Here is a 288,358-nt window from a genome sequence, read left to right as displayed (position 1 = left end):
ACGAGGGGCTTGCCGGAACGTCGCCCAAGGGTGGACCACCCCCTTAGCCTATAGAATATTTCAAAATTGCTGTCGGGACACGGACCCCGCGTGCCGATATCTCGTCTGGGCTCCTAGCCAGCAGGGTCTTGCAGGGAACGAGGCAGCTGACGCAGCCGCCCGCGCGCTTTCTCTCCGGGCAGTTTCCTCAGGACTCGAATCGGCTGAGGACATCGATTCCAATCCGGCCTACACATTCAAAGATATTGTAATATTTTATCAAAACTCGCATCGCAAATACCCTAACCCCTGCAAAGGGTTAGGAAAAGCGAACGAGAGGCTGCTCCTGCGCCTCTTCACTAACACAATGCTGTGCCCGGCAGTACTTAAACATTTTGACTCACAATTCACTGGACAGTGCCAGTACTGTGGGGAGGTGGCTGACACCTACAACATGGTATGGGCCTGCCAACAAAACCCATCCCTTCCCCCCATCCCTAACCCTTCCCGGGAGGACTGGGAGGCGACCCTGCTCGGCTGCTGCGACCTACAGGCCCAAAGCGCCTTAACGCGACGTGCGCGGGCGGCGGCAACCGCCAATGGGGTCCCTGACTAGGGTCTCCACCGAGTATTATATAAGGCCGAAGCCCTTATGGCTCCGCGTCAAACCTCCCAATATGAAATAAACTTTTTCACCACCACCACCACCCTCTGCCTGGCTTATTCTAAATGTCCAGTGTTCCGTACTGCAAACATTAAAGGGTGCTCGCGTGTGTTTTTACAGTTTACTTCATTTGCTTTATGTACTTTCAGAAAATGACAGTTCAGACTGCTGTGAGCAGATCGTGTTCTGGTCTAACAGAGACGGTGGTAAACCCATGGCGCTGAATCAGTCGAGCTGTTCCCGTAAGAGAATCTGCAAAATAATTATGTTCAGTTCCCTTGGTGTCATTTGTCTCGGGATGTTTTCGATCACTCGCCTTGCCGTCCATAGTTCAGGTATAGCTCTCGTTGTGGATGGAAGAGCCTGCCGTGATATCTGCAAATGTAAGTTCAAAGAGGCGCGTTTACGCACATGCACGTGAGGTGATATGCCGGGCCTTTTGGAGCTTCGGCCTTCCATACAACTCATGAAGGTTCTATCGCGATGCACGAGAGCGCAAGCGGCTCATTGTTTCGAATGGCTTAATTTAAATGCTTTGCTCTTTCAACTGCAAGCTGAAGCGACACTCGAAAACAGAACTTTCAAACCGAAACTCAAGGAGCGTCTACTCGGAAACATGTTTCACAATTGTCTTACATCAACCCCTTATGTTCCAAACAATGTCTGAAAAGTGCTTCAAAACTTGTAAAACTGCGTAAAAGGTTTTTAAATTGTGTTATCTAATGCTGTATGTAGAACTCCACTCGAACCTTGCTTATTTTTTACTTAATTAGAAACAACTATGCTGGTCACAGTGATGGGTTTGATAATGACGGCACTACATATGGGCAGAGCTCTTTAATATTACCAGTTGTGAAACTTACCATTGGACCCATGTATAAAAAAGGCGGTTTTTATTGGTCAAAATTAGGTGTTTACGAATAGGAGCGGTACTCGCGGCAAATAAAGGGAAGTGTGTCAAAATTGGAAACTTTCAGATTGTTCGTAAAATGCGCCATCACCAGAAAAATAAAGTATGTTCAGGAATTGGAGCCGCAAAAAAGTCTTGGACATCACAGTTTTACAGGTAATTATTGTGCAAAAAAGAAAGAAAAAAAAAAGTTTCCAAAAACGAATGACGGCAATAAGAGCAGGCTTCTTTTTCTTCTTCTAGATGGCGCAACAATTCATATACAACCAAACAATGCGCATTAAATCCGGTCACTTTTTGAAGCGGAGTGTCCCAACTGCTATGATCCAAAAGCTCTGACACGTGGGAACTTCCCCCAGCCCATGGTTTGTACTCTTGGTGCTTTTAAATTATTTCGTCCAATTATATCCCATTTTAGTGAATACGATAGCATCGTTACCTGCTATATACTTGCACGCTTTTTAAGGGTTTACTGTAGGGGCGCTTCAATCGATGCGGCTCCGCTGCGTCGGGGGAACCCCTATTCTGGAACTTACCGGTCGGCCCGTGCTTTGCGCCGGGGCGCGCTATTTTTTTTTTCCTGGCTCCCCCTATTCTAGAACTCTCTGCTAGAATTTAAAGTGAAAATATACTGCATGACCATGTCATGAAACTTGTATTTGAAACAAAAGGCTTGAATATTGAATATAGAAGGCTTGATGTCTGACGTTGTTTCCATCAGTGCGCACCTCCGTGTCAGCATCGTCGTCGCAATGTGTCAGTATCGGGGAGCTTGGAGACGGCGCCTTAGCTCGACGGAAGTTGTCTGTGTTCGCTGCCCCAGGAAAATGCTGCATCATCCCGAGTTAGGAGCGTGAGAGGGCTAGCGACCTGAGCGAAGGTTTTGATGAAACGACGGTAATAGGAGCAGAAACCCAGAAATCGCCTGACTGTTTTTGTCTCTGGCAGCTGTGAATGCCGCAACAGCTGTGAGTTTCTCAGCCCGGATGCCGCCAGCACACACGGAGTGCTCAAGAAACTTCAATTCAGTGAAACCGACTTGGCACTTTCCAGGCATGAGGCACAGGTGTGCGTTCCGAACGGCTCCGAGGACAGCTCTGAAACGGTGCAGATGTTCTTTGACAGTTGCAGAAAAAATGATCACATCACCCAGGTAAGCTTGACATGTGTGTCAGTTTAGGCCAGTGAACACCGCGTCCATCATCCTCTGGAAGCTTGCTGGAGCTCAGAACAGCCAGAGGGAGAGGACACGAAACTCGTAAAACTCGTCCGGTGAGATGAAGGCAGTTTTCTCTCGGTTCCTCTCATCAGCTAAAATTTGCCAATAACCACTGAGGATACAACTGAAGTACTTAGTGTGTCGAAGTCTGTCCAGAGAGTAGTCAATGCGTGGTAGTGGATAAACGTCTTTCTTCTTCACGCTACTTAGCTTTCTTTAGTCGACGCAGGAGCGCAGTGTGCCATCCTTTTTCTTGATGAAGACGGCAGGAGACGATCATGGACTTCTTGATGGTTGGATGAGGTCATCGACGGGCATCTCTTGGGCTTGCTTCTGGATAGCGTCTCGCTCACGAGGAGACAACGATAGGGCTGCTTATGGATGGGACGAGCGCCTTCATGTGTATTAATCCTATGTTTCACGAAGGCTGTTGTCGCACTTTAGAGGACGACGTGGAACAAGCACCAAACTCAAGCAAGAGGTCTTGTAGTTCCCCCTTTTCAGTGTGCGTAAGGTCTGGATTTATGTCTTGCACTTTCTGGTGGTCTCGCAGGTAAAGCATTCGGCAACTTATTGAAAGGGGTCTAGGTACGCTGTAGCTGTTCCACGGAACAGATGGAGATGCTCATTGCTGAAATTTATGACCACTTCTGTCTGATCGCCATGAAAGATACAAAGACCACATGGTACATAAACGCTTAGAGCAAGCAGAAGAAATGTATTAGGCTCGACAATTCTCAGTCCCCGCTGTGGCTTGCCACAGGTACTCTCGCGATGATACTGACGCGTGGGGGGTACTGTGGCGATATTGACGGCGATTCGCAGTACGGATCGAGAGTAACTGAGCTCAGGCTTCTCTGTCGCCATCTGAGTGAAGGACGTTACCAACGATTCGGCAAATCAATTGTGGCACCGTGTTCGCGGAGAAAGTCGATACCCAGGATAACGTCGCGAGAGCATTTGTGCAGAACGAGAAAAGTGGCAAGAAGCGTGCAGCCAATCACCGTAAGTCAGGCCGCACAGACACTACGGGGTGCGACAACATGACCTCCGGCCGTACGTATGTGGGGACCATCCCAAAGCGTTGTCACTTTTTCTCAGGGCCATCGCGAGTTGTCCGCTAAGCATAGATTTAATCATCGCGGCATCGATTAACGCGCTGACTTCCTGTGCGTCGACGAGAGCAGGGATGTCGATAGAGATCCGGTATTTAGTAGAGTCAGCCGATGTCGAATTGGGGTAGAAGTGGCTTACTCGGTGCGGCGGACGGAGCTGTTCGGTGATGTGGTAAACTGCTTCGGAGGGATTTAGCCGTTGCGGAGAAGGGTGATGTTCTACGATGTGGCGGTTAGTTCCAGTGCCATTTAGTCATTGCGGTTGCGAGAGATGTTCGGGGGTAGCGACGGTCCGGTCGGAGTGATTCCCTCGGTCGGATGAAGAAGGCTGATGGGTGATAGAGTGGTTGTCTTGGCGATACGATCAAGGTGGAGGGGGAAGCTTTTCGACGAATCGGTGTTCGGCAGCCTCGCCTCCAAAGGTCGCCGGAGCTAGTTTTCCGGACGGGGGCTGGAGGATGTCCCACGTGGTGCAGTGGCATAAAGGTATACGGAAGGCGATGAGCGACGAGGTGACGGGGACCGCGATTGGCGGCGTGGCGTAGATGGCGGAAAGGCCTGGCGGGTGACGTACTCGGCAATATCGTGTGGCCGCTCATAAGGCCGTGGAAGAGGGCAGTCGGGGGAAAACCCGCGGAGTCCCAGTGCGCGCTAAGGGCACCACCAGTTGAGGTAACCGGCCTCGCCAATATGTTAGCAGAGAAGCCACCGCCGATCTGGAGGGCGCCGAAGGTCCTATTTCCGTGGCGCATGGCGCCGTTCCTACCAGTACGCTGCCCGTTGAACAGCGTGTACCGCAACCACCGGAGGAGTGTACGTCGGTGGAGCAGAAAGTGGGGCAGGACGGCGCAGCATGTCCGCATAGGTCACCGGCGGAACACATGCCGGTGGGTTGACCGGAACGACTGGTGCCCTGAGTGCGCTCTGGACTTTTTCGCGGATTACGCATTACACTACTCAGAGAATCCACACAAGGGGAAAAAGATCCTTGAAACTTCTGGATCTCTTCGCTGACCACGGAGCGGATTAGTTCACGTAGAGCGCTTGGATTGTTCAGAGGGTCACATTCAAGTTGGTCCAAGGTGGACCTGGGGCTGTTGGACGGGCTTACTGGCTGGATCGCTGCTGCAGCATTTTTCCATAAGGATGGCGTCAGTCAAGAACGCCGCGACGGTTTTAATTAGGTTCCTGAAGAGGCCGCAAAACAACTGTTCTTTCACACAAAGCGTCAGGTGCCGCACTTTCTTGTGTTCTGGCATGGAAGGGTCTGCCCGATACAGAGACGCGTTACATCCTCGACGTACACTGCGATTTTCTTGTTTGCGAATTGAGTGCGCACTTTCAGAGCCCGTTCTGCCTTCTCCTGGCGGTCGCTTCTGGCGTATGTGCTCCTGACCTGGCTTCGGAAGCCCGGCGAGGTGCTCAGTGTGGCCTTGCGATTCTCTAACCACATCCGCGGGCCTCGTGCTCAAGGCTGAAATAAACGTTGTGGAGTTTTTCCGGTAGTGCATGCCACTTGTTAAATGCGGCGACACGTTCAAACTGAGCCAACCAGTCTTCGTCATCTTCAAATTGCTCACCATGAAATGGCTATGGGATTCAAAAGGGTCCGCAGGGTGGCGTAGGGAGGAACAGTAGAAGGAGTACTCACGTATGAGTTGGCGGTGACGTTGCCATATCTGCTGGAGTGGTATACAGGTATATCCCCCAATAGGAAAGGCCTCCGGTGACAAACCTTGAAGATCACGGCTCTTGTACGATGCACGGGGGTGGATACGAGAGGCAGGTGGGTCGCAGGTTCCGCTCCAGAACGAAGCTCGAGGGCACCTCCACCAGTGTCACGACCCAAAGAGCCTCAAACGAACTGACGCAGGGCCATCTGCAGGCAGACCGACGAAACGTTCTCCAAGCGTTCACGAAGCGTTCTTCGAATAAGGCCTGGCGCGAGCGCTCTGCACGCGCCGACAACCACTTCATCTTCGTCGTCGGCCCAGCGCCGATACCGCGCGCTGTTAGGCACGTGACTATATACATTTTGACAAATTAGTGGGACCCTGCGCCTTTTTGTGAAGTAAATTGCCCTTAACATTTTCTGAATGATATCTGCGAATATACCTTGCTTTCGGCACACTGCTGAAATTTTCCTTCAGTCTGATATAACTCTAATGATATAAGAAAACTACGGTTGGAGACCATGAAGAGAAAGAGGAGGCAGCTACGAGACACGTGCCGCATGCTGCTGGCAGCCGCCCGTCCCTTGCAATCCAGTCGGTGGTGCTCTTCGCTGAGCTCCCCCGTCATGTTTCCTGCAAGCAGCCACAAGTCTCCTACCCGGAGATTTCTGCGGATAACTACAACGGATACCGCCTGCAGCGAACAGGTGAGCGCTGGTAGTGGGAGTTCCCTGGTTCCAAACGGCCTGCCTCGTTTTTTTAATCGCAGCGCCCCTTGGCTTTCGCGCACTGGAGGCGCTTCCGTCGTCCTCTTTGACTTCTGGGCTTTGCGAGTGGCTGCTAACGCACGTAGATTGGGGGCGCGTAACCATATCCAGGAGCTCGTTTTGCTGCAGTATTTAGCATTTTAATGGAGAAGCGGCTCTACAGGGTTAAGGTTAGCGTTGGGATAACTCTCGAGGTGGCGGTGCCTCCTTCCGATTAGGGACGATCACGCATCGTTTTCTTTCAGGCGTTTAACGGAAATCTTACGCTTTTTCTCGTTTGCGGACAAAGTTAGAGTATTTATGGGGTGGAAGTTTTGATGCCTTTCAGCCTGATTCCTTCCTTGCTGCTTAACTCATGATGTGACGGTACATGCTGTTCGTGGTTTCCGCTCTGATGCTAAAACGTTCGTGTCCCATGAGGGCGAGAGCTGGTGTCTGCGGTCGGTGACCACTCAAGGCACCAAATTTTGATAATGTTACCACGCCATTGTATGATTTCAAAGCACTTCTAAGCGTAATCGTGTAGTCATGAAGAACCGTAAGTTTCTACGAAGTTGGAGAAATCAATCATGGCCATAATCACGGGACCACTTTAAGCCAGGATAACAAGTAGCATGACTTAGTACTTTACTAGATAACGTACTGCAAAGTACAGAGGCTGTGCAAACATTACGCACAGTCATGCTTCAATGTGATAGTCATGACTGAGGGATAAAAACGCATAGCTGACGCAGAACTTCAGTGAGCGACGGATTGTAAGAGGCAGAATTTGTAGAGACTTAGCGCACAGTTATGCCTCGCGTTGAGTCAGTATGCAATGTAGCTTGACTCAGCACATCAGAAAATAAAGTGTTGTAAGAAGGGGAATACATATAATGAACAGTCATGACGCTTGATGCTAAGCGCGATGCACAAATAATTCAGAAAAGAAGAATGAAGTTACGAATGTATACAATATATATATATATATATATATTGTCACGACTTAAGTCACAGGGGCCGTGAAGGTACACGCAGCCGAGGACACGAGAATAAGGTCGGCTTGTAGTTCCGATCACAGAGTCCACCAGAGCGCCTCCCGTGCCAACAAGCGCTTCGTCGTTGTCGGCACCAAGCACGGCTGTCGGGCAGCGCTAGGCACGTGGCTAAAGTATTTTTGTTAATGTTCCAATAAATCTTTTAGTGTTTTCGTACTGCTCTCTACAGGTTGCCACTGACCGCTTTTCTTCATTTTCAGTTGTTTGCCGCAGAACCCAGTCGGAAAAACCTACAGAAAATTTTCTGTTGTTACGACAGAATTTCTGTGCGGTTTTGGACGGGAAACCTGTTGTGATAACAGAACGTTCTGTGTAACATCAGAAATTTCTGTAGTTACAACAAAAAAGTACTACAGAAGTACAGACAACAGAAATATACTACAGGAAAACTACAGAACTACAGAAAAGTACTATAGAACTACAGAAAAATCTGACGTTTGCGAGAGAACTACAGAATATTGTGTCGTATTTTTGACACGGTTCTGTAATTTTTTTCGACTGGGAAGAGTCAGGTTTCACGCTGCTTGGCGGCCGTTCTTTGTTACATCCTTTACTATGTTTTAGAATTATCGAAAAATTGTGTTACCAAGGGCCCAGATTTTCCTGTGGCCCCAAAGTACTTAAATCTTTTTTTTTTTTTTTACTAAGTATGGTTACGAAAGCTACAGCCTGGTTTCTGTTTGGGCGCACAGCAAAACCTATTTCTGAATTTATCAGCGCGCCTACTTTACTGTGTGGAGCCACAAGGCTGGCTTATTCGTTTCAGGCGGCACCGTGTGCCTATTCCTGATTATTTATGCGGCCAAGAACTGCGAGAAAGATCTAACAGTACATGCGTACACAGAGGGGCACGTGTCTCTTACTCCTCAATAGGGGGTGCCGTGATGCCACGCGCCTTTACGGCTATCACCACATTTCTGTGCATGGCCCCGGCTTCGGAATAAATTCCTAGTGCACTATATATAGGAATTATTCAAATGGAGTTACGAGCGCCATTTTGAGGCGCAGAACATAGTCTGCAACGGAGCCGATGCAGGGGGTGATAAGGCAATCAGATATGAATACAGCGTTCCGGTTTGCAACCTGCACCACAAATTGGCGGTCTAGGATGTGGATGCATACTCCCTGTTCCATCATTTCGAGGGCAGTGCTTCCGATGCGATGCTTTTTAAGAAAGTAGCGTTACTGGCTTCGCGTGCACTGCTGCGATGGCTGCACATTTTACGACGATATTTTCTACTTCTTTAAGTGATGCGTGTTTTCGTGCGCCACATACGCACGATTACGTGCTTACTTACAATCACGCTTTCCTTTTAGTGTATGCATAAGCCTGGCAAGCCGCAGTTTCAACCTCCTGTTATACGCGGAGCCAGAAATGGGGACTAAATTCAGGGCAATATTGTTAAAGTCATGCCCTCGTTTCAGGTGTTTTGTTCGCTAATTAACGCGTTCTGCAGGTAGGTTCACCTTTACATGAGCTCCCTATTCGGAAAAAGGTTCTCGGACTCTATTAGGTTCTTATGTCGTAGTTGTGGAAAAGCTAACGGGCCCAAAACGAGAACGACTGGGAACTTTCTGTAAGGCTAGTGCACTGAACGGCAAGAGTCAACGGAATGACACATCAATCAAACAGTTGCAGTACTGCGGTGGCACCGTGAGCGTCTACTCGCGCACCTAATGAAACGCCAGCCACTCCTTCGCATGAAATAACCACTTATCGCGGCTTCAAAGCGTGGGGATCTGGGTGACATATTTGTAATATTCCATTTAGCTTTCGCTACGTATTCCCCTTTCGTTGGTCTCTGCTACCGGGGGTGTGTGTTGTGGCGGATGGTGTCGCACTGGTCGCAAAAAAAAAAAAAAAACACTAAAAAAAGGGGCGACAAGTTTGTTATGATTTTTTTTTTATTTCCAGATGGCTTATGGAGTAGCTTGCTCATTCGCCTGCCTTGATAACATTACAAGCTTTTTCGGGGCTAATCTTTTTTAGGGAAAATCCTTATTTGCGTTATTTCTGTGTCTAATATCGACCCGACTGGCCAGGCTTCTTTCTTACTTTCCTTTATCCAGTGCGATGACTCAGTGGTTAGGGCGCTCGACTGCGGAACCCAAGTACGCGGTTTGCATAACCCGGCGGTGGCAGCCGCTTTTCGGTGAAGGCGTTAAATAAAACGCCCGTGAACTGGGCGATCCCAGGGCACGTTAAAGAACTCCAGGTTGTCCAAATTTCCGAAGCCCTCCACTAGGGCTCATCCTTCGTATCCTTAATCGCTTTGTGACATTCAACCCTATAAAATAAACAAACGAAAATCGAACGCACTCGTATTTTTGCTCAGCTCCTCTTGTATTCGTTATAGACGACGTCAAGATTAAATGAACTTAATTTAAACGAAATTGTTACGACACATTTGGCTACTCGTTCACTTTGAATGAGTACATCACCGAGTTTCCGGCATCTAGTGTTCTTGCTGGTAACTGTGAGTCGTGTTTAGGCACGGAAGAGCGCCAGAAGATATGCCAGTGTACGCTCTAATTATATTACAGCACTACTATTGATGTCAAATGTAAACAGCGTTGAAGAAAAGCAAGTGTCATGCGCTTATAATGACACTGAAACTTCCATAGCACCTGTAATCTGCTTCGTAACAGGTGACTGCCAGTGACCGTGATTAGATCGAGCGCTCGGGCGATTGGGCCATGTGTCGATTGCAGCTGATAAAGTCCAATGTTTGTATATGTGGCGAAAAGGGAACGGCGTCTCTGATGTCGTAAACATCGTGAAATTGAAAGCGGCTATTTCAGCTATTTCACGCGTCAAAGGATGTCCTCGGTGTCATCATAGAGGCTTGGACCCACTCATGAGCACGCCCCTTTTCCTTCAATGCTGATGTTGCGAAGTCATGCCGGCCGCCGGGAAAATGCTCTTGGCTTTAAATACTGCCAAGTTGTTCCAGCTGCCACACGTCTGTGCCTTTGCGCAAATCCTCAGCGAGGTCTTGAACAACATTCGGTCGTAGGCTGTCTTTGTTGACTGATTGTATCCGAGTGAATGTGGTTCTTGTTAACAACAACTGGCAATGGTGGAAATATGAAGTGTTACTTTTTATTTTCTCCTTGCGCAGGACGCGGAAAGTTTCTTGGGCGACCCAGACGAAACCAGTGAGTGCACGTGCGCCTTCACAGCCAGCATCGCGGCCTTGAATATTCCAGACCTCTACATAGCCGGTGAGGCTGTCTGCGGGTTGCCAGTGAGCAGCCTAGTGTTGTGCCGGTGGGGTTATCACACAGTAGCCCACCGTCAACAGGGTTGTGCCAGTGGATCCCGCAGCTGCCACCAATGTTGTGCCGGTGGGGTTATCACACAGTAGCCCACCGTCAACAGGGTTGTGCCAAGGAGTTGGTAACGCAGCGCTCGTCACCCGTTTCGTGAACGAGGGCTGTCAGCTCCCTGGGCGGTAGCGATGAATCCGAGGCGGCGTTGGTGAGATGAAGAAAAGGCTTTATACACTATTTACAGGTATTTAAACAAGTTCGGCTCTGGGGCCGAAAGCTAACATAGCCATACGCGACTGTTCTCGCGCAGCGACGGCCAGGGAGATTCCGCCGCGTCCGCACTGTCAGGGGGCGAACTGCTCCCGATGGACGCTAGTGACGAACTCACACTCGGAGTCTCGAACGGAAGCACTTGTGACTCCGTCGCCGAGAACCGTTGACGCTCAAAATGGTCCAATCCGATGGCAGCACTTTCGCAGGGCCAATGGGAGAGCTTGCTGCGCTCTCGCTTCAAATATGCCGCGGGGCGAGAAGGGGTTCACCGTCAGGGCCACGGCGCCGTGCTGTCTGGACGCTCAGCTCATGTTGAAACACGTCGCTTCACTCCCTTTGGTACGGCTCGCCTCCAGTGCACTGGTGCGTTGCAGAGAAGCATCCAGAGTTTGTGAAGGAGGCGTTCGCCGAAGAAGTTTGGCGTCCGGCTGAATTTCTGGGCGGCTTTGGCCAGGCACAACAGCACCCCCGCCATCAGACAATGCGCCGGGAAGACGAGCTGCTCGCATGTGGCTCGGATGCCGGGCGCGCTCGTTCTCCAGGTTCCTCCAAGCTCACGTACAGTGTCCGGGCGCCAGGTAGCCTCACGTGCCTCGGGTTCCACTCGCCAGGTCAGGATCTCTGCCGACAGCCTTGTTGTCGGGGCACGCCGATCAACTTCGCTCGGGTCGCTCCGATGCCCTTGCCACTCGCCACTGGTAACGGTAGACTTTTCTGCGGCTTGCGAAACCGACCGACAACAGGCAACACCCAACACAAGCAAGTCCCCTCGGTCACCCATCAAACACCAGACAGAGGCAAGATTTCAAATTGAATTCGCTAAATTGTTGTCCCCTTTTTGCTCCCACTACAACAAGAGACAAGTGTATAGGATGCAGTACACAAGGTTCAAACAACAATTTTGCACATTAATGATACATTAAATAGCAGGGAAAATAATAATCAGTAATGGAAAAGAGTCTCCTTGAAATCACTTGGATCGTAGACCACAACTGAGGAAGTAAGGAGGTCCTTTAATTTTTCCCAGTCTGCCTACAAAGTTACCGCTAGCGAAGAAACGCTCGTCGAAGGTAGCTATGTTTTGAATACATGGCTCAAAGCATCTGAGTTCGCATTGTGCTGCTCTCTTCCGCAAGCGGCGGAACGCGTAGCAGTATTCGGGCGGTTTGGCTCTCCTCCCTCCGCTACAGCTTCGGCTGTCCATTTCTCTACGAGACCTTTCCACTTTTTGCGTGAAAGAACAGACATGCATAAGTTACTAGCTTTGTTAAAGGATCTCTCTCGTTCCTTACGCTTTGCGCACCAATCGCGAATTTTCTCAGCACGGGTGCATTTGCGCCGCTGGGATCGCCGCTTTTCCTTTCGCGATCGTTTGCGTTTTCTCACCTTTCGATGAGAGCATTCTTTCATGCACCTGCCTTTCCGCTCTTTTCGGCGGCTGCACTTGAGTTTTTCTTTTGGTGCTAGCTCTTTCAAGCTCCCGGTAACCGGAGCGGGTATGGCGCCGACATCGTCGGAGTGCGGTGCCGCGCCTACATCGCGGCCAGCAGCGCATGACTCACTGCCAGTCGCGTCCGAACAAGGACAAGGCTCGCTCACGCCAACCGCCAAGCTAGGCATATCCTCTGCAGGCTCGTCTCTCAAGTTACCCCGATCTGCCGGTGTGCCGCATCGCTCAGCGCTAACCGGCGCACGATCACGTTCGTCCGACAGCTGCGGCGCTTCGGATCGCGTGAGGTCCATGTTCTCAGCAAGGTTGTTTTCGCCACTACAATTGAGCGCGTCAGGACAGGAAGATTCATGGTTCCTATCTAGTCGCTCGCTGTCGACTTCACAGGTGTGGTTCTCGACAGCGTCTGCGTCATGGGCCTGCCTTAGCTGTTCAACACTTGTGAGCTGCGCAATTTCCATGAGCGCAACTTCGTTTTTCTGTGTGTCATGATCTACGTCGACTCTGACTTCGGAAATTACCAATTTTTCGTCTCCTAGCCTGACTACATCTCCGCCAAGCTGTACTACTGCTGCTTCTGAGTTGTCAGGCGGTTGATTTACTACCAGGTCGCCACTCTCGATTAGTGGAAGGCCTACAGCTACGTGGGAATGCGTGCAGGACGGTGTCACTTCGGATTTCTCGCCGATGGAGTCGGCTCCAACCGTCTCAGCTGCCAGTGCCTCGACCAAGGTAACCCTAGACACTTCTGTTCGAGACTCGATCAGCTCGCTGCTGCGGTCGCTTTGCTCGGCCGCTTCCCCAAGCTGTGCCTCATTCTCCGGTGCAAGTACAATATGCTCCGAAACTTCCTGACTGTCTAGCCATTCGGTTACATCGGCTTTCAATTGATACGCCAAATCGAAGTGCGTTTTGGTACAGTTTTTCTCACGCCGATACCTGTCCCCAAGCTCCATTGGTGACAGCCGATGTCTTTTCAGTAAAGACTCTTTCAGGTAATCGTAGTTTTTCAAGTCAACATTTAACACGCGCTTGATTTCTTCCGACACCTCAGCGGAGAGAAGAGCTACCAATTGGTGTGCCCAAGTATCTCGCTCGAAGCGCCTACTTTTGCAGACACGCTCGAAATCTGCCAAGTACTCTGCCGTATCCTCGGCAGTAAGGAATGGTTGCAGACATTCTCGCGGCTTCGAACTGTTACCCTGAATGGCAATTAAAGCGTCACGCCTTTCAACACTTTTTTCATATGCCGAAAGCTCGAGCTGCCGAAGCTTCTTTAAGCGGGAAAGCCGCTTTTCGCGTTGTAACCTACGCTCATCGCGCTCTTGGCGTTCTAGCAGCTCTAGTCTTTTGGCCTCCTCCTTCCCTTTTCTCTCTTGAATATCATCCCAGGCCTCTGCGGCTTCCTCAACCGTCACGTCCTCTGCCTGCATGATCTCAGGAATTTCCTTTTTTCTTTTTGTTGAGCCCAAATCGATGCCCAACTCCTCACAAATTTGGAGAAGTTCTTTGACCTTGTAACTCTCCATCTTTTACCGGCCTCTTGTTGTTTGCCTTTTTAGAATAGTGCACTATACGTTCGCTATCTCGCTCCTAGCAAGATATGCGCAAGCCTTTTTCACACTGATTCCCTTCTCAGCATCCCCTGGTTTTCAAAACACTTCCTGTAGGCTTGAAACACGCAAGGTTAACACAATGCTACGCTCAGCCTTTCTCTAAGCTACCCTGTGTGTTAGAGAAGTCTGGCGTTTGAGGGAAACTTCAGGTACTCACCGCGCCGAGGTGCCTGACGCCGGTCAATCCCGCAGCTGCCATCCAATGTTGTGACAGTGGATCCCACCGCTGCCACCAATGTCGTGCCGGTGGGGTTATCACACAGTAGCCCACCGTCAACAGGGTTGTGCCAGTGGATCCCGCAGCTGCCACCAATGTTGTGCCGGTGGGGTTATCACACAGTAGCCCACCGTCAACAGGGTTGTGCCAAGGAGTTGGTAACGCAGCGCTCGTCACCCGTTTCGTGAACGAGGGCTGTCAGCTCCCTGGGCGGTAGCGATGAATCCGAGTCGGCGTTGGTGAGATGAAGAAAAGGCTTTATACACTATTTACAGGTATTTAAACAACAAGTTCGGCTCTGGGGCCGAAAGCTAACATAGCCATACGCAACTGTTCTCGCGCAGCGACGGCCGGGGAGATTTCGCCGCGTCCGCACTGTCAGGGGGCGAACTGCTCCCGATGGACGCTAGTGACGAACTCACACTCGGAGTCTCGAACGGAAGCACTTGAGACTCCGTCGCCGAGAACCGTTGACGCTCAAAATGGTCCAATCCGATGGCAGCACTTTCGCAGGGCCAATGGGAGAGCTTGCTGCGCTCTCGCTTCAAATATGCCGCGGGGCGAGAAGGGGTTCACCGTCAGGGCCACGGCGCCGTGCTGTCTGGACGCTCAGCTCATGTTGAAACACGTCGCTTCACTCCCTTTGGTACGGCTCGCCTCCAGTGCACTGGTGCTTTGCAGAGAAGCATCCAGAGTTTGTGAAGGAGGCGTTCGCCGAAGAAGTTTGGCGTCCGGCTGAATTTCTATGCGGCTTTGGCCAGGCACAACACTAGGCTCGGGTGCTCCAGGCCGTCTTGAAGCCAGTCAGGCTGAATTCAAGTCAGCAGGCAAGAGCCCCGCCTCGGGAATTGCGAATCCTATGACCTGCCTGTTCACTGAGCAAGGCAAATCCAAGCTGGCGATTGAGGTGCGTACTCGTCTGGATTGATACATTTTTTTTCGAGCAATTGAAGGGGTTGCGCTTGATGGAACCAACCACTACAGGCCTTGTGATAAATCAGCTGCATATGCAAGACCTGCCAGGTATTGTCTCAATCACAGTATTGCGGAACGCGGAAGACCGTGGCAGACCTGCGTTCCACGTCGCCTAAAGGCACAGGCGCGCCATGTCGTTGCTTGATTTAGTTATTTACCCTCACATTTATCTTACCCCACCCGTTAACATATCGGAACATGCGCGGGGTGCCAGTTTTATAGCTTTTACAGAGAAATATCGTGCGTTGAGCGTGGGCGCCAACGATTATTGCCGCCCAAGAAGACTGCTGTCCATAAGGCGGCGATTTTAGGATAGGGTAAAAGGCGTGTAATCATTCATGCATTTTGCCCTCTATGCTTCTTCTGGCACGCTTCACAGGCGTGGCTGTCAGTCTTCACTTTAGATAGACTAAATGTCGCAACGCTCTAAATGCCAATATACTATACTACTCTGATCTCAAGCGCGGCTCGAAAGGCAAGGCAAACAAAGAAACGAGGGGATCGAGCGAATTATTGTACAAGTGAACGGAACGTCTTGACAACCGGTGCAGATGCTTTGCTTAGAGAGCCTCCGTGCGGGAGCCATCTAAGCGGCACCTGATGAAAGCTTCTATGCATGGCGCGCGTAAGATAAGAGTGATAATTATAAACCCCTTGTGAGAGACGAGAGAACGGCGGATTTTGTTAGATGGTGTGGAACGAAGTTTGTCCACGTGCTCTCACATTCTGCATTATTGCGATCACGACAATGCTTTTTTTTTTTATTCCAGAAATGACCAGGCTGCCCGGTTATCTTTCTAAGCTCTGGGTGTGCTGATGGCGCATCACAAATTATAAATCACTTATTACAGGGTGACCAAGGGTATCCGGCTTTTAGGGCTATATTTGTTTGTGGGGCGCATGAGGATTCGGTTAAGGGCCGGGGAGCGTGATACACAGGCTAGTTTTAGCGCTATAGAGTGAAAGCCCCGTAATCCAGAAATTTCTATGTCAGCGTTCTGAGGGATACATCATAAGCATGGCAATGGTAGGTAGCAGCTGAAAGGGCCCAAGCACTGATTGTGGCGTAGGGTTGTGTGACGGCACGCGCCAGTGTGACACGGCCCATTTGGCAGAAGCAGCGAGTGGATATAGAACTGTCAGGGGTTCTTGCACCACCGAGTCAGACATATGCTACCCTTTGCGATGCAGGCACTTGAGAAGGGCTTTATATCTATGTCCGGTTATCTTTCACATAACATGGTTGCTTACAGCTGCACGATAAAAAATATGCGTTAGATAACAGGGGCACAGTGCACTCGACCTTCCACCGCAAACAATACGATCCCGTAGCCTCCGGTGCAGACTGCTTCCAAAGTTGCAGTTATCCGTAATCAGCCGTATTTGCCCCAGAAATGCCTGTATTGGTGCAAACAAAGGTGCCTTTAGACATGCGCGTGTCAGTCACTTGACACGCAGCTCCTGCGGAGGAAAGCGTGCTGCGTGCGGAGAGGGATCATCAAGCACAAGTTACGCCTTATGTAGCACGAGAGAGTGTTTTCGCAATAGCGCGCATAGGCAGTCTTAGTGCCATTAAATATTTTTTTCTTGTCGGTAGCGATCTGAAAACGAAGGCAAAATGAAACATTTTGCTGCAAACTGCTGAACTTACGAGGTATCAGGCAGTGAGAAATTGATCGGGGTTTTTAAAAAGCTGTCAACTTCTGCCGTGTTGTGCCCGGTAAAAGCCACCCAGAAATTCAGCCGGACGCCAAACTTCTCCGGCGAACGCCTCCTTCACAAAATGCGGGTACTGTCCTGCGAAGCACTGGTGCACTGAACGCGAGCCATGCCAAGGAGAGCAAGGCGACGTGTTTCAACATGAGCTGAGCGACGAGACAGCTCGGCGCCGTGGCCCAGGCAGCGGAACCCTTCCCGCTCCGCGGCATATTTGAGGCAAGAGCGCTGCAAGCTCTCCCATTGGCCCTGCGAAAGTGCTGCCGTCGGATTAGACCATTTGAGCGTCAACGGATTCTCGGTTTTCGGAGACTCAAGTGCTTGCGCTCGATACTCGGATAGTTAGTTCGTCACTAGCATCCATCGGGAGCAGTTCGCCCCCTCAGAGCCTCAGAGAGCGGACGCGGCGGAATCTCCCCGGCCGTCGCTGTGCGAAAACCGTCGCAACTTTCTGCCGCAGAGCCGATCTCGTTGTGTCAATGCCTGTAAATAGTGTATAAAGCTTTTTCTTCATTTCACTAGTGCCGACTCGGATCCATCGCTACCGTCTAGGGAGCTGGCAGCACTCGTTCACGAAACGGGTGATGAGCGCTACGCAACCAACTCCTTGGCACAACCCTGTTGACGGTGGGATACTGTATGATAACCCCACCGGCACAACAGCCGAGTGCCTCGTCAGTTCATGCCGCAGTGCCGGTCTTGAGCTTCGTCTTTTGAGGCGTGATGAACAACTTTTGGTTGCAAGCTCACTTCGTTGCGGCTGGCAGAGTATCCGCATGTCTGGGTTCCTCGGGCTCATTAAGTGCAGTTGTGGTGGAAAACTGTAGGGCCGGCCTATTTTTTTCTCCTTGCGCAGTGCCCAGAAGAAGTCATCGATGACCCTGAGAAAGAGTGCAAGTTGATCTCCTATCCTGAATCCCGGAGCCTGCCGTCATGTGTTCCAGACCCCTCCCTAGCCAGTGAGACAAGCTGTGGCCAGCCAGCCATATTAGCCCCTGGCTTTCGGGGCCGTACTGAAGCCAGTGAGGCTGGTGGCAACTTGGAAGCCAGTAGCCTCATCTCGGAAGGTTCTAGCCCCATGCGTGGCCTAATCAGGCAGCAAGCAAAGTCCAAGTTTGCCATCACTGTGCGTACGATTATGGACTACACATTCGTAGGTCGATGTAAGTGAAGGGGAGTATTCGATCGAACAACCTCTAAGTGCCTTGTGGAAGTGCTAGCCGACTAGGCAGGACATGCCAGGTGCCGTCGTTGCTCCTAATAACTAAGCAGCGCGGTTTTGTTTCATACGCTGCATTGGAGTGTTTATGCCTTCCGTTAATTTATAAGCACCTGGTGTGCGAAGCTGGCCCCTTGGTTTTCGCTGTTAAGGGTGCTCTCGTTTTCTTGGCGTTCTTTACGGAGTCAATAGCTGAGAAGCCCTGCATCATTGTTATTTTTGACACAGACGGTATCTAATTAGCATACGTTCTATTAATTATTTTTGAACCAGGAGCTGTATCCGCTGACGACAAAAGACGTCGTGCATGATATTCGGTGTAGGTTTAACGCGATAGCATTATAGTTGCCGTGTTCTTGAAGTTTTTGCATGAGCGTTATGAGGGAGAAATCAAACCCATGGTACTGGTACCTGGCAGCAGAGAGGGCAAGGCACTGATTGGTTGCTGGGTTGAGCGACGTCAGGCAACCACGGGACACAGCCAATTTGGCACAGACAGCCAACTAAGGCTTCTCACGTGAGTTGGGTGAGTAAGTGGGATCAAACACTCGGGAGTCTTGCATTCAGAATCAGACATATGCTACCCTTTGTCATGCAGACACTTTAGTGGGGTATCGTTGAGCAGGGCTGTATATCTATGTCCGGTGGTCTTTCATATTTTATGATTGCTTAAAGCGGTACGATAAGGATTATGCGTGAGATAATAGGGGCACAATAAAAGATTAGTGATTAAGGTGTTTGCAGAGTTCATGCACACCAAGATTCACATGGGGAGCCATGGACAATTGAGGCGAGAACACTGTCGCATAAGTCCCTTAATGGCGTAGGTTAGGTGTCCCCATCTAAAAATGTTTAACCTCTTATTTCAAATGGCCTGCGTAGCGTAAGATGCACTTTGCTATTGGGGTCAGTAAAAGGTCTGCTTAGTGGTGACAAATTTTAGTTTAGTTCTATCCTTACAGTGGTTGAGGGTGCATATGTTAGCATTCGCATCGCGTTCGTGCCGAATCTCCTAAGGTGAACAGACAACCGCGGCATGCAATACGTATCAAACAAAGCACTGGGCTCATTTTCCATCCACGACCCCACCTGCTGGACTCTTGGGAGAACGATTAACAGGGTATGATACACTAAGCGGTACTCATTTGCTGTTAACAGAGGTGTCGCGGACGCATTCAGTGCCCAGTTTCTTGATCTTGGAAGCATCGAGAGTTTCTCGTTCCAACTGTTTTTCCGCGGCCAATGATTTTTCCGTTCTTTTTTGTATTCATTTTTGTATTGATTAGAAGGGTATTCACCACTCGCCCAGCATCGAGAGCTTGAGGCCGTAGCATCATGAACACATGCCCGGATCGGTGTGAACAACCGTGGCTTTAATCCGAAAACCATTCTAGGCTCATGGAACGAAATTCCCTGCGCGAGATTTGTGCGCGAGATCTGTATATTCCGCGAGTTTTGTTTTTGTCTACCGTTCCTACCATCTGCAATCCCAATATTGAACGTGCGCCAAGGAACACCACGCGACAGGATGGAGGGTGTACTGTGCAAACTCACACTTGCCGGAGAAAATGGGACAGATACTGTGTTTTCCTTCCGTCTAAACCAATTATAATTATATGTAGCACTGCAACGAACGCCGATGAGAGGCAAATGATAAAAAAGGAAGGGTAGGCGTTTGCCATTCTTCTCTTAAGAGACATCTAAGAGACCTTCTAATTTTGACTTCTCGATATCGGCCGCGAGATGTTAGGCAGTTGTAGTGCTCATACATTCGCTCTTTCTCATCTGAATTGAAAATCTGAATTAATTTTAAAGAAGTACCGGCGACACACGAATACACATACGGCAGTTTGACACATTCTGGTGCGGACACCATAGTTATCACTTCTGCGCGTTCTTTTTTATGACTTCGTGCCTATCATCACCCGCTCTTTCTCGTTTATTGACTGTTGAGGATTTGACTTAAACTGGTCAGTTGGTTTTTTTCTGATGGGAACAGCTGCTCATGCTTATTTCTTGTGCTGAATAGAGGCTCGAATGCAGGTTGAGTTAGCTCTGGTTGGGCGTGTTTGTTCCTTTTTGACGTATCTATTTACGTGCAAGTGTATTCGTTATATCGCTTCTTAAGATGCTCTCCCCAATCCTGGCCTGATTTCAGCAAATGGTTGGCAGAGCTTCTTGAACCCCGTGGCGCTGCTTGAGCTTCGTTGCTGTAAATTTTAAAATGAAAATTCGAGTGGCTGCAGAGGCACCACGCAGCGTCTGAGTCAGCGCACTGTTGACTGGGTTTCGTGACAGGGGCGAATTGCAGTGCTGTAAACTGGGAAGGTACGCGTAATAAATTAGTGGTAGTGTTCAAGCGTCCTACAAAAGCTGGTCTCGTCAAGTAGCATTGAGAGATTATTTATAAGGCGTGAGGGGCTACTGATTCGCATCTTGGGCGGAGAGGCTCAACAGCTTCTTTATACACAGTGATCACACGACCTTGCTACGTTAGGATTGAGTCGTAAGCTACCACATTATCCAGCTACCAGTCATAAGCGATCGTCGCCTCTTTAACCAGGCCGTAGGAACGCGACGACATGGCCTAGAAGCAACGTACCTCACTCGGCATCCAAGGTCCCTGAAAGAATGATTTCTGTCTCACCCTACCACTTGAGATAAGCAGCCCGAGTCGGCAGATCTTGCCAAATTTGCGACAGGATATGGTATCATCACATCTAACAGCCCATCGACTAATGAGTGGTCGCCCATGTGATCTGCCTGAGGTGGCTGTGGCAAGTAGGTCAAAGGTCAAGGTCGTGGCTCCCCAGTAATAATAAATATTAAATCACAACTACTGTACTGAGGGTTTAATCCCACAAGTAAAATAACTGATAAGGTTCGAGAGCATTAAACTGAGAGTTCATCATATAGAGAATGAGAGACAGGGATAAATTTATACCAAATAAGAAGGCGGCAGTATCTCTCATGCCACTTGTGATATCGGAGGTCGATCGACAATTAAAACATGTGCGCAATAAAATCTTCGCTGTCTGTCTCCAATAGTGATTGAAACTATGGATATATAAGGCATGGACTTTGCTATTGTTCTCCCATTTCTCGCATAAATAGAAATTGGATATTTCGGTTTAAATCGAAACAGAAGTGATAATAGTACTGCGTGTTTAGTTTACGACATTCCGTTTCAACTGGAAAGGGTAATTATTCTCAGACGTGCAAGATATGGTTAAGTGGCTTTTGGTTTGGTTTTGGTTTTTCGGGTTTAACGTCCAAGAGCAACTCATATGCTATGAGAGACGCCGTAGTAGAAGGCTCCAGATATTTCTACCAACCGAGGCTCCTTAACGTGCCCTGAGGTCTCGCAGCACACGGGCACTTTGCTTCTTGCCTCCATCGAAAAGAAGCCGCTGCGGCCGGAATTCGATCCCGCATCCTCGGGCATAATACTCGAGCGCCCTTTCCAGTGTACCACCACGGCTTTGCGTTAGGTGGCTATTACGATTTACTCCCGACCAAAAGGGAAAATTAACATAGCTAAGATAGCAACAGCGGTGCGAAACGATTTGACTGTCGGTTGAGCATGCACAGTACTGGGATTTCAGGCATGACTTTATAAGCTCATTATTATTGCCTGTATTGAACGGTTATTCGGTTACGTCCGGTGTATCGACTTTGTTTATGGCAATGACACTGGGTGCCAGGAAAACGTTTCATGTTCTGGCTACTGCAACGACTGAGTTGGAGTTCCATTACTGCCATCAACACGCAGATAACGCGGTACCTCGCTTGTCTCCCTCGACCTGGCGCGACAACCCAAGATAAGATGGCAGCCTAGTTCTTAAAAGTAAACTTTCGCTTGAGTTTGTGTCCATCGGCTATTTCCAGGATGGGGCCCACTTTTCTACCGAGGAGAACCTCTACGAAGTCTGGAAGGATGAGGCCTGTGTGGGGAATTGCCTTTTCGCCACCCCAACGCCGACACAGCGACCAATCTGGGCCCGCGAAAACAACGACCGGACGAAGGCGGCCTACCTACCCATGACCGGTGTAGGCGCCAGTCACCGGCTCAGGCAGACTTAACCTGTTTCCGAAAAAAACACAAAAGCCTAATGCGAAATAATTATTAGACTCTGCAAAAAGATGGTTAGTTATTAAATAATGATAATAGTCCATATATAGATTGAAATAAAAAACAAATAGGAACTTGCGGGTACGCTTCACATTCGGCAAAAAAGTTTCCAGAAACGAATGACGACAATAACAGCAGGCTTCTTTTGACTTCTTCTAGATAGCGCGACAATTCATATACAACCAAACAATGCGCATTAAATCCGGTCACTTTTTGAAGGGAGTTTCCCAACTGGTATGATCCAAAAGCTCTGACGTGGGAGCTTCCCCCCGCCCATGGTTTGTACCCATGGTGCTTTTAAAATATTTCGTCCAATTATATCCCATTTTAGTGAATACAATAGCATCGTTACCTGCTATATACTTGCACGCTTTTTAATGGTTTACTGTAGGGGCGCTTCAATCGATGCGGCTCCGCTGTGTCGGGGGAACCCCTATTCTGGAACTTACCGTTTGGCCCGTGCTTTGCGCCGGGGCGCGCAATTTTTTTTCCTGGCTCCCCCTCTTCTAAAACTCCCTGCTAGAATTTAAAGTGACAATATACTGCATAACCATGCATGTCATGAAACTTGTATTCGAAACAAAAGGCTTGATAATTGAATATAGAAGGCTTGATGTCTGACGTTGCTTTCATCAGTGAGCACCTGCGTGTCAGCATTGTCGTCGCAATGTGTCAGTATCGGGGAGCTTGGAGACTGCGCCTTAGCTCGACGGAAGTTGTATGTGTTCGCTGCCCCAGGAAAATGCTACATCATCCCGAGTTAGGAGCGTGGGAGGGCTAGCGATCTGAGCGAAGATTTTGATGAAACGACGGTAATAGGAACAGAAACCCAGAAATCGCCGGACTGCTTTCTTGTCTCTGGCAGCTGTGAATGCCGCAACAGCTGTGAGATTCTCAGCCCGTATGCCGCCAGCACACACGACGTGCTCAAGAAACTTCAATTCAGTTAAACCGAAGTATCAGTTTTCAGGCATGAGGGACAGGTGTGCGTTCCGAACGGCTTCGATGACAGCTCTGAAACGGTGCAGATGTTCTTTGACAGTTGCAGAAAAAATGATCACATCACCCAAGTAAGCTTGACATGTGTGTCAGTTTAGACCACTGAGCACCGTGTCCATCATCCTCTGGAAGGTTGCTGGAGCTCAGAACAGCCAGAAGAGGAGGACACGAAACTCGTAAAACTCGTCTGGTGGGATGAAGGCAGTTTTCTCTCGGTTCCTCTCATCAGCTTCAATTTGTCAATAGCCACTGAGGAGATCGACTGAAGTACTTAGCGTGTCAAAGTCTGTCCAGAGAGTCGTCAATGCGCGGTAGTGGATAAACTTCTTCCTTCCCCTATTGCAAAAACCAGCGTCTCCAGTGCGAAACCAGTAAGATTTTCGCGCTGGTTTTGCACTGGATCTGCTGGGCACGCTGGAGGTCTGCGATATTCACTGGAACAGTAATGGGAAGACACTGGCTTCACTGCTGCGATGGGAGAAAAACGCTGGGATTAGCCTTTTGACGCTGGGTGTGTCGCTGGCATCCGTGATGCACTGGGAGAAGCGCTGTATGTGCGCCGGAGCCGCACTGGTCCCAGTGCCCCAGTATAGCCGGTGTGCCCTGCGGCGTCAGCCGGAGTAGCATCCCTCAGGGGCCAACAGGGCAACAGCGTACTCGCAATCGACCATCGGGGCGCATATGAAAAATATGGTTCAAGCAAGCGCTTTTTGCTGCGAAGTCATGCGCAATTGTAAGGAAACTAAGGCAGTATCTTTTTTCTAGAGTTTCCATGTTTCGATAGGTCATTTCGAGCGTTTCGAGAGAGACTACGACCGCCGTGCCTCTATCTCATGACACACTGACGATTAACGCACAACTAAAGCTGGAATTGAATAATGTGGGCTGCCATGCATAACCAACTTCACAGCTGATCTTAAGGGCACTCAAACACAATTATTACTGCCAAAATGTTCAATGCGGGCTCAATCGCAGGCGAGCGTAGCCTGCACCACGGCCCAGTATAAACAGCAGAAAGAAAAACTAAAACGAGGAAGAGAGTAGTTTACCGAGCGATGGGCCCATGAGAGAAAAAACAACATACAGCGCTTGTAATGCATAATATTTGGCGTGTTTCTCAAGCTTTTGCGCTCCTACTTACTCTGCGTATGAAGCAGCCGAGCCCTCGGTCATCGCAACGCTTCCCGAAATGTTTACATACAAATAAGGTTTAGTTACACGCAATATAGGGTCATCGCTTCGGCGCTTGCCGGTATTGAAGCTTAGTCGCACTTTTTTCCTTGAAGGTTTGTACTAAAGCTCCGTGTTCAGCGAAAATTACGCCCACGGTAGCAGAGCACCACCGAAGAGCCGGCGTTGGTAAATTTGCCAGCGATGTCAAACTCCACATGGGAAAATGATTCCAGTGCACAAAATAGCGCGCATAGGCACCCAGAACATTAGTTGCAAGTCGTGAGAGCAGACAGCAAGCTCCAATGATCAAAAAGTTGTAAATGTTACAGCGGTAGCAATGGCCTGTAGACTGCGAAACATGAAGTCCCAACCTTATAAATACAGATCATGACATAAAATAAAACAATATTTATATAAAACCCAGTTCTCGGCGTGGCCGAGTGGCTAGCGTGCTGAGCTAGTGATTGAAATGTACCTAGGGACAGAGTTCGAAGTGCGCTTGGTGCACTCATTTTTTTTCTTTTATTTTTTACTTTTTTTATGTACTTAACTTGTTTTGTTACTTTTTAATTTTTATCCCACGCCTTTTTTTTTCTCCGGGCAAACAGTGCCGCCAGTGCTAAGCGGCCCAGTATGCCGCGTCCCAGTGCGTCCAGTTTCCAGCGTCATACTGGGACCATAATCAGGTATGGCGCTGGCGCGCTGGGTCCAGTGGCACTGGTTTTTGCTCACGCTATTTAGCTTTCTTTTCTCGACGCAGGTGGTGGTGGTGATGGTGAAAACTTTTATTGTCCGAAGGAGGCGACACCGGAGCTCCGGCACCGCTCGCAGGCGTCCAGGGAGCCCGATGTCACCCCAAGAGGCAGGGGCTAGTAGACAAAGCGGTTCGCCGCTTCGGTTGCCAGACGGACAATGCTAGCCTTTGTCGCCGGGTCTTCGCTATGAAGCGCGGTCTCCCATATGCTTCTTCGTCGTGGAATAAATTGTAGCCCGGGGAGTGGCTGCACTCCCAGAGGATATGTTTTAAAGTTCCTATATCGCTACAGAATCTGCAGAATTGGTCCTCCGGATTTCCAGTTTGCGTGAGGTATCTCCATCTGGGAGACATGTGGTTCTTGGCTTGCAGGCGGCGCCAGGTGACTGCCTCTGTGGATGTGAGGGACCTATCTGGGGGTGGATATTTCCGCCGTCCTAACTTGTAGTGCTCAATGACTTCGTTGTAGGTGGCAAGCGTCTCGACCTTAAAGTTAGGTTGAGGCCGGCGTCCCCTCCGGATAATGACCGCTCGGGCAAGGGCGTTGGCCGCTGCGTTTCCTGGTATGTTGGTGTGAGCGGGGGCCCAGGTTAGGGTGATCCCTCTGTCTATGTTGCTTTTCGATAATATGTTCAACGCGTAGTGTGATTTTGCCTTTGCAGAAATTCCTTATTGCTGATTTGCTGTCACTGATGATCACCTTCGCGTTCGTACTAACGCACGCTAGGGCGATCGCCGCTTCCTCCGCTGCCGTGGCGTCTACTCCGCTTGTATATATCTTGCCTTGCTCTATTCCGGACCCGTCGACTACCACCGAGACAGAGTTCCGGTCATCGTCAAAAGCGGCGTCTGTGTAGGCAACCGTCTCGGGTGGCATTCTGCTTAGTTTTGTTACCAAGTGTTTGGCTCTGTGCTGGCGTCTTTCCTGATCGTGTTGTGGGTGCATGTTCTTGGGTATCGGTGAGATCGTGAGGGCTTTCCTAATTTTGGACTCAATGTGGAACGTCTGGTGTTTAGTGCCTCTGTTCCCTTGTAGTCCTACCCAGCTTAGAATTTGCTGCCCTGTCTCAGTTAGACTTAGGCGTTCGAGTTGCGCCGTTCTCGGTGCTTCCGCTAACTCTTCCCATGTGTTATGCACCCCTATTCCCTCTAGTGCCAGGGTTGAGGTCGAGATTGGGAGTCCCAGTGCTCGTTTCGTGCATTTCCTTATTCTGGCGTCTTTGTTTTTGTCTGCTTTTTTGGTGTTAAGGAATGGGGTCGAGTAGCAGATCCGACTCAAGATAAAGGCCTGGACCAGCCTCAACTTGTTCTTCTCCTTTAGCCCTCTACCTCTGGCCGAGATTCTTCTAATGATGCCTACCACTTGGTTTCCATGAGCGTCTAGCTTAGCTATAGTCGTGGGATTGTTTCCTGTTTTGCTTATGAGCATGCCCAGAATTCGGATCTCATCTACTTGCACAATTTCTTTCCCGTTCAATTCTATCGAGATTCTGGGAGGAGATGCATTGGCTGTCCTCGTTCGAGGCCTGATGATTAGTAGTTCCGACTTCGTCGGGGAGCAGCTCAGCCCCTTATTTTTGGCATGGAGGTCTATGATGCCGGCTGCCCGCTGGAGCCTTTCCTCGATAGACGCATCGCTGCCCTCATTGAGCCAAACGTTGACGTCGTCTGCGTAGATGCTCGTTTTTAGCCCTTCGATGCTTCCTAATTTGCGCGGGAGGTCTGTCATAACTAGATTAAATAGGAAGGAGGATAAGATGGCCCCTTGTGGGGTGCCCCTGTTTCCTAATTTAATCTCTTCCGAGCTGAGGCTCTGCATATGCAGAGTTGCTGTTCTGTCTTTGAGAAATGATTTGACGTAATCAAAGGTCCTCTTCCCTACGCTAATATCTGACAGGCCGTCAAGGATTGCCAAGTGGCTGACATTATCAAACGCTTTGGTTAAGTCTATGCCCAATATTGCTCTTGTATCTTTGGTCTTTTGTTTGTCTATTATATCGTGTTTGAGCCTTAGCATGGTATCTTGAGCGCTAAGGTGTGGTCTGAAACCTACCATCTCGTGGGGCCAGATGCTGTTTTCTTCCGCGAATCGAGTTAGTCGCGTCTGAATTACCTTCTCCATTAATTTGCCTAGACACGAGGTCAGTGAAATTGGCCTGAGATTTTCTATACCCGGGATTTTGCCCTTCTTATGGATTAAAATTATGTTGGCATGTTTCCAGTGTTTAGGGACGTCTCCGGATTCCCAAACTTTGTTAAAATATGCTGTAAGGTGAACTATAGAGTTGTCGTCTAAGTTCCTAAGCATGCCGTAGGTTATCTTGTCTGGCCCAGGGGCTGTGTTTCTTTTGAGGTCAAAGAGTGCGGCTCTGACCTCTGCTACTAGAATGGGTTCGTCCAGTAGCGGATTCTCCGCCCCCTGATATTGTTTATCCACTGCCGGGAATGCGGGGCCTATATATATGTCTTTAAGTCGGTAGCGCAGTGTGTCATCCTTTTTCTTGATGAAGACGACAGGAGACGGCCATGGACTTCTTGATTGTTGGATGACGTCATCGATGATCATCTCTCGTGCTTGCTTCGGTATAGCGTCTCGCTCACGAGGAGACAACGATAGGGCTGCTGATGTATGGGACGAGCGCCTTCATGTGTAATAATCCTGTGTTTCACGAAGGCTGTTGTCGCACTTTAGAGGACGACGTGGAACAAGCACCAAACTCAAGCAAGCGGTCTTGTAGCTCCCTCTTTTCAGCGTGCGTAAAGTCTGGATATATGTCAACGCCCTTGACTGAATCTTGTTGCACTTTCTGGGTGTCTCGCATGTAAAGCATTCGGCAGCTTACTGAAATGGGTCTAGGTACGCTGTGGCTGTTCCACGGAACAGATGGAGATGCTCATTGCTGAAATTTATGACCACTTCTGTCTGATCGCCATGAAAGATACAAAGACCACATGGTACAGAAACGCCTAGAGCAAGCAGAAGAAATATATTAGGCTCGACAATTCTCTGTCACCGCTGTGGCTTGCCGCAGGAACTCTCGCGATGATACTGACGCGTGGGGGTACTGTGGCGATATTGACGACGATTCGCAGCACGGATCGAAAGTCACTGAGCTCAGGCTTCTCGGTCGCCATCTCAGTGAAGGACGTTACCAACGATTCGGCAAATCAATTGTGGCACCGTGTTCGCGGAAAAAGTCTATACCCAGGATAACGTAGCGAGAGCATTTGCGCAGAACGAGAAAAGTAGCAAGAAACGTGCAGCCACTCACCGTAACTCAGGCCGTACAGATACTACGGGGTGCGACAACATGACCTCCGGCCGTACGTATGTGGGGACCATCCCACGGCGTTGTCACTTTTTTTAGGGACATCGCCAGTTGTCCGCTAAGCATAGAGTTATTCATCGCGGCATCGATTAACGCGCTGACTTCCTGTGCGTCGACGAGAGCAGGGATGTCTATAGAGATCCGGTATTTTGTAGAATCCGCCGATGTCGAATGGGGTTAAAGTGGTTTACTCGGTGCGGCGGACGGAGCTGTTCCTTGATGTGGTAAACTGCTTCGGAGGGATTTAGCCGGTGCGGAGAAGGGTAATGTTCTACGATGTGGCGGTTAGTTCCAGTGCCATTTAGAGGTGCGGTTGCGAGAGATGTTCGGGGGTAGCGACGGTCCGGTCGGAGTGATTCCCTCGGTAGGATGATGAAGGCTGTTCGGTGATAAGTGGTCGTGGCGATACGATCAAGGCTGAGGGGGAAGCTTTTCGGCGAATCGGTGTTCGGCAGCCTCACCTCCAAAGGTCGCCGGAGCTAGTTTTCCGGACGGGGGCTGGAGGATGGTCCACGTGGTGCAGTGGCATAAAGGGATACGGAAGGCGATGAGAGACGAGGGGACGGGGACCGCGACTGGCGGCGTGGCGTAGATGGCGGAAAGGCCTGGCGGGTGACGTACTCTGCAATATCGTGTGGCCGCTCATAAGGCCGTGGAAGAGGGCTGTCGGGGGAAAACCCGCGGAGTCCCAGTGCGCGCTAAGGGCACCACCAGTTGAGGTAACCGGCCTCGCCAATATGTTAGCAGAGAGGCCACCGCCGATCTGGAAGGCGCCGAAGGTCATATTTCCGTGGCGCATGGCACCGCGCCTACAGGTACACTGCCCGTTGAGCAGCGTGCACTGCAACCATCGGAGGAGTGTACGTCGGTGGAGCAGAAAGTGGGGGAGGACGGCGCAGCATGTCAGCATAGGTCACCGGCGGAACGCATGCCGGTGGGTTGACCGGCACGACTGGTGCCGTGAGTGCGCTCTGGACTTTTTCGCGGATTACGCATTACACTACTCAGTGAATCCACACAAGGGGAAAAAGATCCTTGAAACTTCTGGATCTCTTCGCTGACCACGGAGCGGATCAGTTCATGTAGAGCGCTTGGATTCTTCAGAGGGTCACATTCAAGTTGGGCGAAGGTGGACCTGGGGCCGTTGGACGGGCTTACTGGCTGGATCGCTGCTGCAGAATTTTTCCACAAGGATGGCGTTAGTCAAGAACACCGCGACGGTGGTAGGTAGGTTCCTGAAAAGGCCGCAAAACAACTGTTCTTTCACACAAAGCGCCAGGTGCCGCACTTTCGTGTGTTCTGGCATGGAAGGGTCTGCCCGATAGCAGAGACGCGTTACATCCTCGACGTACATTGCGACTCTCTTGTTTGTGACTTGGATTCGCACTTTCAGAGCCCGTTCTGCCTTTACCTGGCGGTCGCTTCTGGCCTATGTGCTCAGGAGCTGACATCGGAAGCCCGTATAGGTGGACATCGTGGCCTCGCGATTCTCTAACCACATCCGGGCCGCGTGCTCAAGGCTGAAAAATAAACGTTTGCGGAGTTTTTCCGGGTCGTCCCACTTGTTAAATGCGGCGACACGTTCAAACTGAGCCAACAACTCTTCTGCATCTTCAAATTGGTCACTATGGAATGGCTATGGGATGCAAAGGGGTCCGCAGGGTGGCATAGGGGGGAGCAGTAGAAGGAGTACTCACGTATGAGTTGGCGGTGACGTTGGCATATCTGCTGTAGTGGTATACAGGGCTATCCCCCAATAGAAAAGGCCTCCGGTGACAAACCATGAAGATCATGGCTTGTACGATGCACGGGGGTGGATACGAGAGGCAGGTGGGTCGCAGGTTCAGCTCCAGGAGGAAGAATCGAGGGTACCTCCACCAGTGTCACGACCCAAAGAGCCTCAAACGAACGGACGCAGAGCCATCTGCAGGCAGACCGACGAAACATTCTCCAAGCGTTCACGAATCGTTCTTTGAATAGGGAACCAAAGCTGGAGTTTGGATGGATGGATGGATGGATGGATGGATGGAATATAGGAGCGTCCCCTTTGAAACGGGGTTGTAGCAGTAGCTATCATGCTCATTTTTCTCCATATATCTTAATTATTGATTTAGAATTGTTAACTAAACCATCATTCTATTTATTAAATTTTGCTCCTACATTACTAACATTATGTCACTTCTTTGCTTTTAAGCCACCAATCTTCCAGCCGTTTTTTGCTAGTTTCCACCGCCGGTTTATTCACCCGGCCACTGTTATCTCTAAACCCCAGAGCTTCAGGAACAGTGATTGCGCCTGCATCAACTTCCGGATGGATACCATTGCATTCGAGTATAATATGGTCAATTGTTTCACTGGAGTTTCCACATACAGCACATGCGTCATCTCCATTGTTAAACTTCTTTTTGTAGCTGCGTGTTCTAAGGCACCCTGATCTAGCTTCAAAAAGTAGGGCACTGCCTCTTGAGTTATCAAAGAAATCTTCCTTCCTGATCTGCATTTTCCACTTTCGGTATAATTCTACACTCTGTTTTTTTTTTCATCGAATTTATCCAATTTTTACCTTCTGTGTTTTTCACCTGTTGCTTAATGCTCTTTATTTCTCCGTTCTTATTACTAACATACTTACTAGTTAGTTTCCTAGTTCTTTTCCTCCATTGTGAGTCAACGCTTTTTAGATACAGGTATTTAAATACTTTAGCTGCCCATCTGTTACTGTCCAATTTCCTCAGGCGTTCCTCATATAATATTTTACTCTGAGCTTCCCGTACTTCGAAAGATGCCCAGCCCATATCTCCCTGTACCGCCTCATTTGTAGTTTTGCCGTGGGCACCTAGTGCTAATCGTCCAACGGATCTCTGATTTGTTTCTAATGTCGACTCTACCTCTGATTTTAGGCACGAAACCGCATTTCCGAAAGTAAGTCCGGGCACCATAATTCCTTTCCAAATACCCCTCAATACCTCATACCTATTGTATCCCCACAATGCCTTATGCTTCATTATCCCGGCATTCCTTCGCCCTTTGGCCTTAAGTGATTGCTCATGCTTTCCAATGTATGCCAATCCTTCCTTTATCCATACCCCCAAATATTTATATTCTGCTACTCTAGGTATTTCAAGGCCTTGAATTTTAAGACCCTGATCAGTTGAGTTTGCTCCGCGACGCCAGCGCTCGGTTTCTAGCGGAGCGGTGAGGAACTAGAAAACCTACGCGCATCAGCGCCCGCGCAGCGCCCGGCTGTCTCCGGAGTCTGCGCAGCCCGCTCGCTCGGGAGCGCGTGCTACAAGCAACCGCACGTGCACGCGGAGCGGGAGAAGGAGAGTGAGGACGAGGGGGGATCGTCGCGCGTCTGCGCGCTCAAAGCCGGCGCTCATTGTCAATGGGGTTTCTTATTTTCGCTTTTTTCTGTGTCCCGGCTGACATAGAGGCTTGCTGGAGGCCCGTTTTTTATCGGTGCTTTCGAAAGTGAGAAATTATTATTAATTGATCGCCGCGGACATTGTTTTCAAAGAAGGCTTGGTGGCAGGCTCAGACATTCAAAAAAAAAAAAATCATGAACGCGAATTCGCTACTCGAAGGCAGAGGCAAGCGACAGGTATTTTGAAGGAGTTGAGGCGGCACCTCTTGATGTCTCTTCCATGTTGTTCAGAGAATGAAGGGTCCAGCCTTCTCCTTGAGAAATGATACGCGTGTACACAGCGACGAGTGCTCCGGGCGCTGGTTGGGGAGCTTCCTTTCTATTTGTGACTGCGCACTTGAAAGGAGCCTATTCAACTCTTTGGGGACAGACGTTTTAGGCGATGCTACCGGCGCCGTGGGGCCTGTTTTCGGCGCGTTTAGGACGCGTTCCCTACAAAGGCACAAAGCATGCCGCCTTACCCTTTGGTTCCTGCTGACAGTGGTCAGGGCGAGTTCGCTTCTGCAGCGCTGCATGTCATCCGAAATCAATGACCTATCTGCCTTTAACGATGAGGGCCGGGTTTCTTAACGACCTGGGTCATTGACGAGAAGCCGCGGCATGCCATTTTTTGCGGCAGTTTCCTCTCTCCACGAGACGAAGAGCGAGGAAATGCCTGACGACCTTCCATGCAGGCGGGGACATCTCTCCAAGTAAACCTTTGTCTTCTTAATTCCACAGCTACGCTGTGCAATTCCTTCAGTTATCTCCTCTAGCAAATGCGCAGTTTTGAGCTCTCGAAGCAGGATCGCGTATAATGATAGAAAGATTGACGTATGTGTTTTTCCTTCATAAACCCCAAGTGATGACATTAATGACATATATCTGTTTGTTGAGGCCGACTTGGTTCCGCGATGGCTGCTGCGGCACCGCCAGTTACAAACAGAGGTGCGAGATACAAGCGGTACGAGATACCTAAAAAAAAACAAAAAGCCGACAACCATCCCGTTACCGTTTCAGCTCGAGTTTTGCCAAAAGCGCACAGTCACTTTTTCATTCCAGTCTTTTTTTTTTTTTTTTTTTCCCCATTTGTTGGAGCGCGACTGCGGCCAGAACGCGGCCGGAGGAGGAGAGAAAGAACCGAGCGCGCGCGCGCAAACACGTGCTGGAAAGCAGCGCGGAGCAGACGACAGCATGCTTTTCTATGCGCCGGGGAGCAGACGACGCGGCCGCTCTGCTCGGAGGAGCAGGAGCAGGAAGAACATTTATTTCCGCCGAATATGGTGCAGCAGCCACCTACGGGTCCGCACGCAGGCGTCCGGGGAGGCAGTCTTTCACACCGCGGCCAGAGGACACCCGGCCTCGTCTAGGAGAAGAGGTCTTCAGCCTCGGCCGCCAGGCGGACGGCGAATCGCTGTTTTTTCGTCGGAGCTTCTTAGCGTGGTCTCCCATTCATCGCTAGTTTTAATCACGTTGCGCCCTGGGGCACGAACGCATCTCCATATTATATGATCTAATGTTGTCACGTGGCCGCAAAATTTACAAATTTCGGTTTCTGCACCGTCCCTCTTCAGCCCTCTGGCACCCGTCCAACTCCTCCACAGGGGCGAAAAGAAATTTCGAGCTTGGAGTCTTCTCCAGTCGTACGATTCCTTTTTACTCAGGGATCTAACCGGTGGCGGATATATCCTCCGGTCTTTCTTCAAGTTGTCGGTTACATCCCTAAAGGTACCAATACATTCTCTGCTCGGAGGTTTTGACGGGGTCTCCACGGAGGGCGCTGACGCACAGAGCGGCGCAGCGCCCCCTGGCCCAAGTTTTCTCCCCTATAAGGCCCAGCGCGAGCGCTCTGCACGCGCCGACAACTACTTCATCTTCGTTGCGGCCCAGCGCTGATACCGCGCGCTGCTAGGCACGTGACAATATATATTTTGACAAATTAGTGGGACCCTGCGTCTTTTTGTGAAGTAAATTGCCCTTAATATTTTCGGAATGATATCTACGAATATACCTTGCTTTCGGCACACTGCTGAAAGTTTCCTTCAGTCTGCTATAACTCTAATGATATAAGAAAACTACGGTTGAAGACCATGAAGAGAAAGAGGAGGCAGCTACGAGACACGTGCCGCATGCTGCTGACAGCCGCAAAACACACATACGTCAATCTTTCTATCATTATACGCGATCCTTTGGCGATCATTTGGCGCCACCATCCTTGGGCACAGTCACAGGTCTGTTTTTACCGCCATGCCAAATTTTTTACTGGACTCAAATCGCTTGCCTTGATAAATATTTAAACATCACTTGTTCTACAATTATAGTGTCAATCTCCCGTGAGTGTTACCACTTTTCATTTTATATTTCACTTATTTCCCGTTTTGTTTCCTTTCCTCTACCCCTCAAATCATTTTTTTTTATGCAAGTATATTAAAAAAAAAATTTCTTTGCTACCCAATTCTTGGCCGATCCCCCTCTGTGGGTATGTGCCATAAGTTATTTGGACAACAACAACAACAACAACGACAGCCGCCCGTCCCTTGCAATCCAGTCGGTGGTGCTCTTCGCTGAGCTCCCCCGTCAGATTTCCGGCAAGCAACAACAAGTCTCCTACCCGGCGTTTTCTGCGGATAACTACGGGTACCGCCTGCAGCGAACAGGTGAGCGTTGGTAGTAGGAGTTCCCTGGTTCCAAACAGCCTGCCTCGTTTTTTTAATCGCAGCGCCCCTTGGCTTTCGCGCACTGGAGGCGCTTCCGTCGTCCTCTTTGACTTCTGGGCTTTGCGAGTGGCTGCTAACGCACGTAGATTGGGGGCGCGTAACCATATCCAGGAGCTCGTTTTGCTGCAGTATTTAGCATTTTAATGGAGAAGCGGCTCTACAGGGCTAAGGTTAGGGTTGGGATAACTCTCGAGGTGGCGGTGCCTCCTTCCGATTAGGGACGATCACGCATCGTTTTCTTTCAGGCGTTTAACGGAAATCTTACGCTTTTTCTCGTTTGCGGGCAAAGTTAGAGTATTTATGGGGTGGAAGTTTTGATGCTTTTCAGCCTGATTCCTTCCTTGCTGCTTAACTCATGATGTGACGGTACATGCTGTTCGTGGTTTCCGCTCTGATGCTAAAACGTTCGTGTCCCATGAGGGCGAGAGCTGGTGTCTGCGGTCGGTGACCACTCAAGGCACCAAATTTTGATAATGTTACCACGCCATTGTATGATTTCAAAGCACTTCTAAGCGTAATAGTGTACTCATGAAGAAACGTAACTTTTTACGAAGTTGGAGAAATCAGTCATGGCCATAATCACGGGACCACTTTAAGCCAGGATAACAAGTAGCATGACTTAGTACTTTACTAGATAACGTACTGTGAGGTACAGAGGCTGTGCAAACATTACGCAGAGTCATGCTTCACCGTGATAGTCATGACTGAGGGATAAAGACACATAACTGACGCAGAACTTCAATGAACGACGGATTATAAGAGGCAGAGTTTGTAGACACGTAGCGCACAGTTATGCCTCGCGTTGAGTCAGGACTCATGGTCAGCAGAGGTGGGCATTTGACCTCAAAAAGTGCAACCTCACCTCAACCTCAATAAAAATTTTCTGACCTCACTCAACCTCAACCTCACGCTTTGAGGTTGAAGTTTGATCTGGTGACCTCACCTCAATTTTTCTGATGCCACCACCGACCTCACTCAACCTCACCTCAAACACAAAGTGTGAGTTTGAGGTCGGTTGCTCGACCTCAAAAAAAAAAATATAGAAAAGGTTTTTCACTTGAGAACACAAACTATAAAACATCATGGCACAAGTTCTGTGTGGTGACACGCCAGAATGATGACATAAATTTTAAACAACATTGAATATCATGAGGCTTACTCGTGAAGTAAAAAAATTGAAATGAACATTTGCCAGCGGGGCTTTTGATTCATAGCAGGCTGACTTAATAACGGTAGTATAATTGGTCAGTTCCAACTCTTCAAATTTTATTCTTATAATTTGTTTTGATATGGTGACTTTTGACCTAATTCCCGCTGTAATGCTGGTGTCCTTGGTGCTGCTGGATATGAACCCTCGAAGGTCTGAAGTGAAACGCCGCACATATCTGTGGCCGTCAGTGTTTCCTCCACGACAAGCAAGTAAACATTTCTTGGTGAAGACATTTTCTTGCGATTTGAAATCGTATCGGATGACAAAATCACAAGCAATCTAATGTTTCTTCAGTGCTATGTCTCTGTTACAAAAAAAATAAATAATAGATCGACCACTTACGTATATATGGAAGCTGTAGTACCATAACATTATTTTATCAAATTGACTTCTGACGTGGGACTTATCACAAGAGGCCGACGAAACAAAATGTTGTCATATGCAGAGACGCTTAGTTACGAAAAGGTAAAGCGTGCTTGACTTTTGACTGCGCTACTTTCGATAATTCTGACGAGTGGGTTGTGCTGTATGGAACAAACGCCGTGACAAATTAATGGAAAGATTACTCTCCCTTCTACTTATAATAACTAACGGTGAATTTGCAGCCCGAAAACAGTCCTTTTATCATTTATATAAATTAAGGAAATAATACGTTGGATCAGAGATAATTCGCACTTTACCTTGAGGTGCCGAGAAAAGCTCAACTGCTGGTTCCCTTGTCCCCTCAGCTTCCTGTTGCAGTTAATGCATTCCAAGTTTACAATGCTTTTCGTTTCTTTTGCATGGCTATTGTAACGGAAATGGCCTTCGACGTCTTTGTCAATTCGACAACTGCGCGCGCATGCATCAATATCGGCATATTTAGATTTTTTCGCTTTATCTGCCATAACCACACCTGCCATAACCGCAACCATGTCATGCACCCTGGACGCCGAACGCAACAATGCGGCGGACCTCGAAGAGGGGTGGATCTCAGCTGGAAAGGGCGAAAACTTCCGTCATCAATTACAGCAAGTCGCCGACCACGGCCATGGCTGCGTGTCTTCGCTTGAAAAAGACGGTCACGGTAAATGGCGAAGAACATAGCATGTTGTTTAGATGCTGCCTTTTTTTTTGCCAATTTCGGGCGGCTCCCCGACGCCGTTTGGGGGCGACTTCCAAGCAGACGTTCCAGGAACGATTGGTGTCGATAAGAACGTCGGGCTGAGACACCAGCTTCTAGTCATGACGAGAGAACCATGCCCACTGGAAGAGTGTAGCGCGAACACTTAACCCACGTTACGGGAGTTAATTGTTTCGTTTTTCTTCGACTGCATAACATCAGTCAAGAGAGGAAAGCCAGCGGGTGGTGAGCAGGGTGGCGACGCGTCTACGAGGAAGAGCAGAGTTTGAACCCTGACTGGCGTGTCCCCCCTGCGAAACGATGAGATGCCTGCATGGTCGACAAGCGACAGAAGTCCGCGCAGCCGCCGCGGCGTTCCGAGAAGCGAGAAGGGCCTGTCTTTATATTTCTTTAGACCAACAGGAATACGCCAGTCGGAGGTGGCGCACAACCAAAAGCCAAAGAAGCAAAAAAAGAAAGAATGTTGCGAGAGGAAGTATCTGAGAGTTGTCTCTTCTGATTTCCTTGTCTTTTTTTCTTGGTGGGAGGGAAAGGGGAAGGGTGGCGATTGACCGTACCGCAGAAAAGCGGCCGGTTGTGAGTAAACGGGTGCACAAACGCGAGAGGGGGCACCGGCAAGTGACCACACAAAACGTATAAATAAAGGAGGAAAAATAGGGGTGTGCAACTATACTAAAAAACTAAAGAGAAGCGGAGACGCAGATCTTCACTCGCGCATTCACACGCTCGAGCACCGCGCACGCATCTTGCTCTCTCGCCCACACTGCCACTGTTCTTGTAACTCTCGGCCCCGTTGACAGAAACACACTTAAAAATACCTAAAGCTCACAAACTCCCAGAAGGAACCCCAAAACACAGACTGAGGCGCGTGTATGTGCAGTGGCTTACTTTCCAAGAAATGCCGGGGGGTTCCGGCGTCCGCGCTTTGTCCGCTAGGAGTCGGACACCGGCTGCGGAGCCGAAAGAGCAGAAGCCAGCTTACGAACAAAAGGCGTGCCCGCCACTTTGGCTGCAAGCTGTAAAACGGAGGGGAGGCCCTCGATAAACGAGCATGTAAACGAAAAAGGCGCAAGCTCACGTAGGGTATGAGAAAGAGATGACTGCAAGCAGTCGTCAGTCACCTGTCTGTTCTTCAATGATTCTTCGAGAAGAGCACATTAAATTCATCTTTTTATGTAAGGGTTAGTTTAATGTCTAGTGACTAATAATAATAATAATAATAATAATAATAATAATAATAATAATAATAATAATAATAAAAGAGTGGATTGCACTGATACAACTACGACCTACCGTCCAATTGCTTTCTTTCGTTTTAACTCGTACCATGTACAATAGCAAAAGCAGATTTTATTTACTAAAATACAGTCTCAGTGGGGTGACTTACCATTTATCTCTCGTCTCTTCTGCATCCTTGTTCTTTCCATATGGCTCTCGGAAACCTCCTCTCTCGTGCCATCCTCCCCAAGCAATTCCTTGGTTGCTGGATCTTGCGCTTCCCTCTTTTCTACTATTCCAGTTTTTTTTTTTTTTCGAGAAGTCGGCGCACCCACGTAGGCCTGGAAACCCTTGGAGTTTGCCCAGATTTTCTTTACTTCCCAAACTCGCTCGGAATGGTGGAGGGATCTTGTTTCACCTTCTTTCGCGTCCGCAGCCGTCGTCCGACCCCACTCCTTTGCCCCGCTACACTTTACGCCCCCCCCCCACCCCCCTTTTTTTTCGTGTCGAGCGCAAACGCACAGACGCAAACCGTTCGTTACATGCGGGTGGTAGCCAAAAGAGTGTACATGGCAGGCATTATGAAAGGTGTTTTGCCGGCTATTTTATCGCTGTGGGAAACAATAATTTCGACCTCACAAGCTGACCTCACTAAACTACGACCTCACTCAACCTCAAACTCACGCATGAGGTTGAGGTCTCGTTTGCTGACCTCACTCAAAAATATTTCAGGTGTGGCCGACCTCACCTCAACCTCATCTCACTCCGTGAGGTTGAGGTCATTTTGAGGTTGAGGTTGACCTCATGAGGTTGCCCACCTCTGATTGTCAGTATGCAATGAGGCATGGCTCAGCACTTCAGAAAATAACGTGTTGTAAGAAGCGGAATACATACTATGAACAGTCATGGCGCTTGATGCTAAGCGCGATGCACAAATAATTCAGGAAATTAGAATGAAGTTACGAATGTATACAATATATACATATATATATATATATATATATATATATATATATATATATGAAGGAAAGAAGCCAACAGTCGGCGAAGCCAAGGAAAGCGTTGGGGATGGTACGTTATGTCCTTTTATTTTTAATGTTTACTTGGATAATCACATCAATTAGAAACGTAATATGTTTTAGGGGAAAGATAAATAAACACAAAGTCGAAGAAAAAACAACGTGCCGATGGTGGGAACCGAACCCACGACCTCCGAATATCGCGTCCGGTGCTCTTCCAATTGAGCTACATCGGTCGCTGTTCCCCCTGCTACTTGCTTGCGTATTTATGTTGTATGTATACGAACCTTGAGAGTGTTCACCAGCGCCACCCTCAACCATAGCGGCGGACGTGGAACGTCCTTTGTTACCGCCAGCGTCACGTAGAACGCGATCAAGAGCGAGGGCGAAAGCTGTGCTAGAACCCTCTTGCGCTACCTATATATATATATATATATATATATATATATATATATATATATATATATATATATATATATATATATATATATATATATATATATATATATATATATGTGTGTGTGTGTGTGTGTGTATATTATGTGTGTATATATATATATATATATATATATATATATATATATTGTAAAAGAAGGCTAGGTCGAGACGGCGAGGTCGTGACGGCAAGGACAGCCAAGCCTTGTCTAGCGTTTTAATCCGATCACGAACCCAGGCGCGCGCCGGAGCCGGCGCCGCGGGACGATGATGATGGTATGTACAAATGAAAGAAGAAGATCATGGCATGTACAAATGAAAGAAGGTCCACAGAAGGCTCACAATATATATATATATATATATATATATATATATATATATATATATATATATATATATATATATATATATATATATATATATATATATATATACGCATTTATTTTGATACGCGCTCAGTCTCTACCAAGTATTTTTGTTAATGGTCCAATTAAACTTTTTGTGTTTTCGTCCTGCGCGCTACAGGTTGTCACTGACCGCTTTTGTTCATTTTCAGTTGTTTGCCGCAGAAGAGTGAGGTTTCACGCTGCCTGGCGGCGGTTGTTTGTTATATCTATTACTATGTGTTAAAATTCTCGAAAAGGTGTGTTAGCCAAGGGCCTAGATTTTCCTGTGGCCCCAAAGTACTTAAATAGTTTTTTTTTTTTACTAAGAATTGTTACGAGAGTGACAGCCTGGTTTCTGTTTGGGCGCACAGCGAAACTTATTTCTGAATTTATCAGCGCGCCTGCTTTACTGTGTGGAGCCACAAGGCTGGCTTATTCGTTTCAGGCGGCACCGTGTGCCTATTCCTGATTATTTATGCGGCCAAGAACTGCGAGAAAGATCTAATAGTACATGCGTACACAAAGGGGCACGTGTCTCTTACTCCTCTATAGGGGGTGCCGTGATGCCACGCGCCTTTTCGGCTATCACCGCAATTCTGTGCATGGCCCCGGCTTCGGAATAAATTACTAGTGCACGATATATAGAAAGTATTCAAATGGCGACTAAACTCCTAGTGCACCGTATATAGGAGATATTCAAATGGAGTTACGAGCGCCATTTTGAGGCGCAGAACATAGCCTTTGCAATGGCGCCGAAGCAGAGGGTGATAAGGCAATTAGATATGAATGCAGCATTTCGTTTTGCAACCTGTACCACAGAATGGCGGTCTAGGATGGGATGCGTACTCCCTGTTCCATCATTCCGTTGGCAGCAGTGCTTCCGATGCGATGCTTTTTAAGAAAGCAGCGTCACTGGCTTCACGTGCACTGCTGCGATGGCAGCACATTTTACGATGATATTTCCTATTTTAAGTGATGCGTGTTTTCGTGCACCACATGCGCAAGATTACGTGCTTACTTACAATCAAAAAGACCACCTACACGCTTTCCCTTTAGTGTATGCATAAGCCTGGCAAGCCCAAGTTTCAACGTCCTGTTATACGCGGAGCCAGAAATGGGGACTAAATTCGGGGCAATAATGTTAAAGTCATGCCCTCGTTTTAGGTGTTTTATTCGCTAATTGCAGCGTTCTGCAGGTAGGTTCACCTTATAATGAGTGGGATCCTTGCTCGATCCTTCAACTTTTTTTCTTTTCAGGAGCCCAGGCGTATGTGATCCCTCAGAGTGCTTCACATGCGCTCCCTGTTGGGAAAAAGGTTCTCGTACTCTATTAGGTTCATATGTCGTAGTTGTGGAAAAGCTAACGGGGCCCAAAAGGAGAACGACTGGGAACTTTTTTAAAGGAAGAAAATATTCGAAGAGCAGCTGCGCTAGCCCATATGCACCTCTGACTGTCGCACTGAACGGCGAGTCAACGGAATAACACATCATTCAAACTGTTGCAGTACTGCAGTGGCGCCGTGAGCGTCTTGTCGCACGCCTAATGAATAGCCAGCCACTCCTTCGCATGAAATAACCACTGATCGCGGCTTCAAAGCGTGGGGATCTGGGTGACGTTTTGTAATATTCCATTTAGCTTTCGCTGCATAATCGCCTTTCGTTGGTCTCTGCTCCCGGTGATGTGTCTCGTGGCGGATGGTGTCGCACTGGTCGCAAAAAAAAAAAAAAAAAAAAAAACACACTAAAAAAAGGGCGACAATTTTGTCATGATTTTTTTTTTATTTCCAGATGCACATGGGCCAGCTTTCTCATTCTCCTGCCTTGATAATATTACAAGCTTTTTCGGTGCTAACCTCTTTTAGAGAAAATCCTTATTTGCGTTATTCCTGTGACTAATATCGACCAGACTGGGCAGGCTTCTTTCTTACCATCCTTTATCCAGTGCGATGACTCACTGGTTAGGGCACTCGACTGCGAAACCCAAGTACACGGGATGCATAACCCTGCGGTGGCAGCCGCTTTTTGGTGAAGGCGTTAAATAAAACGCCCGTGTACTGCGCGATGCCAGGGCACGTTGAAGAACCACAGGTTGTCGAAATTTCCGAAGCCTTCCACTAGGGCTCATCCTTCGTATCCTTAATCTCTTTGTGACATTGCACCCTATAAAATTAAGAAAAGAAAACCGAACGAACTCGTATTTTTGCTCACCTCCGCTTGTATTCGGTATAGACGACGTCACGATTAAATGAACTTAATTTAAACGAAATTGTTACGACACATTTGGCTACTCGTTCACTTTAAATGCGTACATCACCGAGTTTCCGGCATTTAGTGTTCTTGCTGGTAACGGGGAGCCGTGTTTAGGCACGGAAGAGCGCCAGAAGATATGCCAGTGTACGCTCTAATTATATTACAGCACTACTATTGATGTCAAATGTAAATAGCGTTGAAGAAGCACAAGTGTCATGCGCTTATAATGACACTGAAACTTCCATAGCACCTGTAATCTGCTTCGTAACAGGTGAATTTCACTGAAAGTGATTAGATGGAGCGCTCGGACGATTGGACCATGTGTCGATTGTAGCTGGTAGAGGAAGTCCAATGTTTGTATATGTGGCGAAAAGGGAACGGCGACACAGATATCGTAAACATCGTGAAATTGAAAGCGGCTATTTCAGCTATTTCACGCGTCAAAACATGGCCTCAGGTGCATCATACAGACTTGGACCCACTCATGAGCACGCCCCTTTTGCTTCAATGCTGATGTTGCGAGGTCATGCCGGCCGTTGGGAAAATGTTCTGAGTCTTTAAATACTGCCAACTTGTTCCGGCTGCCACACGTCTGTGCCTCTTCGCAAATCCTCGGCGAGGTCTTGAACAACATTTTGTCGTAGGCTGTCTTTGTTGACTGATTGAATGTCGGAGTGCATGTGGTTCTTGTAAACACCAACTGGCAATGGTGGAAATCAACAGTGTTGCTTTTTATTTTCTCTTGGCGCAGGACGCGGAAGGTTTCTTGGGCGACCCAGGCGAAATCAGTGAGTCCACGCGCGCTTTCACAGCCAGCATCCCAGCCTTGAATGTTCCAGTCCTCTCCATAGCCAGTGAGGCTGTCTGCGGGTTGCTAGCGAGCAGCCTATGCTCGGGTGTTCTAGGCGGTCTTGAAGCCAGTGAGGCCGAATTCACGTCAGCAGGCAAGAGCCCCGCCTCGGGCATTGTGAATCCTATGACCTGCCTGTTCACTGAGCAAGGCAAATCCAAGCTGGCGATTGAGGTGCGTACGCGTCTGGGTTGATACAGATTTTCCAGCAAGTGAAGGGGTTGCGCTTGATCGGACCACCCACTACAGGCCTTTAGAATAAATCAGCTGCCTATGCAAGACCTGCCAGGTATTGTCTCAATCACAGTATTGCGGAATGCGGAAGACCGTGGGAGACCTGCGTTCCACGTCGTCTAAAGGCACAGGCGCGCAATCTCGTTGCTTGATTTAGTTATTTACCCTCACTTTTATCTTACCCCACCCGTTAACATATCGGAACATGCACGGGGTGCCAGTTTTATAGCTTTTACAGAGAAATATCGTGCGTTGAGCGTGGGCGCCAACGATTATTGCCGCCCAAGAAGACTGCTGTTCATAAGGCGGCGATTTTAGGAATAGGGTAAAAGGCGTGTAATCATGCATTTTGCCCTCTATGCTTCCTCTGGCGCGCTTCACAGGCGTGGCTGTCAGTTTTCACTTTAGATAGACTAAATAGTCGCAGCGCTCTAAATGCCAATATACTATACTATGATCTCAAACGCGGCTCGAAAGTCAAGGCAAACAAAGAAACGAGGGGATCAAGCGAATTATTATACAAGTGAACGGAACGTCTTGACAGCCGGCGCAGATCATGGCGATGGTAGGTAGCAGCAGGGAGGGCCCAGGCACTGATTGGTCGTAGGGTTGTGTGACGTCACGCGCCTATGTGACACGGCCCATTTGGCAGAAGTAGCGAAGGGATATAGAACTCTCAGGGGTTCTTGCACTCCGAGTCAGACATATGCTACCCATTGTGATGCAGGCGCTTTTGTGCGGTATCATTGAGAAGGGCTTTATATCTATGTCCGGTGGTGTCTCACATAATATGGTTGCTTACAGCTCCACGATAAAGAGTATGCGTGAGATAACAGGGGCACAGTGCACTAGACCTTACACCGCGAACAATACGATCCCGTAGCCTCCGGTCCAGACTGCTTCCAAAGTTGAAGTTATCCGCAATCAGCCGTATTTCCCCAGAAATGCCTTAATTGGTTCCCCTTTTGCTTGCAGCGGTTAAAAAAAATTAACTTTCAGTGATTTCGTTCCTTTTTTGGGTCTTAATACTCGTTCAAGATGGCAACTGCTTCTGCTTAAGTCAATGCATTTGGCGTGCGCGGAGCTACTTTCCCTGCTAATATCTGGACAGTGTTCGTGCTTATTGCTGCCACAAGCAATGCTCTCTTCTTTGCTGAATCTGCAACGGCGTTTCCTTCAAATTATGCTTCAACCTTGATAAGGTATGGTTTCCACTTTCTGTACAGTCGTCGAAGTCTGGCAGCTTGAGAAGCGCCATGCCTTCCAACTGTGCAGTCCGGTGCTGCGGTTCTTCTTTCACGACTTGTGTGTCGCCAATCCACGTCGCCACTGTAGCATCGCCACGCTCGCCAGCGGCGCGCCAAGGAACAGTAAGCCACGCCGGTCAGCAAGAGAGCAAAACCTCGGTTTATTTTGGAAGTAGGCTCGGCTTTTATAGGCATGCGTCACGTGAGAAAGAGAAAGGGAAAAGGAGAGAGTAGCGATTGCGGCTGCCGCTCCGAACGCTGACGCGTGCGCAACAGAAAATATGCTGAACAGAGTATGCCACACATAGTCACTACTACAAGTCATAATCGCACGTAGCAAGAAACATAGTAACGGACTGTAAGGAGCAGAGTCTGTAAAACATTGCGCACAGACATGTTTCACAGTGAGGCATGACTCATGGTCGTCATGTAAAGTAGTATTACTCAGTACTAAATAACATGTTGTAAGTCGCAGGCATTTTATTATGAGCACACTAGTGTCGCTGCATGGTACGTACATACTATGCATGACGCAAAAACAAGCGTGATATATAAAAACAGGTGACGCAAACAAAGGCCCCTTAAGACATGCGCGTGTCGGTCACTTGACACGCAGCTCCTGCGGAGGAGAGGGTGCAGCGTGCGGAGAGAGATCAAGCACACGTTACGCCTTTTGTAGCGCGAGAGAGTGTTTTCGCATTACCGCGCGTAGGGAGTCATTAGTGCCTTTATAATTTTTTTTCCTGCCGGTAACGATCTGAAAACGAAGGCGAAATGAAACGTTTTAATGCTAACCGCTGAACTTACGAGGTATCAGCCAGCGAGAAATTGATCGGGTTTTTTAAAAAGCTGCCAACTTTTGCCGCGTTGTGCCTGGTAAAAGCCGCCCAGAAATACAGCCGGACGCCAACCTTGACCGGCGAACGCCTCCTTCACAAAATGCGGGCACTGTCTTGCAAATCACTGGTGCACTGGACGCGAGCCATGCCAATGAGAGCGAAGCGACGTGTTTCAACACGAGCTGAGCGACGAGACAGCTCGGCGCCGTGGCCCAGGCAGCGGAACCCTTCCCGCTCCGCGGCATATTTGAGGCAAGAGCGCTGCAAGCTCGCCCATTGGCTCTGCGAAAGTGCTGCTGTCGGATTGGACCATTTGAGCGTCAACGGATTCTCGGTTTACGGAGACTCAAGTGCTTGCGCTCGAGACTCCGATAGTTAGATCGTCACTAGCATCCATCGGGAGCAGTTCACCCCCTCAGAGAGCGGGCGCGGCGGAATCTCTCCGGCCGTCTCTGCGTGAGAACCGTTGCAGCTTTCGGCCCCAGAGCCGACCTCGTTGTGTCAATGCCTGTAAATAGTGTATAAAGCTTTTTCTTCGTTTCACCAGCGCCGACTCGGACCCATCGCTACCATCCAGGGAGCTGAAAGCCCTCGTTCACGAAACGGGCGACGAGCGCTACGCAACCAACGCCTTGGCACAACCCTGTAGACGGTGTGATACTGTGTTATAACTCCACCGGCGCAACAGCCGAGTGCCTAGCATGTCAGTTCATGCCGCAGCGCCGGTCTTGAACCTCGTCCTTTGCGGCGTGATGAACAACATTTGGTTGTAAGCTCACTTAGTTGCGGCTGGCTGGGTATCCGGATGTCAGGGTTCCTTGTGCGCATTAAGTGGCAGTTGTGGACAACTGTAGGGTCGGTCTATTTTTTCTCCTTCGCCGTACCAAGAAGTAGTCATCGATGGCCCTGGGGAAGAGTGCAAGTTGATCTCCGATCCTGAATCCCGGAGCCTGGCGCCATGTGTTCCAGTCCCCTCCCTAGCCTGTGAGACAAGCTGTGGCCCGCCAGCCATATTGGACCCTGGCTTTCGTGGCCGTACTGAAGTCAGTGAGGCTGGTGGCAACTTGGAAGCCAGTAGCCTAATCTCGGAAGGTTCTAGCCCCATGAGTGGCCTAATCAGGCAGCAAGCAAAGTCCAAGTTTGCCATCACGGTGTGTACGATTTTGGACTACACATTTGTAGGTCGGTGTAAGTGAAGGGGAGTGTTCGATCGTACAAACCTCTAAGCGCCTTGTGGACGTGCTAGCCGTGTAGGCAGGAAATGCCAGGTGTCGTCGTTGCTATTAATAACCAATCAGCGCGGGTTTGTTTCATACGCTGTATTGGAGCGCTTATGCCTTCCGTTAATATATAAGCACCTGGTGTGCGAAGCTCGCCCCTTGGTTTTCGCTGTTAAAGGTGCTCTCGTTTTTTTGGGTTCTTTGCGGAGTCAATACCTCAGAAGCCCTGCAGCCTTGTTATTTTTGACAAAGATGGTATCTAATTAGCATACGTTCTAATAATTATTTTTGAACCAGGAGCTGTATCCGCTGTCGACAAAAGACGTCGTGCATGATATTCGGTGTAGGTTTAACGCGATAGCGTTACAGTTGCCGTGTTCTCAAAATTTTTGCGTGAGCGTTGTGAGTGAGAAATCAAACCCATGGTACTGGTACCTGGCAGCAGAGAGGGCAAGTCACTGATTGGTTGCTGGGTTGAGCGACGTCACGCAACCACGGGACACAGACAATTTGGCACAGGCAGCCAACCAAGGCTTCTCACGTGAGTTGTGTTAGTAAGGGGGATGAAACACTCGGGATTCTTTCATTCAGAGTCAGACATATGCTACCCTTTGTCATGCAGACACTTTAGTGCGGTATCATTGAGCAGGGCTTTATATATATGTCCGGTGGTCTTTCACATATTATGATTGCTTAAAGCGGTACGATAAAGGTTATGCGTAAGATAAATGGGGCACAATTAAAAGATTAGTGATTAAGGGAGCCACGGACAAGAGGCGAGAACACTGTCGCATATATCCCATAATGGGGTAGGTTCGGTGTCCCCATCTAAAAATTTTTATCCTCTTATTTCAAGTGGTCTGCGTAGCATAAGACGCACTTTGCTATTGGGGTCATAAAAGGTCTGCTTAGTGGTGTCAAATGTTAGCGCAGTTTTGTTCTTACAGTGGTTGAGGGTACATGAGTTAGAATTCGCATCGTTGTCGTGCCAAATCTCCTAAGGTGAACAGACCACCGCGGCATGCGATACGTATCAAACAAAGCACTGGGCTCATCTTCCATCCACGACCCCACCTGCTGGACTCTTGGGAGAACGATTAACATGGTATGATACACTAAGCGGTACTCTTTTGCTGTTAACTTAACAGAGGTGTCCCGGAGGCATTCAGTGCCCAGTTTCTTGATCTTGGAAGCATCGAGAATTTCTCGTTCCAACTATGTTTTTCCGCGGCCAATGATTTTCCCGTTCATTTTTGTATTCATTTTTGTATTGATTAGCAGGGTATTCACCGCCCGCCCAGCAGCGAGAGCTTTAGGCCGTAGCATCATGAACACATGCCCGGATTGGTGTGAACCACCGTGGCTTTAATCCGAAAGCCATTCTAGGCTCATGGAACGAAATCCCGTGCGCAAGATTTGTGCGCGAGATTTGCATATTCCGCGAGTTTAGTTTTTGTCTACTGTTCCTGCCATCTGCAATCCCACACTTGATTGTTCGCCAAGAAACACCACGCGATAGGAGGGAGGGTGTACTGTGCAAACTCACATTTGCCTTAGAAAATGCGACAGATACTGCATTTTCCTTTCCTCTAAACCAATTATAATTATATGTAGCACTGCAACGAACGCCGATGAGAGGCAAATGATAGGAGAGGAAGGGTAGGCTTTTTCCTTTGTTCTCTTAAAAGACATCTAAGAGACCTTCTAATTTTGACTTCTCGCTATCGGTCGCGAGGTATTAGGCAGTTGTAGTGCTCATACATTCGCTCTTTGTCATCTGAATTAAAAATCTGAATTAATTTAAAAGAAGTACCGGCGACACACGAATACACATACGGCAGTTTGACACATTCTGGTGCGGACACCATAGTTATCGCTTCTGCACGCGCTTTTTTATGACTTCGTGCCTATCAGCACGCGCTCTTTGTCGTTTATTGACTGTTGAGGATTAGACTTAGATTAAACTGGTCAGTGCGATTTTCTGATGGGAACTGTTGCTCATGCTTATTTCTTGGGCTGAATAGAGGCTCGAATGCAGGATGAGTTAGCTCTGATTGGGCGTGTTTGTTTCTCTTCGCGTATCTATTTGCGTGCAAGTGTATTCGTAATATCGCTCCTTAAGGATTATCTATCCAAACCTAGCGTGATTTCAGCAAATGATTGGCAGAGCTTCTTGAACCCCGTGGCGCTGCTTGCTCTTCGTTGCTGTAAATTTTAAAATGAAAATTCGAGTGGCTGCAGAGGCACCACGCATCGTCTTAGTCAGCGCACTGTTGACTGGGTTTCGTGACAGGGACGAATTGCAGTGCTGTAAATTGGGAAGGTACGCGTAATAAATTAGTGGTAGTATTCAAGCGTCCTCCAAAAGCTGGTCTCGTCAAGTAGCATTGAGAAATTAATTATAAGGCGTGAGGGGCTACTGATTCGCAACTTGGGCGGAGAGGCTGAACAGCCTGTTTATACACTGTGATCTCACGATCCTGTTACGTTAGCATTCGGTCGTAAGCTACCACATTATCCAGCTACCAGTCATAAGCGATCGTGCCCTCTTTAACGAGGCCGTAGGAACGCGACGGCATGGCCTAGGAGTTAATGCACCTCACTCGGCATCCAAGGGACCGGAAAGAATGATTTCTGTCTCATCTTGCCATTTCAGAGGAGCAGCCCGAGTAGGCAGATCTTTCCAAATTTGTGGCAGCATATGGTATCATCACATCTAACAACCCATCTACTAATCAGTGGTCGCCCATGTGATCTGCCTGAGGTGGCTGTGGCAAGTAGGTCTAAGGTCAAGGTATTGGCTCGCCAGTAATAATAAATAATAAAACACAACTACTGTTATCATCATCATCATCAACCTGACTATACCCACTGCAGGGCCAAGGCCTCTCCCATACTTCTGCAATTACCCCAGTTCTGTGCTAAATGCATCCACTTGACCCCCGCGAACTTCTTAACCTCATCAGCCCACCTAACTTTCTGCCGCTCCCTGCTACCGTTTCCTTCTCTTGGAATCCAGTTTGTTACCCTAAGCGACCATCGGTTATCCTCTCTTCGCACTACATGTCCTGCCTATGCCCATTTCTTCTTCTTAATTTCCACTAGAATGTGGGTAACTTGAGTTATTTCTCTGACCCACTCTGCACGCTTCATATCTCTTAATGTTACCCCTACCATGTTTCGTTCCATAGCCCTCTGGTTTGTCCTCAACTTAAGTAGAACTCTCTTGGTTATCCTCCACGTTTCAGCCCCATAGGTGAGTACAGGTAAGGTGCAACTGTTGCATACTTTCCTCTTGGGCGATACCGGTAAGCTTCTAGTCATAATCTGCGAGTGCTGGCCAAATGCGCTCCATCCCAATGTTATTCTTCTTGTTATTTCCTTTTGATGGTCCGGATCTGCGGTTACTACCTGTCCTAAGTAGACATAATCGCCTACTACTTCCAGTACTTCGCTACCTAATGTAAACAGCTGTTCCTTTCCGAGGCTGTTGAACATTACCTTAGTCTTCTGCATATTGATTTTCAAGTCTACCTTTCTACTTTTCCTGTCTAGGTCATCAATCATTATTTGCAGTTCATCCCCCGAGTTGCTTAGCAAGGCAATGTAACAAGCAAATCGCAGATTACTGAGGTATTCTCTATCTACCCTTATCCCTAACTGCACCCATTCCAAGTCTCTGAATACTTCCTCTAAGCAAGCTGTGAATAGTACTGGGGAGACTGTGTCTCCTTGCCTAACACCTTTCTTTATGCGAATTTTGGTTGCTGTGCAGCCACTATATATATCTTCCAGCACTTTCACGTACGGCTCGTCTACCCCCTGATTTCGCAATACCGGCATCACCGCCGATGTTTCAACTGAGTCAAATGCTTTTTCGTAATCAATGATCGCTATGCATAATGGCTGGTTATATTCCGAGCATTTTTATACCACCTGATTGATGGCATGGATATGATCGATAGTAGAGTACCGTTTCCAAAAACCTGCTTGATCCTTTGCTTGATTACAGTCGAAGGTTGTCCTGATTCTATTAGCGATTACCTTAGTAAATACCGTGTACGTTACAGACAGTAAGCTGATTGGTCCGTAATTTTTTAGGTCCTTAGAGTCCCCTTTCTTGTAAATGAGGATAATGTTCGCATTATTCTATGGTTCCGGTATCGTCGATGACACCAGGCACGGCGTATACAGGGTGGCCAGTTTTTCTAGCACGATATCCCCCCGTCCTTCAGCAAATCTGTAGTTATCTGATGCTCTCCAGCTGATTTCCCTATTTTCATAGTTTCTAATGCTTTCGCGACCTCGTCCTTCGTCACTGGTCTGACTGTTTTTCCCTGCCGCCAATCTCGTTACGGTCCTGACTACTTTGGCTGCTGTAGAGATCTGTATAGAACTCCTCGGCTACTTTGACTATCTTGTCCATATTCGTGATGACGTTGCCCGCCTTGTCCCTTATCGCTCACATCTGGTTTTTGCCTATGCCCAATTTCTTCTTTACCGCTTTAAGGCTTCCCTCATTCTTTACAGTATGCTCAATTTTATCCATGTTATACATCCTTATATTAGCCACCTTGCGCTTATTGATTAGCTTAGTTATCTCGGCCAATTCGATCTGGTCTGTTAGATTGGAAGCTTTCATACTCTGGCGTTTCTTAATCAATTCTTTCGTCTCCTTAGACAGCTTACCGGTATCCTCTCTAACTATCCTACCGCCTACTTCTACCGCACACTCAGTAATGATATCTCTGAAATTATTGTTCATTGCTTCTAGGCTAATGTCGCCATCCTCGGTTAGAGCTGAATATCTATTCTGTATCGAGATCCTGAATTCTTCTGCCCTCATCCTCACCGCTGATTCGTTGATGGGTTTCTTTCTTACTAATCTGTTGCGCTCCTTCTTCAGATTTAGGCTAATTCGGGATCTCACTATCCTGTGGTCACTGCATCGCACTTACCCGATTACCTCTACATCCTGCACAATGGCGGGGGTTGAATACATTATGAAGTCAATTTCATTTTTAGTCTCCCCGTTAGGACGTTTCCATGTCCATTTCCGGTTCTTCTGTTTCTGAAGAAGGTATTCATGATTCTTCCGTTATTGCGCTCTGCAAACTCAACTAGTAACTCCCCCCTGCTATTCCTAGAACCTATGCTATAGTCACCTACTGCCTGGTTTCCTGTCTGCTTTCTCCCTACCTTGGCATTGAAGTCGCCCATTAGTATACAGTACACTGCGTCTTCACTTTTCGCATTGCCAATTCTACATCTTCGTAGAAGCATCCAACTGCCTGGTCATCATAACTAGATGTAGGTGTATAGGTCTCTACAACCTGCAGTTTACGCCGCTTATTAAGCCTAATTACGATGACTGCCACCCTCTCATTAATTCTATCGAATTAATATATATTACCCGCTATATACTTATTGACAAGGAAACCTACTCCTAGTTGTCGCCTCTAAGGTAAGCCTAGATAACACAGCGCATGCCCATCCTTCAGTACAGTATATGCCGCATTCGGCTTCCTAACCTCACTAAGCCCTATGACATCCCATTTCATGCCCTCTAGTTCCTCTAACAGCACTGCTAAACTATCTTCACTAGCTAGGGTTTTAGCGTTAAACGTTGCTAGGGTCAGTTTCCAATGGCGGCTTGTCCAGCGGAGCCAGGAATTCTTAGCACCCCCTGCTGCGTCACAGGTCTGACCGCCGCCGTGGTGAGTTGTTCCGCAGCCGCTGGTGACTGAGGGCCGAGGTGTTATGGAGTTTACCATGAGGTTGCGGCCAGTTACTGCACCAGGGTCGCCAACTCCTGTTCTGGTGAGGAAGTGCGTTGCCGGAGGTGTTCACCGACCTCAGGGCGCACCTCAAACCTGTTTATGCAATTCCATCGAGACGCGGAGTTTTTATAATTATTTATTTAGTTGCTTTAAAACAAAAATCCGGTGGATAATCGCGCGGCACCGGGGTTCGAATCCCGGTCCTCTTGCATGCGAGGCGGATGCTGTATCGCTACGCCACCGCTTTTTTTATTCTTTATTGCCAATTTTTTTAAGCACACAGCATACACTCTGAATACACAACAACAAAGCAAAACAAAAGGAATGCTAAAAGCACTAGGCACGTTCTGCCTAAAGCGCTAGATTTAAAAGGGCTTTACTGAAGCCAGCTGGTCCAGTACAGGTAGCCACTCCGGAGAATTATCTTGTGCACGCAGAATTTCTCTCAGGTATACCACGCTCTCGATGTAGTAGTGTCGAGTGGGGTGTACAACGGTTCGCTCATGCCTGACATCCATACGCGTGTTCCATACGCTATGCATACATAATAGCATCAGCATGTCATTCGGCACTCCTTCAGGGTCTGCGCATGGCAGATATCGGAAACCGAATGGCACTATTGGCAATTCCTTTTCTAAAGTTCGCTTCAAGATATCCCAGAGGAAAACTGAGTCATGGCACTCCAAGAAGATGTGTTCAGTGGTCTCGAATTTTCCGCATATAGTGCAGTTAATAGACCAAGGTACAAAGAGCCCTTTGTTCTGCAGCCATGGTTTGACTGGAAGAGTGCCGGAATGCAATTGAAAAAAGAATGATTTTGCACCAGCTCTGACAGGCATACGTTTTACCCTTTTCAAAACGTCACGCTCAGACCCTACATTATACACAGCGCGGTACACTGGCACTGCCAAAAACACATCTCGCAGATCCTGATACAACTTCTTACGCGGCACAATTGGCAGATATTCAGTTGAGAAGCTTGCCTTAAGGATACGAAAAGAAAACAACATCCCGCAAAAAGGGGCTTAATGCCACCGGTTTTGAAAAAGCAGATACGACGTAATCAGGCAGTGACTCACGTAATCTCACTTGGATTACAGTCCTTAGAAAGGTGTCACTTTGCTCACGCAGAAAAGAAAATCTAGTCACAATTTGCTTGAGAAATAGATGCGTCAACCCAAGGCCCCCATTCTGAAATGCGTGAAACAGATTGCCCCGGTTCGTGCGTTCCCATGTGGATATAAACGTTGCAAATACACGGTGAAGTTTCTGTACAGACGCTCTTGTCATCGATAGAGCTTGAAGAACATAAAATATCTTGGCAACCAAAGATACGTTACGCACAGCAGCTCTAGAAAACATACAAAAGTTGTGTCCTCCCCACTTGTTCGTTTAATTTTTAACTCGCTGCGTTTCTTCCTCCCAGTACTCTTTCGTGCTCTTGTGCTGATTAAGTGGCACACCAAGGTATTTACCCGGTGTTATCGTCCATCTGATGTTACAAAAGTATTCCGGTGTGTGTTCCCAGTCTCCATACCAGAAACTTAAACATTTAGTCCAGTTAATTGCACTGCCAGTAGCCTTACAGTACTCCACAGCTTCTTTGGCAACTTCCTTTACGCTGTCTTGGTCCGCACAAAACACTGCGATGTCGTCAGCGTAGGCTAGGACCTCAACTGCAACATTGAAAAATGCACCCATACCACTACTGTACTTGTGGGAATAAACTCTCAGTACAACTACTGTATTGAGGGTTTAATCCCCCAAGTAAAATAACTGATAAGCTGCGAGAGCAGTATACTGTGAGTTCATCATATAGAGGGTGAGAGACAGGGATACATATATACCAAATAAGAGGGCGGCAATATCTCTCATGCCACTTGTGATATCGGAGATCGATCGACCATTAAAACATGTGCACAATAAAAACTTCGCTGTCTGTCCCCAGTAGCGATTGAAACTGTGGATATAAAAGGCATGGACTTTGCAATTGTACTTCCATTTCTCGCATAAATAGAAATTGGATATTTTGGTTTAAATCGAAACAGAAGTGATAATAGAACTGTGAGTTTAATTTGAGACTACCCGTTTCAACTGGAAAGGGTAGTTATTCTAAGACGTGCAAGATATTTTCAGGTGGCTATCGGTTTGGTTGTGGTTTGGGGGGTTTAACAGCCCAGAGCGACTCATGCTATGAGAGACGCCGTAGTAGAATGCTCCAGATATACCGACCATCCGGGGCTCCTTAACGTGCCCTGACGTCGCACAGCACATGGGCGCCTTGTGTTTTGCCTCCATCGAAAGGAAGCTGCTGCGGCCGGAATTCGATCCCGCATCCTTGGGTATAATACTCGAGCGCCCTTTCCAGTGCACCACCACAGCGATGCGTTAGGTGGCTATTAAGATTTACTCTCGACCAAAATTGAAAATTAACTTAGCTAGGATAGCAATAGCGGTGCGAAACGATGAGACTGTTGGCTGAGCATGCACTGTACTGTGATTTCAGGTATGACTTTGGTACCTTACAAGCTCATTAGCATTGCCTGTATTGAACGGTTATTCGGTTACGCCCAGTGTATCTACTTTGTTTAGTACAATGACACTGGGCGCCACGAAAACGTTTCATGTTTTGGCTACTGCAACGACTGAGTTGGAGTTCCATTACTGCCATCAACACGCAGATAACGCGGTAGCTCGCTTGTCTCCCTCGACCTGGCGCGACAACCCAAGATAAGATGGCAGCCTAGTTCTTAAAAAAGTAAACTTTCGCTTGAGTTTGTGTCCATCGGCTATTTCCAGGATGGGGCCCACTTCTCTACCGAGGAGAACCTCTACGAAGTCTGGAAGGATAAGGCCTGTGTGCGGAAGTGCCTTTTCGCCACCCCAACGCCGACACAGCGACCAATCTGGGCCCGCGAAAACAACGACCGGACGAAGGCGGCCTACCTACCCATGACCGGTGTAGGCGCCAGTCACCGGCTCAGGCAGACTTAACCGGTTTCCGAAAAAAACACAAAAGCCTAATGGGAAATAATTATTAGACTATGCAAAAAGATGACTAGTTATTAAATAATGATAATGGTCCATAAATAGATTGAAATAAAAAACAAATAGGAACATGCGGGTACGCTTCACATTCGGCAAAAAACTTTCCAGAAACGAATGACGGCAATAACAGCAGGCTTCTTTTGACTTCTTCTAGATGGCGCGACAATTCATATACAACCAAACAATGCGCATTAAATCCGGTCACTTTTTGAAGGGAGTTTCCCAACTGGTATCATCCAAAAGCTCTGACATGTGAGAACTTCCCACCGCCCATGGTTTGTACCCATTTTCCCTTTAAATTATTTCGTCCAATTATATCCCATTTTAGTGAATACAATAGCATCGTTACCTGTTATATACTTGCACGCTTTTTAATGGTTTACTGTAGGGGCGCTTCAATCGATGCGGCTCCGCAGCGTCGGGGGAACCCCTATTCTGGAACTTACCGCTTGGCCCGTGCTTTGCGCCGGGGCACGCAATTTTTTTTCTCGGCTCCCCCTCTTCTAAAACTCCCTGCTAGAATTTAAAGTGACAATATACTGCATGACCATGTCATGAAACTTGTATTCGAAACAAAAGGCTTGAATATTGAATATAGAAGGCTTGCTTCCATCAGTGAGCACCTCCGTATCAGCATCGTCGTCGCAATGTGTCAGTATCGGGGAGCTTGGAACGGCGCCTTAGCTCGACGGAAGTTGTATGTGTTCGCTGCCCCAGGAAAATGCTGCATCATCCCGAGTTAGGAGCGTTGGAGCGCTAGCGAGCTGAGCGAAGATTTTGATGAAACGACGGTAATAGGAACAGAAACCCAGAAATCGCCGGACTGCTTTCTTGTCTCTTGCAGCTGTGAATGCCGCAACAGCTGTGAGATTCTCAGCCCGGATGCCGCCAGCACAAACGACGTGCTCAAGAAACTTCAATTCAGTGAAACCGAAGTGGCACTTTTCAGGCATGAGGGACAGGTGTGCGTTCCGAACGTCTTCGATGACAGCTCTGAAACGGTGCAAATGTTATTTGACAGTTGCAGAAAAAATGATCACATCACCCAAGTAAGCTTGACATGTCTCAGTTTAGACCAGTGAGCACCGTGTCCATCATCCTCTGGAAGGTTGCTGGAGCTCAGAACAGCCAGAAGGGAAGGACACGAAACTCGTAAAACTCGTCCGGTGGGACGAAGGCAGTTTTCTCTCGGTTCCTCTTATCAGCTTCAATTTTCCAATAGGTTTTCCAATAGCCACTGAGGAGATCAACTGAAGTACTTAGCGTGTCGAAGTCTGTCCAGAGAGTCGTCAATGCGCGGTAGTGGATAAACTTCTTTCTTCTTCACGCTATTTAGCTTTCTTTAGTCGACGCAGGAGCGCAGTGTGCCATCCTTTTTCTTGATGAAGCCGGCACGAGACGATCATGGACTTCTTGATGGTTGGATGAGGCCATCGACGGGCATCTCTTGGGCTTGCTACTGGATAGCGTCTCGCTCACGAGGAGACAACGATAGGGCTGCTGATGGATGGGACGAGCACCTTCATGTGTAATAATCCTGTGTTTCACGAAGGCTGTTGTCGCACTTTAGAGGACGACGTGGAACAAGCACCAAACTCAAGCAAGAGGTCTTGTAGCTCCCTCTTTTCAGCGTGCGTAAGGTCTGGATATATGTCAACGCCCTTGACTGAATCTTGTTGCACTTTCTGGGTGTCTCGCATGTAAAGCATTCGGCAACTTACTGAAATGGGTCTAGGTACGCTGTGGCTGTTCCACGGAACAGATGGAGATGCTCATTGCTGAAATTTATGACCACTACTGTCTGATCGCCATGAAAGATACAAAGACCACATGGTACAGAAACGCCTAGAGCAAGCAGAAAAAATATATTAGGCTCGACAATTCTCAGTCACCGCTGTGGCTTGCCGCAGGAACTCTCGCGATGATACTGACGCGTGGGGGTACTGTGGCGATATTGACGGCGATTCGCAGTACGGATCGAAAGTCACTGAGCTCAGGCTTCTCTGTCGCCATCTCAGTGAAGGACGTTACCAACGATTCGGCAAATCAATTGTGGCACCTTGTTCGCGGAGAAAATCGATACCCTGGATGACGTAGCGAGAGCATTTGCGCAGAACGAGAAAAGTGGCAAGAAACGTGCAGCCAATCACCGTAACTCAGGCCGTACAGATACTACGGGGTGCGACAACATGACCTCCGGCCGTACGTATGTGGGAACCATCCCACGGCGTTGTCACTTTTTTCAGGGACATCGCCAGTTGTCCGCTAAGCATAGAGTTATTCATCGCGGCATCGATTAATGCGCTGACTTCCTGTGCGTCGACGAGAATAGGGATGTCTTTAGAGATCCGGTATCTTGTAGAATCCGCCGATGTCGAATGGGGTTAAAGTGGTTTACTCGGTGCAGTGGACGGAGCTGTTCGGTGATGTGGTAAACTGCTTCGGAGGGATTTAGCCGGTGCGGAGAAGGGTAATGTTCTACGATGTGGCGGTTAGTTCCACTGCCATTTAGAGGTGCGGTTGCGAGAGATGTTCGGGGGTAGCGACGGTCCGGTTGGAGTGATTCAGTCGGTAGGATGATGAAGGCTGATCGGTGATAAGTGGTTGTCGTGGCGATACGATCAAAGCTGAGGGGGAAGCTTTTCGGCGAATCGGTGTTCGGCAGCCTCGCCTTCAAAGGTCGCCGGAGCTAGTTTTCCGGACGGGGGCTGGAGGATGGCCCACGTGGTGCAATGGCCTAAAGGGATACGGAAGGCGGTGAGCGACGAGGTGACGGGGACCGCGATTGGCGGTGTGGCGTAAATGGCAGAAAGGCCTGGCGGGTGACGTAATCTGCAAAATCGTGTGGCCGCTCATAACGCCGTGGAAGAGGGCTGTCGGGGGAAAACCCGCGGAGTCCCAGTGCGCGTAAAGGGCACCACCAGTAGAGGTAACCGGCCTCGCCACAATGTTAGTAGAGAGGCCACCGCCGATCTGGAGGGCGCCGAAGGTCCTATTTCCGTGGCGCATAGCGCCGTTCCTACCAGTACGCTGCCCGTTGAGCAGCGTGTACCGCAACCACCGGAGGAGTGTACGTCGGTGGAGCAGAAAGTGGGGCAGGACGGCGCAGCATGTCAGCATAGGTCACCGGCGGAACGCATGCCGGTGGGTTGACCGGCACGACTGGTGTCGTGAGTGCGCTCTGGACTTTTTCGCGGATTACGCATTACACTACTCAGTGAATCCACACAAGGGGAAAAAGATCCTTGAAACTTCTGGATCTCTTCGCTGACCACGGAGCGGATCAGTTCACGTAGAGCGCTTGGATTGTTCAGAGGGTCACATTCAAGTTGGTCCAAGGTGGACCGGGGGCCGTTGGACGGGCGTACTGGCTGGATCGCTGCTGCAGCATTTTTCCTCAGGGATGGCGTTAGTCAACAACGCCGCGACGGTGGTAGGTAGGTTCCTGAAGAGGCCGCAAAACAACATTTCTTTCACACAAAGCGTCAGGTGCCGCACTTTCTTGTGTTCTGGCATGGAAGGGTCTGCCCGATAGCAGAGACGCGTTACATCCTCGACGTACATTCCGACTCTTTTGTTTGCGAGTTGGATGCGCACTTTCAGAGCCCGTTCTGCCTTTACCTGGCGGTCGCTTCTGGCCTATGTGCTCAGGAGCTGACATCGGAAGCCCGGATAGGTGGACAGCGTTGCCTCGCGATTCTCTAACCACATCCGGGCCGCGTGCTCAAGGCTGAAATAAATGTTGCGGAGTGTTTCCGGGTCGTCCCACTTGTTAAATGCGGCGACACGTTCAAACTGAGCCGACCACTCTTCGGCATCTTCACATTGGTCACTATGGAATGGCTATGGGATGCAAAGGGGTCCGCAGGGTGGCATAGGGGGGAGCAGAAGAAGGAGTACTCACGTATGAGTTGGCGGTGACGTTGCCATATATGCTGTAGTGGTATACAGGGCTATCCCCCAATAGGAAAGGCCTCCGGGGACAAACCATGAAGATCATTGCTCGTACGATGCACGGGGGTGGATACGAGGGGGAGGTGGCTCGCAGGTTCAGCTCCAGAAGGAAGAATCGAGGGTACCTCCACCAGTGTCACGACCCAAAGAGCCTCAAACGAACAGACGCAGGGCCATCTGCTGGCAGACCGACTAAACGTTCTCCAAGCGTTCACGAAGAGTTCTTCGAATAAGGCCATGCGCGAGCGCTCTGCACGCGCCGACAACTACTTCATCTTCGTTGCGGCCCAGCGCCGATACCGCGCGCTGCTAGGCACGTGACAATATATATTTTGACAAATTAGTGGGACCCTGCGCCTTTTTGTGAAGTAAATTGCCCTTAATATTTTCGGAATGATATCTGCGAATGTATACCTTGCTTTCGGCACACTCCTGAAAGTTTCCTTCAGTCTGCTATAACTCTAATGATATAAGAACACTACGGTTGAAGACCATGAATAGAAAGAGGAGGCAGCTACGAGACACGTGCCGCTTGCTGCTGACAGCCGCCCGTCCCTTGCAATCCAGTCGGTGGTGCTCTTCGCTGAGCTCCCCCGTCAGGTTTCCGGCAAGCAACAACAAGTCTCCTACCCGGTGTTTTCTGCGGATAACTACGGGTACCGCCTGCAGCGAACAGGTGAGCGCTGGTAGTAGGAGTTCCCTGGTTCCAAACAGCCTGCCTCGTTTTTTTAATCGCAGCGCCCCTTGGCTTTCGCGCACTGGAGGCGCTTCCTTCGTCCTCTTTGACTTCTGGGCTTTGCGAGTGGCTGCTAACGCACGTAGATTGGGGGCGCGTAACCATATCCAGGAGCTCGTTTTGCTGCAGTATTTAGCATTTTAGTGGAGAAGCGGTTCTGCAGGATTAAGGTTAGGGTTGGGATAACTCCCGAAGTGGCTGTGCCGCCTTCCGATAAGGGACGATCACGCATCGTTTTCTTTCAGGCGTTTAACGGAAATCTTACGCTTTTTCTCGCTTGCAGGCAAAGTTAGAGTATTTGTGGGGTGGAATTTTTGATGCCTTTCAGGCTGATTCCTTCCTTGCTGCTTAACTCATGATGTGACGGTACATGCTGTTCATGGTTTCCGCCCTGATGCTAAAACGTTCATGTGCCATGAGGACGAGAGCTGGTGTGTGCGGTCGGTGACCACCCAAGGCACCAAATTTTGATAACGTTACCATGCCCCTATTGTATGATTTCAAAGCAATTCTAAGCGTAATAGTGTACTCATGAAGAAACGTAACTTTCTACGAAGTTGGAGAAATCACTCATGGCGATAATCACGGGACCACTTTAAGCCGGGATAACAAGTAGCATGACTGAGTACTTTACTAGATAACGTACTGTAATGTACAGAGGCTGTGCAAACATTACGCACAGTCATGCTTCATCGTGATAGTCATGACTGAGGGATAAAGACACATAACTGACGCAGAACTCCAGTGAGCGACGGATTGTAAGAGGCAGAGTTTGTAGACACGTAGCGCACAGTTATGCCTCGCGTTGAGTCAGGACTCATGGTCAGTATGCAATGAGGCATGGCTTAGCACTTCAGAAAATAACGTGTTGTAAGAAGCGGAATACATACAATGAACAGTCATGGCGCTTGATGCTAAGCGCGATTCACAAATAATTCAGAAAAGAAGAATGAAGTTAAGAATGTAGACAATATATATATATATATATATATATATATATATATATATATATATATATATATATATATATATATATATATATATATATATATATATATATATATATATATATATATATATATACATTTATTTCGATACGCGCTCAGTCTCTACCAAGTATTTTTGTTAATGGTCCAATTAAACTTTTTGTGTTTTCGTCCTGCGCTCTACAGGTTGTCACTGACCGCTTTTGTTCATTTTCACTTGTTTGCCGCAGAAGAGTGAGGTTTCACGCTGCCTGGCGGCGGTTGTTTGTTATATCTATTACTATGTGTTAGCATTCTCGAAAGAGTGTGTTAGCCAAGGGCACAGATTTTCCTGTGGCCCCAAAGGACTTAAATCGTTTTTTTTTTTTTTTTTTACTAAGAATTGTTACGAGAGTGACAGCCTGGTTTCTGTTTGGGCGCACAGCGAAACTTATTTCTGAATTTATCAGCGCGCCTGCTTTACTGTGTGGAGCCACAAGGCTGGCTTATTCGTTTCAGGCGGCACCGTGTGCCTATTCCTGATTATTTATGCGGCCCAGAACTGCTAGAAAGATCTAACAGTACATGCGTACACAGAGGGGCACGTGTGTCTTACTCCTCAATAGGGGGTGCCGTGATGCCACGCGCGTTTTCGGCTATCGCCGCAATTCTGTGCATGCCCCCGGCTTCGGAATAAATTACTTGTGCACGATATATAGAAAGTATTCAAATGACGACTAAATTCCTAGTGCACCATATATAGGAGGTATTCAAATGGAGTTACGAGCGCCATTTTGAGGCGCAGAACATAGCCTTTGCAATGGAGCCGAAGCAGGGGGTGATAAGGCAATCAGATATGAATGCAGCGTTTCGTTTTGCAACCTGTGCCACAAAATGGCGGTCTAGGATGTGGATGCGTACTCCCTGTTCCATCATTCCGTGGGCAGCAGTGCTTCCGATGCGATGCTTTTTAAGAAAGCAGCGTCACTGGCTTCACGTGCACTGCTGCGATGGCAGCACATTTTACGACGATATTTCCTATTTTAAGTGATGCGTGTTTTCGTGCACCACATGCGCAAGATTACGTGCTTACTTACAATCAAAAAGACCACCGACACGCTTTCCCTTTAGTGTATGCATAAGCCTGGCAAGCCCAAGTTTCAACGTCCTGTTATACGCGGAGCCAGAAATGGGGACTAAATTCGGGGCAATACTGTTGAAGAAAGTCATGCCCGCGTTTTAGGTGTTTTATTCGCTAATTGCAGCGTTCTGCAGGTAGGTTCACCTTATAATCAGTGGGATCCTTGCTCGATTCTTGAACTTTTTTTCTTTTCAGGTGCCCAGGCGTATGTAATCCCTCAGCGTGCTTCACATGAGCTCCCTGTTGGGAAAATGGTTCTCGGACTCTATTAGGTTCATATGTCGTAGTTGTGGAAAAGCTAACGGGGCCCAAAAGGAGAACGACTGGGAACTTTTTTAAAGGAAGAAAACATTCGAAGAGCAGCTGCGCTATCCCATATGCACCTCTGACTGTTGCACTGATCGGTGAGAGTCAACGGAATGACACTTCAATCAAATAGATGCAGTACTGCAGTGGCACCGTGAGCGTCTTCTCGCACGCCTAATGAAAAGCCAGCCACTCCTTCGCATGAAATAACCACTGATCGCGGCTTCAAAGCGTGGGGATCTGGGTGACGTTTTGTAATATTCCATTTAGCTTTCGCTACATAATCGCCTTTCGTTGGTCTCTGCTCGCGGTGATGTCTTGTGGCGGATGTTGTCGCACTGGTCGCAAAAAAAAAAAAAAACACTAAAAAAAGGGGCGACAAGTTTGTCATATTTTTTTTTTATTTCCAGATGCACATGGACCAGCTTGCTCATTCGCCTGCCTTGATAACATTACAAGCTTTTTCGGTGCTAACCTCTTTTGGAGAAAATCCTTATTTGCGTTATTCCTGTGACTAATATCGACCAGACTGGGCAGGCTTCTTTCTTACCATCCTTTATCCAGTGCGATGACTCACTGGTTAGGGCACTCGACTGCGAAACCCAAGTACACGGGATGCATAACCCTGCGGTGGCAGCCGCTTTTCGGTGAAGGCGTTAAATAAAACGCCCGTGAACTGGGCGATGCCAGGGCACGTTGAAGAACCCCAGGTTGTCGAAATTTCCGAAGCCCTCCACTAAGGCTCATCCTTCGTATCCTTAATCGCTTTGTGACATTGAACCCTATAAAATTAAGAAAAGAAAACCGAACGAACTCGTATTTTTGTTCACGTCCTCTTGTATTCGTTATAGACGACGTCACGATTAAATGAACTTAATTTAAACGAAATTGTTACGACACATTTGGCTACTCGTTCACTTTGAATGAGTACATCACCGAGTTTCCGGCATCTAGTGTTCTCGCTGGTAACTGTGAGTCGTGTTTAGGCACGGAAGAGCGCCAGAAGATATACCAGTGTGCGCTCTAATTATATTACAGCACTACTATTGATGTCAAATGTAAATAGCGTTGAAGAAGCACAAGTGTCATGCGCTTATAATGACACTGAAACTTCCATAGCACCTGTAATCTGCTTCGTAACAGGTGAATTTCACTGAACGTGATTAGATCGAGCGCTCGGACGATTGGACCATGTGTCGATTGTAGCTGGTAGAGGAAGTCCAATGTTTGTATATGTGGCGAAAAGGGAACGGCGACACAGATATCGTAAACATCGTGAAATTGAAAGCGGCTATTTCAGCTATTTCACGCGTCAAAACATGGCCTCAGGTGCATCATACAGACTTGGACCCACTCATGAGCACGCCCCTTTTGCTTCAATGCTGATGTTGCGAGGTCATGCCGGCCGTTGGGAAAATGTTCTGAGTCTTTAAATACTGCCAACTTGTTCCGGCTGCCACACGTCTGTGCTTCTCGCAAATCCTCGGCGAGGTCTTGAACAACATTTTGTCGTAGGCTGTCTTTGTTGACTGATTGAATGTCGGAGTGCATGTGGTTCTTGTAAACACCAACTGGCAATGGTGGAAATCAACAGTGTTGCTTTTTATTTTCTCTTGGCGCAGGACGCGGAAGGTTTCTTGGGCGACCCAGGCGAAATCAGTGAGTCCACGCGCGCTTTCACAGCCAGCATCCCAGCCTTGAATGTTCCAGTCCTCTCCATAGCTAGTGAGGCTGTCTGCGGGTTGCTAGCGAGCAGCCTATGCTCGGGTGTTCTAGGCGGTCTTGAAGCCAGTGAGGCCGAATTCACGTCAGCAGGCAAGAGCCCCGCCTCGGGCATTGTGAATCCTATGACCTGCCTGTTCACTGAGCAAGGCAAATCCAAGCTGGCGATTGAGGTGCGTACGCGTCTGGGTTGATTCATTTTTTCGAGCAAGTGAAGGGGTTGCGCTTGATCGGGCTACCCACTACAGGCCTTGTGAATAAATCGGCTGCATATGCAATACCTGCCAGGTATTGTCTCAATCACAGTATTGCGGGATGCGGAAGACCGTGGCAGACCTGCGTTCCACGTCGTCTAAAGGCACAGGCGCGCAATCTCGTTGCTTGATTTAGTTATTTACCCTCACTTTTATCTTACCCCACCCGTTAACACATCGGAAAATGGGCGGGGTGCCACTTTTAGAGATCTTACAGAGAAATATTATTGCCACCCTTGAAGACTGCTGTTTATAAGGCGGCGATTTTAGGAATAGGGTAAGAGGCGTGTAATCGTGCATTTCGCCCTCTATGCTTCTTCTGGCGCGCTTCACAGGCATGGCTGTCAGCTTTCACTTTAGGTAGAACGAAAGGAAGAAGATGGTTTGCACGGTATAAAAAAGAAGAACCGAACAAGGGTAAATAGGGTACGCCTCAGGTCGCAGATGAGCCAACGTTTCGACAAGTGGACTTTTCTTCGTCTGGGCATAGCGATCATCACTGGCAGGGGTTTAAATACGCTTTTGCTTCCGAAGAAGAAAAGCTGGGGAGGGGAAAGTGGGTGCGAAAGAGTGGGGAGGAGAGGATGGGTGAGAAGAAAGTGGGTCATGGGAAAAAAAAAAAACACATCTTGAGTATGTACTTATCAGCCATGGAACCAGGGATTCTGTAGCCTGCAAAAGAAGTAAAAGCGGCAGTACCAAAAAAAAAAAAAAGGACTACTATGCCGGTTAGGTGATTAGTCACCACTAAGACGGATTGGTGAAGATACACCTTCCAAAGGGAGGCTATGCAAAGGGCCCTGATAAGGCATATATCTAGGGGGACAATTCTTAAAAGGAAGGGGTAGGGCGGGGAGTACACAGGATAATAACCGCATAGTGAAAAATATTAATAACCTTAAGTGTGTATCTAAACCTGGAACCGGAGATCCTGTGGCCTACAAAAGAAGTAAGTAAAAGCGGCAGTACCAGGAAAAAAAAAATAAGAAATCATAGTACGGGATAGATGATTAGTCACCACTTAGGCGGGTTTGGTGCAGATACACCTTACAAGGGAGGGTTTGTGAAGGGCCCTGATAAGGCATATATCTAAGGAGGACAATTAGTAAAACTTTCTGTAAAGGGGGGGGGGGGGGATACAGTCCCAGGATAATAAGCGCACAGGGAACCAACACTGACATGAGAAAATAAAAAAAAAAGAGAGAAAATAATAATGATAATAAATAAAAAAAAATATGTGAGGACAAATTAAAGCAACAAGTGATAAGGAGGAAATGTGTTTAGAGGAACGTGTAGGGTTATGCTATTGCGGAAGGGAATAGGGTGTACGTGCGTTGTGAATAAACTGTACAATTAAGGCTATGTGAGATTGTTTTTCGAATAGTTATGATGGAGAGGGAACATACCTAAGGGATTCTAACGTTCCCTTAGATATATTTATTCCTGCTAGAATCCCTTAGGTATATTCCCTCTCCATCATAACTATTCGGAAAAACAATCTCACATAGCCTTAATTGTACAGTTTATTCACAACGCACGTACACCCTATTCCCTTCCGCAATAGCATAACCCTACACGTTCCTCTAAACACATTTCCTCCTTATCACTTGTTGCTTTAATTTGTCCTCACATATTTTTTTTTATTTATTATCATTATCATTTTTCTCTCTTTTCTTTTATTTTCTCATGTCAGTGTTGGTTCCCTGTGCGCTTATTATCCTGGGACTGTATCCCCCCCCCCCCCTTTACAGAAAGTTTTACTAATTGTCCTCCTTAGATATATGCCTTATCAGGGCCCTTCACAAACCCTCCCTTTGTAAGGTGTATCTGCACCAAACCCGCCTAAGTGGTGACTAATCATCTACCCGGTACTATGATTTTTTTATTATTTTTTTTCTGGTACTGCCGCTTTTACTTACTTCTTTTGTAGGCCACAGGATCTCCGGTTCCAGGTTTAGATACACACTTAAGGTTATTAATATTTTTCACTAAGCGGTTATTATCCTGTGTACTCCCCGCCCTACCCCTTCCTTTTAAGAATTGTCCCCCTAGATATATGCCTTATCAGGGCCCTTTGCATAGCCTCCCTTTCGAAGGTGTATCTTCACCAGTCCGTCTTAAAGGTGACTAATCACCTAACCAGCATAGTAGTCCCTTTTTTTTTTTCTGGTACTGCCGCTTTTACTTCTTTTGCAGGCTACAGAATCCCTGGTTCCATGGCTGGTAAGTACATACTCAAGATATGTTTTTTTTTTCCCATGACCCACTTTCTTCTCACCCATCCTCTCCTCCCCACTCTTTCGCACCCACTTTCCCCTCCCCAGCTTTTCTTCTTCGGAAGCAAAAGCGTATTTAAACCCCTGCCAGTGATGATCGCTATGCCCAGACGAAGACAAGTTTTCACTTTAGATAGACTAAATGGTCGCAACGCTCTAAATGCCAATATACTATACTACTCTGATCTCAAACGCGGCTACAAAGGCAAGGCAAACAAAGAAACGAGGGGATCGAGCGAATTATTGTACAAGTGAACGGAACGTCTTGACAGCCGGCGCAGATCATGGCGATGGTAGGTAGCAGCAGGGAGGGCCCAGGCACTGATTGGTCGTAGGGTTGTGTGACGTGACGCGCCTGTGTGACACGGCCCTTTTGGCAGAAGCAGCGAGGGGATATAGAGCTCTCAGGGGTTCTTGCACCACAGAGTCAGACATATGCTACCCTTTGCGATGCAGGCACTTTTGTGCGGTATCATTGAGAAGGGCTTTATATCTATGTCCGGTGGTGTCTCACATAATATGGTTGCTTACAGCTCCACGATAAAGAGTATGCGTGAGATAACAGGGGCACAGTGCACTCGACCTTACACCGCCAACAATACGATCCCGTAGCCTCCGGTCCAGACTGCTTCAAAAGTTGCAGTTATCCGCAATCAGCCGTATTTCCCCCAGAAATGCCTTAATTGGTTCCCCATTTGCTTGGCAGCGGTTAAAAAATTTGTAACTTTCATTGATTTCGTTCCTTTTGGGGTCTTAATACTCGTTCAAGGTTGCAACTGCTTCGGCTTAAGTCAATGCATTTGGCGTGCGCGGAGCTACTTTCCCTGCCAATATCTGGACAGTGTTCGTGCTTAAAACTGCCACAAGCAATGCTCTCTTTGCTGAATCTGCAACGGCGTTTCCTTCAAAGTGCGCTTCAACCTTGATAAGGTATGGTTTCCACTTACTGTACAGTCGTCGAAGTCTGGCAGCTTGAGAAGCGCCATGCCTTCCAACTGTGCAGTCCGGTGCTGCGGTTCTTCTTTCACGACTTGTGTGTCGCCAATCCTCGTCGCCACTGTCGCATCGCCACGCTCGCCAGCGGCGCGCCAAGGAACAGTAAGCCACGCCGATCAGCAAGAGAGCAAAACCTCGGTTTATTTTGGAAGTAGGCTCGGCTTTTATAGGCATGCGTCACGTGAGAAAGAGAAAGGGAAGAGGAGAGAGCAGCGATTGCGGCTGCCGCTCCGAACGCTGACGCGTGCGCAACAGAAAATATGCTGAACAGAGTATGCCACACATAGTCACCACTACAAGTCATAATCGCACGTAGCAAGAAACATAGTAACGGACTGTAAGGAGCAGAGTCTGTAAAACATTGCGCACAGACATGTTTCACAGTGAGGCATGACTCATGGTCGTCATGTAAAGTAGTATTACTCAGCACTTTCGGAAATAACATGTTGTAAGTCGCAGGCATTTTATTATGAGCACACTAGTGTCGCTGCATGGTACGTACATACTATGCATGACGCAAAAACAAGCGTGATATATAAAAACAGGTGACGCAAACAAAGGCGCCTTAAGACATGCGCGTGTCGGTCACTTGACACGCAGCTCCTGCGGAGGAGAGGGTGCAGCGTGCGGAGAGAGATCAAGCACACGTTACGCCTTATGTAGCGCGAGAGAGTGTTTTCGCATTACCGCGCGTAGGGATTCATTAGTGCCTTTATAAATTTTTCTCCTGCCGGTAACGATCTGAAAACAAAGGCGAAATGAAACGTTTTAATGCTAACCGCTGAACTTACGAGGTATCAGCCAGCGAGAAATTGATCGTTGTTTTTAAAAAGCTGCCAACTTCTGCCGCGTTGTGCCTGGTAAAAGCCGCCCAGAAATACAGCCGGACGCCAACATTGACCGGCGAACGCCTCGTTCACAAAGTGCGGGCACTGTCTTGCAAATCACTGGTGCACTGGACGCGAGCCATGCCAATGAGAGCGAAGCGACGTGTTTCAACACGAGCTGAGCGACGAGACAGCTCGGCGCCGTGGCCCAGGCAGCGGAACACTTCCCGCTCCGCGGCATATTTGAGGCAAGAGCGCTGCAAGCTCTCCCATTGGCCCTGCGAAAGTGCTGCTGTCGGATTGGACCATTTGAGCGTCAACGGATTCTCGGTTTACGGAAACTCAAGTGCTTGCGCTCGAGACTCCGACAGTTTGTTCGTCACTAGCATCCATCGGGAGCAGTTCACCCCCTCAAAGAGCGGGCGCGGCGGAATCTCTCCGGCCGTCTCTGCGCGAGAACCGTTGCAGCTTTCGGCCGCAGAGCCGATCTTGTTGTGTCAATGTCTGTAAATAGTGTATAAAGCTTTTTCTTCATTTCACCAGCGCCGACTCGTTCACGAAACGGGTGACGAGCGCTACGCAACCAACGCCTTGGCACAACAATGTGCCGAGTGCCTAGCACGTCAGTTCATGCCGCAGCGCCGGTCTTGAGCTTCGTCCTTTGCGGCGTGATGAACAACATTTGGTTGTAAGCTCACTTAGTTGCGGCTGGCTGGGTATCCGGATGTCAGGGTTCCTTGTGCACATTAAGTGGCAGTTGTGGAAAACTGTAGGGTCGGTCTATTTTTTCTCCTTCGCAGTACCAAGAAGTAGTCATCGATGGCCCTGAGGAAGAGTGCAAGTTGATCTCCGATCCTGAATCCCGGAGCCTGGCGCCATGTGTTCCAGTCCCCTCCCTAGCCTGTGAGACAAGCTGTGGCCCGCCAGCCATATTGGACCCTGGATTTCGTGGCCGTACTGAAGTCAGTGAGGTTGGTGGCAACTTGGAAACCAGTAGCCTCATCTCGGAAGGTTCTAGCCCCATGAGTGGCCTAATCAGGCAGCGAAGAAAGTCCAAGTTTGCCATCACGGTGTGTACGATTTTGGACTACACATTTGTAGGTCGGTGTAAGTGAAGGGGAGTGTTCGATCGTACAAACCTCTAAGCGCCTTGTGGACGTGCTAGCCGTGTAGGCAGGAAATGCCAGGTGTCGTCGTTGCTATTAATAACCAAGCAGCGCGGTTTTGTTTCATACGCTGTATTGGAGCGTTTATGCCTTCCGTTAATTTATAAGCACCTTGTGTGCGAAGCTCGCCCCTTGGTTTTCGCTGTTAAAGGTGCTCTCGTTTTTTTGGGGTTCTTTGCGGAGTCAATAGCTGAGAAGCCCTGCAGCCTTGTTATTTTTGACAAAGACGGTATCTAATTAGCATACGTTCTAATAGTTAGTTTTGAACCAGGAGCTGTATCCGTTGTCGACAAAAGACGTCGTGCATGATATGCGGTGTAGGTTTAACGCGATAGCGTTACAGTTGCCGTGTTCTCGAAATTTTTGCGTGAGCGTTGTGAGTGAGAAATCAAACCCATGGTACTGGTACCTGGCAGCAGAGAGGGCAAGGCACTGATTGGTTGCTGGGTTGAGCGACGTCACGCAACCACGGGACACAGCCAATTTGGCACAGGCAGCCAACCAAGGCTTCTCACGTGAGTTGTGTGAGTAAGGGGGATGAAACACTCGGGAGTTTTTCATTCAGAGTCAGACATATGCTACCCTTTGTCATGCAGACACTTTAGTGCGGTATCATTGAGCAGGGCTTTATATCTATGTCCGGTGGTCTTTCACATATTATAATTGCTTAAAGCGGTACGATAAGGATTATGCGTAAGATAATAGGGGCACAATTAAAAAATTAGTGATTAGGGGAGCCACGGACAAGAGGCGAGAACACTGTCGCATAAATCCCTTAATGGGGTAGGTTCGGTGTCCCCATCTAAAAATTTTTATCCTATTATTTCAAGTGGTCTGCGTAGCATAAGATGCACTTTGCTATTGGGGTCATAAAAGGTCTGCTTAGTGGTGTCAAATGTTAGCGCAGTTTTATTCTTACAGTGGTTGAGGGTACATGAGTTAGAATTCGCATCGTGGTCGTGCCAAATCTCCTAAGGTCAACAGACCACCGCGGCATGCGATACGTATCAAACAAAGCACTGGGCTCATCTTCCATCCACGACCCCACCTGCTGGACTCTTGGGAGAACGATTAACATGGTATGATACACTAAGCGGTACTCTTTTGCTGTTAACTTAACAGAGGTGTCGCGGACGCATTCAGTGCCCAGTTTCTTGATCTTGGAAGCATCGAGAATTTCTCGTTCCAACTATGTTTTTCCGCGGCCAATGATTTTCAAGTTCATTTTTGTATTCTTTTTTGTATTATTAGCAGGGTATTCACCGCCCGCCCAGCAGCGAGAGCTTTAGGCCGTAGCATCATGAACACATGCCCGGATTGGTGTGAACCACCGTGGCTTTAATCCGAAAGCCATTCTAGGCTCATGGAACGAAATCCCGTGCGCAAGATTTGTGCGCGAGATTTGCATATTCCGCGAGTTTAGTTTTTGTCTACTGTTCCTGCCATCTGCAATCCCACACTTGATTGTGCGCCAAGAAACACCACGCGACAGGAGGGAGGGTGTACTGTGCAAACTCACACTTGCCGGAGAAAATGCGACAGATACTGCGTTTTCCTTTCCTCTAAACCAATTATAATTACATGTAGCACTGCAACGAACGCCGATGAGAGGCAAATGATAGGAGAGGAAGGGTAGGCTTTTTCCTCTGTTCTCTTAAAAGACATCTAAGAGACCTTCTAATTTTGACTTCACGCTATCCTTCGCGAGGTATTAAGCAGTTGTAGGGCTCATACATTCGCTCTTTGTCATCTGAATTAAAAATCTGAATTAATTTGAAAGAAGTACCGGCGACACACGAATGCACATACGGCAGTCTGACACATTCTGGTGCGGACACCATAGTTATCGCTTCTGCACGCGCTTTTTTATGACTTCGTGCCTATCATCACGCGCTCTTTGTCGTTTTTTTACTGTTGAGGATTAGACTTAGCTAAACTGGTCAGTGGGTTTTTTCTGATGGGAACTATTGCTCATGCTTATTTCTTGGGCTGAATAGAGGCTCGAATACAGGATGAGTTAGCTCTGGTTGGGCGTGTTTGTTTCTCTTCGACGCATCTATTTGCGAGCAAGTGTATTCGTAATATCGATCCTTAAGGATTATCTCTCCAATCCTAGCGTGATTTCAGCAAATGGTTGGCAGAGCTTCTTGAACCCCGTGGCGCTGCTTTCTCTTCGTTGCTGTAAATTTTAAAATGAAAATTCGAGTTGCTGCAGTGGCCCCACGCAGCTTCTGAGTCAGCGCACTGTTGACTGGGGCTCGGGACCGGGGTGAATTGCAGTGCTGTAAATTGGGAAGATACGCGTAATAAATTAGTGGTAGTGTTCAAGAGTCCTACAAATGCTGGTCTCGTCAAGTAGCATTGAGAGAATATTTATAAGGCGTGAGGGGCTACTGAGGCGGAGAGGCTCAACAGCCTGTTTATACACAGTGATCACACGATCCTGTTACGTTAGCATTAAGTCGTAAGCTACCACATTATCCAGCTACCAGTCATAAGCGATCGTGCCCTCTTTAACGAGGCCGTAGGAACGCGACGGCATGGCCTAGGAGTTAGCGTACCTCACTCGGCATCCAAGGGACCGGAAAGAATGATTTCTGTCTCATCTTGCCATTTCAGAGGAGCAGCCCGAGTCGGCAGATCTTTCCAAATTTGTGACAGCATATGGTATCATCGCATCTAACAACCCATCTACTAATCAGAGGTCGCCCATGTGATCTGCCTGAGGTGGTGTGGCAGGCAGGTCAAAGGTCAAGGTATTGGCTCGCCAGTAATAATAAATAATAAAACACAACTACTGTCGTCATCATCATCATCATCAACCTGACTATGCCCACTGCAGGGCGAAGGCCACTCCCATACTTCTCCAATTAACCCGGTTCTGTGCTAAATGCATCCACTTGACCCCCGCGAACTTCTTAACCTCATCCGCCACCTAACTTTCTGCCGCTCCCTGCTACGCTTTCCTTCTCTTGGAATCCAGTTTGTTACCCTAAGCGATCATCGGTTATCCTCTCTTCGCACTACATGTCCTGCCCATGCCCATTTCTTCTTCTTAATTTCCACTAGAATGTCGGTAACTTGAGTTATTTCTCTTACCCACTCTGCACGCTTCCTATCTCTTAATGTTACCCCTACCATTTTTCGTTCCATAGCCCTCTGGATTGTCCTCAACATAAGTAGAACTCTCTTGGTTAGCCTCCACGTTTCAGCCCCATGCATAGGTGAGTACAGGTAAGGTTCAACTGTTGCATACTTTCCTCTTGGGCCATACCGGTAAGCTGCTAGTCATAATTTGCGAGTGCTGACCAAATGCGCTCCATCCCAATCTTATTCTTCTTGTTATTTCCTTTTGATGGTCCGGTTCTGCGGTTACTACCTGTCCTAAGTAGACATAATCGCCTACGACTTCCAGTACTTCGCTACCTAATGTAAACAGCTATTCCTTTCCGAGGCTGTTGAACATTACCTTAGTCTTCTGCATATTGATTTTCAGGTCTACCTTTCTACTTTTCCTGTCTAGGTCATCAATCATTTTTTGCAGTTCATCCCCCGAGTTGCTTAGCAAGGCAATGTCATCAGCAAATCGCAGATTACTGAGGTATTCTCTATCTACCCTTATCCCTAACTGCTCCCATTCCAAGTCTCTGAATACTTCCTCTAAGCAAGCTGTGAATAGTACTGGGGAGACTGTGTCTCCTTGCCTAACACCTTTCTTTATACGAATTTTGCTTGCTGTGCAGCCACTATATATATCTTCCAGCACTTTCACGTACGGCTCGTCTACCCCCTGATTTCGCAATGCCGGCATCACCGCCGACGTTTCAACTGAGTCAAATGATTTTTCGTAATCAATGAACGCTATGCATAATGGCTGGTTATATTCCGAGCATTTGTGTACCACCTGATTGATGGCATGGATATGATCGATAGTAGAGTACCGTTTCCAAAAACCTGCTTGATCCTTTACTTGATTACAGTCTAAGGTTGTCCTGATTCTATTAGCGATTACCTTAGTAAATACCGTGTACGTTACAGACAGTAAGCTGATTGGTCCGTAATTTTTTAGGTCCTTAGAGTCCCCTTCCTTGTAAATGAGGATAATGTTCGCATTATTCCATGGTTCCGGTACCGTCGACGACACCAGGCACTGCGTATACAGGGTGGCCAGTTTTTCTAGCACGATATCCCCCCGTCCTTTAGCAAATCTGTAGTTATCTGATCCTCTCCAGCTGATTTCCCTAGTTTCATAGTTTCTAATGCTTTCGTGACCTCGTCCTTCGGCACTGGTAGAACGTCTGGCTGTTTTTCCCTGCCGCCAATCTCGTTACGGTCCTGACTACTTTGGCTGCTGTAGAGATCTGTATAGAACTCCTCGGCTACTTTGACTATCTTGTCCATATTCGTGATGACGTTGCCCGCCTTGTCCCTTATCGCTCACATCTGGTTTTTGCCTATGCCTAATTTCTTCTTTACCGCTTTAAGGCTTCCCTCATTCTTTACAGCATGCTCAATTTTATCCATGTTTTACATCCTTCTATCAGCCACCTTGCGCTTATTGATTAGCTTTGATATCTCGGCCAATTCGATCTGGTCTGTCAGATTGGAAGCTTTCATACTCTGGCGTTTCTTAATCAACTCTTTCGTCTCCTTAGACAGCTTACCGGTATCCTCTCTAACTATCCTACCGCCTACTTCTACCGCACACTCAGTAATGATATCTCTGAAATTATTGTTCATTGCTTCTAGGGTAAGGTCGCCATCCTCGGTTAGAGCTGAATATCTATTCTATTCTGTGTCGAGATCCTGAATTCTTCTGCCCTCCCCCTCACCGCTGATTCGTTGATGGGTTTCTTTCTTACTAATCTGTTGCGTTCCTTCTTCAGATTTAGGCTAATTCGGGATCTCACTATCCTGTGGTCACTGCATCGCACTTTCCCGATAACCTCTACATCTTGCACAATGGCGGGGGTTGAACACATTATGAAGTCAATTTCATTTTTAGTCTCCCCGTTAGGACGTTTCCATGTCCAATTCCGGTTCTTCTGTTTGCTGAAGAAGGTATTCATGATTCTTCCGTTATTGCGCTCTGCAAACTCAACTAGTAACTCCCCCCTGCTATTCCTAGAACCTATGCTATAGTCACCTACTGCCTGGTTTCCTGTCTGCTTTCTCCCTACCTTGGCATTGAAGTCGCTCATTAGTATACAGCACACTGCGTCTTCACTTTTCGCATTGCCAATTCTACATATTCGTAGAAGCATTCAACTGCCTGGTCATCATAACAAGATGTAGGTGTATATGTAGGTCTCTACAACCTGCAGTTTATACCGCTTATTAAGCCTAATTACTATAACTGCCACCCTCTCATTAATACTATAGAATTAATATATATATATATTACCCGCTATATACTTATTGACAAGAAAACCTACTCCTAGTTGTCGCCTCTCTGCTAAGCCTCGATAACACAGCGCATGCCCATCCTTCAGTACAGTATATGCCTCATTCGGCCTCCTAACCTCACTAAGCCTTAAGACATCCCATTTCATGCCCTCTAGTTCCTCTAACAGCACTGCTAAACTATCTTCACTAGCTAGGGATTTAGCGTTAAACGTTGCCAGGGTCAGTTTCAGTAATGAATAGCTGTCTTCGTTGCCAATCTTCGGAGCGGCTGAAGCCTTTCCAAACGTGGTTATTCGTCAGTGAAGAAGCAGTAGACGATGATCAGATGATGGTCAAAAGGAGAATTATTATTTACAGAAGAAAAATAGTATACATTGGCAAACTGTAAATTACAGTAACAAGAGTCGCACAGACAACTGTAACTTAAAACAAAATAGACTCTCACACAGAGAAGTCACTCTACAAGCCCTTACTTTTCTACAGAGCATTTCGGTTAAAGCCTAGGGACTGTAAATACGTGCTAAGTACGGAGCCTCAATCTTGACTGCCAAACATGGTCCGAGGACCGCTTTTTGATGACAAACATCAACAAAGACCCGAGGGCGGTCACCTTAGGTGATTTGCCCCGAAAATAAAGCAGCCAATCAAATTATTGAAAAACATGCCAGAACCCCCGTGGGTTGGGAATAATCTTGGACCCAAGTCCTTAATTACGCCAAATAAAAAAACAACATTCAAAACACACACTCTCTCCACACGCTGGTCCCCAAACCCTCTCACACGGCGCCTGTCCTTCCCTCCCCTCCCCGGCGTGTTTGCGACGCGCCCTTGCAGCTGACGCCTTTGTGAAAGAAACGCCGCGGGGGATCAGGAGACTAGGCCACCCAGCCGTCCCGTTCGAGGAAAAGTGGGCGGGGGTGGGGCGGCACTGTCCCAGAGTAGTGTACAGTCGCCGTTGCTCGCATCCGATGTCTGGCGACACAGCGGGAGGCCACTGGGCTGATTCCCTACTTGGGAGGGCCAAGGGTCGCACCTATTGTCGCCTTCTGCAGGACATTTAGTGAGCGCTTGTGGCAGTGCAAAAGGCTTCATTAACGGCGTCTCCCTGCACCCATGCTTGGCGCCACGGCGGGACATCGCTGGACGAGCCGACCGTAAAGTGGTTCGCAGAAGCGTGCCGCTGTTGTTCCCGGCTGATAAGGATGCGCCTGCCGTTCGCTTCTTGGCTGCGCCTCGGGGCGAAGGGACGAAACAAACCAAGCCTCGAGCGCGCCCGCGCCCAAGAAGAGGGGAGAAAAGGAGAAAAAAACAACAGCGCTCGCTCCTTGGCCTCGGTGCGTGGGGGGGTTCGACCGCCAGCTCGACTCCACGTGCGAGTCGCTTTTCACTGCGGCCGTACAGTTTCCAATGGCGGCCTGTCCAGCGGAGCCAGGAATTCTTAGCACCCCCTGCTGCGTCACAGGTCTGACCGCTGCCGTGGTGAGTTGTTCCGCAGCCGCTGGGGACTGAAGGCCGGGGTTTTATGGAGCTTATCATGAGAGGTTGCAGCCAGTTACTGCACCAGGGTGGCCAACTCCTGTTCTGGTGAGGGAGTGCGTTGCCGGAGGTGTCCACCGGCCTCAGGTCGCACCCCAAACCTGTTTATGCAATTCCATCGAGACGCGGATTTTTTATTTTTTTATTTATTTAGTTGCTTTAAAAAAAAATCCGGTGGAGAATCGCGCGGCACCGGGGTTTGAATCCCGGTCCTCTTGCATGCGAGGCGGATGCTGTATCGCTACGCCACTGCTTTTTTTTTATTACCAATTTTTTTAAGCACACAGCATACACTCTGAATACACAACAACAAAGAAAAACAAAAGGAATGCTAAAAGCACTATGCACGTTCTGCCTAAAACGCTAGATTTAAAAGGGCTTTACTGAGGCCAGCTGGTCCAGTACATGTAGCCACTCCGGAGAATTATCTTGTGTACGCAGAATTTCTCTCAAGTATACCACGCTCTCTATGAAGTAGTGTCGAGCGGGGTGTACAACGGTTCGCTCATGCCTGACATCCATACGCGTTTTTTCATACGCTATGCATACATAATAGCATCAGCATGTCATTCGGCACTCCTTCAGGGTCTGCGCATGGCAGATATCGGAAACCGAATGGCGCTATTGGCAATTCCTTTTCTAAAGTTCGCTTCAAGATATCCCAGAGGAAAACTGAGTCATGGCACTCCAAGCAGATGTGTTCAATGGTCTCGGGTTTTCTGCCAATAATGAAGTTAATAGACCAAGATACTAAGAGCCCTTTGTTCTGCAGCCATGGTTTGACTGGAAGAGTGCCGGAATGCAATTGAAAAAAGAATGATTTTGCACCAGCTCTGACAGGCATACGTTTCACCCTTTTCAAAACGTCACGCTCAGACCCTACATTATACAAAGCGTGGTACACTGGCACTGCCAAAAACACATCTCGCAGATCCTGATACAACTTCTTCCGCGGCACAATTGACAGATATTCAGTTGAGAACCTTGCCTTAAGGATACGAAAAGATAAAACAACTTCCCGCAAAAAGGGGCTTAATGACACCGGGTTTGATAAAGCAGATAAGTAGTAATCAGGCAGTGACTCACGTAATCTCACTTGGATTACAGTCCTTAGAAAGGTGTCACTTTGCTCACGCAGAAAAGAAAATCTAGTCACAATTTGCTTGAGAAATAGATGCGTCTACCCAATGCCCCCATTCTGAACTGCGTGAAACAGATTGCCCCGGTTCGTGCGTTCCCATGAGGATGCCCATATAAACGTTGCAAATACACGGTGAAGTTTCCGTACAGACGCTCTTGTCATCGATAGAGCTTGAAGAACATAAAATATCTTGGCAACCAAAGATACGTTACACACAGCAGCTCTAGAAAACATAGAAAAGTTGTGTCCTCCCCACCTGTTCGTTTGATGTTTAACTCGCTGCGTTTCTTCCTCCTAGTACTCTTTCGTGTTCTTGTGCTGATTAAGTGGCACACCGAGGTATTTGCCCGGTGTTATCGTCCACCTGATGTTACAAAAGTATTCCGGTGTGTGTTCCCAGTCTCCATACCAGAAACCTAAACATTTAGTCCAGTTAATTGCACTGCCAGTAGCCTTACAGTACTCCACAGCTTTTTTGGCAACTTCCTTTACGCTGTCTTGGTCCGCACAAAACACTGCGATGTCGTCAGCGTAGGCTAGAACCTTAACTGCAACATTGAAAAATGCACCCATACCACTACTGTACTTGTGGGAATAAATTCTCAGTACAACTACTGTACTGAGGGTTTAATCCCACAAGTAAAATAACTGATAAGCTGCGAGAGCAGTATACTGTGAGTTCATCATATAGAGGGTGAGAGACAAGGATACATATATTCCAAATAAGAAGACGGCAGTATCTCTCATGCCATTTGTGATATCGGAGATCGATCGACCATTAAAACATGTGCACAATAAAAACTTCGCTGTCTGTCCCCAGTAGCGATTGAAACTATGGATATATAAGGCATGGACTTTGCAATTGTACTTCCCTTTCTCGCATAAATAGAAATTGGATATTTCGGTTTAAATCGAAACAGAAGTGATAATAGAACTGTGAGTTTAGTTTGAGACTATCCGTTTCAACTGGAAAGGGTAGTTATTCTAAGACGTGCAAGATATTTTCTGGTGGCTATTGGTTTGGTTGCGGTTTGGGGGGTTTAACATCCCAGAGCGACTCATGCTATGAGAGACGCCGTAGTAGAATGGTCCAGATATACCGACCACCCGGGGCTCCTTAACGTGCCCTGACGTCGCACAGCACATGGGCGTCTTGTGTTTTGCCTCCATCGAAAGGAAGCTGCTGGGACCGGAATTCGATCCCGCATCCTTGGGCATCATACTCGAGCGCCCTTTCCAGTGCACCACCACGGCGATGCGTTAGGTGGCTATTAAGATTTACTCTCGACCAAAATTGAAAATTAAGTTAGCTCAACACGCAGATAACGTGGTACCTCCCTTGTCTCCCTCGACTTGGCGCGACAACCCAAGATAAGATGGCAGCCTAGTTCTTAAAAGTAAACTTTCGCTTGAGTTTGTGTCCATCGGCTGTTTCCAGGATGGGGCCCACTTTTCTACCGAGGAGAACCTCTACGAAGTCTGGAAGGATGAGGCCTGTGTGCGGAAGTGCCTTTTCGCCACCCCAACGCCGACACAGCGACCAATCTGGGCCCGCGAAAACAACGACCGGACGAAGGCGGCCTACCTACCCATGACCGGTGTAGGCGCCAGTCACCGGCTGAGGCAGACTTAACCGGTTTTCGAAAAAAACACAAAAGCCTAATGCGAAATAATTATTTGACTATGCAAAAAGATGATTAGTTATTAAATAATGATAATGATGCATAAATAGATTGAAATAAAAACAAATAGGAGCATGCGGGTACGCTGCACGTTCGGCATCCTTGCCGAGCCGGTTATCCGTTGTCAGCGGAACGCCTACAAGAAAAAACAGCGCAAACCAAGCCGCGGGGTTCTGCGCTCAACGCCAAGGACTGCGCAGGGTTTTTAAGCTGGACGAAACAGCATGCCTGGGAAACACGGAGAAGGGGCCCTCGGCATCGTGCAGTGAACAAGAGCGGACACCGTCCTCGAAAGAGGAGGCAAAGTAGAGATTCGACGAGTAAGACGATGTTTCGGAAACGACGAACGAGACGATGTTCACGATGGATGCTTTTCCCCGTCACGAAAGCCTTCCTGGCGAGTCGTGATATTTTTTTTATCTCCGAGAACATCTGACAATGAGTTTGAATTATGTATGTGTGTTTATTTTAACATTCTCTAGCATCTTCCCTTGGCAGCGCTAAGGTCGGGGCCAGTATGTGGTCGTTCGAAGGAAAAGACCGCGTCTGGCTCTGGCTAGATGAGACTGACATCACACACCGGGCGGATGTCTGATTCTACTTGCGATATTTTTTTAATCTCGACGGCAATTGATTCTGCGTACACAACTCTTAGCACTAACAGTGTGTGTTATTGTTAATTAACCTGCTCGTGCTGACAGAAATGTTAGAATGAGCTCCGAATGACTTTTGGTCACACATGACTGCGGCAATAAACAGCTGACCTTGCCAGCCAACATACTCTACGAAAAAAAAAAAGAATGCCGGAAGTTGCGTTTTGAATTGAGAAAAAATAAGAACTCGGAAGTCCAACCCAGTCATATAGTTCTCGAAATGGCACTATAAGCGCGAATGTTTCTTCATATTTAACGCTGTACAGTTGCGCACTGTACTTTCCATATCGACGGCTAGTTGAAAACGTATTTAGTTTGCAATTAACAGCTCTCCTGACTTCGAATGACCACATCAATTCCACTTTGGAGATTAGCATTGAGTGCCTCTAGTATTACAGGATATGCGGTCTGCGTAAGCTGCGCACATGCTAGCCCCCATGCTCGGCTGTACACCAGCGTGGATTAAATAAAAGTATTCGCTGCACTGAACGACGCACTGCAAAAAGTAAGAACCCAGATAAGTCAAGCTTTATAATTTGCTGAGTTAGTTGCTTACTTCTGAGGGTCAAAATTTTCGAAGCCCTCTATTACGACATGTCTCATAGCCTTAGTCGTTTCGGGACGTTAAACGTTATAAATTATACGAACGTTCGCAGCGGTCCAGATTCTATAGACGCCCTGCTGATATAACTTGGTCCGTCATAGAGCCGCCAGAGGGCCGCGCGCGGACAATGCCACAGCCGATTGCAGCCTGTAGGGCGGTAGTTATCTCGTATCCTGTGTTCGCTATAGTACCGCGTTTAATTAAGGGAGACTGGGGTGTTGTGGTGTATAGCATTCTCCAGGAACTCAGTTCTTTGTCGCCACACAAGTGTTTGCCTGTGCTTGCGGATGGCGAAGCGATATATTTGCAACGGCACGCATTGTTCTTATATCAATTCTCCTGTCCGTGACTTCGACAAAGCGAATATATGTGAAAAAACACGTTTTTTTGGCATTAGTAATAGTTTGTCTTCCTGATTGAACTAAGATACTATGAACATCTGTAGCGAGATCATAAACCAGAGGACTATCTAAGTAAAGTAATATCATTTGGAACCAGGGCCCGCTTGCACAAAACAATCTTAAGACTGTCTTAGCTAAGTCCAGACTTAACTGGAGTCTAAAGAATAGGCCACTAGCATGGCCGCTTAAGACTGGAGTCAAGACTGGGCTTCAGTCCTGACTTGAATGAGTCGCTTGTATGATTACGACTCTAGTGCTGTCTTGGTTAAGACACAAGGACGCCAGGCGTCTAAGTAGAGAAATTAGGGAAATACAGGGATGCGCTGGCACTGTCCCTGCTGTAAGATGTACACATTCCGTCAATTTTGCGTTGTGTAAAATCCGTGCCATTGCTTTTTGCGGCTTAAGATTGTGTTACGAGGAAAAATGCCCCACGTGGTTGCTGAGGCCGTTCTGGGAAGCCACTCTGGTGAACATGAACCCGAAGCGTTCGACGTTCGGAACACGAGCCGTCTTAAATAAGCTTGGTCTTTCTAAAGACACCATTTAAGTCTGGACTTAGCTCGGACTTTATCGTGCAAGCCGGCCCAGTTTTTGTTTACATTGCGACTAATAATTTTTGCGTTTTCTTTTTCACTAAATAAGAGCTAAGGCCCCTTGACAGTAACCGAGAGCAGTGGGGGTCAGTCTGTCGTTCAGAGGTTTTTTTCAGTGTGAGGATGTCACTGAATGCACACCTAATGTCCTCATCAAACGTAGATATCCCTAGCCAAAAAACCATATGAGCGTGAATGAAAAAACAAATGAATCCATCTTTTGGCAACACAACCTGCTCCAGTTTAAGATTCACTTTGCGTGCCAAGGTGGGAACATTGGCGCGTGACTGGTACTACTGCAATAAAAAAACATCCGATCAGCGCGGCGCCTGCGCGCTATGTGTGACTCATGACCGCAGTTAACAATTTGCGAGACACGGCGCTATTGTTGCCGTACGCGCTGATACCTAGAGTTCAAGGCACACTACATTTTGCAAGCGGGGGTGGGCCGCAGACCCTGCCTTACCCTACAAATCCCGCATTTTGCTTTTGACAGTGTATCGCCCAGCAAAATTTTAAAAGGGCGAACTGCGATAAATTTACCGTTGCAGGCAAAGTCAGAAAAAAAAAACAAAGTAAATCATATAGGCCATAAACTATTGCTTATAGTGCGGGATTTCAGATCAGCCAATGTAGGGATGGGCTGCTTCTGCCGGTCATGCCTGCTTTGGGACAACAAAATGTGCCTGGCAGACTCGCTATCGGAGTGTACGGTTGGAACAAATCCGCGTCTCGCAATGTTTGCCACGGTCCATGAGTGGCTTTCAACTTCGCAACGCGATGAGAGAACATTAACGCTTTGTAGCCACAGAAAGCCCCCCAAAACTTGAGAGGGGCTATTAATTTTTAACTCCATTGCAAAGCGTGCGAGTTGCCGACTGCTACACATCCACCTGTGAACGAAAGTACGACAGCATGATGGCGTTCCTCGAATCACGGAAACCGGTAGTAGTGGCGCTTGGCAGATGCAGGGTGCCTATAGAATCTAGGACAAATTATGGCAGCCGTTTCTGGCTCTCATGAACGACCTGCAAACATTTGTTGAAAACTGTGCACTCTGTTACTTAAGTTACACACGCCATGACACCTTGGTAGACAATCTGAGATGTTAAATGAAATTATCAAGGTTTCTCGCATAAGATATTGAGACGTGCATTAGAGCTAGAAGAAGGAGCGAAATCGGACGAAGGAGTGGACATTGAAGTGCCCGCCCGCTCCTGTTGCCCGCGTTCCTGATTTAGCTCTCTCGGTGCCCTCGCTCAGCGGTTACAGCAATTCTTAAGTGTTACAGCCGTTAGACATCTGGTGGAGGTGCTGGGTATACGCTTCCCGACCTGCGTACGCCTACGAGATAAGAACACGGAGCTCACACCGGTTCCTCAGCGCCGTAGCCGCCGTCTCCGCGGCCAGCCATCTGAATTCGGACCTCTTACCACCCCGAAGAGGACGACGCAGCCTCGACCGACGGTCCCACCGGAAATGGCCACAGGTAGTGCGTCTCCGGCGCCCATCTACCACACGCCGCGAAAACCGCCATCTTTTCACGGCGATGTATACGAAGATGCGGAGGACTGGCTGGACACCTTTGAGCAGGTCGCCCTTGTCGTCCATAGTTCAGGTATAGCTCTCGTTGTGGATGGAAGAGCCTGCCGTGATATTTGCAAATGTAAGTTCAATGCGACGCGTTTACTCACATGCACGTGCGTAGATATGCCGGGCCTTTTGGAGCTTCGGCCTTCCATTCAACTCACGAAGGTTTCATCGAGATGCATGAGAGCGCAAGCGGCTCATTGTTTCGAATGGCTTAATTTAAATGCTTTGCTCTTTCAACTGCAACTGAAGCGACACTCGAAAACAGAACTTTACTACCGAAACTCAAAAAGCGTCTACTCGGAAACATGATTCACAATTGTCCTACCTCAATCCCTTATGACCGAAACAATGTCTGAAAAGTGCTTCAAAACTTGTAAAACAGCGTAAAGGGTTTTTAAATTGCGTTACGTAATGCTGAATGTAGAACTTCACTCGAACCTTGCTTATTTTTGACGTAATGAGAAACAACTATGCTGGTCACAGTGATGGGTTTGATAATGACGGCACTACATATGGGCAGAGCTCTTTAATATTACCAGTTGTGAAACTTACCATTGGACCCATGTATTAAAAACGGCGGTTTTGTTTGGTGAAAATTAGATGTTTACGAATAGGGGCGGCACTTGCGGCAATTAGAGGAAAATGTGTCTAAATTACAAACTTTCAGATTGTTCGTAAATGCGTCATCACCAGAAAAATAAAATATTTTCAAGAATCGGAGCAGCAAAAAATGTATTGGACATCCCAGTTTTACAGGTAATGAATGTGCAAAAAAAAGAAAGAAAAAAATAGTTTCCAGAAACGAATGATGGCAATAACAGCAGGCTTCTTTGACTTCTTCTAGATGGCGCGACAATTCATATACAACCAAACAAAGCGCATTAAAGCCGGTCACTTTTTGAAGCGTAGTTTCCCAACTGGTATGATCCAAAAGCTCTGACATGTGGGAACTTCCCCCCGCCCATGGTTTGTACCCATGGTGCTTTTAAATTATTTCGTCCAATTATATCCCATTTTAGTGAATACAATAGCATCGTTACCTGCTATATACTTGCACGCTTTTTAATGGTTTACTGTAGGGGCGCTTCAATCGATGCGGCTCCGCTGTGTCGGGGTAACCCCTATTCTGGAACTTACCGGTCGGCCCGTGCTTTGCGCCGGGGTGCACTATTTTTTTTCCTGGCTCCCCCTATTCTAAAACTCCCCGCTAGAATTTAAAGTAACAATATACTGCATGACCATGTCATGAAACTTGTATTTGAAACAAAAGGCTTGAATATTGAATATAGAAGGCTTCAAGTTTGACGTTGCTTCCATCAGTGAGCACCTCCGTGTCAGCATCGTCGTCGCAATGTGTCAGTATCGGGGAGCTTGGAGACGGCGCCTTAGCTCGACGGAAGTTGTATGTGTTCGCTGCCCCAGGAAAATGCTGCATCATCCCGAGTTAGGAGCGTGGGAGGGCTAGCGAGCTGAGCGAAGATTTTGATGAAACGACGGTAATAGGAACAGAAACCCAGAAATCGCCGGACTGCTTTCTTGTCTCTGGCAGCTGTGAATGCCGCAACAGCTGTGAGATTCTCAGCCCGGATGCCGCCAGCACACACGACGTGCTTAAGAAACTTCAATTCAGTGAAACCGAAGTGGCACTTTTCAGGCATGAGGGACAGGTGTGCGTTCCGAACGACTTCGATGACAGCTCTGAAACGGTGCAGATGTTCTTTGACAGTTGCAGAAAAAATGATCACATCACCCAAGTAAGCTTGACATGTATGTCAGCTTAGACCAGTGAGCACCGTGTCCATCATCCTCTGGAAGGTTGCTGGAGCTCAGAACAGCCAGAAGGGGAGGATACGAAACTCGTAAAACACGTCGGTGGGATGAAAGCAGTTTTCTCTCGGTTCCTCTCATCAGCATCAATTTGCCAATAGCCACTGAGGAGATCGACTGAAGTACTTAGCGTGTCGAAGTCTGTCCAGAGAGTCGTCAATGCGTGCTAGTGGATAAACTTCTTTCTTCTTCACGCTATTTAGCTTTCTTTAGTCGACGCAGGAGCGCAGTGTGCCATCCTTTTTCTTGATGAAGACGGCAGGAGACGATCATGGACTTCTTGATGGTTGGATGAGGCCATCGACGGGCATCTCTTGGGCTTGCTACTGGATAGCGTCTCGCTCACGAGGAGACAACGATAGGGCCGCTTATGGATGGGACGAGCGCCTTCATGCGTAATAATCCTGTGTTTCACGAAGGCTGTTGTCGCACTTTAGAGGACGACGTGGAACAAGCACCACACTCAAGCAAGAGGTCTTGTAGCTCCCTCTTTTCAGCGTGCGTAAGGTCTGGATTTATGTCAACGCCCTTGACTGAATCTTCTTACACTTTCTTGTTGTCTCGCATGTAAAGCATTCGGCAACTTACTCAAAGGGGTCTAGGTACGCTGTGGCTGTTCCACGGAACAGATGGCGATGCTCATTGCTGAAATTTATGACTATTGCTGTCTGATCGCCATGAAAGATACAAAGACCACATGGTACAGAAACGCCTAGAGCAAGCAGAAGAAATATATTAGGCTCGACAATTCTCAGTCCTCGTTCTGGCTTGCCGCAGGAACCTTCGCGATTATACTGACGCGTGGGGGTACTGTGGCGATACTGACGGCGATTCGCAGTACGGATCGAAAGTCACTGAGCTCAGGCTTCTCTGTCGCCATCTCAGTGAAGGACGTTACCAACGATTCGGCAAATCAATTGTGGCACCGTGCTCGCGGAGAAAGTCGATACGCAGGATAACGTCGCGAGAGCATTTGCTCAGAACGAGAAAAGTGGCAAGAAACGTGCAGCCACTCACCGTAACTCAGGCCGTACTGATACTACGGGGTGCGACAACATGACCTCCGGCCGTACGTATGTGGGGCCATCCTAAGGCGTTGTCACTTTTTTCAGGGGCATCGCCAGTTGTCCGCTAAGCATAGAGTTATTCATCGCGGCATCGATTAACGCGCTGACTTCCAGTGCGTCGACGAGAGCAGGGATGTCGATAGAGATCCGGTATTCTGTAGAGTCCGCCGATGTCGAATTGGGGTTGAAGTGGTTTACTCGGTTCGGTGGACGGAGCTGTTCGCTGATGTAGTAAACTGCTTCGGAGGGATTTAACCGGTGCAGAGAAGGGTGATGTTCTACGATTTGGCGGTTAGTTCCAGTGCTATTTAGTCGGTGCGGTTGCGAGAGATGCTCGGGGGTAGCGACGGTCCGGTCGGAGTGATTCCTTCGGTCGGATGATGAAGGCTGATCGGTGATACAGTAGTTGTCGTGGCGATACGATCAAGGCGGAGGGGGAAGCTTTTCGGCGAATAGGTGTTCGGCAGCCTCGCCTCCAAAGGTCGCCGGAGCTAGTTTTCCGGACGGGGGCTGGAGGAGGGCCCACGTGGTGTAGTGGCATAAAGGGATACGGAAGGCGATGAGCGACGAGGTGACGGGGACCGCGATTGGCGGCATGGCGTAGATGGCGGAAAGGCCTAGCGGGTGACGTACTCGGCAATATCGTGTGGCCAATCATAAGGCCGTGGAAGAGGGCTGTCGGGGGAAATCCCGCGAAGTCCCAGTGCGCGCTAAGGGCACCACCAGTAGAGGTAACCGGCCTAGCCGATATGTTAGCAGAGAGGCCACCGCCGATCTGGAGGGCGCCGAAGGTCATATTTTTGTGGCGCATGGCGCCGTTCCTACCAGTACGCTGCCCGTTGAGCAGCGTGTACCGCAACCACCAGAGGAGTGTACGTCGGTGGAGCAGAAAGTGGGGCAGGACGGCGCAGCATGTCCGCATAGGTCACCAGCGGAACGGATGCCGGTGGGTTGACTGGAACGACTGGTGCCCTGAGTGCGGTCTGGACTTTTTCGCGGATTACGCGTTACACTACTCAGAGAATCCACACAAGGGGAAAAAGATCCTTGAAACTTCTGGATCTCTTCGCTGACTACTGAGCGGATTAGTTCACGTAGAGCGCTTGGATTGTTCAGAAAGTCACATTCAAGTTGGTCCAAGGTGGACCTGGGGCCGTTGGACGGGCTTACTGGCTGGATCGCTGCTGCAACATTTTTCCATAAGGATGACGTCAGTCAAGAACGCCGCAACGGTGGTAGGTAGGTTCCTGAAGAGGCCGCAAAACAACTGTTCTTTCACATAAAGCGTCACGTGCCGCACTTTCTTGTGTTCTGGCATGGAAGGGTCTGCCCGATAGCAGAGACGCGTTACATCCTCGATGTACATTGCGACTCTCTTGTTAGCGAGTTGGATGCACACTTTCAGAGCCCGTTCTGCCTTCTCCTGGCGGTCGCTTCTGGCGTATTTGCTTAGGCGCTGACGTCAGAAGCCCGGCGAGGTGGCTTGCGATTCTCCAACCATATCCGGGCCGCGTGCTCAAGGCTGAAATAAACGTTGCGGAGTATTTCCGGGTCGTCCCACTTGTTAAATGCGGCGACACGTTCAAACTGAGCCAACCGGTCTTCGGCATCTTCAAATTGGTCACCATGGAATGGCTATGGAATGCAAAGGGGTTCGCAGGGTGGCATAGGGAGGAGCAGTAGGAGGAGTACCCACGTATGAGTTGACGGTGACGTTACCATATCTGCTGGAGTGGTATACATGGCTATCGCCCAATAGGAAAGGCCTCCGGTGACAAACCTTGAAGATCACGGCTTGTACGCTGCACGGGGGTGGATACGAAAGGCAGGTGGGTCGCAGGTTCAGCTCCAGAAGGAAGAATCGAGGGCACCTCCACCAGTGCCACGACCCGAAGAGCCTCAAACGAACGGACGCAGGGCCATCTGCAGGCAGACCGAAGAAACGTTCTCCAAGCGTTCACGAAGCGTTCTTCGAATAAGGCCCGGCGCGAGCGCTCTGCACGCGCCGACAACCACTTCATCTTCGTTGCGGCCGAGCGCTGATACCGCGCGCTGCTAGGCACGTAACAAAATATATGTTGCCAAATTAGTGGGACCCTGCGCCTTTTTGTGAACTAAATTGTCCTTAATATTTTCCGAATGATATCGGCGAATATACCTTGCTTTCGGCACACTGCTGAAAGTTTCATTCAGTCTGATATAACTCTAATGATATAAGAAAACTACGGTTGGAGACCATGAAGAGAAAGAGGAGGCAGCTACGAGACACGTGCCGCATGCTGCTGGCAGCCGCCCGTCCCTTGCAATCCAGTCGGTGGTGCTCTTCGCAGAGCTCCCCCGTCATGTTTCCGGCAAGCAGCCACAAGACTCCTACCCGGCGCTTTCTGCGGATAATTGCGGATACCGCCTGCAGCGAACAGGTGAGCGCTGGTAATTGGAGTTCCCTGGTTCCAAACGGCCTGCCTCGTTTTTTTAATCGCAGCGCCCCTTGACTTTGGCGCACCGGAGGCGCTTCCGTCGTCCTCTTTGGCTGCTGGGCTTTGCGAATGGCTGCTAACGCACGTAGATTGGGGGCGCATAACCATATCCAGGTGCTCATTTTGCTGCAGTATTTAGCATTTTAGTGGAGAAGCGGCTCTGCAGGGTTAATGTTAGGGTTGGGATAACTCCCGAGGTGGCGGTGCCTCTTTCCGATTAGGGACGATCATACATCGTTTTCTTTCAGGCGTTTAACGGAAATTTTACACTTTTTCTCGTTTGCGGGCAAAGTTCGAGTATTTATAGGGTGGAATTTTTGATGCCTTTCAGCCTGATTCCTTCCTTGCTGCTTAACTCATGATGTGACGGTGCATACTGTTCGTGGTTTCCGCTCTGATGCTAAAACGTTCATGTCCCATGAGGACGAGAGCTGGTGTCTGCGGTCGGTGACCACCCCAGGCACCATATTTTGATAACGTTACCACGCCATTGTATGATTTCAAAGCACTTGTAAGCGTAATCGTGTAGTCATGAAGAAACGTAACTTTATACGAAGTTGGAGAAATCAGGCATGGCCATAATCACGGGACCACTTTAAGCCAGGATAACAAGTAGCATGACTGAGTATGTTACTGGATAACGTACTGTAAGGTACAGAGGCTGTGCAAGCATTACGCACAGTGATGCTTCAATGTGATAGTCATGGCTGAGAGAAAGGTACATAACTGACGCAGAACTTTAGTGAGCGACGGATTGTAAGAGGCAGAGTTTGTAGACACGTAGCGCACAGTTTTGCCTCGCGTTGAGTCAGGACTAATGGTCAGTTTGCAATGTAGCATGACTGAGCACTTCAGAAAATAACGTGTTGTAAGAAGCGGAATGTATACAATGAACAGTCATGGCGCTTAATGCTAAGCGCGATGCACAAATAATTCACAAAAGAAAAAGAATGAAGTTACACATGTATACAATATATATATACGCATTTAGATATGCGTTCACACGTCACCTTCCGTGCAAGTCGTCCAGTGGAGTGGGCGGCGCGTGCAGTGAGGAAACATCCCGCACCGGTTACGCCACCATGCCACACGAGGAGACGCTTTTTCATTTTTGCGCATAAGCAGTTTTAGGAGTCTCTGCCAAGTATTTTTGTTAACGGTCCAATTAAGCTTTTTGTGTTTTCGGCCTGTTCTCTACAGGTTGTCACTGACCGCTTCTCTTCATTTTCAGTAGTTTGCCGCAGAAGAGTCAGGTTGCACGCTGCCTGGCTGGCGTTGTTTATTATATCCATTACTGTGTTTTAGAATTCTTGAAACAGTGTGTTTGCCAAGGGCCGAGGTTTTCCTGTGGCCCCAAAGTACTGCATCCAGAACTGTGAGTAAGACCTGTAACAGTACAGGCATGCACTGAGTAAGAGGGGCCCCTGTGTGTTACTCCTCAGTAGGGGTGCCGTGATGCCATGCGTCTTTTCGGCAATCACCACTTTTCTGTGCACGACCCCTAATTCCATCTAAATTCCTAGTGCGCTATATATAGGAGGTATTCAAATGGATTTACGGGCGCCATTTTGAGGCGCAGAACATAGCCTTTGCAATGGAACCGAAGCAGGTGACGATAAGGCAATCAGATATGAATGCAGCGTTTCGTTTTGCAATCTGTACCACAAAATGGCGGTCTAGGATGTGGATGCATACTCCCTGTTCCATCATTTCGTGGGCAGTGCTTCCGATACGATGCTTTTAAGAAAGCAGCGTCACTGGCTTCGCGTGCACTGCTGCGATGGCTGCACATTTTACGACGATATTTGCTGCTGTTTTACGTGATGCCTGTTTTCTTGCGCCACATGCGCAAGATTTCGTGCTTACTTACAATCAAAAAGATCCATCGACACGCTTTCTCTTTAGTGTATAGATAAGCCTCGCCAGCCCAAGATTCAACGTCCAGTTATACGCGGAGCCAGAAATGGGGACTAAATTCAGGGCAATATTGTAAAGTCATGCCCTCGTTTTAGGTGTTTGGTTCGCTAATTGCCGCGTTCTGCAGGTAGGTTCACCTTATAATGAGAGGGACCCTTTCTCGATCCTTCAACTTTTTTTCTTTTCAGGAGCCAGGCGTATGTGATCACTCAGCGTGCGTCACGTGCGCTTTCTGTTGGGAAAAGGTTCTCGGACTCTATTAGGATCATATGTCGTAAATGTGCAAAAGCTAACGGGGCCCAAAAGCAGAACGACTGGGAACTTTTTTAAAGGAAGAAAACATTCGAAGACCAGCTGCGCTAGCCTATATGCACCTCTGACTGTTGCACTGAACGGCGAGAGTCAACGGAATGACACTTCAATCAAATAGATGCTGCACTGCAGTGGCACCGTGAGTGTCTTCTCGCACGCCTAATGAAAAGCCAGCCACTCCTTCGCATGAAATAACCACTTATCGTGGCTTCAAAGCTTTTGGATCTGTGTGACATATTTGTAATATTCTATTTAGCTTTCGCTACATAATCCCCTTTAGTTGGTCTCTGCTCCCGGTGATGTGCGTTGTGGCGGATGGTGTCGCACTTGTCGCAACAAAAGCACTAAAAAAGGCGACGAGTTTTTCGTGATTTTTTTTTTATTTCCAGATGCATATGCACCAGCTTGCTCATTCGCCTGACTTGATAACATTACAAGCTTTTTCGATGCTAATCTCTTTTATATAAAATCCTTATTTGCGTTAATTCTGTGAAAAATAGCGACCAGACTGGCCAGGCTTCTTTCTTACCCTCCTTTATCCAGTGCGATGACTCAGTGGTTAGGGCGCTCGACTGCGGAACCCAAGTACGCTGGATGCATAACCCGGCGGTGGCAGCCGCTTTTCGGTGAAGGCGTTAAATAAAACGCCCGTGAACTGGGCGATGCCAGGGCACGTTGAAGAACCCTAGGTGGTTGAAATTTCCGAAGCCCTCCACTAGGGCTCATCCTTCACATCCTTAATCGCTTTGTGACATTCAACCCTATAAAATAATCCAAAGAAAACCGAACGAACTCGTATTTTTACTCACCTCCTCTTGTATTCGTGACAGATGAAGTCACGATGAAATGAACTTAAAGTAAAACGAAATTGGTACGACACATTTGGTACTCGTTTAGTTTAAATGAGTACAGCATCGAGTTTGCGGCATCTAGTTTTCTTGCTGGTAACGATGAGTCGTGTTTAGGCACGAAAGAGCGCCAGAAGATATGCCAGTGTGCGCTCTAATTGTATTACAGCACTACTATTGATGCCAAATGTGATTGCGTTCAAGACGCTTAAGTGTCATGCGCTGATAATAGAGACTTTTACTATAGCGTATGGACGCTTTCGTACGATAAACGGTAGAAAATTATGGGACGCTACTCCGTGTGTTGTATCTGCGCTTTTAGTCGGCCGTACGAAAGCGCGAACGCAAACTACAGTGGCGACATCTAAGTTTAAAATAAAAAAAAACACATTCGGGCTTTTTTTTTATTTACTCGCAAGCCAAAACTAGCCAAGTCACACCGGAGCCAGTTTCTTTGCTGCGGCAATTTTGCTGTACTCCCTAACGTTGGTATTTCTGCGCTGACTACTTTTACCTTGTATTGCCGTCGTGGTGCATAACGGCCTCCTTGCAGCCCCGTACTGCCAAGCATATTTTTACGGATGCACGCGTGTAAGCAGTCAATCCAAGTCTATTCACTTCATGGCGTTGCCATACCAACAAAGCAACGCTACTCTGTCAGGCTTAGGGACTGCGCTGCCGCGGTGCAAAATAAAAAAAAAAACAGAGGTAAATATTCGCTAATTATTTGTGCTCAATGCTACACGAGGCAAAGCGAAAACCCCGTGTGCCATTTATAGGCGGCAGCGCGCACAAAATCGCGGTAACGGAGACAAATTCACTCTGAAGCGGGCGGCCTGGACGTCGCCATCTTGTAAACGCTGATCTCCCATCGTACGTGAGGGCCGGGCACGATAAACTCAAGTTTCGGCGTACGCTGGCCGATTGTACGAAAGAGCTCGGTCTCGGCTATCGTATAGCTCATGCGCAGTGCGTGTCACCATATTTTTGGTGTCACGCATACTAAAAGTCTCTAATGACACTGAAGCTTCTATAGCACCTGTAATCTGCTTCGTAACAGGTGATTGCCACTGAACGTTATTAGATCGAGCGCTCGGCCGTTTGAGCCATGTGTCGATTGTAGCTGATATATGTGGCGAAAAGGGAACGGCGATACAGATGTCTCAAACATCATGAAATTGAAAGCGGCTATTTCAGCTATTTCACGCGTCAAATCATGGCCTCAGCGTCATCATATAGAGGCTTGGACCAACTCATGAGCACGCCTCTTTTGCTTCAATGCTGATATTGTAAGGTCATGCCGGCCGTCGCGAAAATGCTCTTGGCTTTAAATACTGCCAACTTGTGCCGGCTGCCTTACACGTCTGTACCTTCGCGCAGATCCTCTGCGAGGTCTTGAACAACATTTGGTCGTAGGCTGTCTTGGTTGACTGATTGAATATCTGAGTGCGTGTGGTTCTTGTAAACAGCAACTGGGAACGGTGGAAATCGGCAGTGTTGCTTTTTATTTTCTTTTTGCGCAGCACGGGGATGGTTTCTTGGGCGACCCAGACGAAATCAGTGAATCCATGTCCACCTCCACAGCCAGCATCCCGGCCTTGAATGTTCCAGACCTCTCCATAGCCAGTGAGGCTGTCTGCGGGTTGCCAGCGAGCAGCCTATGCTCGGGTGTTCCAGGGCGCCGTCTGCTGCGACCCGGTTGCAGCAGCGAAATGCTTCCTGCAACCGGGTTTCAGGAGCAATATGCTTGCTGCAACCCATGACGTCTTATCCGGTTTAAGAAATAACGTCACGTCCGGCTATTGTTTTGTGCGTAGGTGGCTGTTTTTAGTAGCAAAATGGCTGGTTGTCGTCCTTCTTGGTGGGAGCTGTGTCGCGTGCCAGCCGTGCGCTCTCGTGTTGTACGGTACGTAAGCAATTTTTTCTATTCTTCAGATATTTCAGTATGCATGTATTGAGTCATTGCCGCTGTCTGGAGTTCTACATTTAGTTTTCAACTTCCGATCAAACCACGCTATATTGTCTTCTCAATTTGCTGTGAGAAACTAGCAAAGCTGCCTTTTTTAACGAAGGATATTCCTGCACAAATTGGTTGTGTCACTTTTTTGTGCGTGTGACAAAGGTGCTGCAAGAACTTTATAGTTTTGGAAACCACTGTGAAAGATAAAATGAGGTCTGCAATATTGGCATCAATGGCTCGCAAGACGAGCAGCACAGAATGTACACCCTGCCAATTCTACCGCGCGAGCGTCGACTGTCCGAGCAGAAGCAAAGTGGAAATCAGGAGAGGGAACAAGCATGCAGGGAGGCGTAGTCATGCTGCTTCAGCGAGTGTTGTCTGCTTGGCTGTTCTGCTCAGTTGGCAGCAACCCCTTCAATCAAGTTTCATATCGGAGTTCTGGGAACGCTCTGCTATGTGCTTGTGGCTTCAATCTGTGCAAACTTGTAATGTTCCAAATATTACACTTGTCCCTGGTTTTAGTTGCGGATACTATCTCGGGGGTTTCTTTTTTTTTTTTAAGCAATGAAAGCACCGATACAACAATTTTTCAAACATATCGATGGCAAGAGTTATGGGGCATGTTGGATTTTTTATCGGAAATGTGTGTACTTTGAAAATATTATTCGCACGATATGCCGATATTGCGGCTAAAAACAAACAATGACAGCTTCTCCGGGTGCCGATATGCCTACCAGCCTATTGTGGCAGGGTTGCTTCACATTGATCAAAGCAGCGTAGCAAACGAGGTTCACTGCAGCAGCGAGAATTGTGAGCGCGCCCTCGCACTCTATTTTTTTTTTTTTTTTTTGCGAAGTTTATTGCCTCAGGGCATAAAAGGAATGTTATGATGGATGAAGGGTGTGGTCAAATAAATGAAAAAAGGTTGGCTGATGCAATGAAATCGAGGAGTGAACGATGATGCGGTCCCAGTGTCCAAACAGCATATGACTGCGGATTATGGGGGGAGAGGCCAGCTGCCACCAGGTGCCGGATCCGCGTTGGCTTCAACGCTGGACAATCCCACAGTAGGTGATGGATGTCAGCTTCTATATTTCTTGACTTGCAGATGGGGCACCCAGGGTGTGGATATAAATACCGAAATTGTGGCCACTTTCGGATCACTGCTGGTGTTAGGGCCACCCCAACTCGAATCCTCCGAAGCGCCACCTCCTCTGCACGGGGCACCCAGGGTGTGGATATAAATACCGAAATTGTGGCCACTTTCGGATCACTGCTGGTGTTAGGGCCACCTCAACTCGAATCCTCCGAAGCGCCACCTCCTCTGCACGGGTTAGACCGCGGGGGAGGCTTACCGTACACGGAGGTATAAGAGCACGTGTACGGCGCCGGAGGTGCTCCTTTCTTGTTAAAAGCAGGGTGGCATTGTCCAATTTTATGAGGTTTGGCGATGTCGATGTTGAGTTTGAAAGGCGGGTAGCAGAATCTACTTGGCTTTGAGCACTTAAATGTCACGCGGGGTCCATTCAATACGAATTGGATTTGGTATGCGAGCCGCTAGACTGTGTATGTTCTGGCAGATTTTCGGGCTACTACTAACTCGTCTAAGTAGCTTTGTCACCTGGAGAGCATCTGTACGTATGATAATTTATGGGCCGTGGGAAGCATGGGAATGGCGGTCACAGAGCGAAGCGCCTCTTGCACTGCAAGCAGTTCCGCACAAAAAGAAGATGGAGGTTCCGGTAATTGAAATGTTGACGTCTTGTTCAATGAAGATTTGCTAGGACAGTAAACTGCTGTTATCACTTCACAGGCTTTGGTGCTTGCGTCGACGTAAATTATAATGGAACCATGTGGCAAGCGGGCGTCTTGTTCCATAATTCGGTCGCGAAGTGACGACGACGTTTCCTGTGTTCTTGGTCGGCCTAAATCAGTTGGCTTGTTACCGCTCAGCTGTACTAAACGCCCAGGATGAAGAACTGGCAGTGGCGGTGGTAGTATTGAATGTTTCGAAGCATAAGCCTTCAGAGCGCACGTTGCGTTAGAGAGTGTGGCCTTAAGCTTGCGTGCATCACGTCGTTGTTGCACCAGTTCATCTATTGCGTTTAGTTGTGCGTTTTCTTTGAGCGCCACGACTGGTGTAATGCGAGGGAGGCAGGTGATGACCCTCATTGCCTCTCGATTTGTCTTCTCCTGCATCTTCCGGCGCTCCTGCGCCGGGCAGTCGACGGTCGCGTGGTACTGTTAAAAAATTGGCCAGGTGTACACTGCCGACGGTGGTGCCCGTTTCGTAGCAGAGGCAATGCCTGTCTAAAGTATATCCTCTTCACTTGACGGGCAAAGAAGCTTTCTAGTTTCCCTTGCTGAAAATGGGGAATGCAGCCCCTCCACTCCATCCACTATCTTCTCACTAACGTCGAACACTTTCTTTCCGCTCATCAGAGATTATTTTTTTATGCCAGGGGCCTTGGCGCACAGCCCGCGGAGCTGCGTGATGCAGTCCGCCAGCTCAAAATTTTCAGCTGGCGTTTTTAAAGCATTACCACCAGCCCTAGTTTCCAACTAAAATAACTAGTTAGTACGCGTTCATTTTTGAAAAGGCGTTGACCACTTAATCTGCGTGAACTTTCATTTGACATCACTATGCCTTCAAAAGCAAAGAGCCGGACATCCTGCCTTCTCTTTTATTTCCAAGTGTGCTTTTTTTTTTCTTGAGGATTATAAGTGTGGTATTTATTAACAGGTGTACCATTTCAATAACTCTCTCCGGGCGAGAGAAAAAGCTTTCTCAATGCAGCCCACGTAGCAATATGAGTTTGAGACCCCCTGCTCTATGCCCATAATGGCGTGGCGATCAATGGATAATTCATAATGTGTTTGTCTGAAAGGTAATCGTTTAGCAAAAAGCAACCATATGCCACTGGTCGTCCCGGACCCACAACCTCCGAATCATGGTGTTAGAATAGAAGAATGTGAATAGGCTATCCGCACTGAACAGTAAGTGGCGATACCGATGCTCTAATTTCCGTAGGCTGCCGAGAGACTGCGTTGACTGTTGGTGGCCATGGGTTCGTTGGGTGCCGCAAGGATTGCCAGTCAGTTCTCAACTTGCATCGGTGCGCATTTTGTTTTTCTCGCTGACGCCCCCGCTCCACGCCTTTCTTCGATCATGGTATATTCTAAGTTGTAATGTAATGTGAAGTGGAAAGAGGTGCATTGTTCCCCGCTGCAATAGAGGCTTTACAAAAGTTAGCGCCATCTAGTAAAAGAAACAGAAACTGTGCGTGGCGGCCATGTTTTGTTCAGTCCGCCCGCGCCTCCCATCGAGTAAGCTGTCAACGTGCGCCTTCTTAGAACCCGTGCATGCACCGAATGGTGCATTGGAATGCTCACAAGCGATTGTTTCATCTTTTAACATCACAGCAGCCGCTCGTAGCTCCAAGCTCTATTCAGAATGATGGCAGCATGTTGTTGCGTGCCCTTCTGCAGCCAGCGTACCGCCGTAGACGCGCACGGAATTAAGGTATACGCGTGTATGCGACCGTTCGTTCGCAATCCTAATCGGCTTTACAAGGGTCCCTTGCATCATGTAAAGCATTACTGCATGTCCCTCTGACTAGGAGCTAGCTCACAGAACGTGCTATCACCTAAAACAGCAAGGTTGTTTTGCGCGCTATGGAGCCTTGTGAACTTGAAAGATAAGCCTATGCTGCGATGGAGGACACGGGAGAAGGAGCAATGCATGTATAACGAATGCTATTGTGCCAATACGTTCTTTGAAACATTTTGTACGTAGGTTGCATTTACCATTGTGTATTGGATTTAAGACACGGGCATGATTACCGAATCTACTTTTCACAGTCGTACGAAATAGTAGTGCTTGGTGCAGAGAGCAACACGGTTGTCTAGTGCGCCCGAGGTGCGCGTTTCACGCTGCAAAAGCAAGCGGCTGCTAAACCCGCGGCGTCTAGAAAAGCAGGAAAAGATGACATCCCACTAGTGTGTTGTAACATGCTCACGTGCAGCCCGTTTCGACCGGTCCACGTCCAGAGCGCGCAGCTCAGGTTTTATACCTGCCAGCGCGGCCGATAAAATAACGAAGTGTGCGCTTCACTTTTGTGTGCTTCTTCGAGTCACCCGATGGTTCGCTAATTCACAGCGACCTGAAATTCACTGGAATTTTTAAATATGTTTATTTCTTGTTTATTCCCTTTGTCAGAAAGTAAACATTTGAAGCCGTAATCTCATATGAAAGGGCTGATATTGGAAGCTTCGAGAGACTCGGAGGAGGAGGCACTCGGCTGAAAAGGAAAAGAAATTTGAAAAGTCAACTCACATCACTGCGAAGTGTTTGTGCTTTGTGCAACTGGCTGTGTTCATACAATCAGATTTATATTATATCATATTGTTATAGAAAAATTAGGGGGTCACTTAAGCTCCGCCGTTAAAGGTATAAAGCGATAGTGTCTCTCTCTCATACACACACGCACGATGTTTTTTCTTCACGTGTTATATTTCAGCTCTTTTATTTATTTATTTATTTTGTTTACCAAATACACTGGGCCCTAGCAGGAGGGGCGAAAAGAATACAATGCAGTGAATTATGAATTCATCAAAAGTAACATACTACGCACAACTGTGGTGTTTTATATGTTGTTATGTGTTATATTTCTATGTTATGTATGTTATATTTCTATGTTATGTATGTTATGTTATATTTCTATCATTTCTTTATTTATTTTTACTTTATTTGACGTTTTATATTTTTATACACCAATACGCATGCGTCAGCAACAATCGGCTTTTGAACACATTCTTCAATTATTTCAATTAATCAATTACACATTCTAAATTTTTTTCCTAGCATCACCAAGCACTGGTTTTTCATTCTGACACCTTTAAACCCCTACTTTCCAATTTTTCTTTTTTTCGTTTCTTTATTTCATTAATTGATAAATTAATTACAAAGATTTTATTACTCATCATCGCCTATCGCACACCAATTAATATTCAATCACTGGAAGCACAAATTACCATGGCACTTTTTTTTTACGCAGCCCCCGATTATTTCCGAGACTAATGTCAACTACTGCGTCGACGGCATGGGAAGGAAAGTGCTAAGCGCCAGTCCAACTTACGTCAAATTACGCACAATTCTTTTATCATAAAATAAAATGCATCCTCGCTCTTTTCACCAACCAATTATTTTCCAGTGGGGTGAGTGACGGCGATTGCGCAAACCAAGCAAACAAACTCGCGATGATCTCTCATAGGCGTTTAAGTAAACAGCAAAGGCGCACAGACAAAACAAAATCCACATTACAGAACTCTGGATACTGTACCTGGACAGGGATGACGCTGCGGATTGTTAAGGGACCCTTGCATGACTCGTGGAGCAATTTGTAACTGCGCTCGGCAGCGCTGCCGGTGGGCCCCGCCACGTCTCGGCTGTCAAAATACGCTTCTAGGCATCGCTAACCGAAACCGCCAGGGACCTAAGAGAGGTCCAAGGACAGCACACTAGGTTAAAACGTGAAAAGCGCGAACAGAACGGCGAGCGCTGACGGACAGACACGAAGCGAACAAAATATGGCGGCCAGCGCGGGATCAGCGTGGTGCTCACGGTTGCCAGACGTACTTTTGTAAACCCTCTATACAGGCTACATATTCTGCAATGAAAAATGTCAGCTTTTTTTGGTGCGAAAAGATGTCGAACGACTTCAGCTATGGTGGCCGGCATACCAAGAAAGGACCGAGCTATACAGTCACTGTTTGTGAGGGGCACTTGGAGCCCAGGTTTGTGTCCAAAACACGGACGACAGAGTTAAACGGACATCTGCTGCAAATCATTACACGTTGCTAGCAAAGGAAGTGGTCCCCACAATATTCTCTGCCTGCCTTACCTTTCAGACTTCGAAAAGTAGAAAGCGACCCGCTGAAAGGCAGCCCTAGGAACCGAAAAAATAGAAGATCGTCATACCTTATGTAGAAGCGTCAGGTGAAGGTAGCACACGCTTCACACGACACTGCGTGGGCATGGACAGGCCCAAAAGCCGGTTGCGGCTCAACCCACGGGCCGTCTGGGCCAACACATGAACATTTTTGCTGGACCCGGGGTGGACTTAAACGTACGGGCCCGAGCGGGATTCGGGCTTGTACACAGAGGGCCGATGTCCGGTTTATAGTCACTTTGTCAGAGTAAAGTACACATCCGCGACGTCGCTGCAGCGAAATGGATGAAATAACCATGGTACGCTCTGAGAACAAAAGTGTAGTCTTCTTAGCTTACTTATTTACTTACTACGGCATCGCGGTGGCTTAGTCATTAAAGCTCTCGAGTACTGAGCTGGGGTACCCTAGTCTGATCCTAATTGGGAGGCAGCATTTTGGTTGAAGCTGAAAGCATGGCAGGCATATACTTAACGATGGCAGTTTCATTGAAGAACCCCAGGTGGCCGAAGTGATCCGGACGCCTCTGCTACGGCGTCCTCACACCTTGAGCCTGTTTGGGACCATTGCTCCAGAGACATAGCCCTTTCGTTGTTGTTTTTGGTGTCATGTACACTTTTTTTTTTCTCCACGTGAGAAAATTCAAAACCAAATGTGGATATGGTTTTCATTTTAATCTGTTGATTGGAATGTCTCATAACTGAAATAGCTGCAAAGACTTGATAGAATTTAGAAATCTCTTTCAAGATGAAATAAGATAAATCTTGAATGAGCAATTTTTGAATCGAGTCAATCAGTGTCGTAAACAATTAGGCGCGCCGGCCATATTGAACGATACAAACGAATATATAAAATTACTCCCCTCGGTGACTGAAGAGAACAAGTCAGACACCGCTCTTGCGTGTTTTAAAGTGTAAAATGCCATGTGCGGGTTACGCTGGTGTGGTGCAGCGTGGAGTTCGCCTAATAAATTAGAGTAGCGCTGGATGAGGCTGTTTCAGCTATCAGCGAGCACTGACAGTCTGCTCTGCAATAAGGCGCTTCCGCATACGGTCAGTTTTATATACCACTGGAGGCTAGGAACTGGAAACCTCATACAAACCACTGGGAAGGGCCTACGTTTGAACGCTTGATGAGGTGCGGTCTTTTTCATGGTTGGTGTTCAACACTCATGACGCCTCAGCCACAGATAGTCTTGCTGCCGCAGCGGCGCCATCTTTCTCGACAGGGGAAATTGAGGGCGGGGGGGGGGACCTTCTACATGCAGAATCAGCGAAGAGCATTGCAACCAGAACACGTGCCGGCCCTGGCGGTGGTGCTGTTTTAAGCTATGATATAACAGCACCTGTCGCACACCACAGGGCGGGCACGCCGTCTGAGCTTCTTGTCTTTCTTCTACCGCCGTGGCCTCCAGTTCACAGATACATTAATTCGAGAAGAATATTGGCTTTCTCTTTCTTTGATGGAGGTGATACCTACGGTTGACTAATGGCAGTTTTGGCATGGCGTGAAGACTACATACGCACGAAATTGGCTACTTAGCGTATTTTTTTTTCGAGGTTTTAATCAGTTATATTTTGCTGCACGCGGTGTCTAAATATTAAAGCCTTCTCGCAAGAAGTCCGATGACATGTTTTTTTCTTTCTAATTGAATGCGATTTCACGAATTGAAATCATGGCCAAACTGGTTGCTTTTAAAGGGCCACTGTCCAGGGAAGGCCCTTTTAAGCAAAGGAGCCCTGTGTTTCGATCACGTACCGGAGATAGTCTGTGCAAAATGCTACAGTGACACGCGCGCCGCAAAGCATCGAAAATACAATTCAAAGCTCTCTCATGCTCTCCTTTGGGAAGCCAGCTTCCCCGTTTCCTGCGCTGGCCCGACGGGCCACAGTAATGACGTACGTACCGCGAACGATTTCCATTGGTCCGTCTCGCTGACTGACGGGAGAAGGATGGGTGTCTACCGCTCGCAGCGCGCTTTTCGGTCTCGACGGCCAGACTGAATCCAGCGGCGCGCGCTCCCTCGACCGTTTTTTTTTTCTTTTCTTTTCGCGCTCGCGGAGAGCCACGCCCCACCTCCCGCCAAGCGCGGAGGAGGAAGGGGAATTTGTATTGCGGAGGCTAGACGACCTCGGGCAGGAGAGCGAAAAATTTTTGCGAGGGAACGGAAGGAGAGAAGCATGACAGAATCGGGTGATTGCGGTGGCTGTAACTGCGTTATTAGTTACTCTTTTCAAAAACATTTTGCGGCCTTGCGTTCTAGGGGCGAAGTCTCACAGTCACCGGGGAAGACAATATTTTCGACCGGAGGATGGACAGTGGGCCTTTAAGGGGGACATGGCTCTTAAGGTATGGTGGCTAGAAGGGAGAGGTGGCGCGACCGCGCATTCCGCCGCTTGGAGAAAACGCGCCTTCGGTTCATGCCGCCGCCACTGGTCGCCGCTGTGGCGCTGCTGTCAGCTCTTCGATGCATTCTCTCCGGCGCACGCCGGTTCGTTCGTTCTTGTTTGCCTGTAGATGCTGCTTGAGCTGTGGTGCTATTTTTCAATCGGCTTTGTCCTAGCTCAGGTTATCCTGTTTTGTTTGGTGCTTATGTAGTTTTTCTTGCCGAGGTGCTAGTGGGAGTATGTAGTACATGTGCATACTTTTCTGTTTCTCTTGCGTTTGGAAACCCCCCGCTAAAAAAAAAAAAAAAAAATGAAAGAATCGTTGTCAGGCAAAATTACCTTCAATTGCTAAACAAAAAAATTAATGAAAGCATCGTTGTCAGGCAAAAGGCCAGTCAATTGCTAAAAAAAATTAATGAAAGCATCGTTGTCAGGCTAAAGGCCAGTCAATTGCTAAAAAAAATTAGTGAGAGCATTGTTGTCAGGCAAAAGGCCAGTCAATTGTTAAAAAACATAATGAGAGCATCGTTGTCAGGCAAAAGGCCAGTGAATTGCTAAAAAATAATGAAAACATTGTTGTCAGGCAAAAGGCCAGTCAATTGTTAAAAAAAATTAATGAGAGCATCGTTGTCAGGCAAAAGGCCAGTGAATTGCTAAAAAAATTAATGAAAGCATTGTTGTCAGGCAAAAGGCCAGTCAATTGTTAAAAAAAAATAATGAGAGCATCGTTGTCAGGCAAAAGGCCAGTGAATTGCTAAAAAAAATTAATGAAAGCATTGTTGTCAGGCAAAAGGCCAGTCAATTGTTAAAAAAAATTAATGAAAGCATCGTTGTCAGGCAAAGGCCAGTCAATTGCTAAAAAAATTAATGAAAGCATTGTTGTCAGGCAAAAGGCCAGTCAATTGCTAAAACATAATAATGAAAGCACGGTTGTCACGCAAAATGCCAATCATTAACTAAAAAAAATAATGAAGCATTAATGTCAGGCAAAAGGCCAGTCAATTGCTAAAAAAAAAGATTAGTGACAGCATCATCCATGACCAGCTTCTTATATGTGCGAGACCTGAGTGAGGCAAATGGAGTTCTCAAAGACTGTGGCATCTATTAAAAAAAAAAAAATTCTTTGCTACCCAATTCTTGGCCGATCCCCCTCTGTGGGTATGTGCCATAAGTTATTTGGACAACAACAACAACAACACACATCTGTCATCACTCAGGCCAGTTATTCAAGGCTGATATTTTATATCGCTGGATATGTGGCGAAGAAATGCATCGCTGGCACCAAATGTGAAGACTGATGCAGACAACTCCTCAGTCTCAAGAACGGAACTGAGCGTGTCTTAATTACCAGTTGAAAGTCAGCGCTCGTTGTGTCGTCTTCTAATCTTGTGCTCCCGTCCACGTTCCGCGCTGTTACCTCAAGATGCATAACCAACATATGCCCAAGCTGCTATTCTAGTTAATTACCAGTGCAGTTGACATAGGCGGTCTTATGTTTCCATCAACCAATCTAAACGCCCCTGTGACATCCCATGAAAACACCTTTACTCGCTGTTTTAGTGCGCGTGAAATCCGAAGAGACAGCCTTATTGACTTGGTATCCATTCTCCAAATGACCAAACTGCAGCTGGTTGGTTGTCACGGACATATTAAATTTGTGACAAAGTGATCAAGTTCTATGTTCTTAGCAGACTACACCTGAAGACGCAGAATTCATTTTCAAAAGAAAGGCAAGGGAGAATGAAACTGTTGAAACTGAGGTGGGTTGTTTAATTTGCTATTTGGTTGTGAGCAGTTGTGTCTGGAAATTGTGTTTTTTCTACCTGTATTACATGTATATTTCAGGCCATCAACAGCAACCTCAACATTGTGATATTTCACTTTTCTTTCCAGCATTCTTGCCCTTAAGTGCAATAAACAAAACTTTGCCTATCCATGAGAGGTTTTTGTGAATAAAACTGCAATTTGTTCCTTCTGTACTTATAATACCGTTTCACATCGCATGTTGCACGTTTTGGCTATCATCTGGCTAAAAATTGCACTTTCCCACTTTAGACGCACCGGAAATTCGCAGACAACAAAGAATAGAAATTAGCCTGATGCCTGCGTACTGTGCGACGTAACCGCACGTTAAATAATCGCTTGTCATCTGCATTCTCTGTAATCTTCGACTGCAACGCCCCTCAGCCCGAGTCGCTTTGGCTTTTTTAAAACTCACGACACCAAACCAAAATATTTAGCTTTATAACTTCGACCACTGTGCCCATCGGGAAATGATGTAATGCATCTTCAGACCAAAACTTCTTAATTTAAGCAGCATTTAGTAGCACGACAAGCAAAACAACCGGCACAGCCGCATCGCCCGCTTTCACGGTGCCAAAGAGCATATTAGCAGTCGACGTCACTCCTGACTTGCCTATTTTGCTTACCTGGTTAAAATATTTCAAGTGGTAACAATAATTTTAACATTTTGTTGGTATGACTGCGCTGCAATCGCACCAAAGTTTACCCCAGCCACGGCCCGTCTCGAGGGGGAGCGCGCGCTCTCCCTCGAGACCGGCCGTGCCCCAGCGCGAGCCGAGCATGCATCGAAGTGCTGAGAGCAGCGCCACCTACGAGAGGCATGAAATGTAGGAGCGGCGCTCGCGGCCAGCTCGCGTCACCTAACCTTTCTAGCCACCATATCTTAAGGCGGGGGTCCCACGGTGGCCATCTTGGAATTATTTAGAATTCTGCCACCAGGCTACGCCACTGATTCAGGACTGAGAAAGTGCCTATCGGCCTTGCCCCCAGTTGGCCGAGGGACCCAACCGTTGCTTTGTAGAGAAGCTTTCTTTTGTTGGAGGGTGGGTTTTCAAAGCCCCATTCTTCTCCCCGCCGTGCGCAGGGGGAAGCGTTCACCTGTTCTTAGCTTGACTACTGCGGATAGCAGGACTGCGGGGTGCTAACTTGTCTTACCACGGCTGAACTTGAGCGGTGACGCGGACCGCCGCCGCTCGATTCGGCCATGACCGAATGTGCGTAACGTAAATGAAAAGTACCACCTCGTTTTGTTGTTCACTGTTCTGGATAGAGTGGAAGCTTGAGCGAGTTGATGATACATCGTCGACATATGTTCACGATAGCTCAAGTGTATACCAAAAATGGAAAGGTACGATATGATGGAAGATATTTATGTGGCCCTTGTATACTATACTTTGACTCACAAGAGATTTGCACCACTGCTAAAGGCAGGGGCTCCCTGGCCCATTCAAATGCGCACTGTAATAGGTAATTGTGCTCCGACGCACCCCTCGAATCGGCAAGGGTGACAGTGGGAGCACAATTGCCTATTATAGGTGGTGTGGATAGTGGTTATTCAAACAAAAGGAAGGAAAAGAGTGCTGCCGGCCGCTTCAACTGCTATCTAAAATTTGAAGCGCACAAGCTGCAGCCGGCGGGAAAGCAAAATTATGGGGAGAGGAAAGCGAGGGGAAGTGCAGAGGGGAGCTATAACAAGAAATTACAGGGGGAGCTTTGTACATTAGTTACAAAGTACAAAAAAAAAGGGGGAAACGCGTTTGCCTCGCTCGCGCGCAAGTGTCCAAGTGCTCTTGGTCCATGGCGCCCCGGCCTTTCGCAGTACTAAAAACATTTTGTGAGACGAAGTATACATCTTTGGTGGTTTCGTCATGAACTCTGGCTGAAATCGACACCTGTATTGTCTTTCCTTTGATACCCATCTTTTGAGCTGTTATCACTTTTGAAGTTATAGCATTTATAGTAGGATATTCTTGCGAGCTCTCTGGTGCAGAACTACTTTTATCAAACGTTATTGCACATAATAAAGTTGCAATAAAGTCGGTTTCAATCAACAGTAATCATTTTCTTTTTTTCTTTTTTTTAGCTCGGGCTTTTCTAACCATAGAAACTGACATTGGTAACCTAATGAGCTGAGAAAAGGGCGATGGCCAATTTCATTTTACTTTAGAGAGGAGAGTCGGCATTGCGAAATAGGTGTGAAATACCTATCAAAAGGGTAAGCACCACGCAGCTGCCGCAATGCATTCAGGCTAAATTTTGGGGGAAATGAATTGGAGAGGGGAGGGTAGCAGACAGTTATGAGGCAACGTAGCCAGTAGAAGCGGGTTAGTTTCGCAAGCGCGTTAGACCGCTCCTTCTCGACCCTTCCCCTTTGAATCTCCTCCGTACTCTTCATTGGTTAGATGTACGTCTTTGCTGCATTGCGAATCCAGTGTACTTTCTATATATTTATTTACTTATTTATTTATTCACTACCAGCATCACCTGCTTTCATAACAAGCATAGAACGGCAATCACTCGCGCTAACCACGGTAAAATGCATAACTGGCTGCCACTGAGGCATTCTTTGGAGTCAAAGGATTCGTTTCTGTCGTTGTATGTGCAACAAAAGAATAATGCAAGACGCCCTTCGGTTACTTACTGCCCCTAGAATTTGTCCGGACATGTACTTCCTCGCGCTGCCCTGATGTGGCCATTTGGCGTGCTGAACAGCTTTTTTGTTTTGTTTTGTTTTAGAGCCCAGCTCTTTGGCGCCCGTTCCTGCGTTTCGCGTCGCCGTCTGCGTTGTCCCTCGTAACCAGCTCCGCAGCCAGGGCAGCGCACGCTCCTGCCACCATTCGCCGCTGCGTGTCCCCCCCCCCCTCCCCCTACCTTTTTGCTTTGTGGCGGCGATGGTGTTTTCCGGTGTAAGTGGATCGCGGTGCATACATCCTAAGCCGAAACGCAGAGCCATGTTGACTTGACTCGCTAGCGGCGTCAGCGGCATCAGTCAGTCGCTGCTATCTCTTCGCTGCGCAACGCTCCTACAGGTCCATACGCTGCCTTACGCGAACTCCTGATCCACAAAGCTTCCTTCATGACAGTCAAGAACTGTTAGTGGAGTGTTTCTTGAAGAAATACGTGTGAAAAATAAAATAAAAAAGTTGTCTGTAACTGTACATACATGTCTTGCTCAAAATCTTTGCCTCAATCTATCGAAAAGCTGGAACAGCCAACGAGATAACTCAAATTTCGCATTAGGAAGTAACGTAATTGTCGGTAATTTTTCTGTTGTAATAAAAGTAGAAAAAAAAACGTGCGCGCTGATATATGTGGGTGTGCGTACTTTCCTTTTCATAACGCGCTGACCGCTTTCTTTTTTCCCTGGTGGGGGGGGGGGGGGGTGGAGGCATTTCCATTGAAACACACGAGGCTATATAGTGTTGACGGTAAGCTAACCGCCCCTCCCCTCTCCCATTTTTGTTTTTATTTAGAATAGCAGCTTGGGCATGTTGCTTACGCATCTTGAGGTGACAGCGCGGAACGTGGACGGGAGCACAAGGTCAGAAGACGACACAACGAATAGATTGATGTTTTAGATTGAGCTCCTTGTGCTATATACAGCAACATGAGCAGGTGGGCTGAAGGCGAATGCACCAGCGCTGGTAGTAAGCGTACATTAGTAATGGTACTCCAGCTATAATAACTACCACGAGCTCTAATTTTAAGTCAGTCTGCGCTCTTGTTGCGACATTTTTAGCTATAAGGTGCGTTGAGAAAGCGGACTGCCATACTAGCAGCACTCGAGAGCGTGAGTGCAACATGATATTTCTGAAATATATTCAAAATATATGTAATGCCTCCCTGAGGGGTAATGTAAATAAAATAAATAAATAAACATATTCTGAGCAATAAGGCGACCAGAAAAGTGAGACATCACGAGCAGTTATCTAAATATGCGCCGCTTTGCAACTAGCACATGTGTTTCTTGACAATGATTTCATAATTTGAAATTTACCAGCCCCGGAATTCTTTTTACATGTCTGGGGATCGTACAATAAGATACCCTTGTTGATTCATCTGCGGTTCCAATGAAGAAGAAGCGGGGGGGGGGGGGGGGGGGGGGGGAATCGCCCCATTTAGAGAAGTACTGGCGAACCTACAGCGTTTGCAAACATTGTCCCCACGAATGTGTGAAGGGTTTGTTTCATCATTGATGGAAAAAAGAAAAACAGCCCGAGGAAACAGTACGGAAAATCGAAGAACTGACAAACATGGCTGTCAATCCTCACATTCCTTCTGTAGGTAAACCCTCGTAACTGCCATAAATAAAGCGGGTACTCCAAAGCACTTTCCATGCGCCGCGACGTCAACGCCGCCGTCACGGCAGGCGTCGCAAAAGGGGAATGCACCTGCATGTTCGTGGTGCTGGCTCGCTCACCCTCGCGCGCGGACTGAGAAAATTTGAAAACCGCGAAGAAAACTATTCTGTGAAGAAAAGAAGCAGGGGGAGCTAAGTGGACTTCAGGACGAGAAGAACGGAGTAGGGGACAGCCGCGCGGTCCCAACCCCTCGCTAGTTTTCGACGCGTGTAGCACGCGCCAGATATCTGGCAGGGACAGATCACAGCATCAGAGCTCGCGATGCACGCAGGCGCTGCGCGCATGCGCAGACCGGCTTTGGCTGACGCGTGCGACGACGTTAGCGCGGCAGTGCATGACGCATGTGTGTTTGGAGTCGGGGCTTATGTATTCCAGTAGTTCCCTTCACCCCACGCCACTTCTACCCCCAACATGACGCAATTTTGGATGTACTTTGGGGAAGTGGTATGCCTTTATACTTTCTTCAATCGCCACACTGAGAGAAAAAACTTGACGAATGCTAAGTAGCACAGGCATCGGAATGTATTCATTTTCATGTTAGACAAAACATTTTCCCAGTGCATGCTCAGATTATTGTCTTCAATTTTGGTCAATCTAGTCTGAATTTACTAGCTTTTGTAGGCTTACAAAAAGCGGCTGTGAGCTTTAGGCACACTGTCTCTCTGCAATGCTGTTTCTTGGGCTAGTTGGTGGAGTTTGCTCATTTTGACAAAGCGCAAAAAAGAGGCAGGGATGGTCGAGAGACATGGGACAAAGCGCTTTGCCTGTCCCTCGTGCCTGTATATTTTTAGCCCTTGCCCAAAATGACCAGTCCCTGTCCTTCTCTCTTCCTCTATCATGAGATCAATCATGGTGGCAATTCGTTGACCTCACCCCAATGTTTTGTTGTTTCACTATGCCATGCAGCGTTTCAGCAGGATTAGAGTTGAACAATGGCAGAGCTGGTTCAGGGCCACTTGTTGCACCTAACCCTTATCCTCCTGCTTTTTTTGTCCACACAAGAACTCCTTAGAATGACTTTCCAATCAGTCGGCTGAAGTATGCTCGTGAACGCTCAAGATGCAAGTTGATAGACCCTTGAAGCAATTTCTCTAAGCCAAGAAAATGGCAGATGCTGCGAATACTTATGCAGTTTCTTCTGCGGCGATGCTGTTTCAAGTCATTTTATTTTTGAACATTATGTTTCCATTCCCTCCCATTTATTTCCGATTTTATCATTGCAAAGGAGTGGAAATTTGCCTTCCTATCACAAAAAAAAGAAAAAAAAAGTAGTCTGCAAGGCATGGTCGCCAGTTGTTATCTGTGCACAGCAAAAATGGCTGATGTCTCGACATATAGCTGTCTACATCGAATTGACGTGGTATTGTTATCAAAAATCATTTCGAAACGGATTGAACAGGTTCAGCCCAGTTCGTGAATGTGCCTTCGTGCAAGACTCAGGCTCCTATCTCCTGAGGGAAGCAACAACTGCTGCCTTGGTAGATCTTGCCGCGTGTCTTCTGCGTGTTTGCTTGGAATTGCTTTCGCACTGCTAGCTGTGCTACTACGCTTGTATTTCTGAATCTTTTTGAGTAAGACCACGTGGCTCCTTGATGCTAAGCAGTAAGGATTACAACTAGCGTTAGTCTTCGGTTTTATTTTCTTTTACTGCTTTGCATGTTTGTTATCGGAAATGCTTTCAGTAAAAAAAGAAAAATGCCGCTGGTGACCTCAGACTGTCATGTGAATCAGACTCCAGACTGCCATGTGATTTCCGCTCCGCACATCGTTGCATATTTCATTTCGGTGGTGTCAATCGAGATTCAGCCATTCGGAGGCAAAAATTCTGAGCCTCCTCTACTTACGTTACTAAAACCAACTGACATGTTCGAAGGTGTGAAGAAAACGATGTCCTATGTCAAAACCAAACGCGACGTTTATTTACTTTTTTTTTTCGGTACAAAACCGAAATGAGGTGCAAGAAACACCCAAAAAGTTTGGAATTTCACCGCGATGACTAATCGGGGATGACCATGTGCGCTCGTAAAGGGAGGCTGTCATTGTGCTAATAAATATGTTCGATTTTTTTCATTGCGGCAGTCTAAAAACAGTGGCGATGTGCGTGTGCCGCGATGGATATCAGTACTCTGTTCTCCACGACCGCCCGATACAGACACGCGCTTCATTCCGTCAACCCACCACATGCACTAAATGTCCGCGAAAGCGTTTACGGTGCATTGCATAATAATAATAATAATAATAATAATAATAATAATAATAATAATAATAATAATAATAATAATAATAATAATAATAATAATAATAATAATAATAATAATAATAATAATAATAATAATAATAATAAAAACAGACCCCTGGTCTTGAAACATGAATCCACGGCTTCGAGGCTTACTATTTTGAGCATAGCGTAGACGCACAGAGAAGTAGAGAGTGCCGGCTGCGCACGCGCATTAGCCCTACTTGGCCCCACTAATGCCACTGCGTGTGCGCCGAAGGAATCCGGTAATTCGGTTTACATGTAGGCAAGCACTTTCCTCTTGTCACAGTGAAATGCGCCCAGCTGCCCTCTCGGTGTCACTTTGTTTATGTTACGCTGTCTGCAGTTGAAACTTCTCTCCACGCAGCGTAGTGCGGTCAACTGTCCCACCTTTGCGAAGATGTCCATACACGCTTCGTAAGTGACCAAATACAATTAGACAGACGTACAACGGCTGTTACGTTTCATTATCGTTTCATTACGATGATTATCGGTGATGACGTCTGGTTTTTGATTATCTATGAGCACATATTTGTAATGTTTATAAGCATGAAAAGCACTGAACCAAAACAGTGTACATTCTCATTTCAGCTAACGCTCGACATTCGGTTCAGCAGCGTCGAATTCCTTCGTTTCTTTTTTTTTTTTTTTTTTCATCTGTACTCCGTATGCGACGTCGTCCTTTTGCAGTTAAATTTCTTGTAGCGGCTGCGAAGCTACATTCAAAACGGTGCTTTCCGAGAGGACAGCTGTACCTAAGCACACGTGTGCCACTGAAAGCTCTAGGGAACAGAGCACGCACCAACGAAGATGTGAAGGAGACAACCACTGGATACCGCCGGCCGAAACTATTTCTTTTGGTCTACTGTCCTATTCCTTTTTCGACCAATATTTGAGAGTCGCATGACGCACATAGCATCTAAACGGTGGATCATACGCGTGGTACGCCAGCTGGCGTATCGTGATGTCACGTGCGAGCATTTTGCCAGCACACCATGCAGCATAACGTGGCGATATCCGTAGCACTCGCTGTCAAACACATAATGTCTAGATTGTGCGAGAAATACCACTGGACCAACTGCGCGCACGGATGAAGAACCTCGACCAAGCAACCTGCAATCTGTCAAGGCATGTCTTAATTTTGATAAATTTGCACTTTTGTCGCCAGCCGAAAAGCAAGCCCGATACATGTAAATTTACCGGAAGATTCTGCGCATTCTGTTTGGTTTTTGTTAGCCGTGTCACTTGCTATCCGAGCATGAAGCGCCTGGCGAAATACGAATGCGTGAGGGAAAAAGTACAGGGCCAGAAGCATATTCAGAAAATCACAAAATAGCGCAAAGCCCCTCAGCGATTGGGCGTGAAGGTTAGCGGCTTAGCACTGCAGGCGAGCGTCCACTGTTCGCACACAATGCAGGGGTGCAAAGGGTGATGCGGTGACCATGTGCAGGTTCTTCGTGCGAGCGAATAGCCCCTGCATAAACCACAGTGTATGCGCGCAAAACATGTGCACGCACGCAGTGTGCGTGTCATGTCTTGTCACCTAAAAAAAACTTTCACTCCGCGGTCCTTCCCTAATGAACTGTTTGTGTTTCCACTTTGAGTAGATGCGTCTCCTTGTGCTAAGAACCAGTGGTGTCTCGCACCACGTTCTCAATGGAGTGGTGCCTCCAGGTATCCATTCATTCCTTTCACTCCACTGACACTCTCTGCTTTCCTCTAGATCATGAATTGTAGCCTCTGCATCAGGTGAGAGAGTTGTCGAAATTCTTCCTCTATGGAATGTTTGAAACCGGATCTGCTGCAGAAAGAAGTTGTTTGGACAGGCAATGAATTTTTGAAAAGTGTGACACTCACCTCACAAACAGCAATGCAAATAGCAACAAGCAAAACAATTCACAGCACAAAAGTAGTATAGGTGGGTTGCAGAAACCTAGAAGTCAGCAGAGCAAAACCCCTTCACCATGGCAGCCAAACCTGTTTTGAGGGCAGAAGTTGGGTGTAGCGCAGAATACTTCTATGTCCAGCCTGATGTGTTGAGCAGAATTCCTTCGCTATTGAGAGCCTGGAGGAGGTAGGGGCAGGGGAGGTGTTATGAATGGCACTCACAAATGGGGGGGTTCTTAATCCCATAATTGCGACAAGAAGAAGAGGGGTGCAGGAAATGGACGTGGCCATTATTGCCACAATAGACGTCTCCTGCACTGCACCTGATTTCTGCCCCCAAAACAGGTTTGGCCGCCATGGTGAAGGGGTTTTTGCACTGCAGAGAAGCTGACTTCTAGGTTTCTTGACTAGCTTCAATACTTTGAAAGGGCCCCTGAAACGCCATTTACGGCCGTATTTTGATGCTACATGTGTTTAGAGGTGGTCTTAGTGAGCATCGAGATCACATTCAAAAAGCTCTGCGTGTTAGCTGTAATTTACAAATAATTTTGGAAAATTGCCGCTCGCAGCCGATTTGGGCGACTCACCACCGTGCATTTTCAGCCGCCCAGCCCATGCGACGTCATTGGGGCTAGCGTTATCATTGGCCATGGCCATATGACGTCACGTGTAATTTTTGCAATTATAGATTTTAAAATTAGCACTATTCTTCCTGAAAGTAGTATTTTATTCGTTAGTTATTATTGTACATTAAAGAAAGGTAAGAATTCTGCGCGCATCTTGATAGAAGCGGAACACTTCCGGCCGAGAGAGATCCGTCTGCTCGCAAAAGCACGTGTTGCCCGGTTGTCAGTCTTGAAATCTCGCGATCCCAACTGCTGCTGCTTTTTTTCTGGTCTGCAATGGACCACCATTGCTGTGTAGTTGGCTGTAAAGCCGAGGACAGGAAAGATGTTATAATGCGACATCGTGTCCCTACAAAGCAAGGTGTCACGCGGGAAAGCTGGCTCCAACGCGTCGGGCTGTCATCGTCGGACAAGCGCCAGGAGCTCAGAGTTTGTGGCCGCCCCTTTTCCCCTGACGCATACCAGTACAATCCCAGTTTGGCGCAGCAAATTGGCCTCAACGTGAGACGTTAACGCCTCAAGCCCGACGCTTTGCCTACGCTGTTTTTCCCTGGAATGGTAAGTTTTCTGGGTTGCGAGTTATTGTGGAAACACGAGTAGCATGGCTCGGAGTCTCGCATGGAAGTGCATGAAGCCTAGCGCAAGTTTTGCAGGCGCAGATTCCTTGCGCGCAAACCGCTCTTGCGAGAGGACCACAACAAGTTAAGGCGCTGAAAATGTATGAATGGGAGCTCTCGCCCTGCGGCGCGCGGATAAGGAAAAAAAAAAAAAGAAAGATAAGGCGACCTGCGCACATGAAACCATGAATTAACATACACTAACGTGTACGCGATCACAACAATTGCAGTATAATTTGCCTGGGTGGTACAGTGGGTTAGGGTGGTCGACTGCTGTGCCCAAGGCACAGCGGCCGCTTTTCAACGGAAGCGCAGGCAAGGTGCCCGCGTACCGGTGCGGACAAAAGTAAACGGAGCACGCTTTTTCTTCATTTTTCACTCGGTGCATATTTGAACCTGGTAGTCGTGGTATGCGTGGACCGGTAGTAGACGCAAGTGCCCTTTCACGGACAAATATTTCTTGATCTCCAGTGAGGAAGGCGTTATTTTAATTTGACTGAAAAAGCCTAGCTGCTCCGTTTACTTACGTCCGCACCTGTACATGTGCTGTGCGATGTCACTCAGTGCTGTGCGGCGCCTCGTTTGAGTCGAATTTGGGGCGTTGAACCCCATAAACCAAGCCTGACTTGTAATAAAAAAATACCAGCACACTAACAACAATACAGACCAACTGCATCCCCCCCCCCCCACCCACCTAAAGATATGCTTATTTTACAGTGCGTTTAGTCTACTCTTGATCTTTGCCTTTTAACACCTGTATATGCATGTCTTTCTCATTCATGAAGCGGAAAATTGAAGGGGAAATTGGCTCGTTATGATACAATTAATGAAAGGAGCCAACAGTCGAGTCCAAATGTAGGTTTTTTTTTAAATACTTTTGTGGTTGATATTGATCAGAATTAGTCATGTAACGATTTTAGGCAGAAAGATAATTAAATACCAAGTGGAAGGAAAAATAACATATGGTATATAGATAAAAAAAAAAGGTCTCCCCTATGACCTTGCACTTGCAGACTGTTGTCTCCTTTCATTCTCATTCATGTGGAGAATAATAAAACTGCCATTAACACAATGTTCATTATGCACAAATTTTCTTTCTTTTCCTAGCATGGCAAACCATCATCGCCAGGAAGCCCGAAAGACCTCAGCACTACACAGGTTTCCTCTGGACAGGTTAGTACTGTTATCATGGTATTAATAACAATGTATATATACTTTTATATTTATATTTATGTATATTTAGGCCACATATATAACTTTGAAATATGTTGCACACATATATGATGGCTCTATTGCTAGAAGCTATATAAACTAGCACAACTGTTGCTATGTCATTATGCTTTCATGCAGTTAGTTACGTGTTCAACCATTGCTTCAGGCACCTACCGGAGGTGATCCAAATACCACACCTCTTCCTGTAGAGGTGAGAATATTTTGGATAGTTCATTTTGTCCAGTGGATGATGCAAGTCTTTTGACATACGTACATGCTTAATTTTCAACTGTACTGAACAGCTTTGTATTATATTGCATATGATGGCTCTATTGCCCGAGTAAGTAAGCTATGCAAATTAGTGCAAATGTTATGTCTGCTTCCATGCACAAGCTCGATCATCGCTTGAGGCACCTTCTGGAAGCAATTAAAATGTAGCTCTTCCTGTATAGATGAGATTATTTTGGAGTTCAAATAGTTAATTTTGTTTAGTGGATGATGCAAGGCTTTGGTGTGCACTGGCGCACCAAAAAAAGAAACTCTGAGCACATATATTAACTGGATTAACATGGGAGACCCGACGTTCAAAAATAATGAGCTGCTGGATTGGTTCATGGAACAGTGTATTAGTCGACTGTCCTGCACTGTGTCTTTTGTTTGTGCTGCTAACATGCCTCCAAATTTTTCAGGGCTCTTGAAACTCCACAAACTACAGCTTGTCTGTGCAAATTTTTTAGTCATATCAGTTCTCCACTTTCAGAATATTTGTGTATGTGTAGCAAGTTGACAATGTTTGCATTTTGTTACGGGCAGTTCACTCTATACAGCACCTGAAAATGAAAGCATGAAAAATTTCAAATCTGCAACCATCATTATAATTATGAATATCTGTCTGCAGGAAGCATCACCAGAGGGGCCTTCAACTACTCGCACGCATACTGTGGCAACACAATGTGGGAGTGCCATTCTGTTGGTAAGTCATTATTGATAAAGATGTTGTAGTGTTGTGAAAATGTATTAAAGAGCTATATGATTGATTACATTAAACGTAGATGGGGTGCTTGCGAATAATTTTAAATATATGAAATTTTTCCAGGCACACAGGTGTCTATTGGATTTAAATCTCTAGTCAGCACCAAGGTTCAAACAGAGAAGCCTGCCACCAGAGAAGTCGGTGGCAGGCTGCTATCACTGGCCGCTCGTTAGAACAGAACTTCTTTCATCCACTTTTGTGCATTTGCTGGCTATGGCAGGCAAGAAAATTTGTCATTTAAGCACTGTTCATTAGGCAAAAAAAAAACCTTGACAAAATACGTCACCTATGTGTCACATATTCACTCATTCAAACCTGCAAATATACCCTCCCTGTGACAGTCCATTCGAATGATAGCGTTCATAACTCTCATGCATGGCTTGACATGATTAAGGATGTGGTAATACTCACAATGGGTCAACAAATATTGCCTTGAGTCTATAGAGACCATGCCTCATACATACCTTGCACACCACTAATCTCGGACGTGGTGTTAGGATATTCACAGTTGCGTCAGGTAGCAAAAGGGCAATTTTTCCTTACACAATATGATCATGCTGTGTCTGCCTAGTGTACATTAGTGCTGTCTTTAGAGCTACTACGGAGCCATCACATGCACTTTGAAGTTTAATTTTGCACAAATATTTGACCAAGTCACTAAGATGCACAAGGATATTTGATTCTGTTGTGAAAAAAATATAAGTTGCGTAGCCCTAAAGTGTACCTAATTTGCCATGGCATTTTTCTGTTCCCTGTTGATAGAATGAAAACAAAAAAAATTCATACCTACTATAAACTTTGACAGCAGCTTTATTTAGCACATTTTACAGCCAAGACATTCCGAGATGAACATCCACGGCTGCTACGTATTAGTTCATAATATTAACAATCACATGGCACCAATCGCTGACATCACTGCACTTCTTTTTCAGCGACCATCAGGATGAAACGGCCCAGTCAGCGATTGAGGAACCCCTCTACAAAGAGCGAAAATTCCTTGTGTTCGAAGGTTGCCTGCGGCAGCTTCTTGAGACCTGGAAAATGTGCGAGCAAACAAGAACCCTTTACTTTAGCATAGCAGGAAGCCTTGTGACTGTGAAGGGGACATGCTCACTGCAGCATTCTTTCCTCTGGAAAAGCCAACCACTGGTTGAAGGAAAGGCAGCAAGAAATGTCCTCCTGGCTGGAGGCATCTTGTTCTCTGGCTGCGGTATAGCTTCAGTTCTTCGGTTCCTGCAATCCATTGGGGTGCAAGGCATCACAGAGAGGACCAACTACAACTACCAACGGGCATACTTGCTACCTGCCAGAAACAAGGTTTGACAATAAGGATATCTCTCATACAACATTCAAGTCAAAGTATATGTCGTTAACTCGATAACTAGATGTCGCATCCTTTCATGACAACAACTTGAAGCTACAATGCAACATATAAAACATATAAAATGCAGCATATATGCAACAGTGGAGGCATTGCAGTGCAATGCACCTGCTACTGCACATCTCTGTTGCCTTTGGCTACATGTTTAATAGACCAGCTGCATGCTCTAGTACTGAAGGCATAATTTTTGCAATTTTTTTTTTGTGCTGTGAGAAAAGTGAAAAGCAATGCAGCATTTGAAACCTGCCCCCCTCATCCTAATATGCATTAAGGCAACCACATGACTGCAAGTTTGTAGCCTCTAAATTGAACATCTCCTTCTTTGCAGCTTTTTCAGCAAAGGCAAGCAGAACTTGCTAGTGAGCTTGTAGGGACAACAACAGACCTGGCAGGGGATGATCGCTGTGACTCGCCAGGTTACAGCGCAAAGTACATGACTTGCAGTGTACTAGCTGTGCAGAATGGAGCCATTTTGCACACTGCACAAGTTCAAGTCGGTGAGGTAATGCGACTCATCCTTTCCGACAACTGAGGTTCCTCCTAACATCACATCCTATCTTACGGCATTTCAACCCTTCTGCTCCAACTTTAGTGCACACGGACGCAAGTGGCATAGGCCTCAGTGCTGTCCTCGTTTAGAGCTATGACGACTGTGAACATGATTGCTTACGCCAGTCGGACTCTAAGCAAGACTGAGCACAACTACACCATCACCGAGCAGGAATGTCTCGCGGTTGTTTTCGCCGTGCAGTGGTTTCGCTGCTACCTGTACGGAGAGCCTTTCGTAGTAGTAACCGATCACTATTCCCTATGCTGGCTACTCAATCTCTGTGATCCGTCTAGTCGCCTAGCCCGCTGTGCACTTCGCTTGCAAGAATACGACTACAGCATTTCATACAAAAGGGGTCAACGGCACGCAGATGGAGACTGCCTCTCCTGGTTGCCACCTGCCACGACGGAATGCGACGCGGACAACTTTGATCATTACGTCACTGCTTCATCTCAGAGATTTCCAAATACTCATACCTTTTGAACCGAGGAACACACCGATCAGCATCTGGAGTCGTTCTTAGCTGCTGCTCAAGACCCAACCTCGAACAGCCAGTTTTGCCTATGCCTATGTGATGGCCTGCTATACAAAAAAGTTTACTCTCGTGGCTGCTTGCTCCAGGAAAGTGTCTTGTTTTTTTCACCGAGCCCACGACCAACTTGTCGTCCCCACTTCCTGTACGGCCGCCGCTACCGACCAACTCTGCGATTACGATACCTCATTAGATAAGAAGGCTGCGAGAATTCGTTTTGCTACAGACTGTCGGTTAATTGAATATTCTTTTTGCCTTTGTTTAAACCTTGACCTGGCTTAGTATTTTACGCTGTTTTTGTGTAACTCTCGCCCTTACTTACTATCTCTGGAATACTTGCTTTGTTATTTTATAGTCTTCTTTATCGCAGCGCTTGTTCATTGTCGGTTTTTTCTCTTGTCATTTATTGAGTCGTTTTTTATTACTATCATGTCCTGGTGTTTTATTAATTTTTTTTTATGCAGTGTAATTTGGACTACTACCTATATATGTTCCCATTGTGTGTTAAAAAAGTGACGCATAAATTTATTCCTTGATCACACACCAACACACGCACTTCACTGGTTGACCGGCCTAACTTTTAACTGTGTTCTCAAACCTCATAGAGGGATGACGGGTAACCGTAAAGGGGATCCCGCGCCTCTGTTAATCGTTAAGGCGGGGTTTGTGACAATATAGAACAGACCAAAACTGCAGGAAAGGTATTACATATGCTAAAAAATTACAAAAATTACAAAAATGTCAATGAGCTGCAAGGATTCATGGGATTTGCCAACTTTGAGAAAAATTTGTGGCACAACCTGCATACTCTAGTGCAGTGAAAAGAACTGCTCCCCCCCCCCCCTCCAAAAGAAATTGCACGAGTGCACTCAATTCTGCTTAGGTGCAGTAATGTGAAAGCACTGCGAATTATGTCACACTGCTTAAATTGGTCCGACATTACGCTAGCAAACCTCGGCCGCACTCGTCCAGATGGCGTACGTGTATGCCATATTTACCCAGGTTAAATGAAGGAGTGGTGCAGATGGTACTTCATGAAGATCACAATGTTTGCCGCACAGCTGAACAGTATGTTGTAGTTTGAACTTGATGAAGGGAATGATGCTTACTGCACAGCATGAGAGTGTGTTGCAAAGTGCATTGCTCGTACCGTAGACGAGGAATGCCTCAGCCCACATAACCAAAGCAGAAGCCAGTGGAGGCCGCTTGGAACCGTCAAAGCCGACAGCCCACCATCACACACCCACGTAACTGGTCGGAATGCTCTGCCCCAAGGCAGGTGACCTCTTCCCCTTGGATAAGTGCTCCCTACTTCTCTCCTTGCAAATTTCATCGTGGTCTTTTTCTGCAAAGCTGTAAATTCTTCAGTTCTGTTCCTTCTATCTGGTGCTCTGTTCTATACTGCCTTTCGTTTTCCTTTGACTATCCTGCACAGATGAATAAAATGTAAACACCAACACTGGAAAAAGCGACCATGAAAAGAAGCCAAAGAAGAGGAGATATGCGGATAGAAAAGCGACAGTAAAAACTAGAAACATATTCACAGATCTCAAGGAAGCAAGATAACAAGCCAAGCTGTCGACAAAGTTCAGGCCCCAGAAATTGCAAGAGAACAAGTTAAAAACGTCCTTATCAACAGTGCCAAATGAATGAATTATGAAAGAAGCTCCTCGCTCTATAAAATGACAGAGGGATAAACATTAGAACAGGCAATGACAAGGTCTCCCAGCCCAACTAAGTGATTCCTGCGGTACAGGCCACAAAATGAGAAGCAGTGGCTACCTTAGCTGGCAGAATTTGTGTACATATATTCACTGTGAAAGGAGAGCGATGTAATGCACAGTTAGATACAGCTGATAATCAAGAAATAGGGGATTATGTCCAGGCATGACAGCTGGTGATAGCCGAGACAGCTAAAATAAGGCTTTTAGAGCATTCGCTCTACTTCTCCCGTGCACAAACCTCAAAGTGAATGCAATGTTGACTTTGAACTCTCACGCTGTGCAGCAAACAATGTCATCTTTATAGCTTAGACATGAGAGCACTATGCTATTGCCACAACCTACCACACCTCATAGTAAACCTACAATACACTCTCGCACTGTACAGTAAACATCGCCTCCATCAATTTCTAATTGCAAGACATTTTCGTGCGCTACAATGATCATCGTCTTAATGTTTCATCTACTCCTTCTCCTTCATTAAACTTACAGAAATACACCATGTACATACGCCACCTCACTATAGACGGAGGTTGCAACCGTGCCAGACAGCCTGCCGAGACCATTGAACAAAGAGAAGCCAGACTAGCCCACTGCCAAAAAGCTGAGCAAGAGTGCAAGCGAGCCAAGATCGAAGTGGCAGCAGCAACTGTGACTGCGGCCAATGGCTAACGCTCATGAAATTTGGTTCAAGGACGGTTGAACCCGCACAACATTTTGAAAATATGCAGTGCTGCCCCTACACTTTGGCAAACACACCTGAAAGGGACCAGCTATTACTGCAGCTTGGAGATAAGAAATGTAACACTCTGCAAGCATATTAGACTGTAAATAAATTCAAATTAATAATTGCGATCAGCAAATGCAGGAACAAGAGTTGTCGTTTGATCTATGCTTCACCTTTATTACTCCGCTGCTGGAATGGATGTATTCTGCGATCTGTTGTCATGTATTCACGGCTAGGAGTATCAATAAACAAACCTTCAAGCACTCATTTCATTGTGTCAGTATTGAGCACTCACACACTCGGTATCAATCAAAACACAGAATGCTTGTGCTGCCTCGGCACAAGCATTCTGTGTTTCGATTTTAATTTTTTTTCTATAAAATTCCATTCCAAATAAATGAACGTTTATGGTAGATGCTTGGAAGCATGTGCTCAAGCAGACTTGGCGATGCTCAGCATTGTCCTCCATTCTGGATTGTTTTTGGATGTGTATCTTTTTTTTTACTAGGATTTGAATTTTCTTCCCAGGCTTTATTTTTCACTAACTAACAGTTCTACACCTTTCTTGCTTAGATATCTACAAGTTCTGGCACTTTAGAGGAATGAGATGTCTGTTCTTAAACAGTGCCACAAAGCAGACACTTGGCGCAGTGCATAACTTGGCGTTCATAAAATAGCATTCTCTATTTTTCCACCTTAAAAATAAACGCACTTCCATGCACCACTCGAAGCAGTGCGCCTGGCACACGTGATAAAGTTTAGAATACAGCATGCAGTGAAGCGACAATAACCTGAGATTAAAGGGGAGGCTGCCTGAATCCCACGTAGCTCGCCGACGGAAATTCACGCCGAACCCGGCAAACGACGCAGGCTGGCAGGACCACCCTGTTGCCTTCGCCCAGCCTGCCCCAAATCCACATGGTAAACAAGCGGTAGGCTATGAAGTGGTGCTGCCTGAAAATACCACGCTTTACAGTAAACGGATCATACACACACGCAAAAAAAAATAATAATGCGAATCTGTCACCTGACGCTTCCGCACTACCTACTTGTCTACATCTCCGTCTCCATCGATGTTCGCTCCCTCCTCCTCTAGCGCAATGTGCACAGCCCGAAGGCCTACAAATAAATCAGACTTCGGGCGTTAGGCACACGCTTTGGAACGCTGGGTGGATCGTAATGCAGCCGCCGTCCTGCTGGCACACCACCAGCACCTCCGGCATGCTGCGGCAGCACACATCTTCAGGTGTGGGCATGCTTTCGCAGCGGCCGCAGAGGCACCTGCGCATAAGTAAAATGTGAAAAGGCCGCGAAGCAAACACGAAACGGCATTTCGTGAAATAAGAAAGTTGTAATAACTTATGTGCAGTGGCGCGTGCGCCACGGAACGCACCATGGTAGGCCGTCGTCTCCATTGCCAGCGGGTGGTTCAGAAGGGCCAGTCGACGGCGTGCTGCTGTCGTCGCTGTCTAGCGGATCACGAAACGGAGTATAATCATATGGATCAAAGTCCAGCTCGGCAGCGGCTTCACGCAGCCTCGCTTCGAGCTCGGGATCCATGCGATCCATGGTGGTGGTGGTGGTGACAAACGTTTATTGAATCAAAAAGGGGTAGATGTATGCATCGGCCGGATCTATGAACATCCAGCCCTTACAGATACTGGGTGGGGTCCCTAGTACGGGACCCCAGTGGCGTCGGCCGCTGCCCGGGCGCGCTCGACCAAGGCCTTTTGGGCCTGCAGGTCATAGCAGCCGAGCAGGGTCGCCTCCCAGTCCTCCCGAGTGGGGTTGGGGTGAGGAGGAATAGCTGGGTTGGATGGGCAAGCCCACACCATGTGGTAGATGTCCGAAGACTTCTCCGCACAGTGCGGACAACTGCCCGTGAAGGAGGGATTAAAATGTTTTAGTGCTGCCGGGCACAGCAGAGTGTTGGTATAAAGACGGAGTAGAAGCCGCTCCTCCGTCTTAGATAGACCTTTACTTGGGCGAGGGTAAAGGCTATGACAAGATTGATAATAAAGAACAATGTCTTTAAAAGAATACGCGGGTTCGAATTCGAAATCCTGATCTAGGGGGTCGAGATGGGAAGCCCGGAAAGAGAGCGCGCGGGCGGCGGCGTCGGCTGCCTCATTCCCCTCGAGACCCATATGAGCAGGAGCCCATACTATTTTCCGGTAAGCGGGGTCCCCGGTGTAGGTGCAATTTTGAAGTAGTCGGTAGGCTAGGTATGGCGCCCAGCCTTGCTCGACGTTCCGACAGGCCCCTCGCGAGTCGGAGATAATTGTTTTAGAATCAGTGTGGGTAGCTGCCAGCGCAATGGCGACCTCCTCCGCGTGGGTTATGTCATGGGCGCGAAATGTAAGCCCGTTAACCGTTTTAGACTGGTGGACCACTGCGGCCGTGTACCATCCCCCATGGTGGGGGCCGGAGGCGTCCACGTAGTAAATGCCGGGTTTCGACCCATAATGGCGGCCCAGGGCTTCCGCCCGCGCCAGGCGCCGGCCATTGTGGTCTTCACGTGTCATGTTTTTAGGAACAGGGCGTACGTGGAGGGCGCATCTCCACTCGAAAGGGAGGCGTACACGATCTTCCATAAGGGTGGTATGTTGGATGTGTAGCCGGGCAAGGAGGCGGCGACCCGACAGTGTCTTAGAAAGACGTGTGTATTGGTTGGTTAAGTGAGCCTCTCGGATTTCCCGGAACGTATTCACCATGCCCAGGCCCAGTAGACGCTGGTTGGAGGTGTTCACGGGGAGATCGAGGGCTCTCTTAAAAATTTTGCGCAGGACGACTTCGAGTGCATCCTCGTCTTGTTTCCGAAGGTGGAGGTAAGGAGTCGAATACAAGATTCGACTGGTCACGAATGCATGCGCCAGCCGCAAGGCGTCTTTGCACCGCAACCCCCCACGTTTGTTAGAAACCCGGCGGACCATGCGGCCCACCTGGTCCCGCACCTTACGGAGTTTCGCCAAGGTAGTGTCCGACCGTCTATGTTGATGAATAAAGAGCCCCAGTACCCGGACTTCTGTGCGTTCAGGAATTGATCCTGTCTCTAAAAAGAGCTCAATTTTGGCCGTACACTTTGGTGAGGGGCGTATGTGTACAAATTCAGATTTTTGAGGGGAGCATTGAAGGCCGCAGCGGCGAGCACAACGGTCCACTATGGTTGCCGCTTGCTGCAGGTTGGCCTCAATATCTCCAAGAGAACCTTGCGTGGCCCACAGGGTGATGTCATCGGCATACAGCACATGCTGCACACCAGCGACAGCACCCAACTGGGCCGGCAGGTGCATCATAGCCAGATTGAATAAGAGACAGCACTGCACCCTGTGGTGTTCCTCTGGTTCCAAGTTGGAACGGGCCATGTTCGGTGTCCTGGATTTTAATATAGGATTGGCGATCTGTCATAAATTGCCGAATGTATCTGAACGCGTTGCGTCCGCAACCGGTTTGTGAAAGATGAGTGAGTATTACCTCATGAGTAACATTGTCGAAGGCTCCTTTCAAGTCTAAGGCGAGTATGACCCTGTCGTTGTGAGGGCATTCGACCGGGTCAAGAACGTCCCGATTAAGTTGTAGCAAAACATCCTGTGCGGACCTGTACGGGCGAAATCCGAACATGGAGTCTGCGAAGATGTGTTGATTTTCCATGAACTCGGACAACCTGTCACGCACCATCGTCTCCATTAGTTTGCCCGCACATGAGGTTAGAGAGATGGGTCGAAGGTTGTCCGTGTTGATAGCCTTGCCAGCTTTTGGAATGAAAGTGACCAGAGCAGTCTTCCAATCGATGGGGAGTGGCGCGTCCCCAAGCCAAACTGAATTGATGTAATCCAGTAAGGATTGGTAGGCCAGGTCGGGTAAGTTAGCTAGTAATTTGACTGTAATTTTGTCCCGACCCGGGGCTGTGCCACGTTTCATTTTCGCCAGGGCCGCCCGCAGATCGTGGAGCTGGAACGGCTGATCCAGCTCAGCGTTCTCCGAACCTGCATAAGAGTGCGCCGGTCCGCGGGGGTCCTGGGTAGTGCACAAGTATTGGTCCCGCAACTTGTGCGCTAGCTGAGTTGTGTTGCCCTGAAAGCTGTGTATGGCACGTTGTAAATGTTTCTGAGTTTCTGTGTGTGTCTGCGTTGGGTCGATAAGAGCGCGGAAGAGCCGCCAGGTGTTCCTGCTGGACATCTCCCGCGCCGCCGTGTTGCAACGATCCACCCAGTTGGCGTCTGCGAGCTGGGCCGCATACTCGGCCGCCTGCTGGGTGAGCTCGGAAATTCGAGCCTTAAGTTTACGGTTATGGTTTTGTCGGCGCCACCGGCGGACAAGGCAATGCCGCGCTTCCCAGAGGTGGAGGAGGTAGTTATCCACGTCTGATACCGCCTCGGAAAGCTGAATTTTAGTTTCGGTAGAGCGAAGGCTGACTGGTAGCCTTGCTCGAGTATAGATGTAGCTGTGTTGTAATTTTTCCTAAATTTGGACCAGTCTGGGAGTCGAGCCTGTGTTGTGGGTTTTGCTAATGGTCTGGTCCGAATTGTAGTGTTTAGTATACAGTGGTCGCTACCGAGTGTTTCCTCAGTGTTGACCCAGTCAGCATACTGAATGTTGCGGGTAAAGGTTAAATCCGGACACGTATCCCGAGTCACGGAGTTACCTATACGTGTTGGGTGGACGGGGTCTGTGTGAAGAGTGAGGCCCAACGTAGACGCAAGCTCCGCCAACTTGCGTCCCCGTTTCTCTTCACGGCGGTACCCCCAGCCTCGACTGGGGGCGTTAAAATCGCCCACAATCAAGAGGGGGTCCCGACCCGCAGCTTTCAGCGCACGGCTGAAAAGGTCCGAGAATGATACATTCGGCAATTTAGGTGGGCAGTAGACATTTAGAATGTGCAGTGGTGGGTCCTGCTTGCGGAGGGGGAGGAGAGTCACCATTACATGGGAATAGCCAAGTTGAAGGTTCAAGTCGACCATATTTGCTGTGTAATTTTTATGAATGCATAGACAAGACGAGGGGTCCTGCTGAAACGTCGTATAGTTTGTTAGGGTGGCGCCTCTTCCTGGCTCCTGAAGGGCCACCACGGCGGGCATATGCTCGAAAGTTGAGAGGAAAAGCCGAAGGTCGGCCCGCTTAGTGCGAGACCGTAGCCCTCGGCAATTCCATTGAGTTACAGTGATGGGGGAGGCCAATTTAGATAAGGGGGAACGCTTACACCGAGGTTGTCCCGCCATGTTCAGGTTTTGGGGTTAGAGGAGGGAAGGTAGATGCCCCGGAGCCATCAACCCGGGGCTGAATATCGGCTCCTGGGAGGGGGCAGCTATCTTCCTCATTTTCGATGTCAATTTCTCGAAGCGAAAATTTTGAGGGCCGGCTGGATACGTTTTTGAGAGAAGCGGCCCGGCGAGACGTGCGGGGGAGATTCGCGACATGTTGAGCGATCATGGTAGGAAGGGCCTCCATGACTTTGGCAATGATACGCTCCATTGCCGTCCCGATAAGGGTCTCGAATTTGGCGTTAAGGCGGGCCTCAAGAATGGCCACGGAGGAGTCCGAGGTCACCGGTGCCGCCGCATCGCTCTCCATGGCTTCTGCTTGGGGGGCAGGTTGTGGGGGAGGAGCAGTTTTAGTTTCTAGGGCTTCAATTTTGGCAAGTAGCATCTCGTTTTGGACCCGGAGAGAAGCTACCAAGTTATGAAGCTCGGCGTCGGCCGCCGAGCGAGCGTGAGGAGAAGGGGGGTGGGAGGAGGAGGCAACCCTACCCGAGCCGCTCACAGCTGTTTTCCTTTTTTGACCGCATTTGCCCAGGCACCGCTTTCGCCTTGTTTGAGTTGGGAGTGGGCTTGCTTCCCCGATCCGCCGTGTGGGGGCGGTGGTGGCGCTTGGTCGCCTTTGATGTCCAGCCCGCTTGAAGGCGCTTGCTTCTTGGAATTGGTGGCGTCACCGCCGGTGACGTGATCCTGTTGACGTGGCTTCTTGCCCGTTGCGCCAGTTTTGCCGCCCTTTTGGGCAGTCGTATTGGTGTCGAGGCGGTACTTGGCGGTACAGTCTCTGGAGTTTGTGGCATGGCCGCCACCACAAACAGCACATTTCAGCTTACACTCATGAGGGGCCCGCACTCCCTCGACGAAAGGAGCCTGTAGTCCACACAGGCCACACTTATCTTGAAATGGATTTGGGCATGTGTCTGCCCTGTGGCCCACGGTGCCACACACACCGCAGGCTGGGATAGTGCGCAGGTAGGGCTGCACTTGGACAATTTCTGAGTTGTAGGTCACCGTCCGTGGCTTCACTTTTCCGGCAAAAGTAAGACGAGCCTTATTGGAGGTTCCAAATTTGCGAATTTCCAAGATAGTGCCATGCCTCCACTGGACACCATCTTTCAGGGTTTCCGCTGTTTCGTGATTTGCCACAGTGATGACGCCGTAGCAAATTTCTTCGCCATTTTGCTTGAGATTGCCTCGCAGTGGCACATCTCCTTGAGCTGATTTGATCGCGAAATCACCAAGCAGACGGTCCGCCGCGTATTCGTTTTTGGTGCTCGCAATGAGTAGATTTTGCTCGCGAGAAACGACGAAGCTGAGTTCGGACGCCATTTGCACGCCGAGATAGGCACGCAAGGCTAAGCCCAGCTCACCACATTGGAAGACAGTCCCGATGGCCACAGCGGTTCGGGGCTTGATGATCACGACGAAATCGTCGGGGCGGAATTTGTGGAGATGTCTGGGCCTCCACGATGACTTGGGTTGGCGATCCTTGGCCGTGTGCGAGACGCGGTCGTGCTGAGGTGGGGTTGACTTGCCGGATGTCAACCTGGCGTCTGCCGTCATCTTGGCTTTCCGGCGCTGAGAGCGGCTCTCAACGAGACGGAGGAGATTTGAGTCCCGGAGCTGGTCCGATGGTGCCGAATTGGGTTCCCCGGCTTGAGGAACTGTCGACCAGGTCATGGCGTCCGGGTCGTACGTAGCCGCGTTGAGGCAGGGCGTTCGCCATGTTGATGCGGAGAGTGGCTTCCTTCCCGCCACACGCCGGCGCAGCCGTTAGGCTTAGCGGCGGCGCCATCGAGCGCGAGTGAAAGTCCGCTCTAAAGTGGTGAAAAATTTGCCCACCGGGATTGAAGTGGTGTCCCTGTGTGCCGGGTAACTTGCTGCGTCCGATGGATGCCAAATTTGCGGGGTTTCACGAATTGGTCCGTGGCTCTTGTCAAAAACTGACGGAGCCGAGGTGCCACGCGTGCATACGTGCGCGACGCAAGGTAGCGTTCCGATCCATGGTGACCGACACGCGAACCACCGCAAACACGAAGGGGAAGAAATCGGAGCACTACCGGAAGTAAACAAACCGAGAGTCGGTGGCGTCACTTCGTGACGCATTATGGGCGGGGCGTCGGCCCGGACATTTGCTTTTTTTTTGGCCGGCGCATCGGCGTGTATGAGTTGAGGGCTACAGTGACGGGAGAGGAGGAGCGTCATTTTTAATATGGAATATCTGCGCTATTAAAGATGTTAGCCTAAATTTTTTTTGCGCTTTGCTGACTAGTGAAGGCACGCCGACCGCCCGTGCGCCTTTCTTAAGCACGGCTTCAAGCTTTTCATGGGGGCGCCGTCTGCTGCGACCCGGTTGCAGCAGCGAAATGCTTCCTGCAACCGGGTTGCAGGAGCAAAATGCTTGCTGCAACCCATGACGTCTTATCCGGTTTAAGAAAAACGTCACGTCCGGCTATTGTTTTGTGGGTAGGTGGTTGTTTTTAGTAGCAGAATGGCTGGTCGTCGGAGCCGTGGGAGCTGCGTCGCCGTGGGCTCTCGTGTTGTACGGTACGTAAGCAATTATTTCTATTTTTTAGATATTTCAGTATGCATGTATTGAGTCATTGCCCGCTGTCTGGGTCTCTACATTTAGTTTTCAACTTCCCTGCTCCCGAATGTTCTGTTGACGACCATTGAGCCTGCTTGGCCGGCAGTGGGCCCGAACGGCCCAAAGGTGTATCATAGAAAGTTTCAATCGAAAGCTCAGCGTAGTTCGACAACAAGGAACATGCGATTAAATACCGTTTATTAGGCCAACCGCACGAAAGTCTCAGTCATGTAAAACACGCCTGACTACCAGTCTTGCGTGCGCCTAAAAAGGGCGGGAAACTTGGGTGAGCTTTCCTCCGCGGTCTGGGTGAATATTTAATGATTGTAACGTCTTTGAGCTGATGGAGGGACTTAAGGAGATACTAGGACATGACAAAACAACGCGTAGAAGCAGGAAAGGCGAGGATCACACAGGCCTGTGTGGGAAGCTTTTGTTTCGGTGCACCACGACGTACTAACCATTTGTGCGACGTGGCCCTCATTGTAATGACGCGGTGTAGAATAATGATTTCATGCCTCATTTTATGACTGCGTACTGTCAAGTGTATGCAGGGCCACTTTCTAATTACGGTGAGGTAAGCGATTTCGCCTTGTACTTGTCTTAATTTCTTCTGTGTGTGTAAACATCGCTTATAAGCTGACGTCTAATATTTGTACGCAGGGACCTTCCTGATATGTGTTGTGGAGTCTAGCATGGGCTTGCTAGTTGCTGAGGCTGAACAAATGGGACTATGAAAGGCGGAGGCAGCATATGCTCCAACGCCACAAGGTGAGCCCTGTACTTAATTTCAAAACAATTGCTGTGCCACCGGGACTAGTCATTTGTTTTAACTTTTACATGGGGAACATGGCACAGGTCACCAGTTTGCATAGAGTGCATGAAGGAATCGAATAAGCAAGCATCCCTGCAGCTTCCTGCAGCTGCGGTGTCCAGCTTGTAGTTCGCAGCCGTTCTTTCTCAGCTGCAATTAATGCATCGCAAGAAGTGTGCAATGTAACAGTTGATTCAGACTAAGAAAACCAGACTAGCTCTAAAAACAAACAAATGTTTGCACGAGATGGAAGATCAAACCACGCTATATTGTCTTCTCAATTCGCTGTGAGAAACTAGCAAAGCTGCCTTCTTTAACGAATGGTATTCCTACACAGATTGGTTGTGTCGCTTCTTTGTGCGTGTGACAAAGTTTCTGCAAGAACTTTATTTATTTATTTATTTATTTATTTGGTTACTATCAGGGCTGTTGAGCAGCTAAAAACAGTGACAGCTTCTCCGGGCACCGATATGCCTACCAGCCGATTGTGGCAGGGTTGCTTCATATTGCGGTGTCCAGCTTGTAGTTCGCAGCCGTTCTTTCTCAGCTGCAATTAATGCATCGCAAGAAGTGTGCAATGTAACAGTTGATTCAGACTAAGAAAACCAGACTAGCTCCAAAAGCAAACAAATGTTTGCACGAGATGGAAGATCAAACCATATGTCGAAGCAGCCTAGCAAATGAGGCTCACTGTAGCAGCAAGAATTGTGAGCACGCCCTCGCACTCACTTGCTTTGTCATCTCCTGCATCTTCTGGCGCAGCAGCGCCGGGCAGTCTCTTTCCGCTCATCAGAGATGATCCTTTTATGCCAGGGGTCTTGGAGCACGGCCAGCGAGGCTGCGTGATGCAGTCTGCCCAGCTCAACTTTTAGCCGACGTTTTGAAAGCATTACCACCAGCCCTAATTTCGAACTAAAATAAGCTCAGACTTAGTACCCAGTTAGTACGCATTCATTTTTGATAAGGAGTTGACCACTTAATCTGCATGAACTTTCATTTGACATCACTATGCCTTCAAAAGCAAGGAGCCAGACATCCTGCCTTTTCTTTTATTTCCAAGTGTGCTTTTTTTTTTCTTGCTGAGGATTATAAGTGTGGTATTTATTAACAGGTATGTCAATTCAGTACCTCTCTCCGAGTGATCCTGAAACTGCTTTTGTCCTGCATTCAAGCGGAAAGGAGCACACGTTGCTTTTCTTTTGCAATAATGGAAGGGCTTGGTCTGGAAAAAAGAAGTTTTGCTTATTTTTGTTCATTTTATCGTTATTTATTGTACTATGTTTCCTGTTGTTTTGTTTTCTGGTTCCTGGGTCATGAGAGAAAAGGCTTTGTCAATGCGGCCCACATAGCAATATGAGTTTGAGACCGCTGCTCTATGCCCATAATGGCGTGGCTATCAATGGATATTTCATAATGAGTTTGTCTGAGGTAATTGTCAAGCAAAAAACTACCATATGCCACTGGTCGGCCCGGACCCACAACCTCCGCATCATGGTGTTAGAATAGAAGTGCGTAAGCGGGCTGCTCCGCACCAAACAGTAAGTGGCGATACCGATGCGCTGATTTCTGTAGGCTGCCGAGAGACTGTGTTGACTGTTGGTGGCCGCCGGTTCGCTGGTTGCCGCAAGGAATGGCAATCAGTTCTCAACTTTCGCTGACGCCCCCGCTCCACGCCTTTCTTCGATCATGGTGTATTCTAAGTTGTAATGTAATGTGGAAAAAATGTGCATTGTTCTCCACTGCGATACAGGCTACGTATTCTGCAATGAAAGATGTCAGCTTTTTTCAGTGCGAAAAGATGTCGAACAGCTTCAGCTATGGCGGCCGGCATACCAAGATAGGACCGAGCTATACAGTCACTGTTTGTGAGGGGCATTTGGAGCCCAGGTTTGTGTCCAAAACATGAATGACAGAGTTAAATGGGCATGTGCTACAAAGCGTTGCTCGTTGCTAGCAAAGGAAGCTGTCCCCATGATATTCTTTGCCGGCCTTGCCTACCTTTCAGACTCGGAAAAGTAGAAAGCGACCCACTGAAAGGCAGCCGCAGGAACCGAAAAAATAGAAGATCGTCAAACCTTGCGTAGAAGTGTGAGGTGAAGGTAGCACGTGCTTCACACGACACTGCGTGGGCATGGGCCGGCCCAAAAGCCGGGTGCGGCTCAGCCCACGGGTCGTCTGGGCCGACTCATGAGCATTTTTGCTGGACCCGGGGTGGACTTAAACGTGCGGGCCCGAGCCAGATTCGGGCTTGTACACAGTGAGCCGATGTCCGATTTATAGTCACTTTGTTAGAGTAAAATACACATCCGCGGCGTCGCAGCAACGAAACGGATGAAATAACTATGGTACGCTCCGAGAAAAAGGTTTAGTCTTCAAAGCTTATTTATTTACTTATTACGGCACCGCGGTGGCTTAGTCATTAAAGCTCTCGAGTACTGAGCTGGGATACCCTAGTCTGATCCTAATTGGGAGACAGCATTTCGGTCGGAGCTGAAAGCATGGCAGGCATATGCTTATAGATGACAGTTTCATTGAGGAACCCCATGTGACCGAAGTGATCCGAACGCCTGTGCTACAGCATCCTCATAACTTGAGCCGGTTGGGGACCATTACTCCAGGCATAGCTCTTTTGTTTTTTTGATGTCATGTACACTTTCTTTCTTTCTTTCTTTTTTTTTCGTTGAGAAAATTCAAAACCAAACGTAGGTATGGTTTTCAATTTTAGCTGTTGATTGGAACGTCTCATAACAGAAATAGCCGCAAAGGCTTGATAGAGTTTAGAAATCTCCTTGACGTTGAAATAAGATAAATCTTGAATGAGCAATGTTTAAATGAGTCAATTAATGTCGTAAACAATTAGACGTGCGCCGGCCACATTGAACGATTCAAACGAATATATGAAATTACTCCCCTCTGTGACTGAAGAGCAGCAGTCAGACACCGCTCTTGCATGTTTTAAAGCGTAAAATGCCATGTGCAGGTTACTCTAGCGTGGTGCCGCGTGGCATTCGCCTAATAAATTAGAGTAGCGCTGGATGAGGCTGTTTAAGCTATCAGCGACCACAGACAGTCTGGTCTGCGATAAGGTCCTTCCGCATATGATCAGTTTTGTATACCACTGGAGACTAGGAACTGGAAACCTCATACAAACCACTGGGAAGGGCCAACGTCTGAACGCTTTATGAGGTTTGGCCTTTCCAAGGTTGCTGTTCAACACTCGGGACGCCTCAACCACAGATACAGTCTTGCTGCCGCAACGGCACCATCTTTCTCGAAAGGGGAAATTGGAGGCGGGGGGGACCTTCTACATGCAGAATTAGCGAAGAGCATTGCAGCCAGAACACATGCCGGCCCTGGCGGCGGTGCGATAAATATAGCTATTATATAACAGCGCCTCTCGCACACCACGGGGCGGGCACGCCGCCTGAGCTTCTTGTCTTCTACCACCGTCGCCTCCAGTTCACAGATACATTAATTCGGGAAGAGTATTGGCTTTAGCTTACTTTGACGGAGGTGGTACCTACGCTTGACTAACGGCCGTTTTGGCATGGCGTGAAGACTACATACGCATGCAATTGGCTACCTTGCGTTTCGAGATTTTAATGTTATATTTTGCTGCACGCGGTGTCTAAATATTAAAGCCTCCTCACAAGAAGTCCGATTACTTTCTTCGTTTTTTATTATTATTATTATTATTTTTTTCGGGGCCCCCTTGAAAGTTTAGACTTGGTGGGGAAGGAGGAAGCCGCTGTGGCAGTGTAAAGGGCAGCACACGAGAAGCTCACTGACTGCCGGCGTCTCACAGTCTGGCACACACCTGCGTCGATCGGCGTCTGTCTGCGTCCCATTGTCGGGGGCACTCCCGCGTCGAACCATGTCGAATGCGCCACTGCGCACCGTCGGCAAGACTAATTGGAGAAGCGTAGTGTAGATGGCTAGCGAGGATTTGGTCTGGGCCACACCGTGTGCGTCGCAAGGGCCATTGCGCGCTGTCGGCCAGACGAAGGGGATGACCGCGTGGCCGGCTTGAGGGTACTGACCCAGGCGGGAAGACGCCGGGATTCACTTGAACCTTTTTGTTTCCCGATGGCCCGACTTGGGCTGCTGTCGCCGTCTGGCCAAACACCCCGCGTTCCTTTCCGGTGGGGAATTCTTGTCACGATAGTTGAAAGCGGCAGCTCTCGCGTTTGTCTCGTTGTCGCCATGCTTAACAGGGGACATGGCTCTTAAAGCTATTTTTCCTACGTTTTTCAACAAATTTGATAAAACCTGGTATTCTGATTTAGTTTCTTGCACTGATTTCAAATGTATAATTATGTTTCCAATTGGCCAATTAGTTCAAAAGATAAAATGAAATTGTTCATAATTTGCGGGAACAATGAAAAAATAACCGCACTACAAAAAATTCACATGAACACTTTGCTAGGTACTAGAAAGCATAACAAATACAATGTTACGCGCACTTTTGTATAACAAATATTAGCGATGTTATAGCAGTTTAAAATTCACTGCTCCAAATGTGAGTGCCTTCCTGCCTGATTTAGAGCAAAATTGAAAACTTTGAACTGCTATAACATCGCTAATATTTGTTAAAAAAATACAAATGCTCCTAACATTGTATTCATTATGCTTTCTAGTACCTAGCAAAGTGTCCATGTGAATTTTTTTGTAGTGCTGTTATTTTTTCATTGTTTCTGCAAATTATGAACAATTAATTTCATTATCTCTTGAACTAATTGGCCAGTTGGAAAAATGGTTGCATGTTTGAAATCGGTGCAAGAAACTGAATCAGAATGCCAGGTTTTATCAAATTTGGTCAAAAATTGGAAAATAATTTTAAAAGCCATGTCCCCCCTTAAGCAGAAGCGAAATGCAATACATCTGACATATTTCGTGGTGTGTTTGGAGACTGTAAACGGCCTAAACTAATACATTCTTTTTCAGCTAATTTCTAACAGTCTAGAGTTATCATGGGAAGACGAAAGAGTCACACTGGCCGTACTGCCCGAATCCGTGAGTCTCACTGCCTGTCGGAGGTTGGGCACACTACGAGCAGTGGCGTGCCGCGTCGTTCATACACAACCCTTCGGACACCACGCTCCACATCATGTTCTACTTGGCACATGCTGTATTTCATTTAAACCAGCCAAAAGACGAGACAGAGAATAAAAGCGAACGAGATGAGGCTGGCTTCTGTGTCTCGTCTTTTGGCTGGTTTAAAATGAATGATTACCAACTCGCCCAGTCGTTAACCTTGTTGCTGTATTTACAGGGCATTCCCACCTCTGCTGCTGTAGTTTAGTTTAGCACTGATGAATGCTGTCTATGTTGGGATACATGCAACATAAATAGCTTGAAAGTAAAAGATTGCACAGCCATTATTGTAGCTAGTTTGTAAAGCATGGGATGCATAATGTGGAGGTCTCGGACCTCAACGGTGGCATGTTTCTTGTTTTTGTTTTGTTTTCCTAGTTTGCAATGAGTTATTTCTCATTTGAGAGTAGATACACTGCTAACTGCCATTCATCACCAATGCAGATTTTGTTTTTATTAGTTAATTATATGCTTTCCTCAATTTTTTCCTTTTCTGCTAAATAGAAGAACATGAGCCTCTCATAGCCTGTGTTGCTTTGGGACATTAAATCCTATAAGCCAGACCAGCATGAGCCTCGTTTCTGGCAGTCGTAGATCTATTTCATTGAACCTCTTTGTTAATAATAAGCTTGTCAAACATACGTCAGACAAAAACATACAGTATTATGGGTGTGACACCATGAAGGTGTCAGTCATTAGTAATGTCACAAGTGTTGGGCAGGCATGGAGGGCCCATCATCCATCATCCATCACATCATCCATCATTAACATGTTAAAATTAAGTAAGCTCCGGTGCCACTCAAGCGAAAATATGAGAAGCCACTGACAGAAAGCCATGGAGTAGGCATCTGAAGGAGGAAAGGGCTATCCTTGAATGCAGTCTATCCTTACTGAAGGGATTACAGACCAGTGCCTTGCAAATTTTATCAGAACAGGCATGGATAAAAAAAATTATATTGTGAGCTCTCCACGGATCTTCTTTCATTTGTACATACCATGATCTTCTTCTTCCTCTTCTACATACCATCATCATCGTCCCGCGGCGCCGGCTCTGGCGCGCGCTTGGGTTTTCTCCATCAGATTAAACGCTGACACGGCATACCTTGCCTTGCCTTCACGACCTTGCTGTCTGGACCTGGCCTTCTTTCACAAGTGGTGGAGGTGAAATTTGATCCCCTTGCTGCCTTGTGTCCTGCCTCTCGCTGGAGCTACGTTCCGGTCGCCGTTTAACAACTACCATCGTCATGTCAACCGAGAACAGTCCCGACCCGGCCGGACCCTCTACCTCGGCTACACCGTCGTCTCTGATGGTGCCCACACGACAACGCGACCCGCCGCTGTTCGCTGGTCGTCGCGACGAAGACGTCGATGACTGGCTTGACACTTATGAACGCTGCAGTGCCTACAACCGGTGGGATGATGCTTTGAAATTTTTGAACGTATCTTTCTACCTTATTGAGGTCGCCAGAAATTGGTTTATTAACCGCGAGCCCCACACCACAAACTGGCCCACTTTCAAGCAGCAGTTCCGACAGTACTTCGCCGACCCGGCTGTTCGGACGGAGATCGCAAGGAACAAGCTCGCCACCCGCAGTCAAGGTCCCGATGAGTCCTATGCGTCATACATAGAGGCCGTGCTGGCACTCTGTCGGCGTATTAGTCCCACCATGCCGGAATCTGAACGTGTACACCATGTCTTGAAGGGAATCAATTCAATGGCTTATACCACCCTAGTTGCCCAAAATCCATCAAGTGTTGATTCCATTATAACGACCTGCCAACGCCTCGACCAGCTACAGTCCTCCCGATTGCAGCCCGGCTTCACTACTGCCCCGACCTCTACTGACCTCGATCTACGAGCCATGATTCGAGCGATAATCCGCGAGGAGCTCCAAGCCCTCAGCCCTTTCTGCCGGCACGGGTGCGATCATTCGTCTCCTCCTTCTAACGACGCCGGCCTCCGCCACATCATTAAAGAAGAGTTGGCCACTATCAACCACCCTGTCACACCTGATCCTCCTGCACCTCGCCCAGCACCGACTTACGCTCACGTCGCTGCATCCCCTCCTCCTTTTGTTCCCCCACCCCAAGCACCACCCTACAACCTCGTCAACGCCATGACGACGGCTCAATCGACGCCACCCTATTACGCACCTTGGCGCCCCTCTCGCCCAGTGTGCTATTATTGCGGAATTCGAGGACATATATCTCGCTTTTGTCGCCGACGCATTCAGAACGAGCGATGTGGTTATGACGCCTTCGAGAGTGACATACCTGCATATTATCAGCGACGACCAATTCCCAACCAGCCTCGTCGATTCTCTCCACCACCGGTATCCTCGTCTGAACCAAGTGGGGCTCATGTATCCCGACGCCGGTCCCCTTCCCCATACCGCCGCTCTATTTCGCCACTTCGACCAGCAACAACTGTTCCTGTCCGTAATTCGGAAAACTAAGCGATGCAGTTTCCGGAGGAGAAACTGCACTTTGCGAACTTACAAAAAGTCCTCCTCATCGCCCGTACAATATGATATCCGTTTTAGCTGAAGGATTCCCGGTCGAAGCTTTGATTGACACAGGAGCTGCACTTCCTGTTATTCATGCTGATTTGTGCCACCGTTTGCGGAAAGTAACGACACCATATGATGGACCTGAACTTAGTGGAGCAAATGGCGTCCCTCTGCACCCTTCAGCAAAATGTACAGTTCGAGTTGTTATAGACGATGTCCGCCACCATGTGCAGTTTGCTGTGCTTTCACCGTGTGCGCATTTGATGATTTTAGGATGGGATTTTTTGTCAACCACTTCAGCGTTAATTTCTTGTGGCGACCGTGTCATCCATATGACAGACAGTGATTTTTCATCTGACATATCTGCACGGCATCATTTCCTCATTGCCGCAGCTGATACTGTATTGCCTCCACAGTGCGAAACACTTATTACCGTTGTTTCCGAACACATCAGTGACGGGGATGTACTCATCGCACCATCTCATCGTCATCTTGCACGTGGAATCGCCTTCCCATCAAGTCTTGTACGATTCCGCAGCAGCTCAGCAATAGTAGCTGCCACGAACACTTCCCGTGAATCCCTCGTGCTGACTAAAGGAACTTCCCTGCCATGCATAGTGGATGCTCACCCTATATCCATGATGGTGCTCACTGCCCCGCTACCTCCGCAACGTGATTCATCGAAAGTCTCTCTTTCCATGCTGTCGAAGACAATCAATCCGAACCTCATGCCACACCAACGACAAGAATTGCTGCAATTGCTTCAAGCCCACCAAGCCATTTTTGATGCCACTTCCCCACCACTGGGACGGACTAGTGTTGCACATCACCGCATCCTTACCGAAGGTAACTCAATTGTACGCCGACGACCTTATCGAGTTTCTCTCTCGGAAAGAAAAGTAATTGAAGAAAATGTCAATGACATGCTCCGTCGCGATATTATTCGTCCATCAACAAGCCCATGGTCCTCCCCAGTAGTATTAGTTAAAAACAAGGACGGATCGGTGCGATTTTGTGTTGATTATCGCGCACTCAACAAAATTACCCGCAAAGACGTCTACCCGATGCCGCGTATTGATGATGCCCTTGACTCTCTCCAAGGTGCCGAATATTTCTCGACATTGGACCTCCGCTCAGGTTATTGGCAAATACCTATGCATGAGGACGACAAAGAAAAAACCGCTTTCGCAACTCCCAATGGACTTTACGAGTTTAATGTTATGCCCTTCGGCCTTTGTAACGCACCCGCAACATTGGAAAGAATGATCGATACTGTACTTCGTGGTCTCAAATGGAGAACCTGTTTATGTTACTTGGATGACATTGTTATCTTTTCGTCAACTTTTACTGACCATCTCACGCGCCTGAATGAAGTCCTCACGTGTCTTGCTTCAGCGGGCCTTCAGCTCAACACCAAGAAGTGCCACTTTGCAGAGAAGGAAATTAAAATATTAGGACATCTGGTTAGCCATGACGGCATTCGCCCAGACCCTGAAAAAATAATCGCGGTCTTGAACTTTCCTCGTCCGCAACGGACTACAGATTTGCGCAGTTTCCTCGGCCTGGTGTCCTATTTCCGGCGATTTATAAAACATTTTGCAACTATTGCTGCGCCACTTCATGAACTACTTAAAGCGCGCAGCCCTTTCGTGTGGACTGAACAGTGCAACACTGCTTTTAATCACCTAAAGCACGCCCTCACATCAGATCCAGTTCTTGGCCACTTCAGCGACAGCGCTCCTACCATCCTGCACACTGATGCCAGTGGTCACGGTCTTGGCGCTGTACTTCTGCAGCGCGATGCAACTTCACGTGAGAAGGTGATTGCCTTCGCCAGTCGGACCATGACTCCAGCTGAGAAAAACTACACCATTACTGAGCAGGAATGTCTCGCCGTCGTCTGGGCTGTTCAAAAGTTTCGCCCTTACCTATATGGTCGGCATTTCACAGTTGTGACCGATCACCATGCTCTTTGCTGGTTATCTTCACTGAAAAATTTGACAGGCAGACTTGACCGCTGGATTCTACGCCTGCAAGAATACCATTTCGACGTCGTTTATAAATCAGGCCGCCAACACCAAGACGCCGACGCTCTTTCTCGCTGCCCGGTTTCGGAATCAGCCTGCTGTTTTTCTTCACAATGCATTTCCACCTCTGACCACAGCCGATCATCGCTTCCACCGACGCATATTACGGCAGTTTCTTTTGACGACTCTGAGAACAAGCACGCTCTCCGCTCACAGCTGATGCCTACTGTCGCCCCATCATCGACCGCCTTATCGGCGCTTCGAGCCCACCCAACGCTAGGCATTGCCGACAGCTTCGCAATTTCAAGCTTGAAGATGGCATACTACGCCGCTACGTGTATTATCCTGATAGAATTCGCTGGCTCCCAGTCGTACCGCGTGTGCTTCGCCCACGTATACTAGCGGCTTTCCACGATGACGCTACTGCAGGTCACCTTGGTTTCAACAAAACATACGACCGCGTAAAAAGACGATTCTTTTGGCCTGGCCTGTCTACCACCGTAGCTAAATACGCTGCTTCCTGCCACCTGTGCCAACGTCACAAGCGGCCGACTTCTTCCCCCGCTGGTCTTCTACAGCCCCTTCCCTGTCCCGCCACACCATTCGACGTAGTCGGCATCGACTTATAGGGTCCCCTACCTCTCTCCAATGGTGGTAACCATTGGATTATAACAGCTGTCGACCACCTTACACGCTATGCTGAGACGGCCCCTGTACCGACTGGTTCCGCTGAAGAGGTAGCTAATTTCTTTTTGCTGTCAATTGTATTGCGACATGGCGCTCCTCGGGTGCTTCTAAGTGACCGCGGGACGGCCTTCTTATCGACAGTCGTATCCGAAGTTCTTCGTGCGTCATCGACCCTCCATAAGACAACCTCAAGCTACCATCCCCAGACTAACGGTCTGACTGAGCGATTTCACCGCACCCTATCGGATATGCTATCCATGTACATCACACCGGATCATCGAAATTGAGATACTGTTCTACCATTCGTCACATTCGCCTATAATACTGCAGTACAGTGGACTACCGGTTACTCCCCATTTTTCCTCGTTTTCGGCCGTCCTCCCACTACAATCCTCGACACTTCCTTCTTCTCTACGCCCGATTACTCCTCATCATTACCAGCCCAGTTCTTATCCCGTGTGGCCAGATGCCGTCATCTTGCCCGCCTCAGCACAGAAGCGTGCCAGCAAGACCGCAAGAGTCGCTACGATTCGAAGCATCGCGTCGTCTCTTTTCGTCCTGGTGACGAAGTACTGCTCTATACACCACTGCGCACCCCTGGCCTTAGTGATAAATTTCAGAACCGCTATCTTGGTCTCTACAAGGTAATCAACCAAACTTCCCCAGTAAACTACCAAGTCACACCTGTTGATCCCCCAGCTGACCGACGCCACCGTGGAACTGATATTGTCCATGTATCTCGCTTGAAGCCGTTTGTGCGCCGCGGTACATCGGTTGGTTAGGAGCGGCCAGGCTGGCCGCTTCCGTTCCCCCCCCCCCCCCCCCGGGCAGATTGTGTGAGCTCTCCACGGATCTTCTTTCATTTGTACATACCATGATCTTCTTCCTCTTGTACATACCATCATCATCGTCCCGCGGCGCCGGCTCTGGCGCGCGCTTGGGTTTTCTCCATCAGATTAAACGCTGACACGGCATACCTTGCCTTGCCTTCACGACCTTGCCGTCTGGACCTGGCCTTCTTTCACAATATGCACAAGATAGAGAGTGGAAATGTGCTGCTTATTGATATGAACTCCGAACTAGTCTAGTGGTGCTTGAGCACATCATAGTGGTATAGTCCACATTTCTCAAGCTAAAAGAGTCATGTTTTTAGTCAAACTTATCGTTCGGGCATCAAGCATAGAAACAAGCATTGCATTTTCTGCTAGTTTGTTCCCAATTGGTGCTAAGGTCATTTGTGTTATTTTAAACATCTGTACATGTTTTGGCTGTTAGTCTTGTATTTTCACCAATGCATTGATCTTTGAATAAAAAGGAATCAAATAGGTTATTTTGGTATGTCAGGTATAAAAAATTCAGCTAATAAAATGTTTTGACTTTAGAAACGTGCTCCAAAACAATTTGAATGCTTCAAAACTCCCGTTTTATAGCTTCAAAGTGCTCGAGCCTGCTTCCACCTCTCCAAGTTGGTTTGTGGTTCAGGTCATTATTGACAATTCTGCATGACTGAATTGATGTCTTCAATTTGGAGTTTTTGAGAGGGTTGCATCCATTGGGAAGAATGAAAAATGCTGGCAGAAGATAAAGAACGCTGCATTATGAAAATTCCGATTGCTATTAAGCAACCATCTCATGAAAGCTTTTGGACTGGAGATACTCACACTGCTTGGGCTAGGCCAGTGCAGCACTTCATCTTACAGGAGCATATGCACCTAATTTTGGTCGCATTTTGCTTGTTAACGACATGCAAAACATTACTCTGTACAGATCATCACCTGGTTTTTATCTTCAACCGCTAAATAATTTATAATTGAATTTTTGTCTTCTCTGTTTCAGGGTGTCTATACTCCATTAACACACTGAATGTTAGTAGTGCTGCTACTGCACTTAAAATCAAGTGTTGGTCTCTGTTTGCAATATCTTTTAGCTGCTTTGAGAAGTATGATGCTCATGGACAGCCTCCTTAACAACATGAACTGGTGTATTTGTGATGAGGACCATATATCAAAGACAGCCAGAGGTTTTATGATGCTAGCATTGTAGCAACTGTTGTGGTGCTGTAGTTCGGTGAGGGATTTGGCCATCTTGTGGTTGTTGCCTGTTTGCTGTGGCCACCCTCAAAGTAAATAGCTATGGTCCTGTCACATAGTTTGAGAACTTTTTGTTACTTATGGAAATTACTGTTTGGCACAAAATGACTTATGGCTGCCATCATGTGCGTTATAGAGGGCGAGCGACTACATTTCGGTGGAACAGTTCCTCATTCTTTTTCACAGCCCATGGGAAGGATTTGGCAAGTTTAGAAAAATGAAATGTTCACAGCTGAGTCAGTCGCAATTCTGGAATCATGCTGTGTAGTCGACAAACGCTACAATCCGAGAGCAACGCATGTCGTCTAATGAACAGTGCAAGCGAAACTTCTTGGATGCAGCAGCAAATGAAAATGTGCACACATGGTTTTCAAGGTGTCTCAACGTTTATTTATATGCTTCACAACCTACGAAAGCCCACATGCTTGCGTTATACCAAAGCACAATCAGCTGTCTGTTCTGATGTCTGCAGCCAGTGTTGATAACTTCATATCAGTTCTTTACCACCTATGGTGTCCATTTCTGCTGTGCATGTGCACTGCAGTGGTACATTGTCACACGCATGCACAGAGCACTAGTACTGGCCTTACTTAGGGTAACCTTTTCGCTGTTTTGGCTTTTCTCATTCTTGAGCTATGCTACAGGGTGCACACTTTTCTTTTTGTCTGGTTCCTTTGACGAGTCATGAATTCAGCATTTGTGCTTCTTTCCTTTTTGAGGGCGTAGTGACCATATGCAAATCCACTATTAGAATATATGAGCTGCTGCATAGTCTGCAGTCCTGTTATCTTTTTATTTAAATTTGGTACGTCTCTGAGTTTCTCTGGGTGTTTTGTTATTGTTCTGAGCTTGCATTCTTTTGTTTTTCTCCCCATGACAGCCGATCCTGCACGTGACTGATACTAGTCGAGAGATCACAACAGCTGCCCACCTTTCAAAGCTTGGCATTCCCTGGCCCAAGTTGACTGCTCCCTGTGCTACTGGCTCAACAGTGTACTCACAAGTCTGCACTTCACTTACGAGCGTAATGGCAACACACACACGTTGGCCATAGCTTCTGTGTCAAAATAAAGTATTCCTACTTATGTGCCTTTTCATTCATTATAAACGCACATGATTGGAGTAATAAACACTCCAGTGCCAAAACACCATGTTAAAACACTCATTTATGTTTAGACTGCCTACCTTCTGCATTACTTCCCTTTTGTAACCTACCTAGAAAGGTAAGTATTTACTGCATGTGTCATAGAACCACATATATTTGTTATTCCTTTTGAGACGGGAAATAATCCGCAAAACCAGTGAAGTAAGAAAAGTTCACAGATATGTTTCGTAGACAATTTTTAGAGGTAAGCCTAATGAAGATGTTTCGAACTGCAGACGGGGACCGATGATAAAAAGGCAAAGTGGGCGGTGTTTGCTGAATTGCATAAGATTGGTTTAATTCATTATTTTGCAGATGAGCAGCAACTTTCTGAATTGCAAAGCCCTTGTCTGTGGGATACTTACACCCATACTGTAACCTCATGTAATGCTCAAACATTTGGCAGTGCTAATCACTTTATTGAAATATTGAAATCTTGGCCCTTCAAAGTGAGTTGCATTCAATAGCGAGCTGACATGCTTGTAGCAATGAGATTCTAACCTTGGATACCCGCTTAATACACTATTGCTTTGCCTCTATGCTACTGGGATGGTGAGGCAGCATACTAAAAGGGCATAAAAAAAGCATGTGCAGTAATTCTTTACATGTAACAATAGTTGAAGCACTCGCCTAATTTAATGTGACTGCATTAAAAGGCCATATTTACCAAAAAAGGCAATTTGAGCGACAAGGATGAGTGGCAGATAGTATGACCGGATGGATTGGTCTGTGTGATGTGGGGACCATGGTATGGTCCAGCTGCCTACCCAAGCAGCTTCTCTGACGTGAGAAAAACTCATTGCCTTTCAGAATCCCAAGTCAGATGTGCGAGTTGGGAGTTCATTTACATAATGTGGTAATTAGTAATTTACAAATTGGTATGTGTGATAAAAGCACAAACTAAGATTGGCGAGTCAGCAAGTAGCCAACTAAATGTACAGGGATGAGGATACAGGAGTCTTAAATGCTGTGGCATGTTTTCCTTAACAGCGGTGCTGAAATGCCCCCGAAATATTTGTTGCATTTGCTCAATTTAGGTGTATTTCAGTTTCTGGTATAACCTTTCCCACACCTTTAACCTTTAGGCACAGTAATTGTAAGTAAAATCAGCAGTTAAAAAAATAGCATTGTCAAGATGACAGCATTCCAAAAAATTGAGAAATAGTAATTAAGATACGTATAGCAGCAAAAGTTGCTATACTGTACCATCAGCATACACGTGTGATCCCAACCATTTTTGGAACCATAAATGCAGTATTAACATCAGTAGTTTATCAATTCAGTTTCGGACTATCCTCATGTTTGACAAGATTTTAATGATGAAACCTTCAGCTTAATGCCTCCAGTAGCCTGAGTATTCTGAAGCATAGCATTGTTGCCTTACTTAATTACTTGGCACACTTTCCAACTTTGCAGTGAGAAATTTTCTTAGCTTAAAAAAGCGAAAAATTTGGCAGTACTCTGTCAGGGACGAAGCAAGCTTTTGGTAAAGGAAAATAGAGTAAATGTCTCCGAGTGGGCACCGTGCACTGTGAATGAAACTAATGAGCAAAAAAAAATGCTCTCAAGCAAAGTATTGCAATGCTTAATATTACATAGAATTCCTCCTGGCACACATAGATTTCATATTTCAAGCTGCCGGTTTCCATCATGCAAGGACGACATCTGCTAGTTTCTATACAGCACCTTCGTGCTTTCGCACTGGCAAGCCATGTTTTGCGAGAGGGTACCTTTCTAAGTGGACTCAGCTAGGCTTAACCTGATTTCCATGAAATATATATGGAAGAGTGCTTAAACCAGATGCTATCAGGCTTTAAGTATACCTGCAGGTAAGGGCCCTGCCAACTACTATGCTTAATAAAGAAAATTTGATATATCTAGTCGTCACTTAGTGTTTGTCATATATACTCCCTCAAGCACAATTAATAGTGGTCTAATCGAGCTGCTTGGTTGATACTAAAAATGAAAACGCAGCACTGACACTAAACATGGACGGGCTACTGCTCAATTACAAACGCCTGGAGAGAGTGCGATGTAAGTCAACTTAATTGTTTTCACTTCTTTCTTGTCGACTGCGACATAAAGTATCGGCAGCACTTGTGCAGTGGTCACCTTTACAAACCAAGCATGCAATGCGTCTTGTCATCGACTGGCAGCTTACGGCCGGCGCATCGTCGCCGTCGATTCTCCCAGCGACGCCACGCCCCCCGCGGCGTGGATTCAACCCTCTTTCCAGTTTGGTTGCTAATGGCCATCAATTTTCGCTGATTATTGCACTATAAGCAGGTAAGCCAGCTGTACTAATTGAGCACATAAATAAAATATTTTATCGAGGTTACAGCGCAGCCCTATAGCAGTCGCGTAACCGACGAAGCAAATAAAGAGCACATCAGAGGATGAAAGTTCGGCCATGCACTCTGATGCATATCTTACGCACTGGATTTGTTAGAGACCAACATGGAATAATTTGAACAAATTGTTCGATATACACTGTCATTTGGCTGCCGGATATACCATTGCTTGTAAATCCGGCCGCGCAAAATATATAGTAAAAAAATTTACTTCTTTTGCCACATTCTATGTTCACAACAAACATATGCATAACCACGCACTGAGATCAAGCGCCACATGAAAATTCGTGCTTCCACTTCAGTTCGAATAACAGCTCTCGAGGTCAAATGTTCGAATGAGTCGCGTTACATATGCTGTGTGTGCGAGGTGGGTACGTGGCGGACGAAATAAACTACACTGCAAAAGATGGTTTGGTTTGGTTTATGAGGTCCCGAAGCAACTCGATCAAGCTATGAGATACGCCGTATATAGTGGAAGGCTCCGAGAATTTCGACCATCTAGCTGGGTTTTTACCGTACCGCGCAGTACACGCGGGCGCCTTGTTAGTTTTCGCGCCCATCGAAAAGCAGTCACCCCAGTCAGGATTGAATCCCACACCCTTGGACACAGAAGTCGAGTACGCCAACTGCACCAGCACAGCGGGGGAGGGGGGGACACTGCAGAAGACACTGTTGCGTTGTTGGGTGCTTATTGGATTTGCTCGCGGCTGCTACGTTTTTGTGACATGGCCATGCAGTCCCGTTCTACCTAGCTTCCACTTGACCATCGCAATTCAATTTCGACCTCCTATAAAATCACAACCATGCAATTCCTGGCACGAAGTCACCTCCTGGTCGAATTAGCATGGCTTACCCTGCTCGAGTCGCCAGACAGTTCGTGTATACACGCTGGTCAACAAAGACGTACGGGATCTGTTGGCTCTTAAATGATCACAATGGTGCACTGCAATGCCGATCGACGCCACGTACACGCTTACGGGTGGCATGCAACTCGTTGCAGCCTCCGCTGCTGCGGGTGCGAGTCATGAAAAAAGAAACTATGCCGGGACTGCGGGCATTGCAGAATTAACATGCAGTTTCACGGGTTGGTTCGGCTGGAGGCTTTTAATTGTGCCCGTGTATGCGGTGCGATTTCTGCGGTGGTGTGGAGCAGGCAATAGGTAACACGTGGTAACAATTAATTAAGCAGGCGCTGGTATATAACTAATAATACTTTTTAACTAGTCATGCGCACTAGCGCCTCATTTACTAACAGCTATAAGTTTGCTGAGGTCGCAATTATATCAATTTTTTAATTTTTGGAAACACCATTATCGTCCCCGATTTTAGCACATGAATTTAGGCCGCGCATGACAGAAAACGAAACCTCTCGGTTGAGGATAATTTAGTACGCGCGGCATAATATGTACGGGTATACGTTGTACGATCACTTTGCTAGCCATTCCTCCCGGACGCTCCCGAACATTATGAAAGGAGTGACACCCGCGGTGGTGCGTGGCGGATATTGAATCGTAAAGATCAGCATGCATGACTAGCATAGCGATTTGCGCTCACCCGCTGTATAGTTTCGGTTTCGCCTGTGTACGGCCGAAACTGCCCGAGCAGGTAGCGTAGATGGCAGCGTACTGCTCCGAAGTTGTCACTTGCTCCTTCGTAGCGCCCAGGAGGGACGGCAAGCTTCGAGAGCAAGGTATACACCCGCATATATGAAGCGGGTTCATAAGAGAGCCAGGTCATAGCCTCCTCTATCGAAAAAAATAGAGGAGGCTATGGCCAGGCACGCGCTCGATCATCACAGTGGTTTACATTTAGCCCGCGCATAAAAATTTCTTCCGCTAAATACGCCAACAGAATTATGTTTTCGGAAAGTTTACACTGATATAGATACTGATATGGGCGTCGGCATGAATCCCTGCATGGTGCCAACAGGTTCTTATTCACTGAAACTGCATTGTCAGAACACTTAGTGACATATTTTGTTCATTCTAGAAGAACAAACTCGTGGAAGTTTAAATTTTGGGGCTTGTGTTATTAAATTAAGGAAAAAAGTATGGGAGATGGAATAAACCCCACCCTTTACAACCCCCTTTACTGATACATTGTCACCAGGTTTGATTTGGTTGTTTAATCTGATGCAAAAATTCATAAGAATAGCAATAAATGGACAGCAGAAGACAATTAAGTAGTTCAGTTTGGTAGTTAAAATCTTAAGGGTCACTGTATCAAATGCTTTTTGAAGATTAAGAAAAGGTAGCTAATTTTATTTGAGTTGAACATGCCCATGCTTCTCATTTAGAGAATCCGTACATACAGAGCATTCCTCATCACCTGATGGGCCAGCTCATCAAGACACTTACAGTAATTGCTTAACTGTGGCTGCTTCCTCTTTGTATGAAATAAAAAACTAACTTGAATTTGAGGCAAAAATTTCTAAGAAAGGAAAAGGCACGAGTACTGAGTCATCAAAAGTGCCTTAAAATTGAGATACTCGCTTAAAATCAAGAGACTTAGCTGCAGTATATGCAGCCAAAGAAGAAACAGAAAAAGGCTTTTGAAATGTCAAAACAAGTGATTTTAATAGCACCCCCAAAATTCAGTAAGAGTACTGGGCAATTTTAGAGTGTATGGTTAAAGCAGAATTCATTTTACCCAAATTTAATACTCAACTTGGCTGTTCTGCCAATGCCAAATTTCTCTAAAAAATTTCAACACTTAGAAGCACAAAAAAAGCCTAGCCCTGAAGGCTTTTGCTTTCTTTTCTAGAATGCATTCATACCTTCAGTTAGAAATGTTACCGGTATAGAAGCACGATCAAAAGCGACCATTCAGAGCTTCATTGTAACTATCCAAAATACAAGTTATGACTGCAAAATAAAACGACCCAAGTTTAAGGTCTAATTGTGTTTTTTAAGTTTCGCTCTCAGCTATGCTGGTCCCTGTAAACCTTTTCTCAACTCTTTAAACTGTACTTCAAGACCTAGTAGAAGTAGTAGTAATAAACTTTATTTGGCTACAAAAATGAGTGCCAAAGTGGTTTGCAACTTGTAGAACCAGGGCCATCTGTCACTTCGGCATGGAGGACTCCAGCCAGGTACACCAATTAAAAGGAGGAGAGTCAAGATAAAAGGGGGACTGAATGGCAATGGTGCAAAGGAAAAGCAGTGTTCTAGGTTAATGCAAATGAGAGATATAGTTGGGACAAGATGCTTTAGGTGGAAACGGTAAAGAAAGAAATGCACTGGGAGAAGGAGGAAGAAACTTTAATGACACGGAGTATTAGGCACCGAGAATGTCCTGAGTATGGGTCACCAAGGCCAAACAGTCCGTCAGCTGATGCAAGACTAGTCAAGCCCACCAGGTCGGGGAAGAAAAGTTATGTTATATCTTTTCTTGTATGGCAGTTTTCGGTTCTATTTCGGGTAGTTTTTAAGGCTAACGACACGACTTAATCCTGCTCATTCATACTTTACATTTTAAAAACGGAAGCCCATATACAGCTCAACCTGGCTTTTTAATTTGTCTTCATCGAATGTTTAGCGGTGAGGTATGTGCTTGCTCATGGTGTATACTACTTCACTTGTGTTTTGGATTTTAATGATTTCTTGTTTATTGTCACTTTTTTTTTTGTCAATGTTTTGTTAGGAGAGAAAACTGGTACATGTGTATATGACGGTTTGACTTCGGCTGAGTCACATGTTAAGAAAATGTGCATAAATTCCTCCGTTTTCGAATAAACCTCAGTTGACAGTCGGTGCTGTGTTCACCTCCCTACCTCTGACCACATCTATCTCAATCTCAAAGACCTCATTCCAAAAGTAACATGCACAAGTATTGATAGAGCCGTAAACTTATTACAATGAATGAGACTTTGCTGTCAACCATGATGAACTTGACTTTCTGCAACATCTAATGTCAATGTCAAAGTGAAAGTGATCGCTCCTTCTGCTTATATGCTTCGCTTATTATTAAGGAGATTATTAAGTTGGTTTAGACCTCAAGGTAGAATATTAGTTTAGTCTAGTCACACAAGCAAAAAAACACGGAAAAGAAATTACAACCGAGCTTTTTCTTGGTTGAAGCGCCGTGCAGAGGAAGAAAGTAATCATATTTACACAGGTTGAAGCAGGCTCTAGCATATTAGAACAGCTCAGGGAGCAGTAATAAAGTTACTACGAAGCAGCTTTGAAGCAATAAAACGTGAGTTTTGGAGCAATCACATTGTCTTGGAGCAAGATTCCAAACTAGCTTTTAATGATAGAATTCTAGCTTCCTCACTTAACCCTTTGAGTGTCGAATATTCCGAAAAAAAAAATCACCTCCAGTGTCGAACTATTTCAAACGCTATGCGTTTAGCGCAATACCCGTACTGCAAAAACGCCGCGGGACGGCATGCGTCCGCAGCACCTGTACGGCAAAACCAGTCGAAGGGTTAAATAGCAGAAAATGGAATGCTGCCTTCTACACTTCATAATTGAAGATCGTTTAACTAAGAGATTTATACTGTTTTGTAAGATTCAAAGGTGGACTTTACAACTTTGATGTGCTCAAGTATTGCCGCTAGATCGATGTTCACATCAATGAACAGTACATTTATGCTTTCTATATCGTGCACATTCTTTTTGATCCTACGCCTGTGCTGATAAATTTCTGGATACTGGCCAGTAACGCGTTCAGGGAAGATAGGTGGCACTTTAAGTATAGCCTTTTTCCCCTTCAAATTCATTACTTTATGGCCTTCTGTGCCTGCTCAAATTATTGCTTGAGCTATCTTAGTTTCAACACACTGGCGATAGGCCCTGTGTGATTTAACAACACTTTTGAAAACACATTTAGTGACTGGCACCTAAGTGGCATCACCTTCATAAGAGTTCCAAGTGTGCTTTTGTCTGTCGTAGGCATGACAGGCTAGATGGTGAAGCACCTGCTTGTATTCACAGCAGAATCACTAGAAACAAACCGTGTAGTTCGTTGCAGCTGGACAAGTTTCCAATGGCTCGTAGTCATCATCATCGGCCAGACTATACCAACTGCAGGGTTAAGGCCTCCCCCATACTCCCCTACCTGTGCTAGCTGCATCCACTTTACTCCTGCAAACTTTTTAACCTCATTCGCCCATCTAACTTTCTGCTTTCCCCTGCGACGATTTGCTTCCCTTGGAATCGTTCATTACCCTAAGCGAACATCGGTTGTTTTCGCTACGCATAACATGCCCTGCCCATGCCTATTTCGTCTTCTTGATTTCCACTAGAATGTAATTAACTCGTTATTTCTCTAACTCACTCTATGCGCTTCCTATTTTTTAACGTTACACCTACCATTTTTCGTTCCATAGTCATCTGCGTTGTCCTCAACTTAGAACCCTTTTCGTTAGCCTTCACGTTTCAGCTCCATAGGTGAGTAAGTGTAAGATGTAACTGCTGTATACCTTCCTCTTGAGCAATACCGGTAAGCTACTAGTCATAATCTGAGAATACTTACCAAATGCACTCCATCCCAATCTTATTCTTCTCGTTATTTCCCTTTCATGATCTACATCTGCGGTTACTACCTGTCCTAAGTAAACATATTCGTCTATTACTTCCAGTGCTTCGCTACCTCGTAGTAGTTTGGTGTGCCTGCTTCACTCGCTGATCTCATTTCTCTCACCACAGGCGATTCAAAAGGCTGGGAGTAGGTGCTATATCAAGTGCACAGAACATTTTCCGTAACGAATTCCTCAAATTTGCTTATCAGCAAACATTATGCTGCATACTTTTCTAGTATATTAAAATTTTATACGTATTAGGCTCGGGTGAGATGCATTACACCTCTGCTACCGGTGTGCTGCCATCGTTTTGACTACACCAGCCGCATACCCTGTATACAGAACTCACAACAGACCATTGCCCAGCTGCGCTTCTCATAGTCGCTTAACTTAATTGTCTCAGATTGCGGTTCTTGCTGCCAATACCAGTAATGGCCCACTGAGCGGCAAAACCGTGCTCTACTAAATTTAATGTCAGAACATTGATGCAGTCGAGTTGGAGCAATTTTGGAGCAGGGAAAGCAGGCTGGAGCAGAATGGAGCAGCACTTCCACCCCTGCATTTAGGATGGATGCAAAGAAAGGAATACTGCAATCAAATTCTAAGTTCAAAAGGCAAGCCACCATGTCAGTGTTACCACTCAGTATCCTAATTTCTAAGTTCAATATCACAGGAAAGACAATAGTGCCAAGATCAAGCTTAACACCGTTCAACATGGTCCAGTTACATATATATATTCCTGGCGAACATAATCACAGTTCCCATATTGTAAGGAATCTTTATCAACCATGCTTTTATTTATGTGTTTATTGATACCTCAGAGGTCCTAATGCGAGACTTTACAGAAGGGCTTGTGCACAGTGATAAATGGTGGCAGGTTAGTGGCTAGTAATTAAAAAATTAAGAAGAAGAAATGGGCATGGGCAGGACATGTAGTGCGAAGAGAGGATAACCGATGGTCGCTTAGGGTAACAAACTGGATTCCAAGGGAAGGAAAGCGTAGCAGGGGGGCGGCAGAAAGTTAGGTGGGCGAATGAGGTTAAGAAGTTCGCAGGGGTCAAGTGGATGCAGCTAGCACAGAACCGGGTTAAGTGGAGAAATGTGGGAGAGGCATTCACCCTGCAGTGGGTATAGTCAGGCTGATGATGATGATGAGTGGTATACATGGCTGTGATTAGACAGGTTCTTCGATGGCAGTATTGAAGCTTACAGGATCACTGATGAGGGATGATTCAAGTTGTGAACAGTGCTTGCGAAGAATGACTCACGAAATGTAGTTGTGCGGGCACGCGGTGAAACGCCACTTTTACGATGACCTGTGCGAGGTGTTCTATACACAGGTTAGCCGAGACGACTGCCATGAGGTCTTGTATGAAAAGCTTGTGATAAAGGCAGGGGCATGAAATATGCTTTAACAGGAGCTGTTAGCGGGCTAGTTGGTGAATGTCTACTGTAGTCATGGTGAAATTGCGCAACAAACACGACACAAAAGTAAGAGGCGCTCGTCCCGTGCTACGTGTCCCTCTTACTTTTGTGTCGTGTTTGTTGCGCAATTTCACCATAACTGCAGGGGCATGAAGTACAACGACAAGAACAGAGACTGTAACAGAGACTTCATGGCAGAGATGCTGAAGGAGTATTCGAGGGAATGAAACTGGTGGCACGGTTGTGAACAGGCACATAAGGTTCAGTAAAGTTACAGTAGTGTGGATCAACTATATCATTGGCATATTAAAGTTGTGCTCACACAAGGGTTTTGTAATCTAGTAATTTTACACAAGAAGGTGCCAGCCATGGGTAAGTTACGATAGAGGTATCCAACAGTTCTATTAGAGTAATTAGTTACATGGCTTACAAGGCAAGACTATGCTAAGCCATTAGTGAGGTGAACACCAAGGTACTTAAACGAATTCTTTGAAAAAATAGTACTAGTGTTAATTTTGTAAGTAGGATGTGTTGTTTTGGCAGTGGTGAGAAGAAATCAAAATAGTCTAAAGCCTCTCAGGGACGGAAGCCACATAGCACATCACTATTGTATGTGAATTCGATATAGATATAAGGCAGAAACGTCGGACGAGTTGGTTACAGAGCAGCAAAGTACACAGTCATCAACTAAAATGTAGGTGGTAGAAGTTACTGAGGGGAGATAGTTAAGAGTAAGGGACAGTGCTTTGTGGAACACATACCCAAGCAAAAAAAAGTGTGTGGCAAAAGGTAGGGCCGACCTTTCTCGCCGACCAAAAAGTGGCCGGCCGACCTTCGGCACTCGAATGAGGGCCGGCGTCGGGGATTGACACTGACCTAACGTCGGCCGATTTTCGGCAATCGACTACGGCCCGACCTTCTGGCCCGACGTGATCGACCACCTGCCGCACGTGGGCCTGCCGTCTGCCAGCGTTACTGAATGGTCGGTCGCTCGTCTGCCCTAGCATTTTGCTGACGAAAGACCGTACGTCGGCCGGTTGCTTCCCGACGCCGGTTAGTGGCCGGCATCGCCCCTCGTCCAGGTATCATGCCATGCATTTAATATATCGTGGCCCATGCATATATAACGGGGTAGCACATATAAATGCATCAAGAAAAGCAGTAGCTTTTCTGATGCCATGAAGAAACAAAAGCTGCAGTATTTGGTGAAAAATTTATTTGTCAACAGCGTTCAGAAAAAGCTCGCGATTTGCTTTTTAATAAGCGTGGATATATGACTGCGCGTGTGCCACATATGGAAGATGGGCTTGAGGCTTGGTCTCCTTTTGGCAGCCTGTCGATCACTTGATGTCTGCGACTGGTCGGATCTGCGGCAGGTTCCATCTTGGTCAGCTGTATGAAGAAAAGTGTGTTAATTAAATATTTCCTTTTCGCCTAGACTTTTACATTGCAGGCAAATATAGGGTGAAAAGGTAGAAAAAATAATGTCTGCTCACTGCCACCAACTGCACTATCACATCAATATATTTTATGCGCTTGACTTCATGAAACCCTACTGAAAACGCATTAGCGCAAAGCCGCAATAGGTAATCAGGATCCGTGAATCCGCGAGAAAGGCGCGATCACTTTGTTTTGCTGGAGTCATGATGTTGCAATTTGCAACCGTAGCGCACTCAAACCTTATCCTCCCGAAGCGCGTTCTTGCATGCTAATGCTGCAATTTAATAATTCTAGCAAAACCAAGTGTCCGCGCTTGTCATAGAGCGCGTATGAGGGATTCCAACGCGGCAGAACAAACAGTTTCCGCGATATTTACATGAAACCTACAATAAGTTTATTCCGTAGAATACAGCTTAATTTTCTCAAACTAGATGGAACTTTTACAGCAAAAGCGACCGGATATTTAACGATAAGTCATCTGATTTATTTTCGTTATTTAACAACCGAGCATTATTTTAAAAATTGTCTCATCAGCCAAGACGGCTATTTAGACAGCCCAACTCTTAGAAGCTTATAGAACCCGTTCTAAAGTTTTAAAGCTTGAAACAAGTTAGCTGAACACCTCATGAGCATGTAAGCACCAGGAAATAATCCGCACGATGAAAATACAACTGCTTGCCCAGAAAGCAAGCGCACAGAGCAAAATCAATGTGAAACGGCTCAGATCTGTGTGCATCACATATATAATTCCAAAATCCACAAAATGAACGCACTGGCTCACTTACCTTGCCAGCATACCGCATCACTCAATCATCAATTTGCACGTATATACATCATTACAGCAGCAAAAAAAAAATAAAAATAATAATAAACACGGCATAAATCTTGTACTCAGTCCTGGCACGAGCTTGCTTGGCAGTAGCGATGATGCTAGTACAGCTTCTGATCGCTCCTATGGCGAGGGGAGCTGCAATATTTATATCGGTGATAGCATTTGACATTTAACTGGGTTGCATGCGTCCCATCGATGTGAGTCGGATAATCGAATTTTCTGAACAAAATCAGCGCTAATACCTGTCCGGCAAGTGCACCGCCATGAAGAAGCGAAAGACCAGCGTTTTAGTGTAGAGGAGACCAAGGACTTCGGGCTTCGGCGAAACGAGCTTCCACTGTCGAAGCCAGTTTCCAGATCAGCTGATATCGCCTCCCTGCACGATCAGCGCAAGGCGCGCACACCAATTACAAAATATGCATTTACAGTAACAAGATGCGCATAAGTCTCAAAACAATACATAATTAGTTGCAGTACATTATCGTATAGAAGAAAATCAGCGATAATTAGACTTACCTGGTCGGTATACATGTCAGTGCATGCACTTCGATGTGAAGAATTGAAAGCCGGGCGTTTTGGGGCAGAGGAGATCGGATCTCGGACTGCAGCGAAAAGAGCTAATTCCACCGCCGCAGCATCGTTTCCAAGTCGGCTCAGCACGTCTTCCTGCGCAATCAGAGCGAAATGCGCACACATCGATTATTAAAAAAAAAAAAAAAAATATGTACGTAGTAATAAGATGCGCATATATATACGCGCTCCAGAAACAGTTGCAGTATATTGTCGTATCGAACAAAATATGTGCTAATTGGACTTACCTGATCGGTATAGTGAGTGTCCCTCCATATTAAAAGGCGAGCATTTTGGGACAGGAGATACCCAAGGACCCAGACTGCAGCAAAATGAGCCAATTCTGCCACCGCAGCCAGCCGCAGCCTTGTTTCCAAACGGCTCAGCAAGTCTTCCTGCGCGATCATCGCCCACACCAATTATATATATATATATATATATATATATATATATATATATATATATATATATATATATATATATATATATATATATATATATATATATATATATATATATGAAGAAAGATGCAAGGAGTATATAACAAGACAACATATGCTCCAAAACAATACATTATTATGTTCAGTATAATATCGAATCTAGCAAAAAGCTCATCTGATCAAGACCGAAAGGTCATGTACTTACGCATGTTTTGGTGAACTTCGGCACGAAGAATCTGTACAGAGCGGCTGCAATCATCAGCTGCATATATGGGCTGCTCTTTTCAAACGCTGACTGCTGCAGGAGGTTGAGACAGATTGAATTTGCGCGAAATAAAAGCGGACGATAAAATTAGGCAGTAGGCATCGCGCCCACACGGAGGCTGGCCGTCGACTGAGTGGTGCCGCGCATCTTAGCTCGCGCGGGATGCGTTTTCCCGCCTTTTGGCCACGTGACCTCAAGAAGGGAGGAGAGGGGGGGGGGGGGAGAAGCTGCAAAAGCAAAGAGAATCTCCTGTGTGCGGTGCATGCAATTCTTTTTTTTTTTTTTCGCCGCTATTTCTCTCTGCTTCGGCATTCCTGTCGCCCCCCGCGGTAGGGTGCCTCGATGCCTTTCGCCTCCCCGTGGTTCTTTCCGCTTTGCCGCAGGGAGAAGAGATGGACCGATGGGGGGCAGCGGGTCCCGCGCAGCGAGAAGCAGTTTTCTTTCTTTTTCACGCCCCCCCCCCCCCCTCCCTCGTCGTTCAAGAAGCGTCGAGGTAGTTTCTTTTCTTTTCCTTTTTCTACGGCTTCTGTAGAGCCCCCGTCTTGATACCAGCGGCTGTAGTTCGTTGCGTGAAAAAAATATGGCTTGGAGTGAATGTATGTAATGTTCTTTTAACCGAATATCTTCCACATAAACCAAGTGTGGGGCAGTAGAACACCTGCAGCTTCATTTAGCCAAAATAGCAAGACCTGGCTACGTATATAGTGTTCAGCAACTTTATCGGAACCGTCTTTCCAAGACGGTTAAGTTGCAGAACACTGTATATTATGAGTGCTTTTGCAGAGATTACATAGTCCATGCGGATTTATACTTCCCAAAGCAGTACGTGGGTTATTTAGAACCCCTCGGGCTGTCATATTAATCGCAAACCACATTTCCGTTTTCGTGTTTGGTTTCCATCATAATGCGGCTTCTGTATCTCGACTAAAGCCCGTGACCTCGAGCTCAAGCTGGTAAATACCGATTGAACAACATAGTAACTGCTGCAACTTTCTGACAAAAATATATTTTGTCCATTTGTTTTAGGGATGCATGAAAATCAGTAGAAGGTCGCAGGGCAAAGTGCACCGGATCCGGATGAAAGCTCATAAAAGCTCACCGCCTCTTTTCTTGACCCCGTACGAAATGTAAACTCACGGAGGCTGCGAAACGAATTTAAGGGCGTTTAGGACTGATAGGTTTCGAGGGCACTGGCAAAAGTAATTGACGGTTAACATACAAACCTTAAAGGCACGTGATCTCTTCGGTTTACCGTGGGTTTGCTTAGGGTTACGTTATAGGTTAACTTTATGATGAGGTTGTTTAAATTCAGAGGTTACCATTTAACCATAAAAAAAATGGACAATTACATTCGTAGGTTCATAGCAGTTACCGCGCAAATCTTAGGCACTTAATACTAAGTATGCTTCAAACAGACAATCAGCGCCTACCAGTTCACAAATTCAAGCATAAGTTCATGACAACTCGCGATCAACTACAGAGTGTACCATACCCGCCGCGGCTCAATTAGCGCGCGGTTAAAGCTTTATTTCAAAATATGTATAAATAACAGTTAATTTCACCTTCTGTTGCGCAATGTATAATTCTATCAGCAGGCTCAAATGATATAGTGTCAATATATATCATGCACGCGGTATAACTCAATGTTGCATAAAAATAGCTGTTTCAATGATACGAATTTTCCACTTTTCTCCGGCTAAGCCGACTGCCTCATGGAACGTAGAGGGGAAACTTGCTGTATTGCAGGATACTTTACTTTGATATGCACAATGTTATTTAATGATATATTATACGCGGCTGAGGAAAAGGGGATTCGAGGAACTTTATATATATTCTGGCATTTCATACCATATTTCTGCGTGTGCGGCTGACGTTGAAGAGTTTAACACAATGTAGACCGCCACTGGTGCAGGAGCCGATCGATCCTCGTCATGTTGCGCGGGATTCTCAAAACGCAATCCCTTTGAATTTTCTCAAAAGAACCAAAGGTTACTTCTTGCACAATGCTTGTGTTCGCAGGAAGTTACGTTCGACAGGCGAATCGTCCGGGAGATCGGCTCTTTGCGTGCCTTTCATTTTTATTTGAAAACTATCAAGACCCCATTTGTGTTCTGGATAAAGACAGACGGCCTCGGCATATTGATATATAAGGAATAAAGCTTTCCTAATCCCCGTGTTTTAACTGAGGCGGGCAAATATTTGTCCCAAGCTGTTCCATTTATCCTCATGTCGGCAATATACTCGAGTTTCGTCTATCGAGAGTGCAGCATATATGTATATATGCGAAGCGTTACAGCTCATTTGGTCCAAAAGCCACCTCGCTAACCCGGTTTTCGCTTGAGTATCGTCGGGTTTTGTCTGAAATATTCGGAATGTGGTAGTAAATATGGAGATGCTGTCCAGGTTCCCACGGGGATCTGTGACAGATGCTGCGCCTTTACTTTCCTATAACCAATTTACAATTAACTGCGGTTGTCCACCGAAATAGAGAGATAGAGAGAAGAATGAGAAGGCGTTGTATCCCGTCGAATGTTAAGGGGAAGCTTGAGCGTCCCCCTAGTTTTTATTTCCTTCTTTCAAATATTATTAACTATTCCATCGTACCACTGTGTAAGGTCGTGGAAGGCCCCCGTACGGTCGTTTTTAGAGGCGCTGCGCTCGTCCGCCTTCCGCTAGCTGGCGGACGCGTTCGGCACGGGTGGCGCATAGGGTGCTATACGGTCACTTTGGGGCATCTTTTGGGTGGCGGATTTCTCCAGCGCTCTGATTGGCGCGCCCGGCGCGCGCTGCTTCGAACGTCGAAACGCTGCATATGACGGCTGCGGCGCTGGTTTGGGGAAACTTTTCCTCTTCACGGTGGCTCTCGATCGTCGGCTATCAAATTAATTTGCACCCTAGCTGTAGAGTTATTGAGCCCCCGAATATACAGCACAAACAGTATAAACTGACCATTAGTAGAGCGATTAAGTCGCCGGCGATGCAATCATCCAGCAACAGCGTAGACGCACGCATGCCCCAGCGGCGCCTGCTTTCGCCGTCTACTTGGTGTGTTTATGTTAGTATGAGGAGAAGACGGCACGAATTTTTTAAGTACTCCCGGACGTATACATCGAAAGGTAAAGTGTATATATATTCATATCTCTCCTGCCTGTGTTCGCGCGTTCACTTCGGTATAGCACTCGCGGCAAAGATGCAGGAGCTGGTCATTTAATGTTTTCATCCGAAATTACAGCCTAAACACATTTTACAACACGCCTGTTTTACAGCGAGAAAATAGACTGCAAAGCATAAACAAACATGCACATCATTTGCAACATATGTACAGAAGCACTGTTTTCCGTGCGGTTCTCCCCGGTGGTAGCAATCTCTTAGTGGCGTATCATTTCGCCACGTAATCCTCATTTCTGGCTGCAACGTACAGCTGTGGTGTTGCATATGAGATGCATTTGCACGCAGAAAATGTGTCGAGGTTCATGACAGTAACAAATCTTTAAAAGTGCTTGGAATCATGTTATGGTATCCATGCCATAGCAAATGATTCAAACAGTGCATGTTCAAATTATCTCTAAAATTCATTGTGTTTACTTCTTCAAAGACATTTAAAATAGCTGCTCAACTAGTTTATTTGTATTCAGTTTGGTTTTCAGCACTATTCATATTTGATTCAGCAGCAAGACTATGCTATTCATAATCAGTTTGGTTGGTAAAACTACAATTCGCATGCCCCCCAGTACGTAATACTAGTTTCTCCATCTCTGTGCTCAGTGCTGCCTATATTAATAAGTGCCTTCATGTCAAGCGCAGCATGCACTTCCTTTTCTTGACCTATGCCATTTGGTCTTCCTAGGTTTCATGTGTGTGCACTGCTTTTGTCATTTCAGACACAGAAAGTAGCAAATGAAATATGGCGATTGAGTGTTAACATGCAACACAGCTCAAGCTACTCAGCTGCGGCATGTACTGAAAAGAATTGTTACCTATTGAGACAGCCTCTACCAGTCAAATTTCAAGTGAAATATTTGTACAGTTAGTGCTGAGCACAAATAAACAAGAATTATGGCACAATTGTGCTGCTGCTGAGGAAGAGTCCATAAAGTTTTCGAAACATTGCATGATATGAAATGACTATTCTAAGTACAAATATGTATATATTGGATGTTTTGTGTGGAATGAGTGTTTTATTCTTCTGTTGTAGTTTTATTTCACTGTTTCTCATACTTAAAAACAATACAGCTAAGAGTAAGCACTGAAAAGTCGCGTCACTGCACGACAGAGTAATAGTGCATGGCCGGAGCGGTCAGTTGGGATCAAGAAATACTTAGCGCCCACTGCCTTGCATCAGCTAAGGGTCCCCACTTGTAGAGAAAAACTGTCTAGGGGCTAATTGTAAAACAGTGACCAAGTGTAATGGAATGTCACTTAGTTGCCAGGACAGCATGCAGACTTGATGGAATTTTGACTTGTCTGTGAACACGAAATACTATACTTCTATGACTAGTGTACTTACCTACCAGAGTCCTTTGCTTTGTTTACATAACTATCCTGCAAGCCCATACATCAAGTTCATCGTGGAGTGAATACACAGATCCTCAATACAATTCAAGGAACAGAAACCAATTGTAGTGGCATGTAAACACAGTGCAGTTCTCCAAAAGAGTCACGACAAAACTGTACCTTGTGATATCGAATAAAATATCCCCTCTGAGAATTCAATACTCTTCTGAGAAAGAAAACTGTGCTTGGAACTCTGAACTGTCAAATAAAAGAAAAATGGAAGAAAGCGAGTGTGTGTGGATGTTAGAAGTCCTTGCCACGGGAGGCTAAATGCCTTGCAAACCCAGATGTTTTATACTCGGTGGCTCGTGTAACAAGTAACGAATGCTAAGACAGAGAGGCAAGGAAAGCAGCACTGAACTGCAAGATGTTTACTAGGTCAATATTATAATTGCATATAGTGAGAAAGCTGCTGGATAATCTTGTCAATCCAAGAAAAATGCTTTTATTGACTGTTTACAATCACCTGGCCTGTTTGAGACTGATTAAAAAAATGCTGGCTATGTCCACCATCGAACCGTTTGAAATTATGGTTGCATTTTGTATACTTACTTATTTCCTTAATCAACTGAAACTGGCAGTGTTTTTTTTTCTCAATGCTACCTATGCTTAAAAACCCATCTAATGTAGCTTTGTGTTTTGGATTGCTCATCTCAGTGAATTTTGTGTATTTACAGGCACATATGGAGGCTTCTGGGTCATTTTACAATATCACCAAGCAGCAGGTGTACCGTAAAAAACACATTTCATGCTTTGGTCAACTGCTGCAGGATCCTTCGTCAGGGAGTCTGTCTCTCCAAAAAGCATTGAATGTAAATGTATGGACCAGTGAGGCTTTACATACCTACCAGAGGATGCATGCATATGTAATAGTCATTCGCAACTCATCCATATGTGCCATTTAGTAACTCAAACAGCATCTGCCTTGCAATGGAAACATGCCACTAGGATGCTACATGTGCTGACCATTTTATGCTTGTAGTACTTGCTGTAATGCTAGTTGGTTCACACTGACCATTTGAGCGGCGCAAGGACATGATCACAGGAAAAGAAGATGGAAAGAAAGAGCGCCTTTCAATCCCTCTTCTTTTCCTGTGATCGTGTTCTCGTACCATTTTATTGATCATGTTATGCTGGGTTACTATTTCTTGAATGCGTAACGGCGCCCTCGCTTCACTGCCACTGGAAGGTTCCAGTTTGTGCCTGGTTCAATAGCCCTTAGTTTAGATCGCCCCACCAGATTCTGCTCGCCTGAAGAGCTCATGCTGCATGATACGTCATCCTGTCCCGTGTTAGATGCGTGTAGGTTTCTATATGCATTCCTGATTTTATTTTTTTTTTGTCTGTGTTTCAATGTTACTTTTTAGATGTTTCCAGGACCATGCATAAATTCCTGTGAAGCTTAGTGGATGCGTTCCTACCTGCGCTGTAGTGTGTTCATTTCCTTCTCTGTCATTGTCATTTCCCTTCATTCACTCTCCAGGCCTTTGGGCTGCGTCGAATAACATTGGCTAGCACTACTGCTTCTTGTGCGCCTTGTTTTTGTGCTTTTCGTTTCCACTTTGTTCCCCTTAAAGCTGGATAGAAACTAGTCCATGCAGTTTCACACTTGGGAAATGTGTAGTCCCCAAGTAGACGAGAGGGGGGGGGGGGTGCTGTTGTAATGCAGCAGTGATACACAGTGGTATGCACAACATATAATAGTGATGATCGCACCTTGTAGACTAGCAGACAATGCTGTTTTGCCTTTGAGCAGTGTGGATGACTATATTGCTGGGTTCTTTTCGATCACAAATTGGTTGGTTGGTTGGTTGGTTGGTTTGTGAGGTTTAACGTCTCAAAGCAACTCGGGCTATGAGAGACGCCGTAGTAGAGGACTCCGGAAATTTTGACCACTTGGGGTTCTTTAACGTGCACTGACATCGCACAGCACACAGGCGCCTTGCTTTTCGCCTCCATCGAAAAGCTGCCGCCGAGGCCAGGATTCGATCCCGCGTCTTTGGGAACAGTAGTCGAGCGCCGTAACCACTGCGCCACCCCGACAAATTGAATAAATAGATAAGTTGGCAAAGCACTACTCTTGCTCATTCATTACAATTGTGTTTTCTTCAAGCATGCAGCCTTGTACTGTAGTCTCACTTCTTCACACTTGTGCAGTGTTGCATGTGGAGACAGGCTCTGTGAAATTTTCCATACAAAGGGGTCCTTGCAATGGGTGTATACAGTGACAGCTTCATTTAGGGGGGCATTATAAAATTAGCCACTGAGCTCAACAGGGAAAGAGAAGTACATTGCTCTGAGAGGACACATAACATGCTGTAAGGTGCTGTGTTCCAGAGTCGTGAAGCGCACTAAGCCTTCAGTCAGTCCAAGATTGCTAACTAGGTACATGCTGATGCAACTGCATGAATTTTCACTTGACAACCATATCTGTGGAGTACTTAGAAGCACTCCAGTGATTTTAGGTGTGTGTAACATGGCTTTTTTGAGATTTCAAGCTGTTTGTGTTGCCTGATAGTAATGCTGCACTGCTCTGGTTGAAGCCAGGAAATTCAGCAAAGCAAAGGATATTTTATCCAGATTTCTGCATGCTATACCATGAACAAAAAATGAATGTTGCCTGTCTGTAGCAGCAAACTTAAGCTGTTATATGCATATCCCCAGTTGTAGCATCACGCATCTGTTACCAGTATAGTGGTCTTTGAAGCCAGAAAATAAATGTTTATCCTCCCCATTCTGGTTCTCCTCAACATTTGGTTCTTGCCAAGTAATTTCCATTTTCTTGCTACACTAAGCAGCAGCATTTAACATTCTCAAGAAGCATCACTTTATGCAGCTCAAGGCAATGCAAGGTAATGTGGTTGTGCGACGGGATTCTATCCGAATTATCATGCTGTAGAGGGTTGACACTATCGAACCTTCAAGGTTTAGTCTCAAGGAAACTTGTTTGAAAATTCATCTTGCTCAGTTGCAACTCGTTATTTGAATTCGTCTTCCCCTCAGTGTGATCAAGGGCCTTGCCCTGGTAAAAGTGTGCAAGTACCTGTATATTGTTGTATCATTGCAACTGGAAGAATGTTTAGCCAAGTTGAAAATTCCTTTCAGATTGTACTTTTTTTTTTCATTCTGCACCATAATATTGCCCAATTCATTACAGTCTTATAATGGGCCTTACCATCTTTCTTAGCCATTCATTTGGTGGCATCTTGATCTGTTGAGCTAAGGATAGAATGACAGAAGTTGATTACACGACATGTGCTCTACTGGGACATGAATCTCTCCTCTTGTTTTTGGCTCAGCACCAAACCCTCGGTACCCATCATAGATATGTACCCTTTTCAGAGAGGCAAGAAAATTAACAGTTTTGTCGGCACACCATCATGATACCCAGCACCCACAACATAACGATTAATCAGAACAAGACGTGGCACTGACAAGACAGGCTTGCTATAATCTAGCTATAATTGCAAGAATTATACTTCATGAAGAATCAAGCCACTGAGTGGTGCCGATGCTTCTGTAGTCACATCAGAAAGCAGACAGCGGAGATCATTTCATTAATACAAAATAGTTTCCAGAAAGGTCACATCGCACCCAAGGCTGTTTTCAGGCACAGTACACACGAGCCACAATCAATATTTGTGATGGACACGTTGCAGGGAAAAAGCCGTGCATGCATGGTCACTACAGGGGGAAGAACAAACGCGACTACCTGCACAGATCGAACTTTATTTCAGCATTCAGAATGCAAGATATGTGTAGTGAGCTTTTCAAACGAATCAAATACTTGCAGGCAATTTCAACCACGAAATAATTAAAAAGTAAAAATAAAAAAAAATGAATCAATGAGAGCAGGAAATCTGCAGTAAATAATAGGTGCATGTTATTGCCATTATGAAAAGCATTTTTTTTTTTGGCTGTTCATAAGACAATGAGGGAAATGTATATTGCAAAACAATGCCGCTGGTCAGCTGTTCACAGGATTTCACGTGACGTCTGAAGTGCTTACATGTGCAAACTGCCTGTCTTGAGAGTACAAAAGCTTATGAGATGCTGTTTTCTGCATATACCTTTGGTTTTTCATTGTAATGCACTTCAAAGAACTGTGGTAGCAGCCCATTTCTTAGCAAACTCAGTCTGAAATTACCTGCTCCTTCTTATACTTCTGCGACGCGAACACTTGTGATCCTCATTGAGGTTTTCAGGAAGCATTGAAGCATCCGGTGCTGCACGGCCGTTTTGAATGACCACTGAGAAGCTTCCTTCGTGTGCGTTAGGTGACATCGAGGGTGGCGACGCCCGCTCTGGGATGTACTTCAAAACTCAAGAGCGCTAAGAAACAGCTTCGATCCAAGCAGGCTCGGGCACGATTGCACGAGTTGAATGCAGATCGAGTTCAATGAGGATCGAAAGTGTTTGTGTGACCGTGTTACATACCTCCTACTCATTAATTACTGCTATTAATATCCCTAAAATCTTAGCTCCTTGATTCATACTTGAGTACCAGCATTCATCACTCTCATGAAGTGTTACTGCATGCAGCCATGCCAGATGTAAACATTTGCCTTGTGCCATGTATTTGCACCCCAAGGTTCACACTATGCTCTGTGAGCCGCATGATAAAGCTGAATCCATGGAGCCTTATACACTTTCGTGCAGGTGGTTTTCTACTGATATCTTGCTTGCAGGTACTCTTACTCTTTATTATTATGGCTCACAGTGCGTTTTTTTTTTTTGTGAGAATATCATGAGGACTGTCCTGCACAATCTGCAGAAAACTTCTATCCTTCTAACCTTATACTGCTCCAATGGGGAAACTGAATAACACATAAGATGGCATTTCATTTCAGATTGTGTCTGTACTTTTCTTCCTGTACCATATAACACTGCCCAATCTATTACACTTGTCCTAAAAAATCTTACACACCTTCTTAGGTTTCTCGGCCATTTGTACGGTAATCATTCCATTCACAGAACAAGAATGCGTTGCGTTTTTTTTTTTCTCGGCACTAAAACTTGGTTACAAGCCCGCCGTGGTTGTGTGCCCACAACTCATACCTATATATAAAGAGGCCAAGAACACTAACAACAATGCCGTCCGCGCACGGTTGTAATGAGAGCATTCGGAGTACAACGATTAATCCCAATAAACACATCTGTCAAGACATCACACGAAGCAACGATAACAAGCAACCATCGCAAACATACTTCACGAAGCATCAAGCAGCAGATTGGTGCCGGCTTCCCGACGCTTCTCCGTGCAGCCAAAATCGTTTCGCGCACGTAAAACACAGTTTTCAGAAAGGGCACTTCACACCCACGGCAGTTCTGAAGCACAGCACATACACGAAACACGACTGATATCAGTGATTGCTGGCGATCGCTGCACGCAGACGAATGAATGCGACTAGCACAGCTCAAAATTCATATCAACATTCGGAAAACAAAACGTGCGCAGTGAGCTTTTCACTCGTAACAGATATACTTGCAGGCGATTTCACCAACTTGGCAAAACAGCAGTCGTTCCGAACGTATCACTTTCGCTACACTCGCACTAATTGTCGCTGCTACGAAACTGATACGCGCACAGGGAATTAATTCACTGCGGGGAGCTGCTTCTTGATGTTGTCCGTGAAAATCCTGCAGCAATCACAAACGGCTCCAAATAAACACGTCGAGGCACCGCAACTGTGAAGCAGTAGTAAATCTTCCGTAGGTTTGTCGGCCACTCGTCAACTCGGTGCAGGCCAACTCAACTGAGGGAACTGTCACTCGATGCTTGTGCACATGGCAAGGCAAACTTCCAAGTCGCTTTGAATAATCGTAATAAACGAGCAATAGCGACATGAAGTCCATCTTTAATCGACAGGCACCGTCCGCCTAGGCCTTGCTTCGCCTACGCTCGGTCGGCGGCCATCTTTGAAAAAGTAGGAGGAGCTTGCGATGCGCCTCCAGAACGCATGCGGCAAAAGTTGAAGTTGAATAACTCTGTGCGGCAGCCGGGCGGAGGACGCATGCCTCCGTCCGCCCCATTGTTAGGACCTGGCGGATGCGTCCTCGAGCGGACGGGCGCAGCGCCCAAATAGTGACCGTACAGCGGCCTTTACTCTGTGCGACTGCAGACGTGCGTAAGTGCGTGCGTGCGTACGTGCATGCGTCACACACGGCTTCGTGCCGATGTCGGGATAGACTATTAACTCAATAATCTCGGACATCTTGTTCATCCTAAAGTTATAGCTAATTAACGTATGCGCGAAACTTCTGATAAAGCCTAGTGCACACAGGTGCCAACTTTCCCACATCTGTGTTCCTTGATTGTTTATTGATCCAGCCTCCCAATGATACGACCCTGCATGGCTTAGCACGTGTTTTCTTGTGGATTCCTCTTGCAAAGTCAATCTACTTTGATTATATTTTCACTATAGCTAGGTGGTGGCGCCTATCTGGGTTCCGCCTTGTCTTCATTATGCCCTTTGTTGTGCGCTATTGGGTATCCGAGTTAGTGGATCACATAGGTTAAGTTGGGCGGCCTTAACTTTTATACTGGCTTGGAAGTAGAAGGCAGATGCTTGTAGTGCATGGTCAGGGGAAACAGGCGCACGTGTTCGCATAGTTAGAGGAGATGTTTGTAGAAGGAGCATGGATAGCCATACACTCTAAAAAAAAGAGTGTAAAAGGAGGGTAACTTCGGGATTTATGCTATCTGAAACCGCATGGCTTAAATATACCCTGCGCAATCACCCGCACGGAAGACGTTAGTCTCTCTCGCATGATTTTACACCATTTCGTCCCTGCAGCTCAAGCAAAAAAAAAAAATTGCCGCTTGTTTCTTCTTTTTTTTTTATGATGGTAACCGGTTTCAAGCTGGGTGCGGCTGTGTTTCTACTTCCCGTCCGATGTCCTTTCAAGAGCTACCACAAAAGGACCCCCCGTTTTTCCCCGGAGAAGGTGGGGAATCGTCGAAAGTTGGGAGCATCTTATCTCCTTACAAAAAGCGGTGCCTCCCCCTTCACCTCCCCCCCCCCCCCCCCGACACCCCTTGGGGACGTCTTTTGACTCCTACGCGAGCTTGACCGTGGAGGGAGCAAGGCCGAACTCAGAACAAGGGCGGACAGACAAGTGTGTACGCTGCAAAACAGGGAGAAAGGGGAGGTGAGGGGGGAGTGGTGGTGAGGCGAGAAGCGAAGCAGTTGCTTTTTAGTTTTGTTGCTTTTATTCTACACGCAGCGTCACGTGTTCGTAGTTAGTTGCTTGAGCCTGCCTGCGTTCCCTGCGACTCTGCGAGTCCGAGAAGACGACGACGGCGACTGCCGCACGAGTCAGCGTTCGTGCTCTTTGTCGTTGGTACTCATCTGCGTTTTTAGAAAAGTTCGGTTGCTCTCAGCGATTATTTCATCGAGTGCGCTCATCGATGCCTCACTATGAAACGACTTCGTGAAAGTGTGAACTTCGGAATGAAACGGCGGATGGCTGGTCGTCGCGGTGGTGGTGTTCCAACGGATCCTTGGCGCCAAATTTCAGCCGCGCATGTAAGTGACGTTTTACATTTAGTTTTACGTGTTTTTCTCTGCTATTTAACTTGGCCTGAACATGTTTTGTTATTGCTTACGTCCGCGACGCTGCTTGTTTGTCTGTGAAACGGCCTCTGAGCACGACGTCTTGGATCCCAACCTGAGCATACCACTCCCTCAGTTCAGACTGGAGGAGCGGCGCATCCCAAAATTTTCAGATGGTCACGACCTTTTTGCGGGATGTTAATGGTGCATTTTTAGTAGTCTACGACGCTCACAAGCACATCCCGCGGTTGAAAGTATGCGTCGATGAGCGCTAATGCAGTCCCGGTGATACGCATTGACGTGTTTGCATGCCGCATTATTTTTGCTCGCTGCCTACAATCGATTTTGATCGTCTGTTGTTGCTGCTTTACGGGAACGTTGCCATAAATGCGGGTGGGCATGCAGGGTGATGGGTTAAGTTTACGGTTCTTTTGCCAGCAACCTGTATGTTCGAAGGCAGCGCGCTTGATATCCTAAAGTCACGCTTTCAAAACGCCGATTTAACCCCGCAGTTTTGAGCTGATGGCGTCGAGGCCACAGGTGGGACCGAGCCGATTCGTGTACATGTATACTGTCGCAGTGACGCAATGTGCAGGAAAGACATTTCTCACGCTTTTTTTTTTTTTTTCGCTGCAGGCTCAAGTCCTTCGTCTCGTCTGCGCAAGAACGTAGACTGTCGTTTCTTCAAAGAATTTGAAACTGGTCTCTGCTATCCGTGCTGGTAAGTCCAAAGCATTGTTTCCGTCCAGAAAGGGGCGTTTAAATTGACACGCGCACTTTTGTGGCACATATTGCTGATCACTGACATCTGCCTCAATGTATACTGCTTGGGATTCTCGTCGGAGAATATTTATGTCGCGTGCCATGTGTGTGTCTCCTTGCGTGTTGCCATTTTCGCTCATGCCGTGCAATATGGCGCACGCCCAGGCAGTGACTTATCAATTGAGTTTGATTGTGTTTGAGGGCGTGTGCGAGTAAATGGTGTTATTTAACTTGCTGATCACTTATGTTAAGAACTGATAATAAATATTGGACTCGATCAAATCACTTAACAAGTGAAAAATCTGGGTTAGCTGGTGATCAGATGTCTTCAGCATTGAAGCAAACCATGTGTCACCCCTTCTCTGCTTTAAGACTGACTTTCTTTTTGTAATCGGTACATAAAAAGACCAGCGCAAAAGAAAAAAATAATTACGGGGACAAAGGAACAAAAAATGACAGGACGGGCACTGAAATGCGTTTTGTGTTCCTTTGTACCTGTTTTCTTTTTTTTCGCTGGTCTTTTAGGGTGTAAGTATGAACCAACTGGCCCAAACAGCTATTTTGATTAAATGTGCTAATTTTCGTTAGCGAGCTAAGGAAAATTTTTATATCACTAATATTTTTCATTTTGGGATTTGCTATAGTTTCTACTCAGCTATTTCCATTCTGAACTTTTCAGCCTCCTGACCCATAGAAAGGAGGCTATGCCTGACCAATAACAACACATTCTTTTCCTTCTGTAGTTTCTGTTGTCAGACATTGTGTTATACTCATTACTACAATTCACTGGTACTGAGACATTCCCTCATTGAAGTTAATGTGTATTGTCATTGTGCTAGCAGTTCGTCATAAATCTGCTATTCTAGTTTACTTAAGCAGTTATTTCGACTGTAAAGAGGTGGCAGATATTGTTACAGATATATCTAGGAACAGGAGTTGTAGCTTTTAAGCTCATTGTCAAAATATTTGAGTCATTGTTTTGGCATGTGTGGTGCCATTATTTTTTGTACTATAGTTATGTATGTACTAGTTACGAGTATCATGCTAATGTTATGAATGATACCTTTGCTGCAGCGTACCTGCCAGTAGGAGGAATACGGTGTAGAAGTGCTGTTACTCCTGCTTCTAAAGATCAACCTGCTTTCTTCAGCGCTGGACGACTACTTACGGCAAGATTTGTGTGGTATGTATTTTTCGACATAGCTGTGGCATTGTGGTCTGTTCATTGTTGCTTTATGTCTATCAAAGAGCATATTTTTCTATGCTGAGGAGCAATAGCCCTGGCATTACATTGATTTTGGAACCATTCAGTGCTATTGAGCAAGTTAGCAAGGGAGGAATTTTTTCAGTATGTAATCGATCTGAACATGTTGACTTCTTTTTATTGAGTGAGCTGTTAATGTATGCCTCTTTTCTTTTTTTCTTCAAAACCTAATATTTAAATTGTTTGCACTTGGTTCTCAGCAGTAAGGTTATGTTCTCTGATGCGTGTAATTTTCAACAACTCACATGCTCTTACGTTGCTAGGTATGTCCACAATAGAATGAAACTAAAAATGAAGTACTGCAGGTGATATGTAATGGACGGTATTTTAGCACTTTCAGCTTTATTGTTTCTTTTGTGTTCTTTATATTGTTTTGTGCCATTTGTACTCAGCATATTTTCCTTGTGTTCCACCACTACCATTTAACAAATATATATATATATATATATATATACCCCCACCCCTTATGTCATGTCTATGGGCCTATAAAGGGAGAAGGAATGAAATGAAATTTGCAGTACAATTAGAACTGGATTGTGCAGCACAGTGGACATGTCTGTGGTAGAGGATAATGGTTGAATGGCTAATCAACCAAAATTGACTTAACTTTTGCATTTTAATTTTAGGGGACAGTATTATATACCAGAAATGAGGGTCCCCAATATTATAGGTAAGCCCAGTTCTTAAATTTTCTGAAAGAGCAATGTAGTTCAGGATATTGAACAAGGAAAGGCATATTTGAAAACTATTGTCTTTCTTTCCCACATTGCATGTAAAAAATGTTGCTGCACTTGGTATTGTTGCCAGAATCATGTTAGCTTCTTCTGCATCATCAAAAACACAAAATATGTCTATATTATCTGAATAAGAAATGTCAGCAACACCCTTTTTTAGTTATGTAATGTGGAAAAACCAACTTACAAAGCTTTTAAAGGAATATTTTTGATGCTCATTATGTTAGACCACATAGATGATTAGGAGGGTTTTAGGCCTAGGCTCACTCATTAATAGCCTTCAATTTTGCAGTTTTCATATTGCCTCTTATAAACAAAAAGAATAGATAATTAAGTCTAATCCTGAAGCTGTACCAGGTACCCAAAGTCCACATTGCTGCACAACCCACCGGCAGAGACTGCACGGGTGTCTCTTCATAGTTTATGATTTGCAATCTGTAAAGGTAAAGAACATAATCTTCGAGAAATTTGTTGTAAACACTTTTTAATAATCATTCTTGTATAATATTGGTCAGCATTTACAATTTCATTAGTTAGGCATCTAAAGAGATAAGCAGTTGACAGTTCTGGCAAATTGCAGTTTATGAGAAGTTTTATTCCTGCTGCATGTGCTGCGAGCATTACATGAAGCAGCAATACATAGAATCTCAAGCTTTGTGGTTTGTTCAAGGAATTATAGGGGTATTGAAGTGTATTGCTTTTTGCCTCCTGAGCAAGATAATGTAGTTTTGAAGTGAAACGGCAGTCTCTAGAAGTTTTTGGCATCGGCATAAGCTGATGTGTGATGTGAAACTAGCAATGAACTTATGTAAAAGTTGCATTTTATTGCCATGCTTTACATAATTCTGCATCTGTGACATCACTGCAGTAATGCACATGTGCAGAAGGTGCTTTGGATGTGCCTTGCTATCATTGCTCTTTTAGCATGAAATGTTCCATCTTTCAGAAGTGGTATCCCGCATTTTATAAGGCATAGCCTCTGTGGTATATTCATGCCTTTTTCCAGGAATGTAAACTGCACTAAAGGCAGAAACAATAGAATGGCCTTAGACATACCCCTGCAGGAGCAAGCTCTGCAGGAACAAGCTTCATTCGTTTATTCATGAGAAATGACAACGAATGCAAGAACAAAAGAACCTCCCCCCATCCCTCCCCCCCCCCCCCCCAAAAAAAAAAAAAAAAAAGAAGAAGAGATCTGCAGTTGTCACTTGTGATGGATGATCAGATGACTAAAGACAGTGTAGTCTCAGGAAAACATTAACACTATAGGCAACATAAGATAATGTCATCAAGGACCAGAGACAGTGTTTTCTAGGAGGGTGACTAGAAACAACACCACTGGTATGGTCAGGTGTGAAAGCAAACTATAATGTGTGGGTGTTGGAGTGGAAACCAGCAAACAACAAAGGTGAAAGTGAAGGTGATAAAACAAAGTTTAACATAAAAAGCTAATGATAAAAAAAAGGAGAACTGCACATATGAACGAGTAGAGGGAGGGGTTTTTTAAATCACATCTTTTGCCTTTATTAGGCTAGCTTCTATTTTATCAATATGTTTTCATTCATATTTCTTTAAATGACCCTCTGGGTAGTCCAACATCAGTGATGCCTATGGCTTGACCCTGCTCCTAACAAGAATATGTCTCATTGTATATTGTGTCTTATTGAGCATATTGTCAATTTTTTCTGAGATTGCAATGTGCTAGTTGTCTATGTGTGTGTTAGTGGCACGGGTAAAGCTCAGATTTGGAGAATTTTCATTGATCTATATATTGTGTGAGTTCACAATTCTCATTATATAAACACTTGGAAGCCTGTACTGGTGCACTATTTCTATCTGTCTTCCTTTTTACTTGCCCTTCGTGCAGTGTTATTTTTATATGTGAATTAATTACTCCATAAGCATGTTTTGCGAGACTTTCTTCGTGAGTAACCGATTACAAGTTCTCTTTTCTATGCAGGTCAAATACGTGGTACATCCCTGCCCTGACTGTGCGGAGAAGATTATCCAGTCCCTTGCTGCAACTTCGGTGTATAATGAGGTGAAATAAACACCATGGTATGTAATCTTAACCGATTGTTCTGTAAATTCTTTTTGTTCACTCTGCAACATAACTTACGGCTTGAACATAACATGACACAGCCTACCTCACCTGAAACATTGCTCACTGTCACACTCCAGATGACACAAAGATATTGCAATGTTTCAACATAATCTTTCCTTCCAGAAAATCTTGAAATGTATTGGTTAGCTTTATTCCTGCTTCCAGTGACCAAGTTTACGACGCAGATTGGTAATAGTACTCTTGTGTGGATAGCATATATATACCACAAGATGATGCTTAGATACCCTATGTAATATGGCATTACTTTAAACTGCTTGGAGGGTAACGTTATCCTTCTCCTGGTGGTATAAGCTTGCACCATAAAGGTGCAAAACTTTGCGCTCTTTGTCGTAATATAAATTTATACTCTAAAATGGTAACTTTGCACCTGTACATACAGGATAAGTTTACGTTGTCAAGGTGCAAACTTGAACCTTTGATGCAAGGGTATGCTTATGCCATCGACAGACTAAAACATAGGCCTTTATGAAAGGTGCAACGTTATGCCTAGGTAGAATACAGTTACACTGCTTGTGAAGGTGCAAGTTTATGCTACCAGAAGCGTAATGTTACACTACATGCAATGGTATAAATACTTAGTCTTCCAAGACACAGCGTAACCTTACCCCAAAAAGGTGTTAGCTCAGCGACAAGCAGTTTACCCCCCAAAAAGACTAAGATCACACCTTTTTTTTTTAGAGTGTAGCAGTATCTAATCTCTGCGAAGCGCTCTGCTGTTCTGCGCCCCTATACATATGTGCCAAACGTATGCGAAGTGGGAGACGCCTGTTGCACCCAATCTCCCGCATGCTCTAAGAGACTTTCGGTGGCGCACTGAGTGTGGCGTATTCGATCCCCACCAAATTAAGACAGACTTTACAGCTGGCATATTGATCCGCACAGTATCAACTTTGGTCAGGTCGAGTCTCACACACGTGTCCTTAAGGACTGCGTCGCAGCTTGGACATTCCACTGCCTAGCGCCGTGAGCTTTTTCGTCGCACAGTGGAAGGCCGCGCGAAGCGTTCGAATAACGTGTAGTGAAGTCCGTGGGATTTATCATTTGGCAGAATAGGAACGCGGTCGATCGTATTCTTTCGGTGACCCCGTTGTCTACTGTTCCCCATGCTAGTGCGTCTCACCTAGATATAGCCAGCTGTTAGTTCTTGGAAAGCAAAGCTTTATCCGGAGGTTGTTGACGCGGCACATCCACATCAGGAAGGTCACTTGTACATCGAAGTGATTTGAACTAGGTTCTTGTCTTGAAAGACGCAAGCCTGCGGCTCACGCGTATATATGTGTGAGCACAAAGGATCGAGCAATCGACTGTCTGGAAATTTGTTAGGGGGTCAGAGCTCCCGAGGGAGTCCTGTTGCAGCTGCGCATTATTGATATACAACGTGTGACCAGAAACTCACTGCATTATATATTTCTTGCCGCTACCTTATATGTTCGGTACTTGCTGTTTTACTGAAACATTATTTATTGTCCCAGTGTGCTTTGCTATTTCCATGTTTATCAATAAGATTTCTTTGGTTCCCTGCTATGTAAATGGTTGAAGTTCACGCCTATGACGTCATGATCGTTTCTACTCTCTTATCCCGGTACTTTTCAAGCAGAAGTCTTAAATTTCTGGACCTATGCAGCATTCCTTCCATATGCAGGGCTATTCTACAAGCGATCTCTCGGCTTAGTACGTACGACAGATAATTCGCTTTAATCACTTCCGATACATGTTCACGCCTTAAAACTAAAAGTTCTCCATATTATTAGTCTGCAAGCCACAACAAAAACCCGAAATTGCGGCAGCTGCTTCAGGAAAGAATTCTTTTCAATTAGCTTCTTTTATTGCGCGTACCTCGTGTAGCTCTCAATAAATATTATTAATTTTCAATCACTCTGTCAAACATAGGGGTCTCAAACTCATATTGATATACAGGATGCGTTGAGAAAATATGTCTTTCGCGGACCAGGAGTGGACAGTAACAAGCAAGAAAATATAGAAGCCATAATTCAAAGCAATCTGTAAAACAAAAGCAATAAAATAAATAAAAATCAACTGTTTTGTTCCTATGAAACCACACTCCCATTCTTTGAGCAAAAAGAAAAAAGGAACAAAAAAAAACAGAAAAAGCGGAGCATCTTCGATTTTTTGTGTCCAAACGCGCCGGAGGAGCGCGTTACTTCAGGATGGCTTGGCGGAGTTACTGAAAGGATACAGAGGTTGAAAACTACTACAGCCACTTGTCCTGACAGTATATAAATGCGAATGAAAAAAGAGGTCTGGTTGTCCAGCGTCTAGTTATTGAAGGTAACAAAGTTGACTGTCTTGTAATTTTAACTAATAACGCGCAACTTTGGAAAACGCGCTTACATTTCCAACATTTCGTTTGCACGTACAGCGTCCTCGCGCGCTCGAGATCGTCTCTTGGTCGCGCTCTACACTTCTGCAATGAACTTGAAAGCACGCACGCACCCACGAGCACAAGCTGCCGAGTCTTCCAAGAACTGTTGACAAGAAGCGGGGGAGGAGAGGGGGGTAGTTTCCGATGTAGAATCGGACCGCTCGCTGCGAAAATGCGCCCCTCCGACTTCCGAAAAAAAAAAATGAAAAGAGCCGCCCGTCCCACCCCGGCAGGTCGTAAAAGAGGATGAATGGGCCACACGCAAAGAAACAAAACCAAATGACAAGGACGCTGGCCCGTTTTCTCGCGGCTCTTACCTTTACCAGACTGTTTTGAGAAAACAAGTATGCGATTAATAACCTGGACAATAATCATTTTCCTTCGTTTTTTTTTTCTTCATGTATTTGATCGTAAGACAACTTTGTTCGAAAAGAGCTCCTTCAAAAATAGTATACAAATACCACAAAACTGCATGCTCTCTTCAAAGTCGGCGTGTATACATCTCTTCTCTCGCCCAGTCAGGAACGCTCGCCACCAGCTTTCGAGCTGCGGGGGTGACACGGTTGCCCTGCCCTTCCCACCATTTCCCCCCCTCTTTTCCGTCCTTCCTTCGAAACGTCCGAGCGTGAGGTCGGTTTTGTTTTGTCCGGGTCTCCCTCCGTGTACGCATTTCTCTTCTCCTGCTGCGAAGTAGTGTTTTTAGAATTTGTCTCTTTGCTTGCCTGCCGGAGCGTTCGCCGCGGCCAAGGCTTGCCAGTGCCCTACGCATAATTTCTGCCCCCGTGTGCTTTTTCTCTTCTGTCCGCTTCTTTTATTTTACACAATAGCCTTCTCCTCCCTTACAATGAGAAGTTGCGTCTACTCAAGTGCCCTGCCATATAGCGGACGCATTTCAGTGAGTGACACGGGCTAAATGGGGTGTACGGGAGCTTGTGCGCCAATATATAACTGATGTTACAGCACCTACAGCTGCGCTTCGTAATAAGCAAACAGTATAATGACATGATCTACACATGAAATCGCGGTCACCTTGTGGCTTGCTGTTTATCAGAACTCGGTAAAAAAATGTGAGTGACAAGTTAAACAAACAATAGCATTAATTAATGTAACAAAACATTTACACTGAATAGCATGTATCATTTTGTTCCATACTAAGCGCAAATTACATAACATCGCGAAAAACCAAATCAAGTAACAGGCAAATTTAAAAAAATGTAGCAGTCGTGCTCTTCATAACTTTTTTTCAATGTACCGCCTCAACAGTCGGGCCAACGCATTGCCGCACTCTTGCCATTAACCTGGCGCCATGCCCGGCATTTAGTCCGCCAAAAAAGTCGGGCCAAAGGCCGCTGCGAACTATTTGCCGAAATGGCTGGCGGCTACCTCCGGGCCGACCGCTTGCCGTGGTTTACTAGCCGACTAAGTAGGCTGCCGACCATTTTCCGAACGTCGGCCACACGTAAATGGTCGGCCAAGGATGCTTGGGTAGCTGAAAGAAAACTTTGAAAAAGAGGACTGGGTATTAGCAGTAACAAACCGCGCGCGGTCGGTCAGAACCCAAGCAAAAAAAAAGTGTGTGGCAAAAGATAGGGCCGACCTTTCTCGCCGACCAAAAAGTGGCCGGCCGACCTTCGGCACCCGAATGAGGGCCGGCGTCGGGGATTGACACTGACCTAACGTTGGCCGATTTTAGGCAATCGACTACGGCCCAACCTTTTGGCCCGACGTGACCGACCACCTGCCGCACGTGGGCCTGCCGTCTGCCAGCGTTACTGAATGGTCGGCCGCTCGTCTGCCCTAGCATTTTGCTGACGAAAGACCATACGTCGGCCGGTTGCTTCCCGACGCCGGTTAGTGGCCGGCATCGCCCCTCGTGCAGGTATCATGCCATGCATTTAATATATCGTGGGCCATGCATATATAACGGGGTAGCACATACAAATGCATCAAGAAAAGCAGTAGCTTTTCTGATGTCATGAAGAAACAAAAGCTGCAGTATTTGGTGAAAAATTTATTTGTCAACAGCGTTCAGAAAAAGCTCGCGATTTGCTTTTTAATAAGCGTGGATATATGACTGCGCGTGTGCCACATATGGAAGATGGGCTTGAGGCTTGGTCTCCTTCTTTTGGCAGCCTGTCGATCACTTGATGTCTGCGACTGGTCGGATCTGCGGCAGGTTCCATCTTGGTCAGCTGTACGAAGACAAGTGTTTTAATGAAATATTTCCTTTTCGCCTAGACTTTTACATTGCAGGCAAATGTAGGGTGAAAGGTAGAAAAAATAATGTCTGCTCACTGCCACCAACTGCACTATCACATCAATATATTTTATGCGCTTGACTTCATGCGACCCTACTGAAAACGCATTAGCGCAAAGCCGCAATAGGTAATCAGGATCCGTGAATCCGCGAGAAAGGCGCGATCACTTCGTTTTGCTGGAGTCATGATGTTGCAATTTGAAACCGTAGCGCAGTCAAACCTTATCCTCCCGAAGCGCGTTCTTGAATGCTAATGCTGCAATTTAATAATTCTAGCAAAACCAAGTGTCCGCGCTTGTCATAGAGCGCGTATGAGGGATTCCAACGCGGCTGAACAAACAGTTACCGCGATATTTACATGAAACCTACAATAAGTTTATTCCGTAGAATACAGCTTAATTTTCTCAAACTAGATGGAACTTTTACAGCAAAAGCGACCGGATATTTAACGATAAGTCATCTGATTTATTTTCGTTATTTAACAACCGAGCATTATTTTAAAAATTCGGCTATTTAGACAGCCCAACTCTTAGAAGCTTATAGAACCCGTTGTAAATTTTTAAAGCTTGAAACAGGTTAGCTGAACACCTCATGAGCATGTAAGCACCAGGAAATAATCCGCACGATGAAAATACAACTGCTTGCCCAGAAAGCAAGCGCACAGAGCAAAATCAATGTGAAACGGCTCAGATCTGGGTGCATCACATATATAATTCCAAAATCCACAAAATGAACGCACTGGCTCACTTACCTTGCCAGCATACCGCATCACTCAATCATCAATTTTCACGTATAGACATCATTACAGCAGCAAAAAAAAATAATAATAATAATAATAATAATAATAATAATAATAATAATAATAATAATAATAAACACGGCATAAACATTGTACTCAGTCCTGGCACGAGCTTGCTTGGCAGCAGCGATGATGCTTGTACAGCTTCTGATCGCTCCTATGGCGAGGGGTGCTGCAATATTTATATCAGTGATAGCATTTGACATTTAACTGGGTTGCATGCGTCCCATCGATGTGAGTCGGATAATCGAATTTTTCAAACAAAATCAGCGCTAATACCTGTCCGGCAAGTGCACCGCCATAAAGAAGTGAAAGGCCAGCGTTTTAGTGTAGAGGAGACCAAGGACTTCGGGCTTCGGCGAAACGAGCTTCCACTGTCGCAGCCAGTTTCCAGATCAGCTGATATCGCCTCCCTGCACGATCAGCGCAAGGCGCGCATACCAATTACAAAATATGCATTTACAGTAACAAGATGCGCATAAGTCTCAAAACAATACATAATTAGTTGCAGTTCATTATCGTATAGAAGAAAATCAGCGCTAATTTGACTTACCTGATGGGTATACATGTCAGTGCATGCACTTCGATATGAAGTGAAAGACGGGCGTTTTGGGGCAGAGGAGATCGGACCTCGGACTGCAGCGAAAAGAGCTAATTCTACCGCCACAGCATCGTTTCCAAGTCGGCTCAGCACGTCTTCCTGCGCAATCAGAGCGAAATGCGCACACATCGATTATAAAAAAAAAAAAAATGCACGTAGTAACAAGATGCGCATATATATACGCGCTCCAGAAACAGTTGCAGTATATTGTCGTATCGAACAAAATATGTGCTAATTGGACTTACCTGATCGGTATAGTGAGTGTCCCTCCATGTTAAAAGGCGAGCATTTTGGGGCAGGAGATACCGAAGGACCCAGACTGCAAAATGAGCCAATTCTGCCACCGCAGCCAGCCGCAGCCTTGTTTCCAAACGGCTCAGCAAGTCTTCCTGCGCGATCAGCGCCCACACCAATTATATATATATATATGAAGAAAGATGCAAGGGGTATATAACAAGACGAACATATGCTCCAAAACAATACATTATTATGTTCAGTATAATATCGAATCTAGCAAAAAGCTCCTCTGATCAAGACCGAAAGATCATGTACTTACGCATGTTTTGGTGAACTTCGGCACGAAGAATCTGTACAAGCGGCTGCAATCATCAGCTGCATATATGGGCTGTTCTTTTCAAACGCTGACTGCACCAGGAGGTTGAGACAGATTGAATTTGCGCGAAATAAAAGCGGACGATAAGATTAGGCAGTACGCATCGCGCCCACATGGAGGCTGGCCGTCGACTGAGTGACGCCGCGGCCGCGCATCTTAGCTCGCGCGGGATGTGTTTTCCCGCCATTTGGACATGTGACCTCAAGAAGGGAGGAGGGGGGGAGAGAAGCTGCAAAAAGCAGCGAGAATCTCCCTGTGTGCGGTGCATGCAATTCTTTTTTTTTTTTTTTTTTTTCGCGCTATCTCTCTCTGCTTCGGCATTCCTGTCGCCCCCCGCGGTAGGGTGCCTCGATGCCTTTCGCCTCCCCGTGGTTCTTTCCGCTTTGCCGCAAGGAAAAGAGATGGGCCGATGGGGGGCAGCGGGTCCCGCGCAGCGAGAAGCAGTTTTCTTTCTTTTTCTCGTACTCCCCCTCCCCCCCCCCCCCCTCCCTCGTCGTTCAAGAAGCGTCGAGGTAGTTTCTTTTTTTTTCTTTTCTTTTTTCTACGGCTTCTGTAGAACCCCCGTCTTGATACCAGCGGCTGTAGTTCTTTGCATGAAAAAAATATGGCTTGGAGTGAATGTATGTAATGTTCTTTTAACCGAATATCTTCCACATAAACCAAGTGTGGGGCAGTAGAACACCTGCAGCTTCATTTAGCCAAAATAGCAAGACCTGGCTACGTATATAGTGTTCAGTAACTTTATCGGAACCGTCTTGGAAACTTTTCCAAGACGGTTAAGTTGCAGAACACTGTATATTATGAGTGCTTTTGCAGAGATTACATAGTCCATGCGGATTTATACTTCCCAAAGCAGTACGTGGGTTATTTAGAGTCCCTCGGGCTGTCATATTAATCGCAAACCACATTTCCGTTTTCGCGTTTGGTTTCCATCATAATGCGGCTTCTGCAGCTCGACTAAAGCCCGTGACTTCGAGCTCAAGCTGGTAAATAACGATTGAATCACATAGTAACTGCTGCAAGTTTCTGACAAAAATATATTTTGTCCATTTGTTCTAGGGATGCATGAAAATCAGTAGAAGGTCGCAGGGCGAAGTGCACCGGATCCGGATGAAAGCTCATAAAAGCTCACCGCCTCTTTTCTTGACCCCGTACGAAATGTAAACTCACGGAGGCTGCGAAACGAATTTAAGGGCGTTTAGGATTGATAGGTTTCGAGGGCACTGGCAAAAGTAATTTACGGTTAACATATAAACCTTAAAGGCACGTGATCTCTTCGGTTTACCGTGGGTTTGCTTAGAGTTATGTTATAGGTTAACTTTATGATGAGGTTGTTTAAATTCAGAGGTTACCATTTAACCATAAAAAAAATGGACAATTACATTCGTAGGTTCATAGCAGTTACCGCGCAAATCTTAGGCACTTAATACTAAGTATGCTTCAAACAGACAATCAGCGCCTACCAGTTCACAAATTCAAGCATAAGTTCATGACAACTCGCGATCAACCACAGAGTGTACCATACCCGCCGCGGCTCAATTAGCGCGCGGTTAAAGCGTTATTTCAAAATATGTATAAATAACAGTTAATTTCACCTCCTGTTGCGCAATGTATATTTCTATCAGCAGGCTCAAATGATATAGTGTCAATATATATCATGCACGCGGTATAACTCAATGTTGCATAAAAATAGCTGTTTCAATGATACGAATTTTCCACTTTTCTCCTGCTAAGCCGACTGCCTCATGGAATGTAGAGGGGAAACCTGCGGTATTGCAGGAGACTTTACTTTGATATGGACAATGTTATTTAATGATATATTATAGCAGCAGTGAATACGCGGCTGGGGAAAAGGGGATTCGAGGAACTTTATATATATTCTGGCATTTCATACCATATTTCTGCGTGTGAGGCTGACGTTGAAGAATTTAACAATGTAGACCGCCACTGGTGCAGGAACCGATCGATCCTCGTCATGTTGCGCGGGATTCTCAAAACGCAATCCCTTTGAATTTTCTCAAAAGAACCAAATGTTACTTTTTGCACAATGCTTGTGTTCGCAGGAAGTTACGTTCGACAGGCGAATCGTCCGGGCGATCGGCTCTTTGCGTGCCTTTCATTTTTATTTGAAAACTATCAGGACCACATTTGTGTTCTGGATAAACACAGTCGGCCTCGGCATATTGATATATAAGGAATAAAGCTTTCCTAATCCCCGTGTTTTAACTGAGGCGGGCAAATATTTGTCCCAAGCTGTTCCATTTATCCTCATGTCGGCAATATACCCGAGTTTCGTCTATCGAGAGTGCAGCATATATATGCGAAGCGTTACAGCTCATTTGGTACAAAAGCCACCTCGCTAACCCGGTTTTCGCTTGAGTATCGTCGAGTTTTGTCTGAAATATTCGGAATGTGGTAGTAAATATGCAGATGCGGTCCAGGTTCCCACCGGGATCTGTGACAGATGCTGCGCCTTTACTTTCCTATAACCAATTTGCAATTAACTGCGGTTGTCCACCGAAATAGAGAGATAGAGAGAAGAATGAGAAGGCGTTGTATCCCGTCAAACGTTAAGGGGAAGCTTGAGCGTCCCCCTAATTTTTATTTCCTTCTTTCAATTATTATTAACTATTCCATCGTACCACTGTGTAAGGTCGTGGAACAATTTACTCTGTGCGACTGCAGACGTGCGTAAGTGCGTGCGTGCGTACGTGCATGAGTCACAATAGTCACACTAGGGATAGATATTAACTCAATAATCTCGGACATCTTGTTCATCCTAAAGTTATAGCTAATTAACGTATGCGCGATACTTCTGATAAAGCCTAGTGCACACAGGTGCCAACTTTCCCACATCTGTGTTCCTTGATTGTTTATTGATCCAGCCTCCCAATGATACGACCCTGCATGGCTTAGCACGTGTTTTCTTGTGTATTCCTCTTGCAAAGTCAATCTACTTTGATTATATTTTCACTATAGCTAGGTGGTGGCGCCTATTTGGGTTCCGCCTTGTCTTCATTATGCCCTTTGTTGTGCGCTATTGGGTATCCGAGTTAGTGGATCACATAGGTTACGTTGGGCGGCCTTAACTTTTATACTGGCTTGGAAGTAGAAGGCAGATGTTTGTAGTGCATGGTCAGGGGAAGCAGGCGCACGTGTTCGCATAGTTAGAGGAGATGTTCGTAGACGGAGCATGGATAGCCATAGCAGTATCTAATCTCTGCGAAGCGCTCTGCTATTCTGCGCCCCTACACATATGTGCCAAAGGTATGCGAAGTGGGAGACGCCTGTTGCACCCAATCTCCCGCATGCTCTAAGAGACTTTCGGTGGCGCACTGAGTGTGGCGTATTCGATCCCCACCAAATTAAACAGGCTTTACAGCTGGCATATTGATCTGCACTGTATCAACTTTGGTCAGGTCGAGTCTCACACACGTGTCCTTAAGGACTGTGTCGCAGCTTGGACATTCCGCTGCCTAGCGCCGTGAGCTTTTTCGTCGCACAGTGGAAGGCCGCGCGAAGCGTTCGAACAACGTGTAGTGAAGTCCGTGGGATTGATCATTTGGCAGAATAGGAACGCGGTCGATCGTATTCTTTCGGTGACCCCGTTGTCTACTGTTCCCCATGCTAGTGCGTCTCACCTAGATATAGCCATCTGTTAGCCCTTGGAGAGCAAAGCTTTATCCGGAGGTTGTTGACGCGGCACATCAAACTCAGGAAGGTCACTTGTACATCGAAGTGATTTGAACTCGGTTCTTGTCTTGAAAGACGCAAGCCTGCGGCTCACGCGTATATGTGTGAGCACAAAGGATCGAGCAATCGACTGTCTGGAAATTTGTTAGGTGGTCAGAGCTCCCGAGGGAGTCCTGTTGCAGCTGCGCATTATTGATATACAACGTGTGACCAGAAACTCACTGCATTATATATTTCTTGCCGCTACCTTATATGTTCGGTACTGTTTGCTGTTTTACTGAAACATTATTTATTGTCCCAGTGTGCTTTGCTATTTCCATGTTTATCAATAAGATTTCTTTGGTTCCCTGCTAAGTAAATGGTTGAAGTTCACGCCTATGACGTCATGATCGTTTCTACTCTCTTATCCCGGTACTTTTCAAGCAGAAGTCTTAAGTTTCTGGACCTATGCAGCATTCCTTCCACATGCAGGGCTATTCTACAAGCGATCTCTCGGCTTAGTACGTACGACAGATAATTCGCTTTAATCCCTTCCGATACATGTTCACGCCTTAAAACTAAAAGTTCTCCATATTATTAGTCTGAAGCCACAACAAAAACCCGAAATTGCGGCAGCTGCTTCAGGAAAGAATTCTTTTCAATTAGCTTCTTTTATTGCGCGTACCTCGTGTAGCTCTCAATAAATATTATTAATTTTCAATCACTCTGTATAACATAGGGGTCTCAAACTCATATTGATATGCATGATGCGTTGAGAAAATATGTCTCTCGCGGACCAGGAGTGGACAGTAACAAGCAAGAAAATATAGTAGCCATAATTCAAAACAATCTGTAAAACAAAAGCGAAATACTAATAAAATAAATAAAAATCAACTGTATCGTTCCTATGAAACCACACTCCCATTATTGAGCAAAAAGAAAAAAGGAAAAAACAAACAAACAGAAAAACAGAAAAAGCGGAGCATCTTCGATTTTTTTTTTTTTTGTCCAAACGCGCCGGAGGAGCGCGTTACTTCAGGATGGCTTGGCGGAGTTACTGAAAGGATACAGCGGTTGAAAACTATTACAGTCACTTGTCCTGACAATATATAAATGCGAATGAAAAAGAGGTCTGGTTGTCCAGCGCCTAGTTATTGAAGGTAACAAAGTTGACTGTCTTGTAATTTTAACTAATAACGCGCAACTTTGGAAAACGCGCTTGCATTTCCAACATTTCGTTCGCACGTACAGCGTCCTCGCGCGCTCGAGATCGTCTCTTGGTCGCGCTCTACACTTCTGCAACGAACTTGAAAGCACGCACGCACCCACGAGCACAAGCTGCCGAGTCTTCCAAGAACTGTTGACAAGAAGCGGGGGAGGAGAGGGGGTTAGTTTCCGGTGTAGAATCGGACCGCTCGCTGCGAAAATGCGCCCCTCCGACTTCCGAAAAAAAAAAAAAATGAAAAGAGCCGCCCGTCCCACCCCGGCAGGTCGTAAAAGAGGATGAATGGGCCACACGCAAAGAAACAAAACCAAATGACAAGGACGCTGGCCTGTTTTCTCGCGGCTCTTAGCTTTACCAGACTGTTTTGAGAAAAACAGTATGCGATTAATAACCTGGACAATAATCATTTTCCTTCGTTTTTTTTTCTTCATGTATTTGATCGTAAGACAACTTTGTTCGAAAAGAGCTCTTTCAAAAATAGTATACAAATACCACAAAACTGCATGCTCTCTTCAAAGTCGGCGTGTATACATTTCTTCTCTCGCCCAGTCAGGAATGCTCGCCACCAACTTTCGAGCTGCGGGGGTGACACAGTTGCCCCGCCCTTCCCATTTTCCCCCTCTTTTCCGCCCTTCCTTCGAAACGTCCGAGCGTGAGGTCGGTTTTGTTTCGTCCGAGTCTCCCTCCGTGTACGCATTTCTCTTCTCCTGCTGCGAAGTAGTGTTTTTAGAATTTGTCTCTGCTTGCCTGCTGGAGCGTTCGCCGCGGCCAAGGCTTGCCAGTGCCCTACGCATAATTTCTGCCCCCCGTGTGCTTTTTCTCTTCTGTCCGCTTCTTTTATTTTACACAATAGCCTTCTCCTCCCTTACAATGCGAAGTTGCGTCTACTCAAGTGCCCAGCTGCCATATAGCGAATTTCAGTGAGTGATACGGGCTAAATGGGGTGTACGGGAGCTTGTGCGCCAAAAATATAACTGATGTTACATCACCTACAGCTGCGCTTCGTAATAAGCAAAGAGTATAATGTATAATGACATGATCTACACATGAAATCGCGGTCACCTTGTGGCGTGCTGTTTATCAGAACTCGGTAAATAATTTTACTAACAGCTATAAGGTTCACTAAAAATGTGAGCGACAAGTTAAACAAACAATAGCATTAATTAATGTAACAAAACATTTACAATAAATAGCATGTATCATTTTGTTCCATACTAAGCGCAAATTACATAACATCGCGAAAAACCAAAGCCGAGTAACAGGCAAATTTAAAAAAAAAAAAGTAGCAGTCATGCTCTTCATAACCTTTTTTCAATGTACCGCCTCAACAGTCGGGCCGACGCATTGCCGCACTCTTGCCATTAACCTGGCGCCGTGCCCGGCATTTAGTCCGGCCAAAAAGTCGGGCCAAAGCCCGCTGCGAACTACTTGCCGAAATGGCTAGCGGCTACCTCCGGGCCGACCGCTTGCCGTGGTTTACTAGCCGACTAAGTAGGCTCCCGACCATTTTCCGAACGTCGGCCACACGTAAATGGTCGGCCAAGGATGCTTGGGAAAGCCCTGGATCAAACTAGTGTATAGAGGTTTGTTCAATTCAGGCAGCTTCAGCACAATGCGGGCAACGTGAAAAATGCGTGCACACAGGCGACGCAACTTGGGAAAAGCGGTAAAAGAAAATCGAGTACCGAACCTGCTGGGTATATTTTTCGAAGTTAATATTGGGATATATTGAGGGCGAAAGGCACCACTTCGGCTCCATCTTAGTGCGATTCAGGAAACGTAGGAACGGGATAATGCTAAATATTTTTTACACACTCTTGCACACTACGCGAACGCGGACACCTCGTGAATAACGCGAAATAGAAGTGTCCTTTCGCTAAGGCAGTTTTGGGAAAACTGCTCACAGCTTCGAAAAGACCGGTTTTATCTGGAGTGCCCGGCATTGCAAAAGAAAGAGCACATAAACGCCCTTCCACAATCAGCCAAGCGATCACATACGGTGATTACATAAACACCGCAACCTTCAAAACGAAAGCCAATACCACCTACACGTTGAGAATATTATTCTTCCATGGCAGCACAAACCAAATCACGATCCCCATAAACAGGCCTTTTACATATGCTCTTGGTTTCTAGTATGCCACACTGTGCACCATTCATGCTTCAAAAATAAATCCAAGACGCCCTGTTTGTGAAGCAACACGCAAATATGATTTGTTGCAGAATGAACGGAGAGACCGACGGGGTCCGCAGGTAGGAGCACTCTTTCAACTTTCGTGGATGCACGAAGCCTCTACTGCGTCTATCGCCTCTGTCGTTACTAACGTAATCCATGAAGAGAGGCACGAAATGTGCATGGCGCAAAAATCGCGATTCACACGACCACACATTCCAAACGTCGTTTACAAACACACGACATGTGATCTGCCTTGGGCTTTCCTGCAAAAACACCAATCCGAAAATAATAAACAAAGCCAAGCCAATCCATGGGTTGCAATAACGATTTGCTTATTTTCACCCGGTTGCACCAAGCTTCTAGCTTATTCCAACCGGGTCGCAGCAACGCCGGCCTTTCATGGGCCCTTGAAGGAGTGTAGTCACGCGCGCCGCGCCTCTCCTGGCAATTGAATGAACTCACACTTTTGCTGCTTTTACCTAGATGGCGCTAGCAGTTAAAAACCTTTAATGACCGAATACAGGTCCAAATACTAATTATCACCATGGTTTGTGCTTCTTATTTTAACTTTATTTTACAGTAATACAATATTAAAAAAAAGCCATCTCAAACAAGTCTCACGTTGTTGAGTATGACGGCCTTCTCGATTGAATGCCGTGTAGGAAAAATTGATTATATTTGAAGGCTCAGTATAATCGTGCTAATTGTATAAAGCGCAATTTGCGATCATGTTCACAAATAACTACTATTCTAGTTTCGCCATGCATGATTCCTAGGCTGTAGAATGAGCGGTTTTTCTGGTCAAGCTATGCGATGTGAGGCAGTATTACGGAAATCTTCAAATTGGAAAGGTAATTAAAAAAGAACTAGCGAATAAATTTCGATGAAACTTCGTACACTCAACTATTATAATGTGCGTCCGAAGTGGTAAAAATTTTACTGCTGTGCACTTTGATAAAGCGCAGATATTCGTGCCCAAAATAGCCAAACTTTACCATTTTGAAAAGGCTGCCGATCAAATACTGATTAAATTAAAACTAATTACGCGCCATGTTACCTAATATAAATACCCATTCTACGTGTAGGCCAAAGGAAACTGTTCTAAGTGCAGCAGTTTCTTCAGCAAATTAATCCGAAGTAGGGTATATCAACGACGCTAGCGAATTTGTCATCTGCAATACCACCTCTCATGCAGTTGATAACGTTGGCACACTAAAGCAGCGCACATCATTTGACAGAGCGTATATTAAGCTTTCGAATGATGCCTACATTGTGATGTTCGAAAAAGAAGAACGCGCAGAATGCTCACGCAAACATTGCCTAAAATGGCACATTCGCGCTGCCGGAGTGGGACCCCCGCCTTAAAGCTATTTTTCCTACGTTTTTCAACAAATTTGATAAAACATGGTATTCTGATTTAGTTTCTTGCCCTGATTTCAAATATGAAATTTTGTTTCCAATTGGCTAATTAGTTCAAAAGATAAATGAAATTGTTCATAATTTGCGGAAACAATGAAAAAATAATCGCACTACAAAAAATTCACATGAATACTTTGCTAGGTACTAGAAAGCATAATGAATATAATGTTAGGTGCACTTTTGTATAACAAATATTAGCGATGTTATAGCAGTATAGCAGTTCAAAGTTCACTGTTCCAAATGTGAGTGCCTTCCTGTCTGATTTAGAGCAAAATTGAAAATTTTGAACTGCTATAACATAGCTAATATTTGTTAAACAAAAAAAAATGGTCCTAACATTGTATTCATTACGCTTTCTAGTACCTAGCAAAGTGTCCATGTGAATTTTTTGTAGTGCTGTTATTTTTTCAATGTTTCTGCAAATTATGAACAATTAATTTCATTATCTCCTGAACTAATTGGCCAGTTGAAAAAATGGTTACATGTTTAATATCAGTGCAAGAAACTGAATCAAGATGCCAGGTTTTGTCAAATTTTGTCAAAAAAATGGAAAATAATTTTAAGAGCCATATGTCCTCCCTTAGCAGAAGCGAAATGCAATACAGCTGACATAATTCGTGGTGTGTTTGGAGACTGTAAACGGCCCATTCTTACCATTCTTTTTCAGCGAATTTCTAACAGTCTAGAGTTATCATGGGAAGACGAAAGAGTTACACTGGCCGTACTGCCCGAATCCGTGAGAGTCTCACTGACTGTCAGAGGTTGGGCACACTACAAGCAGTGGCGCACCGCGCCAGTGCGGCTCGTTCATACACAACCCTTCAGACACCACGCTCCACATCATGTTATACTTGGCACTTGCTGTATTTCATTTTAAACCAGCCAAAAGACGAGACAGAGAATAGAAGTGAACGAGATGAGGCTGGCTTCTCTGTATCTCGTCTTTTGGCTGGTTTAAAATGAATGATTACCAACTCGCCCAGTCGTTAACCTTGTTTGTGTATTTACAGGGCATTCCCACATCTGCTACTGTGGTTTAGTTTAGCACTGGTGAACGCTGTCTATGTTGGGATACATGCAACATAAATAGCTTGAAAGTAAAAGATTGCACGGCCATCATTGTAGCTAGTTTGTAAAGCATGGGATGCATAATGTGGAGGTCTTGGACCTCAACGGTGGCATGTTTGTTGTTTTTGTTTTGTTTTTCTAGTTTGCAATGAGTTATTTTTCATTTAAGAGTAGGTACTTTGCTAATTACCGTTCATCACCAATAATAATAATAATAATAATAATTGGTTCACAGGAAGGGAAAGGCGCAGTATGTCACACTTGTTATGCGGATTCCTGAACCGCACCATAAGGGAAGGGATGAAGGTGGGAATGAAAGTGGAAAAGAGAAAGGGGAGCCGTAGTGGAAGGCGGCCACCTGGGGATCTTTATCGTGCGCTGACATCACACAGACATCACCAATGCAGATTTTGTATTTTATTAGTTAATTATATGCTTTCCTCAATTTCATTCTGTTGGTTTGCATACCTGTGTCGTAACAGGGTCTTTATATATTTTTCCTTTCCTGCTAAATAGAAGAGCATGAGCCTCTCATAGCCTGTGTTTCTTTGGGACGTTAAATCCCATAAGCCAGACCAGCATGAGCCTCGTTTCTGATAGTCGTAGATCTATTTCATTGAACCTCTTTGTTAATAATAAGCTTGTCAAACTACGTCATACAAAAACATACAGTATTATGGGCGTGACAACATGAAGGTGTCAATCATAACAAATGTCACAAGTGTTAGGCAGGCATGGAGGGCCTATCATTAACATGTTAAAATTAAGGAAGCTTCGGTGCCACTCAAGCGAAAACGTGGAGAAAAGGGCTACCCTTTAGTGCAGTTTATCCTCACTGAAGGGATCACTGACCAGTGCCTTGGAAATTTTATCAGAACAGGCATGGATAAAAAAAATTATATGCACAAGATAGGGAGTGGAAATGTGCTGCTTATTGATGTCAACTCCGAACTAGTCTAGTGGTGCTTGGGCACATCATAGTGGTATAGTCCACATTTCTCAAGCTGAAATAGTCACGCTTTTAGTCAAACTTAATGTTCGGGCTTCAAGTATATAAACAAGCATTGCATTTTCTGCTAGTTTGTTCCAAATTGTTGCCGAGGTCATTTGTGTTATTTGAAACATCTGTACAATGTTTTGGCTGTTAGTCTTGTATTTTCAGCAATGCATTGATCTTTGAATAAAAAGGAATCAAATAGGTTATTTTGGTATGTCAGGTATAAAAAATTCAGCTAATAAAATCATTTGACTTTAGAAACGTGCTTCAAGACAATTTGAATGCTTCAAAACTCCCGTTTTATAGCTTCAAAGTGCTCGAGCCTGCTTCCACTTCTCCAAGTTGGTTTGTGGTTCAGGTCATTATTGACAATTCTGCATGACTCAATTGATGTCTTCAGTTTGGAGTTTTGGGGAGGGTTGCATCCATTGGGAAGAGTGAAAAATGCTGACCGAAGATAAGAAACGCTGCATTGTGAAAATTCCGATTGCTATTGGGCAACCATCTCATGGATGATGGCACTTGAAAGCGTTTTGACTGGAGGTACTTGCACTGCTTGGGCTAGGCCAGTGCAGCACTTCATCTTACAGGAGCATATGTAGCTAATTTTAGTCGCATTTTGCTTGTTAACAATATGCAAAACATTATTCTGTACAGATCATCACCTGGTTTTTATCTTCAACCGCTAAATAATTTATAATTGATTTTTTGTCTTATCTGTTTCAGGATGTCTATACTCCATTAGCACACTGAATGTTAGTAGTGCTGCTACTGCACTTAAAGTCAAGTGTTGGTCTCTGTTTGCAATATTTTTTAGCTGCTTTGAGAAGTATGATGCTCATGGACAGCCTCCTTAACAACATGAACTGGTGTATTTGTGATGAGGACTGTATATCTGACAGCCAGAGGTTTTAGGATGCTAGCATTGCAGCAACTGTCGTGGTACTGCAGTTCGGTGAGGGATTTGGCCATCTCGTGGTTGTTGCCTGTTTGCTGTGGCCACCTTCAAAGTAAATAGCTATGGTCCTGTCACATAGTTTGAGAACTTCTTGTTACTTGTATGGAAACTACTATTTGGCACAAAATGACTTGTGGCTGCCATCATGTGCGTTATAGAGGGCGAGCAACTACATTTGGGTGGAACAGTTCCTCATTCTTTTTCACAGCCCATAGGAAGGATTTCGCAAGTTTAGAAAATGAAAAGTCCACAGCTGAGTCAGTCGCAATTCTGGAATCATGCTGTGTAGTCGACAAACGCTACAATCCGAGAGCAACGCATGTCGTCTAATGAACAGTGCAAGCGAAACTTCTTGGATGCAGCAGCAAATGAAAATGTGCACACATGGTTTTCAAGATGTCTCAACATTTATTTATATGCTTCACAACCTACCAAAGCCCACATGCTTGCGTTATACCAAAGCACAATCAGCAGTCTGTTCTGATGTCTGCGGCCAGTGTTGATAACTTCATATCAATTCTTTACCACCTACGGTGTCCATTTCTGCTGTGCGTGTGCACTGCAGTGATACATTGTCGCACGCATGCAGAGAGCACTGGTACTGGCCTTACTTAGGGTAACCTTTTCGCTGTTTTGGCTTTTCTCATTCTTGAGCTGTGCTACATGGTGCACACTTTTCTTTTGGTCTGGTTCCTTTGACGAGTCATGAATTCAGCATTAATGCTTCTTTCCTTTTTGAAGGTGTAGTGACCATATGCAAATCCACTATTAGAATATATGAGCTGCTGCATAGTCTGCAGTCCTGTTATCTTTTTATTTAAATTTGGTACGTCTCGTGAGTTTCTCTGAGTGTTTTGTTCTTGTTCTGAGCTTACATACTTTTTGTTTTTTCTCCCCATGACAGCCGATCCTGCACGTGACTGATGCTAGTCGAGAGATCACAACAGCTGCCCACCTTTCAAAGCATGGCATTCCCTGGTCCAAGTTGACTGCTCCCTGTGCTACTGGCTCAACAGTGTACTCACAAGTCTGCACTTCACTTACGAGCGTAATGGCAACACACACACGTTGGCCATAGCTTCTGTGTCAAAATAAAGTATTCCTACTTATGTGCCTTTTCATTCATTATTAACGCACATGATTGGAGTAATAAACACTCCAGTGCCAAAACACCATGTTGACACACTCATTTATGTTTAGACTGCCTACCTTCTGCATTACTTCCCTTTTGTAACCTACCTAGAAAGGTAAGTATTTACTGTATGCGTCATAGAACCACATGTATTTGTTATTCCTTTTGAGACGGGAAATAATCCGCAAAGCCAGTGAAGTAAGAAAAGTTCACAGATATAACAAGGGGGAAACAGCGCAAGCTAAACACGGACAAAAATGGAGGACGAGCTTTTTGTCCGCGTTTAGCTTGCGCTGTTTCCCCCTTGCGATGAACCAACTAGCCCGCAACGTTTTGTTCAAGTTCACAGATATGTTTCGTAGACAATTTTTAGAGGTAAGCCTTATGAAGATGTTTCGAACTGCAGACAGGAACTGATGATAAAAAGGCAAAGTGGGCGGTGTTTGCTGAATTGCATAAGATTGGTTTAATTCAGTATTTTGCAGATGAGCAGCAACTTTCTTAATTGCAATGCCCTTGTCTGTGGGATACTTACACCCATACTGTCACCTCATCTAATGCTCAAACATTTGGCAGTGCTAATCACTTTACTAAAATATTGAAATCTTGGCCCTTCAAAGTGAATTGCGTTCAATAGCGAGGTGACATGCTTGTAGCAATGAGATTCTAACCTTGGATACCCGCTTAATACACTATTGCTGTGCCTCTATGCTACTGGGATGGTGAGGCAGCATACTAACAAGGCATAAAAAGAAGCGTGTGCTGTAATTCTTTTACATGTAACTATAGTTGAAGCTCTCGCCTAATTTAATGTGACTGCATTAAAAGGCCATATTTACCAAAAAACGCAATTTGAGCGACAAGGATGAGTGGCAGATAGTATGACCGGATGAATTGCAGCTGCCTACCCAAGCAGCTCCTTTGACATGAGAAAAACGCATTGCCTTTCAGAATCCCAAGTCAGATGTGCGAGTTGGGAGTTCATTTACATAATGTGGTAATTAGTAATTTTACAAATTGGTGTGCATGATAAAAGCGCAAACTAATATCGGTGGATCAACAAGTAGCCAACTAAATGTACAGGGATGAGGATACAGGAGTCTTAAATGCTGTGGCATGTTTCCTTAACAGCGGTGCTGAAGTGCCCCCGAAATATTTGTTGCATTTGCTCAATTTAAGTGTATTTCAGTTTCTGGTATAACCTTTAGGCACAGTAATTGTAAGTAAAATCGGCAGTTAAAAAAATAGCATTGTCAAGATGACAGCGTTCCAAAAAATTGAGAAATAGTAATTAAGGTACGCATAGCAGCAAAAGTTGCTATACTGTACCATCAGCATACACGTGTGATCCCAACCATTTTTGGAACCATAAATGCAGTATTAACATCAGTAGTTTATCAATTCAGTTTCGGACTATCCTCATGTTTGACAAGATTTTAATGATGAAACCTTCAGCTTAATGCCTCCAGTAGCCTGAGTATTCTGAAGCATAGCATTGTTGCCTTGCTTAATTACTTGGCACACTTTCCAACTTTGCAGTGAGAAATTTTCTTAGCTTAAAAAAGTGAAAAATTTGGCAGTACTCTTTCAGGGATGAAGCAAGCTTATGGAAAAGGAAAATAGAGTAAATGTCTCCGAGTGGACACCGTGCACTGTGAATGAAACTAATGAGCAAAAAAAATGCTTTCAAGCAAAGTATTGCAATGCTTAATATTACATAGAATTCCTCCTGGCACACATAGATTTCATATTTCAAGCTGCCAGTTTCCATCATGCAAGAACGACATCTGCTAGTTTCTATACAGCACCTTCGTGCTTTCGCACTGGCAAGCCATGTTTTGCGAGAGGGTACCTTTCTAAGTGGACTCAGGTAGGTTTAACCTGATTTCCATGAAATATATATGGAAGGGTGCTTAAACCAGATGCTATCAGGCTTTAAGTATACCTGCAGGTAAAGGCCCTGCAACTACTATTTTTAATAAAGAAAATTTGATCTATCTAGTCGTCACTTAGTGTTTGTCATATATACTCCCTCAAGCACAATTAATAGTGGTCTGATCGAGCTGCTTGGTTGATGCTAAAAATGAAAACGCAGCACGGACACCAAACATGGACGGGCTACGGCTCAATTAAAACGCCTGGAGAGAGTGCAACGTAAGTCAACTTAATCGCTTTCACTTCTTTTTTGTCGACTGCGACGTAAAGTATCGGCAGCATGCAGTGGTCACCTTTACAAACCAAGCATGCAATGCGTCTGGTCATCGACTGGCAACTGTCGGCCGGCACATCGTCGCCGTCGATTCTCCCAGCGACGCCACGCCCTCCGCGGCACGGATACAACCCTCTTTCCAGTTTGGTTGCTAATGGCCATCAATTTTCGCAGGTAAGCCAGCTCTACTAATTGAGCACATAAATAAAATATTTTATCGAGTTTAGTTTACAGCGCAGCCCTATGGCAATCGCGTAACCGGCGAAGCGAATAAAGAGCACATCAGAGGATGAAAGTTCGGCGATGCACTTTGATGCATATCTTACGCACTGGATTTGTTAGAGACCAACATGGAATAATTTGAACAAATTGTTCGATATACGCGGTCATTTCGCTGCCGGATATACCATTGCTTGTAAATCCGGCCGCGCAAAATATATAGTTAAAAAAATTACTTCTTTTTCCACATTCTATGTTCACAACAGACATATATTGCCTATAACCACGCACTGAGATCAAGCGCCACATGAAAATTCGCGCTTCCACTTCAGTTCGAATAATAGCTCTCGAGGTCAAATGTTCGAATGAGTCGCGTTACATATGCTGTGTATGCGAGGTGGGTACGTGGCGGACGAATTAAACTGCACTGCAAAAGATGGTTTGGTTTGGTTTATGAGGTCCCGAAGCAATTCGATCAGGCTATGAGATACGCCGTATATAGTGGAAGGCTCCGAGAATTTAACCACCTAGCTGGGTTTTACCGTACCGCGCAGTACACGCGGGCGCCTTGTTAGTTTTCGCTCCCATCGAAAAGCAGTCACCCCAGTCAGGATTGAATCCTACACCCTTGGACGCAGAAGTTGAGTACGCCAACTGCACCAGCACAGCGGGGGAGGGGGGACACTGCAGAAGACACTGTTGCGTTGTTGGGTGCTTGGTTTTGCCCGCGGCTACTACGTTTTTGTGACATGGTCATGCAGTCCCGTTCCACCTAGCTTCCACTGGGCCATCGCAATTCAATTTCGACCTCCTATAAAATCTCAGCCATGCAATTCCTGGCACAAAGTCACCTCCTGGTCGAATTAGCATGGTTTACCCTGCTCGAGTCGCCAGACAGTTCGTGTATACACGCTGGCCAACAAAGACGTACGGGATCTGTCGGCTCTTAAATGATCACAATGGTGCACTGCAATGCCGATCGACGCCACGTACACGCTTACGGGTGGCATGCAATTCGTTGCAGCACTGCTGCGGGTGCGAGCCGTGAAAAAAGAAACTATGCCGGGACTGCGGGCATTGCAGAATTAACATGCAGTTTCACGGGTTAGTTCGGCTGGAGGCTTTTAATTGTGCCCGTGTATGCGGTGCGATTTCTGCGGTGGTGTGGAGCAGGCAATAGGTAACACGTGGTAACAATTTATTAAGCAGGCGCTGGTATATAACTGAATACTTTTTAACTAGTCATGCGCACTAGCGCCTCATTTACTAACAGCTATAGGTTTGCTGAGGTCGCAATTATAATATCTATATCAGTTTTTTAATTTTTGGAAACACCATTATCGTCCCCGCTTTTAGCACATGAATTTAGGCCGCGCATGGCAGAAAACGAAACCTCTCGGTAGAGGATAATTTAGTACGCGCGGCATATATATGTACGGGTGTACGTTGTACGAACGCTTCGCTAGCCATTCCTCCCGGGCGCTCCCGAACATAATGAAAGGAGTGACACCCGCGGCGGTGCGTGGCGCGTATTGAATCGTAAAGATCAGCATGGATGACTAGCATGGCGATTTGCGCTCACCCGCTTTAAAGTTTCGGTTTCGCCTGTGTACGGCCGAAACTACCCGAGCAGTTAGCGTAGATGGCAGCGTACTGCTCCGAAGTTGTCATTTGCTCCTTCGTAGCGCCCAGGAGGGACGGCAAGCTTCGAGAGCAAGGTTTACCCGCACATATGAAGCGGGCTCATAAGAGAGCCAGGTCATTGCCTCCTCTATTTTTTCGAAAAAATAGAGGAGGCTCACTCGATCATCACAGTGGTTTCAATTTAGCCCGCGCATCAAAATTTCTTGCGCTAAATACGCCAACCGAATTAGGTTTTGGGAAAGTTTACACTGATATAGATACTGACATGGGCGTCGGCATGACCCCCTGCATGGTGCCAACAGATTCTTACCTATTCACTGAAACTGCATTGTCAGAACACTTAGTGACATAATTTGTTTATTCTAGAAGGACAAACTCGTGGAAGTTTAAATTTTGGGGCTTGTGTTATTAAATTAAGGAGAAAAGTATGGGAGATGGAATAAACCCCACCCTTTACAACCCCCTTTACTGATACATTATCACCAGGTTTGATTTGGTTGTTTAATCTGATGCAAAAATTCATAAGAATAGCAATAAATGGACAGCAGAAGACAGTTAAGTAGTTCAGTTTGGTAGTTAAAATCTTAAGGGTCACTGTATCAAATGCTTTTTGAAGATTAAGAAAAGGTAGCTAATTTTATTTGAGTTGAACATGCCCATGCTTCTCATTTAGTGAATCAGTATATACAAAGCATTCCTCATCACCTGATGGGCCAGCTCATCAAGACACTTACCGTAATTGCTTAACTGTGGCTGCTTCCTCTTTGTATGAAATAAAAAACTAACTTGAATTTGAGGCAAAAATTTCTAAGAAGGAAAAAGGCGTGAGTACTGAGTCATCAAAAGTGCCCTAAAATTGAGATACTCGCTTAAAATCAAGAGACTTAGCTGCAGTACATGCAGCCAAAGAAGAAACAGAAAAAGGCTTTTGAAATGTCAAAACAAGTGATTTTAATAGCACCCCCAAAATTCAGCAAGAGTACTGGGCAATTTTAGAGTGTATGGTTAAAGCAGAATTAATTTTACCCAAATTTAATACTCAACTTGGCTGTTCTGCCGATGCCAAATTTTTCTAAAAAATTGCAACACTTAGAAGCACAAAAAAAGCCTAGCCCTGAAGGCTTTTGCTTTCTTTTCTAGAATGCATTCATACCTTCAGTTAGAAATGTTAAGGTATAGAAGCAAGATCAAAAGCGACCATTCAGAGCTTTATTGTAACTATCCAAAATATAAGTTATGAACTGAAAAATAAAACGACCCAAGTTTAAGGTCTAATTGTGTTTTTTAAGTTTCGCTCTCAGCTATGCTGGTCCCTGTAGACCTTTCCTCAACTCTTTAAACTGTACTTCAAGACCTAGTAGAAGTAGTAATAATAAACTTTATTTGGCTACAAAAATGAGTGCCAAAGAGGTTTGCAACTTATAGAACCAGGGCCATCTGTCACTTCGACATGGAGGACTCCAGCCAGGTACACCAATTAAAAGGAGGAGAGTCAAGATGAATGGGGGACTGAATGGCAATGGTGCAAAGGAAAACCAGTGTTCTAGGTTAATGCAAATGAGAGATATAGTTGGGACAAGATGCTTTAGGTGGAAACGGTAAAGAAAGAAATGCACTGGGAGAAGGAGGAAGAAACTTTAATGACACGGAGTATTAGGCACTGAGAATGTCCTGAGTACGGGTCACCAAGGCCAACCAGTCCGTCAGCTGATGCAAGACTAGCCAAGCCCACCAGGTCGCGAAACAAAAGTGCGGAAAATGAAATGTGCCAGGATGGTGAGAAAATTTGTTCCTATTTTACGTTTGACATGAGATTTAGTGACAGAAGAAAGGAAGAGGTGTCAAAAAAAGAATGAGATAATCTCAAAAATGCCTGGAAAGCAGCTTCAGTCATCAAATTGACAGGTTGAAAGAAGCCGGCTATCCGGAACGTGGTGTCATCTCAGTTGCTAAAGGAACCTATAAAAAAATGAAAACAAACAGCAAGGAAGCTATGCCTAACACAGCAGACAGAATACAACAACAAAATCTGGTTGCAATACCCTATCTGCACAGCATATCGCATGATTTGAAACGAATAGGCAAAAAAGTAAATATCGAAGTAGTTTTTACAGCTTCGGAAAAGTTATCGAAGCTTTGTAGGATCACTCAAACCTGCGGAGTGCAGCGACGCGCATGTAGCATAAAACACCCGACTTTATTTCTACCCTGCAGCACAAGTGTGGTGTATGAGATCCCATTAAGCTGTGGGAAACGTTACATTGGACAAACGGGTAGATGCCTCAATGAACGGCTCTGAGAACACAATTATACCTATGAAAAACTTGCAAAAAAGAAACATCTGCAAAGGAAACGTTGCTTTGCACAGCAGCAGGTGCACAGGTTGTATGCCCTGGCTTCTACAGGGCTTAAAGCCAGGGGGTGTGTCAGAGACCCCCCCCCCCCGTAATATTTAAGAGGCGTCCGAGATCCCCACAAGCTTGAATTCAAGCATGAGGACTGTAAGAATACAAACCAGGTAACCATTGTTTTGTTCTTGTCAGTGGTGTAATTGGAAGATTTCTTCTCTATCGTTTCAACAGTTTCACATTGAGTATTAAAAAAAACCAGAGATGGAGAAAAATAATGATTTCTCCCCTTTGTATAAAACGATTTGCGAAACAGGCAACCAGCCACTTTCTCTCTTTATTTCCCTTTCCACCAATGCTCGAATCACTACAGACCCCCTCCAATTGAGCCAGACTTTAAGCACTGGGCTTCAGAAAACAAGGATTATTGGTAGAAGCAACAAGCAGATTACAAGAGAGATTCTGGAGGCAAGAGTCATCAAACAGAAAAAGGGCTTGTGCGTCAGTGCACCTTCGATTATGCTCAGTGAAAAAGAATCTGAGACCCTGTAAGTAGCGTAGGTTTACTCAAAACGCTTAGTATGTTATATCTTTTCTTTTATGGCAGTTTTCGGTTCTATATCTGGTGATTTTTAAGGCTAACGACACGACTTAATCCTGCTCATTCATACTTTATATTTAGACAACGGAAGCCCATATACAGCTCAACCTGTCTTTTTCATTTGTCTCAGAGGTGAGGCATGTGCTTGCTCATGGTGTATACTACTTCACTTGCGTTTTGGATTTTTGTGATTTCTTGTTCATTGTTACTTTTTTTTGTTTTTTGTCAATGCTTTGTTACGAGAGAAAACTGGTATACGTGTATATGATGTTTGACTTCGGCTGAGTCACATGTTATGAAAATGTGCATAAATTCCTCCGTTTTCCAGTAAACCTCAGTTGACAGTCAGTGCTGTGTTCATCTCCCTACCTCTGACCACATCTATTTCAATCTCAAAGACCTCATTCCAATAGTAACATGCAGAAGTATTGATACAGTCATAAATTTATTACAATGAATAAGACTTTGCTGTCAACCATGATGAACTTGACTTTCTGCAACATCTAATGTCAATGTCAAAGTGAAAGTGATCGCTCCTTCTGCTTATATGCTTCGCTTATTATTAAGGAGATTATTAAGTTGGTTAAGACCTCAAGGCAGAATATTAGTTTAAGTAGTTTAGTCACAAAACAAAAAAACACGGGAAAGAAATTATAACTGAGCTTTTTCTTGGTTGAAGCGCCGTACAGGGGAAGAAAGTAATGATATTTACACAGGTGGAAGCAGGCTTAAGCATTTTAGAGCAGCTCAGGGAGCAGTAATAAAGTAACTTCGGAGCAGCTTTGAAGCAATAAAGCGAGAGTTTTGGAGCAATCACATTATGTCTTGGAGCAAGATTCTAGACTCGCTTTTAATAATAGAATTCTAGCTTCCTCACTTAACTCTTTGACTGTCGAATATTCATAAAAAAAAAAATCACCTCCAGTGTCGAACTATTTCAAACGCTATGCGTTTAGCGCAATACCTGTACAGCAAAACAAGTCAAAGGGTTAAATAGCAGCAAATGGAAAGCAGCCTTCTACACTTCATAATTGAAGATCGTTTAACTAAGAGATTTATACTGTTTTGTAAGATTCAAAGGTGGACTTCACCACTTTGATGCACTCAAGTATCGCCACTAGTTCGAAGTTCACATTAAAGAACAGTACATTTCTGCTTTCTATCTTGTGCACATGCTTTCTGATCCTGCGCCTGTGCCGATAAATTTCTGGATACTGGCCAGTAACGCCTTCAGGGAAGATAGGTGGCACTTTAAGTATAGCCTTTTTCCCCTTCAAATTCATTACTTTATGGCCCTCTGTGGCTACTCAAATTATTGCTTGAGCTATCTTAGTTTCAACACACTGGCGATAGGCCCTGTATGACCTTCCAACACTTTTGAAAACACATTTAGTGACTGGCACCTAAGTGGCATCACCTCCATAAGAGTTCCAAGTGTGCTTTTGTCTGTCGTAGGCATGACAGGCTAGGTGGTGAAGCACCTGCTTGTATTCACAGCAGAATCGCTAGAAACAAACCGTGTAGTTTGTTGCAGCTGGACAAGTTTCCAATGGCTCGTAGTCATCATCGGCCAGACTATACCAACTGCAGGGTGAAGGCCTCTCCCATACTCCTCTACCTGTGCTAGCTGCATCCACTTTACTCCTGCAAACTTTTTAACCTCATCCGCTCACCTAACTTTCTGCTGTCCCCTGCGACGATTTGCTTCCCTTGGAATCGTTTATTACCCTAAGCGAACATCGGTTGTCCTCTCTACGCATTACATGCCCTGCCCATGCCCATTTCATCTTTTTGATTTCCATTAGAATGTAATTAACTCAAGTTATTTCTCTCACTCACTCTACGTGCTTCCTATTTTTTAATGTTACACCTACCATTTTTCATTCCATAGTCATCTGCATTGTCCTCAACTTAAATAAAACCCTTTTCGTTAGCCTCCACGGTTCAGCTCCATAGGTAAGTGTAAGATGCAACTGTTGTATACCTTCCTCTTGAGCAATACCGGTAAGATACTAGTCATAATCTGAGAATACTTACCAAATGCACTCCGTCCCAATCTTATTCTTCTAGTTATTTCCCTTTCATGATCTAGATCTGCAGTTACTACCTGTCCTAAGTAAATATATTTGCCTACCACTTCCAGTGCTTCACTACCTCGTAGTAGTTTGGTGCGCCTGCTTCACTCGCTGATCTCATTTCCCTCACCACAGGCGATTCAAAAGGCTGGGAGTAGGTGCTATATCAAGTGCACAAAACATTTTCCGTAACGAATTCCTCAAATTTGCTTATAAGCAAACATTATGCTGCATACTTTTCTAGTATATTAAAATTTTATACGTATTAGGCTCGGGTGAGATGCATTACACCTCTGCTACCGGTGTGCTGCCATCGTTTTGACTACACCAGCCACATACCCTGTATACAGAACTCCTAACAGACCATTGCCCAGCTGCGCTTCTCATAGTCGCTTAACTAATCGTCTCGGATTGCGGTTCTTGTTGTCAGTACCAGTAATGGCCCACTGTGCCACAAAACCGTGCTCCACTAAATTTAATGCAGTCGAGTTGGAGCAATTTTGGAGCAGGGAAAGCAGGCTGGAGCAGAATGAAGCAAATGGAGCAGCACTTCCACCCCTGCATTTAGGATGCATGCAAACAAAGGAATACTGCAATCAAATTCTAAGTTCATTCTAAGTCCAAAGGCAAGCCACCATGTCAGTGTTACCACTCAGTATCCTAATTTCTAAGTTCAATATCACAGGAAAGACAATTGTGCCAAGCTCAAGTTTAACACCGTCCAACATGATCCAGTTACATATATATATTCCTGCCGAACATAATCACAGTTCCCATATTGTAAGAAATCTTTATCAACCATGCTTTTAATTATGTGTTTATTGATACCTCAAAGGTCCTAATGCGAGACTTTACAGAAGGGCTCGTGCACAGTGATAAATGGCGACAGGCTAGTGGTATACATGGCTATAATTAGACAGGTTCTTTGATGGCAGTATTGAAGCTTACAGGATCACTGATGAGGGATGATTCCAGTTGTGAACAGTGCTTGCGAAGAATGACTCATGAAATGTAGTTGCGCGGGCATGCGGTGAAACGCCACTTTTACGATGACCTGTGCGAGGTGTTCTATACACAGATTAGCCGAGACGACTGCCATGAGGTATTGTATGAAAAGCTTGTGATAAAGGCAGGGGCATGAAGTACACTGACGAGAACAGAGACTGTAACAGATTTCATGGCAGAGATGCTGAAGGAGTATTCGAGGGAATGAAACTGGTGGCATGGTTTTGAACAGGCTCATAAGGTTCAGTAAAATTACAGTAGTGTGGATCAACTATATGATTGGTATATTAAAGTTGTGATCACACAAGGGTTTTGTAATCTAGTAATTTTATGCAAGAAGGTGCCAACCATGGGTAGGTTACGATAGAGGTATCCAACAGTTCTATTAGAGTAATTAGTTACATGGCTTACAAGGCAAGACAATGTTAAGCCATTAGTGAGGTGAACACCAAGATACTTAAACAAATTCTTTGAAAAAGTAGTACTAGTGTTAATTTTGTAAGTAGGATGTGTTGTTTTGGCAGTGGTGAGAAGAAATCAACAGTCTAAAGCTTCTCAGGGACGGAGGCCACATAGCACATCACTATTGTATGCGAATTAGATATAAGGCAGAAGCTTCAGACGAGTTGGTTACAGATCAGCGAAGTACACAGTCATCAACTAAAATGTGGATGGTAGAAGTTACTGAAGGGAGATCGTTAAGAGTAAGGGACAGTGCTTTGTGGAACACACAGCTGAAAGAAAACTTTGAAAAACAGGACTGGGTATTTGCAGTAACAAACCGCGCGCGGTCGGTCAGAAAGCCTTGGAACAAACTAGTGTATAGAGGTTTGTTCAATTCAGACAGCTTCAGCAGAATGCGGGCAACGTGAAAAATGCGTGCAGACAGGCGACGCAACTTCGGAAAAGCGGTAAAAGAAAATCGAGTACCGAACCTGCTGGATATTTTTTTCGAAGTTGATATTGGGATATATTGAGGGCGAAAGGCACCATTTCGGCTCCATCTTAGTGCCTATACCCTGTGCGATTCAGGGAACGTAGGAACGGGAGAATGCTAAATATTTTTTACATACTCTTGCACACTACGCGAACGCGCACACCTCGTGAATAACGCGAAATAGAAGTGTCCTTGCGCTAAGGCAGTTTTGGGAAAACTGCTCGCAGCTTCGAAAAGACCCGTTTAATCTGGAGTGCCCGGCATTGCAAAAGAAAGAGCACATAAACGCCCTTCCAGAATCAGCCAAGCGATCACATACGGTGATTACATAAACACCGCAACCTTCAAAACGAAAGCCAAGACCACCTACACGTTGAGAATATTCTTCGTCCATGGCAGCACAAACCAAATCACGATCCCTATAAACGGGCCTTTTACATACGCTCTTGGTTTCTAGTATGCCACACTGTGCACCATTCATGCTTCAAAAATAAATCTAAGACGCCCTGTTTGTGAAGCAACACGCAAATATGATTTGTTGCAGAATGAAGGGAGAGACCGACGGGGTCCACAGGTAGGAGCACTCTTTCAACTTCCGTGGATGCACGAAGCCTCTACTGCGTCTATCGCCTCTGTCGTTACTAACGTAATCCATGAAGAAACTGCAAGATGAGCACTGAGGCACGAAATGTGCACGGCGCAAAAATCGCGATTCATCCAAACGTAGCTTACAAGCACACGACACGTGATCTGCCTCGGGCTTTCCTGGGCCCGATCCTCGATATTCGCCTTTTCGGCCATGTTTTGACGTACCCGTGACGTGAAAATTGGGGCGGCGCTAATACGCGTATAAACAGAAATTGATGACGAAATTTTAAAAACAAGGAAAAAAGTTAACGCCGTCGTCTGCTACTTGGCGCCGATTACAAAAATGCCAACGCTGCGATGCCAAGAAGCTGAAGGGTCGGTGCGAACAGTGTTTAGGCTGCATACACGCGTCGCGCTGCAGGGCAAGGCTGAGGAGATAGTGAGATACTTACGTATACGTTGCGGCTGTACTGTACTATTATAGTAACGGTAGTTGCGACCACAGTGCATCATAGTACACACGCTGTCGGACGTCCAGCAGCAGCTAGGCTGAGCGAACGGCGGTACTCTATGCAAACCCCACAAACAGCCGGTCGTTAAGTGTGAGCGATGCCTCACTTGAGATGCCTGCATGTGGCTAGCTGTGCGTGTTTCATTTATGGACTTAGTCGCGCAGAGAAATCGGCGAGTATCAGGATTAAAGAATTTGTTTACGAATACTGAGAATTGGAAGCGCCCAACAGATTTTCGGGCTGCAGTTGCCTCTAGAGAAGAGACGCACCTGTCCGACGACAATGCTGCAGCTGGCCTTCTCAGGGTATCACTGTCGTTGGAAACTGCCTGCGGCAGCCCACCGTTTCCATCATGTTAGCAAGTCTGCTACGGTCGGCTTCAGTGGCGTAGCGTGCGGATATCGGCCCGGTGGAGCGGCGTAGTGAAAACACGCATAGTGGAGAGCTCGATTAGGCCATATATCTGGCGATCTTAGCATGCGCTGACATCGGACCACCTTTAGCGTGTTAATTCCATCGAAATGCGACCGTCGTAGCTGGGCTTCGCACATTGCGCATATTGCGGGTCAGAGAGCCGAGCGTCTATAATCATTACCGAGCCATCGCGGCGCGGACGTTTTCACGCAGCCGCAAAAATAAGCAGATAAGATTTTCTAGCAGCAATGAAAATGCAATAAAAAGTGTATCCAGATGCCCACTGCTTTCATGCTGATGGCATTTAATGTGCCCTGAATTAGACATAGCACGCTGTATGCACATTTCACCGCATGCAGAGTGTGTCACTGTGTTGTGGCAGATGCCTCGTTAAAAAAAAAAAAAAAAAAAAAAAAAAAAAAAAAAAAAAGCTGTCGGTATTATTCTGCTTGGTTTCTGAGCATGTTGCATAAAAACATTTTATAAAAGTAGCAACACTGCTCGTCTGATGCAGGTGCACATCACACCACAATGTCACAAGAGAAACAAAATTTGTCAGGTACAGCCTAGTTCCTTTGCTACTGTTTACCAGTTTTGCACTTGCAATAGCATCCGGCACTTACTTTCAGTGCAGCAAGATTCCTCAGAGGAGAGAAGAGTGATGAGGTCGGCAAGAGAAATGCCTTCACATATACTATTTGATGCTCAGGAAGTGAAGGAACAGACATGAAGAGTGAATATGATATATGATGCCTAATTACAATGAGCTAGATGCAGTATGGAAACCATTTTCTTGAAGCAATTGTCATTGAATGTAGCATTCATGCACACATTAACCAGTGCACATGCTACACAAAGCCCGAACCTGTCTCTGAGTGAAGCAAGAGAGCCAAAGGGGAAAACAAGCGTGACTTTAAGGACACCGTAAGTAAAACGTAACAGCAACAAAAAAGAAAAACAGAAGCATGCACGGGGACAATATTAGACAAAAAGAGGCATGAATTGCAAGGCTGATGTGGCCTGCAGCACATCAGGGTGGTGTTCTGGATTTTTTGGCAAAGGTTCATTAATGCCAGGTGATAATACTGTATGATTTGTATTGGCTTTGCCATCCCCTGTGTGCTCTTCCAGCAATGCATAATGTCCAACGTGCCACTGTCTAACATTCACTCTCTACACTCTGACTCAAAAACATGCTCAAATGAACCTCACCTGAATACGGGCATAAATATGGGAATAGAGCATGAAATTTACTTTTTCGACATTCTGATTGCATATCATTGAAAAACTAAACGTGATTTAAATGAGCGTATGATTTGCAGCTAGTGTGTCTTGTATGCATGGTTTTTCCAACAGGTTGCAGTATAGCTTCTGTCCTTTATTTTGGTAAAACATGCACACTTTAAGAGACCTGCTACATACGTAACACATTCCCTGTAGCTTTAAACAGCTCGTCGTTGACTAACAATTGGTGTATCATTTGCTTTCAGTACTTTTTGGCATTTTTTTTTTACATGCACCTGACATGAAGCCTTGCTTATAAGAAAACTGAAAATTACAATATACAAACCAATACAAAATTTATTTACAGCACTGCACACTCTACAATACACAGCCTAAAATGAAAGGCTGTCACACATTCAAGTAATTAGAGTATTGTTGTACAGCTCATCGCCATATCTGAAAGGTGGCATGGCCTTGGAGACCAAAGAAGAGAAATTAGTTATACAAAGCAAGGGAACACAAGATAAGGTCAAAAACCCATTCTCCAAGTGTTTGGCCCAAGATAACCCCAGCACCAGCAAAGCAAGCACCCACTGTTTTACCAATGAGTACCCAACACCACTGAGGATTGGTCCCCAAATGCTCAAACCACTAGGCTGCAACTACAGTCAAGGGATGCTATGCGTTCCGCAGTATTACCAGTATCAAAGATTATGGAACTCAAAGTCATTTAAATGGTAGTCGGCATCTGGGACAGAGCAAGTATTCCCCGATTCTGTTATGGACAGGGCAAAGGTAGTTATAGTGTGTGTAAGAATGATTTTATCTGTGCATAAATGCCTGCCACACCTAGAATGTTCCCTTTATGCAGTCTACCAAAAAGCAGAAATGTTTGTCTCAGGAAGACAAGCCTTAAGCATTATTTCAGCAAGTCACTCAATGTGACGGCTATCAGGCAAACCAGCACAGCACTTGAAAACTTCATGCTCTAAAAACAATTGTGGGGACACGCAAGCTCAGCATTTACCGCTATGACACAACAGCTTTTATGGCTCCTGTCTGCAGACACTCATTCGTGTGAATCGACTTTGCTACTGCTAACACCTAGTATTTATTCTATGATACATATCAGTAGCATATACCTGTAAGTTATCCAATTATGTGGAAGACCACTTGTCTAGATACCTATAAAGCCCACTCTAACCAAGCTGTACGGATGCGTTTCCATGGCCTAAGGGTTGCCTGTCTTATTACCCAAAGATCCTGCAAGGTTTATCACCTCACACATTCATCTCAAAAGTGAAGCCAGAGACATCACACTAAGTACTCGGCCATGTCACCTGTCTAAAATGTGCCCAAGATTTTCCACTCACAATGTCGCGTTTTGTGCAGAAAAGAGGCTTTAATGTTGCTGCATCAAAAAAAAAAAAAGCAAGCAGCCAATAGCTGAACATCTACGCTACATTAGGCTCTGCTGGCTCGCAAGACATTTGACCACAGTGCCAACAGCCGAGTTATAGATGCAGCTGTGGGAGAGGCTGTACCACAGAAAATAAAGATGAATGTGGTCAAGATAAAATGAAATCGCTTTGTTCACAAATTCTTCAATACATCATGAAAAAGAATGGCTCACTTATGGATAGTATGACGTCTACTGTGTTCAATAGGATTGTACCTTCAGGAAGTTATCTTTTGAATGCAATCTTAAGAATATATTGTGGTGTTCAATTTAGGCTGTACACATAGCAGACATGCAAAATATGGAACACATTCTGAGGGTTAAATGCAGAGAGGATTGCTGAAGCTGATATAATAGGAAAGCATAGGGATACTAGATAACGTAGAAAACACATGTGACAATAGGATAGGTGTAAGTGAAACTAGTGCAGCTGTCACTTATGAGAGCAAAAAATTATACAACTCAGTACTAGCACAATGGTACAAAATGTTGAAAAGTGATGATGAAACACACGTTTCCTTGAAAGTGCTTCTACATAAATGAAATGAAAGTGATTGGCATAAAATTTATGCCCCTTCCTTAAAATTCTCAATTTAAAGCTCACAAAGAACAATAAAGATAAGGCTACAAAAGCAACTAACAGAAAAAAAGTAATGAAGCAGTTATACACAGCTGCAATCATTCGATAAACATCTCGAGTGATGAAGCCATGCTCCAGTGGCTTAGAGCATGAATATGTGAGCTTTACCAACCCTCTTTTAACATATGTGAGTGCCAGAGGGCATGTGGCAGCAGCAAGAATGTGTCAAGAAGCAACTGGCCCAGATAGCAGCCTCATATTAGGGGTATGGAAGGTCTACACACAACGCTATCATGAAAGGAGATATTTTATGGAACAAGGTATGCAGCAATGCACAAAAGGAGCAAAGCATTTTGTAGAGCTGCAGTCAAAAATTTATGAAGGACAATCTCATCAAAAAGTTTTTATTTCATTCCTGCGCTTGTGCATCATTATTGTGACTATGGGTTATATAGTGAAACATGAAATGTCAAGCAATTTATCTCGTACACAAATGAATGCATTCTTTCCCCTGCGAAGCCACCTTCAAGAACTTTTGCCAGTGGGTGCACATGCACATCAATATCACCTAGTTACAAAACAGAGAAGTCAATAGTCGCCTTTGTAAAAAAAAATGAATACAAAAATGTTCATTGATAGCCGAGCCACACAAATGATGCAGAGGTTAAACAGGTTATCTGGGATCTTGATTAACATGACTAAAAAGCATCGGTAATTGCAGTGCAAAGTGAAAATGGCAAATTTTGCAAAAGTGGTATCTAAAATTGCCAAGATGGGTTGACAAGTTGGCGGGGCCCTCATTTTTCGTGCATACAACAATGAAAGACAATGACCACCAAATAGATGCACAAATTATCTTTGGGAAAACTAGTTGATTGCTGTTCATCTACATTCAGCATATGAAGGAAGCAATAGAAAACAAGCATAAAGGCAACCAAATACAAAGAAGCACAGCTCGCTTCACTCTGCAGTTTGTGGAAAAACACAGTGGGCACCTCACGTTTCACCCTAGTAGCACACAAGATAGGTGTAACGAAATGGACTCTGCTATGGTAAACGACTGCAGACACATCCACCAGGGTACACGTATGTCAAATATTCTCACTGAAGTAGTATGTCGCAGACTGCCTGCTTGCCACAAACACCAAAGTGAATTGTGAACTATATGTGCACGCACGTCCTACTCAGAATGGCACTTCTGGAGGTAGAAGAACGTTTTTGTACCTTCCTGCGTTTCATTGACATGAAGCACTTAATAAAATGCACACTGAGTTTAAGCAGAACACAAAAAAGCAAAGTATACAACAAAGAATGACAGCTCTGAGCAAGGGCCTCAGCACTTGTAGAAGAATACACTCAGTATGTCTACAGATGGTAGACAAAAAATTATAGCACCAAGGAAAGATTTGGTTTGGTTTGTGGGGTTTAATGTCCCAAAGCGACTCAGGCTATGAGAGACGCCGTAGTGGAGGGCTCCGGAAATTTCGACCACCTGGGGTTCTAACATCGCACTAACGTCGCACAGCACACGGGCGCCTTGCTTTTCGCCTCCATTGAAAAGTGGCCGCCGAGGCCGGGATTCGATCCCGCGTCTTTGGGAACAATAGTCGAGCGCCGTAACCACTGCGCCACCCCAAAGATGAACTTGGTTCTTGCACATGCTATCAACAAAATGTACACCAAAGAGATGGTTATATCTCAAAACCACAGAAAAAATTAAGACTTGGACGGCTTTTCAGCAGTATGCTATCGAACATGAAGCAGTAAGAATCTGCACACACTACAAGCTGTAACGATCTTCAAAAAGAGCTGTCCATCTGCATAGCACTTCACATCTGATGTGGCCGTCCAGGGACAAGGCGTGCCCTCCCAGATTACACAAGCCTAGCAGAAAGGTTAATGATGTTGAATATGGCCCCAGGACTTCTCGCCCACATGATGACTCGGATCGGAAGTGCTGCAACGGCTGCACAAGGTCCACACGATCACCTGCAAATGTTTAGTGCCTAAATTATATGCAAATAAAATATCAGACACGCATGGCACAGGTACATTCAAAATCATCAATGCTGCAAGCTATGCTGCGGTAAAGTGTAATCTATAAATGCAAGAAATGGTCAGTGCAAAACCTAAACCTAAGTGAACCATTTCCGTAACAGGTAAAGACGGCTTGGTGGCGGAAATTGTATTGTGACGGCTAACTTTTTCTTTCTTTTTTTTTTTTGCAATTAAAGGAACGACTTATATCAGGCGATTTCACTTGTTTTTCCTTTCTCGGTCGTCGAAACCATTAACCAAGAAATCTTGACAACTACAAGCACACTCAGTCTTTTTTTTTTTTTTTTTTTTTTTAACTTCATGCAGTGTAGAGAAGTTGAAGAAAATTATAATGCGCCGTAGAAATATGCAGCTAAAAGCAACGCAAAATGCTGATTAAAAATATCGGATTCGCCGCATGCGTCCTGTGAGTATTCCTTTAATCTTCAGTCATTTCCCGCCTGCGTACAACTTGAATGCGAATGACGCTGTATAACAGTCACCTTTACAGGTTTTCCTATTGCACTTACCTCTGTGATGCTCGACGTGCTGCACCATTTCCAGCAGATTGACTGCGTTGCCTTGCTGGTCGACACCCATCGAGAAGCCCGACACATTCCGGGAGCTCGTCGCTCGGCCGAACGAATACATTTCGTGCCATCCAACATCAGAGGCGTTCACCACTGGCGATCACACCCGAAACACCAGTAGCTCAACAGTTCAACACTCCAAGCGCAGGGCAATTCTCGCCTCGGAGCTTGCTAAGCCGCCACACTACACTCCTCGTCAGATGACTGACCTGACTATACTGACGAGCTATCTTTCAAGACAATTTGACAGCATTGCTGTGCTGCAGCAAATCCTCGATCACTACTTGTAGACGACGAACGGCACGAAGACCACTCATAAGCGTACAAGTTCTTTCTTTCCTCCATGTAAGCTATAGTCAACTAGAATATATATTCTAGTTCACTATAATGTAAGCGTACCTCCTTCCAATCCTCCCTCCACGGCCGCCGCCATTGCTGGGTTATCATAACCGCGCAGACCAATGATTTCTTACCATGGGAAGAAAGCGTTTGAAAAAAGAAAGCAGTTAGCGCCGTCACGCGGCCGCAAGCTTCTGCACCCATTAGAGATTGTCTCAAGCGTCCTTTATTTCATACGCGCTCATAATTTGCCCTTCTATTGCGTTTAAAAAGCCATGCAAGGTGTATATAAAGTTATCCTTTTACTTTTAATAACGAGCTAAGAAACTACGGTAGGCTAACGGCTGCATAAATCAGCTTACCTGTCGCCATAGAGGGTGCGTTCCAATACCCCCTCGTAGACGTCTACTTAGACCATAGAGTTCCTTACACTAACTAGAGGGAAAGCTGAGGGCGCTGCACTTCAGCCACCATGGGCGCGCTAAGAATCATGGGCCGGTGTGCTACTTGTTGCGGGACAGTCGGTTTTTCTCGAGTACGTGGAGTGGCGTTACTGCAATGTTTTTTTTTTGTTATCATCATCATCTGAAGTTGCGTACATAGACCGCGAAAGCCATAGTAGCGAAGGCGCAAAAGCAGACGTCGCCAATAAATGGTTTCTGTTTCCCGAAATGCCACTAAAAACTTCCTTAAGTGATGGCACAACGATAAATATTTTCAATACATTTTTTATTTCAAAGTTTGCCTATTAAGTGCGAAATATTGGTATTTGTGCTGCTCAAAACTAAGCCAATAGGAGAAAGGGCCATCGCTTATATTGGATAAATCTCACACTGGCATTCTGTTTCTCTCTCTTTTTGCAATTTATAGTCACAATATTCAATCTTAGGACATTATTTACGGTAGGACAACGTTTATCTTTGCATTAGTTTTGGCCAAAAGTTGTAGTTCTGCACTCGGTAGCTCACCGGCCCATGATGCTTTGAGCGCCCATGGTGGCTGAACTGGCCGTCTGGAAACTCCATGTTAACTCCCATAGACGGCAGCACAGCTTTCCCTCTAGGTAAGAGTAAGAAACTCTATGACTTAGACTACGGTGTCTAGATGGGTAGGTGTGCCGACCGGCGGGGGGTAACGCGTGCCTTTTCTTCATGACGCCGCAGTGGCGCCACCAGCGAGAGCCCGGTTCATGACCGTTTCCTCCGGCCGTCGCCACGCATGACAGAAAGCGACTCGCTTCACTTTTTTCCAAGTGCAAATGAGTTTATTGCAAACAAGCTGCCTTACGGGAATAGGGAAGGGATGTAAACATATTACAAAGGCAGGGGAGCCGAGTTTAAGGCTGTTTTTTTACGTACAGCGTGTTTGCTGCGTTCCCGATTTTTCAGGCAAGCAACTCCAAACACTGTTATGTCACTTCCTCGTTCTTAATTTTTTTTTTTTCATTAAATGTTCCACGCCATCACAAGGCAACGCGAATATATATTAACACAGTGCTCAGCTGTGATTTATGCGTGTGCATGGGCGTAAGCAGACCTTGCGAATAAATAAAATAAAACGAGTGCATAAGCTTGTATTGCAAAACGGTATCTTCTAGCTGAACTTTTGAAAGTGCAATAAATGACATGCACACATTAGTGTTTTTGAGTCAGTGAAGTAACACACCCCAAAATCATGCCTATGCGTTCAAAGCACGCGTCTCAATTTCAGGTGTTTTCTTTCTTTTTTTTTTTCGCGCGTTTTCACGGGCCAGGTTCTTGCTCGAAGTGGAGGCGCATGATAGAGTAAAACTTGACGACGCTGTTAGTGATCTCAATCTTATGCTCCTCACAACTGATCATAGGCGGAGGTTTGAGCTGCAGAAAGAGGCGAAGTCTGCGAGACTTTCTCGCCTCAGTTCAGTGACTGTGAAGCAGTGACTGAAGGTCTCCTCGAGAGATGTCACGAGACTGTTCAAAGCATCAGATGGGAATATTAAGTTCCCCATGCTTACGTGGGCTGTGAGAGCGGCCACAGGCGGAAGTGGAGCTTCTGGCGATGCCAGCAAAACAGTGGCACAATCGGCACATTTAGTCTTTGAAAGAAACTTTCGCGCCACGTATCCTGCCAAATAGAAAATCAGCCGCGAATCACATTTTCCTACCGCCAGCTAGGCTGCTGTGGTCGTTGTCAAGCTGGCAAGCGCTGAGCATTTCGTGTGCCGCCTGCACATTCCCTATGTGCAGTAAGTCGTCCACATACCTCTGCTGGGTCTCTGCTTTTGCTATGACATCATCCGTGTCAAGCAAGCTGCTTAGTAGACCGGGTGAAACATTCCCATGATCAGGTGACTTGGCCAAGTCCATGAACTCCAGAGTGTTTATGGAGATCAAGAACTGAACGGGGGTCAATTGGATGGTCGTATACTTCCTGTCATTTGTCGCAAAACCCCAAACAGTTGCTCCAAGATGTCTTGGCTTAGTCTGGCGGTTATTAAGTACCCGTAGCCTATTTTGGACGACAGATAATCCAAGAGGGAAAGAGTGATCGACAGCGTGACTCGGAGGCCTGCAGTGCTCCCTGATAAGAATCCCTCCTTGACACTTCGGTTACAGACGTAGAGATACCTTCACTGGAGCTTGAAGGTACTGGATCGTCCGGCACTGTCTCAAGATCGTGGCTGTCATTTCTGGCAGCCTTGGTTGGGCGGCAGCCTGTGGAATTCTTCGTCTTTCGTTTCGCGGTCACCTTTCTTGACAGGTAAGCAGGAGCATCGGGCAGGGCAGAAGGCACGGCATCTTTCGTCAATCGTGGGTGAGAACGTGGGAGGCTAACAACGTTGCCTTCTATCATATATTTGTAATCCCGTTCGATACACTCTTGGTCAAAATGCCGCTCACACACAACTATAGTGAACTAGAATACTTTCTAGTGGCGCGAACGGAAGGAAAATGGGCGCCTCTTGCACGCCGGTCGCCACTGACCGCCGCTGGTGGCGCTGCAGTTACGTTTACTAGTACCGCGTTCGCGTCCGCAAAGGGAAGTCAAGGCTTGGCGCGCCGTGCAGTCTGCACATTTTTGCAATTTTGCCCTCGAACTTTCAGTTCTGTCTTTCATCACAGCAACTAAGACATCTCAGCTCTTTAAAAGCACGATGTGCAGTTCGAAATGGCCAGGAAAAAGACCAACTCGCACTGTTTTGCTCCGAGATGCCGAAGCTCGGCTATCCGGGCGCTTTAGTCACCTTTGTTTGCTGCTCCGAGGGACAACAAACATCGCAGAAAGTGGAAACGAAGCTTGTGAAGGCAGGAAAAGCCTCTCACAGAAACATCGACAGTGTGTGAGCATCATTTCGAGCCGCATCTCATCCTGCACATATATGATCAACGGCAGAAATGAGGATATACCGCGCGAAAAGCCATCACTGGCACCTGATGTGGTGCATAGACACTCTTGCCGGGTTGTCCGGCATATATTACCGTCAAACCCGTAAAGCCAAGGCTGGATGTGGGCAATATTGATGTTGCAGAGAGTTGTGCTCATGTACAGATTCTTGCTATTAAGCCTGTGGCACCAAACGATAGCCGACATATTTTATACCACGTGTCCAAGCTAACTTCAGCCAAGGGTTAAAAATAAACCATTTGAGATGGGCCAAAGAAACCACTTGCCGACAGCCACCTGGCGCACCAGGTCTGAACAAAAAGAAGACTTCGGGGAAGGAAGCTTCGACTGTTTGCGTGATCTGGAATACTACTACTGGCTCAATAAAGCAGACAGCTGATATTAAATTCAATTCAATTCCGCGTAGTCATAGTATGTCCTTGGCTGGTGCATTTATTTAATCATTTATTCATCCTTCATATCATACCCTACTGATGCCCTGAGACAATAAATATCGATAAAAAAAAATGGTGCAGGCAATTTTTCATTTTGCAATTCTAATTTACTAAGTATTGCGTTCAAATAAATGTGATTTGCTAAGTTGGGGAGGACCTTCTGAAACCCCCATTTCATTTATTCCCGATAAAGAAAACCTCACGTGCATAGTTTTCCCACCTCTTTAGAAAGCCCGCGAAATAATAAAAAAAATATATATATCACGTGACTGACGCATTTATGCACTACGATATTGTGGTGCTCTCAACCGTGCATGGTTTCAGTGACAGAAATTAGTGGCGGTCGTGACTCAACAGCCCAGTCTCAGCACAGGCTGATAATTTTTGTATTTCGCGGGCTTTCTTTAGAGCTTGGAAAAACGATGAGGCTTTCTTTATCGGACATAAATGAAATGGAGGTTCTAGAAGGCGCTCTCGAATTCTGCAAACCCAGTTATTGTCTAAAGGCTATAGTTCGTAATTAAAAATAATTACTAATTACTTAACTTCAAAATAAAAAAATTGCCTGGGGTGAGCCAGTTGGCTGGCAGCTGTATACAATTGTGGTCTCTCTATCCTACCTCAAACTAACTGTGAGAAAGGCTTTAATCTTTTTTTGGAAAGAAAAAGATAAGTCACATGTATAAAACTTGACTAATTTTACTAATTTTAAGGACAACAGAGGCCTTTTGTACCCTTCAAGTGATATCAGTTTGTGGCTGACCTTGAGAACGTGCTTCAGTCTAAATTCAAGCAGACAGCTTGTACTCAGTATGCTACTGGCCAAGCAAACCTGCTAAATTGGGGGCTCTGACCACTGTCAAATTGGTGCGGCTGAAATCACTGCTTAACTACCCGCATGCACTTTTTCACAAAATGCATTAACCAGCGCAATGTCAAGCTTCAAAGCACCTGAAGATGAGCAGATGGATGGACTGTTTGTGTAGTCAATAATTTCACAAAACAACTCATTGTTGATGGCTTTTGTTCCATGCACTCAAATAAAATAAAACAGCAGTGGAGAAGCCTTGTGAAGTACCTAAACAAAACTGCTCTGCCCTCCTCATGTATGTATTTTTGGCATATATGTTATGCATATGAGATGATGAAAGGATTTTAACACCTGGCTTACAGCGGTGATTTATAACAGATATTGTTGCTGTGAACAGAGAATAATGGTGACGCCACAGAATATCGCCGGCTGATTCGTTTCAAAGCGTAGGATTTTTTTTTTTCATGACCACTTTGTCAAAAAACAACAACAACAACAACAAATGTAACAGCCTGAAGCTGCTCCTCACTTTACCAGTTGGCAAATTTCCTAACGCTAAGCAGATATCACGCTAAAATGAGCATTCCTGGTTACCAGTGGATAGCAAATAGTGCAGTGTAATATAATCATCATTATTGGCTAAAGGAAAGTTACTGCGGCGTGGTTGGAGAGATGCGAGAATCCGTGCGTGCGCACGATGCCTGGCCACTCTGCTACCAGTCTGCTGCTGGCAGCTGAGTTGGCTCTGTAATAAAGCGGGCTCTGCAAGGCTCAGAAAAATGCCTGTCCCGTACAAATTAATGTGCTGTAATGATACAGTGCGTGATAACTCGTCCCGCATGAGCTGTAGCAGACGCTAGCGAAATAAGAGCGCTTTCACCCTAGTGCAACGACGAAAACCCGAATAATATCGAATGAAACGCCTTCTATTATGGGTGGAGGTCCACATACGTCAGCATAGGGAAAAAAATCACCACTTTTACTGAATAGGCGCACAAAAGCATTGGTACTATGTCGCACTATTGCAGGAAAGCATTGAAAAGTCAACTAGAAGATGTTGCAGTGGCGCCATCTGGCGGTGTCAATGAAAAGCGGCGTGCCCGAGCGCCGTCGTTCGCGCCACTAGAAAGTATTCTAGTTCACTATACACACAACGGAGTGTGGCTGCAACCTCTTGTCGGCACGATGAAGAGCAAGCTCCCACCTTTTGAACAGTCCTGGATCCCGCGGCGCCGAAAACAGCGAGACTTTCAGTCCTTTTCTCGATGACTTGTAGCCGGATTTGCAGAAGGGTGCGAAACAAGTTGTGTCCTTTTTGGTCTTCATTCCGATCACTTCTCACAAAAAGCGCAGCGCCTCCTCCGCTACGGCTCTTGCATGTGGACGATGACAGACAGCAAACAGACGAGAAAACAGGTAGCTAGTGTCGTCTGTTTATTGTTTCAATGCCAGACCGCAAAAGTCTCAGTTTCAGCTACTATTTTGACTGATAACGCAAGTAATAACTAATGTTTTTAAACAAAAATGAGGTTAACAAAACGCTCGATGCGATTGCGACAAGTAGCAGACGATCCGCCGGTGAGCACCGGGCGGAGAACAGCAGCGCCAGTTTCGTCGTCATGAAGCGGAGGCACGCGGAACTACGCTTTGTGCCCTGCCGGTCGGCACACCTACCCATCTAGCCACCGTACCAAGCTTCTAGCTTATTCCAACCGGGTCGCAGCAACGCTATAGTGCTCTAGAATATTGGACAGTGTGACGACCGGCGCCGGAGAGCGGGCCGCTTTTGCGATGACAGGAACCGACTTCCGCGAGAGGGCGCGACCTGCAACAGGGGTGCCACGTTCGGCGCTCGGCGCGTAGCCGCTGCGGGGACAGCGGAGGTACAGATGAGCGGTGCGGTTCTGTTTGGAGCTATTTTCGAACGCTACGCCATTGGTGCAGTATTTAATAAAGAGGCTACTTATTCCAGGGGCTTGATCCATGCAATTCCTTTACATCTCTGTGGAGACGCCTTGCACGCTTTGGTATTCCTTCAGAGCTGCGTGCGATGTTTGAATCGCTATTTGAAACTCAACGTTTTTTTATTCCTGCGGACAGCCACAAATCGTCAGATGAGATATTTGTACGCATTGTTTCCAACGAAGCGTGGACTTTTGTATTCGTTCTTCCCGTAAGGAGCGGTATTATACGCGGAGGAAAACAGTATACGTGAGAATCAATGTTTCATTGAGCTTTATGAGGGCTCTTTGAGAATCTTTTACGAACACCTGCTTATATTTTGCAGCTTGCGCTTATCAATATATGACTGAACAATTATCTTAAATCATCAGCAATCTGTAATTTATCTCCTTAATTGGTGTTCTTTCTGCACCTTAATCACCGCTTACACAAATTACAGTGCGCGAGCAAAATATATTTATTCTTAACCATATAGATTGGTTGGTTGGTTGGTTTGTGGGGTTTAACGTCCCAAAGCGACTCAGGCTATGAGAGACGCCGTAGTGGAGGACTCCGGAAATTTCGACCACCTGGGGTTCTTTAACGTGCACTGACATCGCACAGCACACGGGCGCCTTGCTTTTCGCCTCCATCGAAAAGCTGCCGGGATTCGATCCCGCGTCCTTGGGAACAGTAGTCGAGCGCCGTAACCACTGCGCCACCCCGGCGGGGTCCATATAGATTGAAGCATTGCACTGGGTACCGGCGAAAATAAACGAACATATACGCCACTCAAGGATTTATTTTTTGTTAGCGATTAACAAATACATATGTCACGGACAATTGCTTACGTGCCGCTCACGAAAGGGTGAAACAGTTGTACAGATAAAAAAAAAAAAAGTCAAGTACAGCTAGGGCAATGCTTCAAATAAAATACGAAAAATTAAACCAGTCACTTACGAAGGAATGCGGTTGTAGTGGGCACTTGAGTGTGGACGTTTAATAGCATATCAATGGTAGATGTACAGAGCAAATAAAAAAAAAACACTTATAATTGCGTGCCACCTTGGCAAGTACTGCGGTTCTTGTCGCGCACCGAGAGAAAACGGAAAAATGCAAAACAAATGAGGAGCACCTAATAAGCAAGTAATTAATATAAGGTTAAATTCAAACTCGGACACTAATGCGTGTTTATTTTCGAGTGTGTGGTACGAAATATGAGTAATCGAATGTATTAGTTAAAGGACTATAATGGGGCGACTTGGCGACTACTCTTTACAGAACTAATCAGGCTATAATTGTTTCTCTAAGAAAATTATAACAAGGTTGATATTACACGTGAAATGCTTCCAAGGAAATTTAATTATATTTTCCTTTGGGAACTGTTGTCGCGTTTCTTTGACTTCGCAAAAAGCGAAGCCGCAAAAGCACATGAAATTTCATTACTTCAAGTGTAAGCTTTCTGTTCCAAGCAGATAAAATGTTTCAGCTTCAACACTCGACAGGAATGTTGCAAAACATGAATTGCGCAGGAGTCCAGAAAGACCACCCGAGTCAAATTGTTGGGCAAACTGTGACCTAGCTTCTAGCCTATTGCGCAGCTTTTGTTCATGGTGAGAAACCGAGTGCCGGTCTTACAACCTCTCTTTCGCAGCGTGTTAAAAGCTGATCGAAAATCCCGCCATATATTAAACTAAACGTTTTGACGTTATAATAATGGTCTAGCGGCAGCGAATTACGCGCATACTATAGCATCTGCGTCTTCTATGCGTCGTTTTTTTTTTTTTTTTTTCAAAGCTATTCTTTTTCTTTTTCATTTTGTATGTGCACCAAAACATCCCTAGAGCGATTTTCTGGGAGTAAGAATCACTTGCATATTGCCTGTTGCTTGAGCACGCAGAATAAAAAAAAACTACTTAGAATGAAAACATTTTCTGGGACAATTGAGTTACCGTCAAGCTATAACGCATTGAGATTAAATGTCTTAAGTAAACACGCATCTCCGGGTATTTAAAGCCATCCGTTACTAGAAATTCCAGTTTATTGAAAGAAAAAAAAAGGTTTGTCCTTAGATTAACGTACACTTTCACTAAGTTGTTGGCTCCTAAATATCGACAGTCATACCTCTACACGCGTTCGATTGCACGCCCGAATTGTAGCTTAATTGTTTGTGCACTGCTTTCGTCTTCCCATGACTTCAATTGGTTTTTAAGCTCGGCTGTTTCCGTTTTTCTTTATTGCCTTTCATATGTCTCTATATTTAATTGTCCGCTTTCTGAGTCGTACGTTTGCCGTGCCGCACAAAAATTTCAACCCTTTCTTCACCTTCACGGTCGCTCTATTCACGATGCCGCATGCCTCCCACACACCCCTTTCTCTCTCCCTGTTAGGCGACACTTTTTTTTTTTTTTTGCAGTCTTTACCTCCTACTTCTTCCACGTTTCCAGACCCACTGTGTTCTGTTATTCAATAGCCTGTTTACCTGCTTGTCGTTCGTTTTTCATCTCCTTGCTATCATCTACCTTCAGCGGGATACTCTATATTTAATTCAATCGATCTGCAATGCCGACTTTTCTAGTGTTTTCAGGTGACGCAATGTAGTCGGCATGGTTTGCATGTCAATCAACGGAATATACCATTTTGGACTTAATAATTGGTTACTGATGACCAGCTGTATTTATTCAGCGCTCGAACGCATGTGTTGCACGTTTTGACTTCTTCATACATCTTGGCTCCACACCGCCCTCTTTTCAAAACGACTACATTCTAAAACGCGAATTAGGTGCTTTAGGAATGCTAACTCAAGCTGTACGGCAAATGAACCGTGCTGTGCGAGTCTGAATTCGTGCGCGCGCCCCTCTCCAAGCTGTTTTCTTCGGAGCCCAAGAGCATGCACTATAGCCCAACTACTGTCATGTTGCTTCCCCGAGGCGTTGCCGACGGCCAAAATGGAAAATATATTAGATGAGCGCTAACAGTACTGAGCCCCGTTAGTCGGCATATTTGTAAAATGTTGACACTAGCAGATCGAGACGAGGCACAAGCGAAAAAGAACGTACTGATCCGCCCCGCCGCGCAGCGCGCATACGCGGGCGCTCGGACGGCTGACACACCAGTTGCTGGTGGCGCCCTCTGCGCTGCGGCGCCTCCGTCATCGCAAAAGCGGCCCCCCGCTCCCATGCATTTCGCGCGCGGTCGTCACACTGCCCAATATTCTAGAGCACTATAGCAACGCCGGCCGTGTTCCAGGCGGTGTTGAAGTTGAAGCCAGTGAGGCCTAATTCAAGTCAGCAGGCAAGAGCCTCGCCTCGGGCATTGCGAATCCTATGACCGGCCTGTTCGCTGAGGAAGCCAAACCCAAGCTGGCGATTGAGGTGCGTACTCGTCTGGATTGATACATTTTTTCGAGCAAGTGAAGGGGTTGCGTTTGATCAGACCAACCACTACAGACAGGCCTTGTATCGGGTTTTGAATATTTGGGGGCTGGGTTTTAAAAAAATCCTATGCAAAATCTACAACCCCATTCGAGCTGAAATTACGTTCACAAAGTAGCAAAATATGGTCTAAGTTATCTGATAAGTGATTGAACATCGGTACTTGCCTAGATTTTCCGGAATCGACGGAATATTGCTCTCGGCGGCGTGCACAAATTTCGCAGAAGCGAGTCGAGAAGCTGCGGTGACATGGTGCGCCATCTGTCGAGCGGCGAGGTAACCGCCATCTCCGGCAAGGCCATTGGTGCCGTTGGCGCGCTTGCTTCGAAGGTGCAGATCGTCTGCTCGTTTAAAGTAATACCACAAGGAAGAGTCACCGCTTCTCTTACTAAAAACAGTAGTGAAAATGCTACATCAGCAGCATTAGAAACAAAAATAAATATTAACTCGTCGCTTGCTCTTCCGCTACGATTCCGGTGCCGTCAATATCTGGTCCAATCTGGCTGATCATTTTCTGTGGTTCAACGTCCGCAAGCTGCTCATGGGATATGAAAGAGATCGTAGTGAAAACACCCGAGACTGTAACACGCACTTACATCGAACAGTACTCAGGCGTTCACGTCGAAGTGCTTGCTGTGATTTATACATCAAAATGTCCTCCGGCGGCGTCAATACATCTTTGCAATCTTTCTTCATATTCTTTGAAGACAGATGCCCTCATGCGCTCCGTGATGTCTGCACAAGCAGCCTCAATTTGCTGCTTCAGCTCTGAACAACTGTGAAGTCGGCCTCGGCGGTACACGCGGCTTTTTAGATAGCCCCATAAAAAAAAATCGCATGGAGTTAGGTCAGGTGAACGGGGCGGCCATGGCATGTTGGACGAGCCTCGACCCATCCACATGTTTGGAAATGTTGCATCCAGCCAGTTGCGGACACTTCTAGCGTAATGAGCAGGAGCTCCGTCCTGCTGAAATATGCAGATTTCTTTCTGCATATGTGTTGCTTCCAACTCTGGCAGAATCTTCTGCTGCAGCATTTCCAAATATGATTCGGCAGTCACGTTGTCCTCAAAATAAAAAGGCCCAACGAGCCCCTCGCGCCACAATCCACACCAAACCATGATATGTGGGGTCTTGTCGTTTGTGGAATAAAAACGAGGATTGTCTTTTGCCCAAAACCGAGTGTTCTGCTTGTTGATTTTTCCATCCAGGTGAAAAATGGATTCATCAGTGAATAATAAAAAGTTCAGATGTCCCCGGTCTTGAGTTATCCTTCGTTGTTCCGAGTGGCAGAATTGAAGCCGACGGTCTCTGTCGTCTTCTGAAAGCGCTTGTACAGTTTGCATCTTGTACGGATAGAAGCCCTTGCGTTTCATCGCGCGACTTACCGTTGACGGGCTCACTCCGAACAACAGCGCAGCGCGCGTACAGGACATCTGAGGGTCCGACGAAAATGCACCCTCAAGGGCATCAGCAATACTGCGATGTGTTCCCCCTTTATCCCTTCTTTCTTTCTTTTTAAGACAGCCTCTTTCTTCGAACATTTTCTTCCATCTTAGCAGTGACCTTTCACAAGGAGGACGACGGCGAAATTTTACCTTGAATTTCGTGCGTACGCAGTGAACTGACCCGGATTCAACAAGCCATGACACAGCTGCCGCCTTTTCTATCGCTGAAAATGAACGCATATCACTGCAGCACACAATGCATTATAGGGCGAACACACAAAAAATTTCGATCTTTCCTCGGGATCAGAACAGAGCAAGAGTCGTCAGAACAGACCAACAGTCAAAAGCAGACGGCACCGGAATCGTAGCGGAAGAGCAAGCGACGAGTTAATATTTATTTTTGTTTCTAATGCTGCTGATGTAGCATTTCCACTACTGTTTTTAGTAAGAGAAGCGGTGACTCTTCCTTGTGGTATTACTTTAAACGAGCAGACGATCTGCACCTTCGAAGCAAGCGCGCCAACGGCACCAATGGCCTTGCCGGAGATGGCGGTTACCTCGCCGCTCGACAGATGGCGCACCATGTCACCGCAGCTTCTCGACTCGCTTCTGCGAAATTTGTGCACGCCGCCGAGAGCAATATTCCGTCGATTCCGGAAAATCTAGGCAAGTACCGATGTTCAATCACTTATCAGATAACTTAGACCATATTTTGCTACTTTGTGAACGTAATTTCAGCTCGAATGGGGTTGTAGATTTTGCATAGGATTTTTTTAAAGCCCAGCCCCCAAATATTCAAGACCCGATAGATAAATCAGCTGCATATGCAAGACCTGCGAGGTATTGTCTCAATCACAGTATTGCGGGATGCGGAAGACCGTGGCAGACCTGCGTTCCACATCATCTAAAGGCACAGGTGGGCAGTCTCGTTCCTTGATTTAGTTATTTACCCTCACTTTTATCTTTCCCATCCCGCTAACATATCGGAACATGCGCGGGGTGCCATTTTTATAGCTTTTGCAGAGAAATATCGTGCGTTGAGCGTGGGCGCCAAAGATTATTGCTGCACAAGACTGCTGCTCATATGGCGGCGATTTTAGGAATAAGGTAAAGGGCGTGTTACTCATGCATTTCGTCCTCCATGCTTCCTCTGGCGCGCTTCACAGGCGTGGCTGTCAATTTTCACTTTAGATAGGCTAACTGGTCGCAACACTAAATGCCAATATACTGTACTACTCTGATCACAAAGTTGGCTCGAACGGCAAGACAAACAAGGAAACGAGGGGATCGAGCGAATTATTGTACAAGTGAACAGAACGTCTTGACAACCGGTGCAGATGCTTTGCTTGGAGAGCCTCCCTGCGGGAGCTAAGCGGCACCGGATGAAGCTTCTATGTATGGCGCGCGTACGATAAGAGTGATAATGATAAACCCCTTGTGAGAGAAGAGAGAACGGGTGGATTTTGTTAGATCGTGCGGAACGAAGTTTGTCCACGTGCTCTCACATTCTGCATTATTGCGATCACGACAATGATTTTTTTTTCTCTTCCAGAAATGACCAGGCTCCACGGTTATTTTTCTAAGCTCTGGGTGTGCTGATGGCGCATCACAAATTATAAATCACTTATTCCTAGGCGACCCGGTGTATCCAGCTTTTAGGGATATATTTGTTTGTGGGGCGCATGAGGATTCGGTTAAGGGCTGGGTCAGCGTTGTGAGCGATAAATCATAAGCATGGCGATGGTAGGTGGCACCTGAAAGGGCCTAAGCCCTGATTGGGGCGTAGGGTTGTGTGACGTCACGCGGCAGTGTGACACTGCCCATTTGGCAGAAGCAGCGAGGGGAATAGAACTCTCAGGGGTTCTTGCACACCGATTCAGTCACATGCTATATATACCCTTTGCGATGCAGGCTCTTGAGAAGGGCTTTATATCTATGTCCGATTATCTTTCACATAACATTGTTGCTTACAGCGGCACGATAGGGAGTATGCGTGAGATAATAGAGGCACAATTACAGGATTAGTGATAAGTGTTTTTCAGAGTGCATACACACCAAGATCCGCACGGCATCCACGGATGGAAATCGTTAACACTGTCGCGTTGGTACTCTTGTACCTTCCACGAAGGCTCCCAGGTCAGTGGGTTCCACGAAGGCGTGCCTCGTCAAGCTTTAGTTTATGGTGCAAATAATCTTTGACCACGTCAATGTTTACAAATTATGTTTCCGGCGCTTATGGTTTGGTTGTTTGCGGTGAGGGTAACGGCGGGGCGAGCCGACCAATTTTAAACACGCAGCTTATGACATAATGATTGCATGTGGGTTTGGGACGTCTTTATTTTCTTCCGGTCCATGCTATTGGGGGTCATGTAGATGAATGATGACTCAAGCAGAAGGGACTTTGTCATGCAACCTGACAGGTGGGCTACAAATGAAGCTTGAATAACTTCTTTTATATGTATTAAAGTCTGTGCCTCCGGAGTCCGGACACAACCTACGTGTGTAACAATAACCTACTCTGCATGAATGGCTGAGACCCTGCAAGTTGTAGGCTACCTAACGTCTATAATACCTCTGTCACACGGACACGGCTGAACTCCTTTCAACTCCCTTCAACCAAGGTAGCCATTACCTCGAGGGAGATACGTGCCGTGTCACACGGCAGTCCATTATGGAAGGAAGTTAAATGGAGTTTTGAAGCAAAGGAGATCGACGATCTCCATCGATGGGCGAAGGGAGTACTCTCGTTTCCATTGTGCTTTGCTTCCGAGTCACTAAATAACATATTTCTTCAATAATGTAATTTTTACTCCTAAATATATTAGTTTTTATTGCATAAAATTGTATTCTAAGGTTAGTTGCGTTTAATTGTTGCGACTGCACTACGTATTGCACAACGCCGCGCATGGTGTCCAGCACAGCGGAAAAAATGGCTATGTTTAGAGCATGGTCGTTGTTTTCAGCAAATGTGTGTTCTTTTATATTGATATGACTAAAACTAATTGCATTTTGCGAGGAAAATAGTAGTATAAAAAATATTTCAGTTTGTTTTGGACATTATTTTTTATATCTTTGTGCAAAATAAACAGCGCCTAATGGCCCCCTGTTGGCTGCTCTGAGAAGCTCGTTGCAAGCCGTGTGACACGGGGACAACTCCTTTAAGGCGAAACTCCCTGCGACTCCCTTGCGCTCCTTTAGACCAAGGAAGTTCAAGGTAGTTCCGAGTCGGCCGTGTGACAGGGATATAAATCTTTGCGGCCAATCGTGGATATTGGAAGGTATTCAGTCGACAACCTTCGACGTTGAAAGCGTATTATGTCATCTTGCATTGAGAGACTGTCACACTTGCAGTCAGGTATTCCGTGCTTGCTGAAAAGGTAGCACTTTTGGCACCAAATGAAATGCAATCAGCGGACCACGTGGAAAAAAAAAAAAAAGGTCAGCTGAGGCAGTCTCAATGCCATCGTTTGAGATGGGAAATTTGTTCCGTTTTGCGACTGTTTTGCATCTGTTATTTATTTAGCAATATTCTTCTCGTTGTGCAATTGGAGCGCCACATTTAGTCTCTTCAAAGATGATGGCTTGCACAACATGGTTTCGCTGTCTAGCGGCTATAGCCTGCGTGGGTTAAGTGAGCGCTCTTAGCTCAAAAGGCATACAGCGTTTTGATTAGGCTTCCGTAATATCACTCGCACCACCCACGTATGTCACAGCCTCTTCCGGTTGCGAAACCACCATCTCTGTCTCTCTCTCTCTCAAGCAAGAAAAGCAGTCGCAAATCGGAAGAACGAGCCAATCTCTGATGATGATAGGCAGACTGCCTCAGCTGGATACTGTTGCACGCACTCCGCTGTTCGCATTTCATTTTAGGGCTCAGGAAAAAGTATTTTACTGCATTTTACAAAGAACACATTGCATTTCATCCAGCATTCCTTTTAGGCGAACAATAAGTCATCGATTTTTTTATTGCTTTTGTGCTTTTTAAAAAAAGCAATTGTTTTGAATCAAATATGAATATAGGTCTAGGTACTTGATATATCAAATAATCTAAACTTGTGTTGGGCGTATGCCTCATAAAATCCCATATAACTGACATTTGACGTCGATATTGCATACAGGACTGGCGGAAGCAGTGATATAAGACGAGGACAAACCCACAAGCTGGCTGGACAGCATCCTCCTTGTCCTTTTCACTATCATCCTTATCAGCGACACAGCTGAGCCACCCATAGGTGGCGCGTCTTGGCTTTTCCAATGCCAAGTGATTTATGCTGCAGCACTAATGCCTCCACTTTGAGTCTAGAAGATCACTGTGATCAAATTTGGGTAGCATTTACCCTATTAACATACGAGCTTTTTGGCTCGGCGCCATACTCAGGTAGGTTGAATGTGGTCCGTTTTGGTGCACCTGTACACCATTTAGTGTAACAAAAGCCTAAGGGATTTTGCAGCTGAGGAATCGCAATGATAAGGTTTTTATATCCATTCTATATCTACGCGTACGGAATTGCGGCTAATACCTTGCGAACATGGCAAAAGTACTTCTGAAAAGGATTTAAATTACATTACTAATTACTCTGCTGAAAATCTCAGAAGAGTAATTAAATTACTCATTACTGCTCCTAACAAGTAATGAAGTTACATTACAATCACTTCGACGGAGTTATTCAATTACTTTCAAATTATTTCCTAATTGTTATCCATGCAAAAACGAAAGTAAAGCTAGTAAACAAAACAAAACTTATTCTCCAGACATGATTGATTGAAATCCGTTTATTGACAGCCCTGAGTCATGCACTTTTGCTTCATGCATCTGTGTGGGCATCTGGTGGCCGAGGCGGGTTCTGAAGCACACACGTTTTTTCGTCATCCCGCCAAATTCCGTCCCAGAGAACTATTCCTTCCCTCTTTCCTACGGCACCTGACATTACAAAAATAAGACAACCGCAAAAAAGAAAAAGTAGAAGCATGGTCGAAAGGTCGCGAAATGAGCTGGCCCGGAGCTGTCTCCGCCATTTGTAGGAGAAGCTAGGTTATTTATTCCTTCCGTAGTTCCAGGTATAGTGCTCGGCACCTCGCGCTCAGTAATGCTCACGCCGTGGACCCTTCTGCCTGTCTACGCCGCCTCAACCCTCGTTCCCCCCGCGGTGACGAGTGCAACCAGGCACCACTGTGCCGTAGCCGACGCAACAGGGAGTGCCTCTTCGCCGCGCTTCCAACTAGTTTTCAACTCCGTTCTTCTTGCACAATTTGTGTTTCGGCATTCTCTTGAAGCCTTGTTTCCTGCTGCTTAGAGAAATGTTGCATGAGATAGCCGCACAGTGAACCTGCCACACAGGAGGTCTCAGACACACTGTTCTGCTCCATGCTGCCTCCTTTTGTCGATCTGTTACGCTGGCTTCTGCTTGCCGCATGTCGTTCCTGCTTTTGCAGCATTCTACTTTGTTGTCTATTGAAGGAGTAGTGGTGCATTTAAGTGAAAGTAATTCCGAAAGGAATTATGTTTGCTGCGAAACCACTGCCAAAAAGAAATTCATTACATTACTAAACTACCAAGCCAAAAAAGTAATTCATTACATTACAAATTACCGTGAAAGTAATTAAATTAGTTTTTTCATTACTGTAGTTCAAATACTGCCATGTATGCTTGCTATTGGCCATCCACGGCTGCAGGATCTATTTGAGTTGGTTTCACGAATTGGCGCAGGTAGTCATAGGGGAAAGCTCTGGGCTTACCAGTTTTAGATGGGCCTGCAATTCGTCTTTGCAGGTTAGCGTCTCATGCGTTCGTGAGAGCGACACAATTTCTTTATGTCAACGTCCCGATTCGATTTACCGTACAAGTGCTTTCATTGAATTTGTCGTCCACCGCCCTTACGTGCACGTTCTATCGGGAAAATCAGCAAAGGGATACGGTGGCTTTCTTCGTACTCTTTGTGCCCAGTATTATCGGCTCGACCGCCCTTAGTTTATGGAAATGCTGGGAGGTGCCTCTCAGTAGAAGGAATATTTATTCGGGTAAAGACAAAACAAAACACAATTGGTGGCGGTGAGAGGTTTGAATTTTATTTTCTAGTTTTTCAGTATGATACTTGTGGTAATTACAAAAATGGAGGCGTCCATGACAGTACTGCATGTGTATCTGCGAGTAGAACTTATAGCGATACTTAAAATTTGTATTGCTGTGACAGAATCGGGGTAAACTGCAAAAGTCGAGGACGGGAAAGGCCGTGTGGTTGGTGAGAGCGGTGCCACTTTGAATGCTCTTTTTGCGCACAGAGACGACTAGTTTCACGGGTGCGTATTTTTTCACTGTGTATTTTTTCACTTGAGTTGTGCTTTAGCTTGTTGGTGTTATTGCATGGGCAGATGATGCTGCGCATTATGAAGAGGGCGAAGCTGTCCTGGTAACTTTTGTGTTCATCGTCGTGTTTTCGCTCTGCTACCTCTAGTCATCTGCTACGTTTTCAACAACGTCGCAAGAATTGGCCGCGTGTGTGGTCGTTTTTCAAGCGAAATGTCTTAATCGACTCTGCACTTCAAAGGTTGTAGACCTTAGACTTCAAGAAATCCAGGATTGGCCACAACAAATCTCTCGGCTTGTGCACTATGCGTACCCTGTAAATTATGTGGCCTGAGCCACTTGACCACAGTAAGTGCTGGTACAGGTAGGTACTAGGAGGCATATAAATTAGCAGTCAGCGAAGCCATGCAAACCATAGGAGTTAGTTTTTTTAACTTCTGCCGTTGACCTGAATTGATACTGTAATCGTATTCTAGATTAAATATAATGAAGCAGATAGAAAGCGGAACAAAACCAACACTACGCTCATGGGACAGGAACCCATGGCCTCCGACATGTCTCATAGCCATTAGTTGCTTCGGTACGTTAAACGCTATAAACTAAACGAAAATTCGCAGCAGTTCAGATTCTATAGATGCCCTGCTGATATAACTTGGCCCGGCATAGAGCCGCCAGAGGGCCGCCCGTGGACAACGTCACAGCCGATTGCAGCCTGTAGCTCGGAAATTTTCTCGTGCCCTTTGTTCGCTATAGGCCCGCGTTTAATTAAGGGAGACCGGGGTGTAGTGGTGTACAGTATTCTCCAGGCACTCAGTTCTTTGTCGCCACACAAGTGTTTGTCTGTACGTGCTGATGGCGAAGCGATATATTTGCACCAGCACGAATGGTTCGTGTATTTATTCTCCCGTTCGTGACTTCGACAAAGCGAATTCATGTGAAAAAACACGTTTTTGTGTGCCATGTAGTAAAAGTTTGTCTTCGTGATTGAACTAAGATACAATGAACATCTGTAGGGAGATTTTAAATTAGAGGACAATTTACATTAATATTAATATTAGCCTTCACTAGCTTTTCAATGGAAAAGTGCGTCTGTACTCATAGGGCGAGTGTTAGGGATAGAGAAAGGCTGAAGGTTTTGGTACTTCCTCCTGTTTAAGGAAGAAGATGCATTATTTTCTATTGGTAGCTACTCAAACTTGCTGTGGCTTTTTGTGTTGCTTTAGCAGAAAGTGTTTGTTTGCCATGCGAAGTCATTTTCTGCCGCTCAGGCTGGTACCTGTGTTTGTAGTTTGTGGTGAAATGATGATTTTGCGTCGCATGTTTTTTACGTTGAGTGGTTTAAGGGTAAAACAAGTATCTCCCATGAGCAATATTAGCTGGCGTCCACGTGAGTGACCGTCCATGCAACGAAATTCGGATAACGTCACCACGCCGCCGTAAGATGTCAAAGCACATGTTAGAGTATACGCATAGTCATGATTGACGAAATGACGTTCTATGACCAGAAAGAAAAACATCATGTTCATAATCAAGACACCACTTCAAGCCAGGAAAAGAGCAGCATCACTCAGCACTTTCCTTGCTAACGTACTGTAAGGTGCGGTGTCTGCTCAAACATTACTCATATTCATGCCTCAATTTGATAGTGCATTATCGCCATGGCCGCCAGCGGCGCGCCAAGGAACAGATGCCACGCCGGTCAGCGAGATAGCAAAACCTCGGTTTATTTTCGAAGTAGGCTAGCCCTTTATAGGCATGCGTCACGTTTGAAAGGGAAAGGGAAGAAGATAGAGCGGCTGTAGTGGCTTCCGCTCCGAGCGCTGACGCGTGCGCAACGGAAAAAATGCTGAACCAGAATATGCCACACTTTCTCCGTAAAATAGGAAACGCTGCACTGAACTGCGTTGCCTCGTAGAACGCCTAAGGGCTTGTTCGGGGCTTGCGGCTTCCTCTCTCTGTGCTGGTTCGGTCGTAGGCTGACCTGGAGAAGCTACGCCGGGGAACTGGTTCGGAGAGTTTGAGCCGCTGGGAATGCAGGTCCTAGGAGTAGTATGGTCTGCAGTCGTTGGCGAGCTAACTAGGGGGTTTTGCTCGCTCACATGGCTTTTGAGATGGTGATCATCCGATGTACAGTCGCATCGCAAATGAACTTGATCTGCATCTCGCCGGGCCAGTCTCATCGGGGTTGACACCGTGGCCATCCTGGAACCGGATGCTGTCGTAGCCGTCCCGATATCCACTTGTCCCCCTTCCGCAGTTCCGCAGGAAAACATTTGACTCCGGTAGTAGGGTCCAGGCATCTTGACCCTGCGGTGGCTCTGCAAGCGTAGACGGAAAGCATGAGTCCAGCCGGGATCGTAGTTGGTAACCCAAAAGCATCTCCGCCGGGGATTTTCACTTTTCAGCGGAGCTCTGCGGTAGTTGAACAACAGTTCTCAAAGCTCTTTCTGCGGCTCCATTCGACTTACGGTGACAGGGGGCGCACCGTAGATGCACTATATTATTTTTTTTTTGCAAATGTAGAAAATACTGGCTGGTAAATTGCGTACCGTTGTCAGAGACTAATGTTCGTGGGACTCCGAATCGACTAAAAATGGAAAGCAGGCAGCTAACAGCAGTTTCAGTGTTGGCATGCACATGTGGTATGGCTTCATTCCATATAGTATGCGAGTCGACCACTACAAGGATCATTTTTCCTGCAATTGGACCTGCAAAATCCACGTTAATACGCGACCACTTTTCATAGGTGGATGGCCAGTTAACTAGCGGAGCGGCCGTTCGAATCTGCAGGTTCTGGATGCAGTTAAGAGAAGTAGCTGATATTTCCTCAATGTCCTTATCTAATCCTGGCCGCCAAAACAGAGAACGTGCAACTGCTTTCATAGCCGACGATCCCTCATTAGTCTCATGCAGAAGACGCAACACCCTTGTACGAGCTTCTTTCGGTATTACCACACGATGTCCCCAGTACACTAGTTCATGCGCGACTGACAATTCCAGCTTCCGGTCAAAGAATGGCGGTATGAAATGGGGTAATGAGTTTGTGGTTCTGGGCTACCCGTTCATAACGTAACAATTAACCTCCGTCAAAACTGCGTCTGCGGCTGTCCAGGCAATGAGCTCACGTGTTGTCACGGAACCTTCGTCCTGTCTTTCTAGTTATAAGACGTATTCTGGAGGTTCACCATCCCCGACCGGTTCCGGAGCTCGTTGTTGTAGGCGGCTCAGGGCGTCGGAGTTGAGTATCTGCTTGCCCGGAGTGTACTGTAACTTGTAGTCGTAGGCCCCGAGACAGAGTGCCTAGCGCTGGATGCGTGCGGCGGCCATTGCTGGTATCTGACGATCCGGTCTCAGCAGGCCCAGAAGCAGCTGGTGGTCAGTTACCAGTGTGAATTCTCGCCCTAGAAGGTAGTCAGAAAATTTTGTTACACCAAAATTGTGTGTTAGTGCCTCTCGTTCTAGTTGGGAATAGTTCCGTTCAGCTCGTGTTAATGTTCTAGAACGGAACCCAATTCACCTATGAACGTTACCGACTGTGCGGAACAGGATTGCTCCCACACCCATCGGGGACGCGTCACATTCTAATTTCAATTCCTTTTTCTTATCGAAAGGCAACAGAACCTGGGCAGCCGTAAGGTTTTGTTTAGCCACATTAAATGCGGATTCCTGTTTCTCTTTCCAGCGCTAGCGTGCATTCTTTTCCAATCTCTGATATAACGGGAAAGGAGTAGTCGACATGTTAGGCAGGAACTTGGCGTGAAACGTCGGCATTCCGAGAAATGCACGCAGTTCCACAACATTACGCGGGCTTGGTGCGTCTACAATTGCCTCAACATTCTTTTCTATCGGGTGAAGACCGTCTCGGTGAACTCGGGGCCCCAGATAAGACACAGCCGGTCAGCGCAGTTCGCACTTATCGTATCTAAGTTTCACTCTGTGTTCTCGGAAGCGTTGTAGGACACTTCTTAATCGCTTAACATTATCGTTTTTTCTTTCTGAGACAAGCACGTCGTCTAAATAAGCTTGTACGGCCGGATAGCTTCCCAGCACCTCATCCATCTTTCTCTGGAAAATTGCCGGTGCCGATGCTATTCCGAACGGTAGCCTATTAAATTAGAAAAGCCCTTTGTGCGTGTTAATGATGCAGACTTTTTTTGCCGCTTCGTCAAGTGGTATTTGGTTTTATGCATCTTGCAGGTTCAGCGTGCCAGAACAGTCACCATCGCTCAAATAGGCAAACATGTCATCAATAACGGGCAATGGATGTTGCTCGGTGGCACAAGCTGGGTTCAAAGTGGATTTAAAATCGCCGCAGATTCGGACCGTGCCATTCTTATAGCACATCTACAATTGGTGTTGCCCATTCGGAATGCTTCAGTGGCGACAGCACGCCTATAGAAACTAGCCTGTCCAACTCCTGTGTCACTTTATCGCGCAAAGCCTTGGGAATGGGCATTTAGCCTTACTAAATCTGGGAATGAATCCCTCTTTAAGGTGAAGACTAGCGAGGGTCCCATTGATGAGGCCTAGAACGGTAGAAAAGATGTCCTGGTCATCATCATCATCAGCCTGACTATACCCACTGCAGGATGAAGGCCTCTCTCATATTTCTCCAAATAACCCGGTTCTGTGCTAACTTGACCCTTGCGAACTTCTTAACCTCATCCGCCCACCTAACTTTCTGCCGCCCCCTGCTACGCTTTCCTTCCCTTGGAATCCAGTTTGTTACCCTAAGCGTCCATCGGTTATCCTCTCTTCGCACTACATGTCCTGCCCATGCCCATTTATTCTTAATTTCCACTAGAATGCTAACTTGAGTTATTTCTCTTACCCACTCTGCACGCTTCCTATCTCCTAGTGTTACCCCTACCATTTTTCGTTCCATAGCCCTCTGAGTTGTCCTCAACTTAAGTAGAACCCTTTTAGTTAGCCTCCACGTTTCAGCCCCATAGGTGAGTAGAGGTAAGATGCAACTGTTGTATACTTTCCTCTTGAGTGATACCGGTAAGCTGCTAGTCATATTCTGCGAGTGCTTGCCAAATGCGCTCCATCTCAATCTTCTTCTCATTTCCTTTTCATGATCCGGATCGGCGGTCACTACCTGTCCTAAGTAAACATATTAACCTACTAGTTTCCGTGCTTCGCTGCCTAACTTAAACTGCTGTTTCTTCCCGATGCTGTTGAACATTACCTTCGTCTTCTGCATATTGATTTTCAAGCCTACCATTCTACTTTTCCTGTTTAGGTCATCAATCAATATTTGTAGTTCATCCCCCGAAGGCAATGTCATCAGCAAATCGCAGATTACTGAGGTATTCTCCGTCTACCCTTATCGCTAACTGCTCCCATTCCAAGTCTCGGAATACTTCCTCTAAAAGGGGTTTGAATAGTACTGAGGAGATCGTGTCTCCTTGCCCAACACCTTTCTTTATGGGAATTTTGTTACTTTATGCAGAACTATGGTTGCTGTGCAGCCACTATATATATCTTTCAGCACTTTCACGTAGGGTTCGTCTACGCCCTGATTTCGCAATGCCTGCATCACCGCCAATGTTTCAACTGAGTCAAATGCTTTTCCGTAATCAATGAATGCTATGTATAAGGGCTGATTATATTCCGAACACTTTTCTATCACCTGATTGATGGTATGGATATGATCGATAGTAGAGTGACGTTTCCGAAAACCTGCTTGATCCTTTGCTTGATTGCACTCAGATTGTCCTGATTGTATTAGCGATTACCTTAGTAAATACCTTATACGTGACAGTAAGCTGATTGGTCTGTAATTTTTAACGTCCTTAGAGTCAGTCCCATTTCTTGTGAATGAGGAAAATGTTTGCATTCTTCCTTGGCTCCGGTACCGTCGATGACACCAGACACTGCGTATACAGGGTGACAAGTATACAGGGTGACAACAAATCTGTAGTTATCTGATCCTCAACAGCTGATTTCCCCCATTTCATAGTTTCTAATGCTTTCGTCACCTTGTGATTCGTCACTGGTGCTTCGTCTGACTGGTTTTCCCTACCGCCAATCTTATTACGGTCTTGACTACTTTGGCTACTGTAGAGATGCGGTAGCTGCTTTTGCGGTCTTCCAGCGAGACGTCTTGGGCTGCTATCTGCAAGATTGGAGCTCCTGCGTTGTTGAGTAGACTAAGCAAGTCACGTTCATAGAGGCTCGGTCCCGCACAATCTAACACAGTTAAAGGGCACACAACGGACGCCCCTTAGTAGCGGACGCGTAACTGAAGTTCTGCTAGGACAGGGAGGCGGCCTACGTAGCAGGAAAACTTCGTTTGATGTTTTCAGGCTTGGCCACTGCTTGCGATACTTCTCTTTGAGTTCACGAGGGATGACGCAAATTGACGACCCATTATCTACCTCCATTCTCAATTCCATGCACCCCCACGAGAAACCTCTGCGAATAGGTGGCTCCTGAAAATAATTCCTTTCAGATGCTGGTGTCCAAATGTGTGACGTCTCTGTTTCATCGTTCGACGAGCCTTCTGCGACAGCCAAAGTGTTAGTTCTCTCGCCGCCCATGTCGTCTGGATGTGACACACGACGTCGGCACTTCCGCGCAAGATGACCTTGCCGCCCGCACCGGTAACACCGAGACTTGGCCCCGAAGAGGCGTTTTCTTTGTGTTTCTCACTGCCGCATTTATTGCAAGATTCGGTGTTGTAACGCTTCTGTTCAACACGATCCAACGTCTTTCCGCATGCCTCTACTTTGAGTAGTGGCGTCTCCTCGGCGTTCATCGTTTTTACATCGGTTTCTGCGGCCTCTGCTGCAAGCAATTACTATTGCTTCCGCTTCTTGTAGCGTCAAGTCCCTTTTAGACAAGAGCTGTTTCTGTAGTGCACTTGACCTTAAACCGCAAACAATACGATCCCGTAGCCTCCGGTACAGACTGCTTCTAAAGTTGCATTTATCTGCAATCCGCCGTATTTCCTCCAGAAATGCCTAAATTGGTTTCCCTTCGGCCTGGCAACGGTTACAAAATTTAACTTTCATTGATTTCGTTCCTTTTTGAGTCGTTTGGTTTGGTTTTGGTTTTCTGGCGTTTAACGGCCCATACCACTGCGCCATCCCGGCTGGGCTTTTCGGGTCGTAAAACTCGTTCAAGGTTGCAATTGCTTCTTCATAAGTCAATGAATTGGCGTGCGCGGAGCTACTTTCCCTGCCAATATCTGGACAGTGTTCATGCTTAATGCTGCCACAAGCAATGCTCTCTTCTTTGCTGAATCTGCAACGGCTTTTCCTTCAAAGTACGCTTCAACGTTGATAAGGTATGGTTCCCACTAATCTGTACTTTCGTAAAAGTCTGGTAGCTTGAGATGCGCCATGCCTTCCAACGATGCAGTCCGGTGCTGGGCTTCTTTCACGACTTGTGCGTCGTGAATCCTCGTCGCCACTGTAGCGTCGCCATGGCTGACAGCGGTGCGCCAACGAACAGAAGCCATGCCGGTCAGCAAGAGAGAAAAACCTCGGTTTATTATGGAAGTAGGCTAGAGAGCAAAACCTCGGTTTATTTTGGAAGTAGGCTCGCCTTTGATAGGCATGCGTCGGGTGAAAAAGAGAAAGGGAACAGGAGAGAGCAGCGATGGCGGCTGCCGCTTTGAACGCTGATGCGTGTACAACGCAAAAAATACTGAACAGAATATGCCCCACATAGTCACGACTACAAGTCATAAACACGCGTATTATTACTCAGCACTTTCGGAAACAACATGTTGTAAGGCGCAGACATTTTATTATGAGCACACTTGAGTCGCTGCATGGTACATGCATACTATGCATGACGCAAAAACAAACGTGATAATTAAAAACAGATGGCGCAAACAAAGGCGCCTTTAGACATGCGCGTGTCTGTCTCTTGGCACGCAGCTCAAGCGGAGGAGAGGATGGAGCGTGCGGAGAGAGATCATCAAGCATAAGTTACGGCAGATGTAGCGCGAGAGAATGTTTTCGCATTTTCGCGCATAAGCAGTACTTAGTGCCTTTAAAGAATTTTTTTTTGCCTGCAACGATCTGAAAACGAAGGTGAAATAAAACGTTTTGGCTGCAAACCGCTGAACTTACGAGGTGTCATGCCAGCGAGAAATTGATCGGGGTTTTTAAAAAGCTGCCAACTTCTGCCGTGTTGGGCGTGCTAACAGCCGCCCAGAAATTCAGCTGGGCACCAAACTCCTCCGGCGAACACCTCCTTCACAAAATGCGGGTGCTGTCCTGCAAAGCACTGGTGCACTGGACGCGAGCCATGCCAAGGAGAGCGAAGCGGCGTGTTTCAACATGAACTGAGGAACGAGACAGCTCGGCGCCGTGGCCCATGCAGTAGAACCCTTCCCGCTCCGCGGCATATTTGAGGCAAGAGCGCTGCAAGCTCTCCCATTGGTCCTGCGAAAGTGCTGCCGTCGGATTAGACCATTTCAGTGTCAACGGATTCTCGGTTTACGGAGACTCAAGTGCTTGTGCTCGACACTCCGATAGTTAGTTTGTCACTAGAATCCATTGGGAGCAGTTCGCCCTCTCTGAGCCTCAGAAAGCGGACGCGGCGTAATCTCCCCGGCCGTCGCTGTGCGAAAACCGTCGCAACTTCCTGCCGCAGAGCCGATCTCGTTGTGTCAATGCCTGTAAATAGTGTATAAAGCTTTTTCTTCATTTCACTAGTGCCGACTCGGATCCATCCCTACCGTCTAGGGAGCTGGCAGCACTCGTTCACGAAACGGGTGATGAGCGCTATGCAACCAACTCCTTGGCACAACCCTGTTGACGGTGGGATACTGTATGATAACCCCACCGGCACAACAGCTGAGTGCCTCGTCAGTTCATGCCGCAGTGCCGGTCTTGAGCTTCGTCCTTTGAGGCGTGATGAACAACTTTTGGTTGTAAGCTCACTTTGTTGCGGCGGGTTGAGTATCCGGATGTCAGGGTTCCTTGTGCACAGTAAGTGGCGCAGTTGGGGAAAACTGTAGGGTCGGTCTATTTTTTCTCCTTGCGCAGTGCAAAGAAGTCGTCATTGCTGGCCCTGAGAAAGCGTTCAAGCTGATCTCCGATTCTGAAGCCTGGAGCATGGCGCCATGTGTAGCCGCTTCCTAGCCAGTGAGACAAGCTGTGACCAGTCAGCCATATTAGCCCCTGGCTTTCGTGGCCGTACTGAAGTCAGTGAGACCGGTGGCAACTTGGAAGCCAGCAGACTCTTCTCGGAAGGTTCTAGCCCCATGAGCCGCCTAATCAGGCAGCAAGCAAAGTCCAAGTTTGCCATCACGGTGCGTACGCTTTTGGACTACACATTTTTAGGTCGATGTAATTGAAGGGGAGTGTTCGATCGAACAAACCTATAGGTGCCTTGTCGATGTGCTAGCCACGTAGGCAGGACATGCCAGGTGCCGTCGTTGCTATTAATAACCAAGCGGCGCAGTTTTGTTTCATACGCTGTATTGGAGCGTTTATACCTTCCCTTAATTTATAAGCACCTTGTGTGAGAAGGTGGCCCCTTGGTTTTCGCTGTTAAGGGTCCTCTCGTTTTCTTGGGGTACGTTACGGAGTCAATATCTGAGAAGCCCTGCAGCCTTGTTATTTTTCGCAAAGACTGTATCTAATTAGCATACGTTCTAATAATTATTTTTGAACCAGGAGCTGTACCGCTGTCGACAAAAGACATTGTGCATGATATTCGGTGTAGATTTAACGCGATAGCATTACAGTTGCCGTGCTCTCGAAATTTCTGCGTGAGCGTTGTGAGTGAGAAATCAAACCCATGGTACTGGTACCTGGCAGTAGAGAGCGCAAGGCACTGATTAGTTGCAGGGTTGGACAACGTCACGCAACCACGGGACACAGCCAATTTGGCACAGGCAGCCAACTAAGGCTTCTCATGTGAGTTGGGTGAGTAAGTGGGATCAAACACTCGGGAATTTTGCATTCCGAGTCAGACGTATGCTACCCTTTGTCATGCAGACACTTTAGTGCGGTATCATTGAGCAGGGCTTTATATCTATGTCTGGTGGTCTTTCACATATTATGGTTGCTTACAGCAGTACGATAAGGATTATGCATTACACAACAGCGTCACAATTCAAAGATCAGTGATTAAGTTATTTGCAGAGTTCATGCACACCAAGATTCACATGGGGAGCCACGGACGGGAGGCGGCCCCACGCAGCGTCTGAGTCAGCGCACTGTTGACTGTGTTTCGTGACAGGTGTGAATTGCAGTGCTGTAAGTTGGGAAGATACGTGTAATAAATTAGTGGTACTGTTCAAGTATCCTACAAAAGCTGGTATCGTCAAGCAGCATTGCGAGATTAATTATAAGGCGTGAGGGGCTACTGATTTGCAACTTGGGCAGAGATGCTCAACAGCCTCTTTATAGACAGTGATCACACGATCTTGTTACATTAGCATTCAGTCGTAAGCTACTAGTCATAGACGATCGTGCCCTCTTTAACCAGGTCGTAGGAACGCGACATGGCCTAGGAACAACGTAACTCACTCGTCATACAAGGGCCCCGAAATAATGATTTCTGTCAACCCTGCCATTTCAGAGGAGCAGCCCGAGTCAGCAGATCTTCCCAAATTTGTGACAGGATATGGTATCATCACATCTAACAACCCATCGGGTAATTAGTGGTCGCCCATGTGATCATCCTGAGATGGCAGTGGCAAGTAGGTCAAAGGTCAAGGTCATGGCTCACCAGTAATAATAATAAAACACAACTACTGTACTGAGGGTTTAATCCCAAGAGTAAATTAACTGATAAGGTGCGAGAGCAATAAACGGAGAGTTCATCATATAGAGGATGAGAAACAGGGATACATTTATACCAAATAAGAAGGCGGCAGTATCTCTCGGGCCACTTGTAACATCGGAGGTCGATCGACAATTAAAACATGTGCATAATAAAATCTTCGTTGTCTGTCACTAATAGCGATTGAAACTAGGGATATATAAGGCATGGACTTTGCAATTGTTCTTCGATTTCTGGCATAAATAGAAATTGGATATTTCGGTTTAAATCGAAACAGAAGTGATAATAGAACTGCGAGTTTAGTTTGCGACATTCCGTTTCAACTGGAAAGGGTAATTATTCTCAGACGTGCAAGATATGGTTAGGTGGCTATTAGTTTGGTTTTGGTTTTTCGGGTTTAATGTCCCAGAGCAACTCGTGCTATGAGAGACGCCGTAGTAGAAGGCTCCAGATATTTCGATCACCCGAGGATCCTTAACGTGCCCTGAGGTCTCGCAGCACACGGGCACTTTGCTTTTTGCCTCCATCGAAAAGAAGCCGCTGCGGCCGGAATTCGATTCCGCATCCTTGCGCATAATAGTCGAGCGCCCTTTTCAGTGCACCACCACGGCTATGCGTTAGGTGGCTATAGGGATTTACTCCCGACCAAAAGTGAAAATAAACTTAGCTAGGATAGCAATAGCGGTGCGAAACGATGTGACTGGTGGTTGAGCATGCACAGTACTGTGATTTCAGGTGTGACTTTGGTACCTTACAAGCTCATTATCATTGCGTGCTTTGAATGGTTATTCGGTTACGCCCGGTGTATGGACTTTGTTTAGGACAATGACACATCTGGCTACTGCGACGACCGAGTTCCATTACTGCCATCAACACGCAGATAACGCGGTACCTCGCTTATCTCCCTCGACCTGACTCGACAACCCAAAGATAAGATGGCAACCTAGTTCTTAAAAGTAAACTTTCGCTTGCGTTTGTGTTCATCGGCTATTTCCAGGATGGGGCCCACTTTTCTGCCGAGGAGAGCCTCTACGATGTCTGGAAGGATGAGGCCTGCGTGCGGAGGCGACTTTTCACCACCCCAACGCCGACAGAGGGACCAATCTGGGCTCCCGAAAACAACAGCCGGGCGAAGGCGGCCTACTCTACCCGTTACCGGTGTAGGCGCCAGTCACCGGTGTAGGCGCCAGTCACCGGTGTAGGCGCCAGTCACCGGTGTAGGCGCCAGTCACCGGTGTAGGCGCCAGTCACCGGTGTAGGCGCCAGTCACCGGTGTAGGCGCCAGTCACCGGTGTAGGCGCCAGTCACCGGTGTAGGCGCCAGTCACCGACTCAGGCGGACTTAGCGGATTTCTGAAATTAACACAAAAGCCTAATGCGAAATAATGATTAAAGATGATTAGTTATTAAATAATGATAATGATAATGGTGCATAAATATATTGAAATAAAAAACAAAAAAAAAACATCCGGGTACGCTACACATTCGTCATCCCAGCCGAGCCGGTTATCCGTTGTCAGCGGAACTCCTACAAGAAAAAACAGCGCAAACCAAGCCGCGGGGTTCGGCGCTCAACGCCAAGGACTGCGCTGGGTTTTTAGGCTGGACGAAACAGCATGCCTGGGCAACACGGAGAAGGAGCCCTCGGCATCGTGCAGTGAACAAGAGCGGGAACCGTCTTCGAAAGAGGAGGCAAAGTAGAGATTCGACGAGTGAGACGATGTTCCGGAAACGACGAGCGAGACGATGTTCACGATGGATGCTGTTTCCCGTCACGAAAGCCTTCCTGCGAGTCGTGATATTTTTTTTAACTCCAAGAACATCTGACAATGAGTTTCAATTATGTATTTGTGTTTATTTTAATATTCTCTAGCGCCTTCCCCTGGCACCGCTAAGGTCGCGGCCAGCACTTGGTTGCCCGAAGGTAAAGACCGCATCTGGCAGTGGCTAGCGGAGACTGTCATCAGACATCCGCTCACTTGCGATATTTTTTTTATCTCGACCGCAATTCATTCTGCGTACATACTTCTTAGCACTAACAGTGTCTATTATTAATTAACCTGCTCCGAATAATGAGCTCCGAATGATTTTGGTCACACATGACTGCGGCAATAAACAGCTTATCTTACGAGGCAACCAATACTCTTCGAAAAAAAAAAATACCGGAAGTTGCATTTTTAATTGTGAAAAAAATAACAGAAGTCCAACCCAGTCATATAGTTCTCGAAATGGCAACTATAAGCGCGAACGTTTCTTCATATTTGACGCTGTAAGTTGCGCCCTGTACTTTTCATATCGACGGCTAGTTGAAAAAGTATTTAGTTTGCAATTTAACAGCTCTCCTGATTCGAATGACCACATCATTTCCACTTTGGGGATTAGCTTTGAGTGCCTCCAGTATTGCAGAATATGCGGCCAGCGTACGCAGCGCACATACTAACCTCCATGCTCGTCTTGACCCCCAGCGTGGATTAAATAAAAGTATTCGCCGCACTGAACGACGCACTGCAAAAAGTAAGAACCCAGATAAGTCAAGCTTTATAATGTGCTGAGTTGTTTGCAAATGAATGTCTATTTTTGGCGGCACTATCACAGCAGCGATTTCATGCTCCTATCGATCAACATTTTATGGCCGCAGCCAAAGTCAGATGTAGGTTCTTGAGAATCCCCGATTATGACTTACTGCTGGGGGTCAAAAGTTTCGAAGCCCTCTACTACGACATGTCTCATAGCCTTAGTCGCTTTGGGACGTTAAATAAACTAAACGAAAGTTCGCAGCGGTGCAGATTCGATAGACACCCTGCCGATATAACGTGGTCCGGCATAGAGTCGCCAGAGGGCCGCTCGCGGACAATGCCGCAGCCGATAGGGCGGTAGTTATCTCGTATCCTGTGTTCGCTGTAGGCCCGCGTTTAATTAAGGGAGACTAGGCTGTTGTGTGCACAGCATTCTCCAGGCACTCGGTTCTTCACTCAGTACGCACAGGCAGACACACAAATGTTTGCCTGTACGTACGGATGGCGAAGCGATATATCTGCAACGACACGCATTGTTCTTATATCCATTTTCCCGTATGTGACTTCGACAAAGCGATTCTATGTGAAAAAGCTTTTTTTTTGGCATTAGTAAAAGTTTGTCTTCGTGATGGAACTAACATACTATGAACATCTATAGGGAGATGATAAAGCAGAGGACCATCTTGGTGTAACGTCCCAAAGCAGCTCAGGCTATGAGAAACGCTGTAGTGGAGGACTTTGCAAATTGTGACCGCGTGGGGTTCTTCAAGGTTCACTGACATTGCACAGCACTCGGGCGCCTAGCTTTTCGCCTCGATTGAAAAGCGGTCGCCTAGGCCGGGATGTGATCCCGCATCCTTGGGCACAGTAGTCGAGTGCCCTAACCACTTCACCACCCCAACGGGGTAAAAATCTAAAGGTGTAGTCATTTCCTTCATACTGTTTCTATTGCAACATGTCACACAGCCTATTTTTTAAAGAGCACTCTTTCCCACATGGATGCCACTTCACAATGCCAAAGTAGGGCTAGGTTTTCGTGCTGAACTATTGACGATTTCAACTGTGGAGGTATGTTTTGAAGTGCCCTTGTAATAATGTAAGCTTCACAGATCAATTCTAGAGGCTGCCACTTTGCAGCCTCTACTGAGCCAGAGAAACACTGAAGTTTGGCAACTCAAGTTATACTGGTTGCATTGCTCTTGGAAGAAGGCAGCAGAGCAAGTAACAACACAAAACATAAAAAGCACACACAAACACAAGGAGAACACTGCACTGACGACTATATTGACCAGAACCCACACATCTACTCCCTTCACTTCACGTCTGCAGCCAACTTCTTCCTTGTCTTTAACGTCCTGCCGATTTGCGCATAATTTGTAATTCCTTCTTCAGCAATACCACTGAAGGCATACTGACACATTGGTCTCCCGAGTCACTGATTGCATATGCTTCATAAATTTCTCTTGCTAACTTATCCTTCATCCTTTTCATAACCTTAACATTGTGAAGGTCAGCTGGACATTTTTGGTCTCTACAAACAACGCAGTCTTTGCAGTGCACCGCGAGATTAGTGCCAGACTTGTCCGATATTGCCATAGCGTGTTCTCTAATCCTGTCATTGATACATTTTCCTGTCTGTCCAATATATTTCTTTCCATATTGCAAGGGAATCTGATAAATAATCCCCTGAATACACTTGGAGTACCTAGTCCGGTGCGAAGTTTTGCATCCAGAGTTGCAGTCCTGGTTGTTAACCCGCACACACATCCCTTTAGCTCTGTTTGGTGCCGTTGAAGTGAAGGGAGAAGATAAGCGGGTTCTAGTCAATGTAGTTGTCAGTGCAGCGTTGTCCTTGTGTTGGTGCTTCTTATGTTTTGTGTTGTTACCTGCTCTGCTGCCTTCTTCCAAGAGATGCGTGACCAACTAGCTCAACGTTCAACTCTATTATGGTTGCATTGGTTCTGTCCATATAAAAACTGTACTTACAGGATCGAAAAAGCACAGCTTCAGTATGCTTGATACAGCGTGCAAAGCCTGGTATGTAGCGTAGTAAACGGCTGCCACATATTTAATATATAAGCACAAGTTTTGAAACAAAAGTCACTAACATGATAGGTATTGGCTGTGGCTTGTCATTATAATTAAACTCACTGTATCCATCCTTAATGTTGCCTACTAAAGATTGGTTTGGTTTGGTTACACTTTATTTCCCACAGTAGGAGTCCTGGAGGACACTCGGCTAGGCGCCAGGTGTAGAGGGCAGCTCCCACGTCGGCACAGAGAGCCCGAAGCTCTCCGCCGCCGCGCGGGCCTCCTGGACAGCCCGAAGCTGATCATGTAGTGAAGCACTTTTTAACACTTTGTTCCAACGTTCCTTGTTCTTGGCATAGGCGTCGCTCGATGCACAACCACACTAAACCTACTACCTCCTACTAAAGATGGATTAGCTGTAGTTGCCCAACCCACATACCCAGCTAGGTGAAAAGGATACTTTAAGAAACTTGGAATATTTCATGGGATGCTGCACACCTAATAGCAGTCTGCATTTTTGTCTTTTCGACTGTGGCAGTTTCAAACTTAGGTACGACTTCAATAATGGAATTAGTATTGATGAGATCATCACTTACTTGCCAACAAAAATGGCAACTGTAACGAGAACGTCCGCTGTTCTGCAGAATACACAATTTGATGCATGGTGTGATCAAGGTCCTGAAGTAATGAGATCTTATTCTGGATTATACAACACAATGGTCTTTTTATGGATTATTCAGAATTCTGATCCTCAGCACTGTCTAGTAGTTTAATCAACAGCATAGATAAGCAGTTCTTTGTTTCAGAGCCCTACATTGATGGGTGCATATTCTCCTAGACAAGGGTTTTATAAGCTATAAAAATGTCTACATATGAAATACAGTTGTCACCATTGCTGGCCATTCCTGTAAGCAAACTGAGGTGCACAGTGATGACCTAGTGGCTCAAACATCTGCCTCACGTGCAGAGTTCCTCACAATAGTGGACAACTTTTTTTTTTTTGGAAAGGGGGGGGGGGGGATGAAATGCCTGTGGAAAGGGCCTCATACTGTCCCACTTTCAAATTTAAATCTGTATCATGCTATAAAGCCCATTTGCGGCCCTTTATTAGCAAAGCAGTGGCCTAGGTGGGCCACAAGAAGAAAAAGTTATTTGCACGCCTTTGAGGCTAGGCTGCATCACCTTTCACTTTCATATGGTGATTGTGGAGTCATCAGTTTGGTGGCATAATCTTGAATTGAGTGTCAAGGAAATTTTCAAATGCAATTTATGAGTTTTATTGTGAAAGCAACACTACTCTAGGTTTCGAGCCTTCAATGTAGCGCGGCCGGTAACCACGTCTTACCCACGTGACACTAGGGTGAGAGCTGGGCTACCAACTCAAGCGGTCGGCAGGCGCTGCCAACTTGGGTCTCTCGTTTCACATGAGACGGTTATGTCAGAATCAGCCTGCTAGGACCCTGGCATTCACGTTACCCCTATAGGCCGCTAAGGCACGTTCATACGGCTTGGTTAAAGCGGGGCTTTATATGTGGGCTGAGGAAGAAGGAAAAGAGAAGAAGAAGAACGCTAGGTCACCCGCAGCTAATGCTTTCGCTGAATATTTGGTTCAGCAGCGTTGAACCCTTGTAATTTTTTTTTGTTTTGTTTTTTTCTGCTTCTGGCGAAACATCATCATAGCCAGAAAGAGCCACACATTCATTTCCAACTAAAAGCAAAATTTAGATGGAATTGTCTCATGGCGCATTTTTCTAGAACAAATTTATCTCTGATACTGTGTAGAAGATAGCAAATTCTGGGGACACTTAAGCTCTTTCTTTAAGCATATGACTATATAGCGTCTGCAGCTCCCCTTACAGTTAATTTGCATACATGTAGTCCTCGCTTATTTACCAGTCTCTTGGTCTGTGCCTCTAATATATCACTTTCTTATTAGCATACAGTACTATCACCTCATCCATCTACCGGATGTAAGCAATCATTCAACATGTAAACCCCCGCTTTAACCAAGCCGTATGAGCGTGCCTGACTTGGCATCCAACAGTGGAAGGTTGATTCTTATTCACCTTCCCACCCCAAATGAGCAACCAGAGTTGGCAGCTCCTCCCACCTCTCTGATAAGTGATCTTGTTAAGTTGCACTAACCATAGAAGTATAGGTGCTCGGCCATGTCAGCTGCCAGCTAGTACAACCTGCTAGCACCATGACCGCAATTTTTTGTTCACAATGCTACCGCAGGATTTTCTGGGTAACGAGGCCTTTAAAGCTATCGCATAAAATGGTAAATGTTAGCATCTGCTGCATCACATGCACTATATGAAGGTAGCCTGTTGAACATCTGCATTTTTCATATTCCCATCTGCAAGCTAGCAAACTGCGACACCAAAAATTGGCATAGGCCAACTATTAGAACTTCTCAAAAAAAGTCCTAGAGCCAGTTCCACAAATTTAGGCTTCTGAGCAAAGGAGAGCTACTGAGGCCTTCACCTGTCACCAGCTGGACAAGAATGAAGCCAAGGAATGTGTGACGCCAGTTACCCGGAGCAGTTGATTTACATGTGGCCTGAAAGGGCGCAAGCTGTCAGCGTGTGAAGGGGCAAGGCTTCGTGCATATAATCTGAAATCTTGAAATGTTCCCCACAAGGAATGGAGGACTTCCGTAGTCAACGCACAGCATACAAAGCATGTACTCTGTCCTTCATAAAAGCTCTTCATTTTCTGCCATGACGAAAAATTATGGGGATTCTTATGTCACCTTAAGAATAGAATGCGCCAGCATTCGAGCAACATTGCTTGCTGTAGGTTTCTGTCATTTCAGCTTGACATGCTCATTGCTGTACTTTCAAAAATTTTTACCACTTATAGTAGGTTCTGGACAGCGACTTTGAGTTGTTTTTCTGCTACAGTAGACATGGACAGCATTGAAGGTGACCATGAATCAGCCACTGTTCTTGGCCATACGACTCGACCAGCACACCTGTAAATTTGGCCAGAGGGCTCCATTAGGTTGCGCTTTCTACACCAGTTGAGAGCATACTCAAGTACAATTTGTCAGTGCGGTTTTGTGCCATCTGCACCAGCCTCCCCGCAAGTCTCCTTCTCGTGTAAATATCTGCTCGACTTGTTCCATTGCAGACTACTCTGTAGTCATGCTTTTTTCAGTAGAAGTGTTTCCTGCCACACTTTCCATGTGCTAGATGACTATGGTGGTCATATGTAGCCAGTCAGTGTGGATGTGCAGCAGACGGGAGGGGCTTTATTATTATTTTTTTGTGTGTGATACAACATGCGGAGACCCATTTCTTTTTGACAAGGTGTCCTCCGCATCAGCATCAGTGGTACCTCCACTTAGAGTAGCGATTGGTTTTAAGAATGCTAGTCAGCCTATACCTTCGCCCGTTAGTCTGCCCATGCCTGCCAGTAAAATGTCTGACAATCACTCTTCCACCACTGCCTGCCAACAGAAAGCCCAAGTTGTGGAGTTTAAAAGTTAACTCTTTTTAATTGACAGGCAACTGGCGACACATTTTGGATGGGAACAGCAACAGCCTTAAAGGCCCACTGTCCACCCTCCGGTCGAAAATATTTTCTTCCCCGGTGACTGTGAGACTTCGCCCCTGGAACGCAAGGCCGCAAAATGTTTTTGAAAAGAGTAACTAATAACGCAGTTACAGCCACCGCAATCGCCCGATTCTATCCTGCCTCTCTCCTTCCGTTCCCTAGCAAAGGTTTTTCACTCTCCTGCCCGAGGTCATCTAGCCTCCGCAATACAAATTCCCCTTCCTCCTCCGCGTTTGGCGGGAGGTGGGGCGTGGCTCTCCGCGAGCGCGAAAAAAAAAAAAAAAAACTGTCGAGGGAGCGCGCGCCGCTGGATTCAGTCTGGCCGTGGCGAGGGAAAAGCGCGCTGCGAGCGGCAGACACCCATCCTTCTCCCGTCAGTCAGCGAGACGGACCAATGGACGTCGTTCCCGGTACGTACGTCATTATCGGGGCCCGTCGGGCCAGCGCAGGAAGCGGTGAAGCTGGCTTCTCAAAGGAGAGCATGAGGGAGCTTTGAATTGTATTTTCGATGCTTTGCGGCGCGCGTGTCGCTGTAGAATTTTGCACAGACTATCTCCGGTACCTGATCGAAACACTGGGCTCCTTTTCTTAAAAGGGCCTTCCCTGGACAGTGGCCCTTTAATGCACACAAACTGCCTTGGATTCTGCTGTTATCTCTTCGAAGTACCCACTGACTCGGTGACAGTTTGCCTGCACCACTTTGCACAATGCATAAAAAAGGGCAGAGTCAAATACATAACTTTTAGAACCGGCATGGAACTTTTGTGAATTAATGCAGATTGCATCCAATCTGGGGAGATCAAGACGCACAGTCCTGTGAAATCACACTCCTCGCCAACCAATCAGCACTTGGTCATATACATGACCTGACCTCTCCACCAAGCAAGAAATTTCCTGCCAACACCACATTTTCCCGTTCATATGGACTGTAAGCTATTACATTAATAAATGAGTTTTCTTATCTTCGGCCTGTCTCTGCATCGGCAACCAGTGGCCCACCCAGTCAGTGTTACTCCTTGTGTAGACTCCAGCAGTGGGCCTAGCGACACAATTATGATTAGGTGCCATCTGTAGGATCCCTAGAATATTGCTTAAAGCTAGTTGCTCTATGCTAATTAGTGTATTGTGAATGGAGGAATACACAGCACAAAGAAGACTTGCCTGTTCTAAATCTTTTTTTTCTTTTGAGTCTTGTAATTCTTCATTCACATATGATACGCTTTCAATGCATCCAGCATAGCTGCCATGGCAAGAATATTGCATGCCATTCTATGTATTCATTCTTGCAGTAAAACTGTCGTAGGGCTATGCCAACTCACCTGCAGCATTGGCATTGGATGTAATATATAGTGTACAAACCAATATGGCTGGCACGTAAACCTGAACTTTATAAAACCTCAATCACTCCTAGGAAATTTTATATACAGCATCTTTTTGTGTAAGGCAACAAAAGCAACACATTAACTGAAAGCTGGTCTGGCAATGGAAGCACTATTCTGCTGTCGCTCCCTTTCACTTCAAGAAAACACTACAAAACGGAGGACAAAGTAGGAGAATTTTGCTATGAATGCTAACTTTCAAATTAAATTTATTCAAGCTTTCATCAAGATAAAAAATGTGCATACACTGCCCTCTCTATTTAGACCAAGCCAGTTACCCACGTAGCAACACAAGTCATGGCTTGTCTCGAGGGAAAGCGCGCTTCTTACGGCCTCCCCAATGGGGTCTGCTTCCACATCTCGGTAGGGTCTCCACTACCTCACCACTCCGCTTCAGCTAGCGCAGTTCATGAGCAAGGAAAGCACGCACCCCCACTCCATGCCCCACCCGCATCACTTGCAACCTGCAAGTCCTTACATTTCAATCTTTATAGTTCATACAAACACTGCGCAGCCAGCGTTGTGAGACTTGTGATCTATGAGATATAAAATGCAGATAAATCCTGTGCATAGGCGCTCCTCTCAGTGCGACTGCATGGTCGCATGAACCTCCTGATCTACTGTCATCACAGCTTTCTGCCTCTAAATTTTGTGCAAACACAAAATTTATATGTCATGTGCAGTGTGTTAAATTACATCCTCAAAGCGTTTGCTTGGCTTCTGAAGTTCAAATAATATCCTGGAAACTCAACTGATGCCGTTTTATTTAGCTAGCTAAAAAGCGGCATTAACAATCATTCCTGGCGCTTCACAGATTGAGGTTAAAGAGCAAAAATTTGTTCAGAGTTGAAATTGCGGCTGCGCAATGCAGTGAACTTTTCACTAAGTTCTGAATATGTTACATTCAGAACAATATCAATCGGCTGAAAGAGTATGTAGTCTCGCGACTGGCGCAACAACTTTTGATCGCGACATCGGCCATGAATATTTGTTCTGCAGAAGTAAGGAGAGCGGCGGTCAAGAGAAGATCATTCTCCTTTAAAGCTGACCCTTATTTAAGGAAGGAGAAAATTATATTCCCCTTCAAGAAACTGAACATTCCTTTATAGCTCTGTCCATTATTTCACTTAAGTATAATCCGTGGCAGGACGGCATGTGTGCACGTGTGTGCGCGTTTTGGGGAGGGGATTGCTTCTAGCGTTCTTGCAATTATAATTAATTACACAGTGCTTCGAAAGCAGCTCGCCTGCGGAGCGAGTCTCCTCACTGAGCACCTGACCGCGCTGGAGAGCTTTTAATGCGCCAATAGCGTTTCCATATGGGCATAAGTGATTTATTGAACATAAAATATCTAAATAAACACACCCGCCACGGGAGAAACCGCATTTCAAGTTCTAAACAGAAGACGCATCTCAGAGGCACTTTATTTTCTAAATTATTATTTGCTATTTCTACAGGTTATTCGAAAGAGCTATTTTTGAATGAGCTATGCGCAACTCGCAAAAAATGTGGTGTCCACGAAAATTAGGTCAATTTTGACAGCAATTGCCAGCATGCATATTAGAGAATATAAAGTTACGACTGTGTCAATAAAATTGAAATTTCGTGGCCGTAGTCGTCCTAGATGTTTTTACAGGGCGATGTCTAGAGTGCGAGCTTGAAAAGTTTCGGTTTTAATTTCTCTCGGGTTCGATCCCAGCAGCGGCGGCCACATCTCAATGGAAGCAATATCGTCAAGGCATCCATCTTCTACACAACACAGTGCAAATTAAAGAACACCAAGTGATTGAAATTTCCAGGACCTCCACTGCGGTGCCTCTCATAGCCAGAGTTTTTTTGCAGCGTTAAACCACATAGACATGCCACCAAGCTAACCTTGCATTACCAACCTTACTTATAGTACTTGTCAGCCCAGAATGAATATTTGAAAAGAATGGATTAATACACCATCTTCTGCATTTAAGAGAGCAGTATCCATCATATATGTGCATCATATTTTTGAAAAAGAATGATTCGTCTTTTTGATGATGTTAACTGGCAGATTTTGTTATAAGGACTTCATTCACATGTGGAATACACTGGAGACTTGCAGCTAAAGCAACTACAGTGTTGCACATTCTACGAAACCAGTGGATGACAGCGTGAAACCAGGGAAAAACCGCCCGCTGCTGCTGCAACAGGTGCAAAGCAAACGGTGAGCTGGTGGCACAACTTACAGCGGCGGAGAGTGTAATTAAAAGAGAACCGCTCCCATTGCTTTTGCGGCGATTGAGTAGACCACAGGAAAGAGCGTCCGCTCTCCCTTGAGACCAGCTGTGCACAAGTATAGTAATTACTAAAAATAGCAAATGCACGGATTGGCATGAATTTATTCAAGGAAATGGCCCAAGTCATTAAGGAATGATATGCATCAAGTGCACAACATAACAAAAAGGGGTCTGCACTACAGTAAAAAAAGAAATGCAATTCATATTGTTCCAAGCCATTTGAAATTAGTGAACATGAGACTGGCAGATGTACCAAGACCATAGTAATGCGTAAATCTGAATCCTCAACAAATGGTAGAAAGGTGCAGACTCCGTACAGGCTCCCATAAATGGAGATGCCAGCTGGACTGAAGCCACTTTTTCTAAGAATCATGAATGCCCTGCACAACATGTTAGAAAGTCGACTGCAGTGATGCGAGTGCTATGCTAAACTGAGTCACAAAGCTTGCCTTGCCCCATGCTGCCACATTATGAAATTTGAGCAATTTGGGCCAAGCCGGCACCAAAATTTTCTTAAAAAAAAAAAAAAACACCTTGGGTGCCATGTGTTGTATGATATACGCTACTGTACAAAACACCATCATCATGGCTCACACATGCGCCAGCAGTCGCAGCATAGTTAGCAACTGCTGTTAAGTTGCATCCTACTATGGTACGCTCTAATCTGCATATGCAGTTACAAAGTATACAGGCATGAGAGAGTGCCAAGTGAAGGCTCACTGCAATCACCCTTTCAAATAGTCCGTGTCCGTGGTCCTGGCAGGAGCTGCCAACTTGGGTGTCTCATTTCACATGGGACGGTTATGTCAGAATCAGCCTGCTAGGACCCTGGCATTCACATTACCCCTATAAGCCACTAAGGCACATTCATACGGCTTGGTTAAAGCGGGGCTTTATATGGGGGCTGGCAGGAGCTGCCAACTTGGGTCTCTCAAGGTCAAACGTGGCCCTTCCCGTGACTACGTGATGGGCTGAAACCTGGCACAGTATTGCTAAAGCAATAATAAAGCTCAGCTTCCATGGCTGTTCCAGCTGATGAAAGTATCTATTGCAGTTGGACAGGCAGCAATTTTTTCACATGTACCTATTTCCATTACGGGCACTGGCGACTCTGTAACTACACAAATTTGAATTTGAAACTTCCAGTACCTAGACTTGATCGTCCTTCAGCCATCCTTTCCTAAACTTCTGCACAAACTTCACAGGTTCTAGTAATGTCAGACAAAAAACTTGAAAGCAGATTAGACTATTGCATTAGAAATGCCGCAAAAACCAATTCAAGGCGTAATGGACAACTAATATTCGCCACCTTGACATTGCAGTGACCACGCTCTTGCAACGAACTTTTCCTCCAGAAATGAATATCATTTTAAGAAACAGCGACTGTTCTAAACATTAATTGTAGGACCACCAAACACCACCCATAAAGAAGCCAACAGGACTTACAAATCACTAAAACCCCACCTCCTGCAATGGAACATTTTTGCCTGATAAACAGGATTGAAACAAATTAAAGTTAGTGGGAAAAGCACTAACTAGGTAACATTGGTCAACACTAACAGCCCTTTAAGTGGTATTTTTTGGATCACCTCCTAAGCCATGCATGCTTGTTCTCTAACTTGTCTTGGAAGGCGTTCAATTTTGGACCACATCTGTCCGAGGACAAGTGGAATCGTTATACGGCCACAGCTACGCTCTAACTAAACTGCCATTACATTGATAGCTGAACTGAATGATTTGCAGATTAAATAATTTCATGACTGCCCAGCCACAAATTTTAAAGATCGTGCCTATTGTACTCTCTAATGATGCCGGTGGCTGCGGCCAAATCAATTTCGTTGAGCGAACTATTGGCACTTCTAGCTTGCATAGAAAAGACTACTCCTTCACATTTCACAGTTACATGAAAAGCTTGTTAGGGCTAGGACTAGCCGTTTTCTTTGGTAAATAATTTGATATTCAAATTTAGAGCAAAGAATGTGAACATCTGGCAAGAAATGTAATGCTTATGAATTATATAAATTTAATTATCAAATCTCAAAATGCTGCAAATGCACTGGTATCATCATAAGGCACAAAAAAAAAAAAAGTCTGCTATTTCCGTAATAAGAGAGCACGATTACAAAGAACACACGAGAAAATGTGCTTGTTTTAATATGAGGCATTCGTTTGCTGAGTGCTGATAATGTATTTTCTTTCATATTGGAAGTAACCGTACATGCATTAAGACTGCAGACGGCTGCTGAAATCAGGTGGTGCTTCTTTTCACTTGGAACAGTGATGCTTGTTTGACACAATGTCCATACAGTCCCTACAATGTCACCAAAGTTCTATCCGGTACCGTATTTCATCATTTACAGTAGCTACAATATTCAAGTAAATTCTAGTCAAAGCTGAACCGCAGCGATCTCTACGAGGCTGAAACGCTTGGAACTCACCTGAGTGCTTCCTTGAAGGCGCACCGTTACCACTTTACTTATGCCAATCCTTAGTTTTCAATTAATGATGCGCAAAACATTCCGAAGCAACTTTACCTTACATTAAACCTGTGGCGAAGATGTGTACGCGGTCGAACCACTTAGTGGGCACGAGCTACGGACCACGGGGCTACACACACAGGACAGCGCCATGACACACAAAGTTGAGCTGATGATGATAATCACTATGGACAAGACGTTTGCTTGTTTTGAACACAACCTTTTTGAAACTTTTCAAGCATAAAATGAGCACAAATAAGTTCAACTAATTATCTTTACAGTAAAAAGCAACTAAAAATATGAATACCGGCAGCGAAAACTGTGAAGGCATTGGCGCTCAAGCCCACCGCAGAAGGCGCGCCCTACAGTAGGTCGTCTGCTACTGCTGCCGAGCCTCTGTGCGCTCGTGACGAAAATTCTTGCCACGAGCTACGGGTTATCTTTTTGCCACTTCCAGCTATAATACACCACATGGAAGAGCCTAGCGTCCATGAAGCCCATAATACAGCCTTATCCAGATTCACCGCGTAGATTCACGGCCAGAAACTGCCACAGCGAACAGAGAAGTGAAAGTTCACAAAATGACATAAAGAAAATGGTATGCTCTCAAATTTACTAAAACAATATTCGGTATGTGTGCGCCGAAATCATAACTTATATGCAAGACTTATTTCACTCTTTCTGGTTGAATGATGAGCAAGCCGTGAAACTGCAATACATGTGTAAGATGTGTGACACCTGTGAAAGACGCTTAGCAAAAATAGTGTATTTTTAACCAGTGGTTTGTGATTCTAAGGATTTAAATTCGTTGCAAAAAAAAGTCCATTACCAGGTGTGGATAGTCAGACAAGTTGTCTAATTATACATGATTATCATAACGCCCTCACAAATATGCCATTCATGTTATATGCATATACTGTATGCAAAGGAAACAGCAATTAGAACAAGCAAAGGAGGTACTCTGCTCTAGCTCTTCCTAGAGCTAGAAATACAACAAGAGATTCCTAGAGATACACCAATTCAGGCTATGTTCGCAAGGTTGAGGTGCAGTCATTCAAAACATTATTAGTACAGATACGCACTAATAATGTAATAATTGATGATGACTCCATGGTATGTACCATACAGGATTCATCATCAATTAATTATTCTGAGGCAACATTCAGAACATTGAAATATATAAGCCTAATGTTTCACAAGCATACAACTGGTCGAATTTGTGACACATAACTGGTAGCAGTATTTTCAAAATCAACTGCTGATCGAGACATATGTACACCACAGAGAATTATCCCATAAAATAAGGTCTCGAGCACCTGCTTCATTGCGTGCCTGAAACTCTAAATAAAGCATGCCTCAGAATAAAGTTACAGCATACCATATGCCCAAATCCACCAGTACTGTAAGCTACCTGGTACCAGCTGACCTCTAAGCATGCAGCTACTGGGCAGGCTACCGAGGCGTGTTCTGCAAGTATCAAGAGCCTTTGGCAGCTCCTTAACAGCTCAGTGTTAGCACCTGCCATGAGCTGGCACTGGACAACAAGTGCCCTATGACTAGATTTCTTCAGCCGACAGGAACAAGTCAGGACTAGCCCCTTAATGTTCCATCTTCTTCTTCACCACTATCTCAGCACGAGGGTTGGCCATGTAGGCGTCAGCTGCAGTGACCCAGACAAAGATCCAGTGCCAGTCCTTGAACCAAGTCTGGAATCGTGGTAGAGGTAGTGCAAAAGGCTAGGATGAAAGAGAGAAGAAAGGCAAAACACAGAGATTTCCACCTTATAACAAATCTGGAAGTCTAGATATATTTGAGTGCTATCTCCATCTAGTTTATATTATAAGCAAATAGCAAAAGCCAAGCAAACTAAGGAAAGTAAGGTTCCAGACATGCTCCTCAACAACATTGTGCAATATCTGTATGCAGACTGGAACGGCATTCCAGACAATGCTGCTATAATCACTTGCTCACATCACTTCGTAGCAGACGTAAAAGCTTTCCTGTAACTGTGGATATGTATTTTATAATTTTACTATCTCTTTTAGGGCCTTTAATAAAATGAAATCTAGTACTGCACACCAACAAAAGATGTGCAAAACTGGATATGCCAGGGTATCCCATCATACGGGCCAGTGAGCCTTTTTTTACATTTAAGCCTTTAATAATTTCACACCACTTTACAATAATATTGCAGCTCTCAAGACTTCGATGAAATTTTTTTGCAAGCCCTTGATGAAGAGTATCAGATTGTCGATAAGGACATGAGATGCATCCACTCAACTGCTGATGGACAGCTTTCTTCCTTCACTTTCCTGTGTGCTTTAAATTCTGGCTAAGCACTGTGAACATCAGCAATGTTGCATCGCAAGTCCTGCTCATGCTAAAGGCTACCATTGCAATGGGCACACAACACAGAAGGAAATAAAACAAGTCAAGAGAATAACACGCAGCCAATCCTGACATATTAACGGTTCTGCACACATTCCTGCTTGTCAGCCGGTCAATGTTAGGCAAAGGCTAAACGAAGTCACTCGCTTAGCCATAGCATCTGAGGCAATGCACCTGGTGCCAAATGATATGAACCAAAGCCATTTACTGTGTGAGCACATTAAATGCATATCAAAGAAGAAATTCAGAAAAAAAACTGATGACTACAGAGAGTAAGACACCAGACACTTGCCAATCATGAATAAAGATAATCAATCTCATGGCACGACAAAGAAACCAAAGATTTGTTAATGCATGATACCTCCTCAGCCTTCATATGTAATAATGCATACCGAGGAAATTTTCTAAGTCCATGGATTGAAGTAGTACCTCAGCGTACATCACACTATTCAAACAGGTCGCCGTTGAGGACAATGCAAAGGGCATCTTGCATTACCAAACCTTCAATTCCTTTCTTTCACCAGAACATTGCCCAGCTTGATACATAAAAGACAGGTTTCTGTTTTGCTCTTGGTCTTGATTTTGTTTTATTTGTGTTTTTGCTCGTTTCACATGCATTTAATCATGCTCAAGAAACATATGCACTTGGTTGATAGCAGTCTTCCTACCTTTGTGATTTGTCCTGCACTCTTGGTTCAGTATGCTTCATCACTAGCTTGAGCAGCCACACACATTGATAGTGTGGCATAGCAGGGCCCACAAATTCTCTAACTTGCACCCTTTTCGAAAATGCCCCCTTCGGTGAAACCAGACTGAATAAAACACTCGATCAGTGTGCTTCCACTTGCTCTGGCCTGCACTGCTGGAGCTGTACACCATATAACAAAAAGGCACCTGGTATACAAATGTGATGAGGCACAATGTATAGCTGCACTTGCCTTCCTGCCTGATCAAATTTTACGGCAACAATACCAACGTTATATAATATTTGACAACTTGTAACTACAGCTGCGCATTCTTGTCCCATGAGTGCCAACATGCTAGAAAAATGACGATGTATAGTAGGATTTCCACAGTACATAAGCTTTACTTTTCTGATAGGGGCCTCTCAAGAGTATTTTCTTCAGAAGTTTTTAAGTTAGGCTCTGCTATTTGGGTGTAGTACTCTGAATGCAGAATGTCCCTACTGAAGGTGTCCACAGTAGACCTTCCGGTGAGATATCCATAAAGCTGGCAACAAGTTGGCCTTGTTATGGGGTTTAATTATTGCCCTATAGCGACTCAAGCTATGAGGGACACGCCGCAGTGAAGGGCTTCGAATAATTTCAACCAACTGAGGTTCTTTCATGTGCACTGATATCAAGATCAAACCCAGATCCCCTGCCCTATAGTAGCTGAGCGCCCTATGCAACAAGCTTACCAGCATGCCTTGGGGTTCAGAACAATGGGGGATGTACAATGCCTGAAAGCACTAAAATAGAATGAGTCACTGTTGTCATTGGTGTCACACCATTTTCTTGAGCAGGCTGATAAATTGTTACCGACACCATTACCATCCCATGGACTGTAACAGCTGTTCTGAGCAAGGCACACTGTAATTTAGGATGAATTCATGCATTCATTGGAGGGCTTCCGTACAAGAAACCGTTTCGGAAACTTCTAACCAGCATGAGTCCCCCAGTGAACAGCGATCATTTAGCCCAATTAACATGCACACAACACATGCAGTCATTATCTAGAACGCACCATTTTGATTTCTATACAATATTTTTACTCAGGAGTTCCTATCATATATATGGTGAAATAAATTAATTGCTATAGTAGTAATGTTTTTGCGTTATACATAGTTACTTCAGTGCTACTACCAAGCAGCGGTACAATTAATACAGGGCACAGTGTAATTTCCAGTCGCTGTCTTTAAATGACATTACTTGCAGTAAACGGCTCCGCGTTCTCCATAGAACACTCAGCAACAATGCACTGCAGCTGATCCACAATTTGGATCGCACATATGAATTAAATGAGGCTCCAGTGTCGCAGCAGTATTCCGTTGCACACATAGTCGCATCACGAAAGGCTGAAACAACTGCGCCTCAAAGTTTCGTGCATTTCTCGAAATTGTATGTTCATCCCGCATTATATACCAGCAGCCTTGATTACAACGCCGCGAAAAACGGTTTAACTATAATACAACACTTTAAGACTGTCTAGTGAATCGCTCGATCGAGCGATGACCCCTTGACGGCGGCTTGCCCAGAAACGGGACAATGTTTGCCACCAGAGTTATTGATTTAGAAAGGTCCTAACGAACACTAGTTGGTTATTCCCGCATGTATTTATGTTGTCAGCGTAAGAGCTAGACTGGCATTTCTCAAATCTCGCTTACACAAAAACTCGGTTCGAGCCGAAAAGCACACGCTTAAATAACATACTCACTTTGCGAGACCCATCAACAGCTGCATGCACGCTGTTTGCGTCGTGTGCGTGTCGTTCATCGTTGCTGGCACGCCGACGCCAAATGAACCCCATTCCTCCAGTCCGAGGCAGACGACGAACATGCGTGACGCCATATGCATTTTGGAACGCGTAGCTGTTGCTACGGCAACCGAAAACGAAGGAGCTGACGTCGCGTGACGGCGACGGTCACGTCAGCGTCTGCTCTCATCTGGGCTGGAAACGGAATGTCGCAACCGGGTCGCAGCAACGCCGGCCGTGTTCCAGACGGTGTTGAAGCCAGTGAGGCCTAATTCAAGTCAGCAGGCAAGAGCCTCGCCTCGGGCATTGCGAATCCTATGACCGGCCTGTTCGCTGAGGAAGCCAAACCCAAGCTAGCGATTGAGGTGCGTACTCGTCTGGATTGATACATTTTTTCGAGCAAGTGAAGGGGTTGCGTTTGATCAGACCAACCACTACAGGCCTTGTAGATAAATCAGCTGCATATGCAAGACCTGCGAGGTATTGTCTCAATCACAGTATTGCAGGATGCGGAAGACCGTGGCAGACCTGCGTTCCACATCATCTAAAGGCACAGGTGGGCAGTCTCGTTCCTTGATTTAGTTATTTACCCTCACTTTTATCTTTCCCATCCCGCTAACATATCGGAACATGCGCGGGGTGCCACTTTTATAGCTTTTGCAGAGAAATATCGTGCGTTGAGCGTGGGCGCCAAAGATTATTGCTGCACAAGACTGCTGCTCATATGGCGGCGATTTTAGGAATAAGGTAAAGGGCGTGTTACTCATGCATTTCGTCCTCCATGCTTCCTCTGGCGCGCTTCACAGGCGTGGCTGTCAATTTTCACTTTAGATAGGCTAACTGGTCGCAACACTAAATGCCAATATACTCTACTACTCTGATCACAAAGGTGGCTCGAACGGCAAGACAAACAAGGAAACGAGGGGATCGAGCGAATTATTGTACAAGTGAACGGAACGTCTTGACAACCGGTGCAGATGCTTTGCTTAGAGAGCCTCCCTGGGGGAGCCATCTAAGCGGCACCGTACGATACCGATGGCGCGCGTACGATAAGAGTGATAATGATTGTGAGAGAAGAGAGAACGGGTGGATTTTGTTAGATCGTGCGGAACGAAGTTTGTCCACGTGCTCTCACATTCTGCATTATTGCGATCACGACAGAGCTTTTTTTTTTCTTCCAGAAATGACCAGGCTCCACGGTTATCTTTCTAAGCTCTGGGTGTGCTGATGGCGCATCACAAATTATAAATCACTTATTCCTAGGCGTCCCGGTGTATCCAGCTTTTAGGGATATATTTGTTTGTGGGGCGCATGAGGATTCGGTTAAGGGCTGGGTCAGCGTTGTGAGCGATAAATCATTAGCATGGCGATGGTAGGTGGCACCTGAAAGGGCCTAAGCCTTGATTGGGGCGTAGGGTTGTGTGACGTCACGCGGCAGTGTGACACGGCCCATTTGGCAGAAGCAGCGAGGGGATATAGAACTCTCAGGGGTTCTTGCACACCGATTCAGACACATGCTATATATACCCTTTGCGATGCAGGCTCTTGAGAAGGGCTTTATATCTATGTCCGATTATCTTTCACATAACATTGTTGCTTACAGCGGCACGATAGGGAGTATGCGTGAGATAATAGGGGCACAATTACAGGATTAGTGATAAGTGTTTTTCAGAGTGCATACACACCAAGATCCGCACGGCATCCACGGATGGAAATCGTTAACACTGTCGCGTTGGTACTCTTGTACCTTCCACGAAGGCTCCCAGGTCAGTGGGTTCCACGAAGGCGTGCCTGGTCAAGCTTTAGTTTATGGTGCAAACAATCTTTGACCACGTCAATGTTTACAAATTATGTTTCCGGCGCTTATGGTTTGGTTGTTTGCGGTGAGGGTAACGGCGGGGCGAGCCGACCAATTTTAAACACGCAGCTTATGGCATAATGATTGCATGTGGGTTTGGGACGTCTTTATTTTCTTCCGATCCATACTATCGGGGGTCATGTAGATGAATGATGACTCAAGCAGAAGGGACTTTGTCATGCAACCTGACAGGTGGGCTACAAATGAAGCTTGAATAACTTCTTTTATATGTATTAAAGTCTGTGCCTCCGGAGTCCGGACACAACCTACGTGTGTAACAATAACCTACTCTGCATGAATGGCTGAGACCCTGCAAGTTGTAGGCTACCTAACGTCTATAAATCTTTGCGGCCAATCGTGGATATTAGAAGGTATTCAGTCGACAACCTTCGACGTTGAAAGTGTATTATGTCATCTTGCATTGAGAGACTGTCACACTTGCAGTCAGGTATTCCGTGCTTGCTGAAAAGGTAGCACTTTTGGCACCAAATGAAATGCGATCAGCGGACCACGTGGAAAAAAAAAAAGTCAGCTGAGGCAGTCTCAATGCCATCGTTTGAGATGGGAAATTTGTTCCGTTTTGCGACTGTTTTGCTTCTGTTATTTATTTAGCAATAGTCTTCTCGTTGTGCAATTGGAGCGCCACATTTAGTCTCTTCAAAGATGATGGCTTACACAACATGTTTTCGCTGTCTAGCGGCTATAGCCTGCGTGGGTTAAGTGAGCGCTCTTAGCTCAAAAGGCATACAGCGTTTTGATCTGGCTTCCGTAATATCACTCGCACCACCCACGTATGTCACAGCCTCTTCCGGTTGCGAAACCACCATCTCTGTCTCTCTCTCTCTCAAGCAAGAAAAGCAGCCGCAAATCGGAAGAACGAGCCAATCACTGATGATGATAGGCAGACTGCCTCAGCTGGATACTGTTGCACGCACTCCGCTGTTCGCATTTCATTTTAGGGCTCAGGAAAAAGTATTTTACTGCATTTTACAAAGAACACATTGCATTTCATCCAGCATTCCTTTTAGGCGAACAATAAGTTGTCGATTTTTTTATTGCTTTTGTGCTTCTTAAAAAAAGCAATTGTTTTGAATCAAATATGAATATAGGTCTAGGTACTTGATATATCAAATAATCTAAACTTGTGTTGGGCGTATCATAGCCATAGTTGCTTATGCCTCATAAAATCCCATATAACTGACATTTGACGTCGATATTGCATACAGGACTGGCGGAAGCAGTGATATAAGACGAGGACAAACCCACAAGCTGGCTGGACAGCATCCTCCTTGTCCTTTTCACTATCATCCTTATCAGCGACACAGCTGAGCTACCCATAGGTGGCGCGTCTTGGCTTTTCCAATGCCAAGTGATTTATGCTGCAGCACTAATGCCTCCACTTTGAGTCTAGAAGGTCACTGTGATCAAATTTGGGTAGCATTTACCCTATTAACATACGAGCTTTTTAGCTCGGCGCCATACTCAGGTAGGTTGAATGTGGTCCGTTTTGGTTTTGGTGCACCTGTACACCACTTAGTGTAACAAAAGCCTAAGGGATTCTGCAGCTGAGGAATCGCAATGATAAGGTTTTTATATCCATTCTATATCTACGCGTACGGAATTGCGGCTAATACCTTGCGAACATGGCAAAAGTACTTCTGAAAAGGATTTAAATTACATTACTAATTACTCTGCTGAAAATCTCAGAAGAGTAATTAAATTACTCATTACTGCTCCTAACAAGTAATGAAGTTACATTACAATCACTTCGACAGAGTTATTCAATTACTTTCAAATTATTTTCTAGTTGTTATCCATGCAAAAACGAAAGTAAAGCTAGTAAACAAAACAAAACTTATTCTCCAGACATGATTGATTGAAATCCGTTTATTGACAGCCCTGAGTCATGCACTTTTGCTTCATGCATCTGTGTGGGCATCTGGTGGCCGAGGTGGGTGCTGAAGCACACACGTTTTTTCGTCTTCCCGCCAAATTCCGTCCCAGAGAACTAATCCTTCCCTCTTTCCTACGGCACCTGACATTACAAAAATAAGACAACCGCAAAAAAGAAAAAGTAGAAGCATGGTCGAAAGGTCGCGAAATGAGCTGGCCCGGAGCTGTCTCCACCATTTGTAGGAGAAGCTAGGTTATTTATTCCTTCCGTAGTTCCAGGTATAGTCCTCGGCACCTCGCGCTCAGTAATGCTCACGCCGTGGACCCTTCTGCCTGTCTACGCCGCCTCAACCCTCGTTCCCCCCGCGGTGACGAGTGCAACCAGGCACCACTGTGCCTTAGCCGACGCAACAGGGAGTGCCTCTTCGCCGCGCTTCCAACTAGTTTTCAACTCCGTTCTTCTTGCATAATTTGTGTTTCGGCATTCCCTTGAAGCCTTGTTTCCTGCTGCTTAGAGAAATGTTGCATGAGATAGCCGCACAGTGAACCTGCCACACAGGAGGTCTCAGACACACTGTTCTGCTCCATGCTGCCTCCTTTTGTCGATCTGTTATGCTGGCTTCTGCTTGCCGCATGTCGTTCCTGCTTTTGCAGCATTCTACTTTGTTGTCTATTGAAGGAGTAGTGGTGCATTTAAGTGAAAGTAATTTCGAAAGGAATTATGTTTGCTGCGAAACCACTGCCAAAAAGAAATTCATTACATTACTAAACTACCAAGCCAAAAAAGTAATTCATTACATTACAAATTACCGTGAAAGTAATTAAATTAGTTTTTTCATTACTGTAGTTCAAATACTGCCATGTATGCTTGCTATTGGCCATCCACGGCTGCAGGATCTATTTGAGTTGGTTTCACGAATTGGCGCAGGTAGTCATAGGGGAAAGCTCTGGGCTTACCAGTTTTAGATGGGCCTGCAATTCGTCTTTGCAGGTTAGCGTCTCATGCGTTCGTGAGAACGACACAATTTCTTTATGTCAACGTCCCGATTCGATTTACCGTACAAGTGCTTTCATTGAATTTGTCGTCCACCGCCCTTACGTGCACGTTCTATCGGGAAAATCAGCAAAGGGATACGGTGGCTTTCTTCGTACTCTTTGTGCCCAGTATTATCGGCTCGACCGCCCTTAGTTTATGGAAATGCTGGGAGGCGCCTCTCAGTAGAAGGAATACTTATTCGGGTAAAGACAAAACAAAACACAATTGGTGGCGGTGAGAGGTTTGAATTTTATTTTCTAGTTTTTCAGTATGATACTTGTGGTAATTACAAAAATGGAGGCGTCCATGACAGTACTGCATGTGTATCTGCGAGTAGAACTTATAGCGATACTTAAAATTTGTATTGCTGTGACAGAATCGGGGTAAACTGCAAAAGTCGAGGACGGGAAAGGCCGTGTGGTTGGTGAGAGCGGTGCCACTTTGAATGCTCTTTTTGCGCACAGAGACGACTAGTTTATCGGGTGCGTATTTTTTCACTGTGTATTTTTTCACTTGAGTTGTGCTTTAGCTTGTTGGTATGATTGCATGGGCAGATGATGCTGCGCGTTATGAAGAGGGCGAAGCTGTCCTGGTAACTTTCGTGTTCATCGTCGTGTTTTCGCTCTGCTACCTCTAGTCATCTGCTACGTTTTCAACAACGTCGCAAGAATTGGCCGCGTGTGTGGCCGTTTTTCAAGCGAAATGTCTTAATCGACTCTGCACTTCAAAGGTTGTAGACCTTAGACTTCAAGAAATCCAGGATTGGCCACAACAAATCTCTCGGCTTGTGCACTATGCGTACCCTGTAAATTATGTGGCCTGAGCCACTTGACCACAGTAAGTGCTGGTACAGGTAGGTACTATCAGGAGGCATATAAATTAGCAGTCAGCGAAGCCATGCAAACCGTAGGAGTTAGTTTTTTTAACTTGTGCCGTTGACCTGAATTGATACTGTAATCGTATTCTAGATTAAATATAATGAAGCAGATAGAAAGCGGAACAAAACCAACACTACGCTCATGGGACAGGAACCCATGGCCTCCGACATGTCTCATAGCCATTAGTCGCTTCGGTACGTTAAACGCTATAAACTAAACGAAAATTCGCAGCAGTTCAGATTCTATAGATGCCCTGCTGATATAACTTGGCCCGGCATAGAGCTGCCAGAGGGCCGCCCGTGGACAACGTCACAGCCGATTGCAGCCTGTAGCTCGGAAATTTTCTCGTGCCCTTTGTTCGCTATAGGCCCGCGTTTAATTAAGGGAGACCGGGGTGTAGTGGTGTACAGTATTCTCCAGGCACTCAGTTCTTTGTCGCCACACAAGTGTTTGTCTGTACGTGCTGATGGCGAAGCGATATATTTGCACCAGCACGGATGGTTTGTGTATTAATTCTCCCGTTCGTGACTTCGACAAAGCGAATTCATGTGAAAAAACACGTTTTTGTGTGCCATGTAGTAAAAGTTTGTCTTCGTGATTGAACTAAGATACAATGAACATCTGTAGGGAGATTTTAAATTAGAGGACAATTTACATTAATATTAATATTAGCCTTCACTAGCTTTTCAATGGAAAAGCGCGTCTGTACTCATAGGGCGAGTGTTAGGGATAGAGAAAGGCTGAAGGTTTTGGTACTTCCTCCTGTTTAAGGAAGAAGATGCATTATTTTCTGTTGGTAGCTACTCAAACTTGCTGTGGCTTTTTGTGTTGCTTTAGCAGAAAGTGTTTGTGTGCCATGCGAAGTCATTTTCTGCCGCTCAGGCTGGTACCTGTGTTTGTAGTTTGTGGTGAAATGATGATTTCGCGTCGCATGTTTTTTACGTTGAGTTGTTTAAGGGTAAAACAAGTATCTCCCATGAGCAATATTAGCTGGCGTCCACGTGAGTGACCGTCCATGCAACGAAATTCGGATAACGTCACCACGCCGCCGTAAGATGTCAAAGCACATGTTAGAGTATACGCATAGTCATGATTGACGAAATGACGTCCTACGACCAGAAAGAAAAACATCATGTTCATAATCAAGACACCACTTCAAGCCAGGAAAAGAGCAGCATCACTCAGCACTTTCCTTGCTAACGTACTGTAAGGTGCGGTGTCTGCTCAAACATTACTCATATTCATGCCTCAATTTGATAGTGCAGTATCGCCATGGCCGCCAGCGGCGCGCCAAGGAATAGATGCCACGCCGGTCAGCGAGATAGCAAAACCTCGGTTTATTTTCGAAGTAGGCTAGCCCTTTATAGGCATGCGTCACGTTTGAAAGGGAAAGGGAAGAAGATAGAGCGGCTATAGTGGCTTCCGCTCCGAGCGCTGACGCGTGCGCAACGGAAAAAATGCTGAACCAGAATATGCCACACTTTCTCCGTAAAATAGGAAACGCTGCACTGGTCTGCGTTGCCTCGTAGAACGCCTAAGGGCTTGTTCGGGGCTTGCAGCTTCCTCTCTCTGTGCTGGTTCGGTCGTAGGCTGACCTGGAGAAGCTACGCCGGGGAACTGGTTCGGAGAGTTTGAGTCGCTGGGAATGCAGGTCCTAGGAGTAGTATGATCTGCAGTCGTTGGCGAGCTAACTAGGGGGTTTTGCTCGCTCACATGACTTTTGAGGTGGTGATCATCCGATGTACAGTCGCATTGCAAATGAACTTGATCTGCATCTCGCCGGGCCAGGCTCATCGGGGTTGACACCGTGGCCATCCTGGAACCGGATGCTGTCGTAGCCGTCCCGATATCCACTTGTCCCCCTTCCGCAGTTCCGCAGGAAAACATTTTACTCCGGTAGTAGGGTCCAGGCATCTTGACCCTGCGGTGGCTCTGCAAGCGTAGACGGAAAGCACGAGTCCAGCCGGGATCGTAGTTGGTAACCCAAAAGCATCTCCGCAGGGGATTTTCCACTTTTCAGCGGAGTTCTGCGGTAGTTGAACAACAGTTCTCAAAGCTCTTTCTGCGGCTCCATTCGCCTTACGGTGACAGGGGGCGCACCTTAGATGCACTATATTATTTTTTTTTTTGCAAATGTAGCAAATTCCTGGCTGGTAAATTGCGTACCGTTGTCAGAGACTAACGTTCGTGGGACTCCGAATCGACTAAAAATGGAAAGCAGGCAGCTAACAGCAGTTTCAGTGTTGGCATGCACATGTGGTATGGCTTCCTTCCATATAATATGCGAGTCGACCACTACAAGGATAATTTTTCCTGCGATTGGACCTGCAAAATCCACGTTAATACGCGACCACTTTTCATAGGTGGATGGCCAATTAACTAGCGGAGCGGCCGTTCGAATCGGCAGGTTCTGGATGCAGTTCAGAGAAGTAGCTGATATTTCCTCAATGTCCTTATCTAATCCTGGCCACCAAAACAGAGAACGTGCAACTGCTTTCATAGCCGACGATCCCTCATTAGTCTCATGCAGAAGACGCAACACTCTTGTACGAGCTTCTTTCGGTATTACCACACGATGTCCCCAGTACACTAGTTCATGCGCGACTGACAATTCCAGCTTCCGGTCAAAGAATGGCAGTATGAAATGGGGTAATGAGTTTGTGGTTCTGGGCCACCCGTTCATAACGTAACAATTAACCTCCGTCAAAACTGCGTCTGCGGCTGTCCAGGCAATGAGCTCACGTGTTGTCACGGAACCTTCGTCCTGTCTTTCTAGTTATAAGACGTATTATGGAGGTTCACCATCCCCGACCGGTTCCGGAGCTCGTTGTTGTAGGCGGCTCAGGGCGTCGGAGTTGAGTATCTGCTTGCCCGTAGTGTACTGTAACTTGTAGTCGTAGGCCCCGAGACAGAGTGCCTAGCGCTCGATGCGTGCGGCGGCCATTGCTGGTATCTGACGATCCGGTCTCAGCAGGCCCAGAAGCAGCTGGTGGTCAGTTACCAGTGTGAATTCTCGCCCTAGAAGGTAGTCACAAAATTTTGTTACACCAAAATTGTGTGTTAGTGCCTCTCGTTCTAGTTGGGAATAGTTCCGTTCAGCTCGTGTTAATGTTCTAGAACGGAACCCAATTCACCTATGAACGTTACCGACTGTGCGGAACAGGATTGCTCCCACACCCATCGGGGACGCGTCACATTCCAATTTCAATTCCTTTTTCTTATCGAAAGGCAACAGAACCTGGGCAGCCGTAAGGCTTTGTTTAGCCACATTAAATGCGGATTCCTGTTTCTCTTTCCAGCGCTAGCGTGCATTCTTTTCCAATCTCTGATATAACGGGAAAGGAGTAGTCGACATGGTAGGCAGGAACTTGGCGTGAAACGTCGGCATTCCGAGAAATGCACGCAGTTCCACAACATTACGCGGGCTTGGTGCGTCTACAATTGCCTCAACATTCTTTTCTATCGGGTGAAGACCGTCTCGGTGAACTCGGGGCCCCAGATAAGACACAGCCGGTCAGCGCAGTTCGCACTTATCGTATCTAAGTTTCAGTCTGCGTTCTCGGAAGCGTTGTAGGACGCTTCTTAATCGCTTAACGTTATCGTTTTTTCTTTATGAGACAAGCACGTCGTCTGAAAAGCTTGTACGGCCGGATAGCTTCCCAGCACCTCATCCATCTTTCTCTGGAAAATTGCCGGTGCCGATGCTATTCCGAACGGTAGCCTATTAAATTAGAAAAGCCCTTTGTGCGTGTTAATGATGCAGACTTTTTTTGCCGCTTCGTCAAGTGGTATTTGGTTTTATGCATCTTGCAGGTTCAGCGTGCCAGAACAGTCACCATCGCTCAAATGGGCAAACATGTCATCAATAACGGGCAATGGATGTTGCTCGGTGGCACAAGCTGGGTTCAAAGTGGATTTAAAATCGCCACAGATTCGGACCGTGCCATTCTTATAGCACATCTACAATTGGTGTTGCCCATTCGGAATGCTTCAGTGGCGACAGCACGCCTATAGAAACTAGCCTGTCCAACTCCTGTGTCACTTTATCGCGCAAAGCCTTGGGAATGGGCCTATAGCCTTACTAAATCTGGGAATGAATCCCTCTTTAAGGTGAAGACTAGCGGGGGTCCCATTGATGAGGCCTAGAACGGTAGAAAAGATGTCCTGGTCATCATCATCATCAGCCTGACTATACCCACTGCAGGATGAAGGCCTCTCTCATATTTCTCCAAATAACCCGGTTCTGTGCTAACTTGACCCTTGCGAACTTCTTAACCTCATCCGCCCACCTAACTTTCTGCCGCCCCCTGCTACGCTTTCCTTCCCTTGGAATCCAGTTTGTTACCCTAAGCGTCCATCGGTTGTCCTCTCTTCACACTACATGTCCTGCCCATGCCCATTTATTCTTAATTTCCACTAGAATGTTAACTCGAGTTATTTCTCTTACCCACTCTGCACGCTTCCTATCTCCTAATGTTACCCCTACCATTTTTCGTTCCATAGCCCTCTGAGTTGTCCTCAACTCAAGTAGAACCCTTTTGGTTAGCCTCCACGTTTCAGCCCCATAGGTGAGTAGAGGTAAGATGCAACTGTTGTATACTTTCCTCTTGAGTGATACCGGTAAGCTGCTAGTCATAATCTGCGAGTGCTTGCCAAATGCGCTCCATCACAATCTTCTTCTCATTTCCTTTTCATGATCCGGATCGGTGGTCACTACCTGTCCTAAGTAGACATATTAACCTACTAGTTTCCGTGCTTCGCTACCTAACTTAAACTGCTGTTTCTTCCCGATGCTGTTGAACATTATCTTCGTCTTCTGCATATTGATTTTCAAGCCTACCATTCTACTTTTCCTGTTTAGGTCATCAATCATTAGTTGTAGTTCATCCCCCGAAGGCAATGTCATCAGCAAATCGCAGATTACTGAGGTATTCTCCATCTACCCTTATCGCTAACTGCTTCCATTCCAAGTCTCGGAATACTTCCTTTAAAACGGGTTTGAATAGTACTGAGGAGATCGTGTCTCCTTGCCCAACACCTTTCTTTATGGGAATTTTGTTACTTTATGCAGAACTATGGTTGCTGTGCAGTCACTATATATATCTTTCAGCACTTCCACGTAGGGTTCGTCTACGCCCTGATTTCGCAATGCCTGCATCACCGCCAATGTTTCAACTGAGTCAAATGCTTTTCCGTAATCAATGAATGCTATGTATAAGGGCTGATTATATTCCGAACACTTTTCTATCACCTGATTGATGGTATGGATATGATCGATAGTAGAGTGACGTTTCCGAAAACCTGCTTGATCCTTTGCTTGATTGCACTCAGGTTGTCCTGATTGTATTAGCGATTACCTTAGTAAATATCTTATACGTAACAGACAGTAAGCTGATTGGTCTGTAATTTTTAACGTCCTTAGAGTCAGTCCCATTTCTTATGAATGAGGAAAATGTTTGCATTCTTCCTTGGCTCCGGTACCGTCGATGACACCAGACACTGCGTATACAGGGTGACAACAAATCTGTAGTTATCTGATCAACAGCTGATTTCCCCCATTTCATAGTTTCTAATGCTTTCGTCACCTCGTGATTCATCACTGGTGCTTCGTCTGACTGGTTTTCCCTACCGCCAATCTTATTACGGTTTTGACTACTTTGGCTACTGTAGAGATGCGGTAGCTGCTTTTGCAGTCTTCCAGCGAGACGTCTTGGGCTGCTATCTGCAAGATTGGAGCTCCTGCGTTGTTGAGTAGACTAAGCAAGTCACGTTCATAGAGGCTCGGTCCCGCACAATCTAACACAGTTAAAGGGCACACAACGGACGCCCCTTGGTAGCGGACGCGTAACTGAAGTTCTGCTTGGGCAGGGAGGCGGCCTACGAAGCAGGAAAACTTCGTTTGATGTTTTCAGGCTTGGCCACTGCTTGCGATACTTCTCTTTGAGTTCGCGAGGGATGACGCAAATTGACGACCCGTTATCTACCTCCATTCTCAATTCCATGCACCCCCACGAGAAACCTCTGCGAATAGGTGGCTCCTGAAAATAATTCCTTTCAGATGCTGGTGTCCAAATGTGCGACGTCTCCGTTTCATCGTTCGACGAGCCTTCTGCGACAGCCAAAGTGTTAGTTCTCTCGCCGCCCACGTCTTGTCTGGATGTGACACACGACGTCGGCACTTTCGCGCAAGATGACCTTGCCGCCTGCACCGGTAACACCGAGACTTGGCCCCGAAGAGGCGTTTTCTTTGTGTTTCTCACTGCCGCATTTATTGCAAGATTCGGTGTTGTAACGCTTCTGTTCAACACGATCCAGCGTCTTTCCGCATGCCTCTACTTTGAGTAGTGGCGTCTCCTCGGCGTTCATCGTTTTTACATCGGTTTCTGCAGCCTCTGCTGCAATTACTATTGCCTCTGCTTCTTGTAGCGTCAAGTCCCTTTTAGACAAGAGCTGTTTCTGTAGTGCACTCGACCTTAAACCGCAAACAATACGATCCCGTAGCCTCCGGTACAGACTGCTTCTAAAGTTGCATTTATCCGCAATCCGCCGTATTTCCTCCAGAAATGCCTAAATTGGTTTCCCTTCGACCTGGCAATGGTTACAAAATTTAACTTTCAGTGATTTCGTTCCTTTTTGAGTCGTTTGGTTTGGTTTTGGTTTTCTGGCGTTTAACGTCCCAAACCACTGCGCCATCCCGGCTGGGCTTTTTGGGTTGTAAAACTTGTTCAAGGTTGCAATTGCTTCTTCATAAGTCAATGCATTGGCGTGCGCGGAGCTACTTTCCCTGCCAATATCTGGACAGTGTTCATGCTTAATGCTGCCACAAGCAATGCTCTCTTCTTTGCTGAATCTCCAACGGCTTTTCCTTCAAAGTACGCTTCAACGTTGATAAGGTATGGTTCCCACTAATCTGTACTTTCGTAAAAGTCTGGTAGCTTGAGATGCGCCATGCCTTCCAACGATGCAGTCCGGTGCTGGGCTTCTTTCACGACTTGTGCGTCGTGAATCCTCGTCGCCACTGTAGCGTCGCCATGGCTGACAGCGGTGCGCCAAGGAACAGAAGCCATGCCGGTCAGCAAGAGAGCAAAGCCTCGGTTTATTATGGAAGTAGGCTAGAGAGCAAAACCTCGGTTTATTTTGGAAGTAGGCTCGCCTTTGATAGGCATGCGTCGGGTGAAAAAGAGAAAGGGAACAGGAGAGAGCAGCGATGGTGGCTGCCGCTTTGAACGCTGATGCGTGTGCAACGGAAAAAATACTGAACAGAATATGCCCCACATAGTCACGACTACAAGTCATAAACACGCGTATTATTACTCAGCACTTTCGGAAACAACATGTTGTAAGGCGCAGACATTTTATTATGAGCACACTTGTGTCGCTGCATGGTACATGCATACTATGCATGACGCAAAAACAAACGTGATAATTAAAAACAGATGACGCAAACAAAGGCGCCTTTAGACATGCGCGTGTCTGTCTCTTGGCACGCAGCTCAAGCGGAGGAGAGGATGGAGCATGCGGAGAGAGATCATCAAGCATAAGTTACGCCAGATGTAGCGCGAGAGAATGTTTTCGCATTTCCGTGCATAAGCAGTACTTAGTGCCTTTAAAGAATTTTTTCTTGCCTGCAACGATCTGAAAACGAAGGCGAAATAAAACGTTTTGGCTGCAAACCGCTGAACTTACGAGGTGTCATGCCAGCGAGAAATTGATCGGGGTTATAAAAAGCTGCCAACTTCTGCCGTGTTGGGCGTGGTAACAGCCGCCCAGAAATTCAGCCGGGCACCAAACTCCTCCGGCGAACACCTCCTTCACAAAATGCGGGTGCTGTCCTGCAAAGCACTGGTGCACTGGACGCGAGCCATGCCAAGGAGAGCGAAGCGGCGTGTTTCAACATGAACTGAGGAACGAGACAGCTCGGCGCCGTGGCCCATGCAGTAGAACCCTTCCCGCTCCGCGGCATATTTGAGGCAAGAGCGCTGCAAGCTCTCCCATTGGTCCTGCGAAAGTGCTGCCGTCGGATTAGACCATTTCAGTGTCAACGGATTCTTGGTTTACGGAGACTCAAGTGCTTGTGCTTTACACTCCGATAGTTAGTTCGTCACTAGAATCCATTGGGAGCAGTTTGCCCTCTCTGAGCCCCAGAAAGCGGACGCGGCGTAATCTCCCCGGCCGTCGCTGTGCGAAAACCGTCGCAACTTTCTGCCGCAGAGCCGATCTCGTTGTGTCAATGCCTGTAAATAGTGTATAAAGCTTTTTCTTCATTTCACTAGTGCCGACTCGGATCCATCGCTACCGTCTAGGGAGCTGGCGGCACTCGTTCACGAAATGGGTGATGAGCGCTACGCAACCAACTCCTTGGCACAACCCTGTTGACGGTGGGATACTGTATGATAACCCCACCGGCACAACAGCCGAGTGCCTCGTCAGTTCATGCCGCAGTGCTGGTCTTGAGCTTCGTCCTTTGAGGCGTGATGAACAACTTTTGGTTGTAAGCTCACTTTGTTGCGGCGGGTTGAGTATCCGGATGTCAGGGTTCCTTGTGCACAGTAAGTGGCGCAGTTGGGGAAAACTGTAGGGTCGGTTTATTTTTTCTCCTTGCGCAGTGCAAAGAAGTCGTCATTGCTGGCCCTGAGAAAGCGTTCAAGCTGATCTCCGATTCTGAAGCCTGGAGCATGGCGCCATGTGTTCCAGGCCGCTTCCTAGCCAGTGAGACAAGCTGTGACCAGTCAGCCATATTAGCCCCTGGCTTTCGTGGCCGTACTGAAGTCAGTGAGACCGGTGGCAACTTGGAAGCCAGCAGACTCTTCTCGGAAGGTTCTAGCCCCATGAGCCGCCTAATCAGGCAGCAAGCAAAGTCCAAGTTTGCCATCACGGTGCGTACGCTTTTGGACTACACATTTTTAGGTCGATGTAATTGAAGGGGAATGTTCGATCGAACAAACCTATAGGTGCCTTGTCGATGTGCTAGCCACGTAGGCAGGACATGCCAGGTGCCGTCGGTGCTATTAATAACCAAGCGGCGCGGTTTTGTTTCATACGCTGTATTGGAGCGTTTATACCTTCCCTTAATTTATAAGCACCTTGTGTGAGAAGGTGGCCCCTTGGTTTTCGCTGTTAAGGGTCCTCTCGTTTTCTTTGGGTATGTTACGGAGTCAATATCTGAGAAGCCCTGCAGCCTTGTCATTTTTCGCAAAGACTGTATCTAATTAGCATACGTTCTAATAATTATTTTTGAACGAGGAGCTGTACCGCTGTCGACAAAAGACATCGTGCATGATATTCGGTTTAGATTTAACGCGATAGCATTACAGTTGCCGTGCTCTCGAAATTTCTGCGTGAGCGTTGTGTGTGAGAAATCAAACCCATGGTACTGGTACCTGGCAGTAGAGAGCGCAAGGCACTGATTGGTTTTCAGGGTTGGGCAACGTCACGCAACCACGGGACACAGCCAATTTGGCACAGGCAGCCAACTAAGGCTTCTCATGTGAGTTGGGTGAGTAAGTGGGATCAAACACTCGGGAATTTTGCATTCCGAGTCAGACGTATGCTACCCTTTGTCATGCAGACACTTTAGTGCGGTATCATTGAGCAGGGCTTTATATCTATGTCTGGTGGTCTTTCACATATTATGGTTGCTTACAGCAGTACGATAAGGATTATGCATTACACAACAGCGTCACAATTCAAAGATCAGTGATTAAGTTATTTGCAGAGTTCATGCACACCAAGATTCACATGGGGAGCCACGGACGGGAGGCGGCCCCACGCAGCGTCTGAGTCAGCGCACTGTTGACTGTGTTTCGTGACAGGTGTGAATTGCAGTGCTGTAAGTTGGGAAGATACGTGTAATAAATTAGTGGTACTGTTCAAGTATCCTACAAAAGCTGGTATCGTCAAGCAGCATTGCGAGATTAATTATAAGGCGTGAGGGGCTACTGATTTGCAACTTGGGCAGAGATGCTCAACAGCCTCTTTATAGACAGTGATCACACGATCTTGTTACATTAGCATTCAGTCGTAAGCTACTAGTCATAGACGATCGTGCCCTCTTTAACCAGGTCGTAGGAACGCGACGACATGGCCTAGGAACAACGTAACTCACTCGTCATACAAGGGCCCCGAAATAATGATTTCTGTCAACCCTGCCATTTCAGAGGAGCAGCCCGAGTCAGCAGATCTTCCCAAATTTGTGACAGGATATGGTATCATCACATCTAACAACCCATCGGGTAATTAGTGGTCGCCCATGTGATCATCCTGAGATGGCAGTGGCAAGTAGGTCAAAGGTCAAGGTCATGGCTCACCAGTAATAATAATAAAACACAACTACTGTACTGAGGGTTTAATCCCAAGAGTAAATTAACTGATAAGGTGCGAGAGCAATAAACGGAGAGTTCATCATATAGAGGATGAGAAACAGGGATACATTTATACTAAATAAGAAGGCGGCAGTATCTCTCGGGCCACTTGTAACATCGGAGGTCGATCGACAATTAAAACATGTGCATAATAAAATCTTCGTTGTCTGTCACTAATAGCGATTGAAACTAGGGATATATAAGGCATGGACTTTGCAATTGTTCTTCGATTTCTGGCATAAATAGAAATTGGATATTTCGGTTTAAATCGAAACAGAAGTGATAATAGAACTGCGAGTTTAGTTTGCGACATTCCGTTTCAACTGGAAAGGGTAATTATTCTCAGACGTGCAAGATATGGTTAGGTGGCTATTAGTTTGGTTTTGGTTTTTCGGGTTTAATGTCCCAGAGCAACTCGTGCTATGAGAGACGCCGTAGTAGAAGGCTCCAGATATTTCGATCACCCGAGGATCCTTAACGTGCCCTGAGGTCTCGCAGCACACGGGCACTTTGCTTTTTGCCTCCATCGAAAAGAAGCCGCTGCGGCCGGAATTCGATTCCGCATCCTTGCGCATAATAGTCGAGCGCCCTTTTCAGTGCACCACCATGGCTATGCGTTAGGTGGCTATAGGGATTTACTCCCGACCAAAAGTGAAAATAAACTTAGCTAGGATAGCAATAGCGGTGCGAAACGATGTGACTGGTGGTTGAGCATGCACAGTACTGTGATTTCAGGTGTGACTTTGATACCTTACAAGCTCATTATCAATGCGTGCTTTGAATAGTTATTCGGTTACGCCCGGTGTATGGACTTTGTTTAGGACAATGACACTGGGCGCCACGAAAAGGTCTCATGATCTGGCTACTGCGACGACCGAGTTCCATTACTGCCATCAACACGCAGATAACGCGGTACCTCGCTTATCTCCCTCGACCTGACTCGACAACCCAAAGATAAGATGGCAACTTAGTTCTTAAAAGTAAACTTTCGCTTGCGTTTGTGTTCATCGGCTATTTCCAGGATGGGGCCCACTTTTCTGCCGAGGAGAGCCTCTACGATGTCTGGAAGGATGAGGCCTGCGTGCGGAGGCGACTTTTCACCACCCCAACGCCGACAGAGGGACCAATCTGGGCTCCCGAAAACAACAGCCGGGCGAAGGCGGCCTACTCTACCCGTTACCGGTGTAGGCGCCAGTCACCGGTGTAGGCGCCAGTCACCAGTGTAGGTGCCAGTCACCGGCTCAGGCGGACTTATCGGATTTCTGAAAATAACACAGAAGCCTAATGCGAAATAATGATTAAAGATGATTAGGTATTAAATAATGATAATGATAATGGTGCATAAATATATTGAAATAAAAAACAAAAAAAAACATCCGGGTACGCTGCACATTCGTCATCCCAGCCGAGCCGGTTATCCGTTGTCAGCGGAACTCCTACAAGAAAAAACAGCTCAAACCAAGCCGCGGGGTTCGGCGCTCAACGCCAAGGACTGCGCTGGGTTTTTAGGCTGGACGAAACAGCATGCCTGGGCAACACGGAGAAGGAGCCCTCGGCATCGTGCAGTGAACAAGAGCGGGAACCGTCCTCGAAAGAGGAGGCAAAGTAGAGATTCGACGAGTGAGACGATGTTCCGGAAACGACGAGCGAGACGATGTTCACGATGGATGCTGTTTCCCGTCACGAAAGGCTTCCTGCGTGTCATGATATTTTTTTTAACTCCGAGAACATCTGACAATGAGTTTCAATTATGTATTTGTGTTTATTTTAATATTCTCTAGCGCCTTCCCCTGGCACCGCTAAGGTCGCGGCCAGCACTTGGTTGCCCGAAGGTAAAGACCGCATCTGGCAGTGGCTAGCGGAGACTGTCATCAGACATCCGCCCACTTGCGATATTTTTTTAATCTCGACCGCAATTCATTCTGCGTACATACTTCTTAGCACAAACAGTGTCTATTATTAATTAACCTGCTCCGAATAATGAGCTCCGAATGACTTTGGTCACACATGACTGCGGCAATAAACAGCTTATCTTACGAGGCAACCAATACTCTTCGAAAAAAAAAATACCGGAAGTTGCATTCTTAATTGTGAAAAAAATAACAGAAGTCCAACCCAGTCATATAGTTCTCGAAATGGCAACTGTAAGCGCGAACGTTTCTTCATATTTGACGCTGTACAGTTGCGCCCTGTACTTTTCATATCGACGGCTAGTTGAAAAAGTATTTAGTTTGCAATTTAACAGCTCTCCTGATTCGAATTACCGCATCAATTCCACTTTGGGGATTAGCTTTGAGTGCCTCCAGTATTACAGGATATGCGGCCAGCGTACGCAGCGCACATACTAACCTCCATGCTCGTCTTGACCCCCAGCGTGGATTAAATAAAAGTATTCGCCGCACTGAACGACGCACTGCAAAAAGTAAGAACCCAGATAAGTCAAGCTTTATAATGTGCTGAGTTGTTTGCAAATGAACGTCTATTTTTGGCGGCACTATCACAGCAGCGATTTCATGCTCCTATCGATCAACATTTTATGGCCGCAGCCAAAGTCAGATGTAGGTTCCTGAGAATCCCCGATTATGACTTACTGCTGGGGGTCAAAAGTTTCGAAGCCCTCCACTACGACATGTCTCATAGCCTTAGTCGCTTTGGGACGTTAAATAAACTAAACGAAAGTTCGCAGCGGTGCAGATTCGATAGACACCCTGCCGATATAATGTGGTCCGGCATAGAGTCGCCAGAGGGCCGCCCGCGGACAGTGCCGCAGCCGATAGGGCGGTAATTATCTCGTATCCTGTGTTCGCTGTAGGCCTGCGTTTAATTAAGGGAGACTGGGCTGTTGTGTGCACAGCATTCTCCAGGCACTCGGTTCTTCACTCAGTACGCACAGGCAGACACACAAATGTTTGCCTGTATGTACGGATGGCGAAGCGATATATCTGCAACGACACGCATTGTTCTTATATCCATTTTCCCGTCCGTGACTTCGACAAAGCGAATCTATGTGAAAAAGCTTTTTTTTTTGGCATTAGTAAAAGTTTGTCTTCGTGATGGAACTAACATACTATGAACATCTATAGGGAGATGATAAAGCAGAGGACCATCTTGGTAAAGCTATATCATTTGGAAACAGCTCTTTTTGCATTGCGAATAATTATTTTCGCTTTTTTTTTTTCACTCAATAAGAGCTAAGGCCCCTTGACAGTAACTGAGAGCAGTGAGGGTCAGTTTGTTGTTCAGAGGTTTTTTCCGTTGTGAGGATGTTACTGAATGGACACCTGATGTGCTCATCGAACGTATACATCTGACCGCGATAAACGCCTTAGCACGGTTTAAAAGTGAGAAATATTTAATAACGCTAAACAATCTCGAGCGATCAGCTTGCTCAGCTGATGAATTCAGTATTTTACGAAAGCGTGAATGAAAAACCAAATGAATCCATCTTTTGGAACTCAACTTGCTCCAGTTTAAGATTCACTTTGCGTGCCAAGGTGGGAATATTGGCGCGTGACTGGTACTACCCTACTGAAAATGTTGTACGAGGCTCTGCGTGGTTATCTGTGCGTGGTTATCGACCCGCACAGCGCGAGAATGCGCGAACGAGAATGTGCGAACAAGGATGTACGAACGAAGATGTACGAACGAAGATGTACGAATTAGGATGTGCGATGAGAAGACGCGCGATGTGTGCACGGTGGGAGAACGTGCAACGTGCTCACGGCGCGAAGGCGTGCACACTGTGACGACTTTTGTACCCGTGTGTGTGCGGCAAAATTTGTGCATAGCTATCAACATTCAGAGTGCATGGATGTGGGCACTCAAGGCCCCAATATAGTCCGACGTAGCGAGCGCGAGCCGACGCGGCCCAACGTTGCCGACGTGCAAATAGGAATTCGCGAAATTTATGCAATTCTACAGGAACTGCGGCCAGCCGAGAAAGTGATCCTCATTACTGTGTAATCTCTAACTCCTCTGTAATCGTACATATACTTAAAGTTTGATTAGTTTTCAGTAAAACACGCACGTATACAATCATCGTTTCGTCTGTAGCCGGCGGCGGCGCGGGCTCAGGCCGTTGCTGGGCTGGACGTCTCCACGGCTGGCTGTAAATGCCTTGTGCCATTTGAACATTCGCAGTAAACACATCACGTCATTGCGGGTGGCGCAGTGGTTACGGCGCTCGACTACTGTTCCCAAGGACGCGGGATCGAATCCCGACCTCGGCGGCAGCTTTTCGATGGAGGCGAAAAGCAAGGAGCCCGTGTGCTGTGCGATGTCAGTGCACGTTAAAGAACCCCAGGTGGTCGAAATTTCCGTAGTCCTCCACTACGGCGTCTCTCATAGCCTGAGTTGCTTTGGGACGTTAAACCCCACAAACCAAACCAAACCAAACATCACGTCATTGCCTTGATCACAACAGTAATTAGTGCCTTGATAGGCTGCAGCCAGGTCCCTGTAGGTGCCCTGTCGTCTGCTCGAAAATGAACCCCGAAAACGTACCAGCCCTCGAGGGCGTCTTCTGCGCATGCGCACCGCGGCATCGGGCACGCCAGCTGCGCCAGACTGTAGAAGCGGCAGTTTTTTGACGCGCCCGTCGTAGCCGACGTGCCGTGGCTAACGTCGCAGACTTAGCCAGTCGCGTCGAAAACGTCGGACTATATTGGGGCCTTTAGTGCAAGGAATGAGTGCACTCTGAAGGTACAAGACATTAGTCTGATCTCAGACGATGAGACATTCAGCATGGGAATGCTACCATGCTATGGTGATACGCTGCATGGTTGCAAGGCTCCTACATCACACCTCATGTTTGTGTTGTGCATAATACTAGTATGTCAGCTTTAGGCCTTGTGCAAGGCCTCAATCAGTTTCTGCTACAGTTATGACACAAAATGTTTTGCAGAAATGATGCTCTCCATGAGATGAGTCTCAAGTGCAAAGAATGCAAGCTTTCAAAAGATACATGTGGTCACCTGGATTGGCTTTATTGGCTGATACACTGTGGTCACAAAACATCTGCTTTCGGTCCACCAGTTTCGAGCTTGGATGCAGGTTCCCTTCTTCAGCTGCTCTTGGCCTGTTGGATTCGAGCTTGGATACAGGTTTTCACTGTGCGACGTCTGCAAAATAAAAAAAAAAAGCAGGACTATATTCCAAAATCCGAAAATTCAGCTGTCTTTACAAAACATTCTGAGAAAGGGGTAATTAGGTGCTCTATTTTTAATTGATAACAATTCAAAAAGTTTCGATTCTGAACTACAGAAATATGACGAACCGACACAAGAATACAGGCGTTCAGCATCAGTCCATCACAAAATCCAATACCTTAGTCGAACAGATATTTCAAGGGTCTTTGAACCAAATCCTATCAATCAAAGACATCTGAGCACTGCTTCATGGAAAGCTACAATAACTAGAGATAACAGAGCAGTGCAGAACTGGAGATTTAAATGGACTTTGAGAAATAGAAGTGTGCATTCTAGGATATGGCTTAGCACACAGGGCTAGGAATAAAACCAAACCTGAAATGAAAGATTATGCAATTCTACATATATGATCATAGAAGAAAAACAAAATTGCACACAGAACAGTATGGAAAGTATATCATCATTGCAACTTGTACAAAAACAGTTGATAACACATCTTCAAAAGTGCACGAGTATTACTTGAGCCCAGCAGCGAATTATCAATGGCAATAGCGGGGTACAAGAGCTTAGTGAGATGATGGAATCTTTCAATGGTGATCGAAAATGCCATCTAGAAGTGGCACAACTCTCCCCAAGTTTACTAAAAGCTTGGTTAGGATTCATGACGGCCCCTCAGCCTTCCTTCCAATAAGGTCGAGAAATACCCTAACCACCCGAGGCAGTGGAAACAGTGCATAGGGATCAGGTTAACTGATATTCACAAACATGCCTTGACTAACACCTTTACTCCAAGCGGTCCTCGAGGCCCCCCCTTTTTTTTTTTTCTTTTTTGAAATGAAGCTTCACTTGAATTGCTCCTCGAGTGCATGAGAAAACAGAGCATCTATAAGTGGCAATGACACTACTACGGGGACACCTAGACTTCCACTTGCAAACATGGGGCATCGCAGCTTTTACACACTGTGCAGACTTCGTTCTACTGCATACCAAGCCTTTCATGAAAGTGGATACAATAAGGATTCACAGACCCACTCTCTGAAGCATTGGCTCCGCGAACCTCAATCTGACTCGAAAATACTGAAACATTGTTTCAAGTACGACCAAGAAAAGCCTCCCAAGTTTCTGCGGCTGACGTTGAGCATGGATAACTATCGTCAGTTGCAGATTTCAATGCTGTAGTTGATCATCGCATTACGCTACTGTGGTGTAAACACATTTCAAGTCATCACCAGATACCTTAGCAACATTTCAGAGCACGCTGAGTGCCAAGTTGCAGAAAGCATTTGATGGCTAACAGCAAATGAAACATGTGCAGTGGTTTCTGTGAACCACTGTGGACAGTGGTGCAATCGTGGGGAATGTCATATTGCAAATAGGAAGACAGCGAGGTACCGGAGGTGCAGTTGTGCCATGGAACACCTGTGCTGCACACATCAATGGCTTTCTGATTGCCTCAAATATACTTGTATGTCTAGATGCAGTGTTAAAGGGGGGGGGGTCAATTCTGTCTTTTTAGCTGTGGAGAGATATTTGCAGTTGGTGGAAGGCATGGCTTTTCAAGTGCGCTTAAAATTAAAGCTCCTAGCTTGCTTGGAAACAGAAGCGGCATTTGCTTCTGGAAAGACAAATTTGTTGGCTTGGGTGCATGCGCTATAACATGCTTCTTTGAACCTCACATGTGCTCAACGCTCGCCGCTGAGCACTCAGAGGGCAAATATGCAACTAGGTCACTAGAGTTCACAGCAGTTCGAGCAGTTCTCAATGCCTAAATCCTGTTCTACATGAGCCATATGTCACTGGCAGTGAATGTTGGTAGATGTGAGTTGTTTTCAGCCATTTTTCACAGCTGCCTTGTTCATGCAGTCTGCAAAACATATTTTACTAGGCTGTGACTTTTTTTTAACGTCCAAAAGCGACTCAGGCTATGAGAAATGCTGTAGTGGAGGACTTCAGAAATTTCAACCACCTGGAGTTCTTTAACGTGCACTGATGTCGCACCGCACATGGGCGCCTTGCTTTTAGTCTCCATCGAAAAGCGGCCGCCACAGCCTACTAGCCTGTGACTCTTGAGGCAGCTTGTGGATGCTGTTCACAAGGACTTGACATTAGAAAATGAGCATGTTACACGTAGTGGCATGCACTTTCCGGGCCAAATTTTGGCCTTATGGCCCATTCGGTTGGGGGGACGAGAGCAGAGGTGCCGAGCAGTACAGAGAAGTACAGTAACTTTCCTCCCACGGAAACGCTCTCTGCGTGTCGAGAGCAGTACGCCACGACCATTGTGACCGCACTTCCCTCCCCAGCATTCTCCGCCTACCCGCAGTAGCAGCAGTTGCAACCCGAGGAGAAGCAAACACTCCATGTAGAACTGCTTTGCATGCCTTTGTTCTCACAGCGCGGCGATCTGCCTCCTTTGGCCCATTCGATGCTAGCAGTGACTCTCAAACCTGAGCAATGCTTTGCAGCCGCCATTTAGAGCGTCACGGACCCGAGAAAAGAAAAAAGATAGTGCGGATACACCGCTTTATGTCATGTGACTTCCTCTACACTCGCTTTAGATGAGGGAGCAGCCGGGAGTGCATTCAGGTGCTCTCAGCAAAGGAAAAGACCTCCTCCTCTACCATTGGAAGCCAGTGATTCTACTCCTGCTCTACCACTGGAGGGCACCCGCTTGTCTGAGAGCACTTTCGAAGTGCTCTCGAGGGCGCCTGCTCTCCCACTCGAATTCGCCATTAGTCTTGCCCCGTATGCCACTTGTGCTGTCTGGAGTGGAGAAATATTTCTGAAGGGTAAGTCGGAGGAAATGCTGAAAAGCATTCAAGAATTTGAACTGAACCTTAAGTAGAGAAAAGACTGTTTTCTGCACTTTATGGAGCTGAGGTAGCGTCGAGTGGAGACATGTTTTTGAATTCGGCCACAAGGGTAAAATTTGAATTAACTATTCCACACGCAAAACACTCATGTCCTAATGTCAAGTCCTCTGAACATTCAGAAGCAAACTCGATATTCACAGGCTAACAGAACATGTTTCCCGGGCTGCATGAAAAGGCAGCTGTGAAAAACAGCTGAAAACGCTTAATGTTAGGCAAAATGTCGCTGCTGCTGTGATATTGTTCATGTAGAACATGGCATATGCATTGAGAAATGCTGTGAAATTTAGTGACCACATTTTTTATTAACATTTGATTTGTTGCTGCTACACTTGATCTTTGAGCTTGCAGGGCTCAGGGGAGAGGGAAAAAAATATGCGTGCTTCTTCGCTACATATACACCCAAACCAACAAATTCAACTCGCTGATTTCAGTTTCTAAACAAAGCTTGGAGCCACAATAGTCACTGCACTTGAAAAGCCATGCCTTCTGCCTACCGTGAATATCTCTCCACAGAACAAGTGAACCAACCGCTTTGACAGCACCGTGTGTCCGAAGAGTACATAGTACCCTGATGTGACAAGCAAGCCATTGATGCCTGTAGCACAGATGTTGACATTGTTCACAAGGCTCAATCACGCTACTTCTGGCCCCAGCTTCCTTTATACATACTTGCTAAGACCAAAAATGGGAAGACTGCAAAAATGGCGGGGGGGGAGGCAGCATTTGTGTACAAAAGGGGGAGGCGGCTGCTACTTTCAGGCAGTGTCTGATGCGTCCTAATCTAAACATCCTAAGCATAAACACATGCAGCAGCAAGCATGCAATGCATGTCTAAAGGTGTGCGTCCGTCGAGATATCTGCAGGCCGCCACCAAATGTTCTCATTACGTCTCTATAGCCAACGCAAAACTGATCTGCATGCCCACCACCAGTTTTCTCTCAGTACCATCGGAGCGCTGTTTAAATTTTTTAATGCAAAACCATAACTAGCCCTTTTACACGTAATTTCATCCGTGACCGTCGTTGCCTGCGTTGGTTCCGAAAAAAGAGCAATCACGCCATTGCTGAGCATAGAGCAGCTTAGTAACATAAGGCATGTGGCTGAGCTCAATAAGAAGGATCAGATAACATGACATTTGGGCAAAGCCTTTAACCTCAAGTACACTGAGTGGCTGCCCTTAGCTGAGATCGAAAGCGAAGCCAGCACAGCATCTATATCTACTGTGGCTGCATTAGCTGTGCATCGCTGCCTACAAGAAACGCAGTACACCAACTGTTTTCGCAGCCAGCGACACCTACTCTTGCTCGGCTAAAGTCTGCTTTGATTGATTTCCTGCTTAGCCAATGATGCCGATGGTGCTAGTGTGGCCTCTGATGGAGATGCTCGAAATTATAATGCGGCTGCTGATTCCTCGGTGCTGGTTCCGCAAAAAAAAAGCCATTCTTTGCAGGCAGAAGCCCCTTATCGGAAGATTTAGGGCAGTGATCGTGCAATCAGAAAGTTTGGTCAAACATCTGAAGTCTTCTAAAAAATCGGAAGGGTTGGCTGCAGGTATGTACGCAACATGCCTTCCCCACAAGTGTGTCCTTGTCTGTGGAAGCCACCAAGCAGAGCAAACTTACTATTAGTCCTCAAATTTGCACCGTAGCTCAGCACTAAGTAGGTTCTGAAACACTGCTCATATACAGCAACAACTTAAAATGTGCAGCCCCACAGAAGCATGTGATGATCAACTACAGCACTGGAGTTAGTGATAGACCATGATTATGCATACTTGGTGTCAGAAGCTGGGATGTCGGGAGGGATGCCAAAGCCATACCCAGAAAAAATAATGTGCTAGAAGTTCTAAGTTAACCACGGTTGACCTGGGCTGTCACTCAGCCAATGCTTCAGAGAACAGATCTGTGCATACTTACTGTATCCACTTTAGTAAAAAGCTTGTAAACCTGCAGAACAAAGCCCACAGAGAGAGCAAATGATAAGATGTCAAGTGTTTACAAGTTGAGTGCCAGTCTATGAGCCCTCAAGGTCACATAACTGCCAATAAATGAAAAGCAGGCATTCAGGGCTACGTGGAGTTGAAGTAAATGTATTCTTATGAAGTGAAGATTTCCTGTCACTATACTCAATCTCACAAGCTGTCTGCTGCACCTGGCCCATTCGAGATCATATAGATTATAGTAGGTAATTGTGCTCTTATGTGCCTCTCACCTCTTGAATTGGCCAGGGTGAAAGTAGGAGCACAATGACCTACTTGGACCCTTTGCAAAACTCAATGCGTGACCTATATTATATAGCAAAATCCTTGTGGGAGAATATTTTTGCACATCTTGGGTGCACAGTCACGTGACACATGGGTGATGTAGCCTATATGTCACATACACATATCTCCTAGATGTTTTTTTACAGAGGCATGCTGCTCAGTCAAAAGACACGATGCGCGGGAGTGTAGTGCGCACCGATTCTGCGCGTTTGCAATTTTTTGTTTTCGTTCTGCTTCTTCCGATAGTTTGGTGGAACGGCTGGTATGCAATGCGATGCGGGATTCTGGAGTCGTGAGTCTGTTTTTTCGCAGCATGTCGCCGGGATGGTGCGTTTGCTTTCTGCAGTCTAAAAAAAATGTGCAAGAGTACTTGCCGTGTGCGGGGCTGCATATATATTGAGTACCAGAGTGAGAGTTATTTGCACACACGCATGCCCATACGTGCCCATACACATGCAGTTTTGTAGTGGCGCAAAAAAAAGTAATTCTGTCAAGACAGAGCATCTTCTAAAGGGCACGTAAACTTTGACGTTTGGATTAAGCAATGGAATTATACAAGATGTTTCACATAAGGTTTGCTTTATGGGGTTTAACGCCCCAAAGCGACTCAGGCTTGTATCACATGGGGGGCTTAACTCAAGGTACAAAACCGGCCCATGCGAGGACACAGAAGCAGTCAAACCTTTGGTGCTACAAAAAAAAAAAAAGCAAGCATGCACACTGCTCTGTGCTTTGCCGAGGCAGCTCCAAGCCATCACTCACTTGAAACCGTGCTGCCTGCGTTGGTCAGCCTGCCCCCCTCCCCCCCCCCCCTCGATTCATTCATTTTTTCCGCACTGCTAAATAAAAAAAAAAGAAAGCATGCATACTGCTGTGCGTTTAGCTCGCAGGACAGCTAGACTCCCCTCCCATTACCTCCACTCCCCCTTCCCACCCGCCACTCATTTTAAAGGACGGCCAACATCCCAGCACCCTTGCGTCCTTCCCGCACAGACAAGGCAACCCTTTTCTCACTCCCTCCCAGTAGAATGAAAAAAAAGCCGATGCAGGACATGCAGGAGTGACATAGCCACGTCACTTTTGTTTCAACGAGGTTTGGGTTGCTTTGACCTGAGCAGCAGTATAGGGAGCGCTCAAGATTTGATTGCTTCTGTGCGCAGCGCGTTAGAGCACAGGGCTCGATCGGCCACCTTTGTACCTTAAGTTAAACCCGTTGTGTGAAACGATAGTGCCGGAAAATTGTTGGTTCATAAGCTAAGCCACATCTTTTATGAATTTACAGCTTAACTTCAAACACCAACGTTTATGTGCCCTTAGAAGATGCTCTCAGTCTTGACAGTTATTTCTTTTCTGCCACTGCAAAACAGCATGTGTGTGGCGTGCGTTTGTGCAAGTAACTCATGCACTAGCCTTGCATGTTTTCATTACAATGAGGAAAACAAATGCACAATCCCTGCAGCGCACTGTGAAGAAGCAGACTCTTGACTCCGTGTCCTTGCATTGCTCGAATACCACCAACCCCACTAAACCACCGGAAGAAAAAGAATGAAAGCTAAGCAAAAGATAGCAAACGCACAGAATCGGCGCTCACTCTAAATTCCCTTGCATCATGTTTTTTGACTGAGCAGCGCTTCTCTCTCAAGGAAAAAAAGAATACAAACTCACAAGATATGTGTACGTAACACATAGGCTATGTCACTGATGTATCACGTGATTGTGCACTGAAGACATGCAAAAATATCCTCCCAATTCCCTTTGGGGCAGAAGTTGGGTGCAATGCTGAATATTTCTGTATCAAACCTCATGTTATGCATGAATCTGACGAGGAGCATGCCTTCACTATTGAAAACCAGAAGGGCGGAAGTGGGGGGGGGGGGGGGTTATGAATTTTGTTACTGAGTGGAGCAGGTAATGGATGTGGTCATTGTCACAAGAAATGTCTCCTAGCAGCCACCTATTTCTGTCCCCAAAACAGGTTTGGCCGCCACAGTGAAGGGGTTTGCGCTGAGCAGAGAAGCATTGCAGAAATATTCTGCCAGAAAAACCCCATACTTCATTCATGGTCTATGATTACATATGGCATAGTATTATCAATAACACTCCCCTGTTTTCGCTTTTCACTTTACATACAAATTATATTCGCACTCAGTTTAGCTACCAAAAAAGTGCAGGGGGGCCTTTTAGAGAGGAAATTTGTCAGAGCTGATTTATAAGAAAGCAGCCATCAACGGGTCTAGTTGAAGACAGGAAGACCAGAAAAATAACCCTCCAGAAAGGTCTTCAAGGAGTTCCAATTTGAGAAAAATTTCACGGCAGTTTTGCATAAATGTGTGAAATTTAGGAAAACAAAGACAAACATGCTGAAAAAATGAAAAAATAAATAGGGACAAGAGAGATGGCAACTGCAAAAAAGAGAGCCACCTGTAACCATGGTCTGGACGCATGCCAGGCTGTCACTTTGGGTTTATATTATATAGGCTCATGCTCTCTTCGATTGTTCCCTCTGAAGTGCACTTTTAGTTTTCATGTAGGCTTGCTTTTAGAAAAAAACCATGCAATTTTTTTGAGAATTTTAAGAAGCAAATAATTTCAGGTGTTCCAAAGCTCCTTGAAATAGTTCCTGAAAACCAAGGGTACTCAATGATATCAAAGGCCTGTGTAAACCACACTCCATGATCATCATATTGAAGGGAATGGCTTACCAGCCCAGCCTCTGGGGCCTGTGCCCAATAAAGTATGGATGCATCATGTAGAACTTATGAAATCAGCTGGTAATGACATCTGTTTCAAAACTTCTGGCTTTTCCCATCTTAAAGTAAGCTCGCATTTTCAGTAAGTAGCACTTTAGTGGATAGAATGCAGTAATTTATAATAAAAGACAGCTTCAGCTTGTCCTCAATGTCCTTTTATTACTCTAAAGCTGAACATGAGCTATGAGAGACATCATGAAGGAGGGCTCTGGGTTAATTTCCAGAGCCCTCTTCCACAAAAGTTCTTCAAGCTATGCAGTGGCACCAAATGTGGGCAGGCAAATTTGCATTTTGCCTATATCAACAGGCCACAGGCACCATTCCACTCCGCATTCTCAAACTCAACAGCCAAATGTCATAGCCAATAAGCAACGGCAGCAAGCAAAGAAAACACTGAAGAAACCTAAATGTCAAAATAAACATGAGGGGTCACAAATGCAGTAGTGGGTTAGGCAAATAAAAACTACACATACTGAAAGATGTCTTCAGTACTTACATCAATGTCCTGCTTCTTGCCCACCACAGCACAGCACAATTCCGGCAAAGGGTATAGAGCTTGAAGGAGCCATTGCTTACGAAGCCACATGGAACTTGCTGCAAGGTAAAAAGTACCATGACCCAACAAATTAGTGAAAACGTAACATGGTGCAACACGTACATGCAGAGGCTTTGTGAGCAAGAAATAAAGGCACAGAG

General features: G+C 46.2%; 2 protein-coding genes and 4 long non-coding RNA genes across 10 annotated transcripts; 3 read left to right on the top strand and 3 right to left on the bottom strand.

Annotated features, from left to right (window-relative positions):
• Positions 1-46,533: 46,533 nt before the first annotated feature.
• LOC146201608 (uncharacterized) lies at positions 46,534-275,986 on the top strand. 4 transcript variants are annotated; one of them, XM_084587712.1, is made up of 4 exons: positions 46,534-46,569; positions 237,764-238,029; positions 272,875-273,144; positions 275,651-275,986. In XM_084587712.1, the coding sequence occupies exons 2-4, from the start codon at positions 237,841-237,843 to the stop codon at positions 275,834-275,836; spliced, it is 645 nt and encodes a 214-aa protein (XP_084443838.1). In that variant the 5' UTR covers positions 46,534-46,569; positions 237,764-237,840; the 3' UTR covers positions 275,837-275,986. The 4 variants fall into 4 exon arrangements, with proteins under 4 accessions (XP_084443838.1, XP_084443839.1, XP_084443837.1 ...); XM_084587713.1 differs by lacking the exon at positions 46,534-46,569 and adding an exon at positions 220,824-220,944; XM_084587711.1 differs by lacking the exon at positions 46,534-46,569 and adding an exon at positions 223,282-223,367.
• LOC146201613 (uncharacterized) lies at positions 128,467-143,018 on the top strand. 2 transcript variants are annotated; one of them, XR_014701681.1, is made up of 4 exons: positions 128,467-128,671; positions 129,375-129,482; positions 134,470-134,538; positions 142,814-143,018. It is a non-coding gene; the product is annotated as an uncharacterized LOC146201613 (long non-coding RNA). The 2 variants fall into 2 exon arrangements; XR_014701682.1 differs by lacking the exon at positions 134,470-134,538.
• On the bottom strand, positions 155,274-156,040 carry LOC146201612 (uncharacterized). Its single transcript, XR_014701674.1, has 3 exons — positions 155,865-156,040; positions 155,468-155,614; positions 155,274-155,315 (listed from the first exon to the last, which is right to left on the bottom strand). It is a non-coding gene; the product is annotated as an uncharacterized LOC146201612 (long non-coding RNA).
• LOC146201611 (uncharacterized) lies at positions 167,849-172,856 on the top strand. Its single transcript, XR_014701671.1, has 4 exons — positions 167,849-168,007; positions 168,671-168,755; positions 169,871-169,979; positions 172,755-172,856. It is a non-coding gene; the product is annotated as an uncharacterized LOC146201611 (long non-coding RNA).
• Positions 177,301-180,024, bottom strand: LOC146201610 (uncharacterized). Its single transcript, XR_014703574.1, has 5 exons — positions 179,516-180,024; positions 179,205-179,348; positions 178,912-179,058; positions 178,638-178,771; positions 177,301-177,494 (listed from the first exon to the last, which is right to left on the bottom strand). It is a non-coding gene; the product is annotated as an uncharacterized LOC146201610 (long non-coding RNA).
• On the bottom strand, positions 209,815-211,072 carry LOC146201609 (uncharacterized). The gene is made up of 2 exons (XM_084598686.1): positions 210,602-211,072; positions 209,815-210,023 (listed from the first exon to the last, which is right to left on the bottom strand). Exons 1-2 carry the CDS (start codon positions 210,720-210,722, stop codon positions 209,815-209,817), a joined length of 330 nt encoding a protein of 109 aa, XP_084454812.1. The 5' UTR covers positions 210,723-211,072.
• Positions 275,987-288,358: the final 12,372 nt, after the last annotated feature.

The sequence above is a fragment of the Amblyomma maculatum genome, chromosome 1, assembly GCF_055883805.1.
Source record: "Amblyomma maculatum isolate TAMU_Amacu chromosome 1, ASM5588380v1, whole genome shotgun sequence".
NCBI lineage: Eukaryota > Metazoa > Arthropoda > Arachnida > Ixodida > Ixodidae > Amblyomma > Amblyomma maculatum.
This window is presented reverse-complemented; position numbering and strand designations above follow the sequence as displayed.

Coding starts and splice junctions, on each gene's coding strand:
- LOC146201609 (XM_084598686.1), bottom strand. CDS start 210,722: ATGTATTCGTTCGGCCGAGCGACGAGCTCCCGGAATGTGTCGGGCTTC. Junction 210,024..210,601: donor GCACGTCGAGCATCACAGAG/GTAAGTGCAATA, acceptor AAACATTTGCAG/GTGATCGTGTGGACCTTGTG.
- LOC146201608 (XM_084587712.1), top strand. CDS start 237,841: ATGTGTAGCCGCTTCCTAGCCAGTGAGACAAGCTGTGACCAGTCAGCC. Junction 238,030..272,874: donor AGTCCAAGTTTGCCATCACG/GTGCGTACGCTT, acceptor CTCCTTGCGCAG/TGCAAAGAAGTCGTCATTGC. Junction 273,145..275,650: donor AGTCCAAGTTTGCCATCACG/GTGCGTACGCTT, acceptor GGCTATTTCCAG/GATGGGGCCCACTTTTCTGC.